The 287,825-nt window shown below is 46.6% G+C and overlaps 2 protein-coding genes and 1 long non-coding RNA gene across 8 annotated transcripts; 1 reads left to right on the forward strand and 2 right to left on the reverse strand.

Annotated features, from left to right (window-relative positions):
- The first annotated feature begins 30,559 nt into the window (after positions 1 to 30,559).
- Positions 30,560 to 199,795, forward strand: DISP1 (dispatched RND transporter family member 1). 6 transcript variants are annotated; one of them, XM_032838792.1, is made up of 11 exons: positions 30,560 to 30,684; positions 33,913 to 34,059; positions 43,199 to 43,324; positions 97,564 to 97,626; positions 154,666 to 155,194; positions 180,060 to 180,089; positions 185,402 to 185,525; positions 186,471 to 186,598; positions 187,332 to 187,429; positions 189,393 to 189,490; positions 196,223 to 199,795. In XM_032838792.1, exons 5-11 carry the CDS (start codon positions 154,683 to 154,685, stop codon positions 199,769 to 199,771), a joined length of 4,539 nt encoding a protein of 1,512 aa, XP_032694683.1. In that variant the 5' UTR covers positions 30,560 to 30,684; positions 33,913 to 34,059; positions 43,199 to 43,324; positions 97,564 to 97,626; positions 154,666 to 154,682; the 3' UTR covers positions 199,772 to 199,795. The 6 variants fall into 6 exon arrangements, with proteins under 6 accessions (XP_032694683.1, XP_032694682.1, XP_032694684.1 ...); XM_032838791.1 differs by lacking the exons at positions 30,560 to 30,684; positions 33,913 to 34,059; positions 43,199 to 43,324; positions 97,564 to 97,626 and adding an exon at positions 143,223 to 143,308; XM_032838793.1 differs by lacking the exons at positions 30,560 to 30,684; positions 33,913 to 34,059; positions 43,199 to 43,324; positions 97,564 to 97,626 and adding an exon at positions 143,229 to 143,324.
- A 43,057-nt stretch (positions 199,796 to 242,852) lies between these two features.
- Positions 242,853 to 247,372, reverse strand: TLR5 (toll like receptor 5). The gene is made up of 2 exons (XM_032838778.1): positions 247,196 to 247,372; positions 242,853 to 245,509 (listed from the first exon to the last, which is right to left on the reverse strand). The coding sequence occupies exon 2, from the start codon at positions 245,503 to 245,505 to the stop codon at positions 242,929 to 242,931; it is 2,577 nt and encodes an 858-aa protein (XP_032694669.1). The 5' UTR covers positions 245,506 to 245,509; positions 247,196 to 247,372; the 3' UTR covers positions 242,853 to 242,928.
- A 1,466-nt stretch (positions 247,373 to 248,838) lies between these two features.
- Positions 248,839 to 253,640, reverse strand: LOC116855786. The gene is made up of 3 exons (XR_004380437.1): positions 253,569 to 253,640; positions 252,688 to 252,868; positions 248,839 to 248,916 (listed from the first exon to the last, which is right to left on the reverse strand). It is a non-coding gene; the product is annotated as an uncharacterized LOC116855786 (long non-coding RNA).
- Between the last annotated feature and the right edge of the window lie 34,185 nt (positions 253,641 to 287,825).

Genomic DNA, 287,825 nt, shown 5'->3' on the forward strand with positions numbered 1-287,825 from the left:
TGCTCCACAAGTAAGTGAAACCATGATAACTGACTCTCTCTGCTTGACTAATTTATTTAGCATAATCTCCTCCAGTCCCATCCATGTTGATACAAAAGTCGGGTATTCATTCTTTCTGATGGAGGCATTATACTCCATAGTATGTACATATATGGACCATATCTTCTTTATCCATGCATCTGTTGAAGGGCATCTTGGCTCTTTCCACAGTTTGGCAATTGTGTCCATTGCTGCTATGAACATTGGGGTACATATGTCCCTTCTTTTCACTACATCTGTATCTTTGGGATAAATACCTAGTAGTGCAATTGCAGAGTCATAGGGAAGCTCTATTTTTAATTTGTTAAGGAATCTCCACACCGTTTTCCAAAATGACTGCACCAACTTGCATTCCAACTAACAGTGTAAGAGGATTCCTTTTTCTCCACATCCTCACCAACACTTGTTGTTTACTGTCTTATTAATTTTGTCCATTCTAACTGGAGAAACACACATTCTTCTGTAGTTCGAGGATGGAATGCTGCCCAATTCATGAATTGTTCAATAAAGCCAATGTGATCTTTTCATTTACTCAGTTGAATGTGTATTGTTCAGCCCTGGAAAGGTTGGAAGGGAAGGTAGAAAGAATAGCCAAACCTAGGGTTTTGAGGGAGTTTTGTGCCTGTGGAGGGAGGGGATCTGAGAGAAGGGGCAGGACAGGACCGACGCATCTTCTGCCCTCTAGCTGTTTCCAGTTCAGGGAGGCTGCACAAATCACCATTGTAGTAATTGGAAACCCAGAAGGAAGAGTACTGCATACAGAATTCTGGAAAGAAAATTCCAGTCCTGACTCTGAAAAGTTGTCTGACTTTGGAAAAGCCACTGGGTATCCCTGGGCTTGGTTTTCTAATCTACAAAATGAGGAGTTTGGACTAAATTGGCTTTTCTCAAAATATGTTCTTCATCCATTCATAAGTTTTGTTTTTAAGAAGATTAGAAAAACTTAATTTTTTGGATTAGTTCACTGTAAACAAAATGAAGAAGGTTTCTTCACTGCAGGACTTTGCAGAGTATTTACTATGCTCACATGTATTGTTTTGCTCATCAAATCACTTGTGCATGTCGAGAAACAGCAGTCTGAGGACCTGACTTTGAAAAACACTACAGCAAATAATTTTAATTTTCATATCCTATCATGCCAGAATGGGACCAAGAAAATTGGGCATGTGTCAGGTGTACAAACGACAGGCTAAATGGGAAATAATTTGTTATTTTCACCAGCATCTGCTTTAGACTTTTCCCTCTTCTTCATGGCATCACATTCTTGCTGTTGGCCCAGACAGAAGAAGCATACTTCAGCGACACCCTTGACTCTCACCTGGGAGTCCATCCATCACTGGAATCTGACACTCCATGTCATCTCTGAAACTCATTTCTGTGGCAGTAACCCTGCTTCCAGGCTTTGCTGGTGGACATGGTTCTTGATTATTGCTTTGCAAGTGGAAACGCTGAAAGTCTTTCAAACTAGGGAGGGCATATCTCAGCTTGTATATTCTTTCCCTTATGCCGGTGGCTTTTCTTTCAAACCATGACTCTCATCAGGTCATCCCCCTTATCAAAAATCTTCAAAGGTGCCACATTGTTACTGAATAAAATCTGAGTTTCTTCAAGGTCGTTCATGGTCTTGTCCTGACTTACCCTGCCTTTCCTCTCTCTGTTAGCCAAGCTCCTGGCTCCTCAAAAAATCTTATTTTGAGGTGCCTGGGTGGCTCAGTCAGTTAAACATCTGGCTTTGGCTCAGATCATGATCTCAGAGTCCCCTGGTAAGGGCCCCTTGCTCAGCGGGGAGTCTGCTTCTCCCTCTCTCTCTGCTGTTCCCCCTGCTCACACACTCTCTCTCGTTCTCTTTCCTGCTCTGTCAAATAAATAAAATCTTTCAAAAAATCTTAACTCATGCATTTTCATATCTGTTAACATAGTGTTCTCTCTTTGGGATCCTCACCTCCTATCTCTTGTTATTAAAACATTCACCTCTAACAAAGCGTTTGTGTCATTCAAAACCTACCTGTTCTTTGACACTTCCCTTTGGCTGGTATTCCAATGGTCACCCTCCCTCCTCAGGACTTGGTTAGAACATCCCTGATCTAGTATGCCTCCTGCTGGTGTTTGAATGACTTGTAAACTCAGAGGTAATGGGTTTATTGAACGGGGGTAGCAGTGAATGGCTACCCAGGACTGAAAAGCTGAGCCAGCAGTCAACCACACTTGATACTATGCATTTGTTCATTCATTGAACAACCAGTTCTTATAAACACCAATAACCCCTGGGCCCCCTTGCACAGCCTCAGGTGCTCAGGGGAGGCCCCTGTGAGCCACCCATGCCAGATCACCATGTCCTTCCTGAGCAGCAAGAGTGGCGTGTCTTGGCTGTGATCACTCCTTTGGCCCAGTGGTGAGATTCTCTCATTTGAGATCCTTAATGTGTCTTAAAATCCACTATTAAAAAATACCCATCCTTTGATCAAACCTCCAAAGCCCCATTTCCAGATTTATCCTATGAGGAATCTCCACGAAACATTTGGCAGACCCCAGGACACTCCCTGGAGTGTCACTTACTGGAAACTACATGAAGTCTCCACAGCCGAAGGCTGGCAGGTGCAGCAGGAAGACAAATGAGCTTTGATGATGATTTCAGTGGAGAGTAATTTCTCGTTTCCACGGATACTCCACAAACACAGCTGTCAGAAGCACATTGTGTAAATCAGATGCTAATTAAATTAAATCCCCACCAGAATTAAGGCAGCAGAGTATCTTGTCCTGTTTTCCTGCATGCTGGGCTCTCGATGGTGACAGCTGGAGTACCGTCATCTCAGGTACATGGGGCAACAGCTGCAGGGACTCCAAGCAACTGTTTTCACAGTTAAATGGTTGTCAGCAACAGAAAAATAGATGGCATTTTTGGCAACATTGGTAATGTTAAAAATGTGAATAATCTAGCAGAAACAGAGCTAGACTGGGAGAGAAGAGAACTGAGTTTTGAGGTAAGTTCGGCAAGAATCACTTTTTTACTCTTGCTATCAAAAGCTTCTGCACAGCAAAGGAAACAGTCAAGAAAACAAAGAGGCAACCCACGGAATGGGAGAAGATATTTGCAAATGACAGTACAGACAAAAAGTTGATATCCAGGATCTATAAAGAACTCCTCAAACTCAACACACACAAAACAGATAATCACATCAAAAAATGGGAAGAAGATATGAACAGACACTTCTCCAATGAAGACATACAAATGGCTATCAGACACATGAAAAAATGTTCATCATCACTAGCCATCAGGGAGATTCAAATTAAAACCACACTGAGATATCACCTTACACCAGTTAGAATGGCCAAAATTAGCAAGACAGGAAACATCATGTGTTGGAGGGGATGTGGAGAAAGGGAACCCTCTTACACTGTTGGTGGGAATGCAAGTTGGTGCAGCCACTTTGGAGAACAGTGTGGAGATTCCTCAAGAAATTAAAAATAGAGCTTCCCTCTGACCCTGCCATTGCACTACTGGGTATTTACCCCAAAGATACAGATGTAGTGAAAAGATGTAGTGAAAAGATGTAGTGAAAAGAAGGGCCCCAATGTTTATAGCAGCAATGGCCACGGTCGCCAAACTGTGGAAAGAACCAAGATGTTCTTCAATGGACGAATGGATAAGGAAGATGTGGTCCATATACACTATGGAGTATTATGCCTCCATCAGAAAGGATGAATACCCAACTTTTGTCGCAACATGGATGGGACTGGAAGAGATTATGCTGAGTGAAATAAGTCAAGCAGAGAGAGTCAATTATCATATGGTTTCACTTATTTGTGGAGTATAACAAATAGCATGGAGGACAAGAGGAGTTAGAGAGGAGAAGGGAGTTGGGGGAAATTGGAAGGGAGGTGAACCATGAGAGACTATGGACTCTGAAAAACAATCTGAGAGGTTTGAAGTGGCGGGGGGTGGAAGATTGGGGGAACCAGGTGGGTATTAGAGAGGGCACAGATTGCATGGAGCACTGGGTGTGGTGCAAAAACAAGGAATACTGTTATGCTGAAAATTAAAAAAAAATAAAAATATATTTAAAAAAAAACAAAAGCACTTGGGGTTCTTGGGTGGCTCAGTCAGTTAAGCATCTGCCTTGGGCTCAGGTAATGATCTCAGGGTCATGGGATCAAGTCCCGCATCTGGCTTCCTGTTCAATGGGCAATCTGCTTCTCCTCTCTCTCTGTGCTCCTCTCCTGCTCTCTCTCTCAAATAAATTAATAAAATCTTTTAAAAAAAAGAGAGGGGGAAGAAAGGAATCCAGACTGGAGACAAGGCTGGAACGTGGTTCCAGACCTAAGCAAGGGGAACCTGGGGTGTGAGAAAACTGTGGATGATGTGCTGAGTGTCCTTCATCTGTCACACATATGTCATGTATTGGTATCTTTCGCTTAGCAGGTGGAATGGGCATTGCTGTCAGAACCCAGTCAGGATGCTGTGGAGTACTCAAGTCGAATCCCAACCCAAGCTAGATATCCTGTAACTAAACATTAGGTTCTAAAGTTTATCTTCCAAAAATTAATATGCAACAAAATTATCCACAACTGAATAGAAAGAATTATTGAGGAACTAAAAATAATGAAAATAACACAAGGGGAACAAGCGACCACCCCTATGGCATGGAAGACAGAGGGGAAAGTTTGGAGTTATTCACACTTAGAAATTCCTCAGAAGATTAACACTAGAATAACTATATGATACAGCAATTCAACTTCTGGGTACACACCAAGAATTGAAAGCGTCATCTCAAAGATACTTGTATATCTGTGTTCTCAACAGCACTACACACAGTAGCCAAAAGACAGAAGCACCCCAGGGGTTCATGGATGGTGAGCAGATAAACAAAATGTGGCCCATACACACAATGGGATGATTTTCAGCCTTAAAAGGAAAGGGAACTCTGACACCTGTTTCATCATTCATGAATCTTCAGGATATCATGCTAAAAGAAATAAATTAGTTACAAAAGGACAATTACTCTACAATGCCACTTACGTAAATACCTACAGTGGTCAAAATCATGGATACACAGTAAAATGGTGACAGCCCAGGCCTGGGAGGACGGAGAAATAGGGAGTTGCTGTTCAATGGGAATAAAGCTTCCATTCTGTAAGATGAGAAGAGTTCTGGAATTTGGTTGCACCCACCACACGAATGCTCTTAACAATTTTGAACTGCATGCTTAAAGTGATTACAGTGGTAAATTCCATATGGTGTGTATTTTAATATTAATGAAAAAAAAAACTGAAGTTTGGACCAGGCACCCTGCAGAGTTGAAACTCAGAGCCTGGGTGCTGGCATCCTGAGCCCCAGGGTGGCCCTGGGGGCTGGGAGATGGGCTCCCAGTCCCGCTGGAGCTGGCATCTCTGAAGGGGCAGGGATAAGGCTGGGTCTGTGTGCACTGGGAACACTGCAGACTGGAATCCAGTGCTGGAACTGGGGCTGAGGGCACCCAGTCTAGGCTTCTAGATTAGGCAATGTGGACAAGATGCAGAGGGGAGGGGGAGATCCCGTCTTCCTTTTGGACCTCTGATCTCCTGTTGGTGTGGCCTCTCAGCAGAGCTCAGCTCCCAGCCATCTAGTGAACAGAGAAGCAGTTTGCAGAGTCCAGGGTGGGGTGGCTTTGAGGGTGAGACATGCTGGCTCAGGGTCACTGATAAGGATCTAAAGTTACCTCTGGGGGGTGTCTGGGTGTCTCAGTCTGTTCAGTGTCCAGCTCTTGGTTTTGGCTCAGGTCATGATCTCAGGGTCATTGGATTGAGCTCTACATCGGGCTCCACACTCAGCATGGAGTCTGCTTGAGATTCCTTCTCTCCTTCTGCCCCTCTGCATGCACTCTTATGCTCATTTTAACTGTCAAATAAATAAATAAATCTTTTAAAAAATAATAAGAAAATAAAGTTACTGGCAATTTCCTTTTGTCCTTCCTGATAGAAAGGGAGGGGGAACACCTTTGAATATTTGTGTCCTGGAGTTTTGGGTTTTAACAAAAAAAACCAGGGAACTTCCCTGTCTCTGCTTCTTCTTGATGGCCTTCAGCTCGAATTAACCCTTCTGGCAAGGTGACATATTTTTGGGTGATATATTCTGGTTTCCTTCTGTGTACTCATGCTCCAGAAAACTGCTGAGACCTATTCATTTGGAACCCAAGCTAACTGTACACCCAGACCTACCTATGTACATTCCCCAAGTGCTGGGGCTGCAGGGGCAAGGAAGACCCTCACTTGAGAAAGACAGAGTCCAAGACAGGGGACAGAAATTGTCCATCAGTCATTGAAATGTGGGCATTTTAAAGGCTGGAGACATGGTAGCCCTTTGAGACCACTGGGACCAGTGTGTTGGGAACATCCTGTGACCACAAATCCTGACACAGTCATGTGGCAGATGCTGGGCTCTGGGGTCCGGGGCTCTCAGGGAAGAGGGGTTGGAAAGGTCACTCAGGGCCCCCCCAGTGCAGACAGACAGAGGCATCTTTCCTCCTGAGGGGACACTGTGCAGGCCCTGCGGTGGCTGCCCAGCCCTCAGTGCATCTCTTGTCTGGCACTGCTGAGGGGCTGCGTCCTCCCGCCCACCCCTTCCCATCTGTGACAGAGAGCAGAGGGACCCCAGCTCACCAGGAGCCCAGACCCCATCGGACTTGATTACATTCTGTGGCATCTGGCTAAGATACCGGGTGAAATAAGGCAGAGACAAGGGCTTGGTAAAGTGCCAAGCCCCCGGCAAACCTTAGCAGTCTCTCACCTGCTGCACCTGTCAGCTCTCCACCCTCCTTTCTCACAGGGCTGAATGCTGCTTGCAGACTGGTCACGAGATGTCGCTGTGGGTCAACATAGCTTTTCCTCATGTCCTCAGCATGCCCTTTTTCTGTAGATATAGAGATAGTTTTTCTCTGTGTAATTTGGAAAGTTACCTATTGTGTTTCCCCTAATTTACAGAAAGAGGGAGACTTCTGCTTGTCCTCCTTTCGTTCCCTTGATTCTGACCATCACCCACCTCGCTGCAATCTGTTCATTCCCATCCCTGTTGCATCCATCCAGCGACTATTTCCTGGGTGTTACAGATGCACCGGGATTGGGCTGGGCCTGCGGGCTGCAGTGCCAGAGTGAATAAGACAAAGCTGCATCCGTCACACGATTTGCTCTGACAGCTTGTCCTGCTGGGGAAGGGACTGAGAAAACACTGAGTGCCCAGAGGACACACCATGAAGCCCACGTGCATCACACACTTGCTGTTCACCTCTTAATAGATGCAGCTCTCTCAAGTCATCAAACTCACACAGCTCATCTTCTGCCTTCTTTCTGCCCCCTGCCATCCAGTGCCACATCCACACCTTGAAGGGTCTTGCCATTCACCTCCTCCCTAGCTTGGGTGACCCCAGACTGGCTCTCCTGCCTCTATGTCCTCTTACCTCCTACAAATCCTCTACACTGATGACAGAATGATTGTCTTGAAGAGAGCTTCTCCTCATGTGACCACACCTCCATTCTTTATCCTATAATAAGCATATGGAAATCGTACACAAAACTGAGTGTGCACAAGTGTGCGCACAGGCATGCTTTGTCATGAAGGAATAGATGCAAACCCTTCACCTTGTTCTCGAAAGGGGTCATGAGTGAAATAAGGTTAAGAATCGCTGACATCTGGGTGACTTCCAGAAAAAAAAAAAAAAAAAGTAAAACCAACCCCAAGGTCCTCAGAGCAAAGATAGCTGAAGGTGGGTGGAGGGAATAGCACAATGAAGTCCAGAAGCCTTAAATTCCTGAAGGTCTGTCCCTGAGGGGAGAGAGCTGTTGGCCCCCCCAAGGCAGGGTTTGCATATTATAAATGCTCAGAGTGGTTTGGCTGAATTCCGAGCTTTGACCTTCACGAAGGATGAGAGAAGGTTCTCCTCTTTCTTTTTTTTTTAAAGATTTTATTTATTTATTTGACAGAGAGAGATCACAAGTAGGCAGAGAGGCAGGCAGAGAGAGAGGAGGAAGCAGTCTCCCTGCCGAGCAGAGAGCCCAATGCGGGCCTTGATCCCAGGACCCTGAGATGATGACCTGAGCCGAATGCAGAGGTTTAACCCACTGAGCCACCCAGGTGCCCAAGGTTCTCCTCTTGTTCCCAGTGTGTTTCAGGTGTTTCCCATTTGTTGAAGGGAAACGGGGCACAAGCAGAGACCATGAGGTAGAACAATGACCATAGTTTTTAAATAAAAGTTTCCTGAAGGGATCCAACAAGTCTGCGTTCTTACACAAGTAATCGGATTGGATATCTGAGATCCTAGAGAACTTCAGCCGAGGGCGCTGCCTCCCATTTTGTCTGTGGGGTGACATTCTTCCCAACCTACACTTGGATCTGCTGGCTGGACGCCACACACACGGTCAAACAGGATTCTTCCCCCAGGCCTGAAAACTGTACAAAACGACTGCTTTCAAACTTGGGGTAATATTATACTTTTATCTGGGCACTTCTGTTTAAAAATTTCCTTTTTTAAAATTAATTAATTTATTTATTTGACAGAGAGAGACACAGTGAGAGAGGGAACACAAGCAGGGGGAGTGAGAGAGGAAGCGGGCTTCTCGCCGAGCAGGGAGCCCAATGCAGGACTCAATCCCAGGACCCAAGCGTCCTAAAGATTTCCATTTAAAAAAACACACACAAAACTTCTATTTTATTTATTTCCAAAAATGTTAAATTTTGAGGAACAGTTGTGGGTCCAAGGACACTCACAGGAACCCAGGTCTGGCTGCTCTCATGGGGCGCTGGAGGTAAGGGCTGCACCCCGCCTCCTCCGGAAGCTGAGCTTTCTCTGCACAGAAAGAATGTTCTCCGCCTCTGTAAACAGATCTCCTTGGGAGCCTGAGAAGAAAAAGCAGGAAAGTTTATCTTTCTCTTTCATCTGTGAATAAACGGGAAGATAAAGGTAAAATGGTCCAAAGCATTTCTTCATTTTTGTTAATTAAAAAAAAAAACTACATTTCACATCATGACTAAGAGTTTTATGTTTGTTTGTTTTAAAGGTTTTATTTATTTGACAGAAAGAGAGCACACACAAGCAGGGGGAGCAGTAGGCGCCCTGCTCTTGTTTGTTTTGAGATTTAGATTCCACATACGAGTGAAATCGTATGGTATTTGTCCTTCTCTGATAGATTTATGTCACTTAATATAGCACCCTCTAGCTCCATCCACATCATTACAAATGGCAAGATCTCATTCCCAATTCGATGGCTATGCAATATTCCATTATCAGTCTATACCACATCGCTATCCGTTCCTCTTACTACCGTAAAAAATGCTGCAATAAATACAGGGTGCACACAGCTTTCCGAATTGTTTCTGTTTTCTTTGGGTAAACACCCAGTAGTAGAATTACTGGATTATATGGTATTTCTGTTTTTACCTTTGTGAGGACCCTCCACATTATTTCCCACAGCGCTGTCCTGATCCCATTCCCAGAGGGTTCCTGTACCCCCACATCTTCCTGGGTATTTCTTCAGCCTTAATGATTTTAATATTTTAAACATACGCTTGTTTTTTAAAAAATAAGTAGGAAGGGGGTGGCCTGGGTGGCTCATGGGGTGAAGCATCTGCCTGCAGCTCAGGTCATCATTTGAGAGTCCTGGGATTGAGTCCCGCATTGGGTTCCCTGCTCAGTGGGGAGCCTGCTTCTCCTTCTGCCTGCCGCTCCCCCTGTTCCTACTCTTTCTCTCTCTCTCTCTCTCTCTGTCTCTGTCTGTGTCAAATAAATAAAATCTTTTAAAAAATATATGTAGGGCTGATTTTCCTTGCAGGCTCATTCTTTCACCTCTACTTTCCAATATGATCTGTGTCAGACTTCCCTGTGACATAGTCAAGTCTGAAAAGGAGAAACTTCACAGATGACAAGAGGTATCTTCCAGTCCTCTGTGTGTCCATCGAGGAAAAGCTGCTAGCATTTCCACTGCTGGACCTTTTTCATTTTGCATGTTAGTGACATAAACACACTGACCAGGGATTTGGAGCAGCTTGGACAGCTAGCTAGCTCCCTGCTCACCTCGCTGTCGACCATCCTCTTGGCAAGCAGCTCCTTTGCTCTGCCTCTGCAGCACCCACCTTTCTTCACCTACCACTTCATTATTCTCTGCATTTGACTTTTCTTAGCAAGAGGCATAGATTCAATGTGCATTTTTCAGATCTTCCAGTTGGAAGGACGACCCCTTGTATGAAACATGAGTGCACCTGAGCTCTCCCGTCTGTGAACTCTCACAAAACTCATTACCTTGAGAACCAACATTCAGTCCATCCTATGTATTTACACATCTTTTTAGTATAAAAATTGAAAAAAGTAGTACAATGAAATGACAACACTGGTGTCCAGTTCGGGTTTACCATTTGCATCCAACCAACTATGTTAACACACAGCACGGAACTTTCCTAGCTTCTCTTGGAGTCCTGGAGCCAGAAGTCATCCCAGCCCAAAGTCTCAGCTCCTCTCACCTAGCGACGGTGGTGCAGGAGGCCTTGAGTGACGGGCCGGTCCCCTTGCCCTTTTCCAAATTGCTCTTCTGTGATCAATTCATTTGCTTGCGCATTTCTCAAACACATGCCAGGCACTGAAGTCATCGGTCTTGGTACATTTCCTGCCTTCCAGGGAGTATGAGTTCCTATGAGGAGAGACAAGAAACAATGGCATGAGGAGGCATACACGGTGGTTATTGGCCCTTCAGAGACATGAAGGCTTCCGTTGGCCTGGAGGACCAGAGCTGCTTCACCTGTTTGAAGGACGCTGGGGGATTGCACAGAGAGAGTCATAGCTGGAAGGGCCTGGAAGGTGGATGGCATGTGTCATGGAAGAAGAGGCAGAAGAATGTTCCACGTATAGAGAAAAGCACGTGAAAAGACACTCAATAAAAAAAGACAGGGGAGACAGCAGTGTTCAAGGTCCCACTCACAGAACTTTCTTGAAAGAACATAGGTTTTGTCAGAGGGGTGAGGAGACGCATAATCATGGGGAGAAGTGGAAAGGGAAAAGGTGGAGGATGAGTCTAGAAAGACAGCTGGAGGTTCTGAGTAGGAAAACCCGTACCTGCTAAAGGAGTGCATTTTATCCCAAAAGTGGCAAGAAGCCAACCAGTGTTTGCATGTGTGACAAGAATGACCACCACTTACATCCCGGTGTCAGTGTGCAGGCGTAGTCCTCAGTACTCCACCGCTTTAACTTACTTCAACCTCCTACCAGTTTTATCTGGTAGGTACTGTTATCGTCCCCATTTTAGATGATGAAGCCAGTGCACAAAGAGGGTGACCAAGTTAACTGAGGCCACACAGTCAGTAAGGGATAAAGCTGGTATTTCAACTAAATAAGGGAGATTTGGAAAAACACCCGACAGCAACCTGTAGTATGGCCCGAGCAAGTGGCCAGAAGTCCAGTCTGGAGGCCATGACAGCAATCCAAAAAAAGGAGTTTATGTGGAGGCAGTAGTCAGGATGGAAAAGTGCATCAGAGTCAAACAGTCTCTCATCCGCTTGTCACAGGATCCAAAGCAGTCTAAGTTCTGCAGGGTGATTTTGTCATAGACTGGAGCTCTAATAAAGAATGTGGGTGGGAGAGCATTATGTCTGTTCCATGCTCACTGCACGCGGGGCCAGGCAGCCCTGCTCCATGGTCAGGGTACCATGGGCTTCATTTCTATTACAACCCAATTTCCTTTTGGGAATACAGTCCAGCATTTAAAACGGGGGTGGCGTTTCCTTAGTGCATGAGTATTCCCAGAGGGATGTTCTTTTCTATTTTCAGAGCAAATGAAACTAAGCTGCTCAGCGTCTGGCTGGGGCTCCCTGTTGGTAAGTGGCCCATGTTTTGACAGACTTTCGGTGGGCACTGGGCCATACGCTAATGATTTCAGTAAATAATTTTAACCTAAACACTCTCTCCTTGCTTCAGAGCCTCCATGGACTAATGACCGTGTGCATGAGGACTGACTCCTCCTGAATGTGTTTGCCATGTGTGTCCTCCCGTTCTGCACAAATTCCCTCTGTAAGGCAGGTGGGGGCTTGGGCACAGGTTGCCCTACTCTGACAAGACAAACCAAGGCAGTTTTCTGAATCTGTAATGACAAAGTTGGGGCTGGATGTCATGCCTCCAGTCCCTGGTCTCAATTTACTTAGCTGCTGAGTAAAGAGGATATTTGTGCCTTATTCGTTCAGTAAACCTTGATCAAGAACAGTCACTAGCTGGGTTCTGTGCTGGGTACTTGGAATCAGAGCCCAATAAAACACAGCCTGTGACTTCAGGGATGTCTATTCTAGCTTCCTCATCTGTCAAGCTCCATGCAGGAATAAGTCACCTGAAAGAAGACAGTCTGTGTAGGGAATTGCTTACCCGGGTGATGGACATCACCTGGGGAGGGAGGCAGGGAGCATCCTGTCTACGGGGCTGGGAGACTGGGGAACACTGCAGACTCCCACCCTCCAGGGACCTGATGAGGCTGAGGGCTGGTCCCCACAGTCATTCCCAAGGCAAAGGATCAGCCCAGCTGATGCCAATAGAAAGCAGAAGTAATGTCCCACTCCTAACCCCAGGGTAACCTCCCAGGGGCAGTGGGTAAAGGGAAGAGTCCACAGGGTTGGGAGAAAGGGGCAGACAGAAATGCAGGCAAATCAGTCATTCTGGAAGGGAGTCTAGTCTGAGCCTGAGCTGGAACCAAAACACGTGTGAGCACACTGCAAGCTTCAGAGCCGGACATCAGAATTCAATTTTCCTACTCCTGCCTCAGGGCCTTTGCCCGGGCTGTTCTGGCTTGGAACTTTTCCCCAAATGTGCCCTCTATTCACTTTTTTCAAGTCTCTGCTCCAGTATCACTTCTTGATGATTGTAATTGACTCCCTCCCCACCACTGCCCCTGTCTTTCACAGTGCCCTACTTTTTCCTAAAATATTTATCATGTTGTAAGATAAACATGTTAAGTTATAACAAATGAACATTTATCATCATGTGAATAAATAACTATGTTAAATTGTAACATATTTAACATATTTATTGCTACACTGTTTATCCCCCCCCCACCAGCCACAGGCCTTTAGAATGCAAACTGCTCATGGTAGGGATTGTTTTGTCTTGTTTCCTGATGAGCTGAGCAGGGCTGATGCTGTCTGGATACCTGCTGAATGAACAGAAGACTGAGAGCATGCTTAGTTGATAAGAAGGTTGTTGGCAAAAGGCTAATATTTAAAAAGGACGGATAGGAAAGCCCTGTGTCTGTCTAGATACTATTGGTCATACTCCACAAAGAGAGGAGCCGCAGGTGTTTACAGACAATGCTTGCAAGATGTCTCAGGTGACAAAGTGAGACAAGGGCCAGGAAGAGGACAGGGGCCTCCGCATGGAGGCCCAAGGGCTGGGGGCTTGGGCAACTGACACAGGTCCCCAGCCCAGGGAGGGCACAGGCAGATCTCCAGGCCATGAGTGGGCACACGCAGCTTCCTGGCCCGGGAAGGGTGCCTGCTCTCCCAGTCTTTGTTGGAGTGAATAGTAAAGACAGTGCAGAGAGTAAAGAGGGTGCAGAGAGCGAGGTTGGCATTGTAAATGTCTCAATGTTCCTTCTTCCAGAAATTTCTCCAACATTTTCTAGGCTGTACTCCTTTAATATGAAAATTCTACTTGACTGCCATGAGGCCAAAAAAAAAAAAAAAAAAAAAAAAAAGAATAAAAGATATAGAACATGACTTAAGGAAAAAAAAAAACACTACAGAAAAGTACTTCAAAAGTCAGTACCATGAAGCAACCAACCAGTCCAGCTTAAAAGCACTTGCCCACCGAGTTCTCGGGTAAAATCCTAGACTCTAGAACTCTGCCTCCACCTTAAGTTACTGCTTTACAACCACGTGGAAATCAGATCTCTCTCTTGGATTCAGGCTTCCACACTTTCCATTGAGTTCTCAACAGTACCCTTCACAGATCTGTTGACTTGCTTCTGTTTTTTATTATGAAATGTTAAGGGAAGTGTAGGAGGGTGGATTTTTGTGAGACCGTCTAATGCCCTATGCATATTTTGGAAGAGGAAAAGAGTGCAATGCTATACTTAAGGAATCTTGCTTATGTACAACAGGGTTGCCAGAGCTCACAAATAAAATTAGAGGATGCTCAGATTCGAAATTCACATAAAGAATAAGTAATTACTTTCTTATGATAAGTTTGCCCCATGCAATCTTTGGGACATACTTATATGCAGGCAGTCCAGGTGTGATGACCCAGAAGGGGCTCCACAGAATTAGCCAGGAGGGTCCTTGGCTTCACACGGCCTAGAAAGTTTGGAAGTAAGTTTGTATCATTGAGACTCAGAGCTGAAAAATCATTCTATTGTTTAGCTAGTGGTAAAATTTCTAAGTCGGGAGTAGAGCTGCGTGTCTACTTCTGTTACCGAACTGTGTAGTGCAACATTTACTCATGAGGAAAGGCTTGCTCTACCAGCCCAGCTGGGGTGAAGCAGGTGAAGCTTTGTCTGGTAGGAGCATTGCTGCTTAGCTGTGAAGGCGCTGGGAGGAAAACATAATGAGACTTGAGTTCTGATCAGATATGTAGGATGTTTGTTGCTTTTGCAGAAAGACAAGCACAGATTGGCGTTTACAGTTATCAGCTCCTATAAAAGTCCTTCAGAACACACCCACCCTAACTTTTCAGTTAATGGGAACCATGCCAAGTTTCTCTATGGTGTTTTACAGGCGGTGTTTCAACGAGTATAGGTCTTAAAGAGGTGAAGTAGAAATACCTGATTATTATACAAGGTGTCCCTGTGGAAATCACAGGTTTCATTTGAATTCCATAGGAGACAAGAGGTGGGTAAGGCCCTATTTTATTTCTATTTATAAATGTTTACTTGCAGAGGCTATAGATCTGTGTTGAACATATTTTTATGGGATATAAAACCTATAAACCTAGACCAAAATCAGATTTAGGGGAGCTAGGAAATAGAGAGTTACTGTTTCATGGGTCTGAAGTTTCAGTTTGGGAAGAGAAAGTTCTAGAGATGGATGGGGACAGCTGCCATACAACATCATGATGTACAATGTCTAGTGTATGCATTTGAACGTGGCCAAAATAGCAAATTTTGTGTTTTATATCTTTCACCACAATAAAACAAATTAGAACAAAATATCAAAGGTTGTGTTTTTAAATGTGCCAATCAATTGGGGACATTTCTGGAGCAGGCTCCTCTTTTATGAAGAAAATGTCACCTTAAATGTCATGAGTCAACTTTCACTTTAAGCGGTATTATTGAATCACAATAGATTGAGACCCTCATAAAAAAATACCTTGCTTTTAGGACCCTGCAGCCCAGTTGGGAATTATCAACTGGAGAACATTGGCTGACCTTATCAGTCCATACATAATTTTAATTAATATGATTTTACAGTAAGCGGTTAGTATTCCCAGGAACATGCTGTTCTGATTGCCTCTAACTACAGAGGAGTTTATTTTGCAACAAATTACCAGTAACTGTGTGCAAAGGGACGAAGGCTCAGCTGTGGACCGAAGTGCTGCTGAGGATGGTGATGTTGGTTGATCTTTATGAATACAAATAAGAAAAACACCCATGTGTGCATGAGACGGAATATAGAAAGTGTAAATACACTCTTTAAACTAACCTTACTAGCTCTATTAATGAACCCATTCATCTGTCTGAGCCAGTTGGTGAGTCCTGAGATTTTTTCTTAAAACATTCTCTCCAGGTTCTGAGTAAGCTGTCTGTTTGCCACCATCACTGACAATGAAATGGAAGTCATGATTTTGCAGTCTGGCTGATGCCTGAGGCCAGGATGTTCAGCTGCACACTTGGGGACTTTGCAGCAGGGTCCGGGGCGGGGGGGGGGGGGGTATTGCACTCCCCCCTCCCTACCAGAAAATCAGGTCACAGACTAGGAGGGAGGAGATTTGAAACAGTCCTGTCTCTGGGACGGTTGAACTATTTGACCTTGGGAAAACCGCTCCGTCCAAGTGGACTTTCCTTCTCCCCTCTGCATAATGACTTTGGAATACGTGGTTTCCCTGTCTCCCTCCCCTGCACCCTGTGATACTGAGGCAGTTTTCCTGAAGGGACCAGGCACCAGTGGAGATGTGCAAATCTTCCTCCTGTCCTTGGCCTAGGAGGACAAGCTGGCTTCAGAGCTCTGGTGAGAAGAGTGGGTTGCTGTAGGGTGAGCAGGCAATCTGTGCCTTGTGAATTGCTGTCTTGTTTCAGTGCTGGGAATAGAAATCTACTAAAACCAACCCAAGAAAAATGGGGACTTTATTGGAAAGACACAGAATTTTATTTAGTTTTTAAAAGATTTTTTAAAATTTATTTTGGAGGGGAAGCAGCGGAGGGAGAATCTCTAGCAGACTCCCCACTAAGTGCAGAGCCTGACAAGAGGCTCCATCTTGGGACCCTGAGATCATGACCTGAGCTGAAATCACAGTGAGCCCCCCAGGTATCCCAGAAGGACACAGAATTTTAATACAATTTGAGGACAGGAAGTGTAGCAGGACACCACAAGGGACTAGAAATCAAAACCTGGCAGGTGGGGACTAAGATGAACACTTCTCAGGTAATGCTGTCTTCTCTCTTCCCTCCAGTTTCCCCCCTTTCGCTCCACTGGCCTCGGACATCTTGCTCATGCCTAAGCCAATTCTAGGTTCACATGAACTTTTAAGCTCAACAAGAGAGTCCAACTACAGCTCCGATTATGACCCAGATCTGCGATGAAACTCTCAAGCTATTTGGTGTTGTGGTGGACCTGCCGCAGTTTGTGTGGCAAGGACTATGGACCCATTCAGCAGAGGCTCTGAGAGCGGATAGTCTTCAACAAGGGTGTGCTGTGGGTGCCTGCAAGCAGCAGAAGCCTTCTCTGGCTAGTCAAGCAACAAAATGTCTGGAAGTACACAGGGGTATCTCCTGCAATCAAAGGAGACATGGCAGGTCCTGGGTCCTCTGCAAAGGGTGATCTTTCTTTACGGCACTGCCCTTTATGTGACTGCTCTAAGGGCTATCTTCTGTGTTTTCCTATGCCATGTTTTAAATTCCTGGGGGTGGAGGAAGAGTCTAAGTGGCCTGATTTAAGATGTGTCTATCTCTGGATTAATCTGTTTTACAGGGGATGATAGTAGGACAAACTGTCCCACTTTTCCTAGCACTATCCCAGTTTAAGCACCACAATTCCAGTGTCCTGGGATCCCCCTCAATCCTGGGTAAACCAAGACGTTTGGTTGCCCTAGAAGAGGGTCACCTGTATATGCATATATGGCTCTTTAAGGGATTGCCCTGTGTGTTAGGGCATTCTAACAACCAAGCAACCAACAGCTGTGGTGACCTATAGCAAAACATTTCATGGAGTGCCTGTTACATTCTACTTCTTGATAGCCTAGCCCCTGTGCACTTGCACCAGCGCACGCGCGCGCACGCACGCACACACACACACACACACACACACACCATCTTCTCATTCCTTCAGAGTTACAACTCTCTACCACATGATTGGGTTATTTCATACACCACCACAAATGGACTGCTCGCCTCCCCAGGGTGGGGAAACCCCAAGCTGTACCCTTCTACTCCATCCAGAGCGGATGTTGTGGCCTTGAAGTACAGACTCTGTACGACCTCCATTCTCCTGTTCTTCTGTAACAATCCTATCTGTTATTTCACAACATACCTTGCTACTACCAAAAGGAAAAGAAAAGCTGTTGTCATGCTTTTTCTTTCTAAAACGGAAAAGCGGGGCCTGGTGTACAATAAGGTACTTATTAAATACTAGTAGCAAGCAAGAAAATAACTACATGGAGCCAACAATCCTCATTACTGTAGCGGGTACTTAAGTTTCACCTTTCTCAGCCCATTCTGTGCTTCCCTGCGGCTTCAGCTGCCATCTCGCTCGGTGGGGGTGACATGCCCACCGCCTTCCCCAATGCGCCCCGTGGCCCCCCCACCCCATGCAGACCCCGGGCTCCCCGACGCAGTCCCCCGCACCCCACCCTCGGCTCCGCCACGCGGCCGGGCTGTGTCCGGCGCCCCTCTCCCCGGCTTGCCCTCCTGCCTCGGCCGGCCTTCAGCTCGTAGCCGGCTCCCGTCACCCCAGCCCCGGCGCCCGCTCCCGGCTAGTCCGCGGACGTATGGTGACCTCCCGCCAGGCCCAGGTGCTCCTCGGGCCAAGACGCACGCCTTCTGACTCGACCGCGGCGTACCGAGCTAGTGCCGGGGGATGGGCGGCCGCCAGAGATGCCCTGCCTCTCCTACCCCGCGCCTCCAGGCCGGGGCGGGACTTCCGGTCCCGCCCGCGGGCGCCTTCCGGTGGGAGGCGGAAGCCGGCTCCCGGTCGGCATCCGAGTTGGCGCATTCCCGGCTCTCGTCTCCTCAGTGGAGGTGTCTCGGCCCCGTCGCCGCCGCTGCTACCCCGCGCTGCGGGACGGGGAGACCGGGTAGGGACGCGGTGGTCGGACACCGGCCGGAGGGCGCGCCGGGGCCGGGGCTTGAGGGAGGCGAGCATGGTCGGGGGCCGCGGGCGCGGGTGACCCCGAGGACAGGCGTGAGGGGGAGCCCGGGGCGGGGGCCGCGGGCGACCCTGGGCAGGGGGTGCGTCCCGGAGGGCGGGAGCCCGGAGGACGCGGACCGCGGGGCGGCGTACGGAGGTGGCGGCCAGGGTCAGCCGTCGTCCGGGGGTCGCAGGCAGGAAGGTGCGGACTCAGAGGGTAGGGCAGGTGGCGGGCCGCCCGCTGCTGGACGCCGAGCTCGTGGGACCCGCGTGCCAGGTGGTGCCAGCTACCGGGGCGTGTGTGTGCTCACCCAGTGCGGGTCTCCGGAGGAGAGCTCGCATTCCCGGGGAAACGTGGATTCTCCACTGGCCGCGGTCACTCGTGCCGCTGGCTTTGTCAGAGCCGTCAGGTCATGCACTACCTGTAGTCGTCTGCCCCGCGGTGGGGCTGGGACCTCCATCCCCTGACGGCGCCAGCTAGGCGCCCCCGAGACCCGTGGTCCTGCTGGGCGGTCTTCCCTGAGTGGGCAGCAGTCTGGGTTAGCTTCTGAATGTGCCTTCACAACGGCAGTGGGACTCGCTCGGCTTCTGCTTCACCGACGCGCTTCCACCGAGTTACCTATTGCTTCCTGCTCGGTTTAACCAGAAAGCGCAACTTTACAGAGCCCTGCAGCCGATTTCGACTAGTTCCTGAGAATTTACTTACCTTTCATTTCTACTACGTTGCAGTTGAGCGTGTTAACAAATACTAATGACCCCAGATCTGTCGTCATGTACACGTTAAACACATTCAGTTTTCCTTAGTGTCCAGTGAAGTGTATGGGCTTGTTGTAACCTTGCCGGAGGTAATCATTATTAATTTCAGCTATTGTCTGCGTTATATATAAGCTTTATTGGCTTCAATGAATTTGTGCTTCCCAATCTATATCATGTAATGTCTCCCGTAAGTGTAATTATGGAGACAGCTGGCTGTGAGCCTCGGGTGTACAAATTGGGCAGGGTAGCAAGGGACAGCCATCCCACTGTGGTTGGTGGAGGGTGAGATCTGATGAGCCCTTGCCTGTTTCAGGTGTTTGCTATTTCAAGTGTTAAACTTTTTTATTTTGCAAATTATTGTATTGGTACAGGGAATTTTTGGATCTGATTTGGTGGTCTGACTTGCACTAATTAAATAAACCAGAATATTTTATATTTATTGGTGCCTTACTGTCTTGCTAGCTTATAAATTCCTCCCACAACCCCAGTTTTATGGAGGTATAATTGACAAATAAAAATTTTTATCTATTTAAGGTGTACAGTATGATAATGCATATACATTGTGAAATGATTGCCACAATCAAACTGATGACAGATCATCACCACACATACTTAATCATCTTTTTGGGGTGTGTGTGTGTGGGGAAAACAGTTAAGATCTACTCTGTTCCAGATTTCAGATTACAGTATTAGTAACATGCATAAACTCTTGATGGACTTGAAAGTCTGTGCTTGAGTGACATAGTTATGGTTTCCTAATATTTAGGGACATGATTGGAAAGCAATGCTTAGGAATAAACAAGGCTTTAACATGTAATTGAGCATTACATGTTGCATTACATGTAATTACATAGTTGAATAATTTCTCAAATTAGAAAATGAAAAGACACTGATCTTTATAGTTATTGAATTAACCATTGTGTACATTTACATACATATATATTAATTTAATCTCCTTTCTTTAAATTAGATAGTATTCTTTTTCTGACAAGGCTTGTCCTCAATTTTCCATAAAATCTTGGTTTAAAAAATGTGTTCTTCCCCTTTTCCCTTGACTTTTGGGAGGTAAAGCACTTGAGAAAGTGTGCAGATCTTTTAAGACTTTAGTTTGGGTAGAGGAAAGGCTTGTTTTTGAAACACAAGAGCTCGTCTTCTATGGCAAGTTTCTAGTTATATGTCTGAATGATATATTTGAAATTTGATTGGTCTATGTTCTGGATAATCTTTGGAATTTTTGTTCTTTGTCCTAATTGAGCAAATTATTACGCTTTTATGGATAAATCTATGTGTTATTCTGTAGGATTTAGATACACTTTACAGTTTAACCAAGAGTGGAAATTTTTTATGAGGGTACACAAATTACTAGTTATTCTTATGGATTATTTCTTTTTGTTTCTGCTACGGCAAAATACATATCTGTGCTTTGGGAGAACTACCAAAACACTGATAGCCCAAAATCTGTTTTTGTATACATCTATTTACACAGTCTGTTGTTTGCCATCATCACCTGTTTGTAATATATGAAGTAGTTTGCTATGTTGTTTTTTGGTTCTGTGCTCTCTTATTGTCAATTTTATAATTACATAGTCCATTCTCAGTTATCTGTACCCCCTAGTTAGAAAGGCCTTTTCTGCCACTTGATGGAATCAGGAGTATTTGTTACTGCTGAGGAATACTGCTTCTGGACAAGGAGATTCCAAGGAGAGTGTTGATTTTCTGCTAACTTACCAGCCAGCTGCCTTGTCTGTAATGTAAGCATGGCCCTCAGCAACGTTGGCCGAGGCATAGTCAACCCCTTCTTTTAGAAGGACTTCTGTCTTTTTCTTCTGCAAATTTAGACCTTTTCTCTCAGTGACTAAGGTAACCTGGTCCCAGTGTGACTTGGGGGATCAGAGCGGCCAAAAGGGCTGCAGTCCTGTTGGTACAGTCTTGTTCATTCTCCCGAGTCTGATCCCATAAATCTTGGCAAATTTTCAACCCTCCAGACAATTAGTTATGTCTATGAGCCATTTGTTTACTTTATTATTGTTTAAAAAATAGTTTTAATGCTAAATCATAATAGGTTGGGTTATATAAATGGACTCAGTTTTGCTTAGAGTGAGGCATCACATTGAATTATACACGAACTTTCCTATTAAAGTGATACAGTTGGAGATATTCTAGAACATACACTGATTGCCATTAGTCTTTGCTCTTTTACTACTTTTCTTTGTTGGTTTGCTTTAATTTGAGATCCTAATGAAAAGAAAACTCAAATAAAAGATGTGGGGGAAGCAGCCATTACTGTTGACGTGTTAAGAGGTGATGGTGGGAGCAGTCTCTGGTGGTTGGGAGTATCTTAGCCCTGACATTGTTTAGAATTGCCGGTGCTTGGTGATAATAAAAGCAGAAAGACTTAGGTGGCTTTATCATCGTTTTAAAGTACCCTACAATGAGTCCTTTATTGCCTGCAGGGGGCAGAAAGAGGGATCCCTCCTACTTCTCTCACCTCCATGAGAATGACCTGGCAGAGGCTATTGAATTCACAAGTTTACGTGGTAATTAGGAATCATGGAAAGGCTTGAAGGAAGGGTTGAAATGTGAATAAAAAAATAAATACCGAGGTTTATTTTAGCTTTGGTGTTTATTTTCAATATCTAGAAGAAGAAAGCGAGGAGATTGATGAGAATGCCAGGCAGTATATTTGAACAGATTTGTCTTAATTAAAGTGGAGGAGGTAGGGCAGATTCTAGGAAGTGATGCATTATCAAGTTCTAGTCTTTATCATAAGAGCTAACTTCTATGCAGATAAGGACTATCAAAGTCAAGACCTAATATTTTAAACTTAAGTGGTGACTCTTCCACAGTGATTGAATAGAGTTGCAAAAATAAAAATAGTACAAGGAACCACCTGTATACCTTTTATTTGGATTCATCTATTAACATTTTACCCCATTTACCCCATTTGCTTTATCACTTAAGAACAAGAACACTTTTTTTTTTAAGTAAATTCTACCCCCAACATGAGCTTAAACTCATGACCCTGAAATCAGGAGTCACGTGATTTTCTGACCAAGCCAACCAGGTCCCCCCAGTAGAAGGCTCATGTAAAATATACTTCTGAATAGAACTGCTAACTTTATGTTTCTTTCTTAACAAATAGTTAATTGATTGGCTCTAATTCACCCAATGCTAGTGCTAGAAAGTATATTGGTAGACAATCTGACGTGCCTCACTGAAGGGTGGTGAATGTTGACCAGTCCACGACCAGTGCGCTTTGATTTCTAGACTTCTGTAGCCTCTTCCAAGGTCTTATCATCCTGAACTGGGGTTATAATTCCTATGTCTGTTTGTTGCTTTGTGGCTTATACATTTTCATTTGATCTCAAAACAAGCACATAAATGTTCTTCCTTAGACATACCTGATCTTGCTTACATTCATTCAAGTCTGCCTCTTTTTTTTTTTTTAAGATTTATTTTATTTAATTGAGAGGGAGCATGAATGGGGGAAGGAGCAGAGGGAGAGAATCTTCAAGCAGACTCCCTGCTGAGCAAGGAGCTGCTGCCTACTTGATCTCAGGACCCTGAGATCATGACCTGAGGCAAAACCAAGAGGATTTTGGCTCAAACCAAGACACTCAACTGACTGAGACACCTGGGTGCCCCAAATCTGCCTCCTCTTAATCTCTAGTCCTTGGTTATTGAAAACAGCTGAACAGTATCCTTTTTAAGGACATTTAGCCTATTTTGTAATAAATACCTTGTTAATCCCTCAGGTAAGACTATTTTTATACCTTTAGGATTTGTACCTAAAAATATTCTTTCTATGTCTTTAGTCTGTTCACAGGACCTTATGTTGGTTGGTTTCAAGATCCCAGGTTTTTCATATCCTTTTTAAAGTGCGGTGAGCAGAGCTTGAAGAGTCTAAGTAGAATAATGAATGATCATTTATGTATAGGTTATTTACAGAGTGCTTCTCTTATCTAGTCATTTGGTCCTTAGGGCAGGACAGGTAGTATCCCATGTCAGAGATGGAAACCATGAGGTGTAGAAAGATTCAGTCATTTACCCGATATCCTCTGGAATGAGGCTGTGTTCGATCTAGGATGCAACCTCTGGTCTTCTGACCCCAAATCCATATACCCTTTATCCTGAGTCACCTGTTCTACTGCATCTCGCTTTTAGGTCCTTCTATATCACATATTTTTGGATGTATTTTAAAATCCCTTTGGCTTTCTTGTTCTCCCTTTTCACCAACTGAACTTGGTGTTAAGGGAAGAAAGCACTGACTCTACTTAATCTTTTCTTCTGCACTTAACATAATATCATTTCAGGATTAGAGTAGATGGTAGTAGTCATTTAATCCAATCTTCTACCTAATTTGGATATTTTCATGACCCTTCCCTTCCTGGGATCTATGGGAAGGGATTTTTTTATGGCCCTTGCAGGAAAACTTAGAGTAGCAAGGTGTTCACCTCTTTCTAATCAGCCTTGGTTCATTGTTGGGAGGCTCCCTTATAAGATTATTTTTTTTACTTATAACAGATCCAAATTACCTATTGTGGTTCTTAACTATTTGTTTTAGTTATATCATCCAGAGCAACATAGGTCTATTTTCTCTTTGCAATGTAAAATTTTGTCACGTATTTAAGGATAAATGTGTCTTCTCAGGTTAAATAATGCCACTACCTAGATCTCTTACCATCCTGATCATACTATTCTAGCTGCACTAGGTTGGCTGTATCTTAAAAATATGGCTTCCATAATTGTTTGCACTATTTTAGACATCAGATTAAGGCAGCAAATGGCGGGACCATTACTTACTGTAAGGTTCTATTACTGCATGTTCAATATTATTGAAGTCCAAAATTACATTAACATTTAAGAAGACACATCTTGCTCTTACATTAAGCATTTAGTAAGTCAAAGCCCCCCAAATTTTCATGGGAAATCTGTTAGTCTGGCCCCTGAACCTGTGCAACTATTTTTTTTAACGGAACCACAGGACTTTACATTTATTCCTGTTAAATTTGATCCTGCCTGGGTCTCAGAGGTTCAGCATTTGAGCCTGTAGTGATCTATTTTGGTCTCAGTTTTCTTACTTGCTTATCCTTTTAAGCTTTGTCTTTTACATTTATAATACTTAGCTCTTCAAACTTTTGTGGAGCCAGGGCTGGCTTTGGATTGATGATAGCTACATAGCTCATGCTCCTCATCGGGAGCATGGTTTTCTGTCCACATATGTTTCTGGTGGGATATTCGCCACTCAGACAGGACGCAGGATGACCTCATGGTGCAGAAGTGAGCTGTGCCCAGGGCTGCTGTATGTCTTGCACTCCTAACCTCGGTCCACCTTCAGTGGCCCTCGGTGCCTTCAGTGCCCCTCAGCCATTCTCAAAACCAAACTTTGACAAAGCCCCATAGGTTTTAAAATTAAACCGTATTATGTTTCAGCCTTATAAAATCAGAGGAAGCCAGTTTCTCTTCAGAGTGTGTATGCAGAACTTTTTTTAGATTAGGGACAACAAATATGTGCTAACATCATGATTCTGATTCATTCTTGAACACTGTTAAAAATGGGAGGCAGAGTCCACCCTCAGTATTAAAGAATACTGTGATTTATTCTGTCTGCTGTAGGTTGAAGGAGGAATGGCTGCAAAGGACGCCTACCACGTACTCCCATTGTTGATACAGTTCAGTGCATCTTGACCCACTGGGTGCCAACACCTCCACCCCAGGGGATTTGGAAATCTGTGGGAAAGTATTTGTTTGTCACAGTGAGGGATGTATGTGTGTGTAGTTAGCATTCAGTATTTGGGAATCAGGGGTGCAAAATGACCCACAGTGCTTTGGGCAGTCCTACCCAACAAGAAAATATCCCATCCTAAAATCTTGATGTCCCTCATGGAGAAACACTGTCTAGCTTGGAGAAGAGTCTAATTATGGGAACTGTCCTGTCACTGGGACTTAAACAGAGACCAGATATCTATTTGTCAGGGATGTAATTATAGGCATTTTGGCATCAAGTGGCATATTGTACCATGTGATCTCCAGGGTCTTTTCCAGCTGGGTGATTTCCTAAGTATATGGCAGGGGTCAGCAAAGTATACCCCTCCACCCCCCCCCACCGCCCCCCACTCCACTAACAATGGCCTGTGTTAGTAGATAAAGTTTTGTTGGACCACAGCTATGCTCATCCATTTATGGATTGTCATTGACTGCTTTGGGGCAACACCAGCAGAGGTGTGAGTGGTGGCCATAGAGACTTTATGGCCTGCAAGGCCTAAACACTACTGGCCTCTTTACAGAACAAGTTTCTAGTTATCATGTATCATAATGTTTTTTGAATGGCACCAGTGTGTGAACTAATGTCACTAAGTGTGTGATTTAGATCCTTAGTAGTTTTGTGTGTAGTGATTCAGAAATCTTTTTCTATGTCACTGTTGAAGATTCACCAGTTGATGGATCAACAATAAAAATTAGAGCTGGAGAATACTCAGCTTGATTTTGCAAATGTCACCAAGTAGGGCAAGGTCTACATCTATATGGTATGGTTCCTCAGTGTTTGAGATTGGGCTGATGGTTGACTTTCCCCACAGTGATGTTACACTAACGGGTAGTGAGGAAATACTTTCAAAGGCATGACAGTGAGGAAAAAAAAGTAGACTCTCACAGTCTTCGGAAATCAGTTTTGGAGCTTAAAAATTCCATGTAGGAAATATCACTGTTCTTTTCCCTCCTATGTATTTTAGTAAAGAAAAGCACAGTGATAGCGGTATTGCTAGTTTGTTGGCGTTGTGGAGGAAGTACTAACTTAAAAATAACCTTCTGAGCACTTATTTAAAATACTTTAACATTTAAAAAATGCTTTTATATTTTAAAGAAGAGGTTACAAGAAACAGACATCTGTTAACCCTTATTAAAAAAAAAGGGGGGGGCACCTGAGTGGCTCAGTCATTAAGTGTCTGCGTTCTGCTCTGCTCATGATCCCAGGGTCCTGGTATCCAGCTCCATATTGGGCTCTGTGCTCAGCGGGGAGCCTGCTTCTCCCTTTTCCATCTCCCCTGCTTGTTTTCCCTCTCTTCCTATGTCTCTCTCTGTTAAATAAATAAAATCTTTAAAAAACAAACAATAACAAAAACAAAAAGGAAAAAAAATACCAGTCTGAATCTGAGTATGTTGGTGTCTTGGGCTCCCCAGAGAAACAGAGCCAGTATATGTGTGTGCGTGTGTGTGTTTGTGTGTGTGTGTGTGTTTCAAAAGAGATTTATTTGGGGGTGCCTGGGTGGCTCAGTGGGTTAGGCCTCTGCCTTCGGCTCGGGTCATGATCTCAGGGTTCTGGGATCGAGCCCCACGTCGGGCTCTCTGCTCAGTGGGGAGCCTGCTTCCTCCTCTCCCTCTCTCTGCCTACCTCTCCACCTCCTTATGATCTCTGTCTGTCAAATAAAAAATAATATCTTAAAAAAATAAAATGCTTAAAAAAAAAAAGATTTATTTGAAGGAATTGGCTCATGAAGTTGTAGGGATTAATAAGTCCAGAATTTGTAGGTCAGGCTGACAGGCTGGAACGTCAGGCAGGCATTGATGCTGTCAGGCTTGAGGCAGATATTCCTTCTCTGGGAAACCTCAGTTTTTGTTCTTAAGCCTACAGCTAAGTAGATGAGTCCTACCCACACAATTATGGGTAATCTCCTTTATATAAAGTCAGCTTCTTGGAGAAATACTAACCACATCTACAAAATACCTTCCAACCAGGTTGACCATAAGACCAACTTTCACAGTTCTTGAAACATGTTTGGTATGTTAAAATACTGAGTAGTAGGGGTGCCTGGGTGGCTCAGTGGGTTAAAGCCTCTGCCTTTGGTTCCCTGCTCTGCTGTATCACCCATGATCTCAGGGTCCTGGGATCGAGCCCCGCATCGGGCTCTCTGCTTGCCAGGGAGCCTGCTTCCCCATCTCTCTCTCTGCCTGCCTCTCTGCCTACTTGTGATCTCTGTCTGTCAAATAAATAAATAAAAGATATTTAAAAAAAATACTGGGTAGTGAGTACTGATGAGGATAATGTCTGTATTCATAGACCAGTAGCTTCCAAGGAATTACCTGGGTCTTCATTCATGTGTCAAATAAAGAATAGAAAATGGACAATTAAATCAACCTTGTCACCCTTTGAAATGTAAAAGTTCTGTTTTTCATGGTTTTTATATATGGTGTATTAATTTTTAAAATTTGAAGTACCTTGAATAATTTAAGAATTTTATAACTTTTTTTTTATAAGTTGTTACTAGCCTTTTTGCATAAAAAATTCTTAAGCGGTAGGAATTAGTTTTGAGCTTATTTCGTCAAATTCTCCTCATTTGTGGTTGAGAAACCAGTCCCAGGAAGGTGGATGATTTTGTCCAGGTAACACAGTGAATCAAAGAACCATCATTAGAAGCCGGATCTGATTTCCAATCCAGTATGGTTCTGCTATGAGAGTGATTAAAGAGAAGTAAAGGGCTTTTCTGAAGAGAGGGTGATTTTGAGTCCTTACTTAAGGGATTGAGTATGAATTGATAGTCCAGAGAATGGAAATGATAGTCAGGCCACTTGGTGACACTGGGGGGAGGGTGGGCAGAGAGAAGTGGGTGTGTCCCATGGTGTGCACAAGTGGACAGCATATCTGCTTAGGGCCACAGTAACATGGGCTACCCCTGGGACCTGGAGAGATTTCACAGCGAAGTACAAGCTAGCCATCAGATGATTCCCAGGGGATATTCCAGAGGATCTCAAGTCGGGGAGAATGTGGAGAATGTGGAGAAGTTGCTTGAGAGAGCTTTCTTTCCTGAGGAGGTTAGTAGAGAAATAGGAGCGGTTGGAACTCAAGTGTTGTCTGAGAAGCACAGGGTGGAGTTTGGAAATCCTTCCAAGAGTGAATTGTAAGGGTTCTGTGGGGCATCGTGAAAACATTGTAGGAAGTAAATGGGTCCTTTAGAAGGTTGCAGGGGTTTAGGCATCGTCCACCTTTATTTCCTTACCTGCAAAATAAGCATATTAATACCCACTGCACATATCCAGTAGAGGGAGTAAAGGAGATGAGGTACGCCATGCACTCATTTGCATAATGCCTGGCTCGTAGTACTAAAAATGATAGTGTTTATATACTGTATCCTGGCTGCTGGCTGAGAGTCTTAATCAGAAGCTGTCACTAGAGATCCTTTTTCTTTCTCCCCTTCGCTTATGCTCACTCCAGCTACTTCGTGCCAGCCTACAGCTGTTCAATGTGGTTTCTTACTTCAGCTTTACTATCTCTAGGCAGGGGCACATCTCTGACCATAGACAGTGCTACTTCATCTCTGTGGTCAACAAGCCTGGTCCTTCTGAATAAGCTCTGCCCTTTTTTCAATTGCAAATTTCATCTCATCAAATTGAAACAGTATACTTAACTATGGCATTATTTCCAATTTTATTACGTTTTTGTTTTTTTTTTTTTGCCTTTTGGACTATAACTAGGAAGATACAGTTGGAAAGGGGAGTGAAGGTGCAGGATTTTGAAGCAGCTTCTCCCTTTCCTCTTCAAAGGGTTATTTCCTTCAGGTTTTGAGTAGAAAACAAAATGTAGTATTTCAGTGGATACCTTCTCCAAAGAGGACTGCCTTAAAAAGACATTTTCTCCAATAATTGCATCTTAAGATATAAAACCATTTATGGATGTAGACTCGGCAGTAGTCTAACAGATTTTTTCAGTGTATGGGATCAAATTTGAGATGACTAGACATGAGGCTCCGACTGTACAATGTGATTATTTCTGAACCAGACCCTGGAGCCGTTTCCCTCGTGTTCAGAACAGAGTAACCTGGAGTGTTTAGTTTCATTCTAAGGAGCCTTGCTGGTAACTTGGACATCTGTCGAGTATGGGTCTCTCTGGAACCCTTAAGGCTCTTTCGTTCCCTGCTCTGCTGTATCACCCATTTCTCTCTCCCTCTAGTACCTTAACCTCTCCTCCCAGTGAAATTTTCCTTAATTATTTGATTATGTTAATTCAGAGGAAGGTGTGGATGACCAATAGACCTGCTCCTAAGGTACACTATTTAAATTGTATATGTATTTTGAAGTGAAATTTGTAGAACCAAACAAAAACCTGTCAGTCTAGAGCGTTAGTACATGGTTTAATATATAGAGATTGCTTGTTTACCTGGTCTCTTCAGACTTACTTTTTTTGGACTCCCAGTTTCTGAAGAACATGTTTCTTCCCTAGAGGAGTTAAGAAGAGGAGAAATGATAATGGGGAGAGGTAGGACCTTTCTCAACTTGACATATCAGTGTAGCCGCTTCATGACTTTCTTCCTTCTTCAGGTCCTTCCTCCGTAATCTCATTACATTTTTTTGTTGTTGCTGTTTAAATACTCTTCTTATGAAATATAACCCTTCTTAATTGTAGGTTCCTGTCTTCCACCTTGCCATAAGTTAAGTGCTCCTAATTTATGGTATTGAGTTACAGGTTCTCCTGTGAAGCTTATGATTTCACTTGTTCTTTTTAGAACAGTAATAATAAGTTCTGTTAATATGATGAATTTTTTCCACCCAAAAGTGTAAGTCACCACTACATGTGTTCCTCTTGTTGAAAATGTCTCTAATAACACTGGCTTCTATTTATTGATCATATGCTACATACTGGGCACTGCACAGGGCATTTAGGAGACATTGTATTCAGCCCTCGCAATAACCTTATTTAAGGTAGATATTTATATTTCCCTTTTATGGTGAGGAAACCAAAGTTTGGAGAGATCAAGTAATTTGTCTAAATTTATAACACAGACAGTGGAACTAAAATTCTAAAGCCCATCTGCTTTTGATTGTACACCGTTTTCCGCTGTGTTTCAAAAGAACCTTAAATTTGGCGTCTACCCTCAGGTACTTCCTAGAGAGTATAAGCAGCATGTTGCTTCTAGAATTGTTTTTAATATCCACGCACTCACAGTAGTGTTCCACTTTAAACTTGTATGAAATGCAATCAGGGTATTATGGATAAATGTTTCTTTCAAGGATGGTGCCATAATGTAGCTTTTAGCTTAAAGTAGTTTAGTAAAAGCTTACAAAATATTTGGTGCATGCGGATAAAAACAATGACACAAAGAGAGGTGGCAGTTAAAGTAGAGGGCTGATCACAGAAGAATGAATTTCTTTTGGAATGTGAAGCAGGAACTTTCTCGTATTACAGCCGGCTACAGGGCAGGACTGGAATCTGAGCTTTGACAACACCGCCCAGACTCTTTCTTGTTTTTCTGCTTTACAACCACACATTATTGCCAGCTGAAAAGGATAATGGGGAGTAATGATGAATGCATTTCCATTTGCTGCAAAGAGAATGTTAGACATTCTCGATCTTTTTAAACTGAGACAAAAAGGCTGCTTAGAAATGAAGAGTGAATTAGGGGCTACGGGTAAGCGGTTCTTAGATTCCTGTTCTAGGAGTTGGTGCAGGTGATACTGATGGTGGTAGCTGCCAGTTCACAGTTGGGTCTCAAATAGTTTTGGCCCCAGGGGTGGTGTAAGAATTCAGTTTTTCTTCAGTCTTTTCTTTTCATCCCCGAGTTGTAGGTTTTGGGCATAGGTGTTACTTTCCCTGAGACTGCTAAGGTTTTCTTAGGCTGTCAATGTCAAACACAAACCAGACTTCTAGAATTATCTGCTATGGGTACTTGTTCCTGTGGAGCACGAGAGAACTCAGCTGTTGTGAAGAGCCTCCCTTAGCTCCTGCCGGCCCCCAGCTGCCCAGGCTGTGAGGCTGGCATATCGGAGTGCTGTGGTCATAGCATACTTTGTATGGTTCTTGATTCTTTTTGACTTTATTGGGGTTTTTTATGGTTGCCCCCTCAAGGTCACTGCAGCAGTGTATTGTAGAAAATTTTCATTAGTCCCTCAATACTGTGACTTGATTATTAGTGATCAGTTCTTTGGGCTTGAGTGAGCAGATTAGTCTCCACTGTGATGCCTTAATAATTTTTAATGATTTAATATGTGGCTGCTTGGCATTGGATCTAGTTACTGTGTTTGCGGAATGCTATATGGTGGGCATTTGCATTATTTCCTGTCAGGGAGTGATAAAAATATAATTTATTTAGCCACTGCTTGAGGTGCTTTTTGACACTTCTGGTAGTGTGGCGTTGTAAAATAATATTAGAAACAGGATAATAATTCCATGGCTAGCTCACAGTTATGAAATATTTACCGTGTGATTATTATGCTGAGGGCTTTTACATCAGTCATATCTAATTTAATCCTTACTGCAGTCCTGTTAAGGGCTGTTGTGCCTGCCTCCCAGATGGAGTCTGGACTATATGGACGCTAAATAGCTTACCTGTGTTAAACTGTCATCAGGGCTGGGATCCAAATCCGGGCATCCTAACCTCAGGGCCACAGCCCTTAACTACTCTGCCGGACAGCAAGCTCTGACGCCTTCAGGTGTAGACATCGTCCAGTTCTGTTGAAGCTTCCTACTCCTGGAAGTCCGTGTGCCCTATCAGAGTCTGTGTGTACATGCGGGATTTTACATTTCTAGTCAAATAGAACTTTCTTCTTTAGTTTTAGTGGTTGCCAGTTGGTGTCTTGTGAAATAGTTCAGCTTTTATTCCAGGTGAGAGGACTATATCACCTTGTTGACTATGTGACATACTGCTTTAAAGTTCGTAGCCAAACCTTTGTACTGGGAGAAACAAAAAGTTAAAGCATTCATACTGTATTTTGGGTTATATTGGAGTTTAGGGGCAGATCTGTGATTTGAAGTTTATCTTAGGCATGGAAATAAATTTCTGTTCTCTAAAATGTACAGATGGGGAAGTTCTGGAAGTGTCCTGTGTAGAAGAGAAAAATGTCTACTCAGAATTTAAAATTGGCCATGGACAATTTAAAGTGGGGATGGGGCAAGGGCACAGATAATCCATATGTGGGTTGTCTAACAAAGGGTTTTTCACTTTCTTTTGTCCTTGGAGTCAACCCTTATAACACTATCATTGGGAAACATTTGACTTACTAAGCTTTACTGAACATTCTGATTTTTGGATCAGTTTCTAAATTCACAAAATAATCTTATACAACAGATATTATTTCATTGTATTTTGGGATTATATGCTCAACTCTGAATTTTGACAAATTTTAATTAACTGAAATAAGTTACACATCTATGAGATAACATAATTTTTTTCAAAGACTTTGTTTATTTGAGAGAGAGCATGAGCTGGGGCTGGGGGTGGGGGGCAGAAAGAAAATCAGATTCCCCACGGAGCAGGGAGCCCAATGCAGGACTCAATCCCAGGACCTGGCTGGGATCATGACTTGAGCCGAAGGCAGACACTTAACTGACTGAGCCATCCAAGATCAGTCTTTTTCTGATATAAACTAATTTTATTGGTATTGTGGGTTCTGGGACTTGATTTTTTTTTTTTAACATTTTATTTATTTGTGAGAGAGAGAGAGAGAGCACGTGCAAGTCACAAGCAGGGGGAGCAGCAGAGGGAGCACTAAATGCCCCACTGAGCAAGGAGCCTGATGTGGGACTTGTGCAGGACTCGATCCCAGGACCCTGGTTTCATGACCCAAGCCAAAGGCAGATGCTTAACTGACTGAGCCACACAGGCATCCCGGGACTTGATCTTTTAACCCCAGAAATAATACAGTATTTAGATTTACCTGTATGCATTTATCTTTTTTTTTTCTTCTTTTGATCAATTTTTTGTACCTATTGAAGATGAATTATTTTTAATTTATCCCCCCTTTAGGGCTTTCTGTGGGAGGGGCTGTGCTCTGACTCTGCGCTTTGCTTAGGCTCCCCAGTTGCACCTCCTGTTATCCTGTTTCCTATAGCTTCTCCTCTCCCCACTTCAAGTGCTAGCCACCAGGACTGTGCACATGTGCCTAGGACATGCTGGTTTCAGAACTAACTCACCTCTAGATTTGTGCTTTCTTACCATTTCTGCCTTAGAACATTTCTCTGTCTTTATAGCTGGCTCTGCCATACATTTAAAAATAGTTTAAAAATATATAATACAGCATTTTTAGGGAATCTCCAGCCATTGGGTTTGCACTGTCAAAGAAGTCCACGTTGTTGTGTGCTTGATTGAAGTGTTTTGCATTGAATCTGGGGTTGAGGAGGACTTATATACCCATTCTTACTAACAGGCAAAACTCTTCCATTGAGAGTCATAAGAAATAACTTGTTTCAGCCAGCCAGATACCCCAGAAACAACTTGTTTGAAAGAGAATGATGGGGTTCAGGACATGCTACCCCAAAATATGGCACTTTGGCATGTTGAATATTTTAAGCTGAAGGAATTTGAGAAATGGCAGGTATAGGAAGGATTTTCTGACCTTCCTCCCGAAACAGGTCATAAGACCCACATATGAGAGGTGCCCTCACTAAACCCAGAGGAAAGGATCATCCTTATCTCTGATGGAGTAATGCCAATGGGAATTCAAAGAATAGTCCTTGCTAAGTATCCCCATTTTACTACTTCTTTATCTCATCACATTTTTCCATGACTCTATTCCTTGTCATATCTAGTATAAAAACATTTCTTTGGTCTTAATTTCCTTCTGAAGGTCCTTCTGTCACATAACATTTATGTTATATAAATTGGTATGCTTTTCTCTTATTACTCTGTCTTCTGTTACAGAGACCCAGTCAAATTTTAGAAGGGAGAGAGAAAAGATATTTTCCTCCCCTATAGTTTCTGGTGACCATGAGGGCATGGCTGGGGCACCCCACTCAATCCATAGTCTGCAGATGGAATCTTGGGAAAACTGACAAAAGTCCAGGAAAGGTAAGACTTCTTGCATTGTCAGCTCTCCCACATCTCTGTCTGTAGTGCCCAGTCTACACTAAAGAGAGGAAGGAAATATTTTTCTTTTTCCCTTCCTTTCCAAGTTCAGATTAGCAAGAGAAAAATAGTTGTTAAAATCAGATCTTTGAATTGTGACTCTCATGAATTTGGTTTTGGGTAACCAGTTGAGTCCGGATCCCCTCCCTCCCAGGGACAGCTGTTCTCCTCCATCTCCTGTCTGTCTCCTTGTGTCCTGTCCTGAAAGCCTGGCTTGCCTTTCTCCCTGCTGGGGCATATGAGTTATTGGACTTGTGTGTACAGTTGGCCAGATGCAGGTTGGGGTTGCCAGGGATGTGGCACCCCATTTGTGGCTAATGTCCTCCCCACTATTGCTACTTCTCAGGGGTGTTGTCTTAGTCTTTCTTTTGGCTATCTTTGGGGGTGACTCTAGATCTTGAGAGGACTATATCTTCTGCAGCTTCTTTGGGGAAGCCTGGTTGTGTCCATGTTTGAGCCATAAAAGGTTCATTGGTTTTAAGTCATAAAAGGCTCATCAGTTTGGAGTCACTTGAAATAGGTATACCTTTGGTTTAGGAAAAAAACAAAAACAAAAAAAAGCGGGCGTTGGGGGAATTTTGGGGTGTTGTCGGGAATTTTTATTCTTTGTTCTGTCTGAAACCTGATGAGATATTTTAAAAGTGTTTTTATTTTATTTTATTTTATTTTTTATTTTATTTTATTTTTTTAAAGAGAGAGCGCAGGCGAGGAGAGGGAGAGAGAATCGTAGGAAGGCTCCACAGTCAGTGCAGAGCTTGATCTCATGACCCTGAGATCATGAACTGAGCCAAAATCGAGTTGGTTGCTTAGCTAGCTGTGCCACCTAGGTGCTCCTGGGAAAAGTTTTCAAATATTTGCAAGACTACAACTTATCCCCATTGTCCACTTCATATAGCATAGTAGTGGTTGTCAGGATTGGAAAATTAAAATCAGTAGTATTACCAAAGTTGGACTGGAGATGATAACTCCAGGACAGATTATGACATGATTGGTGTATCTTATAGTCTAGATGACTCCAATTTAGTTTGAGAAGATTATTATCTATGTCCAGGATACAAATATAACCCAAATAAAATGAAAGAATAATGACCTTTTCAAAATCTAAAGTTATCTTTTGGTCAGTGAAGCTGCTCTGACAACTGATATGTGTCTTTTGAGGTACTGCCTACTATTTAACAGAACGTGGTGTCCTGCATTCTCTGAAATCTATAAAAGCGTAATACAAATTTAGCCTAGAAACAAAAGCTGAAACCCAGTTCATTATGTCCACGTTTTCTCTAATCTCATTGTCAGTGATGATCTCTTCTGAATCACGACAGCACTTATACCTAACAAGTACAGGATGTGGGTCATTGAAGACAGGGATGAGAATGTAGAGCTGTTTCTAAATTCTAGCCAGCATCAGACATTGATCTATACACGTCCTGGACATTTGGCATGCATGTATTTGTTAAATAGATTTGAGAATAACTTTTTTATCCAAAAATAAACTCACTGCTCCCAAAGTACTAGGCATGTATTTCACACATTACTGCCTCATTCGTAATTTCACACGTATATGCATGTATAATGGAGAGGTAGCTCTCATCAGATAATAATGCTGACATTCAGTGTTAAAACAACCCAGTTTTTAAGAAAATCATTTGAGAAGCATTTCACATTAGCACAGTCTAAGGCCAGCATATTAAAGGTCCTGTACAACAACTGTGTACACATGTCCTGCAGAAGAAAAAAGGACCCACAGACAGTTTTTAGAGGAAACCTACGTTGAGAACATTGCAGGTGTAGAAATCCACAAGATCCATCAGTTCCATGTGCTACCATAACAATCTCTGCAGGTTCTTCACAGACTTCACCATTCTTTAGAGATTAGCTCCTTCCCCATCACCCCTAAAATAAAGAAGAAAGAGCAGAAGTTACAATCTCACAGGCATTGACTTTTTGTAATCTATAAAAGACAGCTACAAAATATACACACTGTTTGATTTTTAAAAACATAATGGCCTGTTCGCCTTAGCACAAAGCTAACTCTTTGCTGGCAGGGACTGTTTGGAGAGGACAACTAAAAAGTAGTGTAGAAATCTGTGCATTGAGAGTCACTGTAAAGAACGTGAAGGCAAGGGGAGAAAAGTTTCCAGTATACACACATAGACTGTACAGCCTTCATTGCAATAACCTGATATCACCCCCTCCCAGAATAAAAAAATAAAATCTGCTTGCAAAGAGACCTTTGAAACAGCTGATTGATTTCATGGTCACGTTACATGGTTTGTAAGACTTGAAGGTATTCAAGTCAATGATAAACACCAGATCACATGATCCACTTGAGGAAAAGGCATGGAAAAATCTTTCTGGAGGTTATACTGACTGTGCAAATGAATGTACTTAGTCATTACTCAACATCACACTTAAAAGCAAGCAACTGTTTCCCTTCAAATGCTCATCTTTTTTCTTAGCACAAACTGAAAGCCACTGCCAGCATCATTGAATTAATACCACCTGCTACAGAAATAATAACTTGATAAAATGTTAACCTTAACCAAGTAAAAAATATGGATTAATCATCTTTCCTGTTAAAATGGTATTTAACAATGTTTAGTGAACAAAGGAAAACACATATCTTATGTAGGTAATCACATTATATGAAGGAAAGAAGAATCTAGGAAACTGCTCTAAAATTATTTTCTATTTCTACGTGCCCTCCTAATATTTATTGCTAAATAAGGAGATTAGTTGAAAAATAGAACAGACACCATTTTTGATAATGCATGATTTCTTTACTTAAAAACATGAGTTAAAACAGATACAAGGAAAATTTCTCTTATCTAATTTCTTTTAATTAAAAAAACTGTTCTTGAGCCTAAAATCTGAAGAGAACTGATGAGGTACAGTTATCATCTCTTTGAAGATTACTGAGGCCCTTGAAGAAGGTAAATCCTCAGAACTTTGCAAAATTCCAATACAAGTAAGTTTTGACATGTTCATGGTAATTTCAGCCTTAATATTATAAATATTCTTTTTTTTTAAGATTTTTTTTTTTTTTTTTTGACAGAGATCACAAGTAGGCAGAGAGGCAGGCAGAGAGAGAGGGGGAATCAGGCTCCCTGCTGAGCAGAGAGCCCAATGCAGGGCTCAATCCCAGGACCTGGGATCATGACCCAAGCGGAAGTCCAAGGCTTTAACCCACTGAGTCACCCAGGTGCCCCAATATTATAAATATTCTTAAGAGTATTTGCTCCTACCTGAGCTTACACATGGTAGTCGATGCTCAGATTAAGTAATTCTTGGCTCCTGTTTATCTCAGAATAAGAGTCAAGGTAAAACAATACTAAATGCCCCACTAAAAGATCTGTTTTCAGACTTTTCTCTTTCTTCCTCAAGAGGACAGTCAATATAAGCCTCCAGAAAGGGGAGTATTCAGAAGTGGGAAGTGGGGTTTTTTTTGTTTTGTTTTGTTTTGTTTTGTTTGTTTGTTTTGGGAAGTCATCTGGTGCTTTATTGTAGAGGAGAAAATACCAGTTTCCTTTCTAAGTTCTCTATAACAGAAGACTTTTGAAAGAAAGCATACAAATTTATTTAATACAAATTTTATGTGCGGAGGCATCAGAAGGAAATGAAGATAAAAAATATGGTTAAAACCAATTTTTATCCTAGGTTTCATCAAAAGTAGAGGGAAAATGAAAAATACAATAGGAAAAAAAGGAGTATGAGCTAAGAGTAGCAAACAGAGGAAAACAAGAGTCTTTTTGGTGTCCCTCCATCTTTAGAGAGAAGTATGCTCCTTCCCTCTGGATACAGGGAGGACACCTCTCATTTGAGGGCCTTATTACCTACTTCAGGGGAAGTTCAGGTAGTTCTTCCTGCATGTGCTATTTCTCAAATTCCTTCAGTTTATAATATATTGTATATTCTGGGGTAGCATGTCCTGAACCCTGTCATATAATATTCAATATGCCAAGGTGCCATATTCCAGGGTAGCACGTCCTGAACCCTGTCATTCCACCATGTGAAACTTTTCCAAGAAATTTCATAGTCCAAACCCCGAGTTGGTAGACTGTCCCACAACCCACGGAACCAGTTTCTGTCCTGGGAAGTGGTCAGTCCTGTCAAACAGTTGTGTCTCATTTCAGGAGGTGGTAGTATATAGGTGGGAGTAGATACCCACCTATAGTAGACCTCTCTGTGGTATGAGCAGTCAGGCATTGAAGAAGACATTTTTCTAGAGACAAAAGAAAAACAAAGATTAATGTTTAGAACAAACTCTAAACTCCATTTTTGAGTCCAGAAGGCAGGCAGTTAAGATTTCTAGATGTTGGGTTCAAAGCATCTTGGAGATGGTGGAGTAAGGACAGGCAGAGACAATCTGACAGATTTTCCTGGTTTGCAATTTGAATGTCTCTGGGGTCACCACGTGTTTCAGTGAACTTTCCGAGTGGCCCACATGGCTGCAGGCAGGAAGGTTGCTCACATGTGATCTGTTGGGGCGATTTCTCAGATGTTTAAATCAAATCAGCTATCCTCAGCTTACAGGGCTTCAAGAAAAGGACAGTTTGGGTTCTCACTGCTTCTAAGGCAGGAGGGTTCGAGAAAAATTGGAAATGTTAATTTGGGGAATTATAGCCAGATATTGGAGGAAGCCAGAAGAATTCAGGATCTAGTCCAATTTATAGGTAGATAACAAAACCTTAAACTCAGTGAACAAGATTAGAAATTAAGACCCCCCAAGGTGGATTCAGTTAGCTGCTGAAACATTATTTTTCTTTCTGTAGTCACTCCCATTTCTATCAAAGATAAGGTGTTTCGTTTGCAAAATAAGGCTAGTCTCATTAACTTTGTCCTGATTATTTACACAAGTGCAGCAAGAACGAGGATTGACCATATAGACTCAAATTTTTTTTTTCAGGTGTATAACGTAGAGATTCAATATTTGTATACATTACAAAATGGTCACCACAGTAAGTTATGTTGTATCACCATACAAAGTTGTTAAAATATTATTGACTATATTCCCTATGCTGTACATTACACTGCCCTGTCTCACTTATTTTATAACTGGAGGGTGGTACCTCTTAATCCCCTGAGCACTAGACTCAAATTTTTAAGTCTGCCTTGCTAGAATTTTTAATGAGGACTCTCATATTAGATTTAGAAGCTTCTCATGGCTAGGAAGCCAGGAACTTGCTACTAGATTTTGCCTTCAGTACCTATAGATTTGGCTGTATTCCTCTCTTTCTGAGAGTCTCAAAATATTTTAAGTTTCCTGGGTCTCCTAGGAAGTGGCATTCCTTACTCACCTTAAGGCTGGGAAGACTGTAAGCCAATTACCCACCACTTTTTTTCCTCAAGAGACTTTTATTAGCACTGGCTGCATAAAGACCATCTTTGTCCTTAAAACTGTCTGGTCATATATAATTGTATACAACATTCCTAAGTATGACAGTTGAGTAAAAGCCTCGGTAATATAATCAATGTTTTCAGTTGGTTCCTGTTACAAGGAAAACCGATTTTTATTGGACTTAGGCAAATAACTATATTGCCATGAAAACAAAAATAGTAAGAGGTTCTGAGCTGTGGAAGGACCAGGGAGGAGAAAAACTAATTGTCTCATCTCTTTTCACTGAAGTATACTTTACCAAGTTGCTGTAAATTATAGATAGTTTGAGAGGAAACCCAAAAATTATAGAATGAGCAATGTTTCAAAAAGTTGTTAGAAAATTATAACCCTCCTCATCAGTTAATTCAGTCTCAGGTAATTAATTATCATTCTGGTTAATCTTTGATTAGTAGTTTTATGACCCCATCAACTTCATTGCTTGGAAGATTAGTCCACTGGTGTGAAATCAGAGTGATGGCATCATTGGCATTCTCACCTGTAGCTGATTGCAGACACTTTCAGAGAAGGATCAGGAGTAAGAAAACAAGTCTTTTGTCTCTGAATGACAAAATACTGCAAAATGGCCATGGATAAAAACCTGATGAGAGGTCATTCTAATGTAACTGTCAAGGAACTTTGTTTCAGTGACATATGATACTTTAATGTGATAACCAGAATTGTGACTGATAACATGATGCTCAAAACATCATGAACATAAAGAGTACTGACAAATTTCTGTGAACTTCATACATTTCTGAAATACTTACATTAATAGCATGTATCCATACAAATAAAACTGAAAGAAAGCTATCACTTATTTGACAACGCTTCCCCTGGAGTTTATTTGAATAAACTTAATTAGTTTAACATTTCTCACAAAGTGAGAAACAAATCCTTTGAGATTTTCCAGGGACCCTCTTTAAAATAACAAGGCTAGTTTAGTTCAAAAAGACTATTTTGAATTTGATTTTGGAAAGCTTGTCAAAATGTCAAAAGATTTGAATATTTGATTAAATAGTACCACAGATCATCACATGATTATCTATTTAACCAAAGTGACCAAAAAAAGTTCTTAAAACCCTTAGTTCTTTTAATATTGAGAAGGTTTGGTTTTCTTAAGTAATCTAGGACCCGATAAAGACAACATGAAGTCTAGGAAATCATTCTGATAACACACAAAACTTTGGTTCCCAGGAAGATTTCTTAAAAGATAACAATCTTTTTTCAGTTTCTTAATGAAAGCAGAACAATAATCCAAGAAAATCTGTCATTCTACTTTTACATCAGTATACTTCTGATATTAAGGTTCATCTTTTTTTTTTTTTTTAAAGATTTATTTATTTGAGAGAGAGCACTCATATAGAGGGGCAGAGGGAGAGGGAGAAAGAGAATCTCAAGCAGGCTCCCTGCTGAGTGTGGAGACTGATGTATGGCTCAGTCTCACAACCCTGAGATCATGATCTGAGCCAAAATCAGGAGTCCTATGCCTAACTGACTGAGCCACCCAGGTACCCCCATCTTTTTTTTTTGGACTAACAAATGAGTCTATTTAATCTTAGCAGCTTGAATACACAATAAATAAATAAACACAAAATAAATAAAGTATCTACTCAGTTTTTGTCCTATTTTCCTTTTTCTCTTTCTAGAACAGCCAGTCATATCCTGTATTAGGACAAATTACTCTCTCTCAACAAAATCATAATCCTTTATACCTTGTATACTTTTTCTTACCACAAACACATCTTATTTTCCTTGCATACTTTGTATATTTTTCTTCTTCGTTGTCTATATTATTTTTAGTAGTTTCATTTACGTAGTCGATAAGAATTTTTAATCTTTAGTAGCCTTAATTTTCAGTGAAAACTAGGGAATAGACAACTATGAACTGTAAATTTATGAATACACTATTTCACAATTTCTAGAGGCATATACCTCCTTTAAGTACAACTTTCCAGTGCAGCCAAGGACATGTTTGCTAACAGAGCTAAATATCTTTTGTCTCTGTATAAAATTTAAGAAGCAAGAAGTATATAAACTTGTGTTTAACAATTAATGTTTCAGTGCTTTATGTTATTTGAAAATGGTCAAGATATTCAATGACTATCCATCATTTAACTTAGTATAGCTAAGTTTTTTCCAAGAAAATTTTTGAAACTTTTTAAGTAGACATATTATAAAACATAATGATTGTTTTAAATAGCTCATTTATAAACTTTAATCCCACTTACATTAATTCACTTGTTCTTAACAATAATGCCTGAATTGCTCATGAAAATTTTGTGAGACACTAACCAAGACTAGCCATCATTTAAAATTATTTTTCATGTGGACAAATCAAGCAAGTATGAAAAATACTGTTGTCCTTGACATACACCAAGTAGTTTATTTTTATTGCCATTCCACTGTTGTATCAAGCTAGCTCCTTTAGGATTATAGGCAACATGGTAAGCCCAATGAGTTCCAAGAATATAGGCCCATAGTTGCATTTCTTTTCCTCTGAGGTGAGTTCCTTGATCAAAAGCAATGCAAAATACCATGATGGTGGATAAGGTATTTTATAATCCACGGATGGTAGTTTTGGCAGAACCCTTGTGTTTAAGGAAGGGAAATCGATATCCAAGGGTGTTCATTCCAGTAAGGATACAATGCTGACTCTCCTATAATGGAAGTGGCCTAGTGTCCTGGGGAATTGTGTCATATTAGGGGCTCAGTTTTGTTCCCTACAGCTGGCAGATTGGACATTCAGTGATGGCTGTAGCCATGTCAGCCTTGGTGAGTGGAAGTGTGTGTTGCTGAGCCCATGCATATCCTCTAGCATTGCCACCACGAATACCTTCATGAGCTTGCCAGTTGACCTGGGGATTGCTGGTGAAAGAGGCTAACTGATAGCCACAGAACAGATTGTCTTAGCCACTTGATTGTTAAAATCCTCCTCTGCTAAAGTTACCCTCGGTGAGTATTCACATGGAACCCAGATAGCTTCATACATTTTGCCCATTTAGAGAGGTCTGGTCACATTCGTCTTTCCCAGGTTTCTTTGTTCCCAGTTTTCTGATTCTCTTTCTCCCATGTCCCTGACCATCCGGCCAAACCACTGGCTACAGCCCACGAACTATTGGAGTCGAGTATCTGGTCATTTCTTCTTCCAAGCATAGTGCACAGCCAGATGCGCTGCTCTGAGTCTGTCCACGGAGAGGCTTTCCCTTCACTGTTGTCCTTGAGCCATGCCCCAGAGGAGGAGGGGTAGTGCCATTTCTGGCAGTGCCTGCTTGTCAGGCAACCTGTCTGTAGACAGGCTTGAGTCTCCATCTGTTAGCAAATCATAAGGAACTCCCCATGAAGCTGTACGTGCAGGCGGGGAGAGAAAAGGCAGAGTAGCAGGAGTGAGGGCCATAGGCGTTTGGGCCACTTCATGTGTCTGTCTTATGCTTTCAGGGCCTGCTTGGGCCTGACCACGTGTGCACCACGTACATTTGATGATGGAGTGTGGCTGTGCACGCCAAGCTGTGTGTTTGGTGGGTCACATTACACTCTGTTTGGGATGGGCGGCTCAGGTCTTATGGTAATTTGGGGCCCATAGCCAAGCATTTAATATTTACGAAGGCCCTGTAGCAGGCTAAGAATATGTCTTAAAAGGAGAGTAATTGTCTGAGGGTGATGGCAGGCCTTACTCCAAAATCCTGAAGGCCTGTGGTGACTCACTTTCAGGGGACCGCAAGATGCTCCAAACACATTCACATCTGCCACTGACACTTCAGACGCCATGGGATCCGCTGCATCACGTGACCCAATGGGCACAGCCCCAGTCAAACCAGCAGCTTTTCCAGTCACTGGGTAAGTGGGCTGGAGTCATACACCCAAATGAGGAGTATGTTTCTTGGGTTGTAGGAGGGACCAGATACAATTTGCCCTTCATCTCGGAGAGGATGGGTGGTCAGCATGCCTCGATGTGTCTTACCAGCCAGGCTAGAGTAGTTCCTACTTTTCCTTCAGTAGGGCCTGGTCACCACAATGCCATCGATGTAATGGACCAGTGGAAGATCTTGTGCAAAGGAAAGGAGATCCAGGTCTCTGGGAACTGAGTTATGCCTTACAGCTGGAGAGTTGATATGCTCCTGAGGTAAGACAGTAAGGATGTATCACCGACCTTGGCAGCTGAAAGCAAACTGCTTCTGGTGGGCCTTCTGGACAGGTCTTCGGAAAAGGGTATTTGCTAGATCAGTAGCTGCATGCCAGCTCCCAGCACGATGCATTCACTCATGCAGTGGGAGAACATCTAGCGCAGCAGCTATAATTGGAGTTCTCACTTGGTTAACTTCAAATGGTCCATTGTTCTTCAGGATCCGTCTGTCTTCTCTCCAGTAGGATTTTCACGGGGATGTGGTAGGCATCCCTCCCCCCACAGCTCTCAGCTCCTTGATGGTAGCAGTAAACTCGGCAATCCTTGTAGGGATGTGGTATTTCTGATTTACTATTTTCCTTGGTTAGTTCTCCCGGCTTCCACTTGGCCTTTCCCATGTAACCCCTCATTGCACAGTTCAGGGAACCCATGTGGGGATTCTGCCAGCTGCTAAGTATGCGTATTCTAGTTATGCATTCTGGCACTGGGGAAATAACTGCATGATAGATTTGGGGACCCCTGGGCCCATGTGAGACAGTTCTGAGCCAAAACTCCATCGATCACCTGACCTCTGTATAAGCCCATACTCTGACTGGAGGGCCACATGATGTTTTGGGTTTCCTGGAGGCTGTGTCATTTCAGACCCAGTATCCATTAGTCTTGAAAGGTGTAATTATTTCCATTTCCCCAGTACACAGTTTATGAAAGGCCTCTGTAGGTGTCTTTGAAGAGATGCTGGGAGAACCATTAACTGTATTCATTTTCAGTAGTGTGCCAGGGTCCTTCCTCAAGGGGACTGGGCCTTCCCTTCATTTCTGGATCTGGGGACAGCTGGGGGGCTTGGTCGGTTCAGCATCTGATTCTTGATCTCAGCTCAGGTCTTGACCTCAGAATCTTGAGTTCAAGCCCCATGTTGGGTTCCATGGTGGGCATGGAGCCTACTTTAGAAAAGGGGGAGGGACTCTAGATCTGTAAACTGACTCAAGTCTGGGAATTGACTGGAGGACCATGGCTCTATTTGTGTTTTGAGTTAGACTTTTGTTCACTTGACCTAATCTTTTTCTGCTTCTGCAGATCAGGTGGGAATTTAGTAGACTTCGTATCTACATCACTTCTGGCAGCACCATGAATAACCAGCCAGTGCCATAGGCCTGGAAGACTCCTGCTGTTCTGATGGCGGTTTTGGCTGCTGTCCATTACAGTAACTATACTCACCTTGCGTTTGGCTGTTGAGTGCTGTCACTTGGCTGCTGCCCTTCTGGGATCCAATTACTCCCATTGCTTTCAGGTTTTCCAGTTGAGTTGGCTGCAGTTCCCAGTGTAAGGTCTGGCTTATAGAAGAGAGCAATTAATGGAGCTCTTCAAGAAGGCCGGGGCCTCTCCTCACAAATTTATTTCTCAATGTATGGGTGAAAATTACATCTTCTGGATCCTCCCCCACTGAGTGAGCTGATCTTTTTTTTTTTTTTTTTTTTTTGACAGAGAGACAGAGAGATCACAAGCAGGCAGAGAGGCAGGCAGAGAGAGCGAGAGGGGGAAGCAGGCTCCCCGCCAAGCAGAGAGCCTGATGTGGGGCTTGATCCCAGGACCCTGGGATCATGACCTGTGCCAAAGGCAGAGGCTTAACCCACTGAGCCACCCAGGTGCCCCAAGTGAGCTGATCTTAAATGACAGTCCACTCTAATAGTCTGGTCTCCCTGAGCCTTTGAATCCCTTCCTCTGCATTAAATCAAGGAAGCTTGGGCATTTCCAGGCTGCTCACAGGCACAGCATATTTTGATCTGCCTTTCAGCCAACCAAACAATGAACTGACCAATTGTTAGAGCCTTTGCTAACTCCCTGAGCTGCAACATTAAATGCAGAATTTCTTCTTTGTGAGCTCGTACCAATCAATTCAGCTTGATCCAACTTGATATTTCTTCCACTGTTATTCCACGGCCTTAAATATCCATTCCTATACATGTTCCTTAGATTTCTTCTTGTATAAATTAGAAAACCCAAGTAGTTCTTTTGAAATATAGTGCACTTCCTCATGAGTCACACTTTGTATCCCACCTCTAGGTACCTGGTGGGACTTGAGTCTGGTTATAGGTCTAGAAACATAGAGGGGTGGGAGAGGTGAGTCCTGAGGACAGTCAGCATTGTCTTGCATGGCAATGTTTTGCTGCCTTTGGGAGATCATTACTATTTCCATGGGCAGGTTAAACCCCTCAGATGGAAGTGGACAGGTCATTTCTGCTGTGGGTGGGGAGGCAACTACTTTTGGATATCCAGGAGTGTTTGGTTAGAACCAATCCAGTTGTGCTGTATTTAGCAGGAAATAAGATTTTATTTGAGAGAGAGAGCATGAGTGGGGGTGGGGGGGAGAGGCAGGGGGAAAGAGAGAAGTAGACTCCCCGCTGAGTAGGGAACACAGTGTGGGGCTCAGTCCTAGGACCCTGAAATCATGACCTGAGCCAAAGGCAGACACTTAACCGACTGAGCCACCCAGGCGCTCCTAGCAAGAAATTTAAAAATAATATGTATCCCTTTTGTCACTTAGCATGATTTAGTAGAAATAGTATAGGATCTAGAGACAGAATATGCAGTTGAATCTTGGCTTAATTATTATTAGCTATGGGACCTTTGGCAGATAGCTCTGAATCTCAATTTCCTCATTTAAGAAGGAGGGATGATAATACTTACCTGTGACAAAGACTGCTAACTATACCCCAGTAGTCATTTTTTTTTCTTCTTTTGAGCTTTCTGGTCCCACCCCTATGTCAGCTAACCCATGACACCCCACCCCAACTGCATTCCCTAGCAAGATGCACTTGGATGTGGCTCTGTGACTACGCTTGGGACCCTGGTATTTGGAAGGAAGAGTTGTGGGCAACTTCTGGGTCTTCTTCTTAAAGACAGTTATTTGCTCTGAATGTCCTCAATTCCTGTTTCTCTTTGGCTGGGAAATGACAAGAATTGAAGCAGCAGCCGTGGATCCAGAGGTAGACACCAAATGAGGACGACTCCTTCACTTTGAGCTGTTAGGTGAGAGAGAAATAAACTTCTGTCTTACTTAAGCCATTGCATTTCTGAATTTCTTTGTTACAGCTGTTACAGTTTGTTGCATTCTACCTAGTGGCCTAAATAAAACACTACCTTAAAGAGTTGTGGGTTGCCTCCTGAATGTCAGAAAATATTTGTGAATCATATATCTGATATAAGGGGCTAAGATCCACATATATAAAGAACCCATACAACTCAGTGGCAGAAGACATTGTGGTTAACAAATGGGCAGAGGATCTGAACAAACATTTTTCCAAAGAAGACATACAGCTGGCCAGCAGGTGCATGAAAAGCTACTCAGCATCACCAGTTGTCAGGGAAGTGCAAATCAAAACCCCAGTGAGATATCACCTCACACCTCTTAGAATGGCCATTATCAAAAAGACAAGAGATAGCAAGTTGGTAAAGATATGGAGAAAAGGGAACCCTCGTGCACTGTTGGTGAGAATGTAAATTTTTTTCATGCTTATACACATGTTTTATTTTTTTATTTATTTAAAAAAATTTTTTGGGTGGGGGAAATACAAATTGTATAGCCACTGTGGAAAACAATGTAGAGGTTCCTCAAGAAAATTGAAAATACAGCTACTGTATAATCCAGCAATTCTACTTCTGAGTATCTGAAGAAGATGAAAGCACTAATTCAAAACGTATCTGTACCCCCATGTTCATTGCAGCATTATTTACAGTAGCCAAGATGTGGAAGCAACCTAAGTGTCCATCGATGGCTGAATAGATAAAGAAAACATAATATGTGTGTGTATCTATATTTAAATATAATACTCAGCCATAGAAATGAAATCTTCCCATTTATGACAACACTGATAGACATTGAGGGCATTATGCTAAGTGAAATAAGTCAGACATAAAAAAATAAATACCATATGATCTCACATGTGGAACCTAAAGATGAAAAACTGAGCTCATGTATATAAGTAACAGATTGACAGTTGCCCAAGACCAAGGGTGCAGGTGGGCAAAATGGGTGAAGGGGGTCAAAAGGTACAAATTTGCAGTTATAAAATAAGTTGTGGGGATGTAATGTATAGCATGGTGATTATAGTTAATGATACCATATTGCATATTTGAAAGTAGAAGAGTGGATCTTGAAACTTCTAAGAAAAAGAATTTTGTAACTGTATGGTATTGGATATTAACTGGACTTAATTCTTGGAAAAATGATTTAATTTAGACATAAAAGAATGTAAAAATATATGGAGAGGTATTTCATGCTACTTGATATTATAAATGGTTGTTTCTTACAAAGGTTTATGGGTTTAATTACTGTTAAAAAGCCAACCAATGAGGTCAAGCCTCTAGAGAAAGATGTGGGTCAGTAGTCCCAGAGGCACCTGGTTTGAATTCTTTTAGCAGTTTCTTCTGGTATTTACCTCTGTATTTTTAAATATTATTTATGATGCTGTTTCTTCATTTGTCACTTATCTGTTGACTTTTTAATGAGGCAGTTGAGGATTGACCTCTTTTATACATTGCTTTTCAGTTCTCTCCCTCTCCCCTTCAGCATTGGTTCTCCATAACAGGTACACGATTTTTGATTGGTCAATGACTTCATTATTATAATTAAGTATTATTTATAGTGGAGTTACAGTGACTGCAAGTTATATTCACTTTTTCCCATAACTTGTTTGTCTTGGGGTTTATGGGAAATTTTTCTTGTATTATCTTTTTTATTATTTCTTCTGCTCCCTTTTTTCTAGAATTTCTAAAGTCTAGTATTGGATCTCCTGGATTTTGGTCTTCTAATTTCCTTTTTTTCTTCTTTCTCTTTTTCTAGTGTCTGGGACTTTTCCTCTGCTTTATCTTCCAGTCTTCATATTATATATGTATTTATGTTTCTGCTCTCATTTTAAAATCCCAAAAGCTTTTTCTTGTGTAAACATTTCTTTGGATAGGCCCCATTAGTGTTTTATGGACACACTTTCATCTCATCCATCTGAAGATGTTAGTTTCAGTTAAAAAAAAAAAAAACAAGACTTCTTTGTGTACCGTATTATCTGTTTTCCATTTGTTTTTTTGTTTGGTTTCTGTCTTTCATGCAGAGGAATTCCTCACATGTTTCTCAAGTGCTTGGCTAATTTGAGAAGTCTTAGTGGAAGTTGTGTGCATGGCTTTCATTCCAGGGCTGTTAGATGAAGACAAGATTTATTTTATTACACATCTCTGGCTCTTAATGCCTGTAATCTTTTCTGATTTTCTTCCCAAAGAGGAATCCTGTCTCCTATCAAGGGGGTGTAAGACTGGCCACCAGATTCTGGCGGTTGAGTAGGGGAGAGAGCTGGGGCAGTGGGTAGCTCATTGCTTAGCATATAAACTTGGCCTCTGTCCTCTCTGCTTCCCTGCGGTGTCTCAGCCTCGTACTCAGTGCCTGCAGCCCCTCAGTTTCGAGTCCGTTTCTTCCACAGAGAGTAACTGCTTTCATCCTGCTGGAAAGAGACTCAGAGAATCAGAGAGAACATTTTTACATCCAGCTGTCTCACGAAACTTTCTCTCCTTCTGATTCTAGCCCCACCCACCACTCTGCCCATTGTCCTGAGCCTTATCTACGATTCTTCATTGTCAATTACCTTCTTGTTGGTATCCTTTTGACTACACAAAGTTAGGTTTCAATTTTCTCTGTTCTGCTATGCCAGAAAGTACTCACACCTCTGCTTTCCAGCTTCCAAAATTTGATTAACTTCTTTTGTCTATAATCACTTCTAGTCTTCATACTTAAGTGTTTCATACTTTAAAGAAAATGGCTTCACTGGCATTTTAGTGGAGTTTCGGGAATAAGTGGGAATAGATCTATTTTAACCAGAGGCTTTCAGTGTTTTAAAATAGTAAAGTTTAAACAAATAGCATGAAAACAAAGACTGTTAAGATGAGGTAGTTTCATGCTCAGTGGACTGCTCCAGGGGCAAACCTCATTTACATATGTCCTGTTTTCCCTTTGGCTCCATCATCTTTACCCTTTTCTATAGAAATTGTGTTACCATATGCTAGGCTTTTGATTTGGGAATGCTCAGTTTTCCTGGCTCCTGGGGAATTACAGTCTTGGCATTCCTGAAAATCTCCCATGTCAAGCATACCCTTGTTTTGCTTCTAAGCCAATCCTGAAAGATAGCCTAATAATTTCTCGTTCAAAACTTGTATTCAGTCTAAAATGAGTGGAAATTTTAGTGGTAGATCAGCTAGAACTTAATCTTTTACCATGGGTATCAGACAGAATGCTTCTAGTTGCAAATAACAGAAAACCTAACTAGCTACATAAAACAGTAGAGTTTTATTCTGTTTGCCTAACTGGAAAGTTTAGAGATAGGTCAGTCTTACATACTATTTGATCAAAACTCTTGTTCTTTTTGTCTGCAATTCTCTCAGCTCTGCTCTGATCTACATGTTGACTGTGTGTTTAGGCTGGTTTCCCTCATGGTTCCAAAATGGCTGAGCAGCTCCAGGTTGAGAGCTGTTCTTTCCCAGAAGTTACCTGATAACCTCTTCAAACCTCAGGGTAGAGTTGGGGGGCAGGGATTATACTGTTTAACCTTGCCTCTGAGTTTCATGCCCTGTTTCTAGAATGAGGGTGGTTCTAGGCCCCCAAAACATATAGGTTATGTGAAGCAGGACTAATACTCAAAAAAAAAAAAACACAACGAAGGGGCATGGATGTTGGGAAGGCAACCACAGTATCCATTACCTGTGCTTATTTTTAATATTTCTGCTTTGATCACTAAGTACCATAATCATCATCATATTTTATATCATTATGCTTTTTATAAATTGTTCTTCTCTAATTCTTCAAATTCTATTGGTTTTTACCCGTTAACAAACTATTATTGTCTTTTTCCTAGAAGCATTCCTTAAAATTTGTGTTTCTAATCTGCTCTTGAACCTACTGTGCATTTTTTTTTCATTTCAATGCTTATAAAGTTCTTTCTTTTTTCCCCCAAAGTCACATGGCCTCTCAGGTGCTGTCCTTTCTTTTTCCTCCTCAAAGTTTTATAAAGAATTTTGTTTTTAATAATTCTAAGCATATTTTATAGTTTCTATCTGTACTGTTATTTGAAGTGTTTTGTTTTCTAATTGTTTTTCTTTCTGTTCTTTCCCTTGTGGTAGATTATTTCTTCTTGTTCTTTGCAGCTTTGGGCTGTGAGCTCATCTTTAGTGAGGCTTTTAATTGTTGGAATTCTGCAGGCCCAGAGTAGTTACACATTTGTTTCTGCTAGGTATCCCATGGCTAGTATTGGCCTGAAATCACTCTTTTTATAAATTTCTGAGACGTGGATTTCTTGGATCATTCAGGTAGTATAAATTTGAACTTCAGGCCTTTGTGAAGGCTGGCATATAACTCAAATTCTCAGTGTAGCTTTTGGGGATTTTTTTTTTTTTTTTATCCACTTAGAACTCAGGCCAAGGTATAGCTAAGCTTCCTTGATGGGGAAATTGGTTTTATGAGGGTGTTTTATTCCAGTTCCCTGTCTCTCACGGTTAAGTCCTCATTTCCAGCTACTTGATAGGTGTTAAAATTCGAGCTCCTTGGTTAAAGAAACCGGTAAATCTCCCCCCAGCAACTACAGTCAGTTCATGCTGACTGCTCTGGTCTCCCGCTCCTGCCTGATTTTGGCCTCTCAGCACTTAATTTCTTACTGTGTGTTTAAGGAATATTTGTTTTATTTCATGCAGCATTTTGGAATGTTTAAGTTTGTCTTAGGTCTGGTTCTCCAGGCAATAGAGATTTGAGGCAGAGATTTGCATGCGGGAGGTTTTTTAGACAATTCTCTTGGCAGCAACACCTGTAGGAAAGTGGGGGCTTGTGAAGTGAGATTGGGCAGAGGAAGGAGCTAACCACAGTGCAATTTCCACCGCTCCTGGAGTCAGCCCCTTGGGCAGCTCTGAACCTTGGGATAATCACACATCCAGGCACTGGGACCAGGTCTTTGTGCCTCAGGGAACCCAGCTCTCTAGCAGTGTTTCTAGTGGCCAGCCTGGCCTTACGAGGATAGCCATCACTGAGCTTCTCAGCAGTATGGGTAGCCTTCTTGCAGGGGCAATCCTCGTTGATGTGGGAGATGCAGTGGCCCTTGGGCCCTGCTGGAGCAGAGTGGCCAGCGGCTTTTCCAGCCTCTCCTGCTACACTCTGTCAAGCATGCCCACTTCTCTGAGGCTTTCCTTCCGTTACCTCACCATCTGCCACAGCAGTTCTGGCATTCCTCCTGCATGACTGTGGGGTCTTCAGTTTTCCCACCTTTCAAGAGCTGTCTTCGTAGTGTTGTAATGTCATTTCCAGGGTCCTTGTCCAGGTTACATCTTGGACATAATTCTTCTGTGGACTCTTTCCTAATAGGTAACAGGTTTGGATATCATTTCTTGGTGTCATTCAACCCTCATTTTAGCCAGAAATTTCATTTTCAAAGAACTGTGTAAATCATTCATCTTTCCACTGAAATGAAAGATGATTTTGAGATAAACCTAGGCATGATTGATATATTCCTTTAAGGGGTGGATACACTTTTTGGTGATGGTGATATAATTTCTATTTTTAGGAAGTTTTATCATAGGATGTCAGATTCCCAGCTTATTTAAAAAAAAACAAACTTAAAGAACCAAGTCCTGCAGCTTAAACTACTGACAGTCATGAAAAACAAGTCAGAACACATGCTCAAACCTTGCATATATATATGTGTGTGTGTGTGTGTGTATACACACACACACACACACACACACGTAATTTTTGAAGTTTTATTGAGATATATTTCACATAGCATAATAGTTCACATATTGTAAGTGTGCCGTTCAGTGGTTTTTAGTATACCCACAGATGGTTGTGAAACCATCATATCTAATAGTAGAAAAATGAGAACACCCCCACAAGAAACCCCATGTCCATGAGCAATCCCTGCTCCTCCCTTCCCTCCCCACCTCAGCAGCAGGCAAACACTAATCTACTTTCCTTGTGGATTTGCCTATTCTGGACATCTCACATAAAGGGAATCATACAACATGAGACCTTTTGTGATTGGTTCCTCTCAATCAAAGCTAATATACTTTAATTCCACTTACATCAAGATTAATAATAATTCTCTTTCCTATAAGGGAGAGTCAGAGTCTTGCAGTACAAAGCTGAGACTTCCAAAAACCTCTCCGCTTGATGCCAGTAGGGCTCCTGTCAGCTGGCTTGGTGAGGAGTTTCTGGTTATCAGTAGCAACTCTATTAGGTGGCTGTGTTTCAGTAGGTTAGTGAATTAATTCATAATGGATGAGGTCATTTCAATGATTTAGTTGTGTAATTTATTCATTGATTAGAGGCAGGGAAAGATGGTGGAGGAGTAGGGGACCCTATTTCAACCAGTCCCCTGAATTGAGCTGGATATCTACCAGACCACTCTGAGCACCCACGAAATCAGCCTGAGATGTAAGAAGATATATCCGGATCTCTACAAAAAGAATATCTCCGGTGGTTGGTCTCACGATACAAGTGGGGAACTGTGATTCTGCAGGGAGATATCAGAAGAAAAACAGAAGGTGGAGGGAGCCTCTGGGATCCTGTGCTGCTGGAGCCTAAAATCATTCCCATGCTGGGAACCAGGCGGAGACTTGCAGACCGGTAGTGGCAGGGAAAGGACTTTAGGGAAGCCCCCCAGACTGAAACCTGGAGTTGCAGGGGCCACATATATGAACTGGGGACGGCTGGCGGTTTTAGAAGCACAAAGGACAGTGATTGCCTGGACCTGGAATTGAGGGCTGGGAGTGATGCTATGGGGTGCACAGCCCAGGACGCTATGGTTTTTAGCAGCACAGACAGAAATGGAGACAGATAGCCTAGAGAATTCAGTAAACAGCAGACTTGTATCTCTCTGTTCTAAGACAGAGGTTTGGTTACGTCACTTTTGCTCTGACTCTCAAAAGAGACGAGGAAAGCCACCTGGGAAAAGCCCCCAGAACGGGTGTTCACTGAACCCATCCACCCCCACAGGGGGCAGGGAAACTCTGCCCAACCAGGGTTGCCTGAGAAATAGTGCAACAGGCTCCTCCCCTGGAAGACAGGCTGGAGGAACAAGAGGCTAACAACCCTAAGATCCCTGTAAAACAGGTGCATCTTGCTTGGGCTGTGGTCAGTCCTTTGGACTCTGTACATTTCCTCAACCATCCCTCAACAGAATGACTAAGGGGAGGAACCCCAACACAGAAAAATTTCAGAGACTGTGACCTCTGTTGCAGAACTAATGGATATGGATATAAGCAAGATGTTGGAAATAGACTTCAGGGTAACAGTTATGCAGACAATAGCTAGGATGGAGAAAACCATTAATGGAAACATAGATACTCTTAAGGGCAGAAATGAGAGCTGATCTGGCAGAACTTAAAAATGTTATCAGTGAGATCCCATCTAATCTAGATACCCTTAACAGCTATGGTAAATGAGGCAGAAGAATGAATTAGTGATCTAGAAGAAAAACTGATAGAAAAGAAGGATCAGGAGGAGGCCTGGAACAAACAGCTTAGAATCCATGAAAACAGAATAAGAGAAATAAATGATGCCATGAAAGTTCCAATGTCAGAATTACTGGGATCCCTGAGGGTGTGGTGGTGGGGGAACAGAAGATATATATGAGTAAATCCTAGCTGAGAACTTCCCTAATCTGGGTAATGATATAAGGATTTGTGTCCTAGAGGCAGAGAGGACCTCTCCCAAGATCAAGGAGAATAGACCAATGCTCTGGGAGGTAATAGTAAAATTTGCAAATCTTAGAACCAAGGAAACCATCTTAAAGGCAGTTAGGGGCAAGAGATTCCTTATGTACAGAGGGAGGAACATCAGAATAACATAAGACCTGTCCATTGAAACCTGGCAAGCCAGAAAGGGCTGGCAAGACATATTCATGAGAGGAACATGGCAGCCAAGAATATTTCATCCTGCAAGTCTGTCATTCAGAATGCATGAAGAGATAAGGAGCTTCCAAGACAGGCAAAAACTGAAGGAACATGTGACCACTAAGCTGGCCCTGCAAGAAATATTAAGTGGGGTTCTATAAAATGAGAAAGGCCACCAGAGTGATATAGAATAGAAATTTACAGAGACAATCTGTAGAAACAAGGACTTTTCGGGCAACATGATGACAGTAAAATAATATCTTTCAGTAATCGCTCTCAATGTGAACAGCCTAAATGCCCCCATAAAACAGCACAGGGTTGCAGATTGGATAAAAAGATAGGACCCATCCATATGCTGTCTACAACAGACTCATTTTGAACCTAAAGATACATACAGACTGAAAGTGAAGGGATGGAGAAGCATTTTTCATGCCAACAGACTGCAAAAGAAAGCTGGGGTAGCAATTCTCATATTAGACAAATTAGATTTTAAGCTAAAGACTGTAGTTAGAAGTGCAGAAGGACACGATATCATTCTGGAAGGGTCTATACAACAAGAAGATCTAACAATTGTAAATATGTATGCCCCCAACATGGGAGCCGCCAACTACATAAGCCAACTGTTAACCAAAATAAAGAGACATATTAGTAATAATATATTAATGTAGGAGACCTCAACACTCCACTTTCAGCAGTAGACAGATCATTTAAGCAGAAAACAAAGAAACAAGAGCTTTGAAAGACACACTGGGCCAGATGGACCTCATAGATATATACAGAACATTCCACCCTAAAACAGCAGAATACTCATTCTTCTCGAGTGAACATGAAACTTTCTCCAGAAAAGACCATATACTGGCTCCCAAATCAGGTCTCCACTGATACCAAAAGATTGATATGATTCCCTGCATATTTGCAGACCACAATGCTTTGGAACTCAACCACAAGAAAAAGTTTGGAAGAAATTCAAACACTTGGAAGCTAAAGACCATCCTGCTTAAGAATGTTTGGGTCAACCGGGAAATCAAAGAAGAACTTATAAACAATTTGTGGAAACCAATGAGAATGAAAACACATCGGTCTAAAACCTATGGGATACAGCAAAGGTGGACCTAAGGGGGAAATACATGGCTATCCAATCCTCACTCAAAAAAATAGAAAAAACCTAAATACACAAACTGTCTTTACACCTTAAAGAACTGGAGAATCCATAACGAATTAAGCCTAACCCATGCACAAGAAGGAAAATAATTAAGATTAGAGCAGAGATCAATGAATTAGAACCCAGAAATACAGTAGAAACATCAACAAAACTAGAAGGTGGTTCTTTGAAAGAATTAATAAGATCAATAAACCACTGGCCAGACTTATGCAAAAGAAAAGAGGAAGGACCCAAGTTAATAGAATTGTGAATGAAAGGAGAGAGATCACAATTAACACCAAGGAACTAGAAACAATCATCGGAAATTATCAACCGCTATATGCCAATAAGTTTAAGCAACCTAGAAAAAAATGGATGCATTTCTGGAAACCTATAAACTACCGAGTCTGGAACAGGAAGAAATTGACAACCTGAATAGACCAATAACCAGTAATTACTGAGATTGAAGCAGTGATCAAAAGCCTCCCAAGAAACAAGAGTCCAGGACCTGATGGATTCCCTTGGGAATTGTACCAAATAATTCAAAGAAATAATACCTATACTCCTGAAGCTGTTTCAAAAAATAGAAACAGAAGGGGGACACCTGGGTGGCTCAGTTGGTTAAGCATCTGCCTTTGGCTCAGGTCATGATCCCGGCGTCCTGGGATCCAGTCCCGCATCGGGCTCCTTGCTCGGCGGGGAGCCTGCTTCTCCCTCTTCCTCTGCTGCCACTCGGCCTGCCTGTGCTCGCTCTCTCTCTGGCAAATAAATAAATAAAATCTTAAAAAAAATTTAAAAATAGAAACAGAAGGAAAACTTCCAGACTCTTCTTGAGGCCAGCATTGCCTTGATCCCTAAACCAGGCAAAGACCCCATCAAAAAGGAGAATTTCAGACCAATATCCCTGATGAATATGGATGCCAAAATTCTCAAGAAAATCCTAGCAAAGGGCATCCAACAGTACATTGAAAAGATTATCCACCATGACCAGATGGGATTTATCCCTGGGATGCAAGGGTGGTTCAACATTTGCAAATCAATCAGTGTGATAGAACAAATTAATAAGAGAAGAGACAAGAACCACATGGTCCTCTCAATTGATGAAGAAAAAGCATCTGAGAAGATACAGCATCCTTTCCTGATTAAAACTCTTCAGCTATAGGGATAGAGGGAACATTTCTCAATTTTCATAAAATCCATCTATGAAAAACCCATAGCGAATATCATTCTTAATGGAGGAAAAGCTGAGAGCCTTTCTCTGAAGATCAGGAACATGACAAGGATGCCCACTCTTGACACTGTTGTTCAACGTAGTACTAGAAGTCCTAGCAACAGTAATCAGACACCAAAAGCAAAGAAAAGGTGTTCAAAATGGCAAAGAAGGAGTCTAACTCTCTCTTCACCGATGACAAGATGCTTTGTGTGGAAAACCCAAAGGACTCCACTCCCAAAGTACTAGAACTCATACAGTAATTTAGTAATGTGGCAGGATACAAAATCACTGTACAGAAATTAGTTTCTTTCTTATACACTAACAATGAAAATATAGAAAGGGAAATTAGAGAATCGATTCCATTTACTATAGCACCAAAAACCATAAGTACCTGGGAATAAACCTAACTAAAGAGGGAAAGGATCTATATGAATTACAGAACACTCATGAAAGAAATTGAAGAAGACACAGAAAGATGGAAAAACATTCTATGCTCATGGGTCGGAAGAATAAACATTGTTAAAATGTCTATGCTGCCCAGAGCAATCTCTACTTTCAATGCCATCCCAATCAAAATACCAACATCATTTTTCAAAGTGCTAGAACAAACAATCCTAAAATTTGTATGGAACTAGAAAGGACCCTGAATCGCCACAGAAATGATGATAAAGAGGAACAAAGCTGGGGGCATTACATGGCCTGACTTTAAGCTATTCTATAATATAATGGAACACAGAGGTTGAGTAACATGTTGTGATTACTGAGTGGTATTCAGATTCCCATCTGGGGAATCACTATTCATGCAGCTCTAGATGGTTGTTTCCTGATTATTCTTTTACATTCTGTGCTGACCCCTACATTGGGAACAAAGCTTCTTCACTGATCACTTCCTGAAGGCCAGTGGAACCATAGCTGCGTGCCCTACAACTCAGCAGCGGTATTCCTACTCAGTAATGTGACTGAAGAGCCAAGGGTTCACATCTGTGGCCACATAGTGGTCATGCTGTCTTGTTTATAAGATGATACTTACTCCTCTTCAGTAAACTTTGTCTTCCCTTCCATTCTTGTGCTGTTTCTGCTTAGATCATATAGGATCAATATCGTTTCTGCTTAGTATGATCTCTATCTTCCCACTGGTCTTTTCAATTTTGACAGAATGGTGAGTTGATACAAGTCATTTACAATAGTTGAGGAATTGTACTTTAGTGAGAAATTTGAAAGATATCAAATATTTGGGGCAGGTGCCTGGGTGGCTAAGTCAGTTAAGCGTCCAACTGTATTTCAGCTGAGGTCATGATCTCAGATAGATCTCTGGGCACCCCCTATGTGCTCTCTCTGTAAAAAAACAAAACAAAACATTCTTTTGTGATCAACTTAAAGATAATCACATGGAACTAATTTTGTCCAATGGAGTAGTCTAAGTCTAGAAGTTAGACTTTTCCTAAGAATGTAGTATCTGATATGCTAAATATTTAGAAATACGCTGCTGATTTCAGCTGCTGAGACGAAGGGACGGAGGGAGGGAGGTATTTAGATAATTGCTATCTGCTCTTAAAGGGATTATAGACTTAAATCTTTCAAAAATTTCTATATAAAAGTTTTCTTTTAAATACTGTGACCATTTATTTGTGTTGATTGAAGTTTTGTGTGCATGGTGTATACTTGAAAAATCTGGAGATTACTAGGCAAGGTTGATATAGGTGGCCAAGTTAGAAGGACGATCAGGCTATGTATCACAACCCACAGCAGAAACACGAGGGTCTAAGAGCAACCGGAAACCTGCCTGAGACAAAAGAGGCACATTGCAGGCTTCAAATTGTCCCTGTTCATTTCTCTCAGAGCAATCAAATTATTTGGTAAAGAAAACAGTACTAGTTTCTTTTAAGTTCAGCTCCCAGAGCCAGGCTATCCTTTCCAGCAGGCTCTAATCAGCTAGTGAGTGTGGAGCAGAAGGGAAGATGTGATTACATGTGCTTGTCCACCTGAGTCACCAGCTTGACCTTTCACTGGCGGTATGTCTAGAGGGTTCTTAAAACCGTGACAATAAAACCACATTTGTGCGCAGTTACACCATTTAATTACGTACTATATACATATAGTTTATTAACTTTAAATTTTTAATAAATGCTAAAGTGAATTAAAAAAAATGCTAAAGTGAGCAGAGTACCCCTGTAATCTTGGGTCAAAGATTTTATCTTGTTTAGCCTTGTGACTGTGCACCTAGCACAGTGCTGGGTGTGCACAAAGCCATGAGCATGTTTTTGCGTGAAGGAGTCCATGAATTAGGGAATAAGAACCAATTTTTAAGTTGGTACACATATCACTATCATCCATGAATCCTTCTGTTATGAATATGTTTCATTTGCTTTTCTTAGGTATTTGAGTCCTTCCTTTTAAAAACTTACTAAACTTTGGGATGCCTGGGTGGCTCAGTCCGTTAAGCATCTTGTCTTCAGCTCAGGTCATCATCACAGGGTCCTGGGACCAAGTCCCTCTGAGCAGGGAGCCTGCTTCTCTCTCCCCCTCTACCTGCTGTTCCCCCAGCTTTTGCTCTCTCTCTCTCTCTAATAAGTAAGTAAAATCTTTAAAACCAGCAACAACAACAACAAAGCTTAACAAACTTCAAGTAATTTTCCCTTATAATTAGGATTCCATAACAAATAAATAATGGCATATATAACAAATATTGATGTAGTGCTTTTTATGTGTCTGGTCCTCTTCTCCATAAGTCATGCTCTTTTCATGAAAACCTTAGGAGGTGGCTGTTGATATTATGCCACAAACATGGGGATACTGAGGCACTGACAAGTTAGGTAACTTGCTCAGAGTTACTGGCTAGTATGAGTCTCAGTGGGATTTGCAGCTGTGTCTGGGTTTCAGAGTCTGTGCTTTTCAAGACCCAGTAGGTATACTCCTGTTTTTAACAAATACCAACTCGGAATCTATTTCCATCTCTCCAGAAGACTGTCCATATGAGTGGGGTTTATCTTATTGTTTATAGTAAAATTTTGCTAAAATAGAAATTTTCTGAAAGTAACTTTCACTATACTTATCTTTTATCATCAAGCTATATAATGAATATATTGGGTTATTTAAAAAGTTACATTTTTTTTTTTAAGATTTTATTTATTTACTTGACAGGCAGAGATCACAAGTAGGCAGAGAGGCAGGCAGAGAGAGGAAGGGAAGCAGGCTCCCCGCTGTGCAGAGAGCCCGATGCGGGGCTCGATCCCAGGACCCTGGGATCATGACCTGAGCCGAAGGCAGCGGCTCAACCCACTGAGCCACCCAGGCGCCCCAAAAAGTTACATTTTTTGTAAGTATATTTTAAGTGTGCCTTTAATAGTTACATTGATAAACTATTGATAGTGGCAAGTGGGCATTGTTTCCAATGTAATGGTGGGTGTGACTGTTGGGTTGCTTTACCTTTCTGCTGGTAAAGTGCTCTTTCTGTCTGAAGCATCTTTGAGCTGTCAGAAGAAATGAGAGTTGTTGGATCAGAAGGATTGGATTTTTAGACACCTAGCTGTTATTTTTGACACCTGTGCTAGGCACCTAGTGAAATCTGAACCTAGGACTGCCCTTGGTCTGCTCTAATAGCCCTGGGACCTGAGGAATTGGAATGTCTTTCTCCTTACCTAATTCTGTGATCTAGGAGAGCACTCTGAAGGTTCACGTTCCACTCTAGTTTGAGTTTGGTATCACACAAATCAAGGCACTCAATTTACATTTTGTTTTTGCCTATATGCAGCCCTTTAAAAGCCTTTGGAGATTAGTATTTTAGTTGTTTTAAAGTCCCCATTAGCCTGAATTTTGAAAAAATGAAATGTCTAAATTCACTGTGCCATCTCTTAAGCAAAACCTGTCATTAAAAAAAAAAAAAGGAATTATCTGTTGAATTCATATACAGCTACAGCAGAAAGGTTAAATGTGAACAAAGTGTTGTTTATCTTTTCGGGTGTCACTGTTCTTAGGAGAAGAATATTAACTTTATCTCTTTTTTTAACCTTTATGCCTTTCCTCTTTCCCCAGTAACCAGTACCTTTACAAATACAGCATCTTGCAGAAATTGCTTTATGTTAAAGATTAAAAACAACAACCAATAGTGACTATTCTCTGTAAATCTTAGTATTTGCCAAAATATATTCTGTGAAACTTTACTTTTGGGGGATGCTCCGCTGCACTGTGGTTTTGTAATCATAAGCTGAGCAACAGTTGCATCAATACCACTCCTCCCAACACACACAGATGGATGGGTCAGCACATGTGCTTTGAGGAGCTACAGTGTATATGAATATGTTAATGATATGGAGAAATCGTGTAGTGATAAAAACTGGCTTCGCTTCCTTAGCTCCACATTTCCCACATTTGTTGGAACTTAGAATCCTTTTCCCCATAATATCTGTTGGCCCTTTATGATCCACAGACTGAGAAATAATGGTGCTCAGTATAGCAGTGTAACAATGTAGTGTTTTGCTGAGGTTTCAGAATAACGATCCATCAAAAATCTACCATCATTTCATTTCTAGTTAATAAATAGATTTTAGGAACTAGCACTTAGAAATTGTTAGAAATTGAAGTTACAATGAATCTTCTTTGAATTTATATGCTATGGTTCCTTATATTTGTAGGCATAATATTTATAAATGACTTAATTATTCTCTACTTGATATATAGGGTCACAATGATAAGCCTTATTAATTCCAACTCTTGAGGAAGTTGTGCAAATCCAAGATAATATAAAAAATACAGACTGTTTTTTAAAGAAATGAGTTTTATCACTGTAAATATTTCATCACCAATTAAACTAACAAAATATTCCCAAGCAGGAGATTCTGGGTGGAAATTCTTTAAAGAATAAATATCAGTTACTTACAGTTAGTTCAGGTGCAAATATGTAGGTACTTCTGAAATACTTGAGATTATTTTAAAGCATTTCTTTCAAAGGCTTTAGCTTTTATGACATGAATCTTATAGTATTTGCTTGCTAAGTCATTTCCTTATAAATTAATCTGCTACGGATTCTTAATATGGCGTGTCTCATGAAACCTTAGTTATTTAGTGAGCTGTATCCTCATTGAGAGTAGAATGAAACATGGAAATAAGGCAAAAGAGAGATCTTATCTAATGATGAAGAAGGAAAAAAAAATCTGAGCAGTGATAAAAATTGACAAGAACCCAAGGCTTGACCATTAAAGCCAAAAGGAAGGATTAATAATTGTTAAACCAAAAGGAAAGGCGTCTATTTGTTGAGTTCTGTAAAAGTCCAGCTTGAATATCAAGAAGTATTAAGTTACCTAGAATGAAAAAAATAAGAAAAACGTGATAAGATGCTGAGGAAAGTGAAAAGATGCTGGAAAAGAAAGATGAAATTAGTTATGGTGGTTGTAGCAGTCATGATGCTTACTTAGATGTAGAGGTGATCTGAAGGCAGAGGCCAGTCTGCAGACAAGCCACCTCGGAAGGAGCAGGAGCAGCTGCAAAGCCAGAGATGCCTGTGTGGCTGTCATGGTGGCCGCTCTGGGTGCCAGTGTGCTTCACCCTGCCAAGTGCACTTGGGTCCAAGGAAGACACCTGCGGGGTGGCAGCAGTCCTTACCCTGCTTGTTTGCATGCCAAGTGTTCATCTCCAGTATATATCTAAATGTTCCATTCTTTCCTTTTGTTGTATTTTTAAAATAGCATTTACACATTTGTTTGTAAAATCTTGTCATATCAGCGCTTCTTACCAGGCTTTAATAAACCTGCTATGTTGAGATTTCCTTTAATTGCTTTTTGCTTCTTTGGTACTTTAATTCCTTTGTACTATGAGAAAGTATAGTAAAGCATGGTAGTGTCACCCCTTTGACAGGAATGGGGACATCACGGTGAGGGTTGAGTGGCTAATGCAAAGCATGAAGGGAAGGAGGCTTCCATGAGTAGAAATTTGGTATCTTCACAGGGAAAAACTATGATGGCTGACTGAGCAGGCTTTCTGAATTTAACTTTTAGATCCTTGATTCTGCACTCTAAGTATGAAATCTTCAAGCATTATCTGTATCAACACTGACTAATCTACCTTTCGTTATATAATGGATAGCTGATCTAGCTTTTCCTTTTAAGAAAATCCTTGATGTATTAGGTCGTTAAAACAAATTCTAACATTTGGTGCTCATTAGTGTTGTAACCGAAACAAAAACATTTTAATGGTTGATCCCAGAGTATTTTGAAGTTCTTGTAACTTTGCTGGAAAGGTATTTAAGCTGTAGTATCAATTACGAACAGGCCATGAGCCAAGTTTCAAAGCTGTTTCTAAGTAAGACGTTGAGTTTTTCAGAATGCAAAAAAGACATTATATGGCTGTGTGCCATGTGGCAAGGAAGGAGAATGGAACAATTACAGCAGGATTTGTATTGATAATAGTGTTTCTAAGTGAGTAATTTAAGATATTGTGAAGTGGAGTTTGGAATAACTCCCCAGGGTGTCCAACAATTGTTTTATTTTAGTTGTAGACTGTGAAAGAGGTGTTTTGAATATAAAGGATGGGAATTGCTGATTAACAGTAAAAACTTTAGACTCTGCATTTAGGGTTTATAGCTCGTTGACCTGACTAAAAATGGGATACTTAAGCTTTCTGACTGTACATTTCAAGAAAACTGTCAATCATTTATCTATAAAGGTTAAAAGAATAGTTTTTTATAATCTAGTGATTAAAAAGGTAAAATCGGGGTGCCTGGGTGGCACAGTGGGTTAGGCCTCTGCCTTTGGCTCAGGTCATGATCCCAGGGTCCTGGGATCGAGCCCCGCATCGGGCTGTCTGCTCAGCAGGGAGCCTGCTTCCCTTCCTCTCTCTGCCTGCCTCTCTGCCTACTTGTGATCTCTGTCTGTCAAATAAATAAATAAAATCTTTAAAAAAAAAGGTAAAATCATAATTCAGATACCTTACTGTTTTTGGCTGAGCAAAAGAGTTTGCAAAGTGGATATTTCTTTGAATACTCAAACCTAACTCACTGGCTTGTGATAACTGTCGAAGAAAGGCAGAAGTGTCACTAATGTTCTGTGTGCATTCAAGATTGATTTTGCACTCCATTTGTCATCCTAAAGCAAAAACAGAAATGGAGACAGAATGATTAGATTCATAGTAAATACCATCTAGTGGTTTATGTGTGTGTTTTGACTTTTAACTACGCACACTATTCTTTAAAGGGCTCTTTTTAAAAAAAATCCCAGAGTATTTTTTATTTAAATTTGTTTGAATTTGTGTAATTTCTCAATGTAAGATAAAAGACTTAAAATTACATAGCTATTAGATGTGTTTTCAACTAGTGTTTTTGAAACATTATGTAGAACTGCAATGTGACATTAGCACGGGAAACATTTCTTAACAGGGTTCTCGATGAGCTTCTTGTTATTTGAGCAATATGTTTAGGTTGTTTTGAATGATTTTTATTATGACTGTTAGTTAATTTGTTTTTGTGTGCATATTTGTGTATTTTGGCTTTATCTGGACCTTAGCCAGATAGTTTAATGATCATGCTATTGAGAGATAATTTTGAAGCCTTACTCTTTACTTTTTCCGCCCCTCTGTAAGATGCAAGATTTTGGGGTGGAAGTATGTTTTGACATATAGTATTTAGATACTATACGGGTATAGTATTTATAGTATTTATTTATAGTATTTATATTTCTATTTAAATAGTATTTAGAAATGTATGAATCACTTTACATGCTTCTAATATTCAGAATGATTTACAGTGAAACTGAATTCTTAGCAACTAGTCAATGTCCTTTATTGAATATCTGCTATTTTTACCTGAGTAAAATGTAAATTTATCAGGTTTAACTTCTAGGATACTTCGAAAATATATTTTATTTTATTTTTTCTCTTTTTAAAAAATTTTTATTAATTTTTTAAATTTCTTTTCAGTGTTCCAGAATTCATTGTTTATGCACCACACCCAGTGCTCCATACAATACGTGCCATCCATAATACCCACCACCACCAGGCTCACCTAACTTCCCACCCCTCTCCCGTCCAAAACCCTCAGTTCCTCAGAGTCGACAGTCTCTCATGGTTTGTCTCCCCCTCCAATTTCCCCAGACTCCCTTCTCCTCTCCATCTCCCCCTGTCGTCCATGTTATTCCTTATGCTCCACAAATAAGCGAAGCCATATGATAATTGACTCTCTCTGCTTGACTTATTTCACTCAGCATAATCTCTTCCAGTCCCGTCCATGTTGATACAAAAGTTGCGTATTCATCCTTTCTGATGGGGGCATAATACTCCACAGTATATATGGACCACATCTTCCTTATCCATTCATCTATTGAAGGGCATCTTGTTTCTTTCCATAGTTTGGCGACTGTGGCTATTGCTGCTATGAACATTGGGGTACAGATGGCCCTTCTTTTCACTACATCTGTATCTTTGGGGTAAATACCCAGTAGTGCAATTGCAGGATCATAGGGAAGCTCTATTTTTAATTTCTTAATATTTTAAATGTTGGTTTCCTACCAGTTTAATTTTTAATTTTGAAAAAATTTAATTCTGTTAAAAATGAAATTAAATGTTTAGTTTAATAACTTGTTTTTTATTTGTTTTGGTTTATATTATTTTGGTCAAGAGCCACAATGTAGAATATTGCTCATATAGAATAAAATGTCATTAACTCCAAACAGATTGGAGTAATTTTTGTAATTGTCCTAGTGAGATTTCTGTAATTATTTCTTGAGCCTGTTGTTTTGGGCAAGTATTGCCTTCTGCTTTTTTTTTTTTTAAACCTGTGTTCTATGGCATGATTTACATGGAAAATAACAGCCATGGGTATTTATTAGGAGGAAGAAAGATGGAAAGTAGTAGATTTGTTTGGGATCCATTTTCAATGTTGTAAACAAACAGAATCAAAATATCTTTTTGATGATGAGTAAGCGCAATTAACAAGTACATACAATGACAGGAGAGTGTAAGGACCGTGTTGGTTGGGGATATTGTTTCCATTCAGAAGTGTGGGAGGGCTCTGTAAAGCTGTAAAACGACATGCTTTCTGAAGTTCATTTTCTAATATTACTTAATATTTCTAATATTGAATATTACTGCGTTTGAGGGGTAACAGCTTCTATCTCAGATTACTTTTTAAGATAGATACTGTATGCGTGTGGTAAAAAATTCAAAAGGGGTAAAGTTATTAGTCCCTCTAGCCTTCCCTTGTCCTTGGAAGTGAAAGCTGATGCCAGTTCCTTCAGTCTCCTTCCTGAGATTGTATGCAGATACAAACATGTATGTGATATGTGCATGTTTTTTATTTATACCACAAGCAGCATCTATGCCCTCTCCCCTATTTCACAACACATCTTAGAGATCATTTATTCGGCCAACGTGTGTATTAATAAGTGCCTGGCTGGCACACAGCCTGGGAATACAGCAGCGAACAAAAGATGCAAGATCTCTGGGGCACCTGGGTGGCTCAGTGGGTTAAAGCCTCTGCCTTTAGTTCAGGTCATGATCCCAGTGTCCTGGGATCGAGCCCTGCATCGGGCTCTCTGCTCGGCGGGGAGCCTGCTTCCTCCTCTCTCTCTGCCTGCCTCTCTGCCTACTTGTGATCTCTGTCTGTCAAATAAATAAATAAAATCTTTAAAAAAATATGCAGGATCTCTATTCTCATGGAGCTCACATTCAGGTAGGGGAAATAAACACACACATGGAGAGAAAGGATGAGTATTAAAATAGGGTTATTTTATGGTGCTTAGGGATGTCTTAGAAGCAATGGAGACCTGTCTGACAAGAAGTGCCTAGCCAAGGGAAGATGAGCAGAAGGAGGCTCCAGGAAGGTAAAGAAATCAGTACCGATGGGGGCGTGGAAGGTAAAGGAGTCAGGCAGGCAGGTGATAGGCCAGGTAGGGCCAAGGCAGATGGTTTGGGTTTCATTTTAAGAGTGATGAGAGGCTCTTAGAAGGCTTGTTTATGTGCCTGATTAGTCAAGCGTGATGTCTGCTTTAGGTTTTTGAAGGATAATGCTGGCTCCTGTGAGACTCCAGTCTGTAGACAGTAGGTATCTGTGCATACAGAGCTGCTTACTAGTCCCTTGGAGGGATGATAGGGTATGTGCTTAGTCCTCTTTGGCTGACCTTTACGCTGTTTCCATTCTTGGATTTTGTGAACAATGCTGTAATGGCACTATCTCTCTGTATGGATAAATCTCGTTTAAACTTTTTTTTTTTTTAGGTTGGGGGAACAGAGGGAGAGGGAGAGAGAAAATCCTCAAACAGGCTCCATGCCCAGTGAAGAGCCCAACTCGGGGCCTGATCTCACGATGTGAGATCATAACCTGAGTCAAAATCAAGAGTCAGATGCTTAGCTGACTGAGTCACCCAGGCGCCCCTTGTTTAAACATTTTAAAAGTATTTTTAAAAATGTGGACGCAGAATGATTTTCATGAAGGAGAACCAATGATACATACCTGAGCTTTGTATTACTAAAATATGTTTTGCAGATGACCAAATACTTCTACCCTGAATAGCTTGAGCCAGCTGGGGAGAAGTCAAAAACATGTGTAATCTTGGTAACCAGTGTTAAACGAACATTTTTTTTTTAGTCTCTCAGTCTAGTTTTTTAATAAAATTAACTTTATTGGGGCACCTGGATGGCTCAGATGTGTCTGCCTTCAGCTCAGGTCATGATTCCAGGGACCTGGGACTGAGCCTTGGGTGAGGCTCCCTGCTCAGTGGGGAGCCTGCTTCTCTTTCTCCCTCTGCCTCTCTCTGAGATCATGCTCTCTCTCTCAAATAAATAAATTAAATCTTTAAAAAAATAAAAATATTAACTTTATTGAGATATGATTTGTATATAATAAAATGTACCCATTTTAAGTGTATGGTTTTCGATGTTTGGCACATCTCTACAGCCCCGTCTAAAGAGGTGTTCTGGGCTCATCTTGTTCTTTCCCTGCTCAAGCTCTGTACCCAGTCATTTCTCCCAAGAGCTCCAGTTCTTCCTTGTGGAGAACAGTGTTTGAAACAAAGATGTAGACACTCGGTGTGCTCACTACTGCCAAGCCCTCATTGCTTTTAGGTCCTGTCAGTGGACTCACTTTGGAAGTCATATATGAATGTGCATGTGTGTGTGTACACACCCAGGTGTCTATGCAGGGAATACATATCTATATGTGTTTCTGCATTTGTTCATCTGTATAAATACCCTCTGTTGTAGTCTGGTGTCATAGGGCTTTCTTCTTTTCATGCAGCCTGCCTCCCACTAACCTCAGGATTTTGCTTACTTGTTCAATCCCTTATATGTACAACTCTTCTGGCTATAATTAGCTAGATTTTTGCTATAGGACTTGTTGGCTCCCGTTTCCCAGCAGCCATGCCCGGCCTAGGGGACGGGAAAAGGTGAGGGAAGGGAAAGGGAGGAAGGGAAGAGTGAATCTTGTCCCAGTTACTCTATCAGGTGGAAAGAACTGAAGGAAGGAAGGGGCCAGTTAGAATTTTAAACCTGACAATAGACAATTTCATCAGTTTCTCTTTCTCTCTTTTTGTTTCTGACTTTCATGTCACCAGCTGAGTTCATAAAAGTATTTGTAGTACTCTTTATGCCTTTTGTTTTATTTTTGACATTTGAATCTTTAATCCACCTAAAATTTACTTCGGGGTGTTTTAGGATCTAACTCTATTTGATGTGTCCAGATGGAGTTTGGATTTGTCCAAATGGAGTCCAGTTATTCCAACATTGATGTTCACTGGTCTGTCTTTCCCCGCCCGAGCTGAGATGCCATCTCTACCCAATTCTGCTTTACATTGTTGTTTTCCTGCGTTCGTATGTATGTCCCTTTTATCTGTTTGTTCCGCTGTTTGCCCGATAGTGGGATAACACCTCACAGGGTGATTGTGAGCATCGCATGAGAAATGAACGTCCAATGATTAGTAATGAGTAGAGAAGGTGTGATATGTACACATTGGAATATTACTCAGCCACGAAAAACAATGAGATCTTGCCATTTGCAGCAACAAGGATGGATCTTGGAGGCATCATGCCAAATGAAATAAGTCACAGAAAGACAAGTACTGTGTGATCTCACCTATTTGTGGAATCTAGAAAATAAAAACCAAGCACCTGAATACAGAGAACAGATTGATGGTTGCCAGAGGCAGGGGGTGGGGGATGGGGGAAATGGATGAAGGGCAATAAAGGGAACAAACCTCCAGTTATAAAGTAAACTAGTCATAGGGTTGTGATGTGCAGTATGGTTAATAACACTGTAGTGCAGGGCGCCTGGGTGGCTACATTGGTTAAGTGGCTGCTTTGGCTCAGGTCATGATCCCAAGGTACTGAGATGGAGCCCCATATCGGGCCACCTGCTCAGTGAGGAGCCTGCTTCTCCTCTGCCTGCTGCTTCCCCTGCTTGTACTCTCTCTCTCTGTCAAATAAATAAAACAAAATCTTTATAAAAAATAACACTGTAGTGCATAGTTGAACCTTGCTTACTTTGGTGATCATTTAACAATCAGTACAAATATCAAAATATATTCTGCACCTGAAACTAATGTAATGTACGTCAGTTATACCTCAGTAAGAAAATTACTAGAGCTAGCTGTCTACTACAGTCAACACATACTACCCATTGTTATTAGCATCTCAGTGGAGAAGGAATCCACTATTGAAACAGTAAGAGTGAAAATTGAAAAAGAAACGTAAAAAGCATAGCAAGAAGTACTGGCATCTCTTTTTTTTTTCTGTAAAAACTCAGAATGTCTCATTTTTGTACTCTACACATGTGTGTGGGGTTGGGGGAGGGGCAGAGGAAAAGAGAGAATCTCAAGCAGACTCTGTACTGAGTGCGGAGCCTGACGCAGGGCTTGATCCAATGACCCTGAGGTTATGACCTGAACTGAAACCAAGAGTCAGAAGCTCAAATGACTGAGCCACCCAGGCACCCCTTAAATACTGTTTTAATGCTAGCTTCCCATGAACTACATCTCAGAGTAGTATATATCTGCCCCCTCCTTCACCCCCAAATCCTTGTAAAATGCCAGTCTCTAAAGCAAAAAGCCACATTTTGGGAATGCTTCCTTTGTGTATTTTCTATTAAATACATTAACTCTATATAGTCCATGCTTAATCCTGAATAGTGAATGTGTATATACCATATATTAACAAAATGGTGGTAATTTCTGTACGTTATTCTAATGTTTTCTCTGAATGCTTCTAATTCTGTGACTAAAGTCGTGTAAGCAGTTTGTGTGGTTTTTTGAAAAGATCAAATTAATGCATTTTAAAATCCCAAGTGTCTGTTCTATGTATGTTCCACACCTATGACAAGATGATTTTAGCCATTCACTTGTAGAAAAGAAACACACTGTCAGGGCATGCCAGCTTTGAGGCATATGTTCTATTTTTGCGGGGTAACTGTGTGAAAAATACCAATTACTAAAACTCTGGGAAGAATGAGGTTACTTGTAAACTGAGTATGTGTGCAAAAAGGGCCATCTAAATCAGAACCATGCTAGATGCAATAGACCAGATCTGTATAACATAAACCTTTCCAGATCAGTGTAGCTAGAAAAAGAATTCCATGATTTGGGAAGGCAGCATTCACAAAATAGTATTGTTGACAATAATGTCAGGAAAGTAGCTGGCGGCCGGTCTGACAAACATGTACCTCGGAAAGACTGTGGAACTTGAAGTACCTTTGTGAGTGACTGTGACAGGTTTTGTTTCTAGTACATTTTTTAAATAATATTTTAATGCATATGATGCATTTTGACAAGTGGAATTATGAAATTTCTAAAAATCAAAAGCCTTAAAATGAAAGTACCAGTTCAGTTGGAACAAACATCACGACCCAGTATGATGATACATCGATTATATCACAGCACAGCCAGAAAAAGAGAAAAGAACACCCTGACCATTTTGGCTCCTGACAAGCATGTCACTGAGATTCTGAAAGGGTGCCCCTTGAGAAAGAGAATGCATTCTGATGCCCCAGACATATTAGAACGTCCTCTGAAAGAGGGATGTGGAGAGAAGCACAGGGCATGGGCGGGGTGGGGCAGCAGGCCTCTGTTGAAGTCACTTCCTGGTCGGCGGCAAGGCTGCCTCCCCATTCTGTGCCTCCAGATCCTGAGCTGGGACATGTGCAAGGTGGATTTCCTGCAGTGCTTGCAGGATTGACATGGGCGCTGATGTGAGAGATGCCAGCAGACCTCCTCCCTCCCCCCTTCACTCCCCGCCTACCCATTTTCCCCCTCCTCCTCGGTGTTCTCATCTTCCCACGTGTTCTCAGTTCCACCAACTCCCTAGTCCTTCCTTTTTTCTCTTTTCTCACTCTGTTTTTCCCACTTTACCCCAAGGGTTATTATATTTTTAAATTTCCCGATTCCTGTCCCTTTGCCTGACAGCCCAGTGGCCATGATTCCTTCTTCCTTGTGGTGCCTCTGTCTTTGTGTGCCTTCAGCAGGGCTGCTGAATCGCTGGAATTGTACACAAGATTCTATGAAGATGCATTATTTAAGGGAAATTCCCATAGTTCTTTCCTAGTTTTAGAGGATTTCATGAGTTCTCTGAGTTGAAGATGTCCTCCTTCCCAGATGATATGTGGGGCCCCTTTCCATTTGCTTCTTGGGTGTCAGGGAACCTCTCTGTACACAGGAAGGTGCTCCCCACTTTATTCTCTGCATTCAGGGAGGACAGGAGATCTGCACCAGACAAGTATAAAGGGACTTAATTATTCCCCAGTAATTCATTAACTGTTACATTCCTGGGTGTGCTTTAATATTTGAGTGTAACAGCTCTGCGTTTAAATATTTTAATGGTGTTAGGGTTATAAAAAGCATTCTGTAGTTATTTTCCATTTCAGATACTCCAAACAAGTGGCCAGCTCTACTGAAAACAAAATAGATGTTTCTCATTTTTTTTTTTTTTTAAAGATTTTATTTATTTATTTGCCAGAGAGAGAGAGAGAGAGCGAGCACAGGCAGACAGAATGGCAGGCAGAGGCAGAGGGAGAAGCAGGCTCCCTGCCGAGCAAGGAGCCCGATGTGGGACTCGATCCCAGGACGCTGGGATCATGACCTGAGCCGAAGGCAGCTGCTTAACCAACTGAGCCACCCAGGCGTCCCGATGTTTCTCATTTTAATTGTATTTTTTCCAACTTGGAAACAAAAGCATTCTATATTTTTGAAGCTAATTGTCCAGTGGAGGAATGCTTTATTTGGAATCATTTACAAACTCGTTAGGAAAAAAGTTCAGATTGACAGCATTTGGGGTTTCTCATAAGCATTTGAAGGCAGACAGATCAACTATAACAAAACAATAATGTAGACTTTTAGTGTATATTTTTCAGTCGGCCAAAGTTTAAAGTTGTCTTCTTGACTAAGATCATCATTCATGTGACTCACCATGATAGCCTGACAAAGTCAGACCTCTAGGAGGACGAGATACCCAAGTCACACATCTTACCATGTATCACAGTTGAGAGAAGGAGAATACTCCTTTGAAATCAATGTTGCTTTTATTTCTGCACTGCTAATTCTGACCTCAAAAATGTCCTTTTTCAAGAGTCTTAATTCTACTGGGGAGTAATCAAACCAAATTAACAAACACAAGCACCTTACCCCCCTTTTAAAAAACTACTGGTGATTAATCCTGGTTTAGTGTGTGGGACTTAGCTAACAGGGTGTCACATACACGTTTAACGAAAGTAACTGAGTGCACTCGCTTGGGTCATGTGCTAGTCAACATGGCAGTGATGGTGCGTCGTGGGTACTTGCTCGGGCAGTTTGCTGGTGAACGTGGCTGTGACGGTGCTTTGCGGCTACACACTTGGGCTGTGTGCTGGTGAATGTGGCAGTGACTATGCCTTGAGGGTGCTCGCTCAGGCAGTGTCCTAGTGTTCATGGCAGTGACTGTGCCTCACGGGTGCTCACTCGGGCAGTGTGCTGGTGAAAATGGCGCTGATGGTGCCTCGCAGGTGCTCACTCTGGCCGTGTGCTAGTGAACATGGCACTGGCAGTGCCTTGAGGGTACTTATTCGGGCAGTGTGCTAGTGAACGAGGCAGTGACTGTGCCTTGTGGGTACTGACTCGGGCTGTGTGCTAGTGAACGTTGCAGTGACTGTGCCTTGCGGTTGCTCACTTGGGCAGTGTGCTGGTGAATGTGGCACTGACAGTGCCTTGTGGGTACTCACTCCGGCAGTGTGCTAGTGAACTTGGCAGTGACTGTGCCTCACGGGTACTCGTTTGGGCAGTATGCTAGTGAACATTGCTGTGATGGTGCCTCGCAGGTGCTTGCACAGGCCGTGTGCCAGTGAACTTGGCACTGACGGTTCTTGCCTTGGAGACAGACACGTATGTGAGTAAGTGTATGTCCTACATATGTTCATATACAAATAGCCTCAAGTACAGGAAACAGATGAATAGGGGCTGAGGAGAGGGTAGTCTTTGCTTTAAAAAGCTACCTCCCAGGAGTTATTTGGCAGAAAAAGTAGAGCCCTTTGCCTAGTCTTGATAATTAATGTTTATTATGTGTTTTAATAATAAAGTCGGTGTCAGGCCATGATTTGTGGCAGTTCAGAGACGAAGCTGCAGTCATCCAGGAGTATTTGTGCCTGGAAACAGAAACTTTGCCCTGGAAATGCAGACATGTGGGTACATACGGAAGCCGTGTAGGCGGCCGCCTGTGCAGGAGGGAAGGGGATAGTCCCTGATACCACAGAACCACGGCACAGAAGCCCGTGCCGGAAGCTGCTCCTGGAGATGGCTGTGCACCCCACCCTCCGCCAACCAGTCCGGTCTGGGCGCTTCACTATTGCTGGAATGGCAGCTTCAGGGCTTTCCCTCCTGTTCATCAGAACAGATCCTCTTGTCCAGCCTAAATTTTCCAATTCACTGCTTTGTTTGCTTTCCTTAATTTTTTTTTTTTTTTTTTTAAATCCAGAAGACTGTGCTTTGAAAGCTGAGCGCTGAAAGATATGTGGGGATGTCGAGCTGCTTTCGATGAACAAAATTGGGGGACTAGAATGGGTGCTCCAGAGTACCAACAGTCCTGTCTGTGGGGAAGCCAGGGCAGTTCAGTGTAAATCATTTTTACCTTTGTCTCCGGGGCACAGGGGCCCCCCAGACAACCCTGAGGGCTGCCAGGGGGAGCAGGTTTGCAGAGATGCCGTGAGTGGGGACTCAGCCCACCCTACTTCTCTTAACTAGGGAGCTGCTACAAAGCCAAACAAAGAACTCGAAAGCAGTGGAAGTTCTTGACTCTGTCGCAGAACCTGCCTGAGGTAGAGCGTGTGTGCCAGCCCCCAAAGCATCTCTGCCTGTGATGAGGAACCGTCACAGGAACCTCTCACTGGGCCTTCCCTGTTCTGGCCTCCTCTGCCCTTCTCACACAAGGAGAGTAGGGGAAGGAACTGTTTAACAGTTGACTTCCACACTGTGAGAGCCAGGAAAGTAACAGCTATTAGAAATGATGGATTTAAATGTTAATTAGCATTTGAAAGCCCTGAAAGATACTCTTTCGTTTTCTCACTAAATGAAAAACTTGCCTTAACTTCGTTAAGAATATGTACAGAAGTAACCAGCGCTCTATTTAGAAAGCAGCAGATTGTAGCCATAATGAGTCTTAACCTTGACAGGATCAGCACGTGGAGATGGTTCTTAGGTGCCCGGGGACAGATGCACATCCCGGGCTGCCTCACTCAGGCCACATCTTCATCAAATCAAGCTGCCCTGATTTTTGTAATTAATCTTACTAGGTTACTAAGTGCTTTTCATGCTTAATGAACAAAATTTAAAGAGTTAACTAGCTTAATTATGCAGTGTAAAATGCTTCCTTTTTTTATTTCAAAGCACATTTTTCTCCCCACCTTTTGCAGATATTTTCACTAATTCAGAGTTTGCATAATACTAAGAATACCATAACTTATAAGCTGTAAGGGTGTGTGACTTGAATGCTTCCTACGTAATGGGGCTGGAATTTTTCTCCAATTACGGGAGAGGCAGACCATCATTCTCCAGTTTCAAAAACAGAATGCAGCTGGCTGCAGAAGGAGGGCTGAGCTAACAGAACATTTAATACTTTGAAAAATATGTCCTGGGGGAAAAGATTATTCTGTTCAAAAAGACACTGAATTATTTAGCTTGGCAGTTCCAGGGTGTGAATATTTTGAGTGCCATGACTGTCATTTATTTTTTATTGAGTTCAAATGGAAAAATTGAAAACTGTATTCCGACGTGTAGTCCTTTATTAGATCTCATATAAACCTCTGGCTGCAACGGCCAGCACACTTCTGTGATCTGCATAGGCACATTCCACTTCGAGGGGATCAGTGTTTAATTTTCAGAATTCTCAGCAAAGAGCAGAGCTACAGCCAAAAATTCCTGCACTGAGGCTCCTTCCGGCCCAGATGAAACTAATAATTCCCGGCTGTGCTGCTGTCACTCATTACTAATCCAGGTATGGCTGCTCACTGTTTTTAATTTTCCTTTTCTGAACCCAAAGGCAGTGTTTGTCTTTTCCCATGAGAAGGCATGATCATGTGCTGGAGATTCCAGCGGCTGGAAGTGGAGGCCTTCTCTACCCTGACATAACTGGGCTTTGTTGTTGGCCTGGTGGGTGTGGGCTCGCTCATAGACACAACATAGGGGAGGACCACTGTGTGGCAGAGTCTTCTAGAAAAACAAGACTGTGTTGGGGGTTGGCCCTAAGGTGTTGAAGCTGGTGTGAGGGAAAGCAGCTCTTTCCTACCACAGGATATCGACTGATGCCACTGGCCATTTTGGGACAGAATGTTGAGCTGGGTGGACAGTATGTTTTAATGTTTATTACAAGTTATAAAAATAATAGTGCTTTGGGAAACATTCAAAATGTTGTCACCATTTAACATTCTGTTAAAATCAGATCAGAATGTATCCATTTCACATTTTATTTAATTTATTTATTTATTTATTTATTTATAAGGATTTTTATTTATTTATTTGACAGACAGAGATCACATGTAGGCAGAGAGGCAGGCAGAGAGAGAGGAAGGGAAGCAGGCACCCCACTGAGCAGAGAGCCCGATGCGGGGCTCGATCCCAGGACCCTGGGATCACGACCTGAGCTGAAGGCAGAGGCTTTAACCCACTGAGCCACCCAGGCGCCCCCTCATTTCACATTTTAAACTGTATTAATGGACACTTAAAAATAGTGTGTATGGAATAAGAATCATGGAACTTGGAATTGGGCAGTTTTGACTTTATCTCAGCTGACTCTGTGACCTCAGGCCAGTGACCTAAGATCCTTGGTTTTAGGGTTTTTTGTTTTGTTTTGTTTTTGTTTTTAAATAAAATAGTGTAACAGATTACAGAGTTAGTGTGAGGGTTAATGATATGGTAGGTATAGGGTACCTATGTAAGGCCTGTGGCATGTTTGGTACTCAGTAAATGATCCATTATATATTTATTGTGAATTGTCTGTCTCTGTCCAGTCTGTCTGCTTGCTCACCCATCCCCTGCCTACCTACTTGCCTATATATTTATATTTATCTTACAGATCTTTTTTTTTTTTTTTTTTTGGCCTCCCCCTTCTTTTTTAAATCCAGCTGTATTCTGGGGGCACCTGGACGACTCAGTCAGTTAGGTGTCCAACTCTTGGTTTTGGCTTAGGTCATGATCTCAGTGTTGTGGGATCGAGCTCCATGTGGGGCTGCATGCTCAGTGGGGAGTCTGCTTGAGGGTTCTTTCTCCCTCTGCTCCTTCCCCTACTTGCACCCTCTCTCTCTCTCTCTCTCTCAAAAATAGATATTTTTTAAAAAATCTAATTGTGTTCTGCAGAAATTTAAAATATGAGAATACTTAGCATAAAGGATAAATGTACGAAAAATGAAAGTTTCACTGGTTATCTCCCAAGAGGCTTCTAAGATTATGTTATCTTCGTGTGATTTTCAGTCTGCTGGTATGTCAGCCTCTTAAGCCTCCAGCTCTCTCTCCTGGGGAGACATTATCAAGGTCACAGAGCAAGATAACTGCACTTACTGCCTGCTAATAGGACTCTACAGACTCTGGCTTCTAGCCGGCACCAGAGCAGAGAGCTGAGGAGCCGTAATCAGCATCAGGTTTCTTGGTGAGCAAGGGAGTGTGAAAAGGGGGAGCTAGTTCTGGGATTCAGATAGTTAGCACAGGTAAATGTGGTAAACTGAACATGTGCTCTATTTTCTGGCCCCTATGAACTCTTACTGAACTGACTGTAATGGAATGGAGGGTGACAACCATAGAACGAACTTGAGCATTTTGGAGGCTGGACTGTGTATCGTCCAGCGCTGTGCTGATGAGTACTGTAGAGCAGAGAGGACAGAACAGGGTAGAAGCAGATAAGAAGTGAGTGATTGAAGATCGTGTCCCTGGAGGCCACAGACCTGCAGGGCATGGGCTATCTCTGAGGGCGAGCATGCTGCAGGAGCTGCAAACAGGAGAATTGTTTGAAAACTGGGTTCCTGGGCTCCTGTCTCTGCTGCATGTGGCCCTACAGCAGGGGACTGCCTCTCCCTGCTGTAACAGAAGACCAGTGCTGTATTTTCAGAATCCTTAAGTTGGGCACAGCTAAGGACGGGGTGAATACCGTCACAGGTATTGAGTCTGTATGAGTGATCTCAATGGATCAAAAAAGCTTTGTTCTTGTGGGAGGAGATGAACAGTAAATAGTAGATGTAGTAAAGTGATTTGCCTAGGATGTCAGGAGTGATAAATACTTTGAGAAGAAGAACTTAGAATCAGGGAAGTTGTGAGTTCTGGGGGGAAGGGCTGTGGTTTAAAACGAGGTGGCCAAGTGGGAGCCATTTGAGTATTGCACTGGGAGAGTGAAAGAGCTTTGCATATTGGAGGTGGTAGTGTCCTGGGTGGAGGAACAGGTAGTGCAAAGGTCCTGAGGTAGTTGCAAGACTGAAGCCACAAGGAGGTTAGCTGGTGGAGGGGAGTGAGAGATGAGGTCAGGAGTACTGAAGGGCCATGGGGTGGGCAGTGGAGATCATGTAGGGCCTGGCTGGCTATTGTAAGTCCTTGCTTTTTCTTAGAATGAGTTTGAGTAACACAGTCTGACTTAACATTTTAACAGAATCAAACCAGAGTCTGCATACTGAGTTGCAATGCTCTCTGCCCAATTTTGGCCGACACACAGAGGCTCCGAGGCTTATACCCACCCCCCTTTCTCCACCCTCAAAAGACACACACACAGGAAAATGGAGGATCTCTCTGTAGGGAAAAGAAACAGTTCTGCCATTGACATACGGCTACTGCTTATGTCTCTGCTGTCTCTTAACTTGGACAGACGTGCTGGAGGAAAGTCTCTCACATGAAAGAAACTAAAACAAACAGGAAGATTAAAAAAAGAATGTGAAAGGAGCAGAATCAATAAAGGAGCAAAAGACATTTCAAGGAAAGTGTAATTAAAATCCTCAGGTATAAGAGAAGACGCTGTGTCTGTGGAACAACAAGGGCTCCAAAAAGGATCATTCACAGAATAAATAGGGCTCTTGGATATTGGAAGATTATTAATTCAGTAGAAGGTCTGGGACATCAAATGGAGACTATCTTCTCCAAAATAGATTTCAGCAGGCAGGGAGGCGGACAATAAAGTGGGAATGGAGGTAACAAGATGCAGCTAGAAGGAGGCGGCCTGGTGTTTGCTGGGCAGGTGGAGGTGTAGGACCCCAGCAGGAGGAGCTCCGAGATAGACAGGATGGATAGGACAAGAGGAGGTGCAGTACAGACAGGACAAGAGGAGGTACAGGACAGATGGGATGGACAGGACAGACAGGACAAGAGCAGCGTCATGATGGGCAGGGCTGTCAGGACGGACAGGACAGGAGAAGCTCCAGGACAGGTTTAGGGGGACCGCTATTATACAGGCTTGTGTACTCTAGAGTCTAGATCCCATGAAGTTGGGAGTTGTTTTCCTGTGTACATATGTCACAGGCCTGGAGGTGTTGTCACTGAATCATCCTTGTATTAAGAAGATGAGCAGAAAAGTAAGAGGCTGCAGATTAGAAGGAAACATGTTGTCAAGAGAGGAACTGTGATCATTGTTCTATAGGTGGTTCCTTTGGGAATAATATTGAGGTACTATTTAGTTGTAATGTGAAAAGTGCTGATTTAGCGAACAGGTGTGATTTGCAGAGAAGGGGGAGGGATGCTCTGGAGAGCTACATTCCTATCGCCTGTGTAAAGTCCATACATAATGCCTGAAAGACTTAAAAAGCAGGGGGTGCCTGGCTGGCTCCATCGATGGAGTGTACAACTCTTGATCTTGGGGTTGTGGGTTTGAGCCCCACGTTGGGCATGGAGCCTACTTGAAAAAATTTGCAAAGCAGTTATGAACATGTGAACTGCAGGTAATGAATGAGGAGATAGGGGAAGCAAGGAGGGGCAGGGGGACCACTTTTCCCCCCAATATGGGCCCTGTAGAACTACTTTTAAAACTATATAAATAGGTTGTTCTGGTTAAAGTAAAAATTAAATTTCAGATATTTGATGGAACCAGGGTCCACCCATTCCTCCACTAAGGCCAAGTTGTCACCAGAGTGTGGCTGTCCCTAGGCCAAGAAGCCCTCCCTCTGGGACAGCCCCATGTCTTATTCTCTCAGTTTCCGTCTCTGCCGTCCTGCCTTCTGAATTACTGCGTACTTAAGAGACCTTAGGACAGTCAGTTCCATCACAGGCCAGTGAGTGGCTGGGAGCATTCCGCCCCTAGTTCTTTGGTTTCTTTTGCGGTGACTTTGCATTTACGTACCAAGGCCACACCTTATGAGCTGTTGGTGGTAATTTTGTTGTAACCTCGAATTACTGATAGCACATTTCACTCTAGAGAAGCCTGCTAGTGCTTTGTTATTCCAGCCATTTACATATTCTAGACCAGAAATTCTGTGGAATCAGGGATTATGTTGTTTATCATTAAGTGTCTGTCATACTCCGTGCACATGGGAGATCTTCAGATGTTTGCCCAGAGTTCTCTTACACCATGAAACACAGGTTCATGTAGCAATTAAGTAATCATGTAGTGATTAAGAGCTTGGCTTCTGAGTCAGATGAGCCTGGATTTGAATCCCATCTCTGTCACATCCTGGCCTGGTCCCCTCCTCTGAGTCGGGAGGGGGTGTGGGGAGGCAGGGATCCTGCTCAGCACTCAGCATGGGCCAGAGACTGCTCGTGGTGCTGTTTCTGCCTTTCTGTGCGGCCATCCCTGCCCTTGGCTTGGTCTGGTTATGAAGTCAGAGCAGCTCAGCACGTGTTCATGACTCTCAGCACAGCTTTTCAGCCGTCCTTTGCGTGGATGTTTGCACCCACCTCTTGCTAAAGTGCTCTCCCTTGACTTCCAGTTGACACCGACAAGCCCACTCCTTCCCAAACATTCCACCTTCTCACCATGTGGTGTTCTTGATCATCATCCTACTGCTCTTCCAAAATTCATTCACCATAGTGAATGATTAATTTGGCGTTTAAAAATAATATTTGTTAGTAAAGTCACACTCCCTGAATTCCCTAGTAATGTTGTTGTAATATAGATCATGTACAACAGAAATATTTTTAAAGCAAAAATTCTGTTTCTCAGGAGACAGACATTTATTTTTAGGAATGTTTATTATCGAACTTCTAGTACAGCAGGGAAAATGTTCACGTCCTTCACAATATGCTTTCCTCACGAGGTATTTTGGGTGCATTAGAAGAGAATAGTAATAAGATAATTTTAGGGGTGTCTGACTGGTTCCGTCCATAGAGCATATGGCTCTTGACCTTGGGGTTGTGAGTTCGAGCCCCATGTTGGGTGTCAAGGTTACTTAAAAAAATAGAATCTTAAAAAAAAATGAAGATAATTTAATCATTTGTTTTTCTGAAAGGCTGAGCAACCCTTTCAAGACAAAGCTGTCCTCAAGGGTAGGAATCTATGTTCTGTTCATCTGTGTCCACTGTGTGACTTTTATAAAGTCTTAACTGTCAGCCGAAGGTCTACTTTCATGAGTGGATTAACTATGGTGTTTCGTTTGTTTGTAACTTTTTATTCTGGTATAATTTTGAACTTAAGAGTTAACAAAATTAGTACAAGGAAATCTCATATACTGTTTTTCAGATTTGCCAACTGTTTACTAAGTTTTCATTTTTTTTAAAAGATATATTCATTTATTTGAGAGATAGATTGTGTGTGTGCTCATGTGGGGGTTTGGGCAGAGGGAGAAGGGGAGAGAGAGAGTCCCCAAGCGGACTCCTTGCTGAGCGAAGCTCAATGTGGGCCTTGATTCCAGGATCCTGAGATTGTGACCTGAGCTGAAGTCAAAAGGCAGAACCTTAACCAACTGAGCCCCCTGGGCGCCCACATTTTTAATTTTTTATATATGCATAGTGTTTTTCTGAACCATTTGAGAGTAAGTTGCCGCCATCATGACCCTTTACCCCTAAATACTTCACTACGTAATTCCCAAGTAGTCCATTCTCTTTTAAAGTGCCATCCTCTGTATTTAAGCTCGATACACTGCTGTGCTCCCCTGTAGTCCACGGTCTCGTGCTGTCTGGTACAGCCACTTCTTTCCTGTCCAGAGTCAGATGGTCCATGTAAGCCTCATGTCCTCCTTTAATTCAATCTGGAGCAGTTCTTTAATGTTTCTTTACTTTCTTGACCTTAATGCTTTGAAGAGTAGAGTTCAATTATTTTGTAGAGTAGTTCTCAGTTTGGGTTTGTCTAATGTGTCCTCATGATTCAGTTGCAGTTTGCTAGTTTGGGCAGCAAAGCCGGAGAAGGGATGTTGTGCCTTCTTCGTATTTCCTATCGGCAGGTACATGACATCAAGTACAAATACACTGATTTGTCAGTCCGTTAGATTTCATCCACCAGTTTTCTCCACTGTAAAATGATTGTTCTCCCTTTGTAATTAATATGTAATTTGTGGGGAGATGCTTTGAAACTGTAAATACCTGGTTCCTCATCAACCTTTCACTCTACAGTCACAGTGTCCATCCTTCCAGCCTTCCCTATTTGTCAGTTGGTATTATGCTCTAAGAAAGAGTTTCCCTTTCTTCCTTTTTAAAATTTATATTCGCTCAAACTCATAAGATTCTTACTTTATTCAAGGAGTTATATTCCTTACAGTCATTAATTATTTTGATGCTTGAAATTATTCCTGCTTTGGTCTGTGGGAGCCCCTACCTACTAACTGTTGCTCTGACCTTTGGAAATGTCTTCATCATTCTTTGAGAATTTCATACCTCTTGGCGTAACAAGATGTTTTAAGTTCTTCGTGTACTTTCTTTGCCCCAGCCCTGGACTCGGCCTTTTTATAGGGTGTCTTGGTTCTTTTTTGTGAAGAATGGTGTTGTAAAGGCAAGATCTGGGTGCTTGGCATGCACATTGCTACTAATTTGTTGTTGACGTTAGATCCTGTCAGGTCTCAGATCTCTCGGACTGAGCCAGGGAATATGTGTACCTGTGTGTGTATAACACACCTCTGTGTGTGTCTGAATTAAAGCTCTGTATCTGAGTGAACACTTGACATCATTGCACTTCAAATCCAGCAGCCCATGATTTGTTCTAGTCATAGCATGTTTGTAACTCCAATAGGGGAAACCTGGCTCCGTGATACTTTTCTGTGTCGCTAGTATCTTGTCCAAGTCTTTGGCATTGAGTGGTAAATCCATGGCTTAAGGATTTGGATGAATGAATAAGTAAATACAGTCATTACAGTGTTATCTCTGTATATATTCGCACTGCTGTGACCAATATTTGGCATGAGGTAGATGGTAAATAAAATTTTGTTGAACAAGTGGTTCTTTCCTCTCCAATATCTTCCTATTTTATTTTAAACCAGCTGAGATAGGACTCCATATAAGTATTCTTGGTTTGTTTTATTTGTTTTTGTTTCTTTAATATTTATTTTTTTATTTAGAGAGCATGAGTGGGAGGGGCAGAGGGAGAGGAAGATGGAATCCCAAGTAGACTCTGAGCTAAGCGTGGAGCCCAACATGTGGCTCAATCCCATGACCCCAAGATCATGAGCTGAGCCGAAACCAAGATTGGACGCATAACCGACTGAGCCACCTAAGCACCCCAAGTACTCTTGTTTTTTGCCATTTAAAGCTTGATGCAGAGAAATTATTCAATTAATAGGAACAGTCATTTTCCAGTAAGAAAAAGTCATAAATAAAAATAAAATTACTCTGTAAGAAAAACAGTTCTTTTATTTGAATAACCTCAGATTTGGGCAGCACCATTGAAAAGGTTCCTGTTTTTCTAATTACAGAAATTGTAGCTTGCAGAGTCTGGCATATTTTTCACATTTGTCAGCTCTGCAACGTGAAATAAGTTTTTCATCTGAATTCTATTCCTACACCCCCGCTGTCAGACAAAAAGAATTTCCATGTCACTGGGGCTTGTTATTATATAAGAAAGAATGCTTGAAGAAAACGTATAAATAAGTGATCAGAAATCTCTGATAACCTTCAGACTCATTGCCAGCTATATTACTATGAGTAATCTGGGGGTGGGGGAACAGTGGAGTTTCATTCACTTATGCCCTCAAAGGTTGTAGATTTACAATTTAGGACAGCCGTTAATGATGTTCCTTCATGAAGTGGATTTTTTTCCTTAAACCTCAGGAAATGCCTATATTTGTCTTGATATAATTAAAACTAAGTAACTCCTTGCTCTATAAACTCTTATTTTATTCCTAGAAACTTGTTTAAAAAACTACTTTATTCTTGTTTGTATTTGCTTTTTCTCTTTACCTGAAGGATATTAAGTGTAGCATATGCATTGTAACCTCTAGGATAGAATTCACAATGTAATTTCTAATGAGTCATGCTACCAGATACTTGGGAAGAAACAAGGGGGTTAGTTTTATGTTGAGGTAGACTTTTCCATACAGTTGGATGGGAATTGACCATTTTCTGTTTTAAAGACATTTTCTTCCAATATGGTTTCTTTAAACTTTTACAGAAACCTTTTTTTGTCCCCATGCTTAAAAGGGGGAAGTGCCAGGAGTCTGCATCTTTTAAAACTAAGAAAAATCAAGACATTTAAACATCCTCAGTCTTGAAATCCCTTCCTATTTAAAGCAAAACTAAATAACAGTTTACATACTCTTTTCTAAGATTAAATGTTTGAAAGTAAATTTTTTTGGATTTCTTTCTTTTGTTAAATTTTATTTTATTTTTTCAGTGTTCCAAGATTCATTGTTATCATCATCATCATCATCATTATTATTATTAATTAAAGCGGAAGAGAAAGAGAATGCATGCGTGCAACCAGGGGCAGAGGGAGATAGAATCCCATAGCTGACTCCCCACGCAGCACGGAACCTGACATGGGGCTCCATCTTAAGACCCTGAGATCATGACCAGAGCTGAAACGAGTTGATTGCTTACTGGACTGAGCCACCCAGGTGCCCCTGGATTATTACTTCATGGCGTGGGGGGAGGGGGTGGGGCTTAAAGTGTTTTATCTTGCTTCCCTGCTGCAGAGACTGCTCTTGAGTCAGCCTAATATTACTAATTGACACATGGGCTCATGGTAGTAACTATTAGAGGCAGGTGTAGTTGGCATATTTCCAGAAATATCTTTGCACTTGTAGCACAAAGTTACTTTTTTTCTCTTTGAATTGTCACTTCAGGGTCCCCTGTTGGGTTTATGATAATGCAGTGCCTTCTTCAAGGAGTGGGCCCCCCAGGAACCAGACCAGCATAAGGACTGGTGGGAGTTACCCAAGGAAACTCATGTTTACCTCAGTGGGTCCGTGCTCTTCTAGCCCACCCATTCCTCCCCTTAAGCAGGAGGACGTGGGTGGGGCAGAGGGGCCAGTGTGGGTCTTTTTCCAGGCTGGCCGTTTTCCCCCTCCCCCCGCACACCCCTACCCTCCAGGCGCAGCCTCATCTCTTGTCAGTGCTGGCTTTGTCTTCATTGCTTTCTCTCACAGGAGAACATGGCCTCAGAAATGGGATCCATGCAGTGTTTTGGGGTTTGTTTTGTATTTCATTCTGTTTTATATGTTTTTGAGTGAGACAAACATCATGCAAATTAAGATGCAGGTACATTTTCATTTCACTCATGAACTAAAGGTACTCATGGGTGTGAAGTAATTCTTGTCACCCTTTCCTATAAATGTACAGTGAGCCAAGCCTCTCTTGCTGGTTGAAGTAAACACTAATTTTCCTTTCTGTGTTTGAGAATGCAGCAGAGAGGCCCCTGGGGGGCTCAGTTGTTAATCGTCTGCCTTTGGCTCAGGTCATGATCTCAGGATCCTGGGATCGAGCCCCATGTTGGGCTCCCTGATGGGTGGGAAGCCTGTTTCTCCCTGTCCCACTCCCCTAGCTTGTGTTCCCTCTTTCGCTCTGTCAAATAAAATCTTAAATAAATAAAAGAATGCAGCAGAGGGGTGGGTGCCTGGGTGGCTCAGTCGGTTGAGGGTGGGACTCCTGATTGTGGCTCGGGTCATGATCCCAGAGTTGTGAGATCAAGCCCTGGATGGGCTCCACATTGGGCATGAAGGCTGCTCAGGATTATCTTTCTCCCTGCTTCTCTCTCTGCTCTCGCTTGCTCACACTCTCTCTCTCTCAAAAAAGAAAAAAAAAAAAGAATATTTGTAAAAAATGACACATGAGGGGCTGCTGGGTGGCTTAGTCATTGGGCGTCTGCCTTCGGCTCAGGTCATGATCCCAAGGTCCTGGGCTCGAGCCCCACATCGGGCTCCCTGCTCAGTGGGAAGCCTGCTTCTCCCTCTCCCACTTCCCTGCTTACATTCCCTCTCTTACTCTCTGTCCAAAAAAAAAAAAAAAATCCTAAAAAAAAAATGTCACACAAATCTTTTAACAGAAGTATGTTGAAATTTAATTGAATCAAGTCCAGTGATAGAGGAACCAGTTTGAATTAGAAAATAGTCTGGGATGCAGAACTGTAGGTGTGTGCCGTCCCAGTGGTGGGGGGCCACTCCAGGGGGGCATGGGTCTTTCCCATAGTTGTGGCCCTGGAACAGCACAGTGTCTGCTCAGCACCCTGGACATGCTTGATAAAGATCATTTAATGAGTGAGTGAATCCTAAAGCTTTGGGGGTACTTCTGAGTTTTTTTAAGTGAAGAAACTTAATCTAGAAACTGAATGGCTGAGGTGGAAATACAGGCAGGTTCCCAGTAGCCATTCAACACTAACTACATTTTTAAAAAAATTTTTATTTTCAGGATCTGTAATAATTGGAACTGAGCCAAACATATATAATAATGTGAGATTTTTAGTTACTGCTTCAATAAAATGACCATTATAATTGTGATTAGCATATAAGTTATAAGTAGGTAATTATAATGTTCTTATGGAAATACTTAAACTTAAATACTTAAAAAAGTTTGCTTTCTTGAGTTGTTAAGATATGTGTTCTTTTAATATTGTTTCCACTGTTCATTTGTTAGTAAATCTTTGTGGGAGTTACACAAAGGTTCTTTTAGTAAATACCCTCTTTGGACTGTCATAAAGCCCGCATTCATTGAACAATATAGGATCATTGATTTTAGTGTGAAGGGACTAGAAATTATCTAGTTCACGCAGCTCATTATTTAGGGGAGGAAATGGCCCTCCAAATAGTTATGCAGCTTTTCAGTGTCACATTGGTGGCTCACCTGAAACTGGAAATAGAGTCTGGGGTTCATGGTTCTCTGTCTTGTGTATCTTTCTTGTAACTAATAGACTTCTCACTACCATGTAACATATTAGTATCTTTCCATGCAGATTTATCTAGGCAGTATGTTAAATATATTCAAACGGGGGACCGTGAGGTGTAGCCTTACCTGTAAAATTGGGATTAAGAAGGAGCTCTTCTGTCTTTCCTAGCGCTCCCGGAGTGTTGGATGCAGAGTAGATTAATGAGAGGGAGGCCCACAGGGAAGGGTTTAGTGCGGCAAGCATTCATTCGGGAAGAATCTGAACATCCGTCAGGAGAAGGGAGTAAAGGTGTGGGCATCACAGAGACTGTGAACTCTCTGTGTTGTGAGAAAAGGTGTAGCAGGATATTAGTGGAAAAGGCAAGTTGAGAAGTAGTATATATTATCTGATCAAAAATAAAATAAAACCCTGCGCATGTGTGTTTATATCATATGTCTCCATATGAGGAATGTAGGGATATATACACACACATACGACGTATATACGTGTATGTTACATATGAGAGGTTTCTCTATCTGTGAATGTGCATGGGGTATGCGTTGTCTCCTGGAGTGGGATCTGGAAACCTTGTTGTTTCTTTTTTGTTTATCATTAGATTGTTTAATTTGTTTCAAGAAGCATCTATTATTTTTGTTATGAAAAAGACCTAATAAATAAAAATTAAAATCAACCTATAGCTTTGTGTATTTGTGATTTTTTTTAAAATATGGAATGCCAGGGGCATATGGGTGCCTCAGTTGACCATCCGACTCCTGATTTCAGCTCAGGTCACGATCTCAGGGCCATGAGATTGAGCCCCGAGTCGTGCTGGGCAGAGCCTGCTTAAGATTCTCTCTCTCTCCCTGTGCATCCCACCGCCCCAGCTCATGCACACATGGGCTCTGTCTCTCTTGCTCTCAAAAAAAATAAAAAAAATAGAAATAAAAAATACAGGCTGCTTCGTAAGTTTCTATGTCATCTGTGCACAGGGGCCATGTGATGTTTTTAGTTGTGTGTGTGTGTGTGTGTGTGTGTGTGTGTGTGTGTGTTTTAATAAACTTATAACAGTGAAATCAGTAAGTAGAATTTCCCATAGAAGAAAATCACAGATTATTACCTGGCTACTGATGTTTCTGTTTCTGTTTGGATGGTTTCTAATACACTGAAATTCTTCATTAGTAACATATACAGAAAGAACATCTTGAGGATAATTTTCAGATGTGCTTTCCCTAAGATCACATTTTTCAAATGCTTACATTGTTCATTCACATAATTTTAAGCATTTGCATAATTCATAAGCTTTTGTATTTAGCATCAAACTGATTAAATAAGTATATTTACTAATAAAAGATGAATGTTATTTCCATGGGAAACCAAGGCTAATAAATTCTCATGCCCATGGTTTAGTGAAGACTCAGACCTTTCTTTTGTCAAGAAATGAGCTGCTTAGTGTAATTATAATTTTCATTTAAAAAGAGAACAACATGAACTCTTTGCATTTTGCAAATTTTCTTAAATTCTAAGGCTCTGAGCCTTTAGTAACCGAAATAAGTGCAGATACCCTTGTAATTTTCCAACAGAAGGGATGCCTCACTCCTAAGATGCTGTTTGTTTGTTTTAAATCACAGGTACTAATAAAAGAGAAATATTTTTGAATGTAAATATTTACTGGAAGTGTGTTCGTCATAGGCCTCACGTAGCACTAAGAAAGCCATTATTCACATTGAACTTAAAAACTAGTCAATTTTAAAACTTGAAGAAAAATACCAGTCACAATTTGAGTGTACTTGGGGTGGAGACAACAAAATACTAACACATTTCTTGGCCAAGATCGGTGTATATAATCAGTTGCTCTTGTGTCAGGCTTTTATGTTTTCATTAAAGTAGCACAAAATTAGTGTCTTTAAAAGACCATGAGAGTGGGGCGCCTTTGTGGCTCAGTGGGTTAAGCCTTTGCCTTCTGCTCAGGTCATGATCCCAGGGTCCTGGGATCGAGCCCCACCTCGGGCTCTCTGCTTAGCAGGGGGCGTGCTTCCCCCCCTCTCTCTGCCTACTTGTGATCTCTCTCTCTCTCTCTGTGTCAAATAAATAAATAAAATCTTAAGAAGAAAAAAAAAAAAAGGACCACGAGAGTATAGCCAAGACCTGAGCCAGCAGTGCCTGTGGACTGGGGTTCTTTAGAGCCTACTGGAATGAATGAATGAGTGAATGAATGGAGTTCTTAGGATCGTGTCTGACACAGAACAAATGTTTAATAAATTTCTTGGTTTGGATACTCATTTTATTTCATAAACCTTACTCACTTGCTTTGTGTATATGGGGAGGGTTTTGGTTGATCAGTGTTTGTGGGACCAGAAAAGACTCAGCTTCCTGAGTATATAATCTGTTGTATCTTTAATCTTTAATCAATTAAAATGAAAGGAGTACCCGCATGTTGGTGAGCAGATTGGCTCTTTCTGTACATGGATTCCTCTGTGTACATGAACAATTTCACTTCCTAGTGAGTAATGCAAGGATTAGGAGCACCGACTTCCCAGGCAATCAAAAGTTTCTATGTAACTTTTGACTCCAAACTTCACTATGAAGAGCCTACTGTTGACTGGGAAGCCTTACTGATACCTTGTCAATGAGCACATATCCTGTCTGTTGTATGTATTGTGTACTGCACTTGTACAATACAGGAAGCATTAGGAAAATCACAAGGAAGAGAACATACACAGTCATGTCCTGTAACATCTGTGTAGGAGCAGACCTGTGCAGTTCAGACCTGCATTGTTCAAGATCACCGGAGCCCTGGGGAATTGCCTACATGTACCAGAGGCAGAAAGAGGTTCATTGCAGCACTGTCAGCAGTTGTAAAATACCAGAACTCCTCAGTGTCCATCAAAAGCGAGTATGTGAGTGAACTTTAACATCTCCACACTGTGGATTAAGCCTTAGCAGTTAGAAGGAGGAAGCAGAGCTGTGTGAGAGCAGGGATTGCAGAAGCAGCAGTGAGCCAACACTTGGGAGCACTGCACGTGATGTGATGGCATTTACAGGAAGTTGAGGACTTGCATGACGGTACCCTGTTGTGTATGGATACATATGGAGCAACAGCCCAAGAAATACTTGCAAGTGAAAACCCTGGATTCAGGATAGCAGTCACATCTTTGGCATGAAGAAAGGGAAGAAGATTGCAAAATGTTCAGCAGGGGTATCTACTTAATATGGTGGGGGGGGCAGATAAGACAGAATTTAAAGATGTTTATAAAGCTGGAATATGAGGGCATGGGCACTCATTATATCTTTCTCTTTTCTTTCTTATGTTTGAAATATTTTACGTGCTCACAGATTAGAATAAGTACTTGGAGATACCATAAAAGCAGCAAGGAGAGAGAGACAGTGTGGCCCCTGGAGTCAGAGGCATGGGTCGGTCCTCTCTGCTTCTTTGGACTCTGGCCCTCAGCTCATGGCTTTACCTCTCTGAGCTTGTGATCTCATCTCTAAGGATAATAATACCGCAGGGCTCCTGGGTGGCTTAGTCAGTTAAGCGTCTAACACTTGATTTCAGCTCAGATCTCAGGGTCATGGGGTTGAGCCCCATGTCGGGCTCTGTATCGAGCATGGAGCCTAATTAAGATTCTGTCTCTCTCCTTCTGCCCTTCCCCCTTCCCTTGGCTCACACACACATTCCCTTTCTCTGTCAAAAAATAAAATAATTTAAAAAAATAGTGTCTCAATCCCAGTTTGTTAGGAATTAATAGCATCCCTAAAGTGCCTTTTATAGTTGTTGATGCAGAAATACTAAGAACTGGGAGTAAGGTCTGAGCCCCAACAGACTTCATCCTTGCCCTTACATCATAGGGGAGGTAGACCATCAGTTAATCACCCACGCACATATAAATGACACCTGTAATCTGTGTCTTGAAAGACATGTGCAAGTGTGATTCCCTCTAATAGGGGATATTATGGACCACAAATTTGTGTCCCCTCAGATTCATTGTTGAAACTCTAATCCCCAGTGTGATGGCATTTGAAGATGGGGTCCTTAAGAGGTAGGTAGTTCTTGAGGGTGGCGTCCTCATGGTGGGATTAGTGCTCTAGTAAGAAGAGATGGGAGAGATCGTGTTTCATCAGTTGTCCTATTGAGGAAACCAAGAAGGGGGCTCTCACCACAACCCCTTTCTGGCATGCTGGTACCTGGATCTGGGACTGCCCAGACTCCAGAATGTGAGAAGTAAGTTTTTGTTGTTTGAGCCCCCTAGTCTATGAGTTTCTGGCTACAGTCGTGCAAACTGACTAGGACTGGGGCCGGAAGCTGGTTGGGGAGGTCCTAAAAGTCTTCTCTGACAAGTGTCTTAGGGCTAGGCTTTGAAGAAAAAGAGCAGGAGCTCAGTGAAAAAGAGAGGGTGGTGTGGTCCAGCCCAAAAGGCACAGCCCAGAAGTGCTGCTGGAGGGAGCACAGCCAGAGAGGAACCCAAAGGAGGCCAGTGGAATGGGTTGCAGAGCTCCAGGGGGAGGGACTGGAGATGAAGCTAGAACGTACGAGTCAGATGTGTGGCCCTCTGAAGTCCCAGCTGGGTATGTGGGGAATGAGAAGAGCAAGGAAAGACACAGTCGGGTGGACTAGAGTCCCTGAAAATCAGGGTGAACCAAAAACATTCTTGAAGGATGGCATGGGAACAACTGTAAACAATGGGGGCATTGTTAGGAAGTCTTACACATTGATCTGCTAGAGGGCCCAGGGTAGTCAGAGTTCACATGGCTTTTTAGAAGATGAGAATTGAGAGGTGGAAGCTACATCCACAAGTCCGTGGGTAGTTTTTTGAAACATCTGTGCCATTGGAAAAGAGTCTTGGTCCTCACTCCTTTAGTCCTTTTTGCCAGTAGCTGTTCACCCTAAAGGTTACCATCTTTAAATATAATAGAGTGCTTTGTGGTGCACATTCCTAAGTTTACACTGTTACACAAACACAGAGTTAAAGCCCCAAAATAAATAGTGAACAAATACCAAGGAACTTAACAGTGTTCTAAATAAATGGTTTGGGTCAACCACTGTTACCAGAATGACTGTGATATTCCTACTCATTGCCACCCTCAGCTGAAGTGCCTATTAATACGTTCATGTTTGCATTGTTTTCCAACTTTCATGAGTTAAACAAACACTTGTTGAGAGTTCACTGTGGCTAAAGCACCATGTACAGTGGATGATCGATGGACGAGTATATTGGTGTGCTCCTCCTCGCTCCCAAAATCACTCCCCTCTACCCGGCCCCGGCTGTGGAGCTGCTTCCCATGCTTTCTGAGGTGGTCCCCATGTCTCTGCCAGCAATAAAGGGCAGCCAGAAAGTGGGGAGAAGGTGTGAGCTGGGTCGCAGACACTGGTTAATAAGAGAACTAGATCTCGGTCCTCATGGATCACATTTAGAGGTTGCTAAGGAACCAATTCATTTTGAAAGCTGGCAGGTAATGGGAGAGGATCAAGGACTTCAGGTGAAGTTTAAGAAAATGGAAAAGCACAAAAGATAAACATTTTTAAATAAACATTTGACAAAAACTTCGTGCTGTTGACGGTTTGTCAGAATGAACAGTCATGACTTGCTTGTGGAGTACAGAACACTTCAAGAGAATGGCTTTTATCGTATGCATCAAACTCCACTGCTGGGAGTCTTAAGGAAATGACAGTACACATGAAAAAGTCCTGTATGAAGGTAATTCACTGAGGTTTCTTAATTGTAAAAATCAGAAGCAATCTAAATGGCTATTAGGAGAATTTTTGAATAAATTATGAGGTATCACCGTGATGGAATATTATGCAACCCTTCCAATTTATATTTATGAAGCTTAACTTGAGAACTGGGTTGTCCTATTAAGTGGGGGAGGAAACAGGAGCACAATCCCACCTCTGTTGTAAAAAGAGGAACATGGGCACATACACGGGCCTGGAAATACAGGCACTGGGATGTTGAGAGAGCATCCTGGCTTTGGGATTGTGGGTGATTGTTTTATCTGTGTTCATGCTTTTCTGTGCCGTCCAGTGTTTCTTCAGTAGGCATGCACTACGTCCATCACCAGAAAGAGAGCAGACAGTATTTACTTAAAGTAACTTCTGGGACGATATTCCCATGCGAGGGAATGCAGACTGCCTTGGCCTTCCTAGCAGTCTAAGAAGGCCCTTTGTTCCAGAGAAAGCACCTATGTTTTCCAAAGAGAGGGCAACACTTTCCTGTCCGAACTACTCAGGGATGCTTGAGCCCTTCTGGGGGAAGTGCAGCTTTCCTGAGTGTGAAGAGGGGGCCGTGTGGCCCTCTAGAAGAGCAGCAGGAGAGTGTGCTGTACAGGAAAGCTGGTTTGAACTCACGTTACTTCCAGAACACTCACGGGCCTGCTGTGTCCCATGACAGGGAACTGCTCCATACCTTTTACCACCATTGATGCAGAACCATTCCCATTGTTCACATCCACAGATTTTAAGGAAGGAACGGGAGGTTCAGACAAGAGCTTCTGTCTTTTCTTTCTGAAGTTCTCCTTACATTGGTGAGGGAGGAGCTGCATTTGTGGCTCTGTTGTGGATTTATTGGCAGAGGCAGCTGACATTGGGGTATAATTTGAGCTTGTAAAATTAGCAACACAGTATTTTCAGTTGTTGTGCTCAAGTATTTTTACAGATCATTGTACCTTTGGTTTTGGTTCAAAGGAAGAATACTACTTTGACACTCTTTAATTCTAGATTTTGGAAGGGACACAAAAGATGTTCCTATTTTGGAAAAAGTAGACAGGAACAGATTTTTGAATGGGTACCTTTATATATATTTGTGTGGGTTTATGTATCCAAACGTACACATGAAATAAGACTATTTTACCAAATGAAAACATTTGATTAAAGGAAATTTTGAGGTGGGGACTTCAATAATTAACATTTAGAAAAACAGCTTTTCTTTCTTTTCTGTTGAGTTAGAACCTTGCCCCATCTTGAAAGGAAGTACTACATGAGCAGACAAGGAATTGTCTCATTTCCTTCTGAGCCTGACATGGAGAATTTTTAGCTTTTCTTAATCTTTTCCATCATGGTCTCGTTACCGTATGTGTTCATGTCATTAGATAATCAAGAACAAAATACTTGTACATTGCAGATCATTTAAGATAAAATGCACATTGCAAATAAGTATAATAATGTTATTTTGCAACGATTTTTCTCATCTCTTTAGATTTAGCTTCTAAATTTAATTCCTCCTTGCAGGTGTGTGAATTTCTCTTTACTACTCAAGGGTCATTCCAATCATCTGCAACACAGAGGAACATTTTCTCTAACTAGTGTAGTAATTTGGGAATGGCAGGTATCTGGAGGACTCCAATGGCATGGCAAAAGGAGGAGATTGATGTCTGGTGGGATATTGTCTTGTCTGCATTACATTTGAAAGCATCTTTGTCCGGTGAGGGAAGAAAAAATACTGCAAATTTGCAGGTTAATGCAAAGGAACTGAATTTTTCTCTTTATAACTTTGTAAATGGAGAAATTCTCTCTATGTTTCCTTTGTTGTAGTTTTACAACTTCCTATGTGTTCCTCTCTTAGGGCATTTCCCATTTGTCTGACTTGGTTTTCCATGGAATTTGACAGAACAAAGAAAACGGTTTATATGGAATTACATAAATTCCTTATTTCTCTGACGGGCCAGACTCACTGGACATAAATGATAATGGCAATAACTGAAAGTATGTTAAACATCAGCATAGAGGATCTGTACAGATTCGCAGAAACTAATATCCAGTGGAGAAATTAAAAATATTATCAGAAGATAAAAGTTTTCCAAGGGACTTTTTCAGAAAGAATGTCAAAGTCTGTCCCATGTAAAGGCTTTACTGAAATAGGTAAGATTATGCCTGGACCAGCCTTTAGGAAAGATGTGTGTCTGTACAGTAATTAGATTAGTGGAAGGATACTGTTAACTAAAGAAATGCCAGTTAAAATATGGCAGGAGAATAATTTCATGTCTTTTAAACTGACATTTTCTTTGTTTTTTTTTTTTTAAAGAAGAGGAGGCCCATTCCTTGTCAGGTTGAAGGATGCAGAGGACAGCTTAAGCACCGTAAATATGTTCATAGCCTCTGACCCAGGAATTCCAAGCATAAACATTTATCTTAAGAAAATAATTGAAAAGACTTAGACACAGCTGCAACAGAGACCAAGGGTATGCACACGGACCAAGTGTTGTATAGAAACCTTATTTTTTCCACTTTGCAGATTGATTGTTGAGAGACAGACTGTGCAGGAGTTACAAGACATAGTGGCTCAGCCACAAGCACGCACAGAGCTGTTAATTCTGCAGATAGACTCGTACGTGTGCTTGCACAAGGCTCAGTGGAAGTACAGCCATGGCTCTGGAAGTGGGCAGTGTGGAGGATCACGGTGCCAGAATATGGCGAACTTGGACGGTGTGCTAGCTGTGCTTCTGGGTAGACACATGCCAGCTGCACCCGCATCGTGGTGGGGGCCAGTGACACACCACGAGGGGAAGGGACTCTGATGATGAGGAGAGCCGGCAGAGTAACAGCTCGGAAGACAAGGACCCGTCTTGTCTTTCTCACCCTGGCTCCCCAGTAGAGGACCTGTCCTGTAGCTGGCTGTCAGTCAGGGGTTCGTATTTCGTCCATCACTCTTTTCTCTAGACTCTGATTGCTGGTGCAGGCTTCTAAACTCCTGCCGGGTGACTTCACCAGAATCACTTGAGATGTCTGTTTGTTTATTTTTAAAGATTTTATTTATTTATGACAGAGAGAGATAGTAAGAGAGGGAATACAAGGTTGGGGGAGCTGGAGAGGGAGAAGCAGGCTTCCCTTTGAGCAGGTAACCTGATGTGGGACTCGATCCCAGGACCCCGGCATCATGATTTGAGCCGAAGGCAAATGCTTAATGACTGATCCCCCAGGTGCCCCACTTGAGATGTTTAAAAACATAAATGCCCTGGTCTCTGTTCCCAAGTATTTATTTTGAAATAATCTTAAACCTTCAAAAAACAGGGACGCCTGGGTGGCTCAGTCCATCGAGTGCCTGACTTTTGATTTTAGCTCAGGTCGCGATCTCAGGGTCCAGGGATAGAGCCCGGGGTCAGGCTGTGTGCTCACTCTGTGGGGAATCTGTCTGAGATTCTCCCTTTCCCTCTGCCCCCTACCCTGTCCCCATTCACCCCCCCATAAAATAAATAAATAGAATCTTAAAAAACAAACTTAGAGAGGTCCCCTTGACCCTTCACTTAGCTTCTCTTCATGTTACCCTATGTAACGATAGCACAATTATTAAAACAAGGGAATGAACATTGTCATAATACTATTAACTGATCTATAAGCCTTATTTGAATTCTGCCAGTTTTCCCATTTATATCCTTTTTGTGGCCCAGATCTGATCTAGGAACCCACATTGTGCTCAATTGTCTTGTTTGCCCAGTCTTTTTCAGGGTGTGATGTAGCTCCTCAGTCTTTATCTTCCATGATGTTGGCAATTTTGAAGAGCCTTTTTTTTTTTTTTTTTTTTGGTAAATGTCTCTCAATTTGGGTATATCTGATGTTTTCTCGTATTAGACTGAGGTTATGCATTGGGGCCGAAATACCACAAGAGTTATATACCTGTTAGTAGATCCTATAAGGGGTAGATGATGTCAAGTCTTATTACTGGTGATGGTAACTTTGATTTCTTATGGTGTCCACCCAGGTTTGTTTCCCTCTGTAAAGTTACTCTTTGTTCCTTTGTATTTAAGTATCTTGTGAGGAGGTACTTTGCAACTATCCTATTTCTCAACAAACCTTACCATTAGGCAGATACCAGGTTACCATAGTAGTGATTCTTATAGTCAACAGCATCTATAGCTTGATGACTTTGTAAATATCCTGATTCTCATCAAAACGCTGTGACTCTTGCCTGCAACAAGTATCACTATGGAACTTGCTTGATTGTTTATTTTTACCCTCCACATTAATAATTGGAAAGCGACTGTAAGGAAGAACTGTCTCTTTCCCCTCATTTACTTATTTATGTCAGTGTGGCCTCAGGAGTGTTTACTGGACCCTGTGGGCTTTCATCCAGTACCATCATTAATTTGTTTTCCTGCTCAGATGGTTGCAACCGTGGCCATGGTGAACTCCTTTGAATTAGCTTTTGTCTTCTTTCCACATTTTTTTTTTAGCACATTTATACTTTGACGCATCACAAAATATTCCAAGCTCATCTTCTGTTTTTTTCTGCAATGGCTCTAGAACTCCAAGGGTTTCCTGTACTGGAGAGTGGCATGTAGAAACCAAGATCAGGATGCTGGATGTGCCCCCTGCTGTTTGGGTGTCTTTGCTCGTAGGTCTATCTGGCTGGACGGAGCTAGTTAACGCATATATGCATGCAGACTCAGCTGCACACATTCGTTTCAGTATCTACATACCTCTGACTCAAATCCCATAGGATAGGGTTCTTTCTAAAATCGCCCATCTTATTGGTCACTTGTTTCTCCAGCAGTGAGAGACTTGTCTCCTGTTATCTATAATACATTTACTTGTTTGTTCAAATCTTGTAGACACAAAAAGCAATGACTCTAACTGGAGGTCGGTTTGTCCCCAAAGGCCATTTGGCATTGTCTAGAGACATAGTCCATTGTCGCAACTCAGGTGGGGGAGTGCTAATGGCATCTAGTGAGGACAGACCAGAGATGTGCCCAGGACAGCCCCCACACTAGAATTAAATGGTCCAAAATGCCAGTAGTGCCCACACTGAGAAACCTGGGGCATCGAGCAGTTTCAGAATGGCCAGCCTATACCCCTATGAAAAACACATAATCTTTATGTAGTTCCTTTTTCTTTAGTCTTACAGTATTCAATCAAAACAGTGTAGTTGAGTTTATGAGGACCATTTCCTTCCTCTGCCTCCTGCAGTATGGTTGTGACTCACTCGTAACCCAGTTAGTGTCCTTTGTTAGTGTCTATACTCAGTGTGGGGTGTGATCGATTGAACGTAGGTTCTAAAAGTCAGAACAGGACAGAAAGATGTGCTCTGAAAGTACAGAACAGTTTTTATAAGTTCCTCAGATGACTCTGATTTTCACCTTTTTTTCAGAACCAGTGGTGTAGCCCATGGGCTGTGAAGTCAGACCTGAATTTACATCCAGTCTCTAATCAGGTATGTAATGTTGGGTAAGTTACTTTCCCTCCCTGAGTCTGTACTTTAAAGGGTTGTCATGAGGGTGTGAAAGTGTACACGTGGTGTTTATCAAAACATCCACACAAAAGGGGGAGTTGAGAGGAGAGCTGTGTTCATTCTTTCATGTATCCATGTAACAAATATATTGCATCACTACTATGTACTTGTTCCCCAGTGAGACAGAATAACTGAGATCTGGCTCATGCCTTTGAGGGGTTCATATTTTAGGGGGGCTCTTGGTGGTTTTAGAATAGCTATTTCTTACATTGATGTGCAATATAAGAGACTACAGTGAAAGAAATCATGATTTTGTGGAAGCTTTTCCCTAGAAGGCCCAACAAATGCAGACTATCTGTACCTCTCTGGTCAGCTATTGTGGTAAAAAAAACAGCCATCTAGAGAAACAGATCATTTTAGGTCTCTGACTCTTTCAAATAGAAGTCATTTCAGGCTTGTAAGAATGTCTAGATATCGGACTATATGAAGTTGAACTCTCTAGGGAGCATCTGTAGTCAGATGTTCTTGGATACTAAGCATTCAGGCAATTTTTAAAAATATGTATGTGTTCTAGAGCAGTGTGTCTCAATTTTAGTAGGTACACAGATCATCCGAGGATTTAGTTCAAAAGCAGAATCAGAGTCAGTACTTCTGGCCTGGGGCCTGGGACTCTGCATTTGTAATAAGCTCCTAGCAGATGTAGCTGGTTGTGTGTCACACTTCGAGCAACAAGGGTTATGGCCTGACTTTGAATCATATTTTTTGGCTTTGAACCCTAGTTCTTCAGCTTATTAGATGTGTGCCTCTTATTAGTGATTGATTTCACACTGAGCATATCATACCTTGAGATTATTAGCTATTAAAATCAGCACTTGGAGCTTATTGACATTTTAAACTCGCAGTACATGAAGACAGACCTCTAACAACTCATTGGTAGATCAGAAAGCAAGTGTTGTGATTTGGTATTGCAGCTAAAGATGTACTTCTTCTGTTTGGATCCATATATTATCTTTGAGATTTTTCTTCCCCATGGCGACAACCACTGGTACCTAAATAAACTGCAATTAGGACCAGGGTTGTGTTTTGTTTTGTTTTGTTTTGTTTTTTAAATAGGCTCTATGTGGCCAACTTGGGGCTCAAACTCACAACCCTGAGATTAAAACCTGAGCTGAGATCAGTGGGTGGACACTTAACTGACTGAGCTCCCCAGACACCCCTGGTTTTTTGTTTGTTGGTTTGTTGGTTTTTTTAAGTAAGCTCTACACCCAACGTGGGCCTTGAACTCACGACCTGACAACAAGGGCTGGATGCTGTACTGACTGAGCCAGCCAGGAGGTGCCCCAGTACCAGAGGTTTTTAAAAAAATGCATATATATACACACACATACATATATATAACACTGTCCTTACTATGTCAATATATAAATAATAAATAAAAATGTTATAGTGAAGCAGTTTTTGAAATAATAACTAAATAACTAAATAAATAACTAAAACAATACTTTAATTTATTATTTACATTGTCCTGTTAACAAATTTCTAATTTGTGTGTTTTTGAATTTAATGAATTTTTTGGTACAAAAGTACATTTCTGTAATTTATATTCTAAATTGGGGGTATGTGCTCAGGAGCACAAGGGGTGGAAGAAAAAAGTTTTCATTTTATTGCTTTGTAACAAAGAAAAAAATGACTTTCTTTTAAAAACAATATTGAGGGCAGATGTGAATGGTTTGCCACATGGACAAACTAAAGATCCCTTCAGGGTGTTTTCAGGATATCTGACACTGAGAAACTCTCTATGACCACTCCAGGTAGTTTAGCTGGAATTGGAGACGCTTCAGTCAGGACTAAATGTCTGGCAACACAATATTCCTCCCTTCCCCAAAACAGAGGGTAAAGGATCCCAGAATTTAAGCGACCAGTTGGTGTGTTACATTGATTAAATGGGATTGACCTAGTCCCGATTAATGAGAGTTCCAGGATCTTCAAAACAAAATAATTATTAGAGCATAAGGCAGTAAGTATAAATGGATTAGCTCACCCTGGCATTGTAGCGAGGTGAGCTGCTTGGGGTCTCCCTTGTTCTCGGTCTTTGCCTAGGCATTTCCGGCCAGCTGAGCCGCAGTGTCCAGACTCTTTGATCTGTAGAACCTTTTACACTCTTTACATTGGTTGAGGACCTCAAGGAGCTTTTGTTTATGTGAGTTACAGCTATCAATCTTTACCATGGTAGGAATTAAAACAGAATTTTGGGGGCTCCTGGGTGACTCAATTGGTTAGGCGTACACCCTCAGCTCAGGTCATGATCTTGGGGTCCTGGGATTGAGCCCCACGTCAGGCTCCCTGCTCATCGGAGAGTCTACTTCTCCCTCTCCAGTTCCCCACTGCTTGTGTTCTGTCTGTGTCTGTCTGTCTGTCTGTCTGTCTCAAATGAATAAATTTAAAAATCTTTAAAAAAAAGAATTTTAGGGGCACCTGGGTGGCTCAGTGGGTTAAGCCTCTGTCTTCAGCTCAGGTCATGATCCCAGGGTCCTGGGATCAAGCCCCGCATCTGGCTCTCTACTCAGCAGGGAGCCTGCTTCCCCCTCTCTCTCTGCCTGCCTCTCTGCCTACTTGTGATCTCTGTCAAATAAATAAAATATTTTTAAAAAATAAAAAAAAAGAAAAAAATTTAAAATAGTCATTAATTCATTAAAAAAATAAACCTATTACATGTTAAGATAAATACCATATTTTGTGAAAAAAATAACTATTTTTCCAAATAAAAAGAAGAGAACCGTGGCACGGTTTTACACTGTTTACAGATTTCTTTACTGTCTGGCTCACTAGAAAGAGCTGGATTTTTCTGTTTGCTTAGTCTGCTACAATGTTGCTCATCATGTAGCCTCCAGAAAACTGCACTGGACACTTATGAGAGAGTAAGAGTGAAAAGGGGACTGACCTAGCAGGTGCCCTGGAAGGGGATGTGGGACCTGGGGTCTCCCTTCTTCCTGAGTTAAGGGGGGTTGCCATGGCTCTCCAAGGCCTGTGTGGGCCTGGATCTGCTTCTTGGGAGAGGATTGGCAGGGGCAGAGTTAGGGGCTGCATGTGGAGCCGTCTTCCCTGTTTCAGCCTCCCTGACTTAAATCAGCTTCTGTGGTGCTCTGATGTCCCACATGCTGCCTGGGTGTGTCTCTGCTGTGTCCAGTGGTCTCTTCCAAGTTTCCTGAAAAATAGATTAACTGGATAGGATTTGCCCAGTTTTGAGTTTTTCTTTTATAAATTATTCATATATATTTTTTTAAGATTTTATTTATTTATTTGACAGAGAGAGATCACAAGTAGGCAGAGAGGCAGGCAGAGAGAGAGGAGGAAGCAGGCTCCCTGCTGAGCAGAAAGCTCGATGTGGGGCTCGATCCCAGGACCCTGAGCTGAAGGCAGAGGCTTTAACCCACTGAGCCACCCAGGTGCCCCAAATTATTCATATCTTTTCTTACCTTTTGTTAGTAAACATTACATGGAAAGACAAATGAACAGTTAAATTATGTTATTGTTAATGCCAGACTTTTAAATGATCATATAAAATTCCTAAACTTGTTTTTTGTGTGTGATATAGGCCCTTGGTTGAGTTTTTAAAGGGAAGTGTTTCAATAATAGCTTTTATTTTTGTTCTTTTTTTAAAAAAAGATTTTTTATTTTTTCATTTGAGAGAGAGACAGAGCACAAGGAGGGAGAGGGAGAAACAGACTCCCCGCTGAGCAGGGAGCCTGATGCTGGGCTTGATCCCAGGACTCCGAGATCATGACCTGAGCCAAAGGCAGACACTTCACTGACTGAGCCACCCAGGTGCCCCGAAGAAATAAATTTCTTGGCGGGGGGGAATATATATATGTATATATAGTAACACTTTCTGCAGTGAAGTGATTCCTAATTTGTATTATAGAATTGAATAGATCCTGTTTTATGCCATGTCATGCAAACTCAGTGTGATACTTCAAAAAGAGCACCATGATGTTCTAGTGTGTTCTGCCCCATGAGAAAATGTGAAAACCCTGCAGAGGGCAGCTCGGTAGGCCATGTTTAGGCTTCATCTGCTGTGTGTGCTGTCACCCGTGGAGTCCCTGTCTCTCAGCTGTGGGGAGACCTCTCCAGCTCCAACACTGGAGCTGATGCTCATGCTCCTTTAGTGTTTCTTCTCCACGTTTTCCTGATGCTGATGGCACAGAGCGAGGGGCTGGGTCCTCTAGTGTGAGTGCTGGGAGAACATCAGAGGCAGAAGGGGAAAAGCGTGCCCATGGAGCAGCTGCCTGATTCAGGTATTCTTGTAGTAAGGAAATGTTTGCTGAGCACCTACTATGTCCTTTAGAACTACACTGAAAAGGTCTGAAAACACTAAGACTCACCCACGCAGGTTATAGGAAGGCCGAGTGTGGATCTCTCCTGTAAAGAATGCCTGCATTTCTTCCTCGAGGAGGATTGACTAGGATAGGAGGCAGCTGAGCACAAATGTGGCTGGCTGGGGGCCAGCTCTTTGAAGTTCCCTGAGCTTGTGTAGACTCGGCCTGTGGATCCCAGCATCCCTGCGGTAGAGGAAGCTGCATGGACTTTGATGTTGGAACTGTTTTGAGACCGTCTTAGGTTGCGCTTCCTTTGAAGCAGAGTGACTCAAGGCAATCTTGGCATACCCAGGGCCAGTCAGGTGACCTAGAAAAGCCTAGAAAGAAAATTCCTCTGCCAGAAGGGAGTTGAAAATAGCTGCGGGTTATTTGAAACACTATGTTTACTTAAAGAGTTTTGAGAGAGATTATTTGGAGTTAATCTAGCTTCCCTATAGGTAGAGGATTAGTTGTTGAAGAGGATTCCTCCATGGGAAGTTGGGCGGGGTGTGAAGGCCCTTCAAGCCCTCTGGCCGGTGGCCTATGTCCTTGCAGACATTTCTGGGAAGGGCCAGGTGACGAATGAGTGCACAACTCTGCACACACACCAAGTGTGCGGTTGAGATGTTTTCAGTGAAGGGTTTCAAGTGGGGAAAAATCACCACAGATGCTGACGATTCAGTTCAGAGATGTGGAGTTATCGAGTTTCTCTTCCCTGAGGTCAGGTTAATCGGAAATCGGAAACCAAAAGCTGGTTTGTGTTACCCTCTCACACCTTAAAACCTTGCTTGTTGAGACAGGCACATTTTTAAAATACTTGTTTGAATACCTGAATTACAAACCTTATTTTCGTGTGGTTTGTCATCCTTCTGAGTGGCTGTCCTGATCGTAGCCAGAGCATCTGGACATTTCTCTACCAGTTGAGAATAAAGTAAACCCATCAGAGTTATTTTTTTCTCCCGTTATTCTGATACTCCTAGGTCAAAATACTGAATAGTGTCAGGCATAAGAGTTTCCTGAACTAAGTAATTACTTATAAATACTACATTGGTCTTTTTAAAAAAGTTCAATCTTGTTAAAAAAAAAATGTTCAATCTTGTTTTTTAAAAATTCAATTCCTTTAAACTAAAAACAACAACTACATTTCTCCTACTCTCTACCTCCCCCACCTCTGGCAACTACCTGTCTGTTCTCTGTACCTGTGAGTTTGGGGTGGTTTTTTTTTGTTTTCGATTCCATAAATAAGGGTGATCCTATGGCACTCATGTTTCTCTCCTCGCTCTCTGACTTATTTCAGTTATCCTACCACCGTCAGGGTCCATCTGTGTTGTTGCAAATGGCAAGGCTTCATCCTTTTTTATGGTTGAATAGGGATATGGTACACGCACACTCACAAAACACACACACACACTCACATCTTCATTCATTCAGCCATCGGCAGACACCTGGGCTACTTCCACATCCTGACTGTTGTCAGTAATGCTGCAGTAACCATGGGGCTGGAGATATCTTTTCAAGTTAGTGTTTTCCTTTTCTTCCAATAAATATCCAGAAGTAGCATTGCTGGATCATAGGGTAACTCTCCTTTTCATTTGTTGGGGACCCTCCACCCCGTTGTCCACACCGGTTGCACCAGTCTGCATTCCCAGCAACAGTGCCGGAGGGTTACCCTTTCTCCACATCCTCACCAACACCTGTTGTTTTTTATGCTGATTTTAGCTATTCTGACAGTCATGAGGTGAGATCTCACTGCAGTTTTGATTTGCATTTCCCTGATGATCAATGATGTTGAGCCTCTTTTCACGTGTATGTTGGCCGTCTGTATGTCTCCTTCGGAAAAATGGCTCTTCAGGTTGTCTGCCCATTTTAAAAATCAGATTTTTTTTCGATTGAGTTATGTGATTTCTTTATATATTTTGAATATTAGCCCCTAATCAGATATGATTTGCAAATATCTTCTCCCATTTAGCCAGCTGCCTTTTCAGTTTGTTGATGGCCTGATTTGCTTTATTATTTATAAATATCATGTTGCTTTTATTTTGAACATCTTCCTGTTCAAAATAATGATGTCCTTGAGAATGGAAAGAGCTGGGGCACCTGGGTGGCTCTGTCATTAAATCTCTGCTCAGGTCATGATGCCAGGGTTCTGAGATCGAGCCCTGCATTGGGCTCCCTGCTCAGTGGGGAGCCTGTTTCCCCCTCCCCCATTTCCCCTGCTTGTGTTCCCTCTCTTGCTGTCTCTCTCTCTCTGTCAAATAAATACATAAAATCTTTTTTTTTAAGATTTTATGTATTTATTTGACAGAGACAGAGATCACAAGTAGGCAGAGAGGCAGGCAGAGAGAGAAGGAAAGCAGGCTCCCTGCTGAGCAGAGAGCCCGATGTGGGGCTCGATCCCAGGACCCTGAGATCATGACCTGAGCTGAAGGCAGAGGCTTTAACCCACTGAGCCACCCAGGCACCCCAAATAAATAAAATCTTTAAAAAAAAAAAAAAGAATGGCAACAGCTTTTGTCCTAATGTATTAGGTGGGAGTGGGGTTCAGAGGTCACAATAGCAGAGAAGTGGCGCTGCAGACCCTTTATCATCTGATTGTTCCAGTCAATGATCCTGGGTTCCAATAGGGACTCTCCTGGGGCCTTGGCTGCTTGGACTTTGAATATTGATTAAGGAACTTTAAGGAGTTCATGGTTTGGGTGGATTTGCAAAGTTGGTCTCCCTGAATGTGAGGATCAAGTTGGCATTTCCTACCAGTTGTTTCATTGAAGACCATTCCTACTTTGTGGTTTAGCTTTGTAGACTTACCCCAAACAGTCACAGCATTCTTTCTTTGAGCATCCCCCCTCGCCGCTGAGTGATGTATGTGCAGCACAGAGAAGGGCCTGTGGTACAGTTTGATCTCAGCTGGAGAGGAAATCCCAGTGACCCCCACCCCCAGCCCGGGTGACACAGGTTGGCCACAGCACAGGCGTGAATAGCACAGAGCAGGTCCCTACACACGTGTGTGGTGTTTACACACACAGATGGAACAAACCATCTTCTAAACAGTAGAATTTCAAGCTATTACATGTGTTGGATAAGCCAATCTTAGGAGTTTGAGTAAAATTTTTCATGGTAGCATATTGAATGAAAAGAGATAAAACTTCTACTTTTGTTAAGTTTTTTTTCTGAAGCAAGGGCGTGCCCAGTGGGGTGCTATTAGCACGACCACAATAGTGGAAAGATCTCTGAAACATTCAGTGTACAGTGTTTTTATTACTGCTGTCCACTGAAGGTAACAGAAGGTGTTCCAACGATCCTTATTTTCTCCCACAAACTTCCACAACATCCCCAGTGCTATCTTTTATGAGAACTACAAACATTTTAGAGTTTCTTTTTATGTTACTTTAGTGACAGCCTTATCCTGAGTCACTGCTTGTGTTCTGTGTTTTGGTGGGTTTTTGTTGTTGTTGGAAAGACTTCTTAGAGATTTCTTAGTTTACTTAGATTTCAAGTTGTTTACTTGTTTTTAGCCTTGAAACCTTTTAGATAAGTAGTATGTTTATTTTCCTGAGATTCTAACTCTTGTTAAAAATACATTTTATACTTCAAGTCATGTTTTTCTGGTTATGGTGTATTTTGGAAAACAGTGTCAGGACCCTTTCTGAGGTCAAGAATTTTTACTTTAAGAATGAGGGAAGAAGAAATGTCAAAATCCAAGTAAGCGAGTATTAAATAAATTGACATCTAATCCCTTGAAAGCCAGGGTTCTGTTTGGTGTCCAGTTACCTTGTCTGCTCAGATAATTAATGATAGGGTATCTTTTTCCCCCCAATAAGTGCTTTTCTGCAATTCCTAAAGATTCTGTGTAAAAGGAACTCTTTTGAGAGATTTTCTGATTGAAGATGACATGCAAACAATAGCACTTGGGACAATATCTCTTGGTTTGTGTGATACTGTTTTTCTTCCAAATATAGTTTTGAATTGGCTTATCATTTTTCTCATAGTCATGACCATATATTATTACAACTACATGAAATGTATGTGCTTTGGGCAAAGACCATAAGAAACACATAAAAAAGCAAAGTCCCTATTCTGTTAGAAACTTAGGATAATGGGTAAAAATAATTTTTTTTAAAGATTTTATTGATTTATTTGACAGAGAGCGAGATCACAAGTAGTCAGAGGGCAGGCAGAGAGAGGGGGAAGCAGGCTCCCTACTGAGCAGAGAGCCCGATGCAGGGCTCGATCCCAGGACCCTGAGATCATGACCTGAGCCGAAGGCAGAGGCTTAAACCCCTAAGCCACCCAGGTGCCCCGGTAAAAATAATTTTTAAAAAATTTCTCAGTGTTGCGGGGTACTTGGTTGGCTCAGTCGGTTAAGCATCCAATTCTTGATTTCAGCTCAGGTCATGATCTCATATTGAGCCCCATGTCGGGCTCCACTCGTCTCTGTCCCTCTGTCCCTCTGCCTGTTTGCTCTTTAAATAAATAAATAAATAAATCTTTAAAAATTTTTCTTAATGTTGCTAGCATTACATTGGCAATATCTAGAAAAAAACATTTAGCCCTTCTCCATTTTGCTATTTCAGAGCAGAAAACTTAATGAAGAAAGTTTAGAAAAGTTTCTTGTGTTTTTTTTTTTAATTAACATATAATGTATTATTTGCCCCAGGGGTACAGGTCTGTGAATTATCAGTCTTACACATTTCACAACACTTACCATAGCACATACCCTCCCTAATGTCCATAACCCAACCACCCTAGCCCTACCCCCTTACCCCCCAGCAACACTGAGTTTATTTCGTGAGATTAAGAGTCTGTTATGGTTTGTCTTCCTCCCGATCCCATCTTGTTTCATTTTTTCCTTCCCTACCCCCCACAACTCCCCACCATGCCTCTCAAATTCCTCATATCAGAGAGATCATATGATAATTGTCTTTCTCTGATTGACTTATTTCGCTCAGCATAATATCCTCTAGTTCTATCCATGTCGTTGCAAATGCCAAGATTTCATTTCTTTTGATGGCTGCATAGAATTCCGTTGTATATATACATGACATCTTCTTTATCCATTCATCTGTCGATGGACATCTAGGTTCTTTCCATAGTTTGGCTATTGTGGACATTGCTGCTATAAACATTCAGGTGCATGTGCCCCTTTGGATCACTACATTTGTATCTTTAGGGTAAATACCCGGTAGTGTGATTGCTGGGTGGTAGGGTAGCTCTATTTTCAACTTTTTGAGGAAACCCCATACTGTTTTCCAGAGTGGCTGCACCAGCTTGCATTCCCACCAACAGTGTAGGAGGGTTCCCCTTTTTCCATGTTCTCGCTAACATCTGTCGTTTCCTGGCTTGTTAATTTTAGCCATTCTGACTGGCGTGAGGTGGTATCTCATTATGGTTTTGATTTGTATTTCCCCGATGCTGAGTGATGTTGAGCACTTTTTCATGTGTCTGTTTGCCATTTGGATGTCTTCTTTGCAGAAATGTCTGTTTATGTCTTCTGCCCATTTCTTGATTAGATTATTTGTTCTTTGGGTGTTGAGTTTGATAAGTTCTTAATAGACTTTGGATACTAGCCCTTTATCTGATATGTCATTTGCAAATATCTTCTCCCATTCTGTCAGTTGTCTTTTGGTTTTGTTAAAAGTTTTGAAAAGTTTTATCTTCAGTCCACGAATTTAAATCATTTTGAGATCAGTCATAGCTAAGAGCTGTGCCTTTTGAGTTCTTTTGTTGGCAAACATTCTTAAATATTAAATATCTGCTGGAAAGCAGAAATGAGTTGATGAAGAATGTATTAGTGCTTAATGAGATTTCCTTTAATAAAGAGTCCTCAAACTTTCTTTGTTTTTAAGTGATTACAGCATCCTTATAGTGAACTGCCCGCCATACTAAATAGGCTCCTTCAGTCATTTATTCAGCCTGGAGAACTCCCACTTGCCTTCTGCGTGACTGTACGCTGGGGACACAGTCAGCAGTGGGCAGAGCAGGCCTGGGTTCTGGGGTTAGTTGTCTATGGAAGGGCAAGCTTACTGCACACCAGCCACACACCTGGCACCATCCTACAGGCCAGGGTCATGCTCAGTGGAGGAAGAAGCAAACAGTAAATAAGTACATACATAGATGATTGAGCTAACTTCAGATTGGGGCCAGGACCTCAAGGCCAGAGAGAAATAGCCGTGGACCTGGACATAGTCTGTTTTATAGACTAGAGGAGATCAGTGCCAGTATAATTAATCACACAGATAAATAAGATAAATGCCACAAAGGAAGAGTAGAGTGAGACCATGTAAGTGAGGGAGGTAGGGACTAGTTCATTTTGAGGGAGACGGGGAGGCCTTCCTTGAGTAGGTGACATTTGAGCTAAGATTGAACGACGACTAGGTATGTCAGTTTCCAAGGTCTGCCATATGAAGTGCCATAGACTGGTGGCTTAAACGGCAGAAATTTATTTTCTCATAGTCTGGAAACTAGAAGTCTGAGATCAAGGTGTTTCTTCTGAGGCTTTCGAGGAGAATCTCTTCCATCCTCTCTCCTAGCTTCTAGTGATTGTGGGTAGTCTTTGGCATTTCTGGGTTTTAGACACATCACCCCATCTTTGCCTTCATGCTCACACAGGCATTCTCCCTGTGTGTGTGTCCAGGCTTCCCCTTTATATCAGGACACCAGGCATAGGAGCTCATCTGAAGAAATTCCTCGGTTTTGATCCTACTTCCTAATGAGGTCATTCTGCGGTGTTGGGGTTAGGACTTCAGTGTGTGAATCTGGGAGGACATGGCAACTCACAACACCTGTTGGCCAAGTAAAGAAGAGGGGAGGGGAAGACTTTTTTCTTAGGAAGTGAGGACAGCATGTGAAGGTCTCGTGTTGGAAGGAAGCCTGGCTCACTGAAGGACAGAGTTGGGAGCCAGTGCAGTGAGGTGGCCCTAGGACATGCTAAAGATAGGACAGGTGCAGAGGCCGCGTGTGCCCTGAGCATGCCCTAAAAGAAAGCAGGATTGCCACCTCCAGGTGCTGAAATCCAACAGACAGAAGTTTGTATCTGTTGGTCAGGAGTAAGGCTGCAGCTGCAGGGAAGGACCTGGGGGTCAGGGCGTCCTGGGTCAGAGTGTGCTGAAATCACTCAGGAACAGTGTCTCGGATGGAAGTCCTGGGCTCCTTAGAACCTGGGGAAAACCTTCATTGGAGGAAGAGGTCAGACCAGGCAGCCCACAGAAAGGCAGTAGGAGATACCTGGAATGGAGCCCTGCTCAGAAAACCAAGTTAGAGGACTGATTAGTGGCAGCAGGTGCTACATGGAGGTGGAGGAGGAGGAGAGCTGAGAAGAGAGCAGAGGTCAAAAACCAGGCTCTGTAGGAGGTGAGAGTGGAAACCTGACTGTTGTGTGTTGAGGAGGAGCAGGAGTAAATCTTTAGTAAGGATCTTTACATAGTATACATTTATACTACAACATAAGAATACATAGTAAATGTACTGAGCAGTGGCAGGGGAGAGGGAAGGGAAGGCGGTGCTCAGAATGGTTTGATTGGAAGCCAAGAGCAGGAAATCAGTGGGAATGGGAAGGGCAGGTGATGAATATACCTTGCACAATTTATGTCCTTTTCCCCAGACCCCTAAATGGTGGGGAAATCAGGAAAATAGGGAAAATATTGTAACTCTCCTGTAAAAATTAAGGATCAGCAATCAAGGCATAGATTGATTCAAAGGGTCCTGCTGACATCAAATCTTTAGCGAGAGCAGGAAACCTGGGTGCAGGTGTCAGGGGCCAGGGCACACATTCCTGGGAACCTGGACGGGAGCATGCAGGAAGAAAAGATTCACACTCTCCTGTTACATTTGGCTGTTACGTGTATCCATGTGTATTCTTAGTCATGTCTGCTGCTAACAGTGAGTCGTTCTTGCAAACAAAGTATTTATTTTAAAGATTTTATTTATTTATCTGAGAGAGAGAGAGAGCACACAAGCAGGGGGAACAGCAGGGGGAGAGAGAGAAGCAGACTCCCTGCTGAGCAGGGAGCCTGACACGGGGCTCAATCCCAGGACCTTAGGATAATTACCTAACCCAAAGCAGACAGTTAACTGACTGAGCCCCCCCAAAACCCCACAAAATAAGTATTAATAAGTCCATTATATATTTCATCACTTTGTATGATTCCAGGGAGTGGTGTTCCAAGAACTAGCCGGTACTCATGCAAACTGGCGGTCTGGACCTGTGGGTCTATGTCACGCCATTTCCCTCTCTAGAAGATTCAAATGACATTATTGGAATGCTGCCTCATTATGTTTGCTGACAGTTTCCAGAGCTTGATACTTCTACAGGCTGCAATTATTGTTAGTACTTGAGTAGAACAAAGCTGTGAGCATGGCTGTGGGATTGAAACTGATTTGTAATCTGAATTCATGACCTAATACTGACCTCGTTGGCAAAACCAAAATCAGGGCAAGCAGGCAAAATGATCTCACCATTAAAAGAGGAAATGGGGGGGGGGAAGGAAATGGGTATGGAATTTAAGAAACAGAACAAGTGAACAAAGAAAAAAAAAAAGACAAACCAAGAAACAGACTCTTAACTCTAGAGAACATGCTGATGGTCACCAGGGAGGAGGTGGGGGTGGGGGGATGGAGGGAACAGGTGATGGGGATGAAGGAGTTTACCTGTCGTGATGAGCACCAGGTGACGTATGGAACTGTGAAATCACTATATTGTACACCTGAAACTAGTATTATACTGTATGTCAACTATATTGGATTTTAAGAAAACAAAAAATGGAAATGAGTTTAAATGAAGCAAAATATACCCAAATGCCCAGCCCACCCATTTGTCACAACTGACAACCCCCTTGGTACTTTTTTGCATCTGTGCAAAATGAAAGAAATTTTTCTGTGTCTGGATCATTTGTCATGAAACAGAGATTAAGACTGTCACTGTTTTGTTTGTTTTAAAATTTTTGTTAAAAAAATGATGACTTTTGGGGTGCTGGGTGACTCAGTCAGTTAAGCATCTGAGTCTTGTTTCAGCTCAGGTCATATTCTCAGGGTCGTGAGATCGAGTCCCAGTCAGGCTCTAAGGTGGGCATAGAGTCCACTTGGGAGTTTCTTTCCCTCTCCCTCTGCCATACTCGTGCTCTCTCTAAAAAAAAAAAAAAAAAAAAAAAAAAAAAAAATGACTTTTGGGGCACTTAGATGGCTCAGTCAGTTAAGCATCTGGCTCTTAGTCTCAGCTCAGGTCTCGGTCTCAGGTCATGAGTTCAGGCCCCATGTTGGGCTCCACCCTGGGTGTGGAGCCTACTTAAAAAAACTAAAAAATAAAATATGATGACTTTTATATATATTTTAATTTTTAAATGACTTGTTGGACATTTACATTATGTTCATTTCATTTACTATTTCCTATTATTAGATGTCTGTGAAATATAGATCATTTTTACATGTTATTGGAATATGTAATCTTATTACAATATGTTGGTGGTTAATAATAATAATAATCATGCCTTTGTTACTAAATATCTTGTGTTACAGGGAATCTCTGAAGCTTTTAATATAATTCTGTCTTGGAAAAATTATTCACTGTGTATAATTTCTGTCGCTTGTTATTTAAGACATAAATGTATGAAAAATACAGACTAAAGTATGGTACTGAGAATTCTCGGGGATTCCAGTTTCTGGTTTCAGAAATGTCACAAATTCACCACGTGAGACACTGAGGCTAAGAGGAAGGACATGGGTAGAGAATACAACGAAGAAGGAGGGACACTTCTTTCCTTTTTTCCTTCCTGGGAAGGAACTAAGGATGCATGGAAATATGGATGAATTTCAAAATCTAAAAGATGGTTTCTGTTTTCTCTCTAAAGAAGGCGTGAATTCATACCTCTTGGTTATCATGGCCACCAGGCTGTCCTGGCTGGCCAGAGCAGGGTATAGTTGGGGAAAGCTGACCAGGGATGAGTCTGAGGGAGCACTGTCCAGCTGAAGACCAGGGAAAGCATTTGGGGGAAATTCTGAAAGGTTTACTGACAACCCTTTATGGAGCTAGCCCCCTTGGTGCTTTTTTGCCTCTATATTCATTCCAAGTAGTTAACTGAATAACACTCAACTTAGAAAACTAGTTTAACACATTTTAGCATTACCTTGGCTTATATTTATTGTTTTAAAAATAAGTGACTATTTTTAAACAAAATTTATTATTTGAGAGAGAGAGAGTGTGCATGTGCATATGTTTTCACAGGTGTATGCATGTGGGGGAGGGGCAGAGGGAGAGAGAATCTCAAGCAGGCTCCCCACTGAGCAAGGGAGCTCAATCCCATGACCCTGAGATCATGACCTGAACTGAAATCAAGAGTCAGACCCTCAACTAGTCAACTGAACCACCCAGGCACCCCTAGAAGTGATCCTTTTTAAGGAATACCAAAATAAAGACTTTTGCCATTTTTCTTAATCTGTTACTACTCCTTGTTGAAGGGATGCGTCAGCATCAGCAGCTGCTCTGCTTCTGACTCCTGATATCAAGACAGCATGATTGATAGACAAACAGATAAATACAACAGAATGAAGAGTCCAGAAATAGACCCACACATGTATAGCCAATTGGCTTTTCGGCAGAGGTGCCAAACATTAGCCTTTCAACATGTGATGCTGGGTTAACTGGATCTCCTGGGGGTCAGGTGAGATAACCTTGATCTCTGTCTCACGGCAAATACCAAGGTCTGTAAAAAATCTATCATAGACCTAAATGTTGTAAAACTTAAACCTGAATCTTATAGAACAAAGCATGGAAAGCCTTTGTATACTTAGGTTAGGCAGAGATTTCTTGGTCCACTCAAGCCCCTGTAACAAAGTAGCACAGGCAGGGGTGGCTTACAGAAAACAGACTTTATTTCTCAGAGGTCTGAAGGCTGGAAGTCCAAGATCAGGGTGCTAATGTGGTCAGGTGAGGGCCATCCTCCTGAAGGTGAAATTCTCCTTGGGGTTCTCTCTGGGCTCTCTTCTCTAAGGGTACTAATCCCATTCATGAGGGCCTCGTCCACATGGCCTGATCACCTCCTACAGGCCCACTTCCTAATCCATCACATTAGGATGTGACTATGAATTGGGGGGGAGGGTTGGACATAAATATTTAGAGCATAACAACTTCTTAGGAGAAAATCACTATTCATACGATTAAAAAAATGTTTTGATAAATTCACTTCAAGACTGTACATGTTTCTTGTTACTTCAAAAGTTACTATTTAAAAAATGAAAAAGCAAGACATAAAGTCGGACAAAATATTTGTGAAACAATGTGTGACAAAGAGCCTGTATCTGGAAGATCTAGTCAACTTTTTTTTTAAATTTAATTTTATTTTTTATAAACATATAATATATTTTTATCCCCAGGGGTACAGTTCTGTGAATCGCCAGGTTTACACACTTCACAGCACTCACCATTAGTGAACTTTTATAATACAGTAATAAGACGATTTTTTAAAAATGGGCAGACCTGAAAAGACACTTCAGTTCTTTAAAATTCACAGAAAGGGGGCTCGTGATTCTTGATCTCAGGGCTGTAGTTTTGAGTCCCATATTGGGTGTAGAGATTGCTTAAAAATAAGATCTAAAAGATAAAATACAATTCACAGCAAGATACCACTTACAGCCACCAGAATGGCTAAAATAAGAAAGACTGAGAAGAACAAGTGTTGGACAGAAAGCAGAACGAGTGGAACATTTTCAGTGGGCAGGAACGTGGCATTATCACATGCCCAGCAACCAGTCTCTGAGTAAACACACGTGCAATTCCATAGCTGCGTAGTTAGTGAAAACAAAGACTTGTGCATGAGTGTTCACATCAGCTCTATCTATAATCAACAAAAGCTGGAAATAACCTTGGCGTGTATCCACAGCAGAACGTGTAAATGCATTGTGGTGCAGTCTTTGAGTCAGTGCTCTAGTGGGGAAGAGGCATCTGTGAACACAGGAGTTAATTGGTGCTGGCTGGAGTGGCATGGAGTCGGGAGGCTGGCTGGAAAGGGGGCAAGAAGTGACATACTCTGTAGCTCGAGTCTGGTAGTGGTCACGTGGACGAGCCCACCTGTTTGTCAAAACTCACTGAAATCTGTACATGTCATTGTGTGGAAATAATACATCAACAAAGCTGTTTAAAAATAAAGTGAAAAAAAAATAAGAAAGTGAAATTACATATTCAATGATTAAAATACTGTTAGCATCTAGTTTTGTGTATTTGTGAGAAAGTATATGATCACTTAAATTTGCAAGGAGCCGTTCTGTCTTTCCAGGGGGTTGTACTAACCCTTCGAGGAGGCCGTTCCATTAGCCGGTCATGAATGGTTTAATGTTGCACCTAACAGATGTGGTGTGATCGACAAATAATGAGGTCTGCCCTGATGTCTCCAGGAAAAGCTTCTGAACATCTACAGCTCTCACTTTCAGCTGAATGGCTTATATACTTAATGTGCATACCACTGTTATTATATATATATTTGACTGTACCTTCAGAGGCTCAAGTACTTGGTGTCTTGGTTAAACTACACATGCTTTAAAAGCACGATTGTATTCCTTTTGGATTTCCTTTGGAGAAAATTTTCCCTGTGTTACCTGAGTACTGAGAGCACGCCTTCCCCCATCTCCGTCTCCAGCTGCTGGTAAACAGCACCTGCACGCGCTGTCCTGCTTTCCTGCCTTGTGTCTGTGTGTCTTACAGATGGTTTATTGGCATCTGATTTTCACTAGCTGAGTTCTTGGAGCAAAAACATAAGCTTGCTTATGAAATGGTCTTATTTGTAGGGTTCTGGTTGCTTTCTCCAGGGTTGGTTATAGCTTATAGCACATGGAAGAAATTTAGCTGCAGGGATATAAACATCTTTTTGAGTGGAGAAAATCTGTGCCAGTTGATGTATTATAAAAGTTTAAGCCAGATCAGAATGTCTTTTTCAGAGGTGGGAAGGGGAATTATTTTTTAAAAGACCTGAGTTCATACAGCGGTTGGGGGAGGGACACAATGACTGAAGTATCAGCTTGATTTTTATGTGGCATAGAATGTTCTTTGAGAAGGAAAAGTGCTTCTCTTGAAAAACAAATGAAAATTTTTAGGTCATTTATAGATCTTGAAACCCTTCCTGTTGAATTTTTGGTTTAATAATAACAAGAAAACTTTTTTTTCAATTAAAAAAGTGCCTAACACTTAAAACCATGTTGTTGTTGTTTTTTAAGATTTATTTATTGACTTAAGAGAGAAAGGGTGAGAGAGAGTGTGAGTGGGAGGAGCAGAGGGAAAGAGAGTCTCCAGCAGACAGACTCCCCACTGAGCAAAGAGCGGGATGCTGGGCTCCATCTCTGGGCACATGAGATCATGACCTGAGCTGAAATCAAGAGTCAGACACTCAACAGACTGAGCCACCCAGGCATCACCCCCCAACCCCCGCCGCCAATCTTTTTCAAATGCTGCATCTCTCGTGATCTCCCCAACAGCCCCCTGGGGTTGGCAAGGAAGGCACAGTTTCCATTTTTAATAGACGCTATGTGACGTTGCCTCCAGGGTTAGCTTCTATAATACATATTACATTACTTTCATTCCCTTACATCTCCTGATATCTAAGCTTGATTTTCAGACTAGTTTAAATTAAATAAGCTAGTTGGTGTACTTGGGCCCTGATCTGGTTTATCAAAGTAACTAACACTAGTTACTAACACTGAGCTACTTTAATTAACTAACACTGAGCTACTTTAATATTTTGTGACATTTAATCTTTGATGCTTCTGAGAAAAGATTTATATATCTTTTTAGAAAATAAGTTGCAAATACATTTTCAAGCAGCTTCTTTTTGAAATAACGCTTGGTGTGAATACAGACCTTTACTTTTCAGTTGATTCGTACAGTAAGGCCACAAGAAAACTGAAGTACACAAAAATTATGTTTCATACAGTCTTTCCACTGCCTTTTGCTGTCTCCTGAAATTTTCAACCTGTTGATCATAGGGAGAAAATCAAGAAAATAGAGTCTTAGGTTCTAACAGTAAGAGGATATCTACAACAGTTTTAAAAGTAACTTGCTTTCCTTCAGTCTCTGCCTTCCATATCTAATTTTCTCAGGCAGATGTCAGATGATGACTAAGATGTCTTCTTAGTTGATGATTTGTCATCTACGATTTCTAAGTTGTGGGCATTCAAACACAATTTTTATGTTAACCAAGTTTTCAATAATAAAATCTCCATTTTAATGATGTCCTCATTGCAGAGGGTGAGGGCCTTATTTTATATTGTTTGGCTTAAAGGAATGAGATTGTTTAACTGGAGCAAGAAGAGATTTAATGTCAGTTTCTATGTAGAGCTGTCTGTTGCCTTAATCCAATTTTTCCAAAAGTAATAGCTTTTACACACCCAAAAGTTTTCTGACTTCAAGAGTTCAGTTAATTTTACAATAAAGTTTAATAAAAAGTACAGTATATGCTCTGTCATTAGGTAAATTAGTAAGATTAATTAAAACAAGTAAAATTCTGGTAGTTTAGTTCCTAAAATCCTGATGGGGCTTATGTGTTGGAGAGCACACATGACCTTACAAGCCTGAGTCCTTAGGACTGACCTGTGCAGTGAGTAAGAGTCTAGGCTCTGGTCTCAGATGCCAGGCTTTATTGTCAGTTCTGCAATGTTGTTAAACCTTCATTTTCTCACTGATGAAATGGGGGTAATCATGGTACTTGATTCTCCTGGGAAGAATGAGAATTAAACAAGGTGAATAATAGGTCATCCATATATGGTCACACAATGCAGGGAATTTGGATTATCTATCTCAATAGATGAGACAGGAAACAGAAAATCTAGTTGGTGAATGGCTTTTCAGTTCATCATACCCTTCATTTGTTGTTGTTCTTGGCTTCTGTTTTCTTTTTTTCCGTTGGGGATCCTACCAAACAAGGAATTAATTGAAATATGGAAAAGTCCCATCCTTCAACAAATTTGCAAACTAGATGGTATATCAGTCTGGAAGACTGAAACTTGACTTTAGTTAGACTTTCAGTGAAAACAGCAATAACCAAAATAACCCAGAACTTACTTTAAAAAAGAAGTAGTATTTGTTCTAGAGCGGTTTTAGTTTCATAGCAAGATGGAGAGGGTGGTAGAGAGAGCTCCTCTGTGTTCCCCAATCCCATGCATGCATAGTCTCCCCCACTGTCAACATCCTCACCAGACGGGACACTAGATGGACCTACATGGGTAGATGGACCTACATGGACGCATCGTAATCATCCAGAGGCCATAGTTGTATCCATTAGAGCTCATTCTTGGTGGTGTGCGTTCTGTGGATTTGGACACATGTGTAATGATGTGTGTCTTTTGTTATTGTATCACAGTGTTTTCACCGCCCTCATAAACCTCTTCATCCTTCCCTTCCCCCTTGACCCCTGGCAGCCACGGATTTTTATATTGTCTCCATAGTTTTTCCTTTTCCAAAATGTGCTGTAGTTGGACTTGTACAACATGTAGCCTTTTCAGATCAGCTTCTTTCATGTAATAATAAGCATTTAAGATTCCTCCATGTCTGTTCATGGCTTGAAATGTCATTTCTTTTTAGCTCTGAGTAATGTTCCATTGTGTGCATGTGTTCATTTATCCATTCATCTACTAAAAGATATCATGGTTCCTCCCAGAACATACTTTTAAGGCAGGATAGTAACTCACCTGAAAAATTAAAGATAGATCAATATGGCAGTAGTGAACCGTGATCTTAAGTGATCCCAGTGTGATCCCAACAAACTTGACTATGATCTCACTTGTGATCAAAGCCAGTATTATAAGAACAGAGTGATGCATGGTTGCTGAAGGTAGGGGCTCTGTCTGGAAATCTGGGTGTGAGCTGAGGGGAGGTTTTATATCTGTCTTGTTATTTTTAAAACAGAAAAACGAAGAGCTTATTTATGAACTGATAGGGTGAGCCAGTAGAGAGGGAAGATTTTGTGAGAAGTGTTGAGCAGAGTTCTGTAGCGTATGAGAGAATGCATCTAGGGCACAAGTGTAGGGTTAGCCTCATGCGTGAGAGTCCTTTATCTGTAGGAGAAGGCAGCTGTCAGAGAGCTGGCCTGCGTGCAGTTGTTGCTGGGCCCCTGGCAGTGAGTGTGGACACTGATTGTTCATGTATCCCCGGGAAACTAGAAACCCAGGTCATTAGCCCAGCACAAGGATGGAGGCAGATTTGTCAGAGGCTGGAAGAGCCAGGACCAGGTGTGAAATAGTCATCGAAAAGAAAATGCTAGCAATGACTGCAGACAAAGGTAGGTTTCCTTCCTAGGACTGACAGCCGACTTCCTAGCAGGTGTCAGAAGGCTGTGGGCTAACACCTTCAAAGTGCTAGGGGCAATAATTTAAGAGTAACAGTGAAAAGAAGACGTTTTGGGATTTGCAGAGACTGAGGATATGTCCTATCAATAGATTTTTGCCAAAAGAGCTGCAGAACTATATCCTTCAACTAGAAGGAAATTGAACCCAGATGCAAGCGTGAGAGGCAAAAATCACTATGATCATAGAAGTGGGTCAGTATTTTGATAGATCTAAAGAAGCATTAATTGTAACAGTAAATATTAAATTGTAGCATTATGTATATATATTTAAATGTATCTTCTGATATTATAGTGGGAAGAATTTGGAACACATGCTTGACTATAGCAAATTGCTTTGTTACAAAAATTACTATGCTTCTGCTCTGGGATGAGTGAGGACACAGAAAAGCCCTGCAAGCTCCTGTCCCTTGGTCTGCCTTGTGATCACTGTGCAGAGATGGTGGGTGAAGTGGGACCTGAAATGCACTGTGTAAGGTGCCAGAGATAGTTGACATCACCTTCAAGGTAAGCTAAACATTAATAGTCTAAATCCTGGATTTATCAGATGCCAGAGACCTTCCCAGTCTCCAGGGGTGTTTGCGCAGAGACTGGGGAAGAGCGCTGCTCCTGTGTATTGGAAGCTGTATGTTTGGGCGCTTGCTCAGCACGAGACAGCAGCACAAATCAGCATCAAGTTTGTGCTTAAATACATCTTGTATTATCCTCGTCTCCTCCATTGTTCGTGTTCAGATCTAATAGAACTCAGCATGTGTGCTGGGTTCCCCACAATTCAGATCCCTTTTATGGAAAATAAAAGTTTGTGTATTCCTTCCTTCAGGAAGGGTGAAGCTAATAGGCACTGGGCACCAGCTGAAAAATAGTCTTATGTCCTTTATGTAAAGGGTGCAACATCTTTAGAAATCATTGTAGGCATCTGGGGGGCTGTTTTGAGCGTCTAACTCTTGGTTTTGGCTCAAGCCCTGATCTCAGACTCCTGAGATCAAGCCCTGCATCAGCCCTGTGCTCTGTGCAGAGTCTGCTTGAGATTTTCTCCCCCTCTCCCTTTGCCCCTCCTGCTCACACTCTCTTTCCATCTCTCTCTAAAATAAATAAGTAAATCTTAAAAGAAGAAGAAAAAAAAATCACTTGAGACATGGAAGGTGTTTGATTACTTGCCAGTGTGAGGTTTTTAATCAGTTTTATTTTTCCAAAACTAAAAAGTAGTCTCCAAGAGTGAAGCTTCGAAATTGTTAGATAGATAATATAATTTTGTGGGAGTTTCCTAAACCTCTGCTTGTAAGTGATCATTGTAAGTTGTTACTAAGCCATTGGTTCAGAACGGTATCAAATATGCTATTTGTGTGCTAAAATATTTGTAGACTTTTATCACCTAACACATTACCATTCTTGATATTTATAAAGGCTAAAAGTTCATTCCTGAAACCTTTCCTCTTAATGTGATACTTTATATTAAATTTAGAAAGAGTAATTTATCTTTAACTTTTTCAGGGACTTGCTGAATGATTCCTAGTTATTTGATTATATTATGGAATATTTTACCTTTTTAAAATATTTTATTGTGTTACTAGAAAAACACAAAATATACTCAGGTTGCAAGTAATGTCTGCTGGTCATGCAAATCAGATTATTTCTTTTGAGGCTGATTTCATTGAACTTTTAGATGATTGTTAATATATCTAAAAGAAAAAAGGAATTACATAGCTACAATAAACCCTTTTAGGGATAAGCTGGAGCAGAAAAATACAAAAATAAGATGTATTTATGACATATGTTCTGTGGGATTAACATTTTATTTTACAAATAGTTAAATAATTTTAGAAATATTTTTTCCCTTCAATGTTACTACTAAGCCAGGCTAGTCTGAGATACATATTACTAATGCTCAGAATGGAAAATATACACCTGTGGTAGAAGAAAAATGTCATGGTAAATATGTTTACACAGCTGTGTGGTAATGTCAGTTTTTACGAGTACATTTAAAGAATCATGTAATGAGCCTCATTTTCAAACAGCCATTAACTTTGGCTTAGAAATGGTAATTAAAGAATAACTTCATTTTTCAAATGCAAACTGTACAAGCAGTATATAGCATAGCTATCCACAGCTCTGAGTGCATAAATTTGATCATGGGTAGATTTTGCCTAATTTCTGAGGAAATAGAGACTTTTTGTAAGACTCTTTCTTATTTATAACTTACGCTTTCATTGCATACAATGCCCACTCTTAGTACCAGACTGAATTTCCATTAAACTTTATTGCACTTACATGGGCTCTTCTGTCATGCTTTAATAAAATTATAAAATTGACTTAATTGGGTCTGTGTGAAAGCTTCCTTTATCATTACTAATTCCATTTATTCCATGGGCTTATTAGTTTTGGATAACTTGAATGACTTCATTAAGATTTGCCCTGGAAAATGAATAAATATTATTTAAAAATTAAGCACGAGTAAGAAGAGTAAAAATGTACTCATAGGACTTTGAGGATTAGGAAAACGTCTGTTTGGTTCAAAAGACTGAGTAAAATATGACCACTGAATATATATTGCCGTGGTGTTGTCTGTAAAAATATTTCATCTGAAAAATATAACAGGCAGGGAGTGGTTTCATCCTTTTGTCTAGATCTTGAGCTGTCCTGTGCCATTAAGCTCCAGGAATACCAAAATAGCAGGCTTATTTCCCGCCCTCAAATACGTCAGTTTCCTTCTATGTAGAGAGAATACCCAGCATGAGTTTGTAATTACCAGCAATTAGTTTTCTTAAGCCTACAGCATGAGGTTTGCAAATCAATTTAACATATACATAGTGGAATCTTTGTTACACTTTTAACTCATTTTAGAACTCTTTAAAATGGATATTAAGGGGCGCCTAGGTGGTTCAGTGGGTTAAGCCTCTGCCTTCAGCTCAGGTCATGATCTCAGGGTTCTGGGATTGTGCCTCACATCAGGCTCTCTGCTCAGCAGGGAGCCTGCTTCCTCTTCTCTCTCTGCCTGCCTCTCTGCCTACTTGTGATCTCTCTCTGTCAAATAAATAAATAAAATCTTTAAAAAATAAAATAAAATAGATACTAAGTTACAAGAGGGCCAGGAAAGAGACTACACTAGATACACCACATATCCATTTCTACTCTTGGAAAAAACAGTTCAGAACGCTTTGGGGGACCTTATTTTTTGCTTGTTTAAACAATTTAATTTCTAAGACAGATATGGAGTCATGGGGTATTTGTTGATTTGAGGCTAATTATGGCTGGTTTTGACCTCAGTATTTTTCACAGCACTAAGTATGTTGACTCATAAATAGTTATTGAATTACTGAGTGAATGAATAAGAAATGATAAAAGAGTGACCATTTATTGGCAGATAAGGAGAGCCTTCTAGCCGAGTTAGATCACAGGTAGGGTGTGGTTGGTTGGACAAGAGATGCTGTGGGGGTGGATGAGGGATCTGATTAACAGAGAGGCTAAGGGAGGAAAGGGAATTGTTTTAGCTTTCATGTGACAGCTCTGCTTGTTACATTGATGTCTGGCCTGAGGAGGATTGGTTTAACTCTATTGGATGTCGTGAAAGGGGAAAGAAAGAAGCTAGAGCCATGGTTCTCAAAGTGAGGTTCTCCAACCAGCAGCTTCCACATCCTCTGGGAGCTTGTTAGAAATGCACATCCCTAAATTGGAATCTGCTGGTGAGTTTCAAATGGGCCTTCCAGGGACGCTGGTATCAGCAGGCTCATCAGGGAACAGCCGAGGATCAGGAATTCTATAGGAAAGACGACCTCTAGGGTCATTTCCAACAGACGACAGCGTGGTTTAAAGATTTGATGATTTAGCACAGCTGTCAAGAGATTATTAGTCCTGGAATGTAGAGTTTTAAAAGAAAGCGATGTTTGTACTTCGATGGAGTGACCACAGGCTTTCAGCTTTGCAGGTTATCAATTTACCCAAAAGTAACCAAAGACTTCTTTGTAAAATACATGGTCAATATATTATGTGATAGCGGGAACGAAACTAGCTCGAACCAGAATGACACACTTGCACGCGGTGTGTTTTTTCTCCTGGAAGGTAAAACTATCGGTCAGAGCAGCTGCGTGATGCCCAGAGAATTAAGTCAGTGGCAGCTGGATATTCTTAAGCATTATTTATTTTGAAATCAACAACCTAATAAATTTAATTTCTCTGTACCAAAAATATTTCCATGTTAAATAAATGGAAGCCTTTCAAAAAATCAAAGACCGTTTTCTCCTGGTCAGTGCTGAAGCCATCTGAAAAATTTTTATTCTTTGACCTTTTCTTTTTCTTCCTTTTTTTTTTTCTTTTTTTGAGAATTCCTGGGGATTATTACTGCTCTTCCTGTGGTATTTATATGCTATGTTTTGCAAATGTATTTTATCCTGATGGCTTCAGGATTGGTTGGGAGACACTGTTTTTCCTTACATTACACACTTCCTGTAGAAAAGCTTCTTGGAATGGCTTACTATTTTCTTTTCTTTTCTTTTTTTTTTTTTTTTTTAAGATTTTATTTATTTATTTATTTTAGAGAAAGAGAGAGTGCACATGAGGTGAGGGGCAGAGGAAGAGAGGGAATCCCAAGCAGACTCCACACCGAGTGCAGAGCCCAATGCAGGGCTCAATCCCAGAATCCCAAGATCACAACCCTGAGATCAGGACACCAACTTCAAGACCTCAGCTGAAACCAAGAGTCAGACATTTAACCGCTTGTGCCACCCAGGTGTTCCAGGATGCCTTTCTTCTGAGAATGATGTTGGCTAAATGGGTTTGAGCCGATTCATGTAAATTTCAGTTTCAGATCCGAAAAACATTTTTCTTAGGATCATGTCATCAATAATACATTAAATGTAGAGAATACCCATTAGTTCGCTGGTGTTCTTAGAATTAGAACTGTTTCAAGCTTGTTATGAGTAATATAGGAAATTGTCACATTCGTGTGGCTGGCGTGGACATGGCTATTTTTTTAAAGATTTTATTTATTTATTATTTGAGAGAGAATGAGAGTGAGTGAGCGAGCATGGGAGGGGAGAGGGTCAGAGGAAGAAGCAGACTCCCCACTGAGCAGGCAGCCCAATGGGGGACTTGATCCCAGAACTCTAAGATCATGACCTGAGCCTAAAGCAGTGGCTTAACCAACTGAGCCACCCAGGTGCCCCAGACATGGCTATTTTTAACAAAACAAATAAAACATATATGCCACAATGACTGTTGACGCTGTGCTATGCTGATTCAAGACTCCATCAACACTGGGTTGTGTGCACTTACCTGTTGTGGATTAGGCACCACGCTGGGTGCCAGGAGAGTCCTGGTCAGTGCGGCTCCCGCTCCGTAGGCCTGATGTTCCACACTGTCTTCCACATGCTCATGACAGAACAGAAGAGAGAAAACTGAAGTGACACAGCCAGCCCAAAGATCAAGATGAACACCTCAAAGACCAGAAGGTGCTCAGAGATAGGAAGTTGTGATCAGACTGGAACTTGGAACGGTGAGCCAGCCAGTCTCCTGGCCAGAGTGGGAAGGTGCACGAGGGCTCCTTGGCTATTGGGACAGGGGCAATGGAGCCAGGCTCCTTGCTTGTAGGAAGGAGTGGAAGCGAGAACCCATCTTCCCCCATCTGACTTCCATCACCATTGTGACCAGATGCAAAAAGTCACGAGCTCTGCCATGTGTTGGGGCCGTAGTGTTGTTAGAATTTGTGAAGCAAGGGAAGAAAGTGGGATAAAAACATGGTTTGACCAGAAACCAAGGCAGATTGTCTGCTGGTTCTGTTCTATTCCTGATATCACCATAGAACTGAAGTTCTAAAACGCTGATATCCACACTGTCTTAGAGCATGTATGTGAACACAGTCAGGCTGGGAGAAGAACTAAGTGCAAGCAGTTATGAAGACAGTTGTCAGGAGAACAAGGTCGAAACAAAACAAAAACAACCTCTCATTCAAAAATGATCCTGCAAACCTCAGTGACAAGCATCTGTTAAGGAAGACAGAGCAAAACCTGGGACATTGAATCCACCCTTGGAACTTTCTCACAAAAATTATAGATAAGTGTGTCTGGGATGCTCAGGAAGAAGGGCTGGGCACCCAACCCCAAGTCTTCCAGAATCGATGAAGGTCAAGAGGCAGCAGATCAGAAGGATTCCAGGGACCAAACAGCAAGTAAAGGCAAATTCACATGAACTATCATAGACATAGAGAGAATTGTACAACGAAGAGGGCAAAAGTTTCCCTTAATAGACTTGTCCTTGGCAGCTGAGATGCCAGAAGACAGGGAAGTAATAATCCAGCAGGTCTAAGAAAAAAGGACAGTGTGTGTAGAATCTTGTATCTTCCTAAACTGTTGTTCCAGGAGGAGAACAAAATTAAGAAAATTTAAAATATATAAAATAAGAGTGTTTACCGTTCACATAACCTCCCAGAGGAAATACCAAAAAAATAGAATCAACAGGAAGAGAATTATCCGAGAGGGAGCACATGGGTGAGATTGGACAGTAGTACGGGAGGGGGTGAATATGTCAGAGGAGTGGGAGTCAGGTGTGAACCTGATGTGCTAATAAACAGCTTTAATTCACTTACTCCAACTACAAAAATAGAAGCCCTTACAATCCCACAAATGTCCAGTACAGGCACAGAAACTAGCTGTTAGGCAATCAAAGGAAAGAAGGATTTCTATGAGTCCATAGTCTAAAAGGAGAAAAGGAGGTTTTAGCTGTAACCTTGAAGAAACAGCATTCAGCTTTGCAGCTCTCACAGGAGACAGCATCGTGAGCACAGTGCACATAGGTAATGAGGTTCAGGACTCAACGCTGAGGGCAGTTTGTCCCAACGTGAGGATTTATGTAAGAAAGTAGTGGATTTTTTGGAGCCCTTCTCAGGGGCATGGGAGTGTCTCTGTATCAAGAGAAACGGGTTCATCTCCTTGTATTACTTTAACTTATGGTTAAAACCCATTTTTCCTTTGTCCCTCCAGTGATCCTCAGACAGAATAAAGGCTGCTTAGGGATTGGTATAAATTAAGGGTGTCCCAGCAGCAGCGAGTATCTGCTCCCAATGGAAGCCTATTGCTATTTCTCCCTGAATTGTCCAGAAAATAACATATCTGCCACAAAGGAACTGATAGCTCACATTTACTTTGCTCTGTGGTAACACTGGGGAGAGCGTTTGGTGGCTGTCTCCTGCAGGGGGAGGAGACAGATCCTGAGGGACTGAGGTGGCCATTCCAGATGCAGGAAGTATCAGGGGCGGGTGCCGTGGTGTTCTGAGGACCCTGCTGCGTCTCTCCACTCGGGATCCCTGCAATCCCCTGTGTTTCACAGGCTCTTAGTCACATGCCTTAACCATGGCCCTGGGATCCACGGTTATAATGGCTGTTAGGGGGTCATAAGAAGAGAATGAAGCTGAGATCTCAGGGAGGATCACAGTGCATGGGAACTCTTATTCCCACCCCTATGGTGACTCTCGAGGGACACGGTCTGCTCCAGTTGTGTTCCTGCTGCCAGTAAATTGGTGTAGGAACCAAGAGGACCTCTCTGTCTTTGATTACAGCATAAAACCCCCAAATTCCCCTCTGCCTTCCTAGATTCAGTGATATATTTCGTCCTCTCCCTTCAGCTCCCTGTGTCCTCCTCAGATGGCCTGAGTTCTGCCTTGCTGCCCTTCTTCCCTGTTATTTGGTGAGTATGTCTTAAACTCACCACCTCAACTCTGTGGTCATTGTCCACTTCCCATATACCTGCACTGTTTTGGGGGTGGGAGGTTGACCCCTATATTAACCAAGCTGTTCTTTCTACCTTTCTTCTCTGGGCTCATTAGACAGCAGCAGAAGAAAAGCCATTAGCACTATATTCATAAGCTCCGGTAAACTTTTGTTGAACTTGTTTGGTTATTTGAGGTTTCACTAAAGAATGTGAACTAGAAAAATGGCCAAGTGATACGGAAGCACTTTCATGTCTGAGTATTGGTGCATATGCGGGAATGGAGGTGAGAGGAAGGCCCAGCTGCCAGAGGCAGCCACATGATCTCAGACCGCAAGACATTTGCAGGACTCTCAACCTGTAGGAGTGTATGTTTATAGCAGGAATGCTGAAAATAAAACAACAAACAAACCTATACTTTAAAAAAAATTGAGCAGTACTTTAAAGTGGTAGAATAAAGTAGAAAGTGGTGATTGGAACTTAGCATGGTAAAAAGATTTATTTCAAAGTTGTAAAGGATTGCTCCACCGTCTCCTAAAGGCTTACCTCAAACATGGTCAGAAATGAAATATAAAATTAAAACAGTCATTTAATAAAATATCAAAGGATTCAGCCAAGAAATGAATGGGTTATTATTTTCATGAATAAAATAATTAGCTTTCATTTATCAAACTATTAGCTTGTAGGTATCAATTTAGAGTACAGGTGTTAATCATTAAGACCTACATTATCCAGTCTTGAGTTCCAAGTTCAAGGGCTTATTTAAAAAGGAAGTTGATTCACAAAATATTAAAATAACTTGAACTATATTTTTTTATTTACTCAGAAATGCTTTTTTCCCCACTTTTCCTCTGCTTTTATTATTTAACCTTTCATATTAAAGAAGTCTCAAGATATTAGCATTAAGCATTCAGTGAAAGAGCAGATGAAACATAAAATCACGATGTTATTAGCATCTATCTTTTGGATAACTTATAAAATTTGAGATTCATACACTCCTGTTCCTGTATAATTGGTCTCCTCCAGAGCCAAGTGGGGATAACTTGTTTTATTCCCATATTCGTACTTGAAAGTAGGAGTACTTGATTTTTTAAGAAATGCTCTGCACAGAGCCTGGGTGAAGTCTGCTGTGTAAGTGATGCTCTTGGTTCCTCCGACCCAGGCGGGTGTAGACTTACTCTGATGCCCGAGAGCCAATGAAAATCTTCAGGCTGTCGTGAAACCACTTGTCCCTCTATTTGAAGTCAGTCTTGATCAAAGACACCAGGATTTAGGTTTTCAGAAGGAACTTTTTAGAAATAAAAGCTCTTTTAGGGAGACTGTGCAAATGCACAGTTGAGCTTTTCACACAGAGCAACAGAATCCAGAAGTGAAAGTGTATTACTATACACAAACTTAGTTGCCTTTTGAAAGGTATTAAACCAATGGAATATTAGTTTTATGCTTTGAAGTTGGGGTCAGAAAATTTTTTTTTCTTGTGACCCCGTGTGTTTTGTGCTTTTTTATTAATTAAGATTCAGGTTTCTTTGGACCAGCTTGAGGGGCTTTGGTGTAGAACCGAGACGTGAGCACCAGGGCTTTCTCCTTCAGTTTTCTCACCCCCTGCTTCTTCCTTGCTCTCTTGAGAAGGATACACAGTTACTTGTCGCTGTGAGAATAAGCTCTGTAAATACTACCCCCTTCATAAGAGACAATGCTGAGAGATCTTGTAAAATTTAGTCTGACAAAAATGTGAGGAACTTAAGGTCACAGGAGCAAAGACTGAGCATCTGATTTTTTTAAATTTTATTTTTAAGTAATCTGTACATCCAACGTTGGGCTCGAACTTATGACCCCTGGATCTAGGGTCACATGCTCCAGTGACTGAGTCAGCCAGATGCCCCAAGACTGAGCATCTTTCATGTCCTCCTGGCTTCAGAGAATCTGAGCTCAGCCGCAGTTGTCCTGGGCAGTCTTTGTAGCCATTGTTCCAAATATAATCAGAGATTAGGAAAAGCAGTCATTCCTAAGAGTTAGGCTTCTTTGATCTAAGTAAGAAATACATTTTAGCTTTAGAGATCATTTTAGAGATTTGTGACAGTCCCACTTGTTTCTATATAGGGGTTCTAAGCTTGATCCTTGGCGCTGGATTTGATTCCTTGCAAAGCTAGCAGGGTGTGGATGCCTGTTACTAGGGCATTCCACTGGCAGAAGAAGGAATGAGTACCAAGTCGCCTAATATCCCATAGGGATAGCGCGGGGGAATGTACAGTGTTTCCTTTCTGTGGCTCAGGGTGATGTACTGCTGTGTGAAGGAATTAATAGGTTATTAAGTTGAGGTTATTAAATAAGGGTTATACTTAGGCCTTCCTGGAGATATCCAGGGAGGCCAAGACTGTTCAGTGACGGGACACAGCAGATGCTTACCTCAGGAATGAAGCAAATGACTCACTGGTTCCATTTCTCCAGGTTCCACCCTCCCACCCCGTTTTTGTTTTTTGTTTGTTTGTTTGTTTTTCTTTTCATCTTTCATTGTCCTGTGACAGATCTTTGCAAATCTAAGTACTGGATATTACTAATGATATTGAGATGACTACCTCTTGTCTGTTTCTGTTGAAGGCAGAGGTCATAGTGGTGGTAAGCTATTGTTAGCATAACGCAAAACCCTGATACAATGACCTGCTTTATAAGTAAATTATGTCCCTTATGAAGTGAGCCCCTGCCTGACTCCTCTGGTGGCTCTGAGCAGATGCTTGGGCTTAAGGATGTGGCCAGTGGCTGCTGTCAGTTTAGCCTCCCCCTTCCCCAGACATAGCATCCTGGGTCTTCCGTGGATGCCAGCAGGTAACAGCACATGTCATGTGGCATGTGTGTGGTAGCCTGGGATGGGCATCAGGACACCTGGCTTGCTGTGACCACACGTCCCAGCTGCCGAGCTGGAGCTCTTACTGGTCAGTACCCATGAGGTCCATCCTGGCTAACAACCCGGAAGTCCCCCTGCCAAGGACAGTCATAGGCAGCTAGAGAGGCTTAGGCGCCTTCACCTTTGGGGTTTGTAGCGAATGTGCCAAAGATGTTTTGTTCTCGATGAGCCTTATTGTGGACTCATTGTGGAGCACACCAGCTATGATGGGTTCTGTCCCCAGGCTTTGAGGTGGTGTTTGCTGAGCTCAGTGACATGCTGCATTTAACATGTCAAGAAGCCCTTGTACCTTCCATAACCTAATCTTAGTTTCTGATGTGCCCTGTTTCTAAACGTGTCCTTCCAGCCAGGCCTCTGATTTGAGACTAGCAACACTGCCACGCTCTGATATATCAAAAGATTTCAAGAAAGCCAAAGTAGTCTAGAGTATATCTCACTGTCTTGGGTTCTGATACGAATACATACCCTTCTCCTTTCTTTGTTATTACCTCCTTTCTTATCTCGTTAGGGGCATCTCACAGAGCTTTCTTCCATATAAACGTTCTCTGAATCAGCCAGACGTGGCACCAGTTTCATAATTTTGAACTATTTGAACTTCTGAATCACTTATGAGTGTGTTTTCCACATAGGAAATGACTCCCACTGCATTTGTGAAATAGACTCCTAAATGCTGTTTTCTGCCTCAGAGTTTGAGTAGTTTAAGGTTCTTTGCCTGCCAAAAATAATATTACCACACATTACAGAAAGGATAAATAAATGGGACCAGGAATCTCATTTACTTTCTTCTGTATGATTTCCTCTTATGTCCAAGAATGCAGCGTGTCATGGTGTCACTTAACAGGAGCCCTGGGCAGTGGCGACAGGTGTCTGTATGTGAGTGACACAGCTGTTTTCCTACCAAGTCTGACTTTTGGAAAATGAACTTCCCTGTATTTTTATTTCATGACATACGAAAAGTAAGTGTAACTTTCTCCATAAATATTAGAAGTCTGGCTTCTAATCAAAAATTTCAATTTATTGGTCATAATCCTGCTCTTAATCTACACATACCACATTCATTTAGATTTATTTAGATTTATTTGGTAGCAGTGCAGCTGAAATCCTTAAAATATATTCCAACTAGATTCAGAGTTAAGACAGTGGTCTTCATTTGAGGAGTATATGTCATACCAGGAGCATCAACTGTGAAAATAAAGTATCTGCCTTTGAAATCTTATATCGCAAACCAAAAATATTTTGGAAGCTCTCCAGAGCCCATGGGTGCATTATGCTTTGCCTTTAAATCATCATGCATGACAAGATTATATTCTTAGCTGATCTACAGTCTAGTTATTTTGTTATGACTGATATGTTCCAGCTTGTTTTTGATGTGAAACTATCAACTCTGGGCTTCCTCCCCTCCTCTAAAACATAACGCATTCCGTATGCCTTCAGTGGGATGAGGTGTTCCTGCTGCTAAGTCCGCTGCTCACGCAAAGTCAGAATGTTTACCAGAATTCTTGAAACCCAAAGCAAACTAACTGACTGAGTTGTTTTTCACATTTAAAAAGGTTTCTTTACTCTTGATTAGGTTAAGGAGGGCTCAAATTTTTGTCTATTTTAGTATTGCGTGTTCAGATTTTTTTCTTCATAGGAAAATAGAAAACTACCTTTTCTCTGAAAAATCACTAAGAAATTTATTGCGTTGTGCTTTAAAATATGTGTGCCCACTTCTGATATTCAGGAAAATTTCTAGAAGTTTATAGATTAATGAGTAAATTTCATTTGTGATGACTAAAATGCTTTCTGGATTATTGATAGAATGTGCAGAGTTTCCTGGTGTTGAATCAAATCAAGCAAAGGATGTAATGAATAAAAACTAAGACTTCCTAGATCTCCTTGTTTCCAGGACACTTATCATTCATGCCAGCATAAGACCAACTGGCAGTTAGAAAGAAAGTTAAATTATGGCTCACTGTGAGAGAAAGCTTTTATTTGTGTTCATTGTTTAAGAATATTTATGCCAGTGCCAATGAAAACCCTACCTTAGAAACAAAATAAAAACAAGCTTTAAAACTTCCCAAGAATAAGCTTGCATATTAGCTGCTGGAGTGACCTCCGCTGGTTTGGATAAAAGCATGAAAAGCCAACCATGATATTTCTTATGATTCAACAGCAATTTACTCCAAATTTATAAGCCAACAATAGTGCAACATATTGTAGTCGTACTTAAAATATATTGAATCTTGGCTGTTTCTTTCCCATAATCACAGTGGAAGTGGTCCTTGGGGCTCATAGAAATCAGCTGGAAAAAAAGATTTTGTATACTGAGTTTTATTTTGCATTTCAAAACCATGTTTATTCTGTTTAACAAAGTAGTAATAACATACCGAAGTTAAGAGTACAGTGGTAGCAAATTGTAAAACATCCTTCTATCCAATAAATAATTGTCAGGTACTTGTCACATGATAGATCTTCCTGAGGGGTATAAAAATGATGGTGATAGAGTTTGTGGGGTTAAGTGTAGATGAAGGGGGTGAAAGAGGTATAAAAATGAGCAAGATACAGGCTTCTGGGTGGTTCAGTTGGTTAAGTGTCCAACTCCTGGTTTCAGCTCAGGTCAGGATGTCAGTGTGGGATCGAGCCCCACGTGGGGCTTTGCACTTGGTGTGGGGTCTGCTTGTCCCTCTCCCTCTGCTCCTCCTCTCTTTCTCTATGGAATAAATACAATCCTTTTTTAAAATGACCATGATAAAGAACTAAGGTGTACATGCCATAAAAGAGATTCAGGGAGAAGGACTGGAGGGCTCCTGGCTGGGTGGCCTAGGAAGGCTTGGTGGCAGGACATTACCCGTCCTGTGTTGTGAAGAATGGATAAGATGTGGCCGCAGGAAGGGTGAGCAGAGACCACTGTTGGTGGGGGAGAGCGATAGCACCGAAACACCGTGTGTATGCGTCTGTGCAGCCCGTTCTGTTTGGCAAGAGCACTTCATGAGAAGGGCCGTAACCAAAGGGTCTCAGGTTCCGGCCAGGGACTTTAAACTTGACCTTGTGCTCCTGGAGCAGCTGCTTGTGCTTCCTGGACTGGGCATAGTGTACCCAAATCTGCCTGTTCCAATGGAGACTCTGGAACCTCTTGGTTGCCTGAATGAGGGAGAGTACGGCTGCAGCTGCAGCCGCGGTTTGAGGGCAGACTGGGCAGCCTGGGAGGCCGAGGAGGGGCGTGCCCACCAGTGGCTCCAGCTGGGAGGACAGTAGAGCGCAGCACCGGCAGGCAGCTGGGAGGGGGTCAGGACGCCACACAGGCAGGCGTTCAGTAAATATGTATTTCAGTTAGAGTTCGGGCTTCAGTGAGTGAGAGGATAAATAAACACAGGAAAATCAAGAGGCTGTCTGAGGATGACGTGATAATTATAAAGTAGTCCGTCTGTCCATACCCTGTCCCCACCCCCCGCCTCAGCTTTTCTGGGTTTGGCTTTCCATGGGTTCAGTTCCCCGCGGTCAGCCACTGTCTGGAGGCAGATGACCCTCCTGCTGATATGTGACGTGAGGCTCAGGGGCGGCCCAGTGCCGTGTTGCATGCCTGCGCCCTTCACACCATATGTCATCTCCATCACAGGAAGAAGGTGTTCAGAGAGAGAAGCCACTTTCACGCGCTGTTATTACTGTGTTGTGTTGTGACGGCTCTGTTTTATCCTGAGTTACTGTTGTTCATCCCACCTGCACCTCGTTTATACAGGAAGCTCCATCCTGAGTGTGTCTGTGTGGGAATGGTCACGCAGAGGCCCAGCCTGTCTGTCGTTTCACATGCCCATGGAAGTCTTGCACACGTCCCCATGGACTGGGGGGGATGACTGTATTTTTCGATTACTGAGTTTGAGCTGCTGCCAGGACACATATCTTGAAATGTCCTGAGATAGCAAGAGCTGCAGAAATGGAACTTAGAAAAGAAGTTCAGGGACTCCTGGGAGGCTCAGTTGGGTAAGCATCTGTCTGCCTTCAGCTCAGGTCATGATCTTGGGGTCCAAGGATCGAGTCCCCACATCAGGCTTCCTGCTCAGCAGGGAGCCTCCTTCTCCCTCTGCCTGCAGCTCTGCCCCTGCACGTGCTCTCTCCTTCAAATAAATAAAGTCTTTATTTAAAAAAAAAAAAAAGCGGGGGAAGAAGTTGAATGTGACAACACAGGCAGAAGACAGCTGACAAGAGTCTGGGGTGTCACTAAGATTTAGAATAAGAGAATTACAAGCATCCTCCAGGAAAAGGGAATTGAGGTCCTGCATGCAGAGGACATGAGAACGGCAGAGACTGAGCAAGGAGAAGAGAGTCTTGCCAGGGGCATTACGAGATGAAGAAATTTAATAAAGAAAGTGAGTATTGAGAAAGGACTGTCGCTTTTCATTTCTGAAGGAAGGGTTTGGTCAGACGGTGGGTAGGACTAAGAAGGGGTGAGAGGGACTGTCTGACAAGAAGAGAATGCTGGACCTGCTAAAATTCCAGTTTCGTGGCATTTTAATTTAAATGTAAATTGTCACATGTGGCTTGTGGCTCCCTTACTGGATGGCAGAGATACAGTGGGTAAGTAGTTCATTTTGGAAAGTGGACCAGACATTGTGAGAAATGAGAAGGATTGCCTGAAAAAGTTTAAGGGAGAGATGATAACATTTGAAGGAACCCATGGCCAAATAGTCTCATTCTTTTCCATGAAAGAGGTAGCACTGTTTGTGGAGAGGGAGAAGGGAGGGAGCATGGGAAAGATTTTTAGCTGGCCCTGTGGGATTTCAGAAAAGATAGGTGTGTGGTGAGTCTCAGCGGTATAGACAGCCTGCTGAGAGGTGAGAGCCTGTGTCAGGGAAGGTCTCTGCTTCCCTGTCTGGTGGCTTTTCAGTAGTGTTGACAAACCTGGGAGAAAACCAGAGGAGCAGGAGATGCAGTGGAGGGGATGCCGCCAAAAGGCCTGTGTGAGGAGGGTAGTGAAGTGAGTGGGTGCCATCCACAGACTGCAGGGAGGAGCAGTGAGGGCCAGGGGCTGGAGCACGTGGCCAGGGTGAGGAGCAGATCTTGGGTTGTCAGACTGGAAGGTGCATGGTCATAAAGCGTGCGTCTGTAAGAGTTGTTGATTTCGGTTGCCGGCTGTTCAACAAGAAATGGGATTTTAAAGGAAGATGTTAACATGAAGGAATCCAAGTGTCCAGTGAGAGGAATCTACGAGGCGGATGTCTTGGTTTTACTCCAAACTCACTACCTCGGCATCGAATGTGTAGATTTGAAGAGTAAACTTGGGACTCCTTTTATCCATCTGCAGTAATGCCCAGAATCATAAAAACTGAACTCAGAGCTGGGGAGGATCTGGAGGCCATCTTGTGCAATGTGTGGATTCTGTAGACTGGGGGGTGTGATATTTGAAGGTCACTGGGCTGGGTGGGGGCACTGACCCCCAGTAGTGGCCAGGACAGGGCAGCTGCATGCTCTGGTCTCTAGTCCTCAGTGTCCCCAACAATGTGCAGAGACATTAAAGTATGATGTGGAGTATTACCTTCAGAATGTTCCTATGATCCCCTTCTCTGGACGTGTCCTTTAGGAGGACCGTGCTGACCCAGTGCTTCACTGCATCGTACCTGCTGTGTGGCACACAAGGACATTATCGGATGGGAGTGTTAGTGAATACAGCAAAACCTGGAGCGACGTTTTAGACTGTGTTCCAGTGTGAAAGAGTATGTCAGTCAGCAGACCCGTCTTCCCTTCTCCGAGGGCCCCGTGCTATGCCCCCCTTCCAGCTCCTTTCTCTGTCCTATCTCCCACCCAACATCTGTCTAATCCTGGAGGGAGAAAGATCCCTTGATAATGGGACCTCAGAGAAAACAATATTGTTTTTCAGAGAACATAAGAACTTTTGAAATTTACTAGCACTTCATTTTTTACTCTAAGTAGTATATTGAGAAACATACAGAAGCCCTTGGAAGTAATCCTGATGGTTATTTGTGAAATAGTAATGTAGTGCATGTGACCATGCCAGAGGGATACTTTAAATGGTCTGCTTCAACATGGACTCGGCATTTTTAAGTAAAGTAATTAAAATACACCAATCAGTGACTTGGTTAAAAATATAAATAAGACTTTGCAGGTTTATGAGTTGAAGAGTTTGGGTCTTTGGTTTCTGTAGCACTGTAACTAATTTAAGGGGTTTCTTGAGGTAACGTATGGATCAACTACTCTAGAACCTTTGTTTGCATCTCTTGCAACAACAAACACGATGCTATGGGATTAGCTGCTTTAATAAACTGAACCAAAGTCCTCTTCAGACCATCAAAGAATGCTAAAATACCTTCACATTCATTGTAGTTCTTCCCCCTTTTTTGGAGATTTTTTTTTTGGTCTTAAACAACATTTGGCATCCATATGACCTGGAATTCAAACACCCTGTGGTTTCAGAGACTGAATGTTTTAATGTATTTACTTGAGTAAATGCTTCTCTTCTTCCATCTTTGTCTTTTTCCCCAGGATTGTTTCTTCTATATATAAATTCAGAGGATACAGGGGAAAGGTTACCTTCCTACCCTGGAGGAGCTCATACAATGTCTTTATTTTTTCAGTGTTTTCAATTATGTTATTTTTAGTTGAAGTATAATTGACATGCAGTATTGTATTACTTTGGGGCGTAAAACAGGGACTTTCATATGCTGGTTCTCAGATTGTGGACTCAGATCAGCAGGGTCTGCATTACCTAATCAGACAGAATGTGGGCTCAGATCAGCAGGGTCTGCATTACCTGATCAGAGCCCTGGGGGGTTGGGATGCAGCAGTCTACCTTCTCCCAGCCTTCCTGGACGTTCTGACACACGCTCAAGTTGGAGGGCCTCTGGGCTAAAGGCTGGAACTTTATACTTATTTTTTGTTGTTGAGATAAAATCCGTATTCCAGAAATTCACAAGGTCATGCACCATCACCTCTGTTGAATTCCAGAACATTTTTATCACCCAAAAAGAACTTGCCTCCCCCATAGCAGTTACTCCCTGAGTCCGAACCCACCCCCACCCCAGCCCCTGGCAACCACTCACCTGCTTTCTTTTCTCTATGGATTTGAGTTTTCTAGACTCAATTTCCTATAAATTCCTATAAATCTAGACTCAAATTTCCTATAAATGCAACCATGCAGTGTGTGACCTTTCATTACTGGGCTTTCACTTAGCGTCCTATTTCCCAGGCTTGTCCATGTTGTCACGTGTGCCCTTCATCCTTATGGCTGAATAACATCCCATTGTGTGTGTGTGTGTGTGTGTGTGTGTGTGTAGCATTTCGTTTGTCCGTGTGTCATTGACGCACATTTGAGTTGCTTTCTTGCTGTTATGATTACAGTGCTGTTGTGAACACCCAGGTGCAAGTGTTCGTATGAACCAGTGTTTTTACTCCTCTTGTTGCTTGCGGTGTTTCTATTCCTTACGGTCGCCACTGACACCAAATCAGGGAAATGCATGATTAGGTGCCTTTGAGCCTTGCTTCCATTTTGGATAATCAGTCAGTACATGACCTTGTTTTGTGTGTGTTTCTGTGGAGAGACACATTATCTAACATATATTGTTGCTTTGGGGACATCAGGTTCACGGCCAGCAGTGCTATAACTTGTGCTAGAAGGAATCGTACCTAACATACACATCACACCTTCATGAGCTTACGAACAATAGGCAGGCTGCTCGCTGCTCTTTGAGGCCAGTTTAAACAGTGAAATTGCCAATGAAAAGCACAGAAATGTGAAAAAAACATGGCACTAAAGAACAGTTGTTTATTGCCTGTGAGCTAAAACAAGACAGGGTGTCACTGTGTTCAGTGTCACATGGGAGCATGTGTGTTGGAGGACTCGAATTTTTCACTATGTGTGTGCGCATGTTCAGAAGTAATGTGAAACCCCTGCCAGGATGATTTGGGGTTAGGAGCAAACTGGAGCTAGTATGCAAATTTGCAAATATGGAATCCACAAACACTGTGCTAGGCGTGGTACTTTTGTCCTACCCTGACAGTAACGGTTTCATTTGTTTAGGGAACTCCAGACCTGTTTCCTTCCCTCCTTCTTTCTTCCTCCCTCCTTTCCCCCTCCTTTCTCTCTCCCTATCTCCTTCCTTCCTCCCTCTCTCCTTACCCCCTCCTTCCTTCTCCCCCCCCCTCCTTTTCTTCCCTCCTTCCTCCCTCCCTCCTACCTCCCTTCTTTCCTGTTATAGCCATCTTAGTGGTTGTCCGGTGGTATAGGTATGCTTTTATTTTGCATTTCCTTAATTATTAGTGATGTTGAACAACTTTTCATGTGCATATTAGCCATTCATACTTTTTTTGAAAAAATGTCTATTCTAAAACTTTGACTATTAGATTGTATTACTTGTCTTTTTATTGTTGTGTTTTCTATAACGTGGATACTAGCCTCTAAGATACATGATTTGCAGATATCTCCTCTTCTGTGAGTTGTCTTCACTTTCCTGACAATGTTGTTTGATGTATAAAATTTCTTTATTCTAACAAAGTCCAGTGTTACGTATTTTTTCTTTGATTACATGTGCTTTTGGTGTTAATTTCTTTAAGTTTGAAAGTACTGTCTTTATATAATTAATCAATATAGCCTGTTACATTTTTTATTAGATCATGAAGAGTTAGATTTCATGGTTTCAGTAAATGATTACTTATTTGCCAGTGGCTGTAAATGGAAAGTATTTGTTTGCTGATATCAGATATTTGCAAGATTTTTACGTTGTGAATTTAAAATAATGACATCATCAGGGTCACACGTCTATAACAAGTAGTGTCAAAGTCATTTAACAAACTGCTGTTTTGCTTAGGAAAATTGAAAGGAAACACTTATCACTGCTTTAAATAATACTTTCCTCTTTAATAAAGAAGACTCTGCTTCTTAAAAACTCTGAACTTTCTGCCCTTAGAGTGTCAAGAGCTATTCATGAAAAAAACATAAGAATCCCGGAACTTGGAAATAAACACAGTTGGTGTTTATTTGTGTTAGTTTAAATGTAGTAGCCCTATGTGTCAGAAAACTGAATCTGTAACACTTAAGTTAGCCTAAGCAAATAATATCAGCTAACATGGCTTTAATCTACTAAGTAACTTTAAATCCAAAAGATCAAAGGAAGTTATAAGTAAAAACAGTCCTTGTTGCTATTTCCCTGGTCCAAGCAGGAAAAGGCTAGAAATTACATGTCACCTTCATATCCTGGCTGGCTGACCTTGTGCTCAGATCCAGCCTCTGTGTGCCAGCTGTTCCCTGTTGCCCAGGCCCTGCCCCTGGGGCGGGGGGCGGGGGGGTGGGCGGGGTGAGAGAAGGCGCTCCTGTCCTATAGGAGCGCAGACACTGAGAGTCCCAGCCCCTCACACTCAGAATTCAAAGCCCTCTGCCTTTGCTCACCCTCAGTCCGCCCGCCTCTCCTGCAGCTCTTGCTGTCGGGGTCCCTTGGTCCCTCGAAGAGTAGCCCCAGCCAGGCTCTGTTCTTTACACGCGAAGGTAATACATTTACTCATGCTTCTGTATGTGTGCATTTGTTGTTTTGAGAATCTATTTAAAAATGGAACTTTGTCCTCTTCTTCAAGGATCAAATTTTAATTTCAACTCATAGGTTTTTTTCTTGGTATGAACTTTGAATGGCATCTTAATAACGCGCTAAAAATCTTATGAAGGTTATTTGAATTTTGATCTGCCACAGTAAGGTAAGGTCAGCCATTTTTGGGGTTTATTAAAGTGTGCCGATTTAAAGTAGTTTATGTTCTTTCATTCTTTGAGGGTCGTCTTTAGCCTCTTCTAAATGAGAGGATCTTGAAAATATGCTCTTCTCTCGTTGCTAGCTGGTAGAAAATTAGGTTTAGAACCCTAGGAATTACTTTACTCACTCGTGTGAATTAAATTTGGTAAAAAGATGGTGAAATATTAGACTCTTCCAAGCTATATGGATAGAAATCTGTGCCAGATTTCTATCGCAGAGCTAAGCGTCCACAGCAAGCGTAAGTCGTGGCGACGCTTGTCTTAAATACACAGGCTGTGTGCAACCTCAGGCTGTGTTTGAGTTGATGACATGTTTCATGCATTGTAATTGGATTTACCACTCAAAGCGGAAGTCGGAATACGTGGGCCAAGTTTACATGTTTTCTTTCTTATTGAATACATTTGACATTTACCATTGTGTAAATTGTAGGTGTGGGTGTATTTATTTGGTACATTAATGTATTATACCAATGAACCCTGTAGTAGTGATATTTAGCACCGCTCTCCTATTACATGGTTACCTTTTCTGTCCAGTGTTGGGGGTAGTGAAGTTTTAGTGTCTTAGCAGGTTTGATGGTGGTAGTTCAGTGTTGCTGTGTGGATTTTTTACCCTGCATGAGTTTTCTGACTGGTTTACTGCCCATTGCAATTCTGTACCTTAAAGGACATCCTTCTTATCCCTGCCGTGTTCACTTCTGCTTAAAATAGAATGGACAATTTCTATGCCACTGGCAGGAAAATTCAGACTAGTATAACTTGTGCAGTATTTGTCCAAGAGTCAAATGTGAATTTTAAAGAAATTAAGCAGATTAAAAACGTTGTCAAAACTGAGGTATTTCATGTCAATCATTGACCGTAAATGAGTTTCTTCGGTGATAATGCAAGAAATTGAGGGCACAGTCAACAATTTGGTAAAATTTTGTCTAACAGGTATTCCTGTTGAAAAAAAATGAATGAATATATCTGTTTTACCCACACGAAGGTTGTTTTCAATCATAGTATTTATAATTAAGAAAACTCTAGTTCCCTTTGAAGCCTTAGGAGTCACTAAGCTATGTAAATAAATGCCAAACTAATACGTGTTTTACTTGTGGACAGTGGATTTACTGCCCCATATGGTTTTAATGTCTGCTGACACACTTCTACTCTTAAAATGCTAAAATAATTAATCTTTTTGCATTATGTCATTTATTTTTACACTTTATGTGTCTAATTAATCTACCTGCTTTCATTGCCAAACTTGAACATTGGAATACTCTATTAGATTACGTCTCATTTGTAACTTCTTGTGTCAGTGTACACAAGTAAGACAGAGTATTTTCATGTATCTTCCATACTTCATCTAGTTTCCATCTTAGATATGAGCTGGAGGATTGTGAGCAGGACCTGCTTGCACTGATTATGAAAAATGTGGAAGTGTCCAAAATGGTTGACCTATGAAGCAGCTTAGAAAACACATGTAAACCTTGCCTCATCTAGAAAATACTGTGTATCCTTGGACCGATTCATCCTACCTTTTTAACTTGAGCCCATTGTTTGTAGTTTATACTGAACCAGTCAGCCCTTGTTGGCATCTGTGGGGGAGCCACTTGCCAGGGGGTCGCACACGCTGGTCCTATGCCTTTTGCAGGCCTGGTGGGAGCAGGGCGCATACCTCGCCCATAACCAAGAGCGCAGCCAGCAGCCTTGCCACTCTGGCTTTGTGAAAACACCTGGTCTTTAAAATGGCGAGTTCTGATCACACCCTAACACAGGAAGTATACTTGGGTGTTTAGGACAAGATGGGCAAGGTGCCTAGCCTGTCCTTCTTGGGAAAAATACAAAACAAAGTAAATTGAGTAAAACTTAGAGAAAGCAGGACTGGGAAGAGGGTGGATTGTGTTGGCTCCATCTGGATTTCGGTGCTTTATGGATTCAGTCCCCAGGAAACAGGTTCATACACTGCAGGTGCACATCACAGATTCCAAGAGAATCATTCGCAATGAACATGGTAGCTGCTCAGTAAATGCTTGCTAAAGAAGGACCTTCACCTATTTCACTGGAAAACGTGAGTTGGTTCCCATTGTAGGCAAATGAGGATCCCGCATGGCCAGTCACTGTGATTTCAGTCCATCTGCTGCCTCCAGGAGAACAGGTCAAGCTCACAACCGTTCATGGTGATAATGTCAATAAAGACAAACAGTTTTATGAACGTCACACCCAGGTTCTCACACACAGGGAAGTTACTGATCCAGTGCAAGGAAGAATAAAAGTCTTTATTAATTTGATGTTTCCCTAAGCTGCAGGTAAATTTCAGAGTTCTTTAAGTAAAAAGGCATGTTGAACAGTGTCTCATACTAGTACCTGGAGGGACTGCTCAATTGCTCGGTGGAATGAAGAAGGTCCTTGCGACACTGTTTGCTGGACTCTGGAGAAAGAGCACCTTTGGGGCGCTGCTCTAGGAAATCGGATTTGCTACTGCTCAGACTTCACAGAACAGCAGGGCGTGGGAGCCTGCCATCAGACCCGTTAGCGTTTGTGGGGAAAGCTTAGATGATTCCAATAGCAGTGTTAAAAAACAACAGTTACCATCTAAACCAAACAGCCCGGAGTCCTTCATGGTGATTGATCTCAGTTTCTGTGTTGGGGAGGACATCTGAAAAATTCTCTCACATTCTTTTGCCTCACAATATGTAGGAGTAGAATGTTCTTGATTTGATTTATCTCAGTGACGTGTTTTTCCTTTGAGCTCGCTGCTCAGTTTTGAGTTTCTGAGATGTGTGAAGTATTAACATTCCTGGTGTCTTCGGGCTTACTTGTGGTCTGTTCACCATGTCAGTTAAGCTCCGTAATAGGATCCTGTTTCTGCTGGGGAAGAGCTGCAGTTTCCCAGAGAGCTCGCCAGATTGCAAGGTTGCCTGTTGTGTGTTTTCACTTGAGGCAGTATTTTCAGATGCAATCTTATGGCCTACACATTGGCCTGACCTATCACAGAGGAGGGTTGCTGCTTATGGACAGAGTGTCTTTTAATTCTTACTTGTCAGGATGTGAGGTGAGATGCAGGCCTGGTGTCTGAGGCTCTCTGGTCTAAGCATTGAAACATTTAAGATGCGGTGTCTTTTTCTTTTCTTTCTTTCTTTTTTTTTTTTTTTTGGCACAAAACTTCAGAGAACATGGTCTTTTAATACGAGAGCTTGGGGGGGCGTCTGGGGGGCTCAGTCGTTAAGCATCTGCCTTCGGCTCAGATCATGGTCCCAGGATCCTGGAATGGAGCCCTACATCGGGCTCCCTGCTCACCGGGAAGCCTGCTTCTCCCTCTCCCACTCCCCCTGCCTGTGTTCTCTCTTTCCCAGTGTCTTTCTCTGTCAAATAAATAAATAAAATCTTAAAAAAAAAAAAAATACAAGGGCTTAGGACTTCATTTTGAAGACTGACAAGCAGTTGGGGACATAATTTTTCTTGAAGGTTAAATAAACTCGTTAGTCAAATTGGCTGTATCCTAAACTTCAATCTCAAATAACCTGTGGGTCTGAGGCCTCGTGATGCCACGTTTCACCTTTTCACAACATTGATGCATGTGAATTCCTCACTGTTGTCTCTCAGACTGTGTGACGAAGGCTTTCTCCTTACTGTGCCCTCGTCCCCACTTTCAGAACTTCAGAAGGACTCTTTACTGTTACAGAAGAGAAGTTAAGATCATCTAAATGCTCCAAAGCACATCTGACATGGAGTACCAGTTCCAAATTTGTTTGAGTAGAGAGCAGCATTCTGCATTTGAAGCAATATTTTTTGCATGTTGAATATTTTGAGTGTCTGTTGCTTGCTCTTATGACTTGGTCAGCATTAATTAATAAGGAGCATAAATCAGTGATTATCAACCCTAGCCACACATGGGAATCATCTGAGGAGCTTTTAAAAAATACTAATGACCACAGTCCATTCCAGTATGAATTTAGTTAGAACCTCTGGGGTCAAGGCCCTGGGTCTGCAATTTTTTTTTTTTTAATATTACTAAAGTGATTTTAAAGTGCAGAAAGGGTTGAGAGTATTGTAAGAGACTCATACCTTTGTAAACATTTGTTGTATGTGTTACGTTCCCTTCAAGACTTGTGGCTGAGTTTAGACGCTGGTCGTGGCTGGCTCTAGGAAGGCTTTCCAGAACTTCTGTGAAAGACCTTTGATTGATACTAATAACGAGAGAAAACACCTCTGGTTTTATTTTATATAGTCTTAGTTTTACCCATGAGCTCATGTGAAATTGAAACTCAGAGACACAAGAAGTCTTTCTTTTTGAAGGCCATAGATGTATGGAGACATTGTGCCTGCTGTGCAGACTGATAATTTCTGTGGATGAACTTGGAAAACGGAACTCTGAAAACTGTCCTCATCACTGCAGTGCAGCGATGGTCCTCCTGAAATAGGAATTTCAGGAGACAAATGTTCATCAAGAAGATATTCTTCACTGTCATTATCCCATGTAAAAGATAAGCTTTATTTTACATTTCTCTTCCCAGGAAGACCTGTTGTCAAAGGCACATTGATCATAAAACAGAAGAAAACGGAGATTGGCATTTCTGCAGCCGAGAAAGACCCGGCACTTCCCCCCCCGTGGGTCTCTGCTCAGACGACTGGATTCTCAACTGGTCATAGGACTGCTTCCCAGACTCCGGGTTTTCAGACTTGCAGTGACACTGTAAGATCTGCCTAAGGTTATTTAACTTTTATATTTTTTAGTTGTAAATCTGGGAGGGAAAATTTATCAGACCATTTTTTTCCCATATCATGAAGCTGTTTGTAAATACCCTGAACAGTTGTAATGATGAAACATTTTTTACGGTTTATGATGTCTTTATCAGTATCAACTGTTATATTAAAAGAGGTTATATAAAAATAATAGATTTCATTTTCAAAGGTGATGTTTATTATCGCAAATGGAAACTACCTTCTTGATAATGTACATTAAATAGAACGTAGTTATGTTTCATTCTAAGAGTGATCTGTGACTCAGATTTCCGGGATCAGTCGGTTTGCTTCTTCGTGGTGTGGGGAGAGCATTGGAGCACGCAGGGGGTTCTCAGGGAGCATGTGCTCAAGAGGATAGGTGCTCCAGTGTATACCCCTGTCTCTCAGGGAAGACAACTTCTGCTTTAGTGCCATTTCTGAGGAAGGGGAATGACAGCAGCACTCATTAACTCTCACTACCACTCAGATAATAACAACATTTCTGCATAGTTCTTTGTAACACGTGAAATTCTCATCGGTGAAGACAACTGATAAGTATTCTTGTGGAAGGAGAGCTTTGTGGTAGGAAGTTCCTGAACTCAAACAAAAATAAGAAAATGAAACTTGTCTCAGAAGGGGAGAAGATTCTGTTTCCTCGTGTATGACCGGTCTTGTCAGTTCCTTCACAAGCCTGAGTGTCTGAGTAAAGATACAGATTTGGTTCTCAGGTCACAGTTATGTTTTGAAATTGTGCATGACAACAAAGTTCAGCCCCCTGCCTTGCCTTTCAGGTTTGCATAACATGATTCATAATCCAGTGAAATCTGTCTCTGATGCTCTTGGATGCTGAATTGTACCTTCTGAAACTGTCTTAGGAAATACTGAATTCAGAGGCTGTTTTTCATGTGGGGCTTCAGACTGAGTTTTGTATCTGTTGCCTCCAGGGGTCCCATTAAAGCTCCAGGAGCCGGGCCCTTTCCTGGGGGCATCTTGAGGTGGCAGGAGAGTCTTGGCGGGCTGGTCTTAGAGGGAATCCCGATGGTGTCATTTAGATTAGTTCCACTTCAATACTTTGAACCTTCAGGTTCTCTGTAGTGGGTTTAGTAATATCTACAAAGAGGTATTATAAGGAAAGCACTTGACGCACTGAGATGATTAAAAAAAAAAAAAACCGTTTTAGTAGCCCTTTAAGGGTAAAAAAGTCCTTGGAGACACGGCCTTCTATAGACCAGCTTAGCAGCCCCACTGCAGAAGAGCCCACAGGATGTCCTCGCTGCACCTGGAGAAGCTACTTAACCTTCTGGCCACAGCACCAGTATTAACAGGCCAACCTGCTGGCAGTGATCAGAAATGAGGCCATCATTCAGGACGAGCGTCCAGCCATTTTAGAGGAACGATTTCATGTTCAAATATATTTGATAAATAATGGATACAGGTGGCCGAATGCCTTTATACCTGGTGTGTCTTTATACATCCATACCCTGATATCTGGTACCATCTGAGGGAAGAAGATTGTCTCACCCGTGAACTGGGTGCAGTGCTTTGATCCCTATTTGTGAGTTGCCCCGGAATGATTGAAATCTGTGCCTGTAGCACTTGAGTAAACTGTCCTTAAACTTAGTTACCAGCTAGAACCTCTTAAAATGTGTTACTTCATCGGAACAGCAGGCCTTTGTTTCTGGCACTCCTGTCCTTTTCCTGCCTGACCCGTGCTGCTGGAATTGTGCATCTTTTGCCATAACTGAGGCCTGCTGCAGGTCTGTGGTTTGCCTTGCTGCTCAAGGTGTGTTCCAAGGACTCGCAGTGTGGGCATCTTGCTGGAACCCTGCTGACCCGCTCAGGCAGACTGGAGCCAGATCTGCATTGTAGCAACAGCCCCAGGTGATCCTTGAGTTTGAGAAACGGTGGGATAGTGTTCTGTGTTTTACTTGGTGAAGCTGTGCTGTGGGGAGCATCATGCTTCTGGGAAAGGTAACTGGCTAGAGCTTGGAACCATGCTAGGGAACCCGTCTTGCTGCCAGCTGTTAGGTTTGGTGATACGGATCTGCCAAAGGTGAGGTTGTACTAGAATGTGTGATCGAACTTACAGAGAGTCCTTTAGCAGAAGGCCCTGAAATCCTGGGCCTCAGGCTTCCTGGTCAACCACTAGAGACTCCACTTCTCCAGTTCTCTTCAGCAAAATGGACTGGTGATGGCTGCCCCGCCTGCTTGTCTGGGGGTCGAGTCAAGTGGGGTCCTGCTAGTGGAATGCTGGAGCCATCGATGGGAGTGGGGAGGGCGCTCCTCCAGCTGGTGAGCCCCTCCTTGTTAAAAGTCATGTTGGCTTTGCTGGAGGTCACCATGGTGATTGGAGCAGGTCTGTGTATTCTTTTCATCATGGCATTTAGACTTCAACTTGGTAGTCTTCTGACCATGCTCGTAGTCCTGACTTCCAATTTCAGGTAGCTATGATGAGGTTTTCATCGCAATGCATTAGAGGTCTCTGTGCTCTGCCAGCCACCGAAATAGCTTGATGGCCTTTGTGACCCTGTGTCCTATAACTTATTTTTTAGAGAATATGTTGATGAATACAATATGTTGATGGATAAAATTTTCATAAACAGGTCCTACTGTGGTTATACAATAATATATTCAATGAGACAATTTTTATTTTTATTCATTTAAAAAATATATATATATACATATATATATATATATATATGTATATATATATACATACTACAAAGATTTTATTTACTTGTCAGAGACAGAGAGAAAGCAGGAGCAGGGGAGGAAGGGGCAGAAGGAGAAGCAGACTCCCTGCTCAGCAGGGACCCCAACGCGGGACTCGATCCTAGGACCCTGGGATCATGACCTGAGCTGAAGGCAGATACTTAACCAACTGAGCCACTCAGGCGTCCCTACTTTCTATCTTTTAAATGTAATTTCCTTATATTATAAAAGTATGTATTACTATATTATTATATTTAATTATACTAATTATGTATATTACATGTAATTGTATATTCTACAGCTAAATTGTAAGTTTTCTGGGTCCCAAACCAGAGTAGGAGGTGATCATGTGATCCCTGTAATCACGAGAACTCTGATGACGTTTCTCTCTACGTTGAAACACAAGCGAAGGGGTCTCTGCAGGGTCTGCGGTATCTGCCAGCCACCTGTGGCACTGGTCATGGTTCTCTTTCTTGGTTCGTAGATACCTTTGGTCCAGTGGATCATCATGTGTGTTTCCAGAAACCTGACATGGAAACCTGTCCTGAATACGTTGTATCATCCATTCTTGCCTGTCAACTTCCTGTTCATTTCCTGCTTCATCCAGTTACTCAGTATATTGTATGGGTGTTACTGTAACACAGCAGATACATTTTGGAAGATAAACAATGTAAAATGCCCACTGATAAACAATGTAAAAGGCGCCCACTGAATAGATGTTTAGTCATCCTGTAAGGTAAAAGACAAATTGTTTCTGTTTTTACATTTTAATGATAATTACCTTTTGTGAAATGCTAGTCTCAGTGCTAGAGACTTTCTATGTTGTTTTATTAATATTTTATTACTTTAAAGAAGATACAGTTATAGCCAAAGTTATAGGTACTACAGAAAATGAAATGTGAAAGTCTTCTCTACCCTTCCAACAATTCCCAGTCCAGCTCTGCAGCAGGAACAGTGCTAGCATTTTGTATGTCCTTCTGGAAACTATCTGTGTATCCTACCATATATAAGTATCTCTCTCCTTTTTCAGTGGACTGGATTCATACCCTGTAGGCTGTTCTGTAGCTAGGTTTTATTTACACATAAAGATGTACTTTGGACTTCTTTCCATAGTAATATAGCCTGATCTAATGCATTCTTTTTTTTTTTTTTTTTTTTTTGGTGCAGAGTACCCAGTGTACAGATATGACAGAATTTAAGTCTGCCATTGCTGATATTTTAGATCATTTCCAGTTTTCACTGGTACAGACAGTGGTGCAGTCTGTAACATCCTTATCTTACATTTATCTTTACACATTATTCAAGTATATCCAAAATCTAAATTACTAGTAGTACTGTGGTCAAAAGAGGGGGATATTTAAAATTCCTATTTTGGAGTGCCATGTTGCTCTCTTAATGGTTATGCTAATTTGCATTTGAAATTTAACTCTCAGAAGAGCCAAGAGTAGAGACTGTAAGAGTGTAAATCATTTGACCCATGTTCTCAAAGGTGAAAAGTAGTAGAGTCAGCTTTCGGACTCAGATCCACCCACACTATTTCTTCTAAGCAACAGATGTCTCAGCTGCTGGGTTTTGGGTTTTTTTTTTTTAAGATTTTATTTATTTATTAGAAAGAGAGAACACAAGGCAGGGAGAGGGGTAGGCAGAGGAGAAGCAGGCTTACTGCTATGTAGGGAGCTTAATGTGGGGCTTGATCCTGGGACTCTGGGATGATGACCTGAGCTGAAGGTAGACACCTAACTGACTGAGCCACCCAGGTGCCCCATATTTTTTTTTAAAGATTTTATTTATTTATTTGACAGAGCACAAGTAGGCAGAGCAGCAGGCAGAGGGAGAGGGAGAAGCAGGCTTCCCGTGGAACAGGGAGCCGGACATGGGGCTTGATTCCAGGACCCTGGGATCATGACCTGAGCTGAAGTCAGATGCTTCATTAACTGCAGCACCCCGGCCCCCCTCAGCTGCTGTTTTAAGCATAATTTTGGCTTTAAAGCTAGGAGGCATTATTCTTTATCTCTTTATATTCTTAACAATCAGGCAATTATGATAATTCTTCCATCATCAATGCACAGCCTTTATGATTTTGTATATTGATTTCATATCCCGCAACTTTACTGAATTCACTTAGTCTCACAGTTTTGTGGTGGAGTCTTCAGGGGATTCTATGCATAATACCATACTGTCTACAAGGAGTGACAGTTTTACATCTTCTCTTCTGACTTGGAGACCTTTTATTTTTTTTTCTTGCCTAATTGCTCTGGCTAGGACTTCCAATACTGTGTTAAATAAAGGTGTCAAGAGTAGACATCCTTCTTTTGTTCCTGATGGTAAAGGAGAAGCTTTCAGATTTTCACCATTACAGATGATGTTAACTGAGGGTTTGTCATATGTGCTCTTTACTACATTGAGGTCTGTTCATCTGTATCCACTTTGTTGAGACTTATCACAAATGTATGTTGAATTTTGTCGGAAGCTTTTTCTATAACTATTGAGATGACTGTATGATTCTTCTCTGTCATTCTGTTAATGTGATGTGTCACATTGAATGATGTATGAATGTGGAACCATCCTTGTATCCCTGGAATGAATCCTGTTTGATCACGATGTATAATCCTTTTAATGTATTCTTGAACCCAGTTTGCTAATATTTCCTTGGGGGTTTTTGCCTCTCTGTTCATCAGGGATATTGGCCTGTAGTTCTCTTCCTTGCAGTGTTCTTGTGTGGTTTTACTATCAGGGTAAGGCTGGCCTTGTAAATGAGCCTGGAAACTTTCCTTCCTCTTCTAAGCCCTTAATGGTGGTCCTATGAGATGGATGTTGATTATTATTCTGATTAATACATGGGAAGAACTGAGGCTCAAAGAAAAAAGGAATTAAATTTTAAAATGTAATCAGCAGATGGTACTTGACCAAGGGCCTTATGGCCCCCGAACTGCCAAAGCACTCGTTACAAGAACGCTGGTAGAAGAGGTGAGATAAGGGGTGTGGGATTAGTGGCTTTGAGTGTATTGATACTGGCGCATTGTGTTCACTAACAACAGGGAAATACACTGATATTTCTGGCCATGGGGCCCTGTCACACCTCAAGCCAGTAGCAACTCAGAACAGCTTTCTTTTGGCCTCCTCCATGTGTGATGGCCCCAGGGAAAATGGGTGATTTGCAGTTGAGGGCATTTGATCCAGAACTTTCTTTAAACCTCACTGCAGACATAATCATGTGGCATTACATCTGTCAGGATAGTTCCTTTTTATTAAGTGGACTCTTCCTCTGTCTCATCTGCTTTCCTCTCAGCTCTCTCTGTCTTAGGCTCAGACCAGATCTTTTTCTAAAAGAAATAAGATCTTTGTCTGTAAGGCCGTAGGATCCCTTCTTAACTTCAGATCAAAACTTTGCTATTTTCCAGGCCAAATACACCCACTGAACTTAATACACAGACATTTCTTAGAATAATTTTTTTTCTGTTTTAGCTTTTAATTATTTTTTGCTTCTAATTCACAACTTATTTATAAAGTCAGTTCGATTGTTCCTATTTTAAGATTGAAGAACCTGAATCATAGGAAGCTCGTGTGACTTATTTCAAATACAAGCCAGTCAGAGTTCAAGTGGTTGTTTACTCTCTACTAATGTCTACTCCATCAAAAGAAGTCTCCAATTTAAGAAGCAGGTTATGTTCCAAAAATCCATGTGTAAGTCATGATTTGGCACTTGGAGTGAATTTTACCAGTAGTGGGGGAAATGTTAGAACTGGTGATTAGGCCCCTTGGCCAGCCTGCACAAGTCTGTGTAGCTCTTATATAACCACCTAATGATGCGTTTGCAGTAAAACTAAGAATGATCGTGGGATTCTGGTTACCAAAAACTCTGTTTCCTGGGAGAAGCGTCCAGTTGGAAGATGGGGACGCAGAGGGAACTAGAGAGTCTGCAGGGACATCAGGGGCACTGGGAAGGCTGCTAGAGGCTGGGACACTGTCTAACGCCCACTTTCTTGTTAAAACTTTGAGGATTTGGGTGGTTGGGTGACGCTTGGCGCTAGCATAACTTCTGCAACAACTGTGGTTAGCATTGATAGGACTGATGGACAAAATCATTTATCTGAGGGGATATTAATGATCCTGACGGTAAAGACAGACCAGCAAATCAGAGAAAACATTCCCCCTTCAGTCCTCCGTGTGGTGAGGTCAGCGGAGTTGGTTCCCCATTGGCCCACAGACCCCACAAGCTGGGGCAGCCGGGAGAGAAGATGTGGGTCCCTGGTACGGGAAGAGGAGCCCATGATGCCTGTGAGTCAAGTGGTTCTGGGATGTGATCACATTTATGTCCTGTGTTTACACGTTCTGGGCTGCCTTGCACTTCAGAGTACAAAGCATCTTGTATTTCACTTAGCTTTGGAAAAAGTCTAGTGCCTCTTTAGACAACCCATGATTCCTGTCTTATTGTTCTCAGACATTTGTATGCAGCCTTTTTTGTTGTTAGCAAAAGGGAGGATACATTCTTTGGGGAGAGGAAGCTGAGTGACAGATCCCTCCTGAGCGGCCTCTGGGTGAGTTCTTGCCTTGCCAGCACACTGAAAAGGTGAGGGGAGGCCCGCCTGCAGCCCCTCCCTGGGCTGGTGACACGCAGACCTACCAGAGCTCTATGCCAGGTGCTTAGCCCAGAGAGGGAAACTGCCTTTACTACAACCCCTCCCCATGGTCCCTGCAAAGGAAGGCGGGACCTGTGACCACTTTCAGAAGTGTTAACAAGGGAGGAGGGAAGTCAGCATCCACGGTTTTACGTATATTCTGAGGTTTATAGAGTCTTTGTTTTTCCACTAAAATAATTTACAAAGAAATTTTTGACATCCATATAATTCTTCCATTTCTTATGATGCTGAATTTGTGCGTGTGTTTGAGGAGTCTTTTTCTGTCCAGAAGGGAAATACGGTATGATGCTGGAGTTGTGGCCAACATCTTCTGGGCACCAGTATCAGATTGGACATGCATTGCTGTGGCGTGCTCTGCTCAGGAAGTCCCCTGCTGTGGGGGCATGGAGTAGGTGACAGTGCACACTGGGACCTTCCTGGGGCAGGGGCTAGGCAGGTTTGCCAGGTCCGATGGCCACATGCTCAGACTGAGCCCTGGTGATTTCTTCTGGTGCCTGCGTGTCCGCAGGAGGTGGGGAGAGACCAGGGAGGGACTATTCTGCAGGCTGTTCTACCTGCTTCAAGGAGTGCCCTGCCCAAAGGTTTAGAGGGCTACACCTCATTTCTCTTGTTGGCTTAAATTCACGTGTGGGATAAATAGACCTCAGGCAGTGGGGGGACCCGTTGTTCTTACTGCAGATTCCATTTTGTGCACGTGGTCAGAGGTGAGGTGGGTGAGAGGGGAGGGAGGAGGTTGTGTGTTTTTGCTTTTGTTTATTGACGGATAGAAACATGCTACTGGTAATTCGACTGTTAATTTTCCTTTACATTGAAGCCCTGGACCTTCTAGTAAAAGGAAAAAAAAGTTAAGAACAAAAACCTCATTTCAAGCAAATCCCACTCGTACTATTCTTTTTCTCATGTGCAAACAATGCTACATAACAGAGGACAACGTAATAAGTTCTTGGCAGCTTACAGGGCATGCTTGTTCATTTTTTACGCATTCTAGTCATCAGTTGAGAGAAAACTCTGGTGTCTGATATCTTGGCTTAGCTGATTGCTTTTTATTTTCTTTTGTTTCTTCTTATTCTAGGACCTGAGAGACTTAGGGGAAAGATCATATTTTCTTGAGATTTTTCTAAGACACAAGATATTCTTTTTTTTTTTTATTTGTTATAAACATATAATATATTTTTATCCCCAGGGGTACAGGTCTGTGAATCACCAGGTTTATACACTTCACAGCACTCACCATAGCACATACCCTCCCCAATGTCCATAACCCCACTCCCCTTCTCCCAACCCCCCTCCCCCCATCACCCTCAGTTTGTTTTGTGAGATTAAGAGTCACTTATGGTTTGTCTCCCTCCCAATCCCATCTGGTTTCATTTACTCTTCTCCTACCCCCTTAATCCCGCATGTTGCATCTCCTCTCCCTCATATCAGGGAGATCATATGATAGTTGTCTTTCTCCAATTGACTTATTTCACTAAGCATGATACCCTCTAGTTCCATCCACGTCGTCGCAAATGGCAAGATTTCATTTCTTTTGATGGCTGCATAGTATTCCATTGTGTATATATACCACATCTTCTTGATCCATTCATCTGTTGATGGACATCTAGGTTCTTTCCACAGTTTGGCTATTGTAGACATTGCTGCTATAAACATTCGGGTGCACGTGCCCCTTCGGATCACTACGTTTGTATCTTTAGGGTAAATACCCAGTAGTGCAATTGCTGGGTCATAGGGTAGTTCTATTTTCAACATTTTGAGGAACCTTCATGCTGTTTTCCAGAGTGGTTGCACCAGCTTGCATTCCCACCAACAGTGTAGGAGGGTTCCCCTTTCTCCGCATCCTTGCCAGCATCTGTCATTTCCTGACTTGTTAATTTTAGCCATTATGACTGGTGTGAGGTGATATTTCATTGTGGTTTTGATTTGTATTTCCCTGATGCCGAGTGATGTGGAGCACTTTTTCATGTGTCTGTTGGCCATCTGGATGTCTTCTTTGCAGAAATGTCTGTTCATGTCCTCTGCCCATTTCTTGATTGGATTATTCATTCTTTGGGTGTTGAGTTTTCTAAGTTCTCTATAGATTTTGGACATTAGCCCTTTATCTGATATGTCATTTGCAAATATCTTCTCCCATTCTGTCAGTTGTCTTTTGGTTTTGTTCACTGTTTCCTTTGCTGTGCAGAAGCTTTTGATCTTGATGAAATCCCAATAGTTCATTTTTGCCCTTGCTTCCCTTGCCTTTGGCGATGTTCCTAGGAAGATGTTGCTGCGGCTGAGGTTGAAGAGGTTGCTGCCTGTGTTCTCCTCAAGGATTTTGATGGATTCCTTTCTCACATTGAGGTCCTTCATCCATTTTGAGTCTATTTTCGTGTGTAGTGTAAGGAAATGATCCAATTTCATTTTTCTGCACGTGGCTATCCAATTTCATTTTTCTGCACGTGGCTGTCCAATTTTCCCAACACCATTTATTGAAGAGGCTGTCTTTTTTCCATTGGACATTCTTTCCTGCTTTGTCGAAGATTAGTTGACCATAGAGTTAAGGGTCTATTTCTGGGCTCTCTATTCTGTTCCATTGATCTATGTGTCTGTTTTTGTGCCAGTACCATACTGTCTTGATGATGACAGCTTTGTAATAGAGCTTGAAGTCCGGAATTGTGATGCCACCAACTTTGGCTTTCTTTTTCAATATTCCTTTGGCTATTCGAGGTCTTTTCTGGTTCCATATAAATTTTAGGATTATTTGTTCCATTTCTTTGAAAAAAATGGATGGTACTTTGATAGGAATTGCATTAAATGTGTAGACTGCTTTAGGTAGCATAGACATTTTCACAGTATTTATTCTTTAAATCCAGGAGCATGGAACATTTTTCCATTTCTTTGTGTCTTCCTCAATTTCTTTCATGAATACTTTATAGTTTTCTGTGTATAGATTCTTAGTCTCTTTGGTTAGGTTTATTCCTAGGTATCTTATAGTTTTGGGTGCAATTGTAAATGGGATTGACTCCTTAATTTCTCTTTCTTCTGTCTTATTGCTGGTGTAGAGAAATGCAACTGATTTCTGTGCATTGATTTTATATCCTGACACTTTACTGAATTCCTGTACAAGTTCTAGCAGTTTTGGAGTGGAGTCTTTTGGGTTTTCTACATATAGTATCATATCATCTGCGAAGAGTGATAGTTTGACTTCTTCTTTGCCAATTTGGGATGCCTTTAATTTCCTTTTGTTGTCTGATTGCTGAGGCTAGGACTTCTAGTACTATGTTGAATAGCAGTGGTGATAATGGACATCCCTGCCGAGACACAAGATATTCTTTAAGATTATTCAAATTAAGGGCACCTGGGTGGCTCAGAGGGTTAAGCCTCTCTCTGCCTGCCTCTCTGCCTGCTTGTGATCTCTGCCTGTCAAATAAATAAATAAAATCTTTAAAAAAAAAAGATTATTCAAAATAGGGGTGCCTGGGTGGCTCAATTGGTTAAGCATCTGCCTTCAGCTCAGGTCCTAGGATGGAGCCGTGCTTCTCCCTCTCCAAACTCCCCCTGCTGGTGTTCCCTCTCTCGCCGTGTCTCTCTCTGTCAAATAAATAAATAAAGATCTTCAGGAGGGAAAAAATATCCAGATTATTTTAAACTACACAACTCGCTGCCCTCCTGGGGGCCCTTCATTTTGTCCATCACTCCTGTGTCCTAACGCCCCACACCTGGGTGAAGAGTCAAAGGGTGATGTTGGTGCTCTCTCTTTCCCTGTCCTCCCCGGAGATGCACTAAGACTTACTCCGTACTTCACCCTGAGGACAAGGGCAGGGAGAGAAGGGCCAAAAGCAGAGGTGGGGAGGCGTGGGCGGGACGGTGGCCACTGGGCCCCGTGCAGAGGCTGCTGCTTTCCCTGCGCTCTCGACTCCTTCCAGTATCTTCCCTGTCTTGTCTGCATCTTTGCCTGTCTGCCTGTCACTGGCTGATTTTATATCATTTTCTCTCTTAGGGCCAAGAAGTCAGAACATGGCGGTGAGCGATGGAAACAGTGATTTTGTGGGTCTGGGCAATGGCAGCGTGACAACCAGTGCTCCCACCCTCGGTGCCGTCCCACCCTGTGACGGGGACCTCGCCACCCAGCAGCTTGCAGCCAGAGAGGCCCTGAGAACTAAAGTGAGTCCGAACGGACGCCTGCAGGTCAATGGCACCATGAAGTCCTCCTTTCTGCCCATGGACAGCCACCAAAGAGCGCCCGCCATGCTGTCCCCATGCTGTCACCCGTGCCCATTCCATCGGCCCCTGGCCGGCCAGAGCAGTCACCCAGAGGGCCGGCCCGAGGCTGGCCCAGCCACGCCTTCTGCTCTGGCCTCATGCTGCTTGCAGCCACACTCCGAGTATTCTGCACCTCTGTGCCCCGGCCATACGCCCGTCTACCAGGCTGCGTGCTGCCTGCAGCCCCCTCCGTCCTTCTGCCTGCACCACGCATGGCCTGGCCGTTTCCCACACCAGCCCGGGCAGCCGCACGTGGCCAGCTTCAGGTAAGTGTGCACAGGTTCTGCTCACCTTTGTGCCCCACCAAGTCTGCACAAATGCTCCTGCTTGTGTCAATTTCCCCAAAAGGAGGAGCCCACAGGTGTCAGTGGGAGGAAACCAGAATGCATGTGAAATAATATGTCCCTGTCTCATCCGTTGATAGACCCTTGTGTGCTGCCTGCCTGCCTGTCAGTTCGTTGTCCTGGTGGCCTTGACTTACAACGTTCCATGAAGCTTTTACTGTCAACAGCTGTTGTTACTACTCGTGGGGGACACATCTGTGACAAGGCTGCCTGAACAGGAGTCTTGGTGGTCAGCAACCTTTATGACAATGAAGCAGGTGCTTCCGCATGCTTCGAGCGGCACATCCACCAGCTCTGTTCATGTGCTTTGGTTGACCATGTTGAGATCAGACCATCTCTTAAGGGGGGACCCTGTCGATCTGCAGCATAGGTCTCTGAAAACTACATTTTATGAAGTATTTTTGGGTCTGGTAGACGGAAAAGTGCTGGGCACACCTTTGTCGTATCTGGTACCTGCCCTAGCCCAATGCATGCTTTCTGCTCTGTGTCTCTTCCACATGAACTGCAGGTGAGCGATGCTGGTATTTTCTGAAACACTGAGTGCTTTGTAAGACCAAGTATTAGTTCATGTTTGTTGGTAATGAGCTTTCAGTGAGCTGGGAAAGCACTCTCCTTTGCCAGTGAGGGGAGAGTTCACACCCAGGGAGATGCGCCAGTCTGACATGCACAACTCCATCGGCATTGACCCTTGTGGTCCACACCTCGGCCCACTTGGAGCATTTCTTTCTGGGGTGACAGAGAATGTCTCCTCTGGCCGCCTCCTCCTCGTTCCTGCTGTCTTCACCCCACACAGTCACCACTTTGAGCTCTGCTACCGCGTGCTGGTTTTGCCTAGAAAGCTCGTGCAAATGTGTTCATACAGTGTGTACACATCAGCGTCCCACGGTTTCCACTCAGCATAGTGTTGGAAACACGACTCACTGCCACATAGTTTGCCTTTCTGTTGCTTAGTCACAATGCACTGTGTACCTGGGACAGGCTCGCTGTCACCTACAGAGTCAGTCAGACCTCCAGTTGGGAAGTATGTCCTGGGGAAGTCACGTACATATGGTGTGCTGACTGTAGCTAAGAACACAGGGCTGTGTGCTTGGAAGTGGCTGATAAAGGAGATCTTAAAAGCTCTCATGGCAAGAAAAAGCTTTTGTAACTATGAGTGGTGACAGATTTATTGTGGTGCTAATTTCACAACGTATACAAACATCAAATTATGTTGAAACTAATATAATCCTGTATGTCAATTATAGCTCCATAAAAAAAGGATCAGATCCAGAAAGGGGTTGAGGAATAGATCCTTTTCACCTTTATCAGGTTTGGGTTGCTGTTGACATTATCTGGTTTCACCATTTTAAAAAGAACACAGAGGGAAATGGGGAATGACAGTGGGTCTCGGGGGACCGTCCTCTGCAGTGTGTTCTTGCAGTTTCTAAATACATTTTCCAAGTCAGGGGCGAGAGTCTTTTAGTCACAGAACTACGGGAAGGATGGGCCAAAGCTATTTCTCCGAAGGCTTGTCCTGATAGCGTTGTGCTACGTGACCAGCTCTAGGCTCCTTCTACTTTGAATTAAACTGTGGAAGTGTTTGACTTTAAAATTATATGGTCACTGATAATGACACTTTAGAATCATCAGTTATATGGTTGCAGGATGTGAGGGGAGACAGATACCTCTATATTTTGAGGCTGATCCCACCTTTAAAAAACTTCAGAAAATATTAAACCTATGGGCAGGTAACCCATTCTTTTAATACACAGGCAGAACTTTACCATAGCGTTTCTGCACGTATTCTTAAAGGGATGAGAGTCCTATATTCATACGGCTTTAAATAGGACTGCATGGGGGTGGCTCAGTCAGTTCAGTGGGTGACTCTTGGTGTCAGCTCAGGTCATGATCTCGTGAGAGGTCATGAGATCGAGCCCCACGTCAGGCTCCATGCTGGGTATGGAGTGTTTAAGATGCTCTTTCTCTCTCTCCCTCTGCTCGCCTGTTCTCCCTCTCTCAAATAATAGATTAATAAAATCTTTAATAAAAAATAAAATAAATAAATAGAATAGCATTAAAAAACAGATAAAAATGTCATATTTGTCTATCAAGAAAAGTTGGAGGAAAAAGTGGAATATTTCTTGAGAAATTTTTCCTATCCAGAATGTTTCTCAAGAATTTGAGCCTTTGATCAACTCCGTGTAACAGATGGAATCTTCTACAGATATCTGTACAGGAGTGTCTCTTCGCAGTTGTGTCTATCACATACTTCACTTAGGATGTGTCCTTATAAGCTGTAATTGACATACAGGATTATATTTGTTTCAACATTTACTTATTTATACAATCAACAGTATTATCTGAGTGCATGCCGGGCATCGCAAATGTAATTGTGAACAGGATGAGACTGTGAGGTGGCAGGAAGGGAGAGAGAAAAGCCAGCCACAGGTACGAAATCATGAGGCGTGGTGCAGAGAAGGGGCTCGCAGGCTGCAGGCCAACGCTAGTCACCCATGGGGACGGGAACAGTTTGTGCAATGACGTGTCTCTGTGCCCGCGCCATAGATAGGCCTACCTGACTGGTGTTTGGGTTTGTTTTGGGGTTTTTAGTTTTATTTTATAAAACACCTAAGCCATAGAGAATGTTTTAAAGGGTCAGTCAAGTTGGAACTGTAATTTTATCCTGGTCCATATGTGCTGCTCTTTCCTTACCATCCATAAAGTCATAGGTTCTGTCTCATCCCTTCTTGGCTCTTTATGTTCCAGCACATTGCTCTAAAAGATCCATTACATCAATCACCTGTGTGTACTTTTTTTGCTTTGTAACCTTATCTGTCAATCTGTTGATGGATAAAATGGAGGTCAGTGTGAGAATCATGGTAATACCCTATTTTAATTCCATTTATCACCAAAAATGAAGCAGTTTACCTAGGTATCATTTTAAAGCTTCCAATTTTTCGTTTCTAGATTCCCATCTTCATACCCACAGTCTGGCCATTAATTACCAGGTCTAACCGAGAACACTGAGGAATCCAAAAGGCATAAAGTAATGTCTCCCTACCAAAAGACAAGGCACACACCCCTCTGGCCTTCTGAATCACCTGGGGAGTTAAACATTAAATAAGTGCCATAATAATGATGTTTCCTTTGCAGTAGAAAAAAATAACTCTAGGCAATCAGAGGAGGGAAGGAGCCCTGTGGGTTGATGAGGTGAGAGGCCTTCTGACTGACAGGGGAGGGTTTGGAGGTTGGGGTGGTTTGGGGAGCAGGGGAGGAGCATGGAAGGAGAGGGAGGGAGGGGACATAGCATAGAAGAGGGAGAGGGGAGGAGAGTGGGGATGGAGCACGGGAGAGAAGAGGGGCAGAGCATGGGAGGGGATAGGGGCGGAGCATGGACATCCTGGGGAGGAGGAGGGGAGCGCATGCAGACTGATAGTGTGTGTAAGGATGAGTAGAGTGAACAGGATGGCGGGAGTGGAGGGTTGTGCGTGCCAGAATATGTGTGTGTGTGTGTGTGTGTGTGTGTGCGTGCGCACACATGTGGCAGCATGAGAGTGGGCCCTGCTAGAGTATCTTGAGCCCAGTTTGGTCCTCTGGAGATCTGGAAAGTGCCCTCTGGAGTTTTGGGGTCCTCTTACTGCCATTTGAAGATGAAAGGGTAATAGTATTATACAACAGGATTAGCAAGGAATTCTGCATCCAGAAATAGCAGATTCCCAGTGCAAGCACTGAGCTGTTTTCAATTGAGGCAGAGGATGCCATGAATGATGCTTGGCAAGGCCCAAACTCGTGATCATGGCAGGGATGATGTGAGCTCTGGGTACCCAGCAAGCACACTTCTACTTCCCTGAAGGCAGTCTCGCAGGCAGATGGTCACTCCGAGTGTGCTCCACTGCCAGAGGCTCAAGAGCTGTGCTGTTGAGCAGGCTTGGCATGGAGGAGCCCATGAAAGGGGCTGACAGCGGGGCACAACCTTGTCCCCGCCCCAAACATTGTGCCCTATGCCATTTGTAGTGTGTGTCACCTTCTCCTGTTGTCCTTCTGGATTCTTCCAGCGTCTGGCTCACTTGCTCAGAGGTGTTCTGTTTGCTCTCCCCTAGGAGAGCTTTCAGCTCTTCTTAAAAAAGGTAGGAGGTGATAATTCTTGTTTTATGTTAGGAGAGAATCTACTTCCTGAAATCTGATTTCTTGGTGTACAGTATATCATTAACACTCCGGGCCAGATGACAGCTCTGAGCATTGTTTCTCAAACTGCCTTCCTGTGATGCTCGTGCTCTGCAATGATCCACCCTTTTCCCCTTTCCCGAGCCCTGGCGATGGAGTTATTTCTCTTTAGCTGGGACATTTGAAACAGAAATCACAGTGAACACTTCACTAGCATTGTGGCATGAACCTGGCACTGATGCTGATCCCAGTGTCTGTGATTTGCCCTAATCACTAGACTCAAACCAAATGGCTTTTCTAAGATGCTGGTGCGATGAGTGGACAAATTGCAGGTTAGTGCTTCACTTGCTCAGCAAGTAGTCAATGAGTACTTACATATCTGGTGTCAGGTGCTGAAAGCAGAGGTACAGACCACGTGGTCCTCACCTTCAGAGGTGCGGGGGTGGTGTGGATGGAGTGAGAGCTGGGTCTGGGCCTGGGTGGACTCTAGGTAGGTGCCCACAGTGGTTCCCGAGGTCCAGAAGTGAAACAGCGGCGCTCTTCATCCATATATTAATTCAGAAGGAGAACCAGATCATAGTTGCATAAATTCTTCCCTCCTGTTTTCCTCTCTTACTAAGAGCAACATAATCATGAGCCTTTACCTACAGATGGTGGGACTGCTGGGCAGGCGTGTTGGAGGATGTGGTGGACCCACTGCGTGCTTTAGATGCTCGCTGCTCACAGGGCCCAGTGAACTTCAGAATTCAGTTCTAAGTCTTCTGGGCGCCGTTCACCTGTGCCAGGGGCTTCCATACTGGACATGTGCATTCTGCTAGGGTGTTTCCCTGGGCAAGGCTCTCTTTTCTCTTGGAGCAACTGAGGTTCCTTCTGACCTCTGCGGCAGCAAATGGAGCTCCGGCGAGGTAGAGTGACAGCCGTATTTGACAAGGAATGATACCTTTTTTTTTTTTGTCAACATGATTCTGGTTAATTGGGGTTTGACTGCTTATGTTTTGCTTACTGTATCATAGGGAAATGTCCAAAGATAAAATCCCTTTTCTTCAAAAATCTAAAAGACTAAAGCCTCCCAACTATAAAACATTGTAGTGGATTGGTACCCTCTAGCGGCCCCAGTTACACCCACAAAAGCCGTTGCCATGTTATTTAGATGAACCTGAAGGCAAAGCTATCTGCATATTTCATTTGTCGATGGCAGTTCTACAGTACAGTGTCAGACAGAGCTTTTCTGGGAGACACAGCCATCCTGGGAGGCACCACAGCCACTACTTTACAACTCGCCTTTCACTCTTCCAGCTCTTTCTCCCCTGCTCCCTGTGCCAGGTGAGGGGTGCGCACGTAGCTTCACACACACACGCCCGCATGAGTCCTCGCCAGGCCACTTGCTGTCTTCATGTCTCAGGCAGGCATTCGTTTCTCCTGGCCTTCCCTTCTGTCTCTGCAAAGGTGGGAGTGACCATTCTCTTCTGGTGTGTTCCTTTCTGTTTCTTCTCTTTCTCCTAGCTGCTGCTCTTCACTCCATTAGTCTTGTTTCAGAAATCAAGCTATGGCTGAATCCTGGCTGAAATAAACACATGATGTATTGCTTTTCACTCTTGTCCCCACCGACCCTAGCCCCCAGAAGAACAACTGTAGCAGACGGTCCCTGACTCACCATCTGGATGAGGAGAGGATTGTGGAGAATAAGTGGGCCTCCCTGCGCAGGGGACCCAGAGCCGCTGTGCTAATGTTAATATGTCATCTGATTATGGGGTTAATTTTAGAAGTCTGGTGAGATTGAATCTTGAGTTCATTGAAACTGAGGTTTATTTTTAAATTCCTTAAAGTAGTCAAAATTAACTTTCAAAACAGGATAATATTTGTAAAATCTAAAATGTTCCAAGCTTGCTTGCCAAAGTCAGTCCGTCTGGCAGGCGGATGGGGTGAAGGCCTGTTTTATGGAAAGACTTCTCTTAGAGACTAATGTGGATAAAGGAACGGATTTCAGAGGGGGCTGTGAAATGCTCATTTCAGAATTTGGACCTTGGTCATCTTCTGCTTTCATAGTACATGTCAGCAAACAATGCCCTCTTTCTTTCATAAAACTAGTTAATTTTTTGGAATGAGGCAAACATGTTCTTTCTTCACCTCCTTTCCGTGTCAGTGAGAGTTGTTTTAGTAGATACTAGAGACTAAAGAGGGAAAAAAAAAGAAATGGTTTAAATTTTCTCTTTTTCTTTTGGCTAAAAAAGTAGTTTAAAGAAACTTAAGAAATTCAACCAACAGTAAACCCAAGTGAAAGGATCAGGTACATCTCTTCAGGAAGACCCAATCGTTTGCACCCTATTTCCAAAGAGAGCACCCTATTTCCAAACTGAAGTGGATGGCTAGCTGTCACTTAAAAGAATTTATATACCTTAATGTTTATTAGGAGAATTTTGATTGCTATGCTATTTTATATTCTTTTCAACAAATTAACTCCATAAAAATACATCTCTTTTTTTTTTTTTTTAAAGCACAAACAAGGTATCTAGCCAGTTGGTTGGTATTTTGGGTATAAACTGTGCCTGCAGCATAGCTGGAACTCAGTGAATATTTTTGTTTGTTTGTTTGTTTTTAAAGATTTTATTTATTTATTTGAGAGAGAGACAGTGAGAGAGAGCACGAGCGAGGAAAAGGTCAGAGGGAGAAGCAGACTCCCCATGGAGCTGGGAGCCCAATGTGGGACTTGATCCCGGGACTCCGGGATCATGACCTGAGCCCAAGGCAGCTGTCCAACCAACTGAGCCACCCAGGCGTCCCTCAGTGAATATTTGTTGAGTGAATGATCACAAAACAGTAATTTTTGGAAGATCTTATGTAATGAAAAATTCACAGAGTCTAAACTTTTTAAGGAAAGCTCATGAAGTTAGACTGGTCACTGGCATCAGGGACCATGATGGTCTCAGAGGGTAGACATGGAGCAAACGCAGCTGCTGTCTGAGCACAGACACAATCTAGAGAGTCATGTGAGTCCCAGAGAGGGATTCAGGGCCTTTCCTAAACCTGGCCCACAGGAGCAGGAGGCCTGGAGGGGATGGGCATGGGGAGACAGCAGGAGCAGGAGGTCTGGAGGGGATGAGAGTGGGGACCTGGGGGCAGCAGGAACAGGAGGTCTGGAGGGGGTGGGAGTGAGGGCGTGGGGGGCGGCAGGAGCAGGAGGTCTGGAGGGGGTGAGAGTGAGGGCGTGGGGGTAGGTGGCAGGAGCAGGAGGCCTAAAGGGAATGGGAGTGGGAGTGTGGAGTGGGGGCATGGAGGGCGGTGGCATGTGGCCTCGTTCTGGAAAAGGACCCAGAGGAGGGGTGACAGCATGTTGTGCTTGGTATGTAACATGGGATCCTTGAAGCACAGCATGCTGAGATGGTCCAAGGAGCCTGCTCCCCAAGCTGCACATGCCCAGTGTTATGTAAGCATCATGAAGAACTTAGTAAGGACTCGCACACAGCAGCTGTAGCTGTAGCTATACCTTTGATTCACTGACCTTTCCCTGGGCCCCCAGAACCAGGTTTTGGTACTACTGTGTGTCTCCAGGGCCCAGCATGGGGCCTGGCATTTAGTAAACACTCAAATTAATTGTTCAACAGGCTAATAATCAAGCATCCATCAAGTCCTTCTTGTGCAGAGCTTATTTTGATGATGTGATAATTTGATAATGAAAATCAGGAACCAGTGGTCTAATGAGGTATGATATTTGCCCAGATGTGGGGGAAGACTCCACAGGTTCTGTTTCCCTAAAAACACTCTTTTATTACTGTTGTTTGAGTCTATTTGGGGGATATATCTCCTTCTGTTCTTTAAATCTCCCTGCAAATGCACTGACTTCTGACTTTAAAAAAAAAAAAAAATTGAGGATGCCTGGGTGGCTCAGTTGGTTGAGTGTCCAACTCTTAGTTTCAGCTCAGGTCATGATCTCAGGGTCCCGAGATCCAGCCCTGCACTGGTCTCCATGCTCAATGCGGAGCTGGCTTGAGATCCTCTCTCTCCCTCTACCCCACCCTCTGATCTCTCTCCCTTTCTCGCTCTCTCTCAAATGAATAAATAAAATCTTAAAAAAAAAAAAAGTCACAGACTCGTTCATAAGGAGGAAAAGGAAGACATGTGGAGACAAGGCCCTCACACAGATCCCAAGCTGCCATCTTACCTGGCTCTGGAGCCCCTTTGAGAAAGTCAGGTGGGGCCTGGAATCTTTACTCCAAAAGTTGGCCAGGAATAACCTTTCTGTTTGCTCGGCCCCAGCCCCCTCCAGGATATTTGCAGGTCCCGCAAGAGTGACTTTATAAAAGTGGTGGATGAACCATAAATTCCCGAATTCTTTGTTCATATGTATTTTATGAATTTAGAAAGCAGACTCAAAGGAGAAGTTGTAGGACGAGATGTGATACCATGTTCTACATGGATTTGCGAATTAAGTGGTTTGAATCGTTACCGAGTAGTTTGAGATTCAAGCATGATGCTTTCTACTGGAATGTGAGCAGTTTACTGCTTCTAAGCACTGCTCTGGGTATCTAGTAAGAAGCACATTCATTCCTTCAGACCCTATTTCTGTGTCTGTGGTCACCTGGGCCTGCCCACCTCCCCTTCCTGAGACACTGCTTTCATTATGCCTCTCGGCCCTGGCTCAGGGATCCTGCACGGTTTCCCCCAACTCCTTGACCTGGCATTGGAGTCAGGGAGGGAGTGTGTTTGCTGGAGGAAGGAAGGGCGGTAGTTCAGGGAAAAGTCCGTAACCCTGAACAGGAACAGAGTAACAGATCTCAGTGAGTGAGATGACTGTAACAGATTTTCTTCCTGCCATTCATCAGTTTAAATGGAAATCTGATTAACTGTAGACTGGGTCTTTGTTTCCATTTACACATAATTAAGACTAAGGTAACTTTGGGGGCCCCAGCCAACACTAAATATTCTGGGTCTTTATTTTTTAGGGATTAGCCTAGGAGTTTTTAGTTGTCAGCCTTTGACCACCTTATTGACCACCAGAAAATAAAATTATTTCATTGTAAAGCAATCCCTAGGAGACATGCATTTAAGTGTATTATCCGATTGTTAAAATGCCCCCCCCCACACACACACACAGAATTAAACCCAACATTGAACACCACATTGTACTGATTTTTTTTCTGACTTTACTTTCTTACCTCACCTTCTTCTCCCAAAGCACATTCTACTCGAGCAGCGTTTGTGTCTGGTGAGTATTTTGGCTTGAGGATTTTAGATTTCGTTCCAGCATTCCTTGTTCTTAAGTCAGTTAAGTTTAATAAGATTTTGCTGGCTTTCTTTGAGCTTTTCTTGGATCTCTTGTTAGTGATTATTATTCACATCATTCTAAAGAAAAGTATATGCTGTCCTCTTATTTAGTATGTTTGGTGTAGGGCTCACAGCAATCGTCTGGCGTGCAAAGGCTCACATTTAAGGGCAAGTGCTTTATAATTTAGTGTAACATTAACTGTAATGCATGAGGCTGTTTGCTTTATGGGCTCCAACTAAACCATGCAGATGTAACTTCATGGGCTGAGGAAGAATGCTTTCTCTTAACCAAAGCCACTTTTCAGCCATTTAAAACTATTCTTAATGAACTGATTGTGCCTTTTTTTCAGTATTCTAATGTCTTTAAACAGTTTCCTTGTGAAAACATAAGGCATTCTTGGATTCCTCTTTTAGGGTGTGCGTTGCATGGAACCAGAGCCATGTGGTATTTCAACCTTTGGTTACTGCCTCTCCTCTTTCTTCCGTCTAAGTGGCAGAGACAAAATGTGTTTGAAAATGAATTTCCCACGCCCCGCTTCCTTCACCTTTCAGGGAGCAACCAGCTGAAGAGCTGCCTTTTAACTAGCGCTCTCTAAAGAGGAGATAATTAACTAATAATAGTAGAGGAAGTGACATCCTTACCCATCTTCTCCCAGTTTTGGATAACACAATTCCTTTCTTGTTTATTGAAATTGCTGGGGACAAAATAGCATCATTTCTTGCTTGCTTCTTAGGACCAGACTCTACTAATAAGAACTTTCTTTTTAACTTAAATTAGTGCTCAAGCTGTTTCATGCAAGTAGGATTTGTCCCAGCTGAGGGGCTTTGAGTCTGAGCAGAACAGACAGAGAATCACGTATAGTATGCACAAACATACTTTTGGAACATCGCATAGAAATGCCTCCACAGGTCACCAGGCCCAGTTACTAATGGAGGCCACTGTTCTTGCTCTTCCCTCCATATCTCCACTGGAGAGACGTCTTTAAGTGTCAGGCATTCCTCTTCTGCCATTTTGATTAAGTTGCCATAGGGATTTTTAAATATGTTCAAAATGCACGTTTCTATCATTGTGTCTGCTGAATCTTTTATTACATCTCTGCAAAATTTTTATTGTCTCTAGGAGGGAAACTGCAAATTATTTAATAGCACAGTTGGAGGTAGGATTTTCTCAGTTGACCAGTGCCACTAAATGTTTACCTAGGCTTTCAAGTGCATAGAAGTGAAAGACAGCAAAGGGGACTCAGCAGAAGGATCGCCCATAACCAGACATTGTAGCAGTTTGGTCATTTTGAAAAACATGCCTTATTTTCTCCCATAGACTGGCATTTCCCATCAGTCATAAAGAAAATATAAAACTTGTGTGTTATAAGTGTAGACATTCATTACTGAAGGTAGAAATGGTCATAATCAGGGGCACCTGGGTGGCTCAGTGGGTTGGGCCTCTGCCTTTGGCTCAGGTCATGATCTCAGGGTCCTGGGATCAAGCCCCGCATTGGGCTCTCTGCTCGGCAGGGAGCGCTTCCTCCCCTCTCTGCCTGCTGCTCTGCCTACTTGTAATCTCTCTCTCTCTGTTAAATAAATAAATTAAATCTTTTAAAAAAAAAGAAAGAAATGGTCATAATCAGGAGTCTAAATGTATCTCAGGTATAAATTCAACATGGTTTGAAATAGGATTTTAGTGTCACATAGTTTAGAAGTTATTTTATTTTTCATTGGTTAAAATAACCAACCTAAGACATTCTGCCTAAAAATCATGATTTAAAAGAAAAGCAGTTCTTTATCAGTGTGAATCAAGTCTGTGAAACACAGAGCATACTCATATGGATTTTAGGTGTGCCACCAAGGTGTTAAGATGGGAAGGAATGAAGGCGATCCGTCAAGAGTCGTGTCTCCCCTTCTCTCACCTGCGGATATAGGCTTTGTGTGGAAATACAATCAACTACTAATGGGGTCTGTGTTCATCACCTCCCTGAATATGTCTGGTCATGTGCACGATTAAGACTAGTTTTCCATCAACATTGCATTTAAGATTATGTAACATTTGAATTATTTTTATTCTGCAATCCCGTGACTATGTCCTTTCCATAATGTCATCACAAAATTATCTATCTAAGAATTTTAATAGTAAGGCTTATCACTACTAAAATTATTCCAAAGTATTCTGGTATAATGAATAGCAGTCTTAAGTAAACACATGAATGAGTAAAATTCTTTCAAAATTATGAGATGGGACTTGATTGTGCATTGTACCTGTGTCTTTGGCAAAGAAAATAGATTTCGGTGGCAGATAGTCTCAAATTTTTAACAATATTAATGGTTTCATCAAACTCTTCCCATATACCAGACTTTGTACTATGTTCTACACATGCTCTCTGATTTAATCCTGGAAACAGCCCAAGGAGTTCAGAGCTGTTGCTTCTGTCCAGTGCTAAATGAGACCATGAAGTGCCATTTCAGAGAGAGTGTGGGGCTCGGGATGAGTCTCTGACTGCGAGGTGTCTTAGTGTCCGCAGAAGTTCACGAGTCAGGACTGCCATGACATAAGCACCGCATGGGCTCACCTCTAAGGTCACTGATCACATCCAGATGATGGGCTCTGGCTGCAGGAGGAGTTCCAGGCTGGGACACAGTGGCAGCTCCTCACATTCCTCTCACACAGACTGGAGGGAGAGTCCACCTCATTTCCCCGCTGTCTGTGTCCTATCCACGCTGCACTCAAACACAGTGGTGGTGGAAATGCCAGTGGTAATGAGTCTATCTTGCAGCTTTTAAGGGTAACATGCCCTTTATGGAGGAACTGTCCGGACAGGACCAGCTGCTTCAGATGTCGGCTTGCCCCCAACACCCCTGAGGGTTTGGGGGAATTGTGTCCTCACCACTGCAAGCCCCTGAGCACACTTCCTGGTGCACCTCCCTCTCCAGTTTACACCAGCAGGGCTTAGCCTCAGCCACTGGATGCGGACGGCTCACCAGCTGCTTAGGAGAACAGCCAAGGTATTTGCCGCCAGCCACACAGAGTCCTGGGTCTGAATCCTACCCTCCCACGTGCCGACTGTGCAAATCTGGGTGGTTATTTATCCTTCCTGTGTCCCGGTTCCTCATCTATAAAATCTCCACCTACTTTCCAGAATTGTTTTCAGAATTAAGTGTTTTCCTATGTCAAGTGCTTAGGACATCGTGTTTGACATGTAGTGAAGTTTTGGACATGTTGACTGTTGCTGTCTCTAATATGTAATTAGACTTCATGCCTGTCCTCTGTATGACCTGCAGGCTGACTGCCCCCCTCCCCCTTTCCTGGTGATACCCAGACCGGTGACACCCATCTCCTTTCTTCTCCTGAGTTCTGTGGTTCACAGCCCCCACTGATGACCTGTCCATACACAGTTTTCTCTCAGTAGCCCCAGAGTGCTTCTGCTCTTCCTGAGTGCTGTGACTGTCCTGCCCGCGTGCTGCTCACCAAGCCGCTTTTTCTTCTACCCATACCTTTTCATTGTGGTTTTCCTACCCCCTCTTGTCTGTTAAAGATTTCAGATCCCCGGAGTGCCGGAGTGGTTCAATTGATGAAGTGTCTGTCCTCAGCTTAGGTCATGACCCAGGGTCCCAGGATCAAGTCCTGCATCAGTCTCCCTGCTCAGTGGGGACTCCGCTTCTCCTTCTGCCTCTGTGCCCCCACCCCCGACAGCTTGTGCTCTCTGTTTCTGTCTGACAAATAAATAAATAAAATCTTTTAAAAAAAAATTTCAAATCCCCATTTCCTGCCCATATCTATCATATGATTGATGTCTCTGTATTCACAGTAGCATGTCTACATGACATCTTCCTTCAAATATACTGCCAAAGTATCAGAGGAGAGCGCTTTGAAACCCTTAAATGGAAGCCTGGGTACCTTTGTTAATTAGACACAAGTAAGCATAGCTTATTGTAACTAGATACCATTGACTTGGGCAAGATCGTGAATTTTGGAAGAAACTAAAATGTGAGGAAACAGAACAATATGGATTTTTTAAAATAACCTACTCAGAAGTAGCATAAATGGCAGAAAACTGAACCAAGAGTAGCCTTGATGAATGAAGTTGTGTTGCTCGTCAGAGGCAAAGGGCCAGCGGACGCTCATCTGTGAGCCGCCCACTGAAACGTTACTAGGGCTTCACCTTTACATATTTTCCTACGTTTCAGTGAAGCTGAATTTTATTCCAAGTTTGACCTGAAACTTTTCTCTTCAGCTGTCTTAAAAAAAGGCAGTCCTTGAGGCAAAACTCAGAGTGTGGTGAGGGAAGCCTGAACGTTGCTTACCTGTGGGGGCAGAGTATGGCGATTGGTTGGCAGGAGCACCGGCGAGCTTTCTGGCCTGCTGGGGGGGTCTTGTATCCCAACCTGAGTGGGAGACGCATGGACATGAACATGCGTGAAAATCCATCAGGTCCAACACTTACTTATACTTTGTGCCTCTTACCGACAAGCCAGGCGAAATAGGAATGATGTAAGGCCTTTGAAGAACTAAAATGTCGGGCCACCTGGGTGGCTCAGTGGGTTAAAGCCTCTGCCTTCGGCTCAGGTCATGATCTCAGGGTCCTGGGATCGAGCCCCGCATCGGGCTCTCTGCTCAGCAGGGAGCCTGCTTCCTCCTCTCTCTCTGCCTGCCTCTCTGCCTACTTGTGATCTCTATCTGTCAAATAAATAAATAAAATCTTAAAAAAAAAAAAAAAAAAAAGAACTAAAATGTCCTTTCCTCATTTTGGAAGACAGGGAGGGTATTCCATTCATTCTTCTCTTCCTGGTTATGCAGCGGGAGGAGTTAAGAGGCAGAAGGAAGGCGTGGGTGCTTTCCTCCAGGACTTTGTCATCCTCCCAGCTCCGCCCTCCCCCCCCCCACCCCCGCCCCAGCCCCAACTCATCCCCTTGCTGTTTGTGTGGATAAATGTTTTCCGGGATTTGAGGAGAGCACACCACATGCTCCACAGCTGCATTTTTATTCAGAAGCTTAAGGGTAGAGGCTTTTGTGACACGATCACATTCTTCCCCAGTTTGCTTTCCTACTAGCATCTCTGTCGGCTGCCCATCGTCCCGTCGTGGTGCTTGAGAGTAGAAACTATTTTCTGCCTTTTCCTCCTCAACAAGTGCCTAGTGAATTGGAGCTTCTAGGGTGGAGAAGAGATGGCAAAAGGAATGATTCAGTAATAAGGAGACAATAAAGAGCCATCCATGTGGAGACAGTAACACATCTTTTCCATCCGTCGAAGGCCTTACGATAGAACTAAGCCAAGGTTATAAAAAGATTGCAATTTTCCATACGGAAGAGCCAGATTTAGGGCCAGGAGGAAGGAACAGAGAGGGTGTTTCTAACATTTCTGACATGAGAAAGTCTACATGTGTAAGCCTTTTCTTCCAAAATACCTCATTATATGACAGAAGTCAGGTTCGGGGAAACGTACTGCTCTCAGTTGACTTAGAACGGAAAGTACGTTTACTTTGTGAGAAATTGCTTCATATTAGGAAAGCATCTGGGAGTCTGCTATAATTCTCCCTCTGGGGCTCATGCTGTTGTCCTGTTAGGAAGTGGTTCTGAGTGAGCTGAGGGTTTCCGAAATCTCCTTCAGGACCTTAGTTCTAGGCTGTAACGTAGAATGCACACATCACTGGAGAACTGCAGTCCTCTCGTTACCCCTGCTGTTCTCTCCCTCCCCAGAGTCACTGTGAAGTCACGGATGCAGCAGTAACACTGTAAACCCATTAGTTCTCTAAAGGGAGTAGGATTTCCTAAGTTCACTCTGTCCCAGCTCTTGCCTGTCCTGAAGCCAAAATAACAAAAACAGTGTGATTCTGTGAAAACCATGGAATCTGTGGACCCACCAGGATAGATGAGACAGACCTCGGTATACATGAAACCTCACTAAAGTAAAACCTCTTGATGACTCTGTGGGCTTCTGACTTCCACCCAGCTCCCAGCCTCAAATGGAGCCTAACATTTGCTGCTGCTTCTGACAAAAGCCTGGAGGAGGTGGGAGGTGATTTCCTGTCCCAGTGTCCCCAGATCTTGCTAAGGTGAGCGCCAACTCACCGAGAGATTCTTCACCACTAGCATAGGCTATGAAGGCCGTCAGTCAGGAGCCACAGCTATTACCACTGACGGTGAACCCATGTGAACAGGTGCACAGATGTGCCCAGTGGGTCTCGGGGCCTCAGCAGCTGCTCCATGATCAGCTTGCTGTTATCACGTGTTTTATGAAAATGAACATTTAGACCCTCGTTTCCCCCAAAAGCAGAGCTTTGCAGAAGATGACAGCCAAAGCATCATGAAGTAATAGGGCTGGCCTCAGTTACTGAGGGGAAATTGGGAAGAACACAGACATCTGGGTCAAAGGTCACTCTTCAATGGTAAAAGTAGTTCCCAAAATTACAAAGGAAAGTTGCAACTATGGAAATTTTAAGATGTGTGTCCAAAAATCATGTTAAAAACAGACCAGACAGCAAGTAGGAAAAATAGTTGCCATAACTGTGATGTTTCCCAGCTGTTACCAGGTTCCCATACATGAGTAGGAGAGATGCGTGTGCACACATGTGAACACACAATCACGTGGACATGCCAAAGAGAGGAGTGTGTGATTACCGCTGTGTGTATATGTTAAATAAATCATCATAACTGCAATAGTACGCTATATGGCTACAGAATGTTTTGTTTTCAGAAGTTTTAATTCCTTAGGAAAAGCTCATAATCTGAGGTGATGACATGTTATATATCCAATTGTGCCCTAACTGTTCGTGTTCAACGTGTAGATTTAGGCACAAAGGAGAACATATTGAAAGGAAATAGATCAAAAAGAATATAGAGGTTAGGTCTTTGTAGTGAGAGTGTCGATGATTGCTTTTCCTGCATGATTTTCTGCATTTTCAGGCTTTAAAAACATGAGTATGTTCATTTTACAATTGGAAAACAAAACCAACATTAAAACAGAAAATATATCTCCCCTCAAAGCTTTGCCCTTCCTTTGAAGGTTGAAGTTCTAGGGCGCCTGGGTGGCTCAGTCAGTTAAACATCTGCCTTTGGCTCGGGTCATGGTCTCAGGTTTCTAGGGATTGAGTCCCACACTGGGCTCCCTGCTCAGCAAGGAGCCTGCTTCTCCCTCTGCCTCTACCTCTCCCCTGATTGTGTATGCTTGCTCGTTCCCTCAAATAAATAAAATAAAATCTTTTTTAAAAAAATAGTTAAAGTTCCTGTTTTAGAATGGACAAAACTTACTAAGTGAAAAAGCCCATCAAAGCTAATTTGTTTAAATTTTTAAAAATGAATATTTTATGCTGTAATAGTGGGTGGGAGACTTAAGTGAGGGACTTATGGAAAGCCTGAGCGCTCTTACATGTCAGCTGCGCTGGGAACACCACTGCCCTTGAGCGTCTGGGGTCCCTGCAGTCTCCCTGTGACACTCGCCCACTCAGGCATGTGCTGCTGACCTCATGGTTTGTACCTGCATACTCATCTGAAGCCAAAACGTGGGGAGCCCTCCTACCAAGCCCTTTTTAGCACCTTTTTTATTAAACCATCGATTTAGCAGTTTACAAAACATCTCTCTCACTTGCTGTTCACATAAAGAGTCAGCATTATTTTTCAAAACATTTTAAGACACGAGTTCTTCCCTCTCTTGTGGAAGATCGTTTCCTTGATTATTCACATGAAGATTTCAGCCTAGAACTCTGATTGGGGGCACCTGGCTTTCCAGCTATTGTCGGATGGCTTGGTGTTCAGATACCCAGTGATCTGAAGGATCTAAAGCTCCACAGAATGCAGCAGAATTTCAAAGCAGGAGAGGACCTTAGAAACGATAGAATCCAGCTCTGTTTATTGTATAGAAGAAGAGGCTGAAGTCGGAGAGCTTGGGGCCCTCACTTAGCCCCTGTTAGTCACAGGCTTCCTGACCTGTCATCATGATCTTCTTGTTACGTTGTCCTCAGGATACACGTCCAGACTCTGTTCTGTGGTGTTTGGGTGTCATTGGCATAGAGTCTGCACCACGCTGAGCCGAACCCAGCGGCCCAGAAGTTTCCGCCTCGCTGCCGTGGTGCTTCTCACTGTGGCCTGAGAACAGGTGGGCCCTGCCACGCTGGGCTCTTCTTCATGTTCCCTCAGAAAATTCCCATTTGTTCTCGTCAGATTCCTTTCAGCTTAGCTGATTTTTTTAACCTTGGGCTTCCAGCTGAGAAGGAATCTCTTCTCTATCCCTATTATTTTTACAAAAGCTGACCTTGTGTGGGTTTTGCTTTGGTCTTTATTGGATCTTTTGGCAGTGGAGTCATGTAAATTTAGTTTCTAAGCTACAGGATAAATGTGAGCAAATGTAGTTAAGAAAATTTCGTTTCTCTATATACTGGTGTTCTTAAAAGCATAACGAAAGAATTTCTGTGGATGGTGAGCACTGGCCTGTCCTCCTGGCCTGCACAATGAAGATGTCACAACAGCTGCGAGGTATTGCTTACACTGTCGCAATTCATTTTGATACAGTAGATTTTTATTATTTTTGTAACTCCCCCTCAAAGGTTTTTTGGTTTTGTTTTGTTTTTTAAGTAGCAGATGTGACTTTCAACCTTCCATACTCAAACTTGTATGATAAAGAGTAATTTTGTAGAGGCAATGTAATCCCAAATATGTGGGAAATGAATTTTAAGAAAGGTGAATGATGTGTCTTATAATCTTGAGCTCAAATAATTGTTTTCACGATGAGCCAAATATGGACAAGTCAAACCCAAAACTGGGGACCAGGAGAACTTGGAGGAGAAGGTGACCAACAGGTTAGTGAAGGATGTTTGTGTTTCTGCTATGGTCTCTGTCTCACCAAGGAAGGCCCTGTCCTCGTGGAAAACTGGCAACTTCGACTTGAATTCAGATGTCCCTTCACTGATGTTGTGATTAACATACATGCTCTTATTTAATATAATTTGTATAGTTTGTGTTGAAAATGCAAAAATGGTTTTACTTTTTTATAGATAAGATCCATAGAATTTTGAAAGTGAGAAGTGTTTCTGTGTCTTAATGAGAGCGATTCAATGTATTTGTTGAATCAGGTTTAATGTCAGTCTCAAACATGTGCTTACAAAACTGTGCCCTCAACCTCCAGACCAGACTTTTGGACAATCTCTCCATCCAAATCGTCACTAACTTCTCTTCCATGGGCCCTACTGCTATTTTTAGTTCATTCTATAAAGATGTTCAATGTCGTTTTAGGCATTTTTGATTGTAGGTCATCATAAAGGAGTATTAAACACCACCGAGTATGGAAGTGTGTTCTAAGGTGCTTAGGATGGATCAACCTGCTTTAGTCAGCATTTCACCAGAATGTTTTCTGGTCATACCATATATATTTATGAAAATACATACTAAGAATTTTTATTCCCATATTCATCAAATTCTTCACTAAAGGAAGCTAGAAGTTATTCTGTTTCTTTCTCCCATTGCTGTGCTCCTGGACCACGCACTAGCTCCGAGCCGGGGCTCCCTGAGTCTTCAGTGCTTCTCCTTGGAGTTCACCCTGTACTCCAGCTCCAGATCATTCATCCTAAAATAGAGTTTTCAGCCCCACAGCAGCCCTTGCCTCATTAGGCTGCCCCCAAACTGTCACTGTGACTCAGCTCCTTCTGCTTGGGAAGGTCCTGCATGATGTGTGAAGTTTGCTTTCTGTCTGCCTCCTGTCACCTCTCTGAGCCCAACCTAACCCCCAAGACCTCAGTCACATTCTGCTTCTCGCGTCCAGTTCAGTGCTATTCTCTGGATTACTCTGTCCTCACCTTATCTCCCTGTTCCCTGTCCACTCCATGTTTGCCCTATACCTTTAAGTTCTGCTTCTTTTCTTGTATTATTCTCTAGCTATTTTTGTCTGGATGTCATATCTTCCTGGCAACTCTCCAAGGCAGTCGCCCTGGCTGGGACTGTGTAGGTCCTGCCCCAAGGCTACTGAAGCCCATCCCTGGTGAGGAGCATGGGACCCTGGTCTCATTAAGCCTCCAAGGAATTCATTCCGGTGACGATCAGATTACTTGTCACTTAAACCATGCAGTAAGTGTTTGAACTGAGCAGAACTACCAACTTCATATTAAATGGATTTTAAGTTCTTTGAAAATTATGATCTGTGTGTAGTGTTACCTCTTTTCATCTAGTTTGTAGTTAGTCAGGATTCTGTATCAGTGAGAGAAATTTTCAAATAAAATATTTCAGTCACACATACCTAAATGAACAGGTTCCCAATTTCTCTTTATAAAAATTCTTTCACTTCTGTTTAATTATACTACCGATTCACGAATATATTCTCATGAATTCAAAAATGCAAAGTAGAAATCATCCTTGATTCTTTCCCCTGGGGTAAAGAGGGATATTGATTTGCCGAGTTCCCCTCCAAATTTTTTTAATACATTTACATATTTAGGGGACCGAGCCTGTGCGGCTCAGTTGGTTGAGCATCAGACTCCTGGTCTTGATCTGAGGTCATGATCTCAGGCTTGCGAGATCGAGTCCTGTGTCAAGCTCTGCGCTCAGCACAGAGTCTGCTTGAGATTCTCCCTCCCTCTGCCTCTCCCCACTCTCTCTCTGAAAGAAAGAAAATCTTTTTAAAAAAAGACAATTTCCTCATACTCAAGCATTTAATATGTACTGAATGTCTTTGTTAATATTTATAAAGTGCTTGTGTTTGTGAGATGCTCTTTAAACGGCAGTCCTCCACTGCCGGCCCTTTCGTCTGCCCACATGGTTCATTTTGTGCTTCGTGTGGTAGCTGGAGCTCCTTGGTAGTAACAACTCCAGATGCAAAATGACCCGTATGGAGTGGACGTCTGCAAGCATTCTGGAAGTGCATCACCCCAGCACACCCACCTCTGGTACATGAACGTCCAGGGTGCTTGTTTCATCTTCTCAAAGCACCCGAGGGTCCCTGAGATGATCTGTGCAAACACTGGAGGACAAAGAATGCTTTTGCTTTTGTTGGAGAAATCTTTCAAGAACACTCATCAGGGTGTGGATTCTTTACTTTAAGGTACTTTCTTCCTCACATACCAGTGCTGAACTGAAAAGTTACTATTTGCAAACTGCCCTCTTTTACAAAAAGGCAATATGGTGCAATCCAGTGGGACAATTGAGACAAAAACGTGCTACTTTAGGCACTTTCTTACTTAAATTTGACTACAGCCACGAAGCAGAAAGTATATTTCCTTCAAAGCATTTTCACTCTTCAGAAATATACAAAGCTATGTCAGTGTTAACCAGACTTTGGATCATTGTTCAGTGAATCCAAATATTGATCATTAGGTTGTACTCCTGAAACTAATATTATATGTTAGTTATACGTCAGTTTTTTCAAAAAGGAGGAATGGAACAGAATGGAGAACCCAGAAGTAAGCCCAGGCTTAAATGGTTAAATTAGCCTTTGACAACAGAAACAAGAATATCTGATGGGGAAAAGACAGTCTCTTCAACAAATGATGTTGGAAAAACTGGACAGCTGCATGAGGAAGAATGAAACTGGACCACTTTCTGACACCATACACAAAGATAAACTCAAAATGGATTACAGACCTAAATGTGAGACCTGAAACCATAAAAATCCTAAAAGAAACCATTAGCAGGAAATTCTTTGACATCAGCATTAGCAACATTTTTCTAGATATGTTCCCTTGCCCCGAGGCAAGGGAAATAAAAGCAAAAGTAAACTATTAGCATTATACCAAAGTAAAAAGCTTTTGCCTTTTTAGCTTTGCCTTTTAGCTTTGCCAGCAAAGGAAACCATCAACAAAATGATAAGGCCATCTATTAAACAGGAGAAGATATTCACAAATGGTATATCTAATACCATTAGGGCTTAATATCCATTTTAATTATTAATAATTAATGGATATTAATACCCATTAATATCCATTAAGCTTAATAAGGGCTTAATATCCAAAATGTATGAAGAACTTACACAACTCAATACCAAGAAAATCCCAAATAATTCAGTTAAAAAATGGGACAGAGGACCTGAATAGACCTTTTTCCAAAGAAGACATCCAAATGGCCAACATGAGAAGATGCTCAACATCACTGGTCATCAAGGCAATACCAATCAAAACCACAGTGAGTGATCACCTCACACCTGTCAGGTTGGCTAAAATCAACAACACCAGGAACACCAGTTGCTGGTCAGGATGCAGAGAAAGGGGAGCCATCATGCACTGTTGGTGGGAATGCAAACTGGCACAGCCTCTGTGGGAAACAGTATGGAGGTTCCTCAGAAAGTTCAAAATAGAGCTCCCCTACGATCCAGTAATGGCACTGCTGGGTATTTATCCAAAGCAAATGAAAACACTGATTTGGAAGGAAACATGCATACCATGTTTATCACAGCATTATCTACAGCAGCCAGGATACAGAAGAGCCCAAGTGTCCATCCGTGATGAATGGATAAAGAAGATGTGGTAGTGGGGCTCCTGGCTGGCTCAGTCAGTAGGACATATGACTCTTAAGACTCTTGACCTCAGGGTTCTCAGTTCAAGCCCCACATTGGGTGTAGAGATTACTCAAAAAAATAAATAAAATACTGCAGTTTTAAAAAATAATTTAAAAAAGAAAATGTGGTTGGTATGTGTGCACGCGCGCGCGCACACACACACACGCACACACTGGAATATTACTTAGCTATAAAAAAGGGTGAAATCTTTCCATTTGTAACAACATGGATGGACCAGAGGGTATTATACTAAATGACATAAGTCAGACAGAGAAAGGCAATTATCATATGATTTCACTCATATGTGGAGTCTAAAACACAAAACAAACAAGAGCAGAAACAGAGCTGGTTGCAGAGGGTAGGAAGGAGAGGGATGGATGATGGGGAGAGGGAGGTCCGGCTTCCAGGAATGGGATGAGTAAGTCCCAGGAGGGATGGCACAGCACAGGAACACAGTCAGTGCTGTTGTCATAGTGAAGAGTAGTGACAGATGGTAGCCACACTCGTGTGACTGCAGCATAACGCACACACTTGTCATGTCACCATGTCACATGCCTGACACTAACATCACAGCCTGTGTCAGCTACACTTTAACTTAAAAAATAAATAAGAAAAAGTATAAAGAAATAATGCGGTTTTCCCCCATGGCTTTGATGTTCCCAACCACTAAAAAGAATGACTTAGAATTTGTGAAGCCCGACACTGTCTCTTTGTAAGTTGTGATATTAATTCTGGAACTTTGTCAACAGGAGCAATCTAGATGGGTGGGTGGCAGGTTTATGGTTTCCTAATCTCCTTTCCCTCACCCTGCAATCTCCTACTCTATCCCCAGACATTGTTACAAAAGAGAAAACACAAGGGAAACAAACACCCTTTATAGCTCTTCTACATTTTTTCTTTCTTGTTAACTTTCCTCTCATACTTCTTTTTTTCTATTGCCTTTTTAAAGACTTCCCTTGCCTCTCTATCTGCCTCATCCCCATCATGGAGATAACCCCACTCCGTACCTCCGTGCTCCCTTCCTGAGGACTTTGCAGGCTCCTTAGTTGTGCCCTTGACCGAGCGATGTGCACACAGCACAATTCACTGCCATCAGGGTCCTGGAGCCACAGTCCCCAACTGTTCTTGTTCTCAGGTGTGAGGTGCCCAGCAGCTTACTCCTAATTGCCAGGACCCGACTGACAAAGTTACAAAGTGCTTTCTTATGAAGATTGGAGCTTTGCCTATAATGATGTTTTTGTCACCCACTCGTGTACAAAAATGCATTCTGGAACTGGTCCTCTGGGAATGGCACACAACCCAATCTCATCCCTGGGACTCTGTCACTGAGCAAATGCCGTCTGCTTTGGGTTTTTTTATCCCATTAAAAGAGGCTAAAACCTAACCAAAGAACAGGCAGGTATTCCCACCTGAGATTATTTCTGTTTGTTTGGTTTTGGCTTTGAGTTTACATGGTATTAAAGGTGAATGAATTCTGGAAAAGACTATTTTGCTCTGTAATAGAGGTTAGATTTGCTTGTTTTTAGAATTGTTATTTAACAACACAAGACTGAGGTTAGATGAAACTCATCCTGCAGGTTGTATTAGGTACAGATTAAAAGCAAATTGGAAGGATTTTACAGATGGAGGAAGACAGCTTCTAGTGGATGGAAGTGCAGGGAATGCCTTGCTGGCCTCCTCTGCAGGTGCCCTGTAGTGAGAGGTGGCCAAGGAACCATCACCGATGGCGAAATCAGATGGGTCTCCTGTCTGCCTGTTGTCATATCATTTCACACATCCATTTGTTGTGTCAAAGGGATTTCATGTGTTCCCACGAGGTATCTTGGTGGTAACCCGTTTTCCTTATACAATGGATCTGACCATCTCTACTTCCCTAAATATCACACAGAATAAAGTCTTTATTTAAGCAGAAAGAATGTGAGGAGTCTGTGGGTGTTTCTGCCTCTAGGAAGAGGCATTCATAGATCCATGAATCTATCTGTTAAAAAAAGAAGTTAGTGGGGGTGAGTAGGAGGAGAGAAAAAATTTACATTTGTTATGACCCAAAATCTATAGAATGAATTATCATTTCTTTGCAACTGCTGAGTACTATCTGTCCCAGAGTCGTGGCTCTGAGGGTCGCTCTAGACCTAGAGACAACAAAGTCTGTTGGGTTCAGGAGGTCGTTTTGAGGATGTATGATTTGAACACTGTGAGTAAAATACTAAGGGTTCGGGTACAAGTGATTTGCTTCTTTGTTCAGTGCCTTACTCTCCCACTCTGTAAAAGTGGTTTTTCTCTTCAGGCTCAAGAGAAGCTTCATCACTGGTGTTCAGGTAGCATGTTCTTTAAAAACCAGTGTGTGGAGGCACTAAAAGCCACCAGCCACCAGTACACTTTCAATGGACTAATTGAATGGTTTATGAATTATATCTCAATAAAGGTTAAAAAATGAATATGTAATTATAATGAAAATATGGTGTTTTGCTTTTTGAGTAGATTTACCCTCCAGATTAAATATTCTTCATAACTTCTTGAGTAGTAGCTGTTTTGAATGAAAGCCCCTTTTGAGCTCTTCACTGACTCCATGGTGTCGCTCCTTCCCACTGTGCCCTCGGGTCTGTGGCATCCACACGCCTCTGCCCCTAGCATCTGACGAGTGTGCTTATCCAGCCTGTGCGTGCCGGCTGTGCCTTTTCTTGTAATTATGTCATTTAATTCAGTTGTCAAGTCATCCATTTATATGTCCGCGTCCTGGGCAGCTGCTCTGACACCCTCCCCTTTCCCTGCCCGCCCCCTCCCCCCGCCCAGTGCGTGGGGACTCCACCTGCATCTCCACCTTCATCTCCACCTTGTGCCTTCACACAATGCCAAGTGCACATAAAAATCCTTCATGTTATGATGTCCTGTTTCTGACTGCTTTTCCTCTGCTTTTTTTTCAGACCGTGCAGACCTTTCAAATTACCAAGAAGGTAAAGTAAGCTGTATCATCTCCTTAAATGATGAAGTTACTTGCATACTTTCCTCTTCAATCCTTTGTTCACATGTTGCTGCTGTTTCTGCCTTCCTCATTCATATTTTTATGAAGGAAAAGTACATTTCCCCTGACTTGGCTGATTGAGTAATCCTCACTCCCAAAGGAAGTTTGACCTGAAGGTAGAAGTTTAGTCTTTAGATTCTGTTTGTGTTTAACCATCTACATTGGCTCCTTCCATGGGTCCCTTCCTTCTTTTCTTACTTGCCAAGGACAGAATCACTGTTCTTCCGTCTGCCAGGAGTTGAGTTTGTAGCCCTTTGTTCCAGATGGGTTGTCTGTGTTTCTTCCCCAAAATGTGGTTACCATATTAAAATGGAGGTATTCTTTCATGTGGAAATTTTGAAGCTTTATCTTTTCAGTCAAAAAGCAGAATGTTAAATGGGTAAGTGTTTCTTTTAAAAAGCCTGGTGATGTGCTTGTAGGTGGTGGTTCTAGATGTAGGTGACTATGCAGTCTTTGAAACTCACCTGCTAGGGAAGCACTGATGACCAAAGCCTTATCCTCTCTTTTGAGTAGAATTACTACATAAATTTTCATTTGTAAATTCTCTTTGCATTTAAAAATTATTTATTTTTAAAAATTGTGCTAAAATAGTATATAAAATCTGCCATTTTAACTGTGTGCAAGTTCACAGCTCTGTGGCTCCAAGTTCAAGTCACTGTGGGCCATGGCCATGGTCAACTCCAGAACTGCCTTTGCCCTGCAGAGCAGAGACTCTGCCCCCATTAAATAGCAGCTGCCCATTCCTCCCTCCCCCAGCTGCCGGTGCCACTGTCTACTTTCCACCTCTATGAAAGGGACCCCGCTGACACCTCCCGTGAGTGCAGCCCCATGGTTTCTACCCTGTTGGGACTGGCCCATGTCACTCAGCAGGATGCCCTCCATGCTCATCTATGCAGTGGCAGAATGTCCTTCCTTCCAAAGGCTGAATGACCGTCCATTGTCTGGATAGACTGTTTATCTAAGGAAGAGTTTATAGAACTAAATATGGCATGTTAGGAAATGAATTTCCATTTTTCTACAAATAATAGAGCCCTCTGTAGTGACTATGAGTTTTGCATTTTGAGGACATTCATTCGTGTTTTTTCTTTTATTAGATTGGTATTTTTACAAGTCCTTATGTCTTCTTTTCAGTACCTGCACATACAAATACAACTTCTTCAAAAAAGCCTTTTCTGATTCCCTTCCACTAGCTGAAAGTAATCTCTGTTGAATTCACAAATATTTATCTGTATCCCTCTAAAAACACATACTTCTTTACTTGGTTTTGTAAGTATTTGTAAAGTTGTCCGATTTTCTGTATCAGGTTCTGCGTCCCTTAAGGGTGAGGTTTGCATCTGCCATGTTTTTACTCCTTGACACCTGCGCCCTTATTCTGTGACGCTAACAGCATTGACTTTGTTACTTCCAAACAAAGAGAGAATTCTGTATCCTGTGTTCTTCTGGGAAATTCCACAAGTTTCAGTCAGTCCTCTCATTAAATTGATAGCTGATGTCACTAGGAAAACTATGATTAATAACATTTTGAAATGCTTGCCCTTAAGGGACAAGAGAAATAAGGAATGGTTAAGAGAAATAGAAGGGAAAAGAAAAACAAGGAAAAAGAGATTTTCAGGAAGAAAGTGTTAAATACCGCAAAAGTGTTAAATAACTGAAGTGTCAAATACCGCTCAGTTGAGGGCGAATGGAAACCAAAAAGAGGACTAGTCTGTTGGCTTTGGCAGGTTCGAGAGAGTGCAGCCGGGCTGCAAGGGGTTATGGGTAGGGTATTCAGTCGGGAAGGGGGGCCTGGGTCCAGGGCACTCAGACTGTGTGAAACCCTGATTTCTGCTCAGAGGTAAGGGAGAAAGGAGAGCCTGTTTCTAGAGAGGCCAGGAAGGGCAGAGGAAAACAGCTTTGTGAGCTAAGAGAGGAAAATACCTTGTGGAGGCCCATTGTGGTACAAATGGCCCATTTAGAACCAGCCCCTACACCATGGCCCCAAGCAAAGGTTAACCCTGAAAGACACTTCATGAATTTGTTGGGATAGTTACTTCAGGATCTCTGAGCGTGAGGCAGGATACTTGTGCAAACTGCCATGTGGGTGACAGCCTGAGCCAGGAAGCCGGCTGCATGCCTGCATGGATCCCCAGCTCAGCCGCAATACGTGTCCCTGTCCTGTAGAAGGGACAAGTGCCTCCGATCTGTGTCTTCTCTGGGACTTAGCATCCTGCAGGGCCTCCCAGAGAACTCCTCCCGGTCACCAGCTGGGAAACGCTGAGGTACAGAGGCCAGTGGCATCCGCAGTTACACTGTGGTAGCATCTGGAAGTTTCCAGAACGAGAGTGGGCACAAGCAGGACAGGACTACGTGAAAGCAGGAGGAGGTATCACAGTCAAAGCAGTGGGCCTTTTGACACATCTTTCCCACACATGTGGTTCATTTCTCAGAAACATAACGCACAAATACTATATTCTTTTTACTTAGGTACCATACAGGCTTTGAACCCAGGCTCATCAGGAGTGGGATTAGTGAAAAATGTAACGGTGACATTTATAGGCCATATTTAATTTCCTTTGCTTCTCCGGTTTTCCTGCTTTATTAGATTTTTATCTTAGTATTACAACATTGTCTGGGTTTCATATTGTACATGTGACTTGTGTTTCTCACGTGGTTCCCATGGCTAAGCAATATCCAGTGCAGGCAGCCATCACGAGGTATCGAGGAGAGACCCTTGTGGATGTCGCCCCGCAGTGCTCAGTGGGGTGACTCCAAGAAGTGTGAACAGTATCTCAGGAGAGCTTCGCCTGTGAGACACTCGCTGCAGGAGGAGGGAGTTGGAGTGCCCTTTGGAGTTGGAGCAGGTTTGGAAGAAGCATACGGCCATCACTAACACCATGAAGTTTCCATGTGCAGTCCATGCACACACATGGCCTAGGACAGGAAAATCAAACCCCAGTGTGCTCAAGGGGAAAAAAGCAACGATTGAAAGGGGTGTTCAGGTTGCGTGCGTGTGCAGACTTTTCAAGAACACAAAACAAGAAGTCATCTGGGGAAACTGACCCACGGAGAGAAAACGAAGCACTTCCGGGCCCAGTGTCCCCTGCTGTTAATGTGTTTGTAGGTAAGAATACAGAATTTATGGCCCATTTGCAAGGAGATTGGTCCAAAGTATAGGGAGTAATTGTCTAAGCCTGGGGCCATTTTCATTTCACAGAGCTGATATTTTAAAGATCTAAAATGTAAAGAACTCTTGTTAAGGCTGAAGCCAAGAACAGAAAGTCTCAAGTGTGCTGTTGACAAAGGACTAGATTGCTTCCACACTGGTTGCTTTCATCCTGAGTTTGCATTTGGCGGAGGAGGAAACAGAGTCCGGGGAGACTATCAGCACTGGGCGTGTTCTGGAAACAGTGTGTACCTTTGAGCAAGCCAAATCAGCCTCCATGATTTATATGTTTTCATTACATTCAGAATTATGTTCCAAGGATTATCCATCTTAGCTGGCATAATTTTTCCAGAGTGAGTTGTTAAATTCAGAATTTGCAGGCTTGAGAGTAATGCTCAGACTTGGGGGCCTATGGATCTCAGTGGTTTTGCATCATGAAATAAACTGTTAGTGTGGCTTAGATATTCAGTGTAAAATGTGAATTTGGGGGTGCACACTCTTGTGGCAGTGGACTTAGTCCTGATGTGTTTTGTCTCTCTCGTGTTTGGAGCAAGAGACAATATCATGGTGGTTAGGAGGCCCCTCTCTAGAGCCAGATGGCTGGGGTTCCTATTTGTGACTTTGTTATTGAGCTACAACTGACATAGAGCATTATGTTAGCTTCGGGCGCCCCACATGGCAGCTCAGTATTTGTATGTGTTATGAAACGTTCACCACAGCAAGTCTGCATTGTATCTGCCATCACACAGAGGTAGAGAATTTTGTTTTCTTGTGATGAGGCCTGTTACGATCTTCTCTCTCAGGCCCTTTCACATGTGCAGTCTGGTGTTGCCAACAGTAGTCAGCCTGCTGGCCCAGCTCCGTGACTCAGAGCACAGATCCCAACTGTGCTGCTGCGCATCTCAAAAAGCTGTGAGAATTAAGTGAGGTGACGTGTGACACGTAGGAGCCACTGGTAAGTGCAACCGATCATTCTTCCTGCTCCTGAGACGACCTTGAGAAGAACAACACTGAAAAATCCTTATGCAAGTGTTCCCTTAAAGCAGAATTATGCTGTATTTTAATTTCCGTGTTAAAATTTCATTTGAAGTCAATACCAACAGAAAGCCAGATCCGTGGTGTTGCGTGATCAGAATGGAAACACAAGCAACCTTGTCTTGGAGACAAACAGCAGCTTTTCTGAGTGACGTTTAGAGCCTCCAGCTTCATTAAATCCTTGGTCTGACTTTAAAGAAATAACCCAGACACATAGGAGTAAGGAGCCAGAAACAGCCATCATAGCAGTCAAGTGAGCTAATATTGTCAAGGATTTGAAAGTAATTGTCCACAAGTGAAATGCTTCTTTTTTCTCTAATAAAAATTCAAGAAACCTGAAGTTGACAAGATTTTTTAATTTTTTGAAGAATTCTGTTCCATCAACTTCTGTTCAGCACAGAGCTCATATCAAGATCTGCATGTGTCACTACAGTAAGACCCAGGATCTTACAGAAGGGAGGGACGCCTGGAAGAAATGACTCCGACCTGGGGCAGGGTTGGTGACAGGGAGGGGAAACCGACACGCAGCTGCTGAGGTTGGTTGGAGAGTGAAGGGAGGGACAGGTACTCATGGGGCGCCTTCCAAAAGGTGCTGGTCCAGGTGCCAATATGACACTAAATGAATTCAGAAAACAGGTATCTCTCTCTCCTGGAACTGAGGCTGACATGTTCGTTATAGTTCCAGCTGGAAGGAAAGTGGTAGGTTTGTGGGAAGTTTTGGGTTTGGTTTGGTTATTCTGAAGATGGATACATGAGCCTCTTTGTGGGCTGAGCTCTCTGAGAACTGCCAGAGTACAAGGATGGTGAAACAAGTTCCAGAAGAGGCTGTAGGAGGATGGGTCCTGGGTTCCAGTATGTTCTCACCCCACGCGAGGGTGTAGATTGGTGATCTCTCCAGGAACAGACGTAGATGTAAAATGCTGTCTGTCTTATCATCTCTCTGCATCTTTGATTGATAAACTCCGGGACTAGGTCTGAACAAGGAGGATTTAACACATTGCTCTCTCAGGCAGCAAAGCCTCTATTGCTTCTAAGTGGCCTCCTGTGTGCTCCTCTCTGCTCTGCAGCTACGCGTCCCTGATAGCTGACTGGCCCGTGGTGGTGCTGGGTATGTGCACTGTGTTCATCGTCATCTGCGCCTTGGTTGGGGTGTTAGTGCCTGAGCTTCCTGACTTTTCTGATCCACTGCTGGTAAGGACAATTCAGCCCATCAAATTGCTGTAGCCCACAGTTATCTCAAGAAATTCAGTATTTTAAAACATGTAACATTGTGTAATTTAGTATCCCATTTCTTTTTTTTTTTTTAAAGATTTTATTTATTTATTTGTAAGGGACAGAGGGAGAGAGAGTGAGCGAGCACAGGCAGACAGAGAGGCAGGCAGAGGCAGAGGGAGAAGCAGGTTCCCTGCTGAGCAAGGAGCCCGATGTGGGACTCGATCCCAGGACGCTGGGGTCATGACCTGAGCCGAAGGCAGCCGCTTAACCAAACCTTCTCAAGCCATCAGGAGGAGTATGCAGCTCTCTTTCTGAAAAGTAAACCCTTGTCATCCTATTTTCAGGTTTTTAAAAAGTCAAGGAACTTGCTCACCATTACAGACCTGGAAATTTTGCTTCTTGGCTCCCACGTTTAAGCTAAAAAGCAATAAAATGGAGAATCTGCATTACATAAAAGTATTTTCATAAAGTCTTTAAGACTGAATGTCTCTTTTTATTCCCCCCCCCCCCGAAAAGTGAAAGGAATTTCAATTTTACTAAGAGATAGCAGGGTCTGTTTTTAAGTAAGTGTTCCCATAAAACACTGTAACGTGCATGTCATAATTCAATTACACCTTAATTTTTTATAACATCAAAGTGAGTATTTGCTAATTGCTTAGGTATGATTTTGGAAGAGAAGCTCCAGATATGGTTATTCCTCTTTGCTGAGACGGGTCACCCACCAGAGAACCAAACTGCCTGGTCATGGTGAACAGCAGCTGCCGTCTTGCTCAGTATTGTCCATTCCCGGGGCAGTGCGAGGAGCGTCTGTGTTTCTGTTGAAAACCACGTGTTGCCCCAGCATTGCTTTCCCAAACTGCTGTAACCATTCATAGCCTGAAGAGAAATGCACTAATGGGAATTTGTAATATTTTGTCTCAGGGTTTTGAGCCAAGAGGGACTACAATAGGCCAGAGACTGGTCACGTGGAATAACATGGTGAAAAATACAGGATACAAAGCAACATTAGCAAATTATCCTTTTAAATATGCAGATGAACAAGCCAAAAGGTAATTATTTATTAATTTTTACCCAAAACATTACTTGATAAATTCCGCTGGTAAGGATTGCCTAAGCAAGATGATTAAATGCCAGTGTGTGGCTCAAAATCCTTTGCCACTGAATTGGTTTACATTTTTGTTGTCTTTTAAGATTTTGTTGTATTAAGGTAAAAAAAAAAAAAAAGGAGGATTTAGGTTTTTTTTTCTTTTACAGAAGTGAGAAAATTAATGTTGGTTGCTTATATTAATCCTTTTTAATTTTTTTTTAAAGATTTTATTTATTTATTTGACACAGAGAGAGAAAGACAGTAAGAGAGGGATTACAAGAAGGGGGAGTGGGAGAGGGAGAAGCAAGCTTCCGGCTGAGTGGGGAGCCCGATGCGAGACTCTATCGCAGGACCCTGGTATCACAACCTGAGCCAAAGGCAGACACCTAATGACTGAGCCACCCAGGCGTCCCAATCCTTTTAATTTCAATTAGGTCATGGCTGTGGTACACCATTACTGGTATCCTTATTGGCCTTAAAAAACTAGTACTTTATTTATTTTTACGTTTTTATGATTGCATTGTGGTGGACACACATAATTTAGCTTCGGATATGTAAGAGCAATTCAACAAGTCTGCACCCTACACCGTGCTCACCTCCTCTGCCACCCTGCAATGCTATTACGACATTGTTGACTACATTCCCTATGCTATCACAAGTGCTTTATTGAAGATCACATTGTTGTTCCATTTCAGCCATCGGGATGATAGATGGTCGGATGATCACTATGAAAGAGAGAAAAGAGAAGTTGACTGGAACTTCCACAAAGACAGCTTTTTCTGTGACGTTCCGAGTGAGTGGCATCCTAGGTGAACAGCCCCTTGGGGCTCCTTGTACTCGAGATGGAGCATGAGTAAATCAAGACTAGTGGGTGGAGATGCTGGGCACTGACACAGATATTAGCCGTTAGTTTTTCTTCTCAAGGTCAGTCAACCACTAATCTGAATTTATTTACCTATAATAAAAATTAATGAGAGTATTGAGTTAGATTCAGTTCTAAGGAAGATAAAAAATATCAAAAAAAAACTTGACCTGGCACCAAATTTCTTATCATTTAAATGTATTAAATTATTTTTTAAAAATATTCTCAGTGCGATAACAAGTACATATTTTTGGATTAAACTCTAAAATAATCTACTATATTATCAGAAATATACTTAAGTTTTGTTTTCATTCAGAAGCATATATAATAGCCTTCTCTGTGCCTTAGGCATTAGAGATAGAAAGATGAACAGAATATGGTCCAGAGGCCCACAGCTGGAGTGCCTCAGGGACCAGCCTGTCACGTGAATGCATCAGACAGTGGGATATGACATCATGTTATGGAGCGCAAATTGCTGCTACCTAGCTCCACAGAATGTGGCCTTGCAGGCATGAGGGCCCGGATGTATAAGAACTTCCCTGAGGTCAGAAATCCAGATTTTAATGTAGCATCGCTAGGTCTCCAGACACTGGCAGCAGGTTGAATAACCAGCATCTGCTGTGGCATAGATCACAGCCTCGGGGACACCAGTGCATGGGGAGCTGGCTGCTTAGCCATGGAGAGCAGGCGTGAGGACCTGCAGCCTCTCCGTCAGTGAATCTTCTTACCAGTGCTTTTTTTAATGCAGCTTTTTAAAATTGTTGTTGAAAATCCCCCTAAAATGTGTATTTTCCTGTCTCGTTAGAGGACCTCACTGGACCTCCTGATGTTTCTAGAGCTAGCCGAGGGTCTCTTTCACTGTATAGTAACCGAGAGATGAAAGTAGGTAATTAAGGAGAATTCTGTCCTTTGTTTGCATGGGTTTGTTTCACTCTTCGAAATCAGTCAACATAGATAATGGCCATTTAATGAAGAAAAGGGTTTATAAAAGAAAACTTCATAATCATGAATAAAAGCTCACGTAATAAAGCTTTATTCATAAATTTGCAGATTGGTTTTCTTTGTCATCACTATTAGGCATTTTAGATAACAGAAAGTGGGTTCACTCTGTTTTATCATATGAAGTTCTTCTAATTGCAGAAGGAGCAGAAACAGCACTAACTGACCCGCTGTTTTTCCTTTAGTTTTCACACTTGTTTGAGAGAGATGTGCTTTCAAACAAGAGACGAGGGGTCAGAGGAGCTCCTCATCGCCAGAGCTGGGGCGAGGCAGGACCTGGTTCCACCGCTTCTGACCCCAGGGCTGGGTTTGCCTGTCCCACAGCCGGCCTGTGTTAGTGTGATTATAATGTATTTATTCTAGACTCTGGTGGCCCAGAGACCATGGACCCAGCCAGAACGTGGAATATGTCTGCAACCCTGGCCCTCGTTTGATATCTGGTTGACTGTTTTTAGTGCTTTTAAAACGATTACCTGCTCTCTTTCCTCCCTGGTTAGCTGCCCAAGAGAACACCCACTCTTGATATCTCCTAATGGATCCTTCTTGGGTTTTACACCCCATTCTGGTGACATGTTTCAAAATTTAGAGGGAGGCATTCAGTTAATTTTGTGCTGAGAGTTCTTATAGATTACTGTTCCTAATCACAGTCTGATCAGAAATGGATGTTATATAATGCCTACGAGTTTTCAGATGTTGTGAGTAGACAAAGGCTGTGAGCAGAAACAATATTATAGCATTGCTTTATTTTTTTCCTCCTGGAATTTATCAAGGAAAGACTTCCTGCTGTTAACGTCTTGTCCCACTGCTTCCCCACTCTGAGTTGCTCCTGAATGCTGAATCTGATGAAAAAAATGGACAATTATAAACCTTTTTCTTTTCTTTTTCATGTCACCAGGTGACCGATATTCCAGAGTAGTATTTACTTCAGCTGGAGGGGAGACACTATGGAATTTACCTGCCATTAAATCAATGTGCAATGTAGATAATTCAAGGGTATGTAAAGAAAAACTGAAAATGTGTTGAGAAAAAATAAGGTTATATTTTTGCCAGTCTGTTCCCTGCTGACCCTAGTGACTTGTGGAATGACAGTACTTACTTAGGCCTCACTCCTGGGGACCACACGCCCGGGGCCAGCTCGAATACTTGTAGACCCCAGGATCTGAGCACCTCCACCTGGCCCCATCTTTGACACTTGCTGCCTTCTTCAGCAAAGAGCACTTTCCTTGCCACTGCCCCATCTCACAGCTCAGACTTGGTCTTTTCTTCTCTTGGGTGCTGTCTCTCCAAAGCTAGTTGCCGTGTCTCCTCCTGAGGCCACTGTCAGCATTTCCACTCCACAGTGAACAACCAATGGCAACAGTGGGTATCTGGGGCAGATTTAGGGCCCAGGATGGGAAAGGGGACATCCAGGGGTGTAGGTGTCTCTGTAAATGATGAGGAATCCAGCCCAGATTGTCCTGAACTCTGAATATCTTGAAGACAGAGGATTCAAAACAAAAAGCCGTCCATCCTCAGTCTCTGGAGCCAGAAGACGTCAGCCCCAGAAACTGTGACATCGGCCTCCAGGCCTGGATGACGTGTCAGTTCTGTGTGCTCAGAGGTGTATTCTCCCAGGAGAGTTTGCTGTCTGCTGTCACTGCTGCACCTACCCAAGCTCAGGAACCAGGCAGAAGAGGAGCTGGTTGTATGCCTAGTGTGACTCTAACGTGGAAACTCACTAATAGCAGGAAGTGTCATCATATGCCCTCCTGAGAGCTAGACTGACCCCTGGTGCAGGGCCCTGGGCTGGCCACAGGGCTTCTCGGGGAAGCAGGCTGGGGCTCCCCCCTTGGGTCCCAGGCCTCCTGACTTTATTCCTTATTCTGAAAGACTCTGTGTTGTCTGCCGGCCCAGCTATTAGGATTTTCCGTGAGCACCATCTTTTCTCTGCCCAGTTCAAACAGGCCAAAGTCACCAATCTCCCCACACAAATCGAGGTTCTTAACCACTGGTCCGTTTTTATCTGCAGGACTTCCCGCTCGGCATTCTCACCCCTCCCTGTAGTCAGCCTCTGACCTTGGCACTTGTGATGCGACTTCACAGACGGTGACATGCTGACCACACTCAACAGAACGATTCAGGAATTCCACACCTTCTAGGCCTTGATTCCCTACCTTTGCTGTTGACCTTTAGACCTTCCCTCCCGCAAAGGCTCTCGGGCCACCGGATCCACACAGCTGATTAGTAGCTGCTGGGTGTTGGGTATTGTTGAATTTGAATTTGTCAGGGTGTGTCTCAAACACTTGACGGGGTTATTTCATTTAGTCCTCCTGACGTTGCTGTGAATTGAGGATCCTCTGAGTGGAAAATAGCATATAGGATACAACGAGACAAGGGAAAGGGGGTGGTTGTCTTCTGCACGTGATGCATGGCAGGAAAGAGACTCAAGGAAGGCTGGGTTCAAATCCCCATCTACCTCTTAACCTCGGCATGGACTTCTGCATTCAGAACACAAGCAAATAAAAGGATTTAAAGAGTCCTCGTGGCCTGGAATGAGCAACAGCCTGATTATGAGTGCCGCTGGGCTCTGCATGGACCCAGAGACTATCAAGCCCATGAGCACTGTGGACACTTTGTAGACACTTTCATGAATGGAAGCAGGACATTATTTTGTACACATGTGAATATGTATCAGATGCTATCAGATGATAAAAATCAGCATGAGTAGGTGGCTCATAGGAAGGACTACAGAGAAGGCAAAATGGCTAAATTGAAGGGAAAACCATGGGAGGAAAAGGTAAAGCCACACATGTGACTTCTATGCAGTGATACATGCCCACAGTCCCCCACACTCACTGGTGGTGGCTGCTCACCTGTCCCCTCCTTCCCTGGCCACCGGAGCAAAGTGGAATTCGAAGTCGGTGACAAAAGTCACAAAGAGGGCAACAAGCTGCAGTTTTAGAAGAAGACTGGTCTTCCCGGTCCTAACGAGGGGAAGCACCATCTCCGTGGCCCCCCGCAGAAGAAATGTGATGTCATGCACAAAGTTCTTAGTTAACAGCATGTTGAGACGTGCAGTCATGAATCTGAGCTGATTGCTAAGCCACGTCTCAGGCTGGTCACAGGAGAACTTATGGCAAAAGGTATTTTTGTAAGAAATTTAAACAATGAAGTCTAAGTGTGTGCCTTCCCAATGGTCTGACTTGATCGCATTTGCAAAATGTATGGACTGTGGAGGGAGCAGTGTGCCCCCTTGTCTGAGTATTTCCCTCTGTGGACTCAGAGTCAGCAGTGAAGGCCCTGAGTTTGATTGAGTGTGTGATTCCTGGCGGGAACACGACAGGCACCCAGTCCTCTTCTGAAAAGTTGAGAAACAGTCGCAAAACGTGTCTGCCTGAATGGTCATGCCAGTTACAGACCCACAACAACAAATGAATAAACAGAGGGTCAGGGCCCCAGAATTCTGCCTCACAGAGCAGGTTATCATTTTACTTGTTCAATATTGTTTTACCAGTTGCACACACCTTTCTATTTCCAGTCTTGGCCTCTGCAGCAAGTGCCCAGCGATAACCTTCTGACAAAGGAGTTAATGTGTCCCTTGACACCCTAAGTGACAACTGATGCATAGCAGTTCAGCCTGCAGATTATTACTGTACCCATTCCGGGTCTCCCAGCTCGAGAGCCTTTACAGAGTGCTGTCTAGCCTGGTAGTAACACAAGCAAGCTGTGTCCCCAGGCTACTGGTCAGCCCGTCCCATCCCTTCCCCTCCCCTGATCTCATGGCTCTCAGCCACCATCAGGGGATGGGACACACAGCAAGTGATACCAAGCAAAGGAGCTTACCTGCAGCTGGTGATCGGCACGGCGTCTCGGGCCAGATGTGGCCATTGTCACCTGCCTGTGTTTACAGCACATGGAACTCCAACCTGAGTCCATTTCAGTTCATGGTTCCAGTGGGCTTTGGTTTCCAGAGTGCTTCCTCAGAGAATGCTTGTGTCCTCAGGAGGCTCAGCCGACTCCCCAGATCTCCCTCCCCAGGGATGTGCTGGCAGACCTCCAGAGTATGTTTCTCAGATCTTGACTCTGCTGGAAACCCTTCTCCCTATTCCTTAGTCTTTGCGCTTCATAGAAGTTAGAACTCAAGGAGAGGCTTTGAAGAGGAGATTTGAAAGTTAGTGCCTGCCATCGTGTTCACTGCATAGGCTCTATGGACACATGAGACCCCCTGAAGCTTAGTGGATCCCAGAAAATGGGCCTCTTGATGCTTGTTTTAAAGAGGGCTGGGGAAGGTGCCTCGTTAGTGCAGTAGGTAGCACATCAGTCTCATAAAGAGGGCTGGGGGGCCCCTGGGTCCCTTGAACTTTAGTACAAGAGGGGTTTGCCACATGAGAGGAGAGTGGATGGGATCCCATGGTAGGGCACATTCTTTATTCTCACTCTGTTCTCGGCCTTTTACAACTTTTGCCAACTTTGCCAGTAGTTTTAAAAGTTAAGGTGTCATTTAAAACCCTGCTCGTTTCTTCTTCTTCTCTCTTTTCTTGCTTCCCCCTGCTTCTAAATCAGCCTCACCCCCGCTGCGGTCAGGCAACAGGTGTGTACACAGACATGTTATAGCCACAGCAACAAGACAGTTCCCAAGAACATCCAATCTATGACTGACTAGAATGGCAATGGCTACTTTCTCATGAGCTACAAGAAATTATTTCCACTAGCTGTTCTTAGTTTGATAACTTAAAAGATGTTGAAATCACTCCAGTGAAATCTCTTTTGCAACAACGTGGCAGAAAGTACACCTTTTGTGTGAGGATGTGCCTGCTCTCAATCTCTTCCAGCCCCGTGATGTAACAAATGCCGGAGTGTCTCACCACCCTGGTCGCATACCCCAGGCTGGTGTCGCCATCCCATCACCCAAAAACTTGGGCACCCCCTTGCAGGTTCGCACAGACCCTGACACACAGTATGCTCCTTTCCACACTAAATCCTGATTTCTCTCTGTCACTGTGAGCAGCTCTGGAGCAAGAACCTCTGTACCCCCCTACCCTTCTTTGTGTGTAGGTGCCCAGTAAATTCTGTTTTCTCTTTAGGATAGATAAATGGATGTGAGGATGGAAGGATGGAGGGATGAATGCTGGATGGATGGATAGGTGGATGGATGGCTGGGTGGATATGTGAGTGAATGAATGGGTGGATGGGTAGTTGGATGGATGGTGCATGGATGGAGAGATGGATATGGAGAAATGGATGGATGGATGGTGGATGAATAGGTGGATGGATGGATGGGTAGATGGATGGTGGATGGGTAGATGGATGGATAGGTGGATGGATGGTTGGGTGGATGGATGGATAGGTGGATAGATGGTGGCTGGATGGTTGGTGGGTGGATGGATGGATGGATAGGTAGATAGATGGTGGATGGATGGATAAGTGGATGGTGGGTGGATGGGTGGATAGGTGAATGGATGGATGGTGGATGGGTGGATGGGTAAGTGGATGGTGGATGGATAAGTGGATGGTGGATGGATGGATGGATGGATGGATGGTGGGTGGGTGGATCGATGGATAAGAATACAGGGCTTTCCTCCATGAGAGCCTAGACAGTCTCTGGGGCTCCCTTCCATTAGATTCAGGTGTTGACACCCAGCTCAGGGTAAAAAGTATCAGTCACAGCATCTTTTCTCTGTCCTTGTTTCTAACTCTGTCAGAGTCCTCGAGGACTGTGTGGAAGGTGGTACATCAACCAACTATACCTGCGAACTGGAGGACTGGCGCTCAATGGCTTACTAGATTCTAGTTTTGATATGCCTTTGGTCTGCATTTATCTTGTCTAACTTTTTAATCTTTGGTCATGCTCATATGCAAACCCTGCTACTATTTGAAAAGGTTATTCGAAGTCATTTCTTTCCAGGCTTCAGCTGGCAACCCTGTTCCCTTTCCATTAACATTTGGTTCTTCAGGCAACTACAGGTGTGAAGCTGTTGGCGGGCTTTGTAACGGACACGATCATTTTCCTCCTTCTGAGACTGTCCAGTGCTGAGGCTGTATCCCCTTTCTTCTCACTCACCAGGCTGACTCCAGGGACTTGTGTGATACTTCTTTGTGGGATGGGAACTGATTATCTGCCACAAAACCCAGAACGGTGCTATCCCAGGGTTTTCTGTTACTTATTATTAGGTGGTTCCGTTTCCCCCGATTTAGCATGTGTGAATATTTTTATTAATTTTATTTTAAATTAAATAAATTATTTTAAATAATATATAATACATTTATTTTAAATTTAATTAAATATTAATCATCCTGTGTTATAGAATGTCGAATAATTATTGCTTTTTAGAAATGAGCTGAAAATTAAGCCTTTGTTAAAGTAAACATTTTAGTATACTTGAATAATAACCCTTTTGGCTCATTTGTCTTTACCTTCAAAAGCGTCCCCTTTTAAAATGCTTTATTATGGAAATTTTTAAATGTATGCAGAGGTAGACTAGTATAATGACTCCCCCATGCAGGTCGCCCAGCTCCGACACTTGGGGTACACGGGCAGTGTTTTGTCCTCTGTACCCGCCCCCAGGACTGGTCCCACCGAAGCGGCTTGACGGCCTGGCCTTCGAGGGGTACTGGGAACAGGGTTCTGGGATCATTCTAAGTTCCAAAGACTATTTGTGCCAATGATCCCTATGATTGATAGAGTCAGCTTTAATAAAGGTAGAGAACAGTTTAATCACGGCAGAGGAAACACACTCACGCCCTTTCTGAACTTTGGAGTCTCCTCCCTGGAGCAGCCTTTGGTAAATAGAAATGAGTGATTGCCTTCTACAGAAAAGCTCTGGATGTAGTTCCTAAACTCAGCCTCAGGCAAGAGGGGCTGCTCTCACAGTTACATATTTGTACGGAATTGTGAAGGCTTCGCCATATTCCAGCAACCCCACCCTTGGCATTGGAGTCGTTTTTCAGTTCGCTGTAACAAGAGCAGCCAGAGAAGAAAGGCCTCCAGGAACAGCTGTAAGCAGGGCACCATCCACACCAGACCCAGAGCCATCCTACGGCGACCATGCAGCAGATCCCACGTCACCAAAACCCAGAGAGTTTCAGCCAGCTCCAATAAGTTTTGAAGGAAGTGGAAGAAATCAACTCCTACCTAAGTATTTTGATAATCAGATATGCAGACTGTTGTAATTTAGGAACCTTGCCCTGTTCTGCTCATTTCTCAGGAAACCGTTTCACCCCTGGTCTCTCGTGCACCCCTGACATCAGTTCTCACCATGTTACCTGGGGGCTCACTGATAGCTTTCTGGGGGAATATCATCTTTGCTTCCAGCTAAGTTGGTTGAGATATATTACCTTTGTCACCAAAAATTTCATGCCGATAACCAGAAGTTTTAGGCAAAGCCACCAATTTGTTTCCTCCATTAGTTGGACAACTGTTCTCTTAAATTAATCCTGTAGTTTCCATACATGAGCCCACAGCCTGTCCTTTTCATTGCCTTTTAAAGTAACTTGGAAAAGGCCTGTTTCCTAAAGAGCTACTACTTCTGTGTTCTCCTTAAAACCAAGCCAGCTCTGGGTCCCCTGCACGCTGAGCAGTTTGCTGTCTGGAGGGAAGCGCCCGGCGGGTCTGGGGGACGGCCACCTGTTTCCAGCTGACACCTAACTAGGAGGATAGCTATTTAACCTGCCCCTCAAGGCCGCTTTAATTCAGGCCTCTGGGTGAAGCCTTTGTAAACTCCGGTCTCCGCATGTCTCCCTCTGTAGATTAGATCCCACCCGCAGTTTGGCGACCTGTGCCAGAGGACCACGGCCGCGTCCTGCTGCCCCAGCTGGACACTGGGGAACTACATCGCCATCCTCAACAACAGGTCGTCCTGCCAGAAGATCGTGGAGCGAGACGTGTCTCACACCCTGAAGCTGGTGCGTGCATGCGCCAAGCACTACCACAACGGCACCCTGGAGCCCGACTGCTGGGACGCAGGCGCCAGGAGAAAGGGGCAGCTCAAGTGCACGGGTGTGCCTCGCAAATGCACCAAGTACAACGCAGTCTACCAGATCCTGCACTACCTGGTGGACAAGGACTTCCTGACCGCACAGGCGGCCAGCCCCGCCATGCCGGCTCTCAAGTACAGCATGCTCTTTTCTCCCACAGAGAAGGGGGAGAGCATGATGGACATCTACCTGGACAACTTCGAGCACTGGAACGGCTCAGACGGTGTTACCACTGTGGCGGGCATTGAGTTCGGCATCAAACACAGCCTGTTCCAGGACTACCTGCTGACGGACACCACCTACCCAGCCATCGCAGTCCTGCTGGTCCTCCTGGTCATGTGCGCCTACACCAGGTCCCTGTTCATCACACTGATGACCATGTTCGCCGTCATCAGCTCCCTCATCGTCTCCTATTTCCTCTACCGTGTGGTGTTCAACTTCGAGTTCTTCCCTTTCATGAACCTCACCGCGCTTGTTATTCTGGTTGGAATTGGTGCAGACGATGCGTTTGTCCTATGTGACGTGTGGAGCTACACCAAGTTCGACCGGCCGCACGCAGCGACTGCGGAAACGGTGGGCATCACTTTGCAGCATGCGGCACTGTCCATGTTTGTCACCAGCTTCACCACAGCCGCCGCCTTCTACGCCAACTATGTAAGCAACATCACTGCCATCCGCTGCTTCGGCGTGTACGCCGGGACTGCCATCCTGGTGAACTATGTGCTGATGGTCACATGGCTCCCGGCCGTCGTCGTCCTGCACGAGCGCTACCTCCTCAACATGTTCAGCTGCTTCAAGAAGCCACCGCAGCAGGTCTTTGAGGGCAAGAGCTGCTGGACAGTGGCCCACCGGACATGCCACAGGGCGCTGTTAGCTATTTCAGAAGCCTCGCGCATTTTTTTTGAGAAGGTGTTGCCATGTATCGTCATTAAGTTCCGCTACCTTTGGCTGCTGTGGTTCCTGGCCCTGACCGTGGGCGGGGCCTATGTTGTGTGTGTGAACCCCAAGATGAAGCTGCCATCCCTGGAGCTGTCCGAGTTTCAGCTCTTCAGGCCCTCCCATCCCTTTGAGCGCTACGATGCCGAGTACAAGAAGCTCTTCATGTTTGAGCGTGTCCACCATGGGGAGGAGCTGCACATGCCCATCACCGTGGTCTGGGGCGTGTCCCCAGAAGACAACGGAGACCCCCTGAACCCCAAGAGTAAGGGGAAGCTTGTGCTGGATGGCAGCTTTAACATCGCAAGCCCGGCTTCCCAGGTCTGGATCCTGCACTTCTGTCAGAAGCTGAGAAACCAGACTTTCTTCTACCAGACGGAGGAGCAGGACTTCACCAGCTGCTTCATCGAGACATTCAAGCAGTGGATGGAGAACCAGGACTGTGACGAGCCTGCCCTGTACCTGTGCTGCCGTCGCTGGAGCTTCCCCTACAAGCAGGAGATCTTCGAGCTGTGCATCAAGAGGGCCATAATGGAGCTGGAGCGAAGTACCGGCTACCATCTGGACAGCAAGACCCCAGGGCCGCGGTTCGATGTCAACGATACCATCCGGGCGGTCGTGCTGGAGTTCCAGAGCACCTACCTCTTCACACTGGCCTATGAGAAGATGCACCAGTTCTACAAGGAGGTGGACGCGTGGATCTCCCGGGAGCTCAGCTCAGCCCCCGAGGGCCTCAGCAATGGCTGGTTCGTCAGCAACCTGGAGTTCTATGACCTCCAGGACAGCCTCTCCGACGGCACACTCATTGCCATGGGGCTGTCCGTGGCTGTGGCCTTCAGCGTCATGCTGCTCACCACCTGGAATGTCATCATTAGCCTGTATGCCATCATCTCCATTGCCGGGACCATATTCGTCACTGTCGGCTCTCTCGTCCTGCTGGGCTGGGAGCTGAACGTCCTGGAATCTGTCATCATCTCGGTGGCTGTCGGCCTATCCGTGGATTTTGCTGTCCACTACGGGGTCGCTTACCGCCTGGCTCCAGACGCTGACCGGGAGGGGAAGGTGATCTTCTCGCTGAGCCGCATGGGCTCTGCCATTGCTATGGCTGCGCTGACCACCTTTGTGGCAGGGGCCATGATGATGCCATCCACAGTTCTGGCATACACCCAGCTGGGCACCTTCATGATGCTCATCATGTGCATCAGCTGGGCCTTTGCCACCTTCTTTTTCCAGTGCATGTGCCGCTGCCTCGGGCCGCAGGGCACCTGTGGGCAGATTCCACTGCCCAGGAAGCTGCAGTGCAGTGCGTTCTCTCACGCCCTGTCCGCAACCCCTGCTGACAAGGGACAGAGCAAAGCACGTGCCGTGAGTGATTATCACTTTGACCCCAGGGCCCAGAAATCCGACGTGGAGCAGGAGTTTTACGAGTTAGAGCCCCTGGCGTCCCACAGCTGCTCCACATCTGATAAGGCAGCTTATGAGGAGACCCACATCTGCTCCGAGTTTTTCAGCAGCCAGGCCAAGAGTCTGGGGCTGCCTGTGCAAGCCGCTTACAGTCCGAGCTCCAAACAGGAAACCAGCCCCGTCTCCTTCCCGCCCGCTCTAGAGCAGCACACCCTGTGTCACTTCTTCTCTCTGAATCAGCGGTGTCATTGCCCAAACGCCTACAGACACTTGAGCCCCAGCCCGCATGCTTGTGCACAGGCAGGCGATGGCCTGTGCCCCCGATGCGCTGCCGCCAGCAACTTTGTGCACGTGCAGAAAGCCCCCGAAGGCTTTGTATGCGCTGTCCCACACATCCGCCACTGCCCCTGCCTGCAGGGCAGAGCCCGACAGCTGGGAGTGCAGACCCCCCTGCCCACAGGCCTCTTTATCCACCCTGTGCAGCACGTGCAGGTCCAGGAGAAAGTCGGCAAGGCCAGTGTCCATGGTGTCCAGGGCACAGAGGAGCCCGGTCCACAGACCCCAGAGCCTCCATCCTTTGTCCACAGAAGCCCCGGGTCTTTACAAAAACGCAGCTGTGATCCCGAGAACAGCCAAAGGGGACTATCCAGAGACAGAGACCTCAGGAACGTGGAGGGCAGCAGAGGGGCCAGGAACAAGGGCTTGGGTCCGGGGGGTCCGGCAGATGAGGCAGAAAGGAAAGCTGAGCCATGCCTGTCACAGGACTCCGAATATTTAAATCAGAATGAACCAAAACCCGTGTTTAACCACTGCACAGGGGACTCCCGGTGCTGCCCTAATGACCCCCAGAGCTGTGGCCGAGGGGTCCAGGTGACGTGCGGGTGTGCAGGCCATCAGATGCTGGAGTGTGAAGCCAGCATGCCCCCTGCACTGACACACTCAGAACTTTCTAGTGAAAGTTTGTTAATAAAAACACTCTAATAAATACAGTGTTGAAATTCTAAATCGGTGCCTCTCAATTGTTCCTTTGAAATGGAAATGAAATCCAGAAGTTTGGAAAGGGAATGGGCTTCACTTCATTAAAAATCCTGGGGTATTTTCATATCCTGTATGAATAGTCAACAAACATATCCCATGAGTGTTGGCTGATGATTGGATTTTATATTTTCAAAAAGTACAACATTCGAACAGGTGTTTTTTTTGTTTTTGTTTTTGTTTTTTACCTTGATACCCAGCTTGCTGAGTGCTGGCCGGCGTCTTTGCTGTGCAGTAGCAGTGAGCCCCAGGTGCAGAGTCAGAAGCTTCCAGAAGCGTGGGGTCTCTCTGGCCGCCCTGCTCACCTGATACCCTGACTGGGGTGCAGTCATTCCGACTTCCGATGGCCCAAGATAAACACTGATTGTGATAGAGACACTTTGGTGGGATCCAGGAACTACACACTAAAATTTTATTAATTGCCATGCATATTAATGGTGCTTTCTGCCTGTTTGCATGAGTAGAACTTTCATGAAGCCAGTGACTCACTTTGACCCAAAAGCACAGTATTCAGGTCTTATGTCTGGTCACTCTCCTCACGTATGTTATGCCGTCCTCTCCTCACGTATGTTATGCCCAGAGAGGAGCAGCGCCGCACTTAGTGGGGTCAGGCACACATGGACAGGCACAGGGTAGACAGCCCGTGGGCCCTGGAAGCTTCCAGGGTGAGGGTGCCCCATGAAGTTCCACCCCCTCTGACATCCCATCGGTCTGGGGCCCGAGATACAGGGCAGGTGGCCTCCTTGTGCCACTGCACCCACGTTCCTGCCTCTATTTTTGTCCTCCCAAGAGAGTGGGTGGAAATGTTTTAAGATTTTTACTTATTTATTTGACAGAGAGAGAGAGAAAGAGCACAAGCAGGGGAATGTCAGGCAGGGGAGAAGCTGGTTCCCTCAGGGAGCCAGACACGGGACTTGATCCCAGGACCCTGAGATCATGACCTGAGCCGAAAGCTGATGCTTTACTGATTGATCCACCCAGGAGCCCCTGGAAATGTTTTTAATAACAACGTTCTTTCCAAAAGCCATATTGCTTATTTTCTGAAAATTGTTTTCCAAATTGGATCCGATTATTCTAGGGCCTAAAGAAAGCTGTCAGGAGTTGGAAAGGACCTTATGCTTTCCTGACTCCAACCCACATTTCTATTAAGTAGCTTTCTGGCTTCTCCATTATTCGGTGACAAGGGACTCGCTACCTGACTCGCTTGCTGACTGCAGTCTGTTGTCCTGTGGCTTTTCTACCCATTGGTCCTTCCACTGTCTGCAGCAAAAACACACACCTCCAATCTTGCCACGCGGTATCCCTGGAGATGTCCTCCCACGACATCCCTGCTCCTTCCACTGCTCTTCCCCCACAGGGTTTTAAGCTGTTCAGAGGCTGACTGAGAGCCTCCGGACAACCCCTGCCTGTCTGAAGGCTCTAAGGGGAGAACCGAGCGGTGCTTCTGTCTGTTCTCTTGGGGACAGAAGTAACACGTGGCTCAGACGTCACTGCCGAGCCTCACGCAGTGTGGAGGATACCCACCTGTTAGGCCTGGTGTGGACGCTGAGCACCTTGTGGGAGTGGCTTAGCCCTCCCACCCTGAGTGTGGGACTTTGTGTCCATCCTCAGTGCACTCGGCTCTGTTAGAGGAAGAGGGCAGGTGAGAGAATGTTTGAAAATAGGACTCCTTATTTTTCCTGTGAAAACCTGTAACTGTGAAGTGTGGTGACCCAAAGCAGCCTTATGGTAGCACGGATACAGACTGAGTTTAAGGATGATCTGAGACACACTTCTGAACAGTCTCCCTGAAAGACTGTCAGGGAAGCCAAGGAGGGAGGGTCCTCTGTCCCCCAATCCCTTGGTCAGCCCCACAGTCAGCCTGCCGCACCTGCTCTGGCTCCAGGAGCCGTGGGCCCGTCTTTCCTCCGCTCTGCCTCATTACCCTGACACTTGAGTGTAGCTGTAAACCCAGGTGGGTTACATCTGCCGATTTGGGGCTTTGAACTGCCTATATTTTTCATGCAGGAATTTCTTAAAGAGTTTGGTAGCTGGAACTAGAAATCTTTTTTTTTTTTTTTTAATTTCTCATTACTGGGCAGCAAAGGGCCCCTATTTTCGTTTTGTCTCACAGAGAAATTCCATCCACGGTCCCCTTGTGGATAATGGTAAAGCAGGTAAGCGGTTGAGTTACACATGAGTAAAGAACGCTTTCCCTGTGAAGTACTTGTTGCTCGGCAGTATTTGTGACAAAACGTACTTTCAGGTTTGAGCCCACGTTCCCAGATTCATCCGTGACTTCTTCCCTACAGAGTCACCTCTTCCATCTCTAGTCGATGGAAAAGCGGGACAGGCCACTAGCACAAAGCGCGTCAGTGAAGAGTCGCAGGCTGTATCCGCACGCATTCATTCCCCGCTTTGAACCGCTGTTGTCCGAGGCGGCGCTCCGCTCTTGTTCTCTGCAGTTTCTTTATCACCCTCTGCTGCAGCCTTCATCGTTCTGGGTTTGAAACTATTGCAGCTGGTGGTTTGAAGATGAGGTCTTACAGAAGATCGGGTGATAGTCCTGATTCACCTGGTCTCCCATGGAAACCATCTTTCCTCCGGTGGTTAGGACAGTTCTGAATGAAATACGAGGAAACCATGATTGAAAATAGCTGTGTCTTTTCTCTTTAATGAGCAGAGTCATTTTAGAAGGAAAAGATTACATCCATGTAAAAAAACATCCAAAAGACTTAACTAGATTTTTTTCATAAAATTCAGGCACAGCTGTGAACTTAGAAATTTGTTGAAATCGGGAGGGGATTTTTTTTTTTTTAATGCAAAAGAAACTATCGTGTTCAAATACCCATTATACCATTACGCATCTTTCCAGAATGTTTGCCGACATTCAGTTTGTTATGTCCAATTATCATATTAATCTGCAGTGTTTTTTGTAAAATAGCCACTTTCCTCCATGTTTCATTTCCTATAAATATATGTCACATTTCCTATAAATATACAGGGAAGAGATCAGTAATGACTCTCTATGGTTGGTCAGTAGAATCTTGTATCTTTTGTTCTTAATGCTTTAACTGCCCAAATTTAGGATTTTTCATGGGGAAAAAAAAAAACAAGAGTATAACTACTGCTCTCATAAGCTTTAGAAAGCACAGTGTGTCACAAGGGTCTGTGCCATGCCCTCTGCTCCCCTGAGCACTCCTTACGCATGAGCACAGCAAGGGCGGCTTGCTGTTGGGGACTGACAGGTGTCCGCGGCATGTCAGCAAGGCCCCCCTGAGATCTGGGGTGGCTCACAGATTTAGGGACAGCAGGGCACAAAGCAGCGATGTTCTACACTCAGGAGTGCTCTTCCTGGCCAGGACATTCAGTAACCTTGAGAACCATGTACTTTTAATTTGAGTAAGAAGGTCAGTCAGTGGCCCAGGCGGTTATGAGGAGCTGTATTTGGGGGTTTAAGCCAATGTTGGCTTACCAGTCAATGCCCCCCTGTTCCCACCAGACGTCAGAAATGGGACATGCATCCTGACTTTGGTGCCTGTTATGGGTGAGGGTGGGAGCCCTGCCTGGAACTGTCCGTGACTCGGGGACTACACTTCCTGTGCTCAAATCAACCGGAACAGCTAAACTTTGATGTCTGCCCTTCTATTCACATTTTTTCCACGTAACTTTGTATAATGTGATCTACATCATCTAAAACATGAAGGGGCCGACTGTTTTTAGCAAGAGATGTTTTTCTTTGGAGCCCAGCAAGATTCCTACAAGATCTGGTTTTAATCTGTGGCCAAGTCACAACTAAGCCTTTACCCACTAGTTGGACATTTTTGATCCGTGAACTTAACTTTAGCTTTCTGCATTTAAAGGGGAAAGGATTTGCTAGGTAAGTCCATCTGAGAGAGGTTATAAGACCTGTTTAGCCTGTGTGAGGAAGCCAAGCTCGAGTTTGAGACCCCGCTGTGAGCTCCCACCTTGCTCCCACCTCACTGATGCAGAGCGGTCCAGGTGGAGTATCTCAAGGAAAAACCTTACCCAATGTTTAAACACTGGTTGAGAAGAGTGAAACAGGATCTATTTCTAAAGGGTCCTAAGTGTGAACGTTGTGGGCTGCTTCCCACCCAAAGCCATGACCCCCCTTGGGCGGCTCTGGGATCCACTGATGACCTGTGGTTCCCTGCGTCCCAGCAGCAATCATGAGCTGCACACAGCAGTGCCTTCAAGGGTGTGGGGATGCAAAGCCACAGCTCCTCTTTCCTTCAGCAAAGCTGCTCGTGCAGAGATCTGGAGAAGGCTTTGGAAGCATGAAATCTCTGGGACGCCCTCACTCAGGCTGATGTGCAGGTGCCTGTTCCTTCCTGTAGTTGGACCTCGACCAGTTTCTGGAACTGTGCATGCCAGATGGGGAGAGAGATGGACTGGATGATCTTCAGCAGTTGGATATTTCTATCACAGAGCCCAGGCTTCGAATGCCAGACAGGGAGTCTTCCTTTCTGTGGATGATTCCCCGCCAATCATGACAAATCACATGGCACTCATCCAAGAGAGAGCAGAGGTTAGAAAAGCAAACTTTGGGACAAAATTCAGTCCCTCCTCTAAATAACTGTGACTCAGAAAATAATTTAGGGACAGATCCTGCCCTGGAAACAAAAACTGATTTTTTTCTCGTCTGTAGATTGATTATTGCAAACCACTCTGGGTGGGAGAACTCCTCTGGATTCTTGAGCCCATTCAGGGCAGGAGGGAGATTTTTCTGTTCTTTGTGTTTTGGAGTCATTCTTGGGTCTTTGGAAAATCAGGCGGGTGGGTCCTTTATGCAGTGTGGGGTCCTGGGGGTCACACGGAACCACCCTGGTGTCCCTCCAGCAACTGGCTTACAGTCAGCATCCTCTGCCCGGTGTTGCAATCACCTGATTACCTGTCTCCCTCATTACACCACAGAACTCCTTGAGAGACAGAACTCCTGCGGCGCTCTAGCAGGGCACCCTGTCATGCCAAAGCCACACAGACTCACTGAGTTCTGTGGCGTGCAGGGCGTGGGAGAACACCTCTGACAATATACAGGCTCTGCCTTCTGGAAACTTTTTCCCTTAAGCAGAGCTTACACCCTCCAAGAAAAAGGGATTTGCAAAACAGGTAACTGCATAAGAAGACTTCTGTTCAAATGGGAGATATGAAGGTATTGGGACAATGGTTCAGTGTCTTGAGCATGCTAGAGTCTCCTGGTATTAACAGAAGATGGAGGGATTTGGAAGACCCAGGTTGAAGAGCAGGACCTCAGCTTCTACATCCATAAACCAAAGTTAGTGATGCTGTCCTCACAGAGCAGCAAAGACTCAGTGGACAAGATGCATGAGATGCTCTTAGGCAGAGCACAACCCCAGAGGGTTGTTTGCCAGCACTACATCACACTGACACTGTCTGCACGTCTGCCACTGCAGCAGCTGGTGTGTGTAGTGTAGAGAATGTGGATGTGCACGTGTGGGGTCTCCCGTATGGGTGTTTGTGCAGATGCCACAAGATAATAAAGGCTTCATCTTGCTCTAGTCCTTCTCCCTGGGACATCACTGTGTTTTAAATAAGTGGCATTTGCTTATGTTCTAGAAGTCACATCACCGTTTTCACCCATTATATTCTTGGGCTGTTCTTGGAGTCACCACTCCTCATTTAAATTAAATCAACCTTCACTGGAAGATGTCTGTCTGCTACGTGTTGAGTGAGTGAGTAAGTAGATAACAGGACAATGAATGGTTGACATAACTTAGGCAGATAGTTTCCCCTAGTCACAGATGATGAGACCAAGGTTGAGGGACTAAACCTGGTCATTGAATTGACGAAGTACCAAGCTAGTAGTCCAGGGTTTTTTCCATGACATAAACCCATTATGACAAAGTCATTTTTTAAAAAGCGGTTAATGATTCCTTGATATTGTGTTGATTTTAGCAGTCTCTATGACCTCTCATAACACAATTACTTACTAGCTTGTCAATCTTTGTTTAGTTCTTATTCAAAGTAGATACACGTTTTTCTAGTTCTGTATTTGCTATTTACATATATGAATACAGCCACATGTGTGTTTCATATTCATTCTGAGGGCTTCTTAATGCTTAGGAATTGAACAACAATACCCAAGACCCACAGTGCTTTTTCTGCAATGATCTGAACTGAAGACAAATCTTTCAGAATATGGACAGACAGGAGTGATATTTCTCAGAATATGTATTTCATTTTACAATCTCCTAATATAGAGTTTTCCCTAATGCAAACTTACTTTCCCTTCATTAGTCTGCCACCCACATGTTGATTCACTCATTTATGCTACAGACACTGCTGAGTGTGGTCCCAGCCAGCTACGGGGGAGGAGTCCAACGGAGATGAGCCTTGGACTCCCAAATGCCCAGAGTAATAAGCAAACCATCACCAAGGACAAATGACTACCTGCAAGAAAACCAATTTTACAATGTCTACAACAGAAAAAGGATTACTACTTCTATCAGACATATCTAAAATAACAGGACACCCAGTTGAAAAATGGGCAAATGGCACGAACAGGCACTTTGCAGAAGGAGAAGTACAGGGTGGTCTACCCCCCAGGTGACTTGCCATCTTCGCCTAACAGATGGGCCAGAACTTAAGATCAGAGACAATGAGGGGAGAGAGACTCTGTTTTGGATGAGTGAAAACCAACGAAGTATTTCAAAAGGGCTGTTCCTAACAACAATTGTGAATGTTAATAGTCTGTGATACAAGAATCCCATTTCTAGGACCATTTCCTCTGGAAATGCCAGTGAGAGGGCGTCAGACATGTACGAGGATGTTGGTGAAACCAACTTGATGTTCACCAATGAACCCAATTCAATATAGCTACGGAATTCTTTGTGTTGCCCTTAAAAATATGACACGGGTATTTATAAGCTGAACTGGAAAGACACCCAAGGTTTATTTAGTGGGAAAAACAGAGTTTCAAATAAAATGTTTACACTGATACACAGAAAACATGTGGCAGAGCCTCCCTTTGGGGCATGGAGCCCAGTGAGGGACTAATTACTAACAAAGGAGTAATTTCATGTTACGCATATATTTATTGTATATATTTTCTCAATGTGCCTGGAATATAGGTCGTTTTTACTTAATTTGTTGTAGGTATTTTTTAAATAAGAAAATCATTGATGCCTGAGGAGCAGAAATGCTGACTTGAGGTGGAAGAAAGGAAGGGGAAGGGGCAGGGAATCCTGAGCGTTGGCTGTCTGCCCTTGTGGTCCCTTTTCACCCACCATCCGTCCAACCTTTAATGACCTGTTGAAGTCAGCACACAATCCTACTTTATGGATGTGCAAACTGAGGGCAAGAGATCAGGAAATGCAGCTGCAGAGCTGGGCTTTCAGCAAGGGGTGTCCTTGGGCTCCCAGATGCAGCCCACCTGGCTGCTGCCAGCACTGGGGGTGGCGGTGCACACACTTGGAAGTTTAAGTGGCCATTGCTAACAGCCGAGGACCATTGTGACAGTGGCTCACACATGATCTCGGAAGGCTGTGATCTAAATCCTTTTCTCGGTAGACTTCCTTGGATGCTCTAAATGTAAACACTGAACAGGGGCTTCTGCTGTGGGGGCTCGAGCCTAGACTCACCTCACCCAAGGATTCGCAGAAAGGGAAATCCTGCGTGTGTGTCAGGCTTTGTCCACTCGTGGGCACACCCAAAGTTTAACAGCCTGTGCCTACTTGGAAAGCTTCGCCACTGCTGGGAATCTGCTTTCTGTCCAGAAGATATGCCCAGCACTCCTGCCCCAGGGCTGCAGGCATGGGCTTGGCCAGTCCTGTCAGAATCACACCAGCAGGGACAGGCACCTCCGCAAATGCAGGTGATCCTGGTTTTTGTGGATGGTAGTTGGTAGCTCCCGGACCACGGCCGTTCTTCAGGGAGGCACCCACCTTGTTCCTGGAAGGTTGGTGCCCTCGACTCCAGCCCTTGCAAGATTTCAGTGAGTTTCCTGATGTCCCTTAAGAAATGCGGTGCTTTGAAAACCAGCCAGGATAGGTTCTGTCTGGTGCAGCTCAGGGCCCTACTCAACACAATGTGGGGGGCCCAGGGAGGGGGCTTCCTGGTGGGCTCAGTCTCGGCCCCATAGAGGGGATGGAGAAAGGAGCGAAATGCAGGCAGGTGCATTAGACATCCCTGCTAACACCTTGTCTTCACTTCCACAAGACACTGACTTCTGCCAGGTTTAGGATTTCACTTAGGGTTTGAAGTTCTACCCAGAATCCTTAAGTCAACTACTGTCCTAAATTTCCTAGCAGCAATGTCAGGACCTCATAGTCTCTGAAAATTCCACTTCCCCAGCAAATGCCAATGGCGTAGACAGCTCCACCAAAGGGCACCCCTACTGGGGTGGAGGCAGGGACTCTGCCTGACCCCCCCAGCAGTTTCCCCATGAGGCTGGCCCACCCGACCAAGAAGAGGGCCACGGACAAAGGGGGGAGCACAAGGACAAGAAGATGTGTTTAGAGTCCTTTGTTTCCCTAAGGGAAGATGATCCATTAGTGCAAGGACTGGGAATAGCATCAGCAGGGCCTCACTGGCTCTTTGTCCACATGGATAATGGGGCGGATCCAGAGGTCTGATGTAGGGAGAACATTCCGGGTGTCGTGTTGCTGTGCACGAGGAGAGACAGGCTCCCATCCACCCAGGATGAGCTGGGAGCACCCAACCGGCCTGCTGGGAGGTCAGGGCTGGGCCCCGAGGAACCAAGGGCATGGTGAGGGCCAGCAGTGCTCTAGGTATGTGCCCTCATTGACATTAGAGGCAGAATTATTTTCCTCCTGTGATGAGTGACATTTTTTTGTTAAAGCAAAGATAAAGACAGAAAGAGCAGCAATTGAATGTTGAGTGGGAAGTCTCACTGTCCAAGGGGAGACCGACCCATTGGTCTGGGCTCTGGAGGTCAAGGTCAGAGGAGGAGAAATAGGGTAGGTCCCTGCCTCACCTGGAAAACAAGGACTGGGAGTGGTGACTGTCTGTCAACATAGGCTGACCATTTGTTGGGGACGCTGTGCCCGCTGGGCTCTTGGTGGTCCCCTGCTATCTCCTCCCTCTGGCGAGGACTGCTCACTGTCCACTGACTGGGTGGCCAGTGCTCTCCGTCAGTTTCCTGTCGGGATTCCCATCAGATTCAGGGGCGAGGTGTGCAGAAAGGCCTGTCTTCTGCAGACAGTGAGGTGCTCTCTGCATTCTTGGAGGTGCTTAGGCAGGGGGGCCGCCTGCCTCAGGTGGGCCTGGGCCCCTTCTCGCCACTGAGCTACCCACCAACATCAAGGACCCCCTGCCCACTTTCTCCCAGGCACTGGCCTGGTGGCATCTGCCCCACCCTAGGAAACAGTTGTTTGAGGTCGAGCAGGAAGCAGAGAGAATGGACCACTCTTCCTTCTCTGTGGCTGGAGCAGGTTGGGAGGAGTAAACAGGAGGCCACCCAGGCACGGAAGTTTCTTGAATGTGCTGGTTCTTTCCAACTGGAAGAAAAGGACATCCTGACTGGTGACGGGATGGTCCCTGCTCTGCATCTTCTCCAGGACTTCTCCCAGCAGCAAGGCTGGGAGTGTTCCCCAGTCCCCTCCAGGCCAGGCCTACAGGGGGAGCACAGAGGGAAGCCAGGGTCCTGGGGGCCAAGGGGCTTCTACTCCAGCCTCAGCCAACACCAGTTAAGACCTGGGGTGGTCCCTTTGCCTGTCTGGTCTGGGCTGCAGGAGGGAGGAGTCCTGCTTGCTGCCTCAGGCATCTGTGACCCTGTCTGCACACCATGGGCCATGAATGGGGTCTGTGTGTCCCAGGATGCACGGTCTTCCCACACTGGCCCCTCTTCTGCAGAGACCCTGGGGGACAGGCCCATGGGGACCCCATGGCCACAAGAACATGTGCCCCCTGGGGGTGACCAGGACCCATGGGTCTGGGTGGCAGCCTGGGCTGAGGGGGTCAGCAGGACCAGCAGGGAAGCAGGGGACCACGTGACACAAACCCACGAGAGCACTGGCCTTCCCCACAACCAGGCACAAGAAGAACTGGACAAGAAGGCCTGAGGACCCCCCACCAGAAGGAGTCCCCCGAGTGCCTTGCATGACCAAGGAACTGACTTTTCACATTAATTTGTTTCCACTGAAACGGTCCCTCACAGCTTCCATGGCTCTTGAGTTTCCACAAACATGGGCTCCCGTAGGAAGCCTGGGGACAGGAGGTGAGGGGACTCTCAGGATCTGCTCACAGCAGGTGAGACAGGAGTCCCGATGGCCACACTGATCTGGGGGCTGCCGGCCCTGCCTCCTTCCCACCCACTGCTGAGCTTTCTTTTCAACATCAGAACTCATGGGATGCGTGGTGGAGGGAATGTGTGTTCAGGGCTGTGTTGAGCCTGATGGCAGAGGGTCGTTGGCTCCATGAGCCTCCATGATCCTCAGTGTCTCCATCAGAGGATGATGGCAGGAACACTCGTGGTCGAGAAGCCTGGGAGGTGGAGTCCAGGTGTGGTGGGTTCCTCCCCGTGTGCCTCTGCTTCCCCTTGCATCCCGTTGGGATCTCAGACCTGCCGCCAGCACCTGCTTTGCCTAGCTGTAAACACCACCTCCCCTTGCTCTCAGCAGCTTTGAAATCTGAACCTTTGGGGTTTTCATGAGAAAGTTCTTAGCAGGTAAACTGGGGTTGGGGACCAGGGCTCTTGGGGAATTGGGGACAGGGATCATAGGTGGATGGAGGTATCTGGGGAGGCCCAGTCAGCTTGTGCATTTGCCAAGGGTGTGCGGGTGAAGCCAGGAGTGTAGGGTCCCCTGAACACCTGCACCCCAGAATTAGCTCCTGGACAGAATATAGGGGATGGCAGCACTGGGTCCCTGAGCCAGGTGCTCTCTCCTGAGAGAGAGCCACCCAAGTCCCAGCACCACCCCTACCCGGGGCCATGCTCACTCCAATAATGTGCAGGCTTCCCCACATTCTCAGGCAGGGGTCTTACCACTGTTTGGGTTCAGGTGATGCAGCTGCCTTTCCTGGGACCTGGACATAGACATTCCAGGGCCAAGTGCAATTGTCTGTCGTCGGGCCGCGGGCAGCAGTCTCCTGAGGGAGAGGGCAGCCTGCAGACCCCACAGGATGCACCTTGGGTCAGAACCAAAGTTGTGTCCCCAGCCCCAGGACCCTATGGAGAGAAAAGAGGCATCCCTGGCTTCTCCTGCAGCCTGGCCCACACAACGCAAGCATGACAGGAAGTGGGATGCCCCATGGAACCCCAGGGCAGGCCCCCCGTGGGGCTGGCAAGGAACCAAGGTGGCTGCACCCCCTGTGCCTCTGTCACATGGTCCCTGCAGAGCAGCCTGGCCCCCGTCTCCCAGGGAGGCAGCTGCTCCCGTCCATCCATCCAGAGGCCCCACAAGACTCTCAAGTGAAGGGAGGCTTAGTGAACGGGGAGTCTCCAGGGCAGGAGGAAGCCAGGGGGCAGGGGCGGTGGTGGGAACCTGGGTTGACCCTCCCCCAGTCCTGCAAGGATGGAGTGGGGGCTGCAACAGGGACTTGATGTGAAAAACAGCTGGACATACTTCTCTGGTTTCACACTGTTAGGATTTTGGATTATCAGGAAGGGAGCCGTCAGAACTCGCCGCCACAGAGGCTTTTCTCCCTCCCTGTCCCTGGCAGCCCCAGCTCTGGCCTTCCCTGCTCCCAGACCCAGGCTGCCCCTGCCACACACACCCTGGTGCAGGACAAGCTCAGAGCTTGCATGGCCCCAGCAGGAGCCCTTGGAGGTGGCTCTGGGCTGTCCTGGCGGAGACACTGACTGTTGTCAGCAGGTGGCAGGCCCTGGGGTCTGAGCAGTGTGGGGCATTTGAAGGACCGAGCACTTGGGCGCTTCGAAATGCACTCTGTTCTCTGCAATCATTGACGCACACACTTGAACTCAGCTTTGTGAATCACAGGGGACTTGGCTGTCGTGAGCAGCTGTCGTGAAATGTGCTCAGGGCAGTTCCAGAAAGTTCGGAATGTCATTGAGCCTTGTAATTCGAGGTGAGGTGTGTGGATGGACGGCAGCGTGACTTCGAGCCTATTGGAAATCCAGAATCCCCACAGGAGGAGACCCCACCCATGGGCAGGACCCCACGTGAAGTGTGTGCACCTGGTGTGCGGCTCAGCTTCTCCATGTGCCCGAGTGAAAACACACTCACACCCGAGTCCCTCTTGCACAGATTCTGATTTTGCTGGTCAGGATGTGGTCTGGGCACCCGCGTCTTCAAGCATCAGTGGGCAATTCTAACGTGCCTCGGAGCAGAGGGCCACAGATCTGGACGTGATGCTCACTGACTCCCCACGCTCTCTGCCCTCCGTTCAAACCACACGCAGGATGGAGCCTCCAGTGGGTCAGAGGGCAGACAGCGATGCTCGCCCTTTACGACTCAGGCACACCAGCGGCCACTGGAGGACTGAATTCTGCATGGACTTTGTGGCACAATTCACAGAAATGTTAGAGCTCCCAGTTCAGTGTGGGCTCTGTGGGCTGAGGGTCTGGAGGAAGGTCAGGGTGGGCCGGTGTCTAGAAGCAAGCATCATGGGCGTGTGCAGATCAGGGTAACACTGCCTGGGAGAAACACGGCTGGCAGCCATGGGCTCGATTCTCTGGGCCGAGCCCCACACCCAGAGCATACTCTGGTTGGCAGGAGTGGTGGTGAAGGGACCGCAGTCCCCAAGTCTGCGCGGGGTGTGCAGGCCTCAAGCTCCTGGACAGCCACTCTGAGCACGTCTCTCTGCCCTTCACTTGTGCAGGGTCGGAGGCACAGGTGCACATGTTCGGAGCCCCGCAAACCCACCGGGAGCTCCAGGGCATGAGTTAGCCCATCGTGAAAGATGACAGGACAAAGAGCTTCCTGAGCCCTCCCCGCCAAAGAGCAGGAGCCGGGAGAAGCGATGGGAAGCTGTGTCCCTGGGACCGAGCCTGCCTGTGGCTTCTCAGCGGGGCAGCCAGCTCCCCCAGCCCATGTTCATAGTACCCCGCGAGCTTGGGTGGCTGGGAAGACACACTTCCATGTTTCAGAAGAACACGGTAACTAAGCATTTTGAAGGGAGCTTGTATAAGTTCATATCAGATGCTATATGAGGAAATCATTGCAGCTGCGGCCAACAAGAACCAGCCGGCAGGACGTCAGGGAGGGAGGCTCGCCAGGTCAACAGGGAGGCAAGCAGCCTCTCCTGGCACCACCACAAAGCCCACATGCCTTCCTGGGGCGAACAGACCCAGCACCTGGAGCCTCAACCCCTCACCACTAGGGAATGTGGACTTCTCGCACAGCTGGCCAGCCTGGCCTGCAGCAGACTGGGGCCGGGACCCTGCAAGGACGCCCGCAGAGAGGGTTTGCCTCAGGGTCTGTGGAATTGCTTCCCTGAGGCCTCCGGGCTGGGAGAAGGAAACGTCTGCTGTGGCCCCCACAGCCTCCGGCTGGGGCTCCAGGCCTGGTGCTCACCAACACATGGGTGTCAGGGGAAATGGGGCTCAAGGCCCTTTCTTCCTTTCACCCCTGCTTGAATGTGTGCAGGGTAGGCATCTGCCACGGTGACAGCAGGAAGCCAAGCCCACACCCCCTAGGCTCTCCCTGAGGCCCAATTCCCCAATACGGGAAAGTACAGGATAACGACAGGAGGAGGACCACTCGTTTTGGTCCCATGAAGCTCAGACACGGCCGTGTGACTTATTTGAGCCAATCAATGTGTGTGACAAGTTTGCCTCAGGCAGAAGCTTCCAGAACCAGTGAATGACTTACTTCCAGGTTCTGAAGCTTCCAGAACCAGTGCATGAGTTACTGCTCTCTGAGTGGCCGCTTGGCGGTAAACCAGCCTGGATGGCAGGTGATGAAGCCGCTTGCCCTGATCAGCCTTGGCCTTGGCCAGTCAACTCCGCTCAGAGGCTGTGCAGGTCCAGCGCAGACGCCAGTCCCTCCCCAGTGTCCAGAGGCCGCAGAGGCTCCCCTGTGCCATCCTCCTTCTGGAAATAGTTTGTTCACTGGAGCTCCCACCACTGTTGAGGGCACACGGTGGACTGTGGGTGAGGGCAGGTGTCCATTGTAGGAGACTTGCCATCTGGGCACACGGACACAGAGAACACCCCAAGTGCTAGTTACAGATGCGCCAAGTGCCAGGGCAAGACCAGGCCAGGCAGCGCCCTGGGGGTAGGGAGGCAGCCAGGGTGGATTGCAGGGTGCGAGCAAAATTGGGTTTGGTGCAGGGGGGTCTGGGGGAGCACCCAGAGGGTCCACAGCAGACAGAAAAACCAGAGATTTTTTATTTCCTTAGCTCTTTTCCCGAGAGGCCTTTACTGATGAAGGGCGGGGTGGGGGGCAGGTAGCATGGAAGCCTGAGGATTAGTCCTCCTCATGCTCCTGGCTTCTGCTGGGAAGAGGACTGGTTGGCTTCCAGCCCAAAGGCCTTTCTGCTGCCGGCATCTGACACCATGGGAGGAGCTCTCCCTGTGGCTCTGTAGGGCATCCACGTCCTCACAGGAAGGACTCGCCTGGCAGCCCCAGCACACAGATTGCAGGACAGTGTCTGCTCCTCCTCGTGCTCCCAGCATCACGGGGTGATGATGGCGGGAGCAGCACCCTGAGGGTGTCAGGGGCATAGTGGGCAGGCTGGGAGCATGACTCTGGTCATGGTTCCCACCCCGAACACGGGCCTGAAAGAAGGACTTGTCCAGCTTATGTGCTGGCTCTGACATCTGTCCTCCCAGCCTGCCATCTTTAGGCAAAATCATAACAGGAACAAAAACCCCAGCTTGAAAATATGGATTCTCCTTTTAGCAACCCAAACACCCCGAATGCCCGTAGCCATTCAGTCCATCAGGCAGCTCCGTACATCCAGCCTTCAGCCTGTAGAGACGTCCATGTCGCCGCGGTCCTGCTGCAGGCTGCCCGGGAGGCCAAGGTCAACCCTCAGAAGCCTTGGGTCAGGCCGGTTCCCCGCTCCTGTCTGGCTTGTCCTGAGTTGAGAGGTTGTTCCGAGCCAAGAGCCGACCTTGGACACGTCAGACATGCTCTGGGGTTGGCACTCGGATGCCGTAACGTTTCAGAAACATAAGGGAAGGTGTGAGCTTCCTTGTGTGTCGGGATGGGGCGTGGTGACAGGGGTTCACGGGGAGTCTTGGTGGCAGGGGTAACAGTGTTGAAGTCCTACCACCAGTCCCTCTGAACCCAGCCCCATTTGGGGACAGCCAATGCTGAGGCCATTAGGTCAAGATGGAGTCGTGTGGGGTCTGGTGAGGTGCAGGTGGGACGGACACCTCAGCCGGGCCCTGGCTGGCAGCACAGATGGCGCCTCCTGGTGTAGATGCTGACACCGACCAGTGCAGGGCATTTGGGCACTTAGGATTGTAAGTTCCCTCCAAGGGAGCATTCCAGAATCCTCACCTCTCAGTTCAGCCCCTTTCTGTGCATTTGTTCCCTGGAAAGCCCTTGCAGTCGGATGCTGTGGGAAGAAGCACACGGTCCATTGGGACCATCCTATGGGGCATTCGGGCCAGTTGGTCTGATGTCTGGTTTTTGCTGGTGTTGTCCCCACACTGGCCCTTGTGCTGCCTTCTGGGGTGAGGAAGGGACCGTGGGCTTGTCGCCGGGGGTGGGGCGTGGGTAGTGGCAGCCACTTCCACGTCATTGTGGCCACTGTGAAGGTGTGGACACTGCCCCCGGGACAGAGGAACTCTCCGCTAACTCGGGTCTAGAACAGAGCCCCCGACTCCCAGACACCGGCCGACACCCCAAACACTAGTGTCCACATGCGCTCGTCTGTCCATGCCTGCTCCACGCAGAACCAGCCACGGGGCCACCAGAGGTGCCACTGTCCGGGGTGAAAGAGACACCAAGAACCCGCAGGAGCTGGGTGAGAGGTGTGGAAGGAGTCCCAACGGGTCACCCAGGGAGATATCCTTACTGAAGGAGACTGCATTTCAGCAGGGTCAGGAAAGACAGTGGCCCAGCTGCAAATCAGGAGGAGAAGACGCACAGCACAGGTGGGTGTGGAAGGAAGAGGGAGGAGGATACTGGGAGGCCCACGGAGGGCACGAGGGCACTGGCGAGCTAAGGGCACCACAGCACATGCAGCCAGCACAGACCAACCCGGGAAGGATGTACTTCCTCAAATCCAACACCTTGACTGAGCTCAAGCAGCCTCCATCACTGAGGGGTGGGCTCTGGGAGCAGCTCCTTCCCCGGTTCTGGGCACACTTGCCCTGACATGCACGGGAGCGGGAGCAAGAGCCCACATCTAAGCATTTGTTGCAAGAAGCCATAACATGACATGTTCTACTCTCTAACCTTGAAAAATGTACCCTCTTGGCAACTGGAATCCAGGCCAGGTTCAATTTAGAATTTTGAATTCTGTGCTGCAGAAGGTGGAGGTGAGGGGAGAGCTGGCTGCGGTTCCCTTCCCTTCCAGCAGGGTCCTGCCCTGCATTGCCCGGGCCTCGCATGTGCCCTGTGGACCTGCACGGGCCTTTGCTCTGGTCCCTTTCCTACAGAGAGCTGCCTGGTGGCCGTAGCTAGGACAGACCGTCCTGGAGGAGGAGTCCCATGCGAGTCCTGTAAGTAGCTCAGGGCCATCACAGAGGGAGTCTGGGGTCTGGGGTCCGCCAAGCACACTCCAGATTCTGTGAGGCAGGGCATGGGCTGAACCTATGGACCCTGCCCCTGGGAAGGCCTGCATCCGAGGGGCCCCCTGAAGTGGGTGTCAGGGCTGTGGGATCTCTGGGCCTCATCAGGCACAGGGACAACGTGGCTGTCACATGAGCAGTGGCTGACGTCCTACAGGCATTTCCAGGGAGGCAGAGGCAGCCACTGGCTGGGGACCCTGTCACTAACCCTGAGCAAGCCCGGTTGTGGGCTGTTGGGCTGGGAGGGGCTGCAGGCCGGGGAGCTTGTCCTGGCCCGCTGGGTAAGGTCTCCTCTGTGATCTGCTTACAGGCATGCCCGCCGCCCATCCTGTCCCATCCTGTCCCATCCAGGGCCTGGCAGCTCCTGGTCTGAAGGTCTGGGCAGCCCTGGGGAGGTGAGCTCGTAGGGCCTGGGAACCTCGAGACATTGATTCCATCCCCCCAAATTGAAATATTTCTTCCTCAGTTCTGTCTTTGAGACCACCTACATGTGGGGTCAATTTATGACGACATTCCAAACAAAAACAGTCCAATGCCCAACAAAGCCCCAAGTAGTTTCTCCCCACCCTTCCTCCCACCTTGGCGGCCCAGGCACACTGGCTCCCATGTTCCCGAGCACAGCTGGGCTCCCCCTCCCGCAGCCCAGGCCCCAGCCTGTCAGCCGACCCATTAGCCATAATCTCGCTCTGTCCAGAGTTTGTTTTTGCTCCCTGCACTTAATTGACCAGCTAGTTATTATGCATGGTGAGTGTGGGCTGTGATCCAACAGCCAGAGGCCCGGGAGGGCTCTGAGGGGCGTTGGTGGCCTGACCTGAGCAGCACATCCACAGAGACACCCTGGCTGGGAGTCTGGCCGATTCCTAGCATCTATGCACTCCACTCGACGACGCAGAACTGGGGAACTGGGCATTGCTGGGGCCACACCCCTCACCATACTGAGTGGCCACAGGGAGGGCTGTGGGTGCCCTGGGCCTGACTTCAAGCAAGGTTCTAATGCCAGTGATCTGATGTCTTGATGCCAAACATCTGAGGGGTTGGGTGATGGTGTCTGCTTCTCCAGCAGACTCCAGCTCACGGGGCTCATCATCACTGCTGGCCTCCTCCAAGGGCCCAGGGGCGGGGGCAGGGGGTGCCTGCCCCAGAGCTGCAGGGACAGAGCAGGGGCATGGGGGGTAGGGTCAGAGTGACGCCCCAGTGTTGGACCCCCCGAGGGCCTGGAATGTCCTGCTGCCTCAGGTCGGACCCTATGTGGGTCCCCCTCTCAACAGCTGAGGCTACCCTGCTTGTCGTCATCAATACCCCCTCCCCATTAAGGCCTCCTTAGTGCAGGAAACACGCTGTAAACACCTGGCCCTTGACCCCACATATGCCTCCAGCCCAGAACCCATTTCTTTGCTTCCTGAGACAGACTCTCCCTGTCCCTTTCTTTTTCATTTTCTGACTTCTCCTTGGAGAGATTCACCCATGTCAAGTGCATGAATCTTGAGGGTAGAGCTCCATGACGTGTTGAGATGTCACCCCCAAGGAAGCAGCCAGCATTGCCACCCCGCCCGCCATGTCCACTCCGCCGCAGAGGAGAACGCACCTCGGGGCTCTGGCTGACCCTCCAGGGGCAGGGGCAGCAGCGAACGGTCGGCGGCTGTCTTTGTGGAAGGCGACCCTCACCCGGAGCTGAACATTTTCAGAGAGGAGGAGGCACCTGTGGCATCGTGGTGAGGCGGCCAGTGCGCGCTGTGCGCCTGTGTGACCTGAAGATGCCCCGGGAGGAGGACCGCGGTGGGGGCGTCCGGCAGGCACGCTGCCTCTGGGCCCCACTCAGGTGGGTCTGTCTCCCTGCCACCCCTGCAAGAACACAGTTTATTGGGTTTTCCTTAACATTCAGTGTTTCAATGTGCAGTAGGGGGCCTCGCTTGGATTAATCCTTGAAATCCAGAAAGCAAACCATACTGTTTGGGGCTGTATCAGGAAATTCGGTGCTGCACTGAAAACCACGTGTTCTTAGATTCTGGGTCTGCCGGTTCCACACTCGATGGAGCAGGTCCCTCCGAGACTTTCGCACGCCTCCCTGTCATCAGGAGTGTTCCGCTCAGTGGCCGAGTCGCCGTTCCAGATGCTCTTCTCCTGTGTCAGTTATTTACACGTCTCTCTCTGTGTTTTCATCATTTGGTTTTTACTTTAGGCTTCTCCTTGTACTGGTCACATTACATGTCCCAGTCCCATGTCCCCGTGAGCTCTGCCCGAGCCACCGTGTCTTCACCGCACGCTGCTCCTAGATCGCATTGCTCTGCTTCAAGTCCACTCTTCTGTACCTTGAAGGACATTCTCTCGTAGTGTCTTCCAGAAACATTACCTTCCCACTGAAAAACATTCCAAGTCTTGGCCTAATGATGTTTTCATTTTGCACAAGAGTGGTCTGCTGGCAGGTATTCGGTTTTGGGGGTGAAATCATTTCCCTAAGAAAGCGTGAGGACACTGAGTCTAGTCAGGCGGGGAGTCTGCTGCAAACATGTGTGGCTTCTTTCTATTTTTAATATTTTATTTATTTATTTGACAGAGAGAGAGAAAGAGAGCACAAGCAGGGGGAGCAGCAGGCAGAGGGAGAAGCAGACTTCCCAGTGAGCAGGGAGCCCGATGTGGGGCTCGATCCCAGGACCCTGAAATCATGACCTGAGCTAAAGGCAGACACTTAACGACTGAGCCACTCAGGTGCTCCCCACATGTTGTTTCTGTGGAGAACGTCTCATCATTGTTGGGTCTCCTCCTGGATGCCTGTGGGGATGCTGCCTACCTGTGAAATCCAGGAACTGCATCCATCTCTGTCCTCGTGTGCTGAGCCTTGTCCATTCCCACTAGCACTTTCCAGGCCCTTCTGATGGCAGATGGGTCTCTCCTTGACTTTGGCAAAATTCCTTCTTTTAATGGTCTGGTTGTGTGGCTGAGCCACGTGCTTCTATAGAGCACAGTAAATTCCGTGTTCCGGAAGTTTCTGCAGGTGTGAATATGCTCTGGGGGAAGCAAACAGCTGGGTCTCCACAGACGTTTCTACCCATCCACCAGGGAAATGTGGCCAAAACAGAGGACAATGGAGGAGGAGGCCTTCTGGAAGCAGGACTGGTTTCGTGGGTCACCTTTTCACAACACAGTCCACAATTTTTGCCCAAATGCAGTGGGAACTGGAAAATCACGGAAGAGTCTCAATGGGCTTTTCCAGTGCAGGCTCCAGGAGCTGGCGTCCCACAGGCAGCCCCACCACAGGGGTGCTCCAGACCACCCTCTCCCGGCACCTTCTAACTAGACCTGCACCTGCTGCAGTTCCACCTGACCCCAACTTCCTGCCATGTAGACATGGGCTGCCTTGTCCTTCCTATGACACATGAAGACATCCTGTGGCTGCCATGCAAGGATGACTTTGGCACCTCCTAGGAAAGACATGCCCATTGGCCACGAGGTGCTGGGGGGGACCCCACCCAGCGGCAGCCAGCTCCCTGGGGCTGCTCCTTCTGTCCCACTCAGGACCCTACCGAGGGCCCATCCACCAGAGCACCTACCGGCTTCTCAGTGTTCTCAAAAACACACAAAACACACTTCTGGGATTCCAATGGTTATGAAAGATCTATTTAGGGAGGATTGACATCTTAAAAATCCCAAGCCTGGGGTGCCTGGGTGGCTCAGTGGGTTAAAGCCTCTGCCTTCGGCTCAGGTCATGATCCCAGGGTCCTGGGATCGAGCCCCGCATCGCGCTCTCTGCTCAGCGGAGAGCCTGCTTCCCTTCCTCTCTCTCTGCCTGCCTCTCTGCCTAGTTGTGATCTCTGTCTGTCAAATAAGTAAATAAAATATTAAAAACAAAAAATCTCGAGCCTTCCAGTTCGTGACCATGGTGTGTCTCCACTTACTTGGACGTCTACAGTCCCTTTCTTCAATCCTGTAGAGTCTCGAATGCTCTTGTTGGGCTTGTTCCCAGATATCTGATTCTTTCTGATGTTTTTGTAAGTGACACTGAGAAATTTCCCAGTTTTCATTTTCTGCTCATATATAGAACTACACTTCAGGTGTGTTCATTGGCCTTCTGACAAGTGACCATATTAATCCTGATCCCTTCTGGATTCTCTTGGCCTTACTGCACCTGCACTCCCGTCATCTGCTCACAGGGACAATTTCCCTGCTCTGTCCAGTCTCTGTGCTCGCTCTTTGCCTTCGAGAACCATGTTACAAAGACATGGTGACAGCACGTCCTTGTCTTTGTCAACAATGGCGAGCTGGGCTTTGCCCACGAGGGTGTGTCTCAGGTGCGAGGTAACGGCCGCTCACTGCCGGTCTCCTATTCTGAGCCTCGCAGGTCCCGCAGACACCGCAGCAGTGTCTTCCAAGAGCAGGCCTTCATCTCCTGCAGGGAAGGAAGAGAAGACAGTGTCGCTACCTTGGAAATAGGGGAACTGGGCTCAGCACTAGAGCGAAGCAGAACTAGGACCAGAGGGGGCATGTCTGCCTACGGTCCAGCCCCCCGGCTAGGTTGTCCCAGGACCCCGCGTGGACAGGCCTGGGCTTGTGCGTGGTCTTATGGCCTGAACTTTGGTGCTGAAATGGGCATGTTTCTCCCAGTAGGACTGGGAAGAATGCAGATACCACTCTGCCACTCTGACTTCATCTATAGGACAGAGACCTCAGTCCATGGCCAGGGTCTGTGTGGTAACCTCGTCTGTGGGCCCGCAGGAGGGCTGAACACAGAGTCGCTGCATTCACTCTGAAGCAGTGTGTACCCCTTAGGCTCTGCGGGGTTTAGACAGTTGGAGTACAACAGTCAGTGAAAATCAAACCTCACATCATTGGTGTCATTCCAGAGCATCGCCATTGGCCCCAATCGCGATGATGGTGGGGACTGACCTGAGAGACACTGCCCTGTTTGCACATCTCTTTCCCTTCCTGGACTAAATGAAGATCGGGACGGAGCTTGTCAGCGGTCAGCTCTGCCTTCTGAGCCTCTGATCATCTCACTGGTCACGAGCCTGCCAGGACTGTGCGCCAGTCTCCTCTCCTCCCCACCGAGCTCCCTGTGCCCCCCGATGCATGCTGTCCCTCCCCCCATCAGCTGACTTGAGGATCGTACTCGAGACCCTGTAATGGTTTCCTTTGGTGCACAGAGGGCAGCATGAGACCCCTTCCCAGAGCCGTCCGTCGCCAGACCACCTGTCCCCTCACAACAATGCCACCCCGGCCTCCGCCGCCTACAGCTGCCCCACCCACACCCCACCTGGAGCGCCTGCTTCTCTGTGTCCAGCACTGGAAGGTGACAGGGCCTGCAGCAGGATGACCCCGGGTCCTGTCACTCTGGCTCTGGAGCCACCACCACATGGACAGGATACCACCTTTTGGAGTGGGCCCCTCAAACTACCCTGTGTGCCCCCTTGCTCAAGTCTGCTTCATCACATCCCGGAAGGGCCCAGCAGCCGTCCTCTCGGGGGCGTCTGTCTCCTGGGATGCCACAGCCCCCGTACCTGCCACTCCACCCGCAGACAGCCCACTATCACTCTTTGGCCCTGAGTGTACACCAGCTTCCGTTGTGGTGTTTTCAGTGCCAAAGGTGTTTGGTTGGGAGCCAGCGTCCCCACATATGTCTGGAGGACTCGGGCAACTTGCCTCAAACTCCTTGACCCTCAGTTTTCTCACCTTCGAAGTGGGGGCGTGGATTCCTGGTTCAAACATTCTGAGAAGTCTGTGTGAGCAGCAGTGTGGCACCTGGCCAGGCGTCTGGGGAGTCGTTCATCTCTCACAACTGACGGAATTACTACTGCCCAGCCAGCGTTTGCCGTTTGAACCGACCAGTACCCAGAGGCTCACGTCTGTCAGAGAAAGGTACACGTGCCGACCGTCTGAATGAGAGAAGGGAGGCAGACGCTCTGGCCTTTCCTGAAGCGGGTGGTTGTGTGGCCGAACGTGGGGACCAAGGGCCCACTGCCTGTGCCCTGGACGGTGAGGCAGTGGGACGCGGCTGAAGCCTATGCTCAGTGTCACCCACCAAGGGCCCCGTAAGCACTTATGGCTCTGACTCCCGCCCCCACTCCCAACACTGAGTGCAACACGTCCACACAGTTGGCTTGCACGGTGTAGACCTTCACCCCAACTCTGGCCTTCGCTCTGAGGCTACGACTCTCAACACTAGAACTTGAGCAGGAGTCAGCTCTCTAGTCCTGCACCCCTCACCCCCATCACTGAATCACCACCAAAGGTCACCTCCGCCCCATCTGAGGCTCGGTTCCGGTGGGCACAGCAGCACCCGCTGCCCGGGTGGGAACGACTCAGTCCTGGGTCACAGTGTGGCCCTGCTGTGGGGCTGGATGTCCCTTCTGAGTTTCCATGTCACCTCCTTGGAGGCTCTGAGATGGGGACAGGCTGGGCTGGAGGAGACCGTCAGCCCCACCCTCATCCTTCAGACGCCATAGAACACAGTCCTTCTCCCTCTTCTGCATTATTCACCTCCCGCTGGGGGACAATCTGAAGGCTCGAGACCCACCCCAAAGGAGTGGGCTCTGGGGGAGATGGTGCTCAGGTGGGAGATGTAGCTGAGGCAGGAGATGGGGCTCGGGGGAAGATAGGGCTCTGGGGGAGACAGAGCTCAGGGAGGAGACAGGGCTCAGGGAGGAGACAGGTCTTGGGCTGGAGACAGGGCTGTGGTGGGGGAAATGGGGCTCGGAGGGGGAGATGGGGCTCGGGTGGAAGACAGGGCTCGGGGGAGATGGGGCTTGAGTGGGAGATGGGGCTCCAGGGTTGGGGGAGACAGACTCTGGGCTGGAGACGGGGCTGGGGGAGGGGGAAGACGGGGCTCAGGGAGGAGGCGGGGCTCGGGCGGGAGATGGGGTTCCGGGGGGGAGACAGGGCTCGGAGGGGCGGGAGATGGGGCTCGAGCGGGAGACAGGGGTCTAGGCAGAGATGGGGCTCTAGGCAGAGCCTAGAGATGGGGCTCTGAGGACCCAGTGTCCAGAGGAGCACTGAGGGCTTTGAGTAAGAAGTGGAATCTCCATAATGATGGTTTTTTTGGTCACTTATCCCTATCGTCTAGCTAGGGATAAATTCACAGGTAAGTGAGCAGACTTGCGGGAACTAATAGTGCCAAGCCAACACAGAGACTCTGTGGACAGCTCCCCAGAGTTACCTGTTTCCAGCCCAGGCTTTCGGCTGAAAAGTATTTCTTAGAACTAGTTAATTATTGTAGGATCTTCTTTGTAGTAAGTTAATAGAGAATTGGAAGTAATTGAATTAAAACACTTTTGCTGAGATACAAACAGTGAGACTGATTAACTTGGTTGTCTTGTACTCACTGTTTTCAAGTCATTGAAAGCATATTCTCCTTCTAATTAACTGCCTTTTGGTTTTGTCAAAGCTGTGAGCTGGGATTTATCAGGATTTATCAGAGCTCTGTTCATGAGCAGATACCTCCTGAGTCCCTGCAGGGCAGAGGCCAATGGTATGTGAGCAGGCCCAGTCCATCTGGGGCCCCTGCTGGGGTCTGTCTGTGCACATCAGTGAGTATCACCCACAGTGACCCAGGCACACTCCATATTCCTCACAGTCATGACACCACCGTGACCTCTTTATGGACATACAGAGTGACGAGGAGAGACGAGCTTAGGAAACGCCCACAGAAGTCTCCCCTCAGTGAAGGGGATGGCTCCACCATCTGGCTTCCAGTCTAACAAGCCCAGAAATGTGCTGTCAGTCCAGCAAGAGTGGCTCTGTTTCTTGGGACAGACTCCCACTCACCAAACTCATAGGGGTTGATATATAGACCAGGATTAGGCCCTTAACCATGGAGGGGTCTGCTGAGTTCTTTCCCTGGGGCTGGGCTGCTTGGGGAGCTGAGTGAGAATTACAAGGTGGTCTTTGAGCTTGAAAGCAGAGTTACCAGCATCAGGCTGGGTCTGAAAGAGGGGAAAAGCTTGGCTCATGAATGATGATTGGCAGGTCCCCAAGAAGGTAGGGCCATTTGATGTATTTATTCTCCATCTCTAGCATTTAGCACATAGTGGGTGCTCAATAAACTTTTGTTGAATCAGTGAATATGTCCCAAAAGGCTGACCCAGGTCCCAAGAGCTGAGGAAACGGTCCTGTGGTCTGAGCATGCTTAGGGAGGGCTGTGTTGAGAAAGTGGGCACAGCGGAGGAAGGCTGTGCAGCCTGGCACCCTTTACACGGGAACTCATAAGATGGCTGGTGGGAAAGGTCTCGAGAGGTCATGAAGAATTAGTCCTGAACAGACGGTTCAGAACCAGATGTGTGGGCCAGCTGGGCTGTTGAGTGGCCATGTGTTTGGCCCCCAAAAAAGGCCCTTCTAAACTTAGGAGGAAGTGGGGGCTAAAGTACAGACCTGGCCCCAAACCCAGATAATGCCAGTGGTCACTGGCTTGAAAGAAAGCAGTGCGGCTGCGGTGGGCTCTCACCGAGTGACAAATGATGGACCCACAGGCTCACAGCGCACAGTCTCTGTGTGGGGTCCCCATGTCCCCATGGGCTGTTGGCCTGTCTGCACCAAGGCGATGTCTCCAGGCTGGGAGGCCCTTGGACTTCCTGGGCCCCATTCATCAGGGGTCTGGACCCGCTATCCCTGCTGAAACCAGAGGTTCCTATCTTCCTGCAAATGACAGTTCCAGAGACAGATGTCTCTTTGCTGATCATTAGAATATGTTCTTTATCCAGCAGCTGGGTGCTTTAAGATTGAGCCTCACTATTTCTGAGCCCTTGAAAGCAGAGGCAAAGGGTTATTCTGAAAGTAGTTAAAATGTTCTTTATATGGCTCTGAGGCTGCACCTCAGGGCTGGTCCATTCCTCACTCTGGGAGTGAGTGACTTGGGGACAAGTCTTTGTTCTTTGTTCTGGGGACAAACACGGTGAAATGAAGAGGATAAGCCCAAGGCTTGGGTTGTCCTTTCTGTTTCATGACTCAAGAATATATGTCTCCATGGGAAGATTTTAGGTGAAAAATACGGAGGGTGTGTACTGGAGGTAAGCTTCTCAAGGCTGAGGCTTTATTTTCTGACAACAGTCTTATCTGCGAGCCTCCTGGCTCAGCACCACACACTCAGGAAGGGACCCAGCACCACCGCGGGAACCCCGCAGGCCAAAGGAGCTCCTGAAGCTCTGTACAAGGTCCATGGTTGTCTCATTAGGTGCCACGATGGCTTCCACCCCCATCAAGAACCCCTGAGACCTCCGTCCCCCGTGACATGTGCTTTCCTAGGATGCTGGTTGCAGGACAGACACCGCCTGAACGCCTGGTCTTTAACAGCCGTTATTTCTCATTCATTCGGTGGTCCAGTGAGGACGTTCCTGGTCCAGAAGTGCCCTCCCTGAGAACATGCAGGGACCCAGGCCTCCATTCTGCAAGTCCCTAGTGTGCTCTGCATTCGGCCCGGAGGTGGAGACAGGCAGAGAAGGCACCTGCCGCTCCCCCACCCATTACTGCCATGCTGAGAACACGCATGCAGCCCCACCAAGGTGCCAGGGAACCCCAAGGAAACACCTGCACAGGGCAGAGAAACAGGGGAGGGGGTCGCCCAGGAGGGACACCAAGGAAAGTCCCTTCAAAGAGTCCCACTTCTGGGCTGGGGCTCCCTGGCATGACCTGGCTGAAGCGAGGCCTTGGAACTCGAGAAGGAGGGCACATGGACCCAGAGCGGCTGGAGCCCTGGGCAGGGGTGGGGGGGTTGGCGGGAGTGCTGCGGCTTCCACGCCCAGGATGGCAGGCGTCCTCCTGCACAGCCCTGAGGAGCTACACTGAGTCCACTGGGGCATCCTTGAGCCTCTCTGGGTCCCCAGGCCCCATCACCTCAAGGAAAGAGGCAGCTCACTGAGCCTCCACCAGCCCCAGCCTTCCCAGCAGGAAAATACACATTCTTCCTTAAAGTCCCTACAGCTCAACTGGTTGACCTTGGATACTCTCATCCCCCGAGGGGACGCTGGCTGAGGTCTGGAGACAGTTTTGTTTGTCCCACTGGCCACTGGCGTCCTGTGTGCATGGGACAGCCCCACACAGTGGGGGACAGCCCCACACAGGGGCGTCCAGCCTGTGGCCGCTGGTGCTGAGTGGAAATCCCTCGGTTTCTGCCACACAGAGTTGGGGCTGCACCAACCCAGGGTTGCTCCTAACGCGTGATTTCTGTACATGTGGCGCATGCAAGATTTCTGCCATTGGCCGTCCCTGAAGTAACTCCTGGGACCAATGCCAGCATGTCACCACAGCGTCTCTGTTTCGGGAGTGAGGCTGAGGTCCCCAATGCATCCTTCCCTCGACGGGACTGACGGGACTGAAGCAGAAACGTGAAGATGGTGTGCTGGTTTTCAGGCGTGGAATTTTGACTTTTGTCCCCAAATGTTGCTAGGAGGACCCCCATGTTCCTCCCTGGGTGCCCTGGGTCTGAGGACACACAGCTGTGACATGGACACCTCCCTCCCTCCATCCCTTCACCGTTACCAAGCACCTGCTGTGGGCCAGGCTCTCTCCCGAGCACTGGCCGTGGGGCAGGGACTCAGACAAGCATCCCGACATCCTGAGAACATAAACACATTGTCATGGGCTGTTTATCTTCACGGTCAGGAGCCCTCTCAATGGAAGTCAGTTTATTTTGCCCCAAGGTCAGCTAAGAGAATCCTCTCATGTACTCTAGCCGAGGGATCACTTTTGCTACAGAAGTCACAGATTTTCGCTTCCCTGCATTGGGAGCCCTCTGCAAAGCCTCCCACAGCCTCCCCTGCTGCCAGGCTGGGGTCCCGGCCCCGCCAAGTCCCCCAGACGCAGAAGACAGGGGCCTTGTGGGAGCAGAGGAAAGCGCCAAGACTCCAGTTCCTCCCAGGCTTGTAAAATTCCAGGGCCAAGTCCAAGCTCTCAAAATAGAACGGACAGAGAGCAAACTTCCTGGCTTCAGAGGGGCCCCTGGGCTGCTGAATGGACTGCTGGGAGCAGGGGGTGGGTGCGGGGCATGAGGGTGGGCGGGTGGTGACCGCAGGTGACCACGGGCCCAGGCCCAGGAGCAGCAAGGGCTCCACACCCTTGTGGGCGGTCCCTTCTTTCTTTAGCATGAGACAGTTTGCTCTCTGTGGTCTTGGGCAGGAGCGAGCGACAATGTGACCATGGGCTGTGCCACTGTGGGCCAGTGACACGTCAGTCCTGCAGGCCGGGGCGTGGGAGCTGCGTGTCCGCAGCAGTGGGCCACGAAAGGTGTGTGCCTGGGTAGGAGTCTCTATCCTGAGCACAACAGCTCATTCACGCACCATCCTCAGCAAGAGGCTCTTAGTTCATCAGCAGTGTGCTGAAAATGTACGGCTCAACAATGAGCCTTTACGTGGATATATTCTCTGCTCACAATTTGTCCGGTTGAGTGAAGGCTCTTTGTGTTGCTGGGCTCATCGTCCCTTGTATCAGGCACCACTAAAGAAAAACAGGCATTAGATTAAAAAACAAGACAGGCCTGCAGAACCCATTTGCTCACCAAGAGCGGATGGGAAACACCGACTCGAACCCGCTGGGCATTGGTCAGCTCCCAGATTCGCTCTGGGATTTTGAAAATCACCGTATGGGCTTAGACCCCACTCTTCTTGCCACGGTGCCTCCGTTTCCCTCCTTGTTAGCCCAATCCAGACACACGGTTGGAGTGGAAATATCCTCAAGGATTGAAACAAAGCAGGCAACCCACAAAATCTACGTGTGGACCCTCAGGCTCTGACCACGAGAACGCCCTCCCGTAGTCTGGACGCCTCAGTGACAGGCCCCTGTTCCACACGAGAGCCGAGAGGATGTTCCCCGAGTGTGCTAGACTCCAGAACCACACACACTCTCTTCTCCTGGCTCCCCCGGCAGGTGCAGACACAGCCCAGCTGGCTGCCTGGTGTGGGACCCCAGAGCCGGTTGAGGACCAGCCCTGCAGCAGGCCACCCCAGGGCGAGCTGTGAGAGCCTCTCCATTTCTTCGTCCCTTGGGGATGTGACCACATCTTCCCTGGATTAAGTCAAGCTTGCACCTCCAGTCCACGTGTTTCTTCAAGGGGACACAAACGTTCGGGGGCAGGCGAAGTGTACAGTGTACAGCACGCGTGGGGTATGATCTCCCTCTTAGCGTTAAGGACGCTGAACCATGCCTGAGAGCTCCTTTTGCTGCTCTCCCCACCCCAGGCCTGTGGCATCTCTCGGGCATCCCTGAGTGATCCCTTCCCTGGCCAGGCCTTCCACACCACAGCTACTGCCCTGCACACGCCAAGGCCTTCCCACGCCAAGTCTTCCCATGCCAAGCTCTGCCCTGCACATGTGGCCATGGACCCCAGGGAGCTGGTGCACACCGGTGTCGGGGGCTGCTATCAGGGGACGCTCCTGGATGCAGGGGACTCTTATTATTGAGTCCTGATTTCCTCTTACCAGAGGCCACATCCACACAGGAAAGTGCAGCCTTCCTGTTTGGAGCTGTGGGGTCATCAGAAGCACCTGGTTAGCCAAGCTCCTCCCCATCCCTTCTCCTGCCTTTGGCTGACCGAGATTGTTTTATAGTCTTGAAGACGAGTGGGAAATTCCCATAACAGCCCCCAAGAAAGGAAGGAAATCCAGAGCAAGTAAACCCATGACAGACTCCATCCCAGAAAGTCTTCCCTTCCATCCTGCTGCACGGGCCGCTCAGCTCCCACAAGGTGCAAGGGCATGGCCTCACCCCAAGTACACAGCCCAGCCGGGGTTGGGGGGTCAGTGGGGCATGAGGGTCTTATCGGCATGTGGGCCTTCCACAGGGGCTGCCGACCATAGTGACAGACGAGGGGCTGGTGCGGACAAGTCCTCCCACTTGGCATCCACCTTCTGGGTTCAAACGGAGGCAGAGGTCCTTCCCCATTATCTGCACATCATGAAACTAATTCATTTTATTTAACTTCTCACTTACTGAGCAACTATTATGTAAAAGCCATTCCCCACAGAAGGGTCTCTGAGACTAAAGTCAATGTAAGTCCTTGTCCTGAGGAAAACAAAGGACACGAGGCCAGTGGGGGGTGGGGTGGTGGACAGCAGACATGGGGCAAGGAGGATGACCGGGGTGGGGAGGGCAGCAGGCACAGGGGTCAGGGAGGACCACAGACACAGGAGTGGGGACAACGGTTGGGCCCAGGGGTAGAGAGGGTGGACGGACATGGGGCAGGGAGGACGACATTGATACAGAGCTAAGCTAGATACAAAGGTCAGGGCACAAGGAGGAAGAAGAGCAGGACCCACCAATCTCTAGGCCGGAGGTGGCACTGGACAGCCCTGGGCACCACTCCACACCCCACACCCCTAACAGCAGGATCCGGCTCTGGCTCAAGCGGACCCTCTGTGGCGCTGCAGGGAAGGGGTCTAGAGAGATTCACTTTCCCTCATGAGTTTCTGGATGCCCCCTGCTCTTCCGGGTATTGGCGGCCTCCCTGGTTCACACACGAGTAGGGTGCGGGGAACAGGGAGGAGAGAGGGAGGGAGTCCCATTCCCCCCAAACTGGAGATCTGGAGGCTAGTGTCTGGGAGATGAGGTAATGTCTGCAACTGCTCTCCGGTGGAGACGCGGCACACACAGCCATGGGCCCAGCAGGCTGTCCCGCCACCCCTTCACGCCGCTCTGTCCCTGGAAGGCCCTTGAAGTGCCACAGACCTTCCTGGGGCAGGCTGGTAGCAGGATGGGTATTTACTAGGCCTTCAGGAAGCCTGGGCTCCGTCCACCCAGGCCTGTCTGTGACCTCGCTCAGACGCCTCCCTGCGCCAGCATCAGGCCGGACTTCTCTGTTGGGGCCACAGGGAAGGGTAACCTCAGCGAGGCCAGGGGAGGGGGACATGACCCGTCTGTCCTTCCGTGACTTGACCTGTCTGTCCTTCTGTGTGAGGCTACTGCTCTGCAGCAGTCCATGGAGCCCGGGCATGGCAGGTGCCAGAACCCACGCAGCCCCACAGAGGAGAGACGGGCACCCCAATACCTTTCCTGGAAGTTCTTCCCACTGTCCGGGCCTTATGCAGTGACACTTAGCATTCTGCACCTTCTGGCCGTCCTCGTTTGGCCAGATGGTTGCTGGTCACTGTTGAGAAACAGGCTGGCAGAGTGAACCCTACCTGCCCAGCACCAAGTTAACCAAGTTAACGGCCAGCTGGTTAGTTGAGTGCAACTGGCTGGGATTCACACATCGTGGCACAGACTTGGCCAGGGGCACCGACTGCTCTGTTGGTTTGGCCATCACACTGAGACAGCGTAGAAAGGGCACACAGCTCGGGGTCCTGCACCCACTGCCTCTCACACCGGCATTTACCCTCATCCCAGCCACAGGGACTGAGCTCAGGCCTTGCCGTCCTGTAAGGAGATGGTGCTCGGGGCAGCCTGGCTCCATGGAGCAGCAGACAGCGGCAGGCCAGGGTCTGGGGTCTCTGGCCTCGAGCTCCAGGACGGGGAGTGGGGGTAAGGAACAGGGTCCCACAGGCCCTTCTGCAAGAAAAGCCACCTTCCCTCTGACCCCAGAGTAAGGACAAGGGAGACTCCCTCCTCACATGTCAGAGATGTGATTCAGGGTCACTCAGATCCGACCTTCCCCTTCCATTCCCTTGTAATTGGTGCTTTACTCCCTGGAGTCTGGAACTCCTGACAAAAATGGCAGAAGTCTGAGAAAATGGGATCTGTCAAGGTTACTAGAATATTCCACAGTCTTTGTCCGCCTGCAGCCTTGCCGCCCACTGCAGCAGCTGGGGCTACAGTGGGGGTGGCCAGCTCCCCCTGGGGCCCAGGGTCTCCTCTTGCACAGATCATCCCCCAGCTTAGCCCCAGTCAGCATGGATTTCCCACCAGTCCAGTCTGGGACCACAGGTCAACAATGTTCTGTATGTGTGTGCGTGTGTCTGCCGTCTGTGCAACCACGGGGGTGTGTGTATGTGCACCCGCAGTGTGTGTGTCTGCACACCCATGGTGTGTGTGTGTATGCACCCATGGGGTGTTTGTGTGTTTGTGTGTGTGCACGTGCGCATGCGCACGCACGCATGTGTGGCGAGGAAGGCGTGTGCATTCATTTGGTTTCTGAAGGCAAGAGAGGGGGCGTCCAGGAAGACAGGACTCAGTGGCGCCAGGTGGGAATTCCAGGCTCTGGGCACTGTGTCATCTGACGTCAGTGGCAGGGACCCATGAGAGGCCCTCACCCAGCTCCTCTGGAAAGCTCTGGAAGGCTGGGTCTTGAACTGAAAGTCCCCGGTCCTGGCTTCCTGGGTGGAGGTACTGCAGCGCCACCTGGGGGTGACGAGGGGAGTGGCCACCAGAGGCTGCTGGGGTCTGTGGGGTCCGTGGGGGTCTGCAGCCCTTGACCCCAGAGGAGACCCCCCAGCTACTTGGGAGGTGCTGGGGATGTGCTGGCCTGGAGTGTGGGCCTGGCCAGGGCCCCGGAGTGTCCAGAAAACACCATTCCCACCCCACCCCCTGTTTTTGTCAGAACAGCCGTGCTGTTAGGAAGTGACAATGACTAGAAGATCCCCAGAGTGTTGGAACGGGGGAGACCCTGGCTTCGGCTGTCCCGACTCATAGGTGAGGAGCCTGTGGCTCAGACAGTCTGGCTCCCCAGCCAGCTTGGTCACCCTCCAGCGTGTGGGGACCCCGCCCATCTGCAGAGCGAGGCTGGGCACCCACAAGGCCCGGGGAGCCAGGCAGCGAGTCTGGCACAGGTGTGGGGACAGGGACTGCGAGGGAGGTGGACGCCAGGGCTGGAGGCACACCTGCTCCTGCTCCAGGAGAGAGGCTGCCCACCTGCCGCCCCGGGGGAGGGCAGAGGGTGCAATTTCGAGATGGGATTCACACCGACTTTCCCGGGCCCAGCCGCCCCACCCTGCCATCCACCACCCGCCCTCCATGGTGTCTGGTGCTCCTCACAGCCAGGCCTCCTGCCACCTTGCGTGTCTCCAGGCACTTGGTTCGGCATCTTCCCCTTCCCGAGCTCGTGTGACCCTCTGCACGGTGTCAGGAAGGGCTGGGGTCCCATGCCTGCTGGTGTCACATGGTAGCCCCTTCTGAGGCTCAGAGAAACACGGCACTCTAGGTCTATCTCCTGTGCGGCCTGCATCCCTTCCCATGGCATACCTATATGTGGGCCTGTCTGCACACATCCCCTTTTCTAAGGACACTTGTCGAGGTCACACTCCGAGGAACATGTGGATTTTGCAGGATATGATTCAGTTCCCACAATGCAGAGTTCTGTTCTGGCGGCCCCTGAGTCTTTCCTTCTGTGATCCAGAGTCCAAGAGCCCAAGGATTGGAAGTTTGGGGGGCAGCGTGCGGGTCTGGGTGCTGTGGGGGCAGGGCGAGCCACTGCTGAGGGAACAGAGACCCTGACCTGGGGCTCAGGAAAGTTCTGCTTTCTGGGGAGTGTGGACACTTCTCCCCCATCTCCTTGGGAGCCCTTCAGCAAGAATTCCCTGGTCTGTCCCCCCAGTGGAGTTAGATTTGTGCTGGGGAAGCAATATGAGGATGCCCAGTTTGGCTCAAGGACAAGACCAAGAGCTTCTGGGGGTCTCCCAGAGGCTCCAGCAAACCCAGATCCTACTTGCCTCTCCGGGACCAGCTCCATGCCTCATTCTGCACACCTGACCACACACCTGAGTGTGTGTCCTTCCAGCAGGCTCTGTCGTGCTGCGTGAGCACCTGGTCCATGCCTCTCCATCCCCTCCAGCTGTCAGCGGCCTCTCCTGACGGCCAGGGCCGGTTCCTTTCTTCTGCACCCCAGCACCTGGCATGGTACACAGCAGGTGCTCAAAGCCGGCTTCTGGAGGCCTCCTGCAGTCCCTAGAAGATTCCCCTCCCAAAACTGGAGGGTCTGGAAGTCACTAGAAGAGCCCCATGTCCACAAGGTTGTGGCCACTGCTCCCTTGGCTCTCATACTCAGGAAATGAGAATTCTGGCCGAGGCATTTGGCACCAGAGGCTGATCTAAACCAGGCGGCTGTTTTCCTCAGGCGCCAAAAAGTGGAATTTGCCTGACAGTGTCTGAGAATCTCTTCCCACTTAATAAATTCTCTTTGAAAGGGATGCTAATGGTTTCGGGGACAGCATGTTGGCAATGGATCTTAGCGGTCAGAGGATAATGGGCTCACATCTCCCAGACCTGCTGCCTCTGGCTGTGAGCCAGGCCCTGTTGTGAGGACGAGGGCCCTGTAGACTCGGCAGCGAGGGTCTGCGGCTGGAGCTGGGCCCCCCCTCCATGGGCTGAGGGACACACAAGGGGGACTGCAGCCCAGGGACATAGCAGAGGTGGGGAGGAGCTGAGGACGTTCTCTGAGGCTGTTCCAGGAAATCAAGTTGGGGGCTCTTGGCTGCCAGGGCACCATGACAATGAGTGTGGCCTCACCATGTGGGGAGCTGGTGCTGCTGAGGGGTCTGGCCTCTGAGGCCCCGTGCCTCACAGTGGGGACCCAGAGGTGGGGCCCTGACGTGGGTCTGACAGGAGGGAGAACAGGCTCTCCTTTCAGCCTGGTGATGCCATTGGCAATGCACACCTGCTCTTGTGTGTTCCCGTGTGCACACAACACTCCTAAAATAAGCTGCCCTCTAGTCCAGTGTATCCCGCACGCCATACGTTCTGTCAGCTGACCCCTAACACCTGGAGGGCAATGTGTGGGTTTCAGACCCGGCCAATCTCACCATCGTCACCACGGCCACCCTACAGATGGGGAGGCTGAGGCTCTGGGACGCAGCCAAGGAGCGATCAGTGAACAGCAAAGGCAGGTATGTGGCTCGGGGGCCCACTCCCAACACCACTCCGTGTGGCCCCCGCTGGCCGGACGCCACTCTCTGCCCGGCCTCACACCAGCCCCGCAGGAGCATCCAGGAATTCCCAGAGCTAACTCTGAACAGGGATCTTGCTTCCAAACCCCAGGTGCCCAGTACCTCTCGGCCCTTCCCTCCGGGGGTGGCCCACAGCAGACCCCACACCCTAAACCAGGCCAGTCCATCCAGGGACACAGTGCCGCTGTTGTTTCACGGGAGATGCAGTGTCTCAAGTTCCAGGAATCAGATCTGCGGGTGTCCTGAGATCCAGCCTCCCAGTGCCTGGGGCTTTACTATTCCTGCTTCAAATGCAGGTTTAAAATCCCCACATCCGTCCAGAAAAACTCTCACGATTGTCTTGGGCATCAGCTAAGATGTCTGCAGGAGCTCGGGAGCCTTCTCTCTGCTTTTTTTTCCTCTTTGAGGCTGTTTTTAATGAAAGAAATGGCAGCTGGCAACATCCCTAAAGCTTTTTAGTGGGGATCCTATAATGAGGTTTGCTTAAACTCTGGGTAAGAAATGTTTCTTCCCCAGGCTCGGATGCAGGGTTTTAAACTTTTGTGATGTCTGCAGCCATGTCCCTTTGAGCCAGCGGGGTTTGCCTCTTCAAAGATGTCAGCCCAGCCTTGCCAAGTTTGGGGTTTATGGCTCCGCTGATGGCGAGCTGCGCGGGTGTAAAAATAGGTCAGCGTGTTTTCTTCCCTCTCTTTTAAAGAGAGGAAGCGCGCGCGCGTGAGTGTGTCTGTGTGTGTGTGTGTGTGTTCCAACATCCCACCAGTCAAAAGCAGCTGAAGCAATTTTAGCTCACTTTTCCCCCCAAAAGATTCACTTCAAGACTGACTCAGATCATAGAACACTTCAAGGAAATTTTTTTCCATGAAAGTGAAGTGCAATTAATGAGGAGGGAGTTCATGGGAGAGAGAATTCTTCAGTGTTCGCTAAAATGCCTGTTCCCTCCAAATCCAGATTATTAGCAGAAATGAACATTTCTTTCCATGACGAATCTACATGGCTTAATTTTCCCAACTGAAACTTTAAATAAGATGAAATCACATACACACTATGTTGCTTGACGGGACCGATGAAGACATTTCCACCCAAACACATAGAACGAAGAGTTGGTGCAGCCAAGAACCCATCCACCGTGGGCTGGGAGGGGAAGGCGGAGAGGTGTCCATGAAGTACAGCTCAAATGCTTTTTACTGACACAGGGAAAAAAACAGGTCTGCAAGACTGAAGTTTGTCCTTTTTCTCCCAAGTTCAGGCACGTCCTGTGGCCATAGCCCTGGGTGTCATGGCTCCTGAGCTCTTGAGCTTGCATCCCACCCTCCTCCCCTCACCACGCTGTGCACACCCCTATTTGTACCCGCCCCCAACCAGGACCCTCCCCTTGCTTCTTGGTCCTCAGTAACCCCCCACCAGCACATCAACGCATCTAGGCTCTTCCATCTTACAGCAGACCCAAATCCTTTTCTTAACCACCCTATCTCCTAAATACCTGTCTTTTCTGCCCTCCTCAGCCAAGCTGCTTCCAAAAGCAGTCTATACTTGCTGTCTCCACTAGCCATTCCAGCACTAGTCATTCCCCCAAGGTCCCCCAAACAATTGCCCTCTGCTTCCTGACACTGCTCTGAGTGCATCAGTGAACTTCACTGGATAAGCCATGCCCTTTCTTATGGGATTTCCACATAGCATTTGACAGTGACCACCTATGTGTCCATCCACCCATCCATCCACTCACCCACCCACCCATCCTTCCATCCATCCATCCTTCCATCCACCCATCCTTCCATACATCCATCCTTCCATACATCCATCCTTCCATCCATCCATCCATCCATCCATCCATCCATCTTTCCATCTGTCCATCCATCCACCCACCCACCCCTTCACCTTGGAGGACAGCAGTTACAGGGGGAGGTTTCTCTGAACGTCCTTGTCTGCCTGAGGATGGATCCTCCAAAGGACCACAGGTGTCACAGACCACATCCTGGGAGGACTGACTGGGCTACAGGACAGGGGACTGAATACCGTCGACCCTGGGCAGACTTGTCATGGCTGTCATTCTTGTCCAGTCCCTGTCCTACACATTACTTCTCCCCCAGGAGGCCTGCCTCCCCTTCCCCAGGGTGGCACCTAAGCAGGAACTCTGCACCACCTCGGGAGTTACTCATGTGCCCTGGACATCTCTACATCAACAACTACACCTGTCCGTCCCTCATTACAGGGGTCTCTTCTGGGAACTCAGAAGGTGGGAGGGACATTTGTTTTCCTTCCCTAGGGGGCATGTGTGGTCCCTCCTGGGTGGGGTCTACCTCCCAGCATTTGCCCTAACCCTCCATCTGCTGCCACTTTTGGAAGCCCCTGCCGCTGAGGACCACTGCTTCCCACCAGCTGCTGTGTGTCCTGCGGCTAAGAATGTCAGGTGCTGAGGTTCCTCATGTCTGAGAGACCCAGGGTCCCTCCTCCTGTGAGGGCATCTGGGCCGGAGAAGGCACTCTGAGCCTCGCCCGGGGGTGTGGGATCAGAAAGGGACCTCGGAGACCTTCTTGACACCACAGGGCAGGGGGGGGTTGTGTGTGGCAGGAAGAGCGTGGCTCAGCCACACTCACCCATTGCATCTGCAGAGTCAGGGAGCGTGTTTTCATAGTTAACACTGAACGAACAGGATGCATTACACAGTCGTCCCATGTATTACTGGTTCATCAGATAACACAGTTGGCGGCGTCTCAAATGTGATGGCATTATTTCACTTTCATTTTTATACCCAGCCCAGAATGTCATTGGTGGTCCTGGGATGAAGTGGGTTGTCACCTGGTTTTGCTGGGATGATGGAGGATCTGCCAACTGAGCGGAGCTGAGGGGGTGGTGGGGACCTTTGAGATGCCCTGAAGCTTAGTTTGTCCTTACCTCAGAAGCGCATGTGGAGAGGCTGACCCTGGTGGTGACAGGTGGCAGGTCTGCTCCCAGGCTCCGGGGCCCTCACATGCGATGGCTGAGACGCGGTGCGGGAATGGGGGATCCAAGCCACTCGGGCAGCAGTCTGGGGACAACCTGCAGCTCTCTGAATGGGTCCTACAGTGGAGGAGAACGTGGAGTGACTGAAGGAGACCCTGCACCCTGCCTACTGTTCTCTTTAGGGGTGTCCTGTATAATGGGTTACAAGAGAACCCTGTAGGGTTTGCTTCTTGGCGGGGTAGGACCATTAGTACCAAGCCTGCCAGCACCAAAGTCAAATTTTTATGCATCAGCTGCTTTAAACACAGGTCAGATGAGTAGATCTATAACCAGTTAGTCTGCCGGCCTTGCATAACCCGTAACTCATGAAACAACACCTGACAGCTGCCAGCCATCGATCTTGGGACCCTGGGACCACAGGAGGCCTCAGACCGCCACTGCCCTCCGGAGCTCTCTGTGCAAAGACCCAGCCCAGACACGAAGGCCCTCTGCCCCTGCGGCCTCACTGTCTCTGGAAGGTCAGCTGGGGCAGGCCTGGGCCTCCTGGGGAACCAGCCAGGCACCACCGGAAACCCAGCTTGTTGCTCGCGGCTGCCATCTAGCGGTCACGTCTGCTTCCTCCATCCGCCGGTACTCGCCACAGGGCGTCAGGTATGGAAAAGCAGATAGAGCTCATTGTAAGCCTCCACCTAGCTTCGCTGGGGTCTGCACTGTGAGGGTGAAGGGGGGTGGCTGAGAACGTCGTTGAAATGCCACTGTTTTTCCTGACATAATACGTGCGAGGGTCCATCCTCAGATACGCAGGAGGTTCTAAGATGGAGCAAAGAGCATAGTTTCCTTACTGCAAACATAAGTGCGTTTCAGACCTCAGATGGGAGCGGGGAGCACGCGTGTCTCGCTGGTTTTGTTGCCGGCCCCGTGGGCTGGTCCCTGACAGTCCCAAAGGGGCCTCCATGCTCAGGAGGAGGACCCTGCTGTCCCTGGCAGCAGACACCGCCCCACAGGCACTGTCTGTCTCAGGAGATGCAGCAGCAGAACTAGTGAAGACCCGCAGGATCACCACACCCGAGCAAGACACCAAGCACCCAGACGGGCTTGGATAACATCATAAAACCCTGCTCTTCACCCCATAAAACAAGTGAGGAAACGTAACTCAGAGGAGTTTGCCAATTTGTCCCGGAGTCACGGATCAAGTTCAGGCCCCACGTGAGATTGAACAGAAGAGTCTGGAGAACCCCAGTGTGGACAGCTTACCAGCTGAGTGGGTCGCTCATCCTTCATGGGTCTGTGTTTCGTCCTGTGAAAGTGTGGAAGATGGTGCAGTGCTTGGGGCCATGCGCAGGGTGTGCCCGCCCGCCGCCAGCTTTCGGGGCCTCCAGCAAGGAGCCCGGACGCAGCAGGTGCAGGCGGATGGCAGACGCAGCCCCCAACAGCCTTTCCCACCTTCACCCTTGGTCACCTGGCTCCTGATTGTGCTGGTGCTCACCCTTGTGGTCCACAGGAAAAAGCAGGTGGGAGGACAGGTGCCACAGGCTAGGGCCGTGGGGCCAGCAGAGCCTCATGCCCTTGACAGCCATGAAAGCCATTCTGGAAAGTGCCGGATGGACACTATCCTGCAACCCCTTCACCCCGGTTAGTTACCCCAGAGCAATGGGAGCAGGTGCAAAGAGCCGTGAAGGACCAGCTGCACCTGCTCCATGTGCAGCAGCCCCGTTCTGTGGGGGAGGGCAAGCCTCCGTGGGAGACAACAGATGCCTGCTGGTGACTCCATCAAACACAGGAAGAGGAGCAGACCGCTCAATGTCCAGCCGGGTACAGGGGGTTAACTGAATGACTGTACTTACGTGAAGTTCTAGAAGGCTCCACTCACCCATGTTGGCAGGATCCCTGGCGCCAGCAGCCTGCATTGGGGCACGGGCAGGTTCTGCAGGGGAGGGGCAGGAGGGAGTTCTCGAGGTGATGGAAACACTCCCCGTCTTGGCTGAGGAAGAGCTCACATCTGGGCAAATGTGTATACGAACCCATCAACATGTACACGTGGGATCTGTGTTCATGTTAGAGAACAACCCACAGGTTTCCGCCTCAAACAGCGGGCTGGTTTTGCCGGGAGCTCAAGGATGGGCGTCCAGCCTCACAGAGCGCAGAGAACGGGTGGCCCGTGCGCTCCCCATGCCCCACCCGGCCTTGACACACAGTTATTTTGTGCTGGAACCATGCTCCTTGCTTCTTCTAATTGGGAGGTGGGGGGGGTCAATGACAAAAACCCCCTAACCAGGGGCTCCAAGCAGTTCAACAGCACCCAGCTGGCTGGATGCCACGAGCAGAGTGCTTTCCGAGGTGGCGTCCTCGGAGGATCCTTGCTGGGGACGCAGCCCTGGCTCATCTAGGGGCTGTGTCTGTGCCGGCCAACAGCCCACACGGGCCTCTCTCCAAAAAGTCCTCTTGTTTACAATGGCCCGGCACACAGAAACCCTGGTGACTTATATTTGCAAACCTCTTGGCACAACCTGAGGCCTGGACCACACTGGCCTTATAACATAGCAGCACTGGGGAAGAGCCCGGACCAGTGATGGCCAAGGTCATCGGAAACCACGAACACAGCCTCAAGGGTTAAGCCCTCAGGGCTGCTCCAGTGGCAAGCCTGGGTCAGGGCAGCAGGAAAACTCTGAGGGAACACCTGCTTCCTGCAGGGCCTGAGGCCCCAGTGAGACATGATGTCACTGAGATTTATCATGTCTCAGGGAGGTGACCTTTCTGGGGAGGCGAGGTGCCTGACCTCAGAAAACAAACACTATCTCCACACAAAGTCAGGAATGGGGCCACCTTGTCCAGGTAACCCCGACCACAGCGCCAAGCAGGTCCTGCAAATTCCTTGCATGGTCTGTCCATAGCACTCGCATCTCCAGCTTCGCTTGGGGTCCCTGTAGAAGCAGCAGGACTTCCACAGACAGTCAATGTTCACTTGTCACAGTCCCAACATGATGCAACCAGCCCTTCCTCCCCCAGCTCTTGTGAAGCGACACTTAGAAAAATGGCCTGAAACAGAATTCTAACTGTTGGGTCTGCTGATGGGAGGGAAGGCAAATGAAAAGGATGTAAGAATGTTGGGGGGGTTTGCCAGAAAAGAGAAATTCAGGAATAAAGAGTGGCCTGTCGATTCAACAGTGGCTGGGACATCTGTGGTGAACAGCTCCCCATTAACTATGACAGAAACATCAAAAAGGTGCTTTCTAAATGTGTTTCATTAGGAAAATTACTGCTATTAGGGTTTTTGAGGTTTTGAGTCAGAGGATTAGAAAGGGTTGTGAAATGGACTCCATCCTCCTGTTCCAACCTACTGATCCCCCAGATACCCTCACCCCTGTCCTTCCACAGGTCCGGGTTTGGCTTGGAAAACAGTCATGGGGACAGTCCCCCAAAAGCAAGGGAGTACCTGGGCTAGCACTGCCCCTGAGTCCCCCACCCCACCAGGACAAGGGAATGCCCTTCCAGCGGTCCTGACCCAAGTCCAGGTTCCTGCAGCGTGGGGAGAAGCACGACTGCCCCACGGGGGCAGGAAGCTTTGTCCTGAGTCGGTAGCCTTTTACCATCTTCCTGATTCCTGGTCACAACTGTTCCTACAGCAGAGCCTTAGTGTGGTGGGTGTTTTCTGTCACTGCATTTCCTAGTACAATGCTCACAAGAAGCTGCTTCTATCTCTCTTCCTTCATCTTGCATCATCCCACCCCTCCATCACCCCATCTCTCCATCACCCCACCCCACCATCCCCCTCATCCCTCCATGCCCCAACCCTCTACTCCTCATCCCCTATTCTCCACTCCTCCATCCCCATCATCCTATCCGCCAACACCTTCATCCCCCAGAAAACCCATCCCTCCACCCCTTTATCCCCCACCCCCCATTCCTCCATCCCCATCATGCCTTCATCCCCCCATCCTCCACACCGTCATCCTCTATCCCCGGCCCCTCCATCACCCCACCCTCCATCACCCCATTCTTCATCCCTCCACCCCTCCATCCCCCCATCTAATCTCTCCATCTCCTCATTCTAGTCCAACCCCTGGTTGCTCATAGAGGCTAAGACCGTCCCCCCACCCAGGAGTCCCTCACCATGCTGCATGAGCCTCGGGCTCCTGGCCCTTCGGCTCTCCACACAGCACCCAGCACCTCCCAGGAGCTGGGCTTCCCAGCACACTTGATCCATTCACCACACCCTTATTAAGCATGTGCTATGGATCAGGCACCATATTGGGCTCAAGATACAGTGATGAATAAGACAACGTCCCTGCCATCAGGGGCTCACTATCTAGGCCAGTGACAAAAATCTGTAGGGTTACAGGAAAGGGCAGTTGTGCTAGGAAATTCGCCAGGCAGATGAGGAGGAAGACGGAGAGAAGGAATTCCTTCCCAAAACCATTCGTGGTCTCTGACAGCCAGTGAGGGTAGGATACAGAAGGAAGGTCTTCCCATGGACCTTATAGTCCAGAGGGGTGAGCGGCCAGACAGGCTCACAGCTCTCACAGGAAGTCACAAGTGCTTGTCTTAGAAGAACAGGTTAGGTGCTGAGAATTTAAGAGCATTCTGGGTTGGAGGCCTCCCAGGAGGCTGGGTGGGTGGGGTTTTGAAGAACACAAAGGACAAATGGGCAGAGCTGGGAGAACTTTCCAGAAGGAAGAGGTGGCAGGTTGGGGTGGGGGGGGATGTTCCAGAGGAGTTAGGGCCAGGGGACAGGAAAGACATTTTGGAACACTGGCCCCGGGCCTAAGGGCGCCCCTCAAATGTGGCAGCCGAGCTGGGGCTGCTGGGCTTAGGGGGCTGTGTGTGAAGCCACGGGCAATACTCTGGCACACCTTCCTCGGTTTAAATTTTCTTAATACTTTTGCAGAAAAACATTTCTGTATTAAAATAAACATACAAAAAGACAGAATGCAAAATATACAGAGACTTCTTTTAAGATTAGAAAAAAAAAATACAACTTCAGAGAAGTTTTGACTGCCTCCAGAAGGCCCTTCTGTGTGCACATGCCCTTGGGGCCAGCAAGGTAACTAAGGAAAAGATCTGAGAAGCCTGGGGTCCTTGGTAGATAGCACCTGGCCCGCAGATAAAAAAAGCAAGCCCAGAGAGGGGTTGTCATGTGCTTGAGGTCACACAGTGCCTGAGCAGCAGAATCAGGCCTGGAACCAGGCTCCCCATGTAGCACAGTGGATGAGCAGGGTGTGGGAGAGAAGGAAGGGGAACACAGGCCATGTGTGAAGAAGAAGAGCTCATGAGGAGCAGGGAGAGTGCTATGGTCTCGACAAGATCCAGGTCCTCTCCTGCCAGCTTCTGTGGGGCCAGTGCTTATCTCAGACAGAGCAGGACCAGCACCCAGCAGCGGCATCGTCCCCGCGGTGGAAGCAGGAGACACACCGTCTTTTCCATTCTTCCTCCTCAGTGTTGTTCTGCAGAGCACAGGGCACCCCTTGCCAACTGAGCGAGCACCAGAGAAAGGCTCTCAGCCACCTGGGACACCTCTCCTCGTGCCCTTCCCATGACAAAGGTGTGTCCTGTGGTCGGTGAGTCTGGAAAGAACAGGATTCCTTTCCATTTCCAGGTCAGTGAGACCAGGCATCATGTGGCTGTGAGAATTCAGAGCTATGTTGTTTTCCTAGTAGGGGAAAAAAAAAAAAAAAAAACCTCCAAAATAGGACCCCCAAACAGTAAGAGTTATCCGTGGCGTGAGATTAGGGGGAAATGCTCCTTGGCTAGGAGACGGTCACCACAGCCTGCAGCTGGATGCTGCCATCCCTGACGGTGTCCTTCTCTCTCTTCAGAATGTGCTGGGAGAGTGTGTGAAGGAACCAGCCCACGTCCTGGAGGTCCTCGGGCCACCTCAGGTAGTGCCGTTTCCGCACAAACCCTGCAATGCCCCGGTGCTTCATCAGCTGGTACTGGGACAGGGACCCGACGATCACCAGGATGAGGGCGCCATCCACATCAGACACACACCTGCTCTGGGCATAGGCAAAGGCTTCCAGGCACCACCCGTCCCGGAGGAAGTGTCTGCTCACGAGGCAGACCACCTTCCTGCTGCCCCACACGGCGTCCTGGATGTTGGCGATGTGCTCCCGCCCCGGGACAAAGTCTCTTTCTTCAAAGCACAGGTTGAATCTGTTCTCGGCGCTATACTGAGCATCCAGGTGTCTGAGCAGTGCCCGCTGCACCCACTCAAAGTCTCTGCCGCTGAAGCAGAAGTATGCATCGTATCTGTACGGCTCGGACTCGTGGCGCTCGGCCTGGACCGTGGGCAGCAGTCCGCAGGCCGCCCTGTAGCAGACAAAACAAAGGCCCCGGAGCTTGGTAGACACGAAGACTGTCACGAGGAACAGAGTCAGAGTCACCGTGGAGGAGACAAAAAGAGACAACCGTAGGGTCTTCAAGACCTCCTCTTCATCACAGTCCTCCATGGAGACAGAGGAGAGGGGGGTCCCTGCGAGTGTGTTGGGGTACATGCAGGAGATGTCTGCACCAGACCCAAGCACGGTGACATTGGTCTGGTTGAGCCAAACAACGAGAGAACGGAGGTCACACTCACAGATGAACTTGTTGTGTGTTATGTCCACAGCAGTGAGGGACGCCAGCAGGTCAGGGTCCAGGGAGAGGAGCTGGTTTCTGGACACATCCAGCACCTCCAGGTTGGCAGGCAGGTCACCAGGAGCAAGCGCCATCAGCCTGTTGGAGCTGAGGTCGAGACCCCTCAGCGCGCTCAGATCGCCAAGGGCCCCGGGAGGGAGGAAGGTCAGGTAGTTATTGTTCAGATACAGGACCCGGAGCCGTGAAAGCCCCTTGAAGACATCCCAGCAGAAGCCGGTTTCCCAGGCAAGCTGCAACATGTTTCCTCCGAGGAAAAGCGTTTCCAGGCTGAGGCTCCCTGCCGGGCTGCGAGCACGGCTGCAAGAGGAAAAGCGGTTTTGATTCAGAATGAGGACCTGGAGGTCGGGGACCTGGAGGAGGAAGTAGAGATCGTCCAGATCCTCCAGCCTGTTTTCGGACAAGTGGATGAAGTTGGCTTTAAGCTCCATGTCCGGCAAGGCCGCCAGCTTGTTGCTACCCAAGAAGATGGTGTCTAGGCTTGGCAGGAAAGAGATTGTTTTAAGAGCATTGTCCCGCAGATCCAAGGTCTGTAACGTTTTCAGGAACCTGAAGGTCTGGCTCTGAATGATCCCAATATGATTGTTTTGGAGATCAATATAGGCTACCTGACGGAGTCCGGAGAAATCAGAATCATAAAGCTCCCCCAGGAGGTTGTAGGACATGTTGAGAACCTGGAGGCTGTCGAGGCCATAAAACGCTTCTCCCGCAATCCTGTTGATCTTGTTGTGGGCCAGCTGCAGGAGCTTCAAGTCCTTGAGGGCCTCAAAGACTCGGAAGTTCAGGGAGAAGATGAAGCCATAGGACAGGTCCAGCCATAGCAGCGTGCTCCTGGCCAGGCCTGCAAACGTGTCCCGGTTGGGGTCCCTGATGTTCCGGAAGCCAAACCCGGACCCCATAATGTGGTGGGCCAGCACCAGGGAGGAGATCTGGCTCCCGCTGACGGCCCTGCTGAAGTTGCCTATGATGTCTGCAGTCCAGCCATTGCCAGAAACATCCAGGGTCTCCAAGACCATGTTTTTGAATGGGTTCATGCACGCGCCCCAGTCCACGGAGCCCCTGCTGTACAGCTGATTGGCGGCGAGGTTTAATAGCGAGAGCGTTTTCCCTTGCAGCGGCTGAAGCTCATGTTCACACACGACAGGTATCTGGTTGAGGGAAAGATCAATGGACTTCAGGGAATTTAATTCGCAGAACGAAGGGTGAAGGTTAAGGCTACGAATCTGATTTTTGGACAGGTCCAGGCGAAACAAAGACTCCAAATTTCTGAAGTAACCATCTTTTAATATCTTATCGGACAGACCACAGTGGAAGAGTCTAAGTTCCTGCAGGCGGGGCAGCCCCTGGAAAGCATCGGGATGCAGGAAATCCACCTGACTCTTGCCCAGGTCCAAGACCCTGAGGTTGGGCAGGTTTCTGAAGGCCTCTCTGCCGATGGTAAAGGGGGTAAACTGAGTCCCGAGCTCCAGCAGCTGCAGCTGCTCCAGGAAGGGGAAGGACGTGGTTGTCACAGTCTGGATATAGTTGAAGCTGAGCAGGAGGATCTGGGTGGTGCTGGGGACCGGCGGCACCTGGGTTAGGTTACAGGATCGATACAAGGCCCTCTGGCCATCAGAGGTGCAGGAAGGAATTGTTAGCACAGGGCTGGCCACGAGCATTACCCCCAACAGAAGGTCCAGGTGGCATCCCATGATCCTGTGGGGAAGGAGGGAGGATGAAAACACAGCCGTCCCAGCTCAAGGCATTGCACTGGGTCCCTGGGCCTCGGGGGCACCCCCGCGATGTGCCAGCTCCCCAAGACCTCGCGGGCGTGGCCATGGCTTATGTGTCTGTGTAGATGGTGCTCTTCACTCCTACTTGCACTGCGGTGCAGGGTGGTGAGCACTGTTCTAAGCACCTCAGAAATACCTGACCTTTACAACAAGTCCATTTCTCATTCACTCGTTCGTGCAATCAGTCATTCAAGGTCTGCCGCGGAAGCTGAAGAGAACAGCAGGCAGAGACACATTTGTGTTCCCCTCCCCCTCCCCTGCCGGGGACCACTCTTCCCCCTGCCGACGGCTCTGTGGCAGCTCCCAACCTACCCTGCCCAGGGCACGGGCCCGTCCACACCTCTGCCCTCACTACACACACACACGGCCTATTGCATCACACAAACGCTGATCCTCCTCACCCTCCACGAGCATCAGACGTGGCAGGTCAACACGGCCTGCATGATGGGGTGGGCAGGCTGCAGGTCAGGTCATCCCTACTTGCGTCTGGCTTGGGTCCCCAGCCCTGCACCAGGTGGAGAGGGGCCGCACCTGCTGTGCCTGGGGCGCATTCGGCCCACTCTCTGTGGAACCTCCAAAGGGAAGGAAGTACTCTGTGACTCTGGATGGAGAATGGGGCCAAGGTAGGAGGGGAACAGGAAGCAGGTGCGGGTCTGCACCGAGCGTTAACCCACAGCCACGGCCACAGTGTCCTGTGGGGCTGGACCATGACTCTGCGGAGGTTTTGCTCCACCTTGGGGTTGATCTGTGGTGGGGTTTCCATGGAAACCCTGAGGCTGAGACACATAAATTACAGCAAATCAGAAGTGGGCGTGGAGCCGGAGTTGACCCCAAGCCTCCAAACCGCGCATTTACTAATCAAGGGGAAGAACTCCGCGGAGCGAGATTGTCGACCAGGGCCCCCCGTTTCTCCACCATTCCCACCTGAGGCTGATGCCGGGGGCCAGGGCCGCAGCAGCGGAGGCCCCTCACCTCCCGTGGGCCACTCACCCTCCCTGTGGCCTGAAGACACGCCCCCACCCACCCACCTCTCCTTGCCTTCCCCAGGCGGCTCCCCTCCTCCCACTTCTGCAGTCTGGCTCCGCCTGTCTCCCGAGCATCATCTGCATGTCCGCCATGTGCTGGGTGCTGTTTGGGACACAGGAGGGGGTGAACAAACAAACCACACTCTTCCTCGCAGGCTCATTATAGTGCAGGGAAGTGGGGAAAGGGCGCCACCCAACTGAAGGAACATCAGCCATCAACCGGGAACATGGAGACCAGGACTGCCAGGGCGGGGGGCGGGGGGCTGTTTGTGGAGTGGCCAGGAAAGCCCCCCCGATGATATTTTGAGCAGAGACACGAGGAAAGAACAGGAAAAGGAGAGGCCCAGCGTCTGATGTGGGAGTTCCGTCACACGGGGCTCCATCTGCCTCCTCCAAATCTGTCCAACCTCAGCGCCTTGGCACGTGCTGCTTCCTGCATGCCGCTCCCATGGGTAGATCTCACATCAACACTTCCTCAAGAGTCTTTCCCCACGCTCGCTAGTTGCAACAACTCCCCACCCCTGACTCTCTGGAAACTACCCTGTGTGTTTCTGTGAAAGCCATGATCCCAAGCCCTGAATCACCTTGTGCAGCCACCGGTTTCCTTGTCTGCTGTCTGTCTCCCTGACGGCTATGTTGCCGTCAGTGCAGCAAGCATTGGGAAGGATGTGTGCTGCTAAAAAGGAGAAACAAAGGGGAATGAGTCACCCCACTGGTGATCTGCGGAAGGAACTGTCTCTGCTAAGAAGAAAACTGCGTATTATCCACGAAACGTCCTGGATACACAGGGGCTCCCGATGGGGAAAAGCCGCCTTGGCCAGAGCATCCCGTGAGCACATGGGAGGCTACAGGGGGTTCTGATCATGGAGAGGAGGTGACAGAAGCCCCCCAGGGAGCAAGGAGGCTGGCTGGGCGCCCGCAGCAGGAGGCTGTCCCACCAGGCCACCGCAGGGGTGAAACCTATGCTCAAAATCACCTCAGAGCCTGACTCTCTTCTCGGGGCCAACGGCATGTTGCTTGCACTGTTTTCCTAAATACTGACTTTTCCAGGTACATGACCACCTTGTGAATCTAGGGAAGCTTGTACCTTTACCATTTGGAGCTTTAGGGGGACTTATTCGCCCTTCCAGGAAAATCCCTTCATGGTGCCCAGGCCCCGGGGTGGGGGGGACGCCTGGAACCATACGGGTACACATGCATGTGTGTGTGTGTGTGTACGCATGTGTGCTTTGTCTGTGCACACAGACGTGTGCACAAGTGTGTGCACTCACTTCTGCATGTGTGCACGTGTTCACAAGGGTGCCGCACATCTGTCTGTATGCTCGTGTGTGCACACGAGTGTGTGCACGTGCGTGTGAGCTAGTTTACTCGGCCCTCATTTCTAAATGTCGAATGTAATTTTTAAAAAAGTTAAGGAATGTCCATTGAGTATTTTCTTAGGTCTCTTAAATCCCATACATGAAGGGGAAAGTCCAAATCACTCATTTTGCCTCCTCGTGTGCACTTCTATTAATTCATCATAAATGACTTTCCCTTTAATTTCTTTTGGATATTCCTGTTAGGGCACCTTATGTTGCTCTCATTAAAATTATGCATATGGGTGAATTAGATTAGAGCTGTGATTCCATTTCAAAATGGAAAAGTTTGGGGATTTAAACATTTGTCGTAGAAAGCTGCATTAATCAGCACTGCGGCCCAGAGGCAAAGCTTCCAGTCCCTCCAGTCCCCGCTCACCAGAGGCACACGATGATTAAAGCCAGTTCTTCCCTTGCCTCTCCACCCACATAGCTTGCGGTTGTCTCTCGCAGGGATGATCTCACGGAGTCCTGACAGCAGAACTGCCTCTTCCTTTCTCAGTAAATGTCTTCTGGGTTCAGGTGGTCCTTGGAGCCAGTGTCCTTGAGTTTACAGTAGACACACCTGCATTCTGGGAAGTGGGACTCAAGTTCAGGATGATCTCGGTAGATAAGGTGGAGACCCGCCAGAAAGCAAGTAGGAACGGGTGAGGCCAGATGTGGGGTTATAGCCCCACAGCAGCCCCAGAAGAGCGCCAGCCCTGCGCAGGCACCAGCTCTGGGACAACACCATCCCTGCTTTCCTGATTCCTGAGCAAACCAGCCAGGGAAGGGCAGCCTGGCACCTTCAAGGAGACGAGACGAGAGACTGCAGGTCTCTGGTGGTGACCCGAATCGGGCTCCCGCCTCCTGGCACGTGCTCCGGGCTGCAGTTCCAGAATCTGTTGCCGCTGTGGTGGTCCACACTGGGCCACGCAGTGGGAGACATGGTTCTCAGGAGGCAGATTCTCCTAGAAACACACAGAGATTCTCAAATGTGCTTAGAAGGAGGCAGGAAGAATACGGAGGATGTGGGAGACACAAGGTTAGAGAAGACCACACTCTGTTTCCTGCAACCTTCTTCCCGTCTCACAGTGGGAACAGGGCCCTAAAGCAACAGGCAGGGACACACGTACGCCAGCCTCCCTGCCCATCCGCAGACCACACTCTACAGTAGTTCTTAATACTTTGAGGTCATGGACCCTTTTGAGACTCCCATAGCTCTGATTCCTTTATCTCCAAAAACGCATATACACATAACAAACCAAACTGCCCCTAGCTTCAGGGGTTCACAGACCTCGTGACGTTTGCTCCTTCCAGCTCATCACTCACATGGAACAACCAGCACATTTCACCTTCCAGAATGGGGCTCAGAAAACGTTCTGCAGAGACACCTGGGTGGCTCAGTCCATTAAGTGTGTGCCTTCGGCTCAGGTCATGATCCCAGGGTCCTGGAATCATGGACATTGGGCTTCCTGCTCGGTGGAGAGCCTCCTTCTCCCTTTGCCTTTGACCCTCCCCCCTGCTCATGCTTTCACTCCCTCTCTGTCTCTCTCTCTCAAATGAGTAAGTAAAAAAAACCTTTAAAAAAATCCTTTAAAAATGTTTTTTAAAAAAGTTCTACAAAGGGTCAGATGGTAAATATTTCGGGCTTTGCGGTCCAAATACCGCAGTTTGCCAACCTTTGTCCTTGAACAGAATAGAAACTTTGATTTCACAAATGAGGATTTTTAGTGAGTGTAAGACAAATGTGCTCCGGTACCAAACCAGCGGTATTTGCAGGAAGAGCTTGCTCGACCCCCACACTGCCGACTGTCTCACAGCTGCTATTTTGTTCAAACATCACAATGAATTCTCATCTTATGTAACCAGACAGAAAAACCCCTGCAGAGACATGCAATCGAGAACACTGGCTCAGAATAACAGAGTCAAATTTCCGAGTTTCGATTTTGCCTTGTTCCAGGCAACTTCTTGCCTGGAGTCATCCCCCAAATGGGTGTTTCGGAGCTTGGCCCTGAACTTGTGGCAGTAACGAGGGCTCTATGGGAGCCCCACACAACACACTCCAAGATGCTGAGCTGTCAAGCCTGTGGTACAGTGAGATGGGTAAGGCCAGATTTTAAAGAAAATTATTTGGGCGTATGTTGTACCACAAAGAGACTATGCAGACCGATTATCGTATGAAATGCAGGAAGGTGTGAAACGCTACATTTCTACCTCTGAAGGGGGCTTTGGGGGTCGAGCTCCAGGACAGGTAAGCCGACAGGCATGGGGAGGTGTGACTGCCCAAGCGGAGGGTCCTGGAATGGGAGCCAGAAGCCAACGTGGGTTGAAGTAAATTTGAACAGGTCCTGTTGTAGGGCATGTCGAATCTAACAATGAGAAGCAAGCTGCCAAGTTGCTCCAGACCCCGTCAGACATCCGTGAGAGGGTGGCAGGCAGCACGCGGAAGCACACGACAGCGGGTGTGGACAATCCGAGACAGAAGACCAAGGGCCTCTACGTGGGGCAAAGCAGGGGGAGCAGGAAGGGTGTGTGCACGTGGAGCAAAGTTCAGAGGACCCGCTCACTTCTCCCCAGGCTCTGCTGCAGAGAGCGGACACCTAGAGCTGCTGGGAGCGGCAGGTGCAGGACACGGTCATGCGCTCCTGAATCATTACGGAGCACATGATGGACAAGGCTTACTGTGTTAATGGTGTGTGCATCCGGCGACACACGCGTTCCTCCCCCAGAATCCCATGCTACACAAATTCACGAAACAGAAACAGGGATTCTGGGGAGAGGGGGCTAGCATCTAAATCTTCCCCAGTGGTACCGAAAAACAACCTGATAGAAGGTAGCACAGTCATAGAGGTGTTATATAGCTGTGAAAGACACAGGACTGTAGGCCACCTTCACCTTGAGGGCCACAGAGCCTGTGTCGCAGGCTTGCACTGAGCTGAGGGAGACGGCACACAGGGGATCCCTGGAAGCAGGTGGACCGCTGCGACAGCAGATGTGGGTGGGGAACCAAGGTCCGTGACAGGTTGCCAAGTGTGTCGCGTTTATTCAAATGTGGGGTGGCTCAGCTGGGTCCGGTTTTCTTCATTTAAACCTAAGAAACTGCTCACAAGCCCACATGAAATTCGCACCTCCTAGTATGTGAATCAAACGAGATGGTTATTCACACCGCACACTACAGCAGCAGGGACTCTGCTCCAGTTCAAGGCTAAGGGTTCCAGTTCGGGGGAGGTAGAAGCTGCCGTGTGTCTGGGAGCCTGGTGAGCCTGCAGGATGGGCTCGGGGGCCTGCTGGGTCTGGTGTGGACTCAAGATCCCAGAGGCTCAGGGACCTGGGTGCATCTGTTCCCCAGTCCTGGTGTGCTCACACTTCAACAAGGGACAGATGAGCAAGGAAAGTCTCTCTTAGGATGGCAGGTCAGAGTCCCTGGGGAGCCCAGAGGAGGAAGTCCAGGGACAGGACACAGCCTTACAACAGGCCTCTGGACTCTCAACAAGGGTGGATTTTCTGCACACGCAAACCGGAGACTCCCTGGTGTAGATGGAGGGTTCTTGAACTCAGCTGTCCTTTGAAATCACCAGAGACATGAAAACAGTACAGGTACATGGGTCCGCATGAAGAGATGGTTTAGTTGGTCTGGGGACAATGGGGACGTCCACCGACAGATGAGTAGGTTGACAAGACGTGGTGTCCACGCAATGTATGAGTCAGCCTTGATGCAGAGGAGACACCAATGCTTGGTGTGACCTGGTGATCCTCGAGGACATCATGCCCAGTCACAGAGGCCAGAGACAGCGTGAGTCCATGTACGTGAGCTAGCTGGGGTCTGGACTCTGAGGGCCATGGGAGTGGCACGGTCAGTGTGGCCCATTACCCCTGCCAAGCACTGTTAATTATGATAATGAGACTGGGGGGAAGAGGGCCAGCAGCCCTCCCATTTCAGTTGAATCCACTTAGCTTTGATCCCAGCCATTAGGGGAGCAGGTGCCCTTTCCTGAGCTAATGGCTGGGACAGCAGACAGGCTGGCTAAGCTCAGATGAGTTCTGGGCACGTCTTCACACTTAGCCCCAGCCAGGGGGGCCCCTCAATCCTTCACAGACCCTCTTGGTCCTGGGCCCCGTGAGCACTGGAGTCTGAGCTGGGCTGGTCGGTGGCCCACAGCGGGCAGGCACGGAGGTCTCACCGAGAAAAACGCTCAGTTCATTTCCAAATGGGGATGGCGAGAGTTTCTCCAGAGTTCACATAGCAGTGAAAATCCCAAACTGAATCTGAAGGCAGGTGTGGAGGGCTGGGTCCACCTTGCACAAAGGCTCGAGGCCAGGACACCAAGTGGAGTCGAAGGACACGCGAGTTTACCAGCAGAACACGGCATCCCGCAGACACAAACCTGCCAGGGAGCACCTGGAAGGCCATGCTGTCCTGAGGGCCATGTCCTTCTAAAAGCCATCTTTCTGTAAATCAGAATTCTGCTGCTGAGGACAGGTGTCCTCTCTTTGGTTCTCTGCCATGCTGCCAGCAGCCAGGACGTACCATGTGGCAGGTGTCCCCTGAGTGATTGAATTTGCCTCATCCCACCTCTGGGCCATCCCTCCTGCTCCGTGGCCACCACTCCCCACTCCCCCACCCCGCAGGCACTGTTGCCAGCATGCTTGGGACTGGTGTGCATCCTCTGAGTCCCTGAAAGGATTGGTCTGGGCAGGAGCTGGTCCCAGTCATGTCCCTCCTGGCAGGGAGCACTTACTTGTGAGCGCTACACCATCAGCATCCAAGAGTGAGTGTGTCCCTTCTTCTTCCCGCTCATCTGGACACAGCTGGAAATATCCCTCTGGGCAACTGTAGCACTCCCTCCAAATTCCGAGCCCATTTGAACCTTCCCAACCCTTGTTGTGTATTTCCATCTTCAGCCTACATATTCTTCAACCCTAGAGCAGTAGGCAAGGTCAGACTGGGAGAAGCCTCCAGTGTGACCTCGGTGCAGCTGGTGGCCAGTTCTGCGAGATTCACCCCAGGTCACTGCCAGCATCAACTCCCCTCCACTCTGGACATGGCTCTGCCCCCACCCCCACCTGGGCAGGGCAGAGACCTCCCAGCTGGTCCCCCAGTGACACACGCACCTCTCACTCAGCTCTGGTCAGCAGCCTCACTGGCTCCTTGTGCCCCTGGAGGTCACACTCTTGGGGGCCGAAGGCTTCAGGGCCAGGTGCCATGGACTGTGGATGAACTCAGCCAGCCTGCCCACCTGGCGGTACCAGCAGTCCAGGCCTCTGCCCCAGACCTAGCCTGCAGTCCTGGGACCTATCCTCCACCCAAGTTCCCTGCTGAGGCTGGACCCCAGGCTTGGAGGGCTTCTGTCTGTCCCATGGGCTCATCCAGGGCCAGCTCCCCTACGAAACAATCCTCACACCCCTCTGGGCCCATTTTATCTCCCTAGCCCTGATGTGCCAGTCACACCCGTATGACAACATATTCATAATGTCATGCCTAACCCCCAAGAGTGCACAATTCTTGAGGGCAGGGACCCCATTTTTATTCATGCTATATACCTGAAGTAGCGTAGCTTAAACACGCCAGTAATATTGCCTGCTGATTCTCTGAAAATGTATTTTCATCAGGGGCACTCACCTCCCAGGCCTAACACAGGGAGCTCCAGACATGGCCTCCTCATTCTAGGGGCCCAGGCCCCTGACCGTTTCACGGCTTCCATTCCCAAGACCATAGGAGCTTCATCAGTGATGAGGGTGGTCAGTGTTAATTTGGTGAAATCAGGAGAAAGGGCTTTGCTTTTCCTAAAGGAGAGAAGCTAATTAAGGAGGAGAAACAGAAAAGGTTATGCATGTGTTTTTTTTTTCTTGCTTTTTTGCTTTTTAAAGATTTTATTTATTTATCTAGAGAGAGAGAGAGAGAGAGAGCGCATGCACGCATGAGCAGTGGGGAGGGGCAGAGGGAGAGGGAGAGAGAATCTCAAGCAGACTCCGTGCTGAGCACAGAGTGGGACACGGGGCTTGATTTCACGACCCTGAGGTCATGACCTGAGCAGAAACCAAGTTGGATGCTCAAGGGACGGAGCTTCCCGGAGGCCACTGTGTACTATTTTGCTATGCCATACAGCGATTGTCTTTGTGGAGGAATTCGAAATTATAGCTGGGTCTCTTATGGAGCGGAATTTTAATTGGAAAAAACCAAGACCGTTTTGTGAGTCAAGGCACGTGGAACTTGAGAGCTGAAGGTTCTTGGAAACCTCGGGCCCAGCCCCTGTTCAGAAGGTGGCTGCCGGCTCCCTGGGACCCCAGAGAGGGAAACTCTGCCCTTTCACAATCAAAAGCATTCCTCACCGAATCAGAGCGGTGCTGAGGAAGGGTCTTGTGGGACCTGAAAGGCCCTTCCATGAAATCTCCAAAGGCATTTGGCAACTGAGGCTCAACCAAGCCAGGGACGCAGCAGAAGCTCACTGCACCGTGGTGAGCACGGGACTTGCGGGTTTCTGGGGCAAACGCGAAGGTTGCCATCAGAGTGGGACATTTCTAAGCAGTCCAGCTAGGTAAGTTAGGGCCGAGTGAGGCAACCCTGAGGAGGACACCACCAGGGCTCAGATGGAGAAGGAGGGGTCCTGCCGGTGGGAGATGTCTGGCGCTTGGCCTCGCTGCAGACGTGATCTCACCCATGCTCAGAGAGGCCAGGCTCTTGCTCTAGCTCACGCAGCTGGTTACACTGGGGACTGGGGCTTACATCCAGCGGCAAACTTAGTCATCGTTTTGATCTTCCAAAATACCCAAGGCGGAATACACCGGGAAGCAGGTAGAGAGCCCGAGTGGGTGCTCTGCACAGAAATCACGCGGAGACATTGCTGAAAAGCAGGTTAAGTCAGCAGGCTGGGCTGGGAGCTGAGACCCCGCCCTCGGAGCAAGCCTCCAGGAGATCCTGACCCCGAGAGTGCCCCGACCCACCACGGCAGCCTGAGTGGCAAGTGACTTGTCCTCCGTCACTGCTCAGTGCTGACGAGATGCTGGGGGATCACTTCTGAGTTCGGCCCCAACTCTTTGCAGCCCTGAAGGTGTAGCATCAGATGGTTGCAAAGAGGGATCAGTTGAAGCCTCTGGGAGGGGGTGGGACAGGCCTCACGGGTTTAGGCGCAGCGGAGGACACAGGTGCGCGGGGCGCTCCCCCCCGCCCACGCCGACCGGCAGGGGGCGGCAGAGGCGGGCTCCGCGGGCCCGCAGGTGCGGGGGCGCACGGGGAGCGGGGCTCGCTCGGACCAGGACGTCTTCTTCCCCAGCCCGGTCTCAGAAGGGACTGTCCACCCCGCCCACGCGCGCTCGGAGCTCTGCATCGGAATGAGGACCAAGTTTGCAGCTGGATTCAAGTGCTGGCTCCCAGTTTAATGGACGTGTGACCTGCGGGGTCTCAGCTCCCAGCCCAGCCTGCTGACTTAACCTGCTTTTCAGCAATGTCTCCGCGTGATTTCTGTGCAAGCGCCTCGCCTCTCTGAGCACCAGTGCAATCATCCCTGCACTGGCGACAGAAAGTGTACTTCCCCAGGGACACCCCCGTGCCCAACCCAGCGCAACCGGTTACTGACACGAAACCCGCTAACACTTCTTGCGTGTAAGTACACAGACATCATTTATCCCAGTGCACCTCGCTGGAAACGCACTCCCTTTAGGAACCACCGAAGGAGAGCCCTGCGAAGGAAAACAGAGCTTCTCCCAATACTGGGGCCATCTGCTGCTTCCCTTTTCTGCCCTCACAGGAGGTTATGTAAAATCTTGCCTGATGGTGTTTAATGTCTTCAGGTGGTGGTCCCCCCCACACCACTGAGGCATGCGGAGGCACCCATATTCTGAAGACAGTTATGTTGCAAACCCAACAAAATGGCTTCTCTTCAGTCTGTTCATTACACATTCCTTAGTACAGGTTTAAAACATCTGACTGAAGAAAGTAATTCCATTTGGGTGATTTTTAAAGACCAACAACTAGCAGGACCCCCTTTAAACTCCTTGAGAATGGAGAGCTCACCAAGGAACTGAATATCCCTCTCTGTCTGCAGAAAATTCACATCTGAGGCTCTCACAGTCCCCCCAAATGCAACTTGGTAAAGTCAGCGTGCAGGTGGCCAAGCAAATTGCCTGGACAGAGGGGCAGCTGCAAGGTCGGGAGCCAAAGCCCCCAGCAGAAAGCTGAGAAGTCTCCCATTGCATCCCCTGAAGTAATGACAGAGATCTCTCTGAGGGCAGAAATTATCGTCATTGTGATGTAAATTGAGGCAGCTGTCGGGAGGCACAGGGAAGGAAAACCTATTAAACTTTGATCTGTTAGACAAGGAGAATGGAAATGTGAAGAGAGATTACACAACACTTGAGAAGGGAGGGTGAGGAGGGAGCCAGGCCAGGACGAAGAGTCCTGCGTCTCCCCAGCCAGGGGCGGGGAGGAATGTGGGAGGGAAGATTTCAGGGGTGGCTCTAAAAGGACTGGGCTGGGGAACACGCCCCTACTGGAAGCCTGTGTCCCCTACCCTAGGGAGGTTCATGAGGTGGGATCCACCCTGGGCTGACTGCCCGGAGGCTGGGCTCCATTCTGGGTGGGGTGGACTTGGCCAGAGACTTGGCTCCAATTAGCTGTGGGTGGTAACTTCCAAGATGCAGGACCCCAGGGCCAAAGCCCTGGGCGGGGAGAGGGGAAAGTCAGGTTCTTGTCCTCCTATGGCCACCATCTGGGCATCCTTGACAAGTTTAATTTCCCTTGTCCCCTTTCTGTATGCTTATCATGATGAGGGTGACCTGGAAGCCAGGTGTGTGGCTGGAGAAGCTTGCAGCGTCTTCCCACTTTCGTTTCCCAAACAGGGGTCAGATCTCTCATCATTAAGACAAACAGAATCTTCTCCTGACTTGATCACTGCTCTCTTCAGGGACAGTCCCTCAGACATGAAGCCTTAGAAGGGCCCCTTGTCTCCACTGCCTATAACTGGCCTCTGCGGGCCCCCCATCTTCCCTATGGCACCCCCAGGACCCCCTCCTGGAGCCCACCACCTCCTCATCGATTCTTGTCTGAATCTCCCCAGTGTCTTCTGTAGTATGGACTTTTGGACCCCTGTTTCTTCTTGCAATACCTCCTCCTTTGTCATCCTTGACTTTCCTCCCACCTTTCTGTCATTCCATTTTCCACCTCTCCCTTCTCATTCCCCCACCCCCTGGCTCATGGATCCCCTTTGCTCCCACAGGTTGGACTATCCCCAGCACTCATGCTCCCAGTAACTCTCTCTGGCTCTGGCCTCACCTGGACTCAGAGCGAGAAGCATGTCAGTGGACCCGTCTCTCGTGACACCACCATGCCCCGCCACAGGAGCCGTCAGCGAGGGAGAGCAGGGAGCCGTCTCCACAGAGGCTGCCAAGCAGCATGGTCAAGGGTGGGAGGGAGCGCAGGCCCCCATGGGCAGAGTGGCCGGGAAGGTGCAGCTGTGAGCTTGTGGGATGGCTGGGGCTGGGGCTAGACAGGCTATTCCGCTGCCAAGAAGGACCTGCATTCTGTCCTGGGGGCAGTGGGGGCTGCTGGGGTTTGTACTCCTGCTGCTGCACAGAACACAAACTCTTCAAGCCCTCTGGGATCTGGCTCCACTAAATGTACCCAGTCTCACAGTCCCAGGAAGAATGCTCAGCCCACACTTTCTGCACCGAGTGGGAAAGGCACTTCCCTGTGTCCTGTGTGTGGCTGGGCTGCAACCAAGGATTATTTACCAAATGCTTGCTCTGTGCCAACACCAGCAGTGGCTCAGAGGGTCCCTAGATGAAGGAGACGTGGCCCTGCTGCAGGAAGTGGGGCAAAGACCCCTCCCATCTGAAGGGCAATGGGGGGGGTTGGGGCAAGAGCACCTACAGAGCTCCATGCAGAGAGCAATGGAAGCCAGAGGAGGGGCTCTCCAGCTCTGCCTGTCTTCATTGGAGAAGGTGCCCTCTGACATGCAGAGGATTACCCAACAGGACATCCAGGGCAGGAGAGCAAATGTTGTAAGGGCCTACTCAGCCAGAGCAGCCCCATCCCGGTTGAACTGACATTTTGTTGTAAAACTTAAATTGACTCTGCCTCCCCCTCCCCCCACCCCCTGCCCACGGGAACTTACTTAAGAACAAGTCCCGGAAATCAGTCCCAGGTAACAAAGTCCAAGTAAAAAGGGTGGGTCAGGCCAGGTGGAGGTATTCAATCAGTGGGGGCACATACTATCTCCTAGCTACCAAGGAGTATGGGCCCCGCCCTTTGGGCACCTTTTGGGCACCAATTCTGACCAATGTGAAGGCTGGTTCAAATGTCTATTAGGGTAAATTGTAATTCAGTTGGTCACCTAGCATGACTGTGCAGCTTTCTCTGTGTGTTACAATTTCATTGGCCACCTATGTGTGGCCAGGCCCAACCACGCGGCCTTTGCTCTATAAAAGTTAGTCGGTGAAACAGAGAGGGGTGGTCCTCTCTGTAAGGGGCGGCCCCGACCGGTCTGTTTGACGGTCGGTTTGATTCTTGATGCTTGGCGCGAAATAAAGCTTTGCTTAACCTTCGCTTTGTATCAGTCTCGCTCCTTTAATCATGGACCCATTATTGGGGGACCCAACAATGTAAGGGAAGTGAGGCAAACAAAAAAAGACCTTCTGGAAGGTCAGCATGTCAGGAGACACAAAGAGAGTGGCCAGAGCTGGAAAGGGAGGCAGGGGATCTGGACTGCATGGGGCTGACAGTGAGGGCCTTTGTGTATATACATAGCCTTCAAATATTATCCTTGGGCCTTCTTCCCCTGCCTGGTGCAGTCCCTGACTGCCATTTCTAAATCCCAAGGAAGACAAGTAGCTCCCCACAGCCCTGCCGTCTTGAGCAGCCCACACTGGCTGTCTTTCAACCAGCAAATGACAGCACACAATTTTGCACTCAGCGGCTCTCACAAGGGATGACCCTGAACCTGGAGCCTCTGGAGGGCAGGAACAGTGCCGCAGCCTGGAGTGAGCCCTGCAGAGCAGAGCACACACGCGGTGAGGGCTGCAAAGCCAGCGCTGGCAGTCACCCTAGCATGCAGCCAGACTGAAGTCTGGACCTGCCGGCTGCATTCCTTTCCACGAAACGAAGCATGAAACGAGCACATCCGGACCCAGGAACTGCACGTTCCAGAGCTTTCTGCTGAGTCTATAAGCATGCAGAAATGAATAAGCAGGCCTATTTTGATTTCAACACTCAGCAAAGCTGAACTTCCTCATGCGCGCAAATGAACAAAGAAGTCTCTGTGATGCTAGACACAACCACCTAAGAAGTCTTTCTTCCAAAAATACAAAGCCAAAACCTGGCAGGGCCAGCTTTGCATTCAGATCATAGCAACTCAACACTCCCTGCTTTGCTTAGAGCTGACACACTCAGGACAATCCCGTGACAACTCAGGGTGGGGGTACCGTGGAGGCTGAGAGGCACGGGTGACTGCTTAAGTGTGCTTAGTAATTAGCTCTGACCTGGGCCCTTCCTCTGGAACCCCATGGAACTTGCCTGCAACCCCACAATTAAGGGATTAGTTCATAGTACCACAGAACTTCCCCCACGGCCCTGCCCCACCGTGTCCCCTGTAACTGGCTGTGCCTGCCTCACTGGTAAGTTGCTGGCCGCTGTATTCTACCCATGAGAACAAGGATGAAGCAAGTCAGGGGTCCATGGGTCCCGGACAGATTTGTCAATGCTCAGCCAGGCTGAGTAAACACAGAGAAAAGTGATTCAGCCACACTCATCTGGTGGGGCACTGGCTGCTCCCCAGGGTGGCCACCGCCAGCATCAGCATCCCCAGGGCTCCTTTCCAGGTACTGAGCAAGAGGACAGCATCCTATTTGTGCCTGACCTTCAAACAGGACATCATACTGATTAGGTCATTCATTGCTCAAGGACACTCTCTAAGAATGCTGAGGTTAATTAAGCTGCTTGTCTATGGGTCACTGTGCAGGACAGGTGTGTTCAAACACTAAGTGTCTACACACACGACCCACGCGGAGGCGAAGACCCCTGCCTCCGATTCCCACCCAACATGGTCTCTGCAGATAGGCTTCCTGGGGCAGCACACCCCTCACTCCTAAGAAAACCAACCAAATCCACCCTCACACCTGGGAGGATGTCATTCCAGCCGTGTTTTCCCCTGTCTTCATCGGCAGATTGTTGATAACATAAAGGCTAACAATATTTACCGTGGAGCCTGCTTTCCCGGTGTTCTCCGTGGGCGGGGCTCAGGCCCTTTGTCGGGCAGCTGGGCAGAGTTCTGGAATTTCCATGGCCAGGCTGGCTCCCTTTTCTAAGACAGTGAAGCCATCTGTCCCATTCCAGGTGGGGAAGAAAGCGAACGTGACAAACTCTGACAGCTTTCCAAAAGTGGGGTGCAAGTGACCTCGACAGAGCCAGGGCTTCGCGGTGGGCCACCCACCGGCCACCAGCCCGGCACTAGCCGGCCACCGCGGGTCCCAGGAGGAGAGCAGGAAGCGGCCCGGGACGCCCCCGGGTGGCGCCCGACTCCGCCGGCAGCCCGGTGCCAGTCCCGTCCCCTGCCCAGGCCCTCGTCCTCCGCCCGGCGCCCACCTCCGGGGAAGGCTCGCTCGCGCCTAGGAGCGCTCCTCCCAGCCCCTCCTCCTGGAAGGTCCGGGGCAGGGCGCCCCCGAGTCCCACCCACCGTCCCGCCCCCCTCCCCGCCCCCGGACGGATCCGGGCCCTCCCACCTGCCTGGACTCCGCCCCTATCCCCGCCCTCAGACAGATCCGGCCCTGCCCACCGGAGCAGCTCTGGCTCCGCCCACCTGCCTGCTTCATTACTGCCGGCCTGCTCGGCCCCGCCCACCACCCTGCCATATCCCCGCCCCTCCCATCGTCCAGGCCCCACCCAATTGCCCTTTCGGGCAAGCCGAGGTCCGGGCCACCACTTTCAGCTCGTTGACCCGTGGAGGGACCTCCTGCTCCAACTCCAGGGCCCATTGGAGGCGCCTCAGATGCTCTGCGGCTGCGGGGACGAGGAAGAAGGTAGGGGACCCGTGGCCTTGGGGGCCTGGAGGCTGGGGCAAGTGGGTGCGGGTGCTTGAGGCGCCCTGGAGCCAAGGGAACGGGGCTGCCCCTGGACTGTCATTGGGGTCTTCCAGGCCAGCAAGGCCACCCCTCCTGCCCTGGTGCAGAGGAGACCTGGAGTAACCGTACAAAGGCAAGCTGAGCTGGCGAGGAGGAGCTCTCCCGTGCTCCTAGACTCCCCGCACAGAGCTCCCACCCCTTGTCCAAACCTCCAGCCAGATTTCCAAGATCCTGAGAGACTCAGAGCAGCCCGTGGTGGTGTGAGGGCTGGATCCCAGGACCCTGAGATCATGACCTAAGCATCTGCTTAGCCAACTGAATCACCCACACGCCCCACTACTCTGGATTTTAATAGACAAATCAAGTGACAGTCTTCATTTCTGAGCAGCAAAGACTTTAGTCACCAGCTCCTCCCAAGCCACAAAGAGAGAGAGAACGGGGGGCTCACCCAAGGGCCACATGTGAGGAGATCCTAGCGGTTCTGGCCATTCACGTGGAAGTTGTCATCACCCCCTCACCCCAGCCCAGTGACCTCATCTGTCCAAAGACAGGGCCATGGAGCAGGACTGCGCCTCTTGGGGCCAGGAGCAGCACTGAGCCCCTTGGGGCCAGGAGCAGTGCTGATGAGTGGGCCCTGGGAGTCTCTAGGCAACCTAACACGTCTGGGATGTTCCTCCCTTCGTGCCCACACCCTCCTGGGAAGTGCTACTCATTTACTTTCGCCAGTGAAGTGTCTGTGTGTTTTTATGAGCCAAGCACTGTGCGGGGTGGGAGGGACGTGATGTCCAGAGCTGACGTTTACTGAGGGCTTGCCATGTGCTCTGCTCTGTTCTGTAGGTGCATTAACTGATTCATGGAATCAGGAAACACAGGGAGGACAGGAGCATGGCAGAAGGTGGACACGGAAGGGTAGGTTGAGCTCAGTTCAGGGTGCACTGGTGTGGGGCTGTCTGTGGGAAGGGCAGGTGGCACCGTTGAGCAGACAGCTGAAGTCGTACGTGGAGACAGGCTGGGAGGCATCAGGACAGAAGTGACAGCTGGAGACATCAGTGAAATACCGCATCTAGAAGACCGGCAAAGTCAAGGCCAAGGAAAGGGATTAAGAGTTTGTAAAGACAAAGACTGTTAAATGTAATTATGTTCAAATAAGACCCCTGTTCATCCAAAGATTTCCTTTAAAGACTGTAGGGGCAGGAAAGAAAACTAGGAAGATTCTCGCAATTCCCGTAACCACCAAGAAGCAAGAATCCAAATTACACGAAGAAGCTACACAAATCAGTAAGGAAAGAACAGGGAAATGGACAAAAGAGGCAGGCCAGTACTCCCTCCACAAAAGAGCAAATCCAAGACCGTCATGGAATATATAAATGAGAAAGGCCAGACCTCATCCCGTGATCTGAGAAAGTCAAATGTTGACCCAAAATAAAAAATCTGGTAATAACAAGCATTGGTGATGATATGAAGTGACAGAAATGTTGCCAGTGGGCATGTGAGTTGGCATGGGCATTGGGGGAAGCGGGCACTCACTACCTGGGACAGCTGAAGATCCACGTCTCCTGACACCCAGAAATTCCATGCCTGCCCGGGTATGGCTGGTAGTTGGCACACGCCACAGGACATATGGGAGGGTGCTTAATTTTTAGAACAGTGCCCGGGGATTCCCACCCCTGGCATTCTTCTGTCCTTGCAACCTGTCGTCTGGGTGTGGGCTGGACCAGCGACTTGCTTCTCACTGACGGAATGTCGCACAGCAGCCACTCCTGAGATGAACTCCCAAAATACCATGATTTCCACTTGTTCACACCTTCTCTCCGGTCTTCTCACTGGCTACTGGCTCTCTTAGGAGGCCACCTGCAAGGCTGCCTCATGGCCGGGTCCCTGTGGCAGGGAGTGCCGGCAGGGGTGGGGGCCAGATTACTATCCGCCAGTGAGGACCCGAAGCCTGTGAGAAGTGACTTTTGCCAACAACCCAAGTAAACATGGACATGACTTCAGTCCAGGCAGAGGCTGACGTGAGATCTCAGCCCCGGTCAGCATCTGGGCGGCAGCCGTGGGAGAGGCCGGAGTCGGGGGGCCCAGGCAGCCAGGTCCAGAGTCCCAGCCTCCAGAAACAGTGACACAACACAGGCTGTTTTAAGCCACTAAGTTTGGGGGGTGATTCGTTATACAAAAGTAGGTAATCAATACCATCACCAAATTGGGAATCACCCAAATGTCCAACAAAAGTAGGACAGACAAGGAACTGTAGATCAGTAATCGTCAGATGGCAGAGTGTGTGATGCCTGTGACCAGTTTTTCTCACTACAAGAAGAGGAAGAGTCACAGTAAGTGGACAAAAAAATAGGAACCCTGAGAAAGAGGAACTAGGAAGGTCATCATCATGTGGCTCTCGAGAAGGAGAAATTAAACACCACAAAGAGTGAAGTGTCCCACTGGGTGGAGCCCGCTGCAGGTGCGCTGGGCTGGCAGATCTCCGACAGGCCACTAGGATGTCCACGCTCGGCACACCAGCCCCTTGCATGTGGGGCCAGCAATGCCCTGGGGGTCATCTGTCCCTTGACCAGGTCACGTCTACAGCACTCCATCTTAGTGGACTTTGAAGAAGTGGACAGCCCCATTGTCAGGACCTGAGGACAGCCCCCAGAGGGCAAATGGTCCAGCCACCAGTCAGCAAGAACATGGGGGCTTCCACCCGCAGAGTGCGAGACCAAGCTCTGCCAGCAACTCCGAGCTCTGGAAACAGGTGCAGCCCGGCAGACACTGTGGTTTTAGGTTTGTGAGACCCAGAGCAGGGAGCCCAGCAACACACCTGGGTTTCTGACCTGCAGAAGACATGGGTTAGCACACTGGGGCTGTTTTCAGCCAGCATGTCAGGGATCGTTATGCAGCCTTATCTGCATCTTTCTGTCCCTGGCCTGGCTCTGGGTACCACTTGCAGCCAGTGCTCAGTCAGCACTGGTGGGAAGAATAGGAACGCCAGCAAGCCTCATGGAAAGCTATGTGACTTCACTGTGCTTTCGGCAGCCGCACTTAGGGACCATAGGGCATGGACTTTGCGGCAGCCCACGAGGGCCTCTGGGCCATGCCCTGTAATCGGCAAGTCCTGGAAGACGCTGTTGGGCGCCCCCTCTCCCCATCAAGGGGATGCATGGGGAGTACAGCTGAAACAGCCCATCTGCTATGGGTCGCAGATGTCGGAGAAGTAAAGTGTGTTCAGCAGACTCGGGGCGAGGTCATTCGTGGCTCTCCAGGACCGGCATTAATGGTGAGCTCAGGGACGCGGGAAGCCTGCACCTTCCCAGTGGAGCCCTGAACTCCAGAAGAGCCTGTGGCCGGGGCTCCCCCTTCAGAGAGGAAGTCACCTTATACGAGTGGACACTGCCCCTCCGTGTGGGCCAACCACGGCTTCCCGGCCTTCAGAAACACCCCCACGGGATCTGCAGCGCCTCTTGCTGCCCTCATCCTCGTTCCCCTTTTCTTCACCACCTTCCTCTTTTTTGGCCAAAGCAGAGCTTTTTACTCCCAGGAGCCATGTGTGCTTAGCCTCTCTCCTCTCCACTCGAGCCCAGATGCAGACTTTAGACCCAGGGCCTCTGGTCCCAGGATGACATGGCTGCTTCCTCCTGGGCCCTGTTTCCTCGCCCTCCCCTTCCTTCCCCCAGGTCCCCATCAAGGTGGACACCTTTCCCCCAAAGGGGCGGGGGGCTAGTGAGCGCCCAGCCGTTGGCCTAAGCGGGTGACCCCGGGCCCCGCGCCTGCACACCACAGTTTCAGGCTTGGCTGCGGGCCGCGCGGGTTGTGGTGCTGGGTCGGGTGGGCATCTGACCTCCTGGCTCCTGGGCACCAAGCGTGTGTGTCAGGGGAGATGCTTTCCTGGCCACTCCAGTTGTGAGAACATGAGAAGGTGAGATGTTCCTTTTTCCCTTCCTCTTCTGGGCGGAAGGAGGTAGAGATGGACCTGGAGTCCTCAGTTCGCCCACACTCGACTCTCCCAAGACGCCAGCTGGAAAACCTTCTTCAGTGGCACTCGATGGTGAACGGTGTCTGTGTTGACTCTCTGTGTCCGAGAAGAGGCAGGTGCTGGCAATTTGCCCTCCAGGCCATGCTCTGTGACACAGTGGGTCACCTGGATCTGGTCAGACCCAGACCTGCCAGCTCCCTGCCCAGGTCAGCCTTCCCATGCCAGGCGTGGTGGCGCCGGCTTCCTCTTGCAGATCCTGCGTGCAGAGAGGGATGTCCTGTTTCCTGGCAGCCAGGTCCCTGTCCGTCCCCATCAGCGCGGCCCTGAGTCAGGCCCTTGCCCCTTCTGTCCCCTGCTGACAGGTGTTCGCCGAATCTCTCCTCGGCAGCGCCACGTACGAAGCCCAGCACTGTGACCCTGGGATGGATATCCGAGGCTGTTATCAGGGTGACAACAGCGTGTGGCCTGAAACCGTGCAGCCTGGCAGGTGTGGGGACCACGCGGCTGTTGTCATGGTGACGTGGTCCTGTCACAGGACCACAATGCACACGCACGCCACAGGGGGCATGCCACAGATATGCAGGCCACAAGACAGCATGGAGCATGTGGGGTCACAGGCCACCCTGGGGGCACACCTGGGCTGGTTCTCTACTGGCCGGGTCCCGCCACCGCCACCAATGGCTGACCCCACCCAGCTCCATGTCAGGTCAGAGAGTCGGGAGTCCCACCACTGACAGTCTTCCAGTGGCTTCTCCTCTGGTAGCCTCCAAACTTGACTCCCGTCCCCTGCCCCTCCTGCCATCCTCCTGTCCTTCTTCCCCTCCGTTGTCCCTGTGGTTCCCACTGCCTGCCTTTCACTGGGAGTGGGACTCCACCCTCCCTGCCTGCCACCTTGCCCGGTCAGTGTGCTGCTCATTCCCTCACACACCCCGGCACCGTGGGAAGTTGGCTGTGTGTCCACTGTGCACATGCTCAGTGCAGGAGCGCCCCGCTCCGTCCAAGCCCCTCACTGTGGTTGGCCCATGACTGCGGTGAACACACGAGTAAGCAGAAGGGTCTCTGTGCAGCCAGACCCTCCCGAGCTCTGTCCTGGCCTCTTGCCTCTGGCCACGGGCAAACCCCCAGCCTGCAGTCTTCATGCCCCTCCTCTTTGCTAAGAGCCCATGGCTCATTGCAGCTGAAATTGTCTTGACTTCCTTTTAAATGATTGTTTCCTTTTAAATGATTGTTTCCATCTCAAATGTGGCACCTGGTTCCTGTCGGCTGGAAGTTCTAGTACAGTGAGCAAGGAAGAGACCACGCAGGATTTGTCACCCACCCAGTTATAAGTGCTGCTAAACTCCCAGATGACTTCCTTTCCAACTACTGGCTATGCAGCCATCACGTGGTGATGGCAGAGTTGGGTGACTTTATTTTTAAGAAGCAAAATATTACAGAAAATGACAATGTAAAGCAGGAAAACACTGAGAGTGTCCTCTGTGCCATTCTTCCTGCACACGCACACAAGTGCACCCACGCACGCAACACATGCCATACATGGCACCTCCTGGCAGTCACAGAACAAATTCAACATTACCACGCATTAAGGAGAACAGACTATTTTATGAAGCAGTTGGTTGGAAGTCGGGAAAGAGGATGCTACTGAGACAAACGTGTCCGCGTTCCTGTCCGAGGTCCCTCTGCCCACCACGGGCCACAGGCATCTGGAGGGCAGGGCAATGAAACCACGGGTGCAGACCCTGCTGCCCAGGTGGCCTGGCTCGAGCCCCACGTCCTGCTGCTCCTGGCTGTAGGGCCTCGGATGAATTACTTCACCCCTCTGTGCCTCACTTTCCCTCCCCTGTAAAGTGGGGGTCCTAATAGTACCCACCTCACAGAGGTTTTGTACTTAAATGCTTAGAATGGCATCAGGCACATGACAAGATTCAGTGAATATTATTCCCAGTTGGCCTCCCTGAATGCTTTCTGTGTTCCAGAGTGATGCTAGGACCCCCTGATTTTGCATCTGCCATTCAGCAAAACAAAGGCCAGGTGCGTGGGAAATTCACAACTACTGGTGGTCGTGTACACCTGTGTGCACGTGCATGTATGTGTGTATTGTACGTGCGTGTCAGTGTACGTGTGCACGTGTGCGTGCACATCACCATCAAAACAGACTTCCCAGGCACATGAATATCCCCCTGGAGGGGATCTCTGCGGCCTGGGGAATAAGGTTCATCTTTGTCTCGTCTCCTCACTCCTCTCCCAAGCCGTGTGTGTGCATGTGTGTACTATGTTCCCAGGGCCACACTGCTTATACTCTTTTCAAAGAATAATTAACATAAAAGAACATCCACACACTTTAGATGGAAGGTGATACAGAGACTAACAATATTTGCTTCCTGGTATTGTTTTATTTATTTATTTATTTATTTATTTATTTATTTATTTATTAAAGATTTTATTTATTTATTTGACAGACAGAGAGATCACAAGTAGGCAGAGAGGCAGGCAGAGAGAGATGGGGGGGAAGCAGGCTCCCTGCTGAGCAGATAGCCCGACGCAGGGCTCGATCCCAGGACCCTGAGACCATGACCTGAGCCGAAGGCAGAGGTTTAACCCACTGAGCCACCCAGGCGCCCCTGTATTATTTTTTTAAAAATTAAACAAAAACGCTGTACCACTCTCAATGTAGAAAAATCACTATTAAAGTTCCTTGGTATTGGGTCAAAATGCCAAAAAAGATTCTTGGTTAATCCCCCTGGAAGAGCCCTCTGCCACTCTAATGGTTTATACCTACTCATGGCTGCAGAAGAAAACAGCAACAATGTTCTTTCAGGCCCATGAGCTCGGGAGAGGAGCCTCTAGCCAGGGGCGGCGCGTGCCTTCCAGGCCCTGTGGGTGCCTCCAACACCTTCCAACACACCGTACACGGGAACAGGTGCCTCCAACCGGGGGTGGTGTGTGCGCCCCACCGCCTGGCGCTGGGAAGGATGCCAATGCCAGAAGGAAAAGGTGAGGGGACTCTGCACGGTCATGCTTTGCTTTAGAAAGCCATAATCTGACTACACTAAAATTGGGATCCAGATCCAGTGGGAAAGGACCCACAAACACATCTGATGTGGCTTCTCAGGACCCACAAACACATCTGATGTGGCTTCTCTCATGTTCCAAATTTAGCTCTTGGTTGAATGGGACACATGTTTATGTATGTAGCTTTTCCCCAAAAAGTCTATGCCCATACATGAGAATGTTTTTATACAGAATATTTTTATACCACATATCACAAGTAATTTGGCTGGGAATAATATTCTTGAATTCTTACTTTCTTCACTCAAAGTGCACTGGAGGTAACTTTAAGAAAATACTTAGCATTGCCAAGAAGTTCATAACATAAAATCCATCTCTTTGTTTATAAAACGAATCTAAAATTTTCCTTTTTTTCTGGGAATGGTTATAGTATTTTCTTGGATTTCTTTATAATCAAAGACTACTTCCGGAAGGTTTCTAGAAATGAGTCAAGTTAATTGCTTTTGCCTGGAATCCAGACTGTTTTATACTTAGGCTGTGAGCTGTGTTAATTCTGCTCCTGATCCCTTCTCTTGGCTGCAGCTTCTTCTTCAGGAACACCACCCATTCCCATGCTGGGGCTCCATTCTCTTCCCTTCCTTCCTTTTAATGAGAGAGAGAGAGAGAGAGAACAAGCAGGGGTGGGGAAAGGGGCAGAAGGAGAAAGAGAATCTCAAGCTGATTCCATGCCCAGTGTGGAACCTCATGTAGGGCTCAGCGCAAGGCTGGATCCCAGGAACCCAGACCCCGAGATCATGATCTGAGCCGCAGTCAAGAGGCCGAGGCTTAACCCACTGAGCCACCTAGGTGCCCCTCTCTCATTTCTGCTCCTACTGACTAGTAGATCACAGCCAGCTTAGCCCTTTACCCACTGTGTGGTAAAAATTAAACTCCCCCCGCCCACTTCTTATTGTGAAAAGTTACCAAATGCAAAAGCTGGGAGGATAAGACAGAGGTCATCACATACACAAGAATAATTGATATTTTATTCATTTGTAATACATGCACGTTTTAAATATTGATCTGTCTGGAAACAAACTGCAACTATTGTAACATGCCCCCTTGAAGGACTCCAGCAGGGTGTCTTAAAAGGAAGTTCTCTTCTTTATAATATTAATGCTGCATTGCACCTAAAAACTAGGACTAATTCCCCAGTATCCAAAAACCAGTCCATATTCAGACCTCCCCGACTGTCCCCCCAGGACTTTTCCCTCAGTCCCGTGCAAGGTCAAAGTTCACACATCACTTTCTGATGTTTTGTCCCTTTAGTCTTTAACCCAGAGCAGCCGCTTCCTAAAGCCCCACGCTTTTCTAGGGTGTCACATGTACACTGTCCCACATTAGGGGTTTGTCTGTTTCCTCTCGGTGTGTTTAGCTTACGTTGTCCCTGCATCTGCTGTAATGGGGAGCTAGGTCTGCAGGTGACCTTCTCCATTTCCCACCGTCTCAGTGTGATTTCGGTGTCAGGGCAGGAAGCATCGGGCCCTCTGTGGGGAAGACGTATTCCCCCTCTGAGGTTAGAGAGCCATCCGTGGGGTGATATCTGGCACCCATGTGAATTTTAACACTTCTGGATTTTCTCATCGTCCCTATAAGACCTCTTGTCTTCATCCTAGGCTGTTCTCCCTCAGCTCTGCTTCATGAGCTCAGATCCTTTACAGAATGCCAAGTAGGGTTTCTCAGCTTCCCTTCAGGTTTCTGCAGAAAACCCCCTACAGAGATCGGGACATTGTCTAAGTCAGCAGGGTGATGGATGTTTCCTGTGTCCCACAGTATGCTTAGGGGGTTTGCTTTATTCCTTCTGGAGGGGGGCAGGGACCTGTCCAGATGCAGCGTGTGTCCTCAGAGGGGCATGTGGCTCCTCTGCTCACTTACCCCTGTGTCAGTTTCCCTTTCTAGATTCATCTCTGCCAACCCAATTCCCAGGTCTAGGGGCTATCATGCCTCCATTCCCCTGGATGACGTGTGTCCTCCTCAGCCTGTTCTCTGAGTATGAAAGTCCTGTGCTCAGAGCCACTGCTTCGGGGCAGGGGGGGTGGCCCCAACCTGTGTCCCTCCTTCCTGCCACCTCTCGCTTTGGAAGTGGAGTCTGTGAGCAGGTGCATGAAGAAAGGACTGGCCAGAAGGAGAATGGCTCCTTCCTGCTTGTAATGGAGCTGTTGGTTTTCTGGGTCACTGTGGATTTTGTGTTTTGGAATTTGGGGGGAGGGATGAGGTCTCCTATCTGCCTCTGGGCTCCTCCATCCAGGCTTACAAACTTTGTGGTTAGGAATGGGGATAGATTGACTGTTAGACCTATTTTTTAGTGGGGACTCACCCCCATCTCCACCAATGTTTTAATGGGAAGAGGGGAAATTTACATGGGTGACTGACACCCAGTCTACCCGGAGTCATGTGTCCAGGTGTGAAGGCCCTTTGGAGTCATCGTGACAGTACCTGGCTCATTCCTACCTCTGTCTGGAACCCCTCTCCCCCAGCCAGCCTCCCCATTACGCTGTCCTTAGCTCCTCCTGAGTGCTTTCTGGAGGCTCCAGCTCCCCTACTACAGTCCCTTTTCCTCTGAGTCCCTGTAGCATGTGGGGTCTGAGCCCTTATTCTATTCCATGCCCAGGTCTTTTGCTTCCCACCATTGGTTCAGTCTGCAGGCAGCCTGAGCCCCCGAGGTTGTCCTTCCAGACTTCTGGACTCGTGGAGGGCATGGGGCACAGCTGCAGGGATGGGGGGGCAAGTGGTGCCTTGGCCTTGTGTGTTGTGGCCCGGGAGGGGAAACAGTCGCTGCTGTACCAGCTCAAGGACAGGCTGGGGTTCCCACCAGGAATGTGGCTCCTCCTGTGATCCATAGGCTGTATCCCCGCAGCCGCCAACACCTCCTGTCTCCACAGACCAGTGCATCCGCTCCCGCACACCCTCCCTGGCCACGTCTCAGTTCTCACAGCTCAGACCTAATTTTCCAAAAAGCACAGAGAATCCCACCTTCCTCCCAGGACTGATGTGTGCGCCTGCAGAAGTGGGTTTGCTTGGCGCCAGGAATGCCTGGGACCATGGATTCCGTGCACCCGTGTGCGCTTAGGGGCTGGCTGTCCTCCTTCTGTCTTACTCCCTGTGTCTGCATGCCTCCACGCTCACTTTCTCCCTCTGTGTCAGTTACTTCTGATGCTCTGGGCTGCTGGGCTGGAGGTGGCCAATTGTGCCGGCTCCCCAGGCCTGTTCCCTGGACCTTCCTCATAGTTTGGGCATAAAAACTCCCGGTCTGTACCAGCGCTCCCGAGGTCTTCCTGTGAGCGGTCCTCCGCTCCGTCCTCGCTCGCGCGCACCTGCCCTTGCCGTGCAAGTGCTTTGTAAACAACAGCGACCAGCTGGGAGTGTTCCCTGGGAGTGTGTGCATGTGCATGTGTCCGCGTGTGTGCGTGTGCACACATGCATAACTGCAGTCCTCTACAAGCCCTCCCCGGAGCCCTCGGGCCCCTGGTTGCCTGGAGGGACACAGGGCCTGTCACATCTCAACCTCTTCCCTCCCCAAACCTCACAGGGGCAGACCGATGCCCAGCGTTGGGGGGACAAATGGAGTCCTCAGGGGAGAGCAGCCGTGTTGAACGAAGAACCGCCTCCCGCATGTCCAGACCTGCCACTTCCTGGGAGAAGAAGCATCAAGGGGCATAAACTCATGAAAGTATGTCCAACCTGTTGGGCGAGCAGAGTGCTCCAACCCAAAGCAGTGCGACTCCCTGCTGGGAGACAGGTGTCTCCCCCATCCCGACATTTGCTTCTAGCAGGAGGGGCCTCCTCCAAATCCACAGCCTCTCACACCCCCAGGTCTCCTCCCCTTGGACATGGAGCGACTTACCTGGTTGGTCCTCCGGCTGCCGTTTTTCTCCTGGGTGGGGTTCACGACACCAGGACCCTGAGTGCAGGGAGTCTGGTCTGTGTCTCTTCCCCTCCAGCTGGACCACACGACCCAGCAGCCCGGGCCAGCGTGGTTATGCCCGAGAACGCGCTGTTCTGAAGCCCACCACGCCCATCCTGGCACCCACTAGCTTCTGCGCAAGAGCATGGACACCGCCTGAGAGCCCCCTGCCTCAGACCCTCCTGGGAACTAAATTCTTAGTCTTTTCAGACATTAGTTTTACTGCTTAACCGTTTGGGTCTTTTGTTTGTTTGTTTGTTTGTTTTCTTTTTGCAATAATATGGTTGAGTGGATGGATCCCTGAAGCATTGTCTGTGATTCTCAGACAATGGGAAAAGTGAACCACCTAACAAAGGGACACCGGCTGAGGAAAGTAGGGCACATTGACATCCTGGGGCACACGAAGACGCCAGGGATGTTCTTGGAAAATATTTAAGTTGGTGAGACACAGTTCTACATCTATATATGGAGAAATATGAATTAGCAGGCAAGTCAGGAATTGTGGGGGTGGCGGGTGCAGGAGGCCCTGACCTGCAGCAGAGTTAGGCCCCCAGGCTGCATGTTTGTTGTGCATCCTTGAGCTGCCCTGGAGGCGAACCTCTCCTTCCCCAGGGGGCAGGTCAGGCTGTGGACACAAAGCCAGAGCACCTAGACCTCTCAAGGAGGAGACTTGGGGACTCAGGGGCACGCCCCTGGTGGCAGAGCATTGCCCACGGTGGGATTTGGACCTGCTTCCACAGCCCTCCCTGGAGTGATTCATTCAGGGACATAAGGGTCATGTGTGGCAGGTGTGGCAGACACCAGCTTTGTCCCCTCTCCATCACGGGCCTGGCAGCCACCGCTCTCCACCTCAGACCCCTCTGACCCTGGCCTCCACCTGGACGCCGGCCTCTCCCACGCTTTCCTCTCTCTCCCCTCCACCTGCCCTCCCCTCTGCCCACCACTCCCCAGGGCTAACGGAGCACGTGGAGGTCCTGCACTCAGTGGGCTGCTGGGCTGAGGGCCGGGCTGGAGACCACAGACCCTGGTGCAGACGCCCCACTGGGAGATGGGGGAAGTGAGGTTTCCAAAGCATGATTTTTTGTTGTTTTGAATTTTCTAACCACAAAAGTATGATGAGTTTCATAGTGTTGCAGAGAAAATGGAAATATGATTTATGCCTCACAATTTATGGACCTAATTTCACAGATATTTGGTACTTCTATCATGAATCTGACAGGTATGTATTCCTTTTTTCTCCTAAGAAGTTGTTGAGTATGGAGAAAAACTACTTAAACATGATAATAACTCTTTACTAAAACCCCATATCAAACATTTTACTAAACAGAAAATGCTGAGTTGTTGTGTTCTTTCGAGAACAAGATCTGGGGCGCTCTCCACCACGATGGGTCGACACGGTGCTGGAGGTTTTAACTGATTCTGTGGGTTGGGAAAGTGAACCCAGCGCAATAAATATTGGGAAAGGACAGAAAATACCTTCATTCACAGATGACTGGGAACATACCTAGATAATCTATCAGGTTTTATTACAACTGGTAGAATTTAGAAAGGTAGAGCAATGCAGAGTTTTTTATCCCATTCATAAGAGCAACAAAGCTATACACTTCCTAAGGCTAAGAAAGGTATGCTGCTGCTTCAAATAAGATGATGGAATTGAACCAAAGGACATAAAATGGAATTTCAACAGCTGGAAACGTACAAGACGGGTTTCTGTGCAGAAAAGTGTTAATATTAGAACGTGCTAGGCCTTAGGAAGCTAACATATACATTTAGTGCAATTATAATTAAAATGCTTCTTTTAAAAAAATTATTTATTTGAGAGAGAGGGATGGAAGAGGGAATCTTCAAGCAGACTGTGGACTGAGTGCAGAGGCCAATGTAGGACTTGATCTCAGGACCCCAAGATCGCCACTTGAACGGAAATCAAGAGTAAGACACTCACCGACTGAGCCACCCAGGCGCCCCTAAAAATACCACTTTCAAGAACTGGATAAAGTAACTTATTTCATGTGGATAAAATACTTTCAGGTTTCAAAAGTTCAGAGAATATTCATGAAGAACAGTGGGAAGGAGAGAGGACCAGCTTCAGTCAACGATACAACACAGACTTGCTCCTCAGCGCCTGGACGGCCCGGGTTGGGCCCCGGAGTGGTGGGTGGGGGGACGCGGACGACAGGGCCCAGGAGGAGATGCGGATGGACACAGGGGGCCACACTGTGACGGTGGCATCTCCAGCCAGACGCAGAGGTGGTTTACTTAAATTGTACCCACACAGCTGTTTCTCCGACTTCCAGAGGACCAGAAAGAGACCCTGCCGCAAGTGCATATAGGAACAAATTCTATGTGAGTTAAGTATTTGCATCCAAAGAAAACATGAAGGTAGGAGAATAGGAGCATATCTGTAAAAGCATATATTTGTAAAAAGCGTATTTCGGGGCATATTTGTAAAAGCTTGGGTGAGGGAATTCATCCTAGCTGAGGAGGAGACCTCGTAAGCCATCAAAGAAAGGGTAAAAATACGTTGCCTTGTGAAAATTAGGCCTTCTGTAGGACAAGGAAAGTCCATAAGCAAAGTCAGAGAGCGGACAACTGATGTATATTTCCACTGGGGGGATGGAGAGGGCTAGAGAGGGTCTATGAATGAAGCGTGTTTTCCCAAGATAGAAAGACTAGGATAGAAATCCTAGTAAGAAAACCATGCAAGAGGTGACCCAGGAGTCCAGTAAACACAGGAAAAAAGCCCAGTCTCCTTCGTTGTCATAAAGTACAGGTTAAACAAGGATATTTGTCCCTGTTTGCCTGGAATGTCTGACATTAGAAACCTCTGGGTCCTGAGAGAGAGAAGAGGAGCCTGGAGCATCTGCAGCTTGACTGGACCGAGTGTTGTTGACCTGGCAAGGTCACGTCCATGCACACCGTGCTTCTGGTCTCTCCCTGGGCTCCCCCAGCTCCCCAGTCCTCACCTGGCATGTCCCGTCCCCAGCAGACACAAATGCAATCTGTGCTATGGGTGCTGGGGAGGCAGAGAGGCAAGATTCAGAAGGTGCTAGGGACTGAATGTTTGTGAGCCCCTGAAGTCCACGTGCAAAGCCCTGCCTCCCAGGGTGATGGTATTTGGAGGGTGAAGAGGTGGCGAGGACGGGGCTCTCATGACGGGTCCCTGGTGGTGTCGTCATGTGAACAGACAATAGCGCTCTCTCTGCCACGTGGCAAGGCAGCAGGAAACTGGCCATGAGCCACAGAAGGGGGGCTCTCCCCAGAGCCCCGCCATGCAACCACTGTGACCTCAGACTCCTGGCCTCCGAACTGTCAGAAACAATGGTCCTGTTCAAGCACCCGCCCCCCGCCACCGTCTGGCACATTTTGTTAATGGCCGCCCAACAGGGAACTCCCCTTTTAGTCCAGGGAAGCACTGACCGGTTAGACCACCTGGTTAGGAAAGCGGGTTCTCAGACCTCAGCTGGACTTCCACGGCCAGGCCAGCAGGGAACAGGGCATGGAGCTGATTGTCTCGCCTGCTTGGGTCCCAGCCCCGATGTTGGGCTGTTGTTGACGAGACGTGATGCTGCAGGGGCTGGAGGGCATGGGGCAGAGGGATGCTGGTACAGGGTGCTTGCATTCACGAGGATGGGGGTGGTTAAGCACCAGCCCCTGCCTGCTTCCTGGCTTCCGGCTGCAGCCAGTGGGGCCTGCACCCCAGCCCTGCCCGGAGGATCCCTGGGGCCCCCAGGGGCTGCTGAAGAGCTCTGCCTCCTCCTTCAGGCTATGCCCATGCCGTCAGCAAGGCCAGAGAGGGTGCCTCTTACCAAAGGTCTGCTGCTTCGTGCTGGGTACCTGCTGGCAGGAGAAGGGGATGTGTGCCTGCCAGGGGCTGCGGCCAGTCCCCTCAGACTGAGAAACATCTGTATCCATCCTTCCTGGGCTCAGCCCCCCGTGGGGGGCAGCCGAGGTGAGAGAGTTGGAGAACAGCGGGGTCTGCTGAGTTGGGGACAGACACCTGTTTTCCCGGCTCAGGGCTGGGATCTTGGCAATGCCAGACTTGCCAGACACCTGTTAGCAAGGAAGAGGCCATCAGTGATCGGCTCCGGGCGTGTGTGATGGGAAGTCTTACAGGCCAACATAACTGGGCCACGGGGGTCCCACATACTTAGTTGCATGTTGTTCCCAGCATTCCTGGGTAGGATTAACACTTTAATCCATAGACTGCACTCCCCAGAGGGTGGGCCTCGTCCAATCCATTGACCCAAGTGGCAGACAAGGCTGACCATCAATCCCTTGAACGTGGGGGGATCCTGCCTGATGGCCTTAAAGCCGAGACGCAGCTCTAGCTGGTCCCACAGTGGCTGCCAGGCTCCAGACTTGAGCAGGAACATGGGCTCTGCTGGTTCCATGACTGCGAGAGACAGCTCCTTACAGTAAACCTCTCTCTCTGTGCGTGCCCCACGGACTCAGTGTCCTGACAGCGACACACGTGCGCAGACGGGCCCTGCGGTGGAGATATGGCAGGACGCCCCCTCACAGCTGCCTTTGGGCTGGGCCAGAGGAGGGGTGAGGCGGTGACCAGCAGACTGGGCAGAGGAGCTGGCAGCAAGGCCTCCCTGTGTGTTGTGGGGGAACCTGACATCCTCCTTACCGAGAGGGGCTCGGGTCCCACCTGTTCCCCCCGCAGCATTTCTCCGTGGCCAGGTGAGCCTGGTGCTGTCTGAGGCCCTGTCACTCCGGTCGCTGAACTCTAGGCACTCTTCTAGGCTTCTGGGGACAGCAGGAGGAGGAAGGTTCTGGGACGAGGCCAGATGAACGGGCTGGGATGCAGAAGATAGAGCTGCCTCACACTGAGGCAGGGTGGACAGGGGTATGTCCCAGGGGCCTCGCCAGGATGGGGGTTTGAACACCATGAACATTTGCAGAGTTCCCCCTAAATTCTGTGTGTGACATTAACTAGAGGTAAACTTTTTTTTTTTTTTTTTTTTTTACAGATTTTTATTTTGGGGTAAATGTACTTATAGTGAAATGTTCAGGTCAAACTCACTGAGTTTCGAAAAAGGAAAACAGCTGCATAATCCGAACTCTTGAGGCTGCATGGCATTGCCGCCTTGCCAGATTATTCCTTCCCTCCCGGCCTCCGCGGGTCCCAGCGCCCAGCCCTGGAGGCAGCCAGGGTCCCGATGTCTCCACCCTCCGCTTGCGAAAGTGGAGTCCTATGCAGAAGGCTCCTTCCCCAAGCACGTCTTCAAGGTCCCCCCAGTGACCGCCTGACATTGCAGGTGTCCGCGGTCCTCCCTCCCCGCAGCTGAGGAGCACCCACTGCGCGCTCCGGCCCTCCTCTCAGCAGGTGCCCAGCTCCCGAGGGGGACGACAGATGAAAGTGGTACAGCTGCGCACGTGACACACTGAAAGTCACTCTGCCTTTGAGGACAGGGCCTCAACCTGAACTCAGCAGCCAGCCTGGTGCCAGAGCCCAGACGTCCTTCCCGCCGCCATCTCTGGCACCCAGCGGGCCTGGGCGGTTTGGCAGTTGTGGTGCGCATCTGCATCCAGGTGTGTGCATTTTAGCCCTGAGCCCACTCCACTGTGGGGTCACAAGGTGACCGCGGGTGCACCGTCAGCCCTGCCTCCACCACCACTTCGTCGTCTATAAGTCAGGTGTTCACGCAGGCCTTGGGGGATTTTTAAGGACCAATGTCTGCACACCCCCACGCCAGGCCTGTCGTCCATGCCAGCAGGGGCAGGTGGCTGCGACTTTGGCAGATCCGGGGTTAGCGCTGTCCCCAGACCAGACCGTGGCATGAAAGGACAGACCCGGCTTTCACGAGGCTGCCAGCTTCATGCCAGGGCGCCTGTCCGCATCCTGCCTTGCGGGGTCCCCCAGCTCTCCCGGGAACCTGCCCAAACTCACGACCACGTCAGCAGCCCCGGGGGCACCCTGGGACCCGGGAGGCAGGAGCCAGGGGGCAGCACCGCCTGTCCTTCCTGTGCTTGGGGGGTTCCCAGGCAGGGGCACCTGGCATTGCAGAGGGCAAGACCAAGCTCCCAGCAGGGACATCTCAAGAACAGACCATCACCTCTGCTCCCTCTCTCTGCCTGGTTCGTGCTATTTGGCTTCACTTCCCCACACCAACCACCCACAGACAGGCCCTTGTTTCCTACTGGGTAGGCTTCTGTTGTGCACGGGCTGGCCCAGAAGGCAGATGGAGAGCTGGGGCTGGTCGTGACTTCCAGCGGGCCATTAAGAGCCCAGGTCCCCGTGCGGCCCAAAGCACCAGGCCAGTGTGTCCTGCAAGGGCTGAGGGCATTTGGTGTCGGGACCGGGCTGATTCTGGGTCTGGGCTAAGGAGGTGCAGCCCCTGAGGGAAACAGATGGTTCCTTGCAGGATGGAGCCCATCAGTATCACATGATCCAGCTGTCCACCCCAGCGTGCCCTCGGAAAAACAGAATGTGGGGTCTCAAAGAGCTCTCTGCACCCAATGTTCACAGCAACAGAAAGGTGCCAGCAGCCCATGTCTGCTGACGGATGATGGATAAACACAGTGTGGCACAAACACGAAAAGGGAGACTATTTGTCTTGAAAAAGAAGGAATTTCTGCCACATGGACGAACCTGGAGGATGCAAGGGAGCAGTGCCAGCGGAACGTCCTGGAAGGGAACACATCCTGCATCTCTGCCTGGGGTCTGAGCAGTCCTGGGAGCACAGGAACGATCCTTCTGTGGCTTCTGGGAAAGCAGGTGAGAAGGGGACCAGCCTCGCCGGGACGCTTCCAGGCCCCCTCTTGAACCCTCCACTCCCAGGCAGAGTGAGGAAGCTCCGCTGCTTGGGTCTAGGGTCCTTGGATCTCAGGGGGCAGGCTCCCCACTCTGGGATGGAGGAGACACCCCCTTCTGGAGAGGACAGACTCCATTTGCTCATATGAAAGCCGAGTCCATCCCCAAACCCTCTCTGGCAGTGCACAAAAGTGTCTGCTATTTGTAGTCATTCCCAGAAGCTCAGGATCGTTCGTTCATTCATTTGTTCACTCAAAGAGCGTTCACTGGTGACCAGGTGGGAGACACAGAGCTGGACCCTGGGAGTAGCTACAGCAGAGTCCAACCTGCCCCTCCTGGATCCTCCAGGCCCGGGCCACAGAGGACGGGGATGGCAGGGAGCTAGGACAGGCCTGGCAGGGGAGCAGGGCTCCAGGCACAGAGGACCTTCAGGGATTCTTACTCTGAAAGCTGAAGAACCAACAGGGATCCCAGTAGGTAGGAGGGGCAGCATACCCGATGACCTTGGGAGGGGCCGGAGCTGGTCTGTGGTGGAGGGCCTGTTGGTATGTGGAGGGAGGAGCCATGTTCCCGTTCCGTGGATGCAGGAGGCCCCGGTGGGTCTGATGGCCAGGCGGTACTGTCAGCGGCAGCCATAGCTGCTGGCACTGGGCTGCCAGGCCCCTGTCCAGCCTTGCTGGCTTCCAATGCGGGCTTGTCCTGTGGGGCAGAGCCTGCTGGTCCCCCCAGCAGGTCTGCTTGGTCCCCCAGGGGCCTCTGGGCACAGAGCACCATGGAGGCTTCAATGTCTGTGTTGTGGACACTGGTTGAATTCAGGGGGTTTCCGAATTGGCCCACACCTGACTCTTTGAGCAAGCCTCCCTGGGACAGCATCCTTGGGACCCAGCATTTTCTGGGCCTTTGGGCTGAGATCATGGGCTGGTGGGGTCAGTAGTTCAGCTCACCTGTGCCAGGACCACTCCAGGACCGGCTTTTCTTCCCCCAAAGGCTAAAAAGCAAAAACCTGAATTTCCAAAGAAGGCTGCCCACATAGCATGTAAAATCATCTGTGTGCCCCAGCAGGTGGGTGTACCCCAGCTGGGGACTTTCCCTGGATCTGGGGGCACCTGGGAGGAGCCCCTGCACCGGCACCATGCTGAGCCCTGGGGCAGGAGCGCTCACCACAGGAAGGATGGGCCTGCAACCCCCCATGTGCGGCAGGCTGACCTGAAGTTGCCGGCAGCCGGCCACCCACAGGTGTCCTTGTGGGGGGCTTGAGAGGAAGGGGTCAGCCGGGGAACAGGTGGGACTGTCCTGGGAAGGCCTCCACGGTGTAAGGCTCCAGCTGCCTCCCAAAGGGCTCCCACGACCCCGAGATCATGACCCGAGCTGAGACCAAGTGTCCAAAGTTTAGGGGCACCTGGGTTGCTCTGTTAATCGGCTGCCTTCAACCCAGGTCATGATTCCGGGGTCCAGGGGTTGAGCCCCACATAGGGCTGCTTACTTGGCAAGGAGTCTGCCTCTCCCTCTGCCTCTGCTGCCACCCTCCCTCTCTCTCAAATAAACAAAATCTTTAACAAAGAAAAAGAGCCCAGTGCTTAACCACTGTGCCACCCAAGTGCCCCAGAAGCTGGAAATTCTAAATGCATGGCTACATCAGCAAGAGGCCACCCAGTCTTACCAAGTGCTCTCCTGACAAGTTTGGGAGCCATGGGAAGAGGTAAAGGACATCAGCTCAGAATACTACACTCAGTGACAGAGACCTGGAAACCGGGTATCTTGGCTTCACCAGATGGTGATATTTGTCTAGTAAATAGAAAAACCACAGGACTGTCAGCAACACGGACTGAGTGAGGGCAAGGAGCTGCACCTCAGCATGGGGTGAGGTCATTCCACAGGAACTCCACCTGGCTGCATGGTGACATTACCGGGTGAGGGCTCCGCCTGGCTGCATGGTGACGTCACCGGGTGGGAGCTCTGCCTGATTGCACACAGTGACAACACCGGGCGGGAGCGCCCCGGACTGCACACAGTGACGTCACTGGGTGGGACCTCTGCCTGAGCACGGGGTGACGTCACCAGGTGGGAGCTCCACCTGAAAGCGGGGTGACGTCACTGGGCCAAGGGACTCCAGGCCACATGGAGGCCGAACAAGCTTGGCAAAGGCTGGAGAAAGCTCAGGCTATGGGAAAACGCTTAAAGATATATTGGTTTAACAGCTTTTTTTTTTTTTAAGCCTTTGTAATGTAGATGTGTGGAATGGTTTCCCTAGTGCCCTAGGGTGGTGGGGAGCCCTGCCAGAGACAATGCTCCAGGGAATGCAGTGAAAACCTCTAGTCGCAGTGTCGTCCAACCTCCCCCATGTTACCAGGGGCTGCATCTCTACCCTGAGCACTGGCTGGGCTGCTTCAGCCCCAGAGCCAGGAGGGATGTGGGGGTCACCCAGGCCACCCACACCCCTCAGCGAGCCGGCAGGCCCCCCATCCGGGGGCTCTCATTAAGAGAAAAGATGCAAATTAGCATGTGTGGTATAAAATTGACTATCTCCTTAGACTAAGAAATCACAACAAATTATAGATCTCAATAAGCTGGCCCCACAGACATCACAAAGATGGCACACAGAGATAGAAATAACAAAACAGTCTATAAATGATCGATTACCCGCTGCCAGTAGTCCATCACATGCCTGCCTACATGCTGTGGCCTCTGTTCTTTCATCTCTTTCTAGGACAGTGATTTTCTATCATTGTTTCTGTAGAGAGAATATGAAGATAATTCTGTATTTTCTGTAAGCATGGTGGATCCCAATTTCTGTTTTACCATTGATAGTTTGAAAACGTGTTTCTTCTGGCTTCTCTCCTTGGTGCTGGCGACGCAGCATCTGAGCAGGGCAATCTGAGTGGGGGGGCATCCAAGCTGGGGGGGTGTCCTAGTAGAGGGGTCTGAGTGGGGGGCATCTGAGCAGGAGAGGGAGTGTCTGAATGAGGCATTCTGAGTGTGTGGAGGCCAAGAAAAACAAGGCTGTACCCACCTTGAGTCTAGCCCTGACATAAGTGCAGCCATCTTGATTCTTGGGTTCTGACCTACTCAGGTTAGCACTTTAAACAGTCCCTCTCTCCTTTAATGATTGATTTAAACCCCTGGACTCAGCTGCCTCTGTCTTTCATAACTCCCCTACACATTCCCCAACTGACTGGTGTTGACCCGAGTAGGTAGGGACAACTCTACGCCCCTACTCAGCAGGAAGAAATTACAGAAGATGAGACCTTCCACCTTCAACAACCTTGAAGATTTAAGGGTCAAAATTGTTCAGGGGGAAATGTGGGGGCCGAGAAAATTAAGGCCATCCCACCTCAGGTTTAGCTGATGTGGGAAACAGAGGCAGAAGAAAATCATTAAAATTCCTTACCTACTGACAAGCCCTTGAAACAGAGTGGCTCTCCCCTGGGGGCTTAACTGCCCTCACCTTGAGGTTTTGCTAAGGACAATCCTAGCCTGACCAACCCCCTACCCCAACAGGTCCGACCAGGATCCTGTAAGTCTACTTTAACAATTCCTTTATCTCTTACCTCCCTGTCTGAGGTAGTACTCCAGAATAGAAGAGGGCTTAATTTGTTGTTCCTCCAACAGGGGGTCTATGTGCTGCACTAGGAGAAGAATGCTGCTTTTATGCAGATCATTCGGGAGTAATAATGGAATCCATGGTTAAGGTATGAGAGGGATTAGCTAAGAGAAAGAGAGAGAAGCACGGGAGAACTGGTTTGAGGCTTGGTTTAATAAGTCCCCCTGGTTCACCACCCTAGTTTCTACCTTAGTTGGCCCATTTGTTTTGCTTGTGCTCATTTTAACTTTTGGCCCCTGCATTCTAAACAAACATTAATTTTGTAAAGGACCGTGTTAATACCGTCCAACTCCTGATCTTAAGACAACAATATGAAAAGTTGCCCCCTCCTGAGGGCCCCCACGACTGCCCTATAAATGAACAAGATTCCTCATTATGAACAACAGGGGGGAATGTAAGAGTGGGTTAGCTTTAAGTACAGCCATCTTAGCTTGGGCAGCCATCTCAGGCCCAAGTGCTGAACTTTCCCCTACTTTGCTTTAGTTCCAGGGACCCCCTCCCTGCTTTAGTTCCAAGAAAGTACCCCACCCTGCAACACCCCCGGCTGCAGCTAATCAGCTTAAACCACCAGGACCAGATGTTGAAGAGAGCTTATCTTACTAAACCACCAGGGGGGCGCAAGCCAAAAGTATGTATGGTCTCTGAAGTGATGGAAAGTTACTGAGAGTTGGATGTTTTAAAAAAAAATGCTATATAAACACTTGGCTTTGAGTGCTCGGGGTCCTTGTAGAAACCCGCTGCGTCAGGCAGATACTCGGACCCCAGCTAGCTGGAAATAAACCTCGCTGTGTGACTTGCATTATCGAGAGTGTCCTCTGTCTAATTGAGGGGTGGTCGGCTCTGTACCCTAACAAGTGGAGGCATCTGAGTGGGGGGCATCTGAGCCAGGGGTCCAAGCGGGGACATTGAGCAAGGACTGCGCACCTGAGCCAGGTCCTAGCAGCCCAGGCTGCCACCCGTGTCCTTGCTCAGCGCGGCGCCCAGGCGCAGCCCCAGTAGCTGCGTCCTCCCCTGCACATCCATGCACGGCCACGTGCCTGTGGGCTCTGGGCTCCTGGGGTCTGCTCCCCAGAGTGGGGCACGTACAGGTCACACAGCACCTGCTGCTTCGCATTACAGTCCTGATCAGACCTGCTGCACTACCTTGTTCTTTAATGTGATCAAGAAAAGGAGATCAAAACTGTGTTACGTAGTAGTTTAAAAAATGTTTTCATAGTTGTGCTTCCATGTAATTCACTGATTTTTGCGTTATGCATTTGAAGACGTGATTCTGAGAGACGCTCTAGAGGCCTCTGTAGACTGTGGGGGGCCCAGGGCCCTGATTCAGAGCAAGAGAGTAAGAGAGACGGAGTCAGATCTCACCTGTGTCAGCTGAGTCCATGACATGGCCTCTCGCAGCGTCTCCTAAACCGCAGCTTCTCCCTTTGGCACGGTCAGTGTTTGGGGTGACTCTTTGTTGGGGGCTGTCCTGTGCAGGCAGAATGTTTGCAGAACCCCCGAGCTCCACCCCTGGGTGTCAGTAATGCCCATCCCCCCATGGTGTGACAGCCCAGAATGGCACCAGCCAAATTCCCCCGGGGTGCAAGAGCTCCTCTGCTGAAAGCCACTGATCCTGATAAGGCCTCCCTGCTGAGCTTTCTATGAGGCTTTTATAAAAGCCCATTCTCATCCTCATTGGGACACCAGATTTCAGTAAGTTCAGGGTCAAGAGGGGCTGGTCTCAGGGCCCAAGTTTCCCCAGGAAGCCCCATCTGGAGTCCCGCCAGCTCCCACTTCGGTAACTGCAACGGCAGCCCCTGGGGAGGGGCAGGAGCAGGGCCCTCGGATGCCCCAGGGGAGCGGCCTGGACGCAACAGGCCCAAAGGGCAGGGGCTGCAGGGGGGCCTCACCCAGCCTCAGAGGGTTCCTGGGTCTTACAGAGCGGGAACAGCAAGGAGGCAGGGGCATCTCCGGATTCCCTGGGCATACAGAGGAGACAGACGCAATAGTGGCCGTTTACTCCGTGCCAGGCACGGCCCCAGTGCCCAAGTCATGGTGGGGTTGAAACCAGACAAGAGACAGAGGCTGGGGCCGCTCACAGCCTCGCCTTGGTGAAGGATGTGAAGCTGAATGCCGCAGTCTTGCCAGGCGTGGCTCCCGTAAGGGGCAGGGCGGAGAGAGCGCAGCCAGCACCGCCAGGCCCCCAGGAGCCCAAGGCTGACGTGGCTATGCCCACGTCAGGGGTCCATGGGAGCCCTGGGAGGGGGCGCTTGGCCAGAGAGGAGAGGGCAGGTGCGGGGCCCGTGGACATGGGAACTCAGTGCTGGATCACACGGGCGTCTGGCTCAATGACTAAAAGGACGGCTTCTAGACCTCAGATCCCCAGGGGTGGTTGATCAGAATCACGGTGAGATCGGAGGTTAACAAACTGAACAAGTCACATCAGACTAACTTCATTTTTTTTATGGCTTTGCCCTTTGGACTCATGGGGGTGGGGTGGGGGGGAAGGCGTTCCACAGAGTCCGCTCCCTTTTGTCATCCTGTCCTCCAGGACATACTTGGGGGAATGAGTGGAAGGGTCCCAGACAGGCTGTGGTCTGGTGGGGGGAAGACTTGTGCCCCCAGGGGTCTGCCCCACGTCTCTGGGCTCAGAGGGAGCCTCAGCTGTGAATAGGACAGGGCTTTGGAGGCATGCTGCGGAGAAGAACAAGCGGGCTCAAGTCTACATCCAGAATATCAGGGAGGGGACCCAGTGTCCTCGAGCTGGCTGGGTGAGGTAATCATGCCGCAGCTCGCAGCTTCAGAATAGGTCCTCCATGCAAGGCCCAGTTTGACAAGTTTGCATAGATTCGGGTCCTGTTATTCCCGGTTTTACAGCTGCGGGAACAAGGCAGAGGATGGTGTTGCAGCAGAGTGCCCCAGGGGGTCCCATTGGTACTGAGAGGCTCCTGCCAGGGTGGGCGGGGTGGGGGGGATGTGGCTGGTGTGTGTACAAAGAGGTCCCCGCCGTCTCTGGGAGACCCATCTCCCAGGCCCGTGGTGGCCTCCTCCACGTGCTCGGGGACAGGACAACAGGAAGAAATCTGACCCCAGAATGGGGTTTTCGGGGAACCTGCAGGTCTTCAGGTGGCTAGGGAGGAGACCCTGGTCACAGCCTCACTGACCCTGTGCTGTCTCCAGCCACACAACCTGGGACATCTGAGGTCTCTGGAGTTTCTAGGATGGTTCCTCATCCTGTGAAAGCCCTGCATGCATGTGGCCCAGTGTGATCTCAGCGAGGTGACATTCTGAGACAGAAGATCAGTGGTGGTCATGGGTTCTCGGGGCTGGAAGGAGGAGCAGGTGGATGTGGGGTTTTCGAGGACGGAGAAACTGCTCCGTGACATTGTCATGTGGATGTGCATGACCGTAGCTTCGTCAAAACCCACAGGAGGTGTGTCACCAGGAGCGACCCTGCCATAAACCATGCATGTGAGCTGCTAGGACAGGGATCTCCTGCTCTCCGGAAGCCTGCCACCTGCATCAGAGCCGTGACAGCTCTCTTCATAAAAGCAGCGTCCCCTCTGGATTTGCTCCCGTTAGTGGAAACAGGAACACACATCCTTCCTAAAAGCTGAGTGGACTAGCGCAACTGTCCAAAAGCAGGGGCTATGCTTCGACTTCTGCCATTTCAGCTTAAGAAAGGTTTCAGAGAGCGAGGGGAACCTGTGCCGTGTGCCCCAGGGCTCCTCCGTGGTCACATGCTGGCCATGGAAGTGCAGGACAGAATAACCAGAGAAACCGCGCCCCGTGGGACTCATTACTTTCTGCTCAATTTTCCTGTAAAAGTAAAGCTGCTCTGAAATACACAGTCAGTTATAAAAGTACTGAAATCTGCGTGCACACGGACAGCCTAACCGGGGAAAGGGGCTGACGTAGGAGAGCACACAAGGACGGGCACACAACACCTATGGCTTCCTCCCCGTCTCCCCACACACTTCCCCAACTGTGAAGAATTTGTGGCCAGCTCAACCTGGTAACCGGTCTGGGCCTGCGGTTGCCTCCTGGAGGGGCTCTGGCTGGCCCAGGGTGGCATCTCGTCCCCGCCCTCCCTGATGGAGGTAAATGCAGGGTTTCTTGGTGTAGATGCCCCCCTGACAGAGCCTGAGTGCCAGGGGAGGAGATTTTGGTCGGGAGAGAGGCAGGGGCCCTGGGGCAGGAAGGTGACTCCTGGGACTGGCTCCACCAGCTGAGGGGCCTCACAGCCAGCTCAGGTTCCGGATGCACTTCCCAGCTTCAAGCAGGTTCAAGTCCCGACGGAACCACTCTCCTTCTCCAGCGGCATCCAGGCTCCCTGCCAGCCTGGCTTTCCTCCCAGTCCCACCTCTGCCTGCCCTTCCTCCCTCTCCCCATCTGCTTTTCTCTTCTTGGCCTCTGGGCCCCTAGCTCAGCCCAGCTCTCCTGCCCCTCTGCCACACACCTGCTGCTCCCCCCGCCCCCAGGGATCCCCCACTACCTCCAGCATGGCAGCCTCCCTGAGCACCTAGGCCTGGGTGGGCATCCCCTGCGTCCCAACTCCCAGTCGGCACCTGCCCATTTAACAGCCCACATCCACTGGCCCGGAGAGCTGAGACAGGGCTGGCACACAGCAGGTCCTTAGCAAACACTTCTCATTCCGTCAGGTTCCATCCTCTATCCCTGGCATTGGGGTTTCTGTATCCCGCTGTCTCGGAGCACGGGGGACCAGCGTTCCCATGGGCTCTGGATGCACTGATGTGCAGGGCAGGTGGCCAGGCCACACCTCGGGCCCCTCAGAACCGTGCACAGCAGATACCCAGGGATTCCCAGCCCAGCAGAGAGACAGTGCTCTGCCTGCCACGGCTGCATGGACGCCACATGCTTCACGTTAAGTTTGATTAGTTCAAGGCCATTGTGCTCAGGACCTGCCTCCCTGCCAAGTGGTTGTGCTCTCCCTGGACCTATTCTGCCTGCTGCTAGACCATGCATCTTTACTGTGGGCTTGGCCCTTTATCACCTTGGGAAATGGATGGGCCTTAACTTTTATGCCCTCAATCCAAGACAGACTATAAAATTAGGGAGGCAGGTTCATGTTAACCTACGGGGCTGCCTGTGGAGGTGATCTGGGTCCTTTGGAGTCCTCAGGGAAATTCCCAAGGCTGTCCTGCCCTCCCTGAGCTGAAGCTTCCAGAGCATTCTGAGAATCAGACATCTTCCCCTTCATGGAAGCCTCAGCATACAGAAGCCAGGGAGAGGCTCCTGAGGGGAATGGGTCCAGGGAAAGGGGCATCCCACTTTTCTGCCCACCCACTGGGGGCACCCCTGGCACGGTGCACCTGGAAGCATCCTCAGGGTCACGGGGACCCAGGCAGGTGAGAGGTGACTGGAAATTCGACAGCCTCACCCATGCTCAGCAACAGGGAGAACAGCCATTGCTCACCAAAACCTGCTGGGTGTGCGCCTGGCGCTCGCTGCCCTCGCCACAGCCCAGCAGGGAAGGCAAAAGGGGAGTCAGCTCTTACTTCCACATCAGGAGACAGAGGCCCCAGAAGGTAACCCGTCATCCAAACACTCGGC

Source organism: Lontra canadensis, unplaced genomic scaffold (genome assembly GCF_010015895.1).
Source record: "Lontra canadensis isolate GAN:19392208 unplaced genomic scaffold, GSC_riverotter_1.0 scaffold106, whole genome shotgun sequence".
NCBI classification, from domain to species: domain Eukaryota; kingdom Metazoa; phylum Chordata; class Mammalia; order Carnivora; family Mustelidae; genus Lontra; species Lontra canadensis.

Bases quoted from the DNA above. Each gene is read 5' to 3' on its own strand.
- DISP1 (XM_032838792.1), top strand. From the start codon at position 154,683: ATGGCGGTGAGCGATGGAAACAGTGATTTTGTGGGTCTGGGCAATGGC. The intron at 185,526-186,470 runs GTAAGGACAATT...ATTTTGTCTCAG, and splicing joins ACTTTTCTGATCCACTGCTG to GGTTTTGAGCCAAGAGGGAC. The intron at 187,430-189,392 runs GTGAGTGGCATC...TCATGTCACCAG, and splicing joins CTTTTTCTGTGACGTTCCGA to GTGACCGATATTCCAGAGTA.
- TLR5 (XM_032838778.1), bottom strand. From the start codon at position 245,505: ATGGGATGCCACCTGGACCTTCTGTTGGGGGTAATGCTCGTGGCCAGC.